Below are 247,998 nucleotides of genomic sequence, written 5' to 3'. Positions count from 1 at the left end.
GAGCACACCAGTTGCTGGAGTTGTGGGAGAGGAATGTTGTCCCTTTCGTGTCTGATACAGGATTCTTGCTGCTCAACTGTCCCTGGTCTTCTTTGTCATATTTTTTGTTTCATGATCCACCAAATGTTTTTAACTGGTGAAAGGTCTGGACTGCAGGCAGGCAAGTTCAGAACCCGGACTTCTCTACTACGGAGCCATGCTGTAACAGATGCAGTATGTGGTTTAGCATTGTCTTGCTGAAATATGCAAAGTCATCCCTGAAAAAGACATTGTCTGGACAGAAGCAAATGTTGCTCTAAAACTTGTATATACCTTTCAGTATTGATGGTACCTTTCCAGATGTGCAAGATGACCATTCTATAGGCAGCAATGCACCTTCATACCATCAGAAATGCACGCTTTTGAAGTGAGCACTAATAACAAGCCGGATGGTCCCTCTCATCTTTAGTCCGGAGGACGCAGAATCCATGGTTTCCAAAAATAATTTCTTATTTCATTTGTCTGATCACAGAAGTTTCCCCACTTTGCCTCAGTCCATTTTTAATTAGATTTAGCCCAAAGAAGTTGCCAGTGTTTCTGGATTATGTTCACAGATGGCTTCAGGCGTGTGTGAAGCCCACTGGGACTATACAAAAAAAAGGGCTATACAAATAAATGTTGACTTCGTCTTTGCATGATAAAGCTTTAAACCTGCATTTGTGGATGGCAAACTGTGTTTACAGACAATGACATCTGGAGGTGTTTCTGAGCCCATGCAATGATTTCCTTTACAGAATCATGCCTGTTTTTATGCAGTGCTGCCTGAGCGCCTGCAGATCACAGGCATGCAGAATGTATTGTCCCTTACACATAGAGATCTAGAGATTATCTGAATAATTGTATTATATTGTAACTGATGAGATATTCAAAGTCTTTGCAATTTTATGTTGAGGAACATTATTTTGAAATGGCTCCACAATATGTAGATGCAGGTTTTCACAGATTGGTGAACCTCTGCCCATCTTTACTTCTGAGAGACTCTGCCTGTCAAAGATATAATTTTTATACCAAATCATATTACTGACCTGTTTGCAAATAACCTAGTTAGTTGCAAAATGTTCCTTGAGTTGTTTATATTTTTTGTAACACTTACTTTTTCCAGCCTTTTATAGCCCAAATTCCAAATGACATTTCTTTCCCCTAAAATGGTACATTTTGTAAGTTTAAACATTTACTATGTTTTCAATGATCTATTGTGAATGACCCAAGTTTTGGGGAATTGGGATAAAGATCGTGTGTGTATCTGCAGGATGTATGTGTGTGTTTGTGTGTAGTTATGGACACAAGCATACCCCCATCGTCTCATTCCCCTACCAATGGGGTCTTACCTCTTTCACAGATGGCAAGTGTACAAACAGTAGCGGTCCCTATATGCAAAAACCTAACTTTGTACTGAGCATGCATTTTCAAATGAAAACAGCACGACTTTTCATCTTTTCCTACCTGAACTTGTTGGACTTGATTATCACTGTGGTGTCTAATACACAAGACAGATAATTGTTTATTGCAAACGGTGGCCTTTAAAAAATGGTCCTCATCAGCTAATTTCTTTACATTCCAGAAGGGTTGGCTGTGATACTTGGGCTATCGCTTTCTGCATAGCTGTCACCGTTGATGGATTAACCAGTCCGATATGGAAAATTGTGCATGAGGACTTCTGTTCCCTTCAGGCCAAAGCCTGATGGACTGTGAGTACTCCCACACACATACTCCCCACCTCCTCAACTGCACACCTATTTATTGCCTCGTACAAGACATCAATCTGTGGCCAGGCAAGTGTGGATGCCCTTAGAACACATGAATGGTGGTTTACTCTCTGGGACTACCTGGGTAGATTGAGGTTTGTCAAAGACAACAAATGACCCAAATAATGGACCGGCTGGGCTGTGTTTAAATGGAAAACATTCAATTAAAACTCAACAATTCTTTTTGGTTGGGGTTTTGAGTGTTTCCATGTTCATATACTGTATATGTAGAGAGACTGACAGACTGACAGAGATAAAGAGAAAGTGAACAGAGGCAAGGAATAGCTCAACCCCTTGTTAACCTCTATGTGGTCAATTTACAAACTCATTGAACTTTCACAGTGTGCTGCTCTTGCCCATGTCAGTATGTTCCCAGTGGCCTCTGGACTTAAAACCCACCTCACACTAAGAGCAACCTGATAAAATGAAGCTGGATCTTGTGTTGGGAAAAATGACGAACATTCAAATCCATGCTATGCTCTACTACCACTCAAATCCAAAATAGTAGCTAGAGGAGAGTATTAGTGCTGTGCCACAATGATACATAGATAGCTTATACAAGGATTCTTAGAACTTAGCATTTTGACCAGATGTGTTTTAGTAGCAGAAAATGCATTACTTTATACTTTGAAATACCTGAACATGGAAAGCTATTTATAAAAATGCAATCTATTTCAATTGAGTTCGTATTGTTTTGAATGTGAGTGTTTTTCAGTGTCTTTGTTGCTGATGTTTGTCTTGTTGGCATTTAGATTAATTGAGTTGGAACACATTTGTTTGATATTTAATTTATGTTTGTGGGTGAATAACATGAAAAATCTATCATGAAAATATGTACTGCATGAAAATAAACAGCTGAGGTAGGATGAGTGATGAGGATCCAAAGTGGAGGTAAATCCTCAATGGAATTAGTATGTTGCTTTATTTGCCAGTCCCTCTCTCAAAAGCTTCAAGGCTGCATGGGTTGAGTGTAATGCAGTAAACTAAAGGGTCGTTTATCCTCAGTGACTAAAGCCAAATCAAATTTAGGAAAATTTGCACTCTAAAGACTTGTTTCATAGATCATTGAGTTCTGGGCATAGTCATTTCTCTGGAAACTGTTGCAGTTGGTTAAAGGAATAAAGGAACTTATGCAGTGTAACTACCTAACTCAAACATTTTAAACAGTCATGATTAGCCAGTTTCACAGGAGTGAGTGTTTGAGGGTGAATTGTAAGTGAGCTATTTACAGCACAGCATGTGGTTGCTTTGCATGTTTGTAAAAGTAAAAATGGTGTACAATATTTTGTACTTTGTGTTGACCACAGCAACATTACTTTAATTTTGGGCAAAACAAGTACTTGGGTTCAGCTAAGCTCACATATGCCTAGTTAGATAGTTGGATCAAAGAAGTATGTTTACTTGTCAGCAATGTCTTTGAAAAATAAAAAATAAAATACACATCAAGTAAAGTAATGATTGATGAATGGGTTTAATGCCCAAATGAACGTCCAAAGATCTGACTCTCCTTATCAACTTTTGCTTATTATTATCCTAGTCCATATGCACCATTGAGGCTGAGCACTGGAGTTATTAATGTAGAGCATTGTTGTGAGCTCTCAAGGTACTTCTTTTAGAATCCTGCAGATTTACACACAGGATTAGACTTGAATAGGGAAGACTGTATTAATTTATTGAAGCCTTTGCCTAAAAGAAAGTTCAGTTCAATCAACTGAATGTGGTTGATTTCATAATTTCGGTGTATGATAACTACTACAGCAAGGGGTGGGATGAACTACAGTTGATAATGTAACCAAAGCCCAAATCTAAATTATCTTTTGAAACTACATTCCTTTACTAAGTAAAGGGGTTGCTGTGACAGCTTGCTTGACTTACAGGCCAATCATCTTGAAGTCAGCCCTACCACAAGTGCAACAGGTTAGGTGATAAAATAGATATGGTAGATTTCAGGTTATACACCAAGGCCGAAATAAATAATTAAGTTCAGCATCTGAGCTTGGACTAATGATGAACACTAATGATATATACAGAGCTAGGCATTGTGGGTATCTCCTGTTTTGTCTAGCATTTAGGATGTCGCTTATGTCATGTCAACCATGTCAAAATATATCATGCTAGACTTGGTAAAGTGTTATTGTATCTAAATATAATACATTATAATTAAATGTTCAATAATTAATGAAGGCCTTCTAAAAATGTACTATAGTATTGTGTGGTAATATAACTAACCCCAAAACCATGGTCCAGAGAGATAGAATGTCAACTGTCCAATGTCTAGTCATGAGATTTATGAGATATATATGATAATTATTATTATTTATTATTATTTTAAATAAACTATAGTTTCCTCATTCCCATTAAATCATTGAACACAAGGGCCATACCAGGATGTGTTTCTACTAGCAACATTTGAGATGTGTACAGTGATGAAAGGTCTCAGGAGAGCATCACAGTTGCAGGCAACACTAACACAAATCCATAAACACATTCTCACATCTGTACAGCGGTAGCTAAAGGAGCTTAGGCCTACCTCTAAAAACAACTTTTGTTTCAATTCCTCGTCTTTAACGAACTGTTTTAAGTTCACTTTTGACAAATATTGTTTTTGAGGAGTTTTGGTAATTCCCTGCTTCCTCAATTGTGCTTCTGACATTTAGCAGTTGCACAATATTAGCGTTGGAGTACACAACTTCACTTACTCTCCCCACCAATGGACTAGGTTCAATTCAGAAAGAAGCCTAGAGGTTATTAGTCTTGAAACTGAACTTGAAGAAGAAGCATGAAGCAAAATAATCCTGAAAGTCTAGCAACAGCGAGCCATATGTGAGAAAATATGATCATACACGTTTCCTACATTTTTCTTGAGGGCCATCTCACTTATAGTTTTAGCGTCTGTTTAATACATTGTATAGTGCTTTTTGGAGAACTTAAAATTGGGCAAGTTTCCAAGTTGCTGTATTAAACCACACACACACCTGTGCTCACCAAGTTGCTGCATTAAAACCACACACACACACACACACACACAAACACACACACACACACACACACACAGAGACACCCTGTGCTCACCAAGTTGCTGCATTAAAACCACACACACACACACACACCCTGTGCTCACCAGGTTGCTGCATTAAAACCACACACACACATACACACACCCTGTGCTCACCAAGTTGCTGCATCAAAACCACACACACACACACACACACTCACACACACACACACAGACACCCTGTGCTCACCAAGTTGCTGCATTAAAACCACACACACCCTGTGCTCACCAAGGTGCTATATTAAATCCGATGGAACTTGTGAAGACAACATAGCTGCAGTCCGATCAAGGGAAGTTCCTTCATGATGGAGCTCACAACATATTAAAGTGCACAGAAAACTAAAATGTCATGCAAACATCAATATTGGACGAGTGATAATCACGTCTTTTCACGGTGAAAGGCTCTACGTGTCTCAGTAATGCAAAGGCATGCATATGGACGTATCCAGATCAAATGCTTTCGTTATTTGAATTCATTTTCAGTCATTGATAGGCCTATATGATTTAGATCACTTGGGATGTTTGCTGACTTGGATTTTTTGGGGTAAACGTTTTGCACATTTTCATTCCAGGTTATGACCAGTGTTTTTTTTACGAGCATGAAAAGTTTATTGCCGTTTTACGTGATTAGAAAGTTGTGTTTACAGTATTATACAATAGCAGCAAGGAAACCTGTTGAACTCTGTGAAAATGTTTGTATAATTTTTGGATGAAAAGCATTCACTGGGTGTTTACATTGTAGTACGCAAACTTAGTAGTATGTCCTATAAAATTAGAAGATGGCTTCTTACTGTAATATGAACTTTGGCACATAATTACCCAACTTAAGTTTTATGAACTTAGTCACTTACTAAAAATGTGCTCTTAATTATCTTATTTGCATGAAACAATCAAAGAAAACCTTTTCTACCAAAGATATGTATTCAAGACCTGTACAGCCAGATACAGAGTATAGAGAACTGTCAGAACTTCACACATTAATTAGGAAAAAGGAGGGAAAATGTCTTAAGGAATAGATTTCTAGATATTTTCGATGAAGTACATTTTTTTATAAATCAATGTTGCGTTTTTGTCTTTGTGTATGTAAGTATCTGCTAATATGTACAAAAGTGTGACATATTCTTTTCAATTACTACTTTTAGGACTGAGCTAATTTATGCTGAACTCTCTTAAACTCAGCCCTGTAAAGTATCTTATTTTACTCAATACTTTTTGCACTTTGATCAAATCTCCTAGACGTAAAGCATTTTTGTCAAAAAGTAACCTGAAGAGAACTTATAACCATCAAAAGGTGAAAAGGGTTATTTGTGATGACTATGTTCTTAGACAGTTTCATATTGCATATATGCATGGTTTTATTTGTGGGTCTGGTACGAGTTGTAATTGGACACAAGACAACCAAGCCGTAGAAAATGTTCTGCTTGGTAGAATATTTACAGTGCATGCTAGCAGGAGGACCAATGAGAAAGTGAATCATATTCATAGTTAGCAGGTTCACTTAAGAGGATTTGCCTCTTAAATTGAAATAATCTATCACAGCCTATGGATGAAAACTGAAATTAGTTTAGGCTCCAGTGTGATTAATAATTGTTCAATCTGTGACCGGTCAGCCAACTTCTGACGTGTAAAAATACCATTAAACCCAAGAAAATACACATTTGCAGAAATAATTTAATGCTGCCCCCTAGTGGGAAGACAAATCCAGTCTTTCCCAAAACAAGGCCTTACATCTGTTACTAGTAGATGAATAAACTCATGTTTTTCTTTTTTTATCCAAGCCCCTACTCCAGCAAGTTGTGTACAGTGTCTCACCTTAGGGTCCCATCACATTAAGAATCACTTTACTCTTCATAAAAGCCTTATGAGTCTCCAATGGCTTTGTCGTTCTGGCATTCGACATGTTGCTTTTGCTCTCCAGCAGACTTGCCAGCACATGGCTGTCGTAGAATAAGCTAAACATGACTAGTCAAAGTGGTTAATCACAATTCCTGTTAGCCGTGCCTTTATCCATCTATTAATCCTATGGTTTTCTAATAGACAGTGTCATTTTTTCCAGGTCCTTAGTGTTAAAGAGCCGGTCTGTCTGTTTATGCAGCCACACAAATGGTCACGCTTTGTTTTTGAAACATTTAAACTGTTCATTTAGGGGCCTAGTGGTTTTGAGTGAATGTTGCCATTATGCAACATACAGGTGAGCAATAGATGGTCTCTTGGCTTATTTCATCTTTACAGAAGGTAATTTATTGAAGTCATTAATTCTGGAGAGAAAGGGGAAAGACTGTGAATGTATGGCTGGTCAGGTTCTCCACCTGTTTCACATTATTGGTGCTTCCATGTGTGTGTTGAGTCACGGTTGCAGCTTGTAGTTAGGGTTGGGTTTGCTTTGGTCGGCCAGCAGGCTTGTGTGGGGTGTCGATAGGTGCAACTCTCCTTTAACCCAGAGGTGAAAGAACAGAAGGGGGAAATTCAGTCTATGTTAGTGTTTCTCGCTCTCTTGTTCACACACACACACTCAAACACTTTCACCTTAGGCCTTAATATTTCTCGAAGGTAGCAGTACTTTTACTGGTCTGCCACTATGAAAACCATTGCTCCCCCTGCCATGTGGAACACATTTAGGGCTCAGGCCTGGAAATCCTGTGTGAATCCAGAACCATTCCTCTGCCTCTGACCCATTCCCTGTTCGAAGCCCTGCCTAATTAGCCTTACTTTACCTTGCAGACAGGCAGTGTGTTTTCACAGACAACTGTCTACTAAAACACACACACGCTGCGTTCAAATGACTCCGTGGACAGAAGACAAGGGCAATAAGAGCTGAAGAAATTGTTCCTCTCACGGAATTACCAGAAAGAAATAAGAAAATATTAAATACCGATCCCTAAAATGAAAGAATGTTTTCACTATCCTTTATCACACACACACACACACACACACACACCAGATGACTGATTGCAGGAGAAAACAATAGCTAATTGTCGTTGGTATATTATTCAACAAGTGCACCATTCTCTGCAGAGAGCTGAGGTAGCACTTCTGATGAAATCCAGACCTTCTATCAATACTCGAGAGCACTGAATACTTGCTCTGGAAAATGTAGCTCTGCATCTTTTATATTGCAGACTCTTTTATCCTGGGGCCAGACCCCTGGGGACAAATAGTTCTTAGTCAGTTAGGTGGCCCCTAGACCTCTCTCTAGTCCCGATGTCAGACATATGGCTTCCGGCTTTGTGTGCGTTGTTCAACAGATGTCATCACTGGGCAAGGCAACCCCAAATTGTGCACACACACACAGATATGCACACATGCATTGGCACACATGTATGTGCGCACAATCACACATTGCTGCACGTACACACGCCTCATGTTAGAAACCCAGTAACATAAACAAACCCACACACTCTATTACATAAAACTGTTAATTTGTCTGAGGTAATCAATCAAAAAATTGTTTGAACTTGACAGGCTTACTGCATGCTTTTGACAGGAAAGCACTCTCAAATTACTTTTTACCCATACCCATTACATTACACAAATTTTTGTAAGTGCCTTCATTAACAAATGAGTGTTTAACGTTTGTGTAGACTAAAGAAAGTGTGCAGATCTGACAGTTCTGCCATAATGACTTGAATCCTGTGACTCTCTGTACTATAGTTAGGTTTACATCCAGGGAAATTGCATTGCATGTTAAGTATGTCCAATAAATGGTCCAAGTAAATCTCAAATAACTTGTTACAACATTGTGGTGTCTAGATATATTGATTAAATACCTTGTTAAGGATCTTATCACTGTATTTTCTGATAAGTACTAAACAAAAAAGTTTTTTCTAGTTTCCAGTTTGAGTTTGCAGTTATCTTGATCTTTATTCAAAGTTTGTTCTCTTAAACGTTCAAATATCCACCTGCCTTGCCATCAGTCCATGCCTGTCACATCTCAGCACTTCCAATGACTTGACCCAGAGAAATAGAATAAAGAAAATGGAAATTAGGCAAGGATAAACAATGATTCACTCACCCATCTGCTATCTTTCAGAATACTTCCCAGACAGACCTGAAATCTAGGTGGAAGGCCTTTCTGTTATTGCCCAGATGGGACCTCCAACAGGTAAAGATAACAATAAATGGTTTATTCCACTGGTTCAACCCTACACTCCCCTCCCTCTGCTCTCTGCTGGACTACCTCTAACTCTAATTTCCTCCATCTCAGCCACTTTCAATAAACAGACAGCGCCTGTTGCCCTCCCTCAAACCTAGAAAACAATCATCATCATTAAGATTTATTACGGTTCAAATACACAGATAATTAAACTACACCAGATCTGTTTCCTATGTTTGTAAGTGAGGGGAATATATCTGTCAGGATCATTTTCTGGTTCCTATTAATAAATGTGGGTCCAAGTACAAGGTTAAACCGACATTCAGGTTTTTGTCTTCCAGTTTTGTTGCTCATGCTTTATTGAAAAAAAATTCTGTAAGAAATTATACTGATTACCCGCACTGAGTCTGTGTAGTATAAGCCCTTTTTGTTTAAGCACATTTTTGGTGGAAAATCGAAAACAAATGTCAGGTAGACAGTCTTGAAGTAATAATTTGTTTTTAATGAATGCTATTGTTACATGTTCAAGGAATAGTCTATGTATACAATTGAAATGGGATTATATGATTTGGATAACTCTGTAGACAGCTGTCATGCTCGTCTGCTTCACACCTACAACAAAAATCTTTATCCAATCAAAACTTGTTAAGACCCCAGATTGAGCTTGTGTCTGTCTAGGTGTAGGGACTCATAACAAACACCTAATTAAAAAAGGTAAAGCATATGATTATTGGCAACAACACTCCAGGGAACTACGACCGGCACCAAAGAGAAAAGAAATCCCAACCTCCTAAACAAACAAACCTAAATACATGTGGTGGCACTCGTTCCTAACCTGGTGTGTTAACAGAGGCCAGTCGCTACATGCCATGGACTATACCAAGTATATGCGACTAAATTAGTAGTAAAGAAAATATATATACACAAGGACAGAAGTACAGCAAACTACACAGAAATTAAGAGTACACAAGTACACACAGAACAGCCGACTCTAGTGGTAACAAAAAAGAGTGACAGGTAAGATGTTGACTGACAAACGGAAAACAGGTGAAGTTTCAATCGGAGATAGACAAATATCCGAATGGATGGGGACAGTTGCATTGATGATGAAGAATGGAGCTGATCAACCAATTACAAAGGGATACCTGAAGTATAAATGAGAGGGAGGGAGAAACAAGAGGGAGACAAAACCACAACACACAAAACAATATGGACACAGACTACAAATACAGATATACAAACAAGTGTCCATAACAGTTCGATGACATTATCCATCCTATCAGTATCTTAAACAACAGATTGCTTAAAAATGTTTCAAAGTATGGTACTCTTCGAAACATGGAAAAGCACACAGGGCTGTCTTGCATGGCTCACACTGGTACTTTGTAACATGCCTTCGCTGTTTTCGGCGTGTGCTTGTCTGGCAGACTTTGCACTGGCGTCTTGTCTTCCTGCCCTGGTTAGCTGTTTGAGGGATCTCGGATGGGAAGTGCCTAGCTTTAAGTCGCAGGGGAGTGTCAATACTAGGCCGGCCTCCAACAGAACGACAACGAACTACGTGGTGATCCATCAGCAGCTCTTTCATCAGTTGAATCCTGAAGTCCCTGTAAGGGATCACCTTCCCTATGGATCAACGAGTAGATAAGAGTGAGTGAAGCAGGTCAATGAGAAGTGTGGCTGTACAACACTGTGACTTTTACATTGTGTATTATTGTACAGTTTCACACCCGGCACCGAGATGTTCTGCACCTCCAAGGCTTGTTTATTTGTTGCCTTCACAATATTATTATTTTGCGTTATCTTGTTATATGTTAATATGTACACATACTAACATAATTGTATTTTTGCCAGTACTTTTCTTTGGTTAATATTGTGAATAGTATTGTTATAAATGTTCATTCAATGTTATCAATGTACATTCATTCTCTCACCTGACAGTTTGCGATGGACAATGTAGCTATTGAGGACAGCGGTGTCAATCAGATGGAAAAAGATCTTCTTATACCACTTGGTGGTTTTTCTGATACACTCCACAAAACTATTGAGCATGTCAGACTTGTCTACAGCTCCCATCTTTTTATTATACTCCACAACACAGGTTGGCTTAATCCTCTTCTCTCCTGTGATATAATCCCTCTTTTTTGTGGGTGACATTGTGGATTTGTGGATGGTGGAAAGAAGGTGTACTTCCCTCTTGTCATGCCACTTGACTGCCAGCTGTTTCCCATTTTCTTTGAACTCCACATCTCCTTTGCTCAGCTTGCTAGTGAAGGCTGGCATCCCCTTCCTGTTTGCCCGCACGGTCCCACATGCCCCAGTGCCAAGAGAAAGAAGGTGCTGGAAAAGTGTTGGATTGGTGTACCAATTGTCCACATATAGGCAATGGCCCTTTCCCAGGTGTGGAGTCAGTAAGGTCAAGACCACAGACCCAGCGATCCCAAGCCCTTCATGATACTTGACATCACTGGTCGAACCTGTATAGATAATCAGGTCCTGAACATAACCAGTGAGCACATCACACAGCAAAAAAAACTTCACCCCAATCCTGTGCTTTTTTCTTGGTATATATTGTTTGAAAGCCAACCTTCCCTTCCACAGCATCAGGGATTCATCAATGCACAGATCTCGGTATGGCACAAACACTCGATTAAAGGCAGAGGTGAGACCACTGTGTACATCCCTGATTTTATACAGGGGGTCGCTGACATTTTCTATTTCTTCATCTACAAAATGTAGGCAACGGAGGAGAACTAGGAAGCGGTCCTGGGAGAACAGAGACGTAAAGAAAGGGGTCATGACCATGGGGTCAGTGCTCCAGTAGTCTCTCAGGGCTGACTTCTTCACAATGCCCATTAACAGAATTACCACCAGGAAAGAGTACATTTCATCGACAGTGGTTGGCTGCCATTTTGCCAGCTTCCCCTTCACTCCTGGAGCCACCTTCTTTTTCAGCTGCAAGGCGTAATTATTTGTTGCCTTCACAATATGCTGAACCAGTTCCTCAGTTAGAAACATTTTGAAGCACTGTGCCTCAGTTTGAGATTCAGGGTGGATTTGCACCCCGCAATGTTGCTTCTGAAACACAACTTCTGGTCCAGGGGGGATGAAATTTCTGGCAGGTCTCCAGCTTCTGGAGCTCACCTGTTCAACTCCACCTGACCCTACAGGCTCTCTGCCTCCATCATCATCAGGAACATCACAGGCATCCTCAGGCTCAGTTTTTACAATGGCTGCAAGGTTGTCGGGCAGACCATCATCATCACTTTCACTGCAGCTTGATTCATTCTTAAAATTACCCTCATTATCAGAATCCAAAAATATTTGTTTAATCTCATCATCTGTCAATTGCTTTCTTTTTCGAGGGTTAACAGACATTTTAGCTTTAGTTCGCTAGATTTAATACACGTGACTATAGCTCTCTGATATCTTTCAATATCACCGTTAGTGTAGGGAAGACCTAAAAGTTAGAGTGAGTATTAGGCTATTAGGTATTAGCTAAATCCAATAGGTAGTACACTGCGACAACAGTGTAATATGCTAATAGAGCTAAACCAAAACGGACAGGGTACACGGTACTTGAAACCCCAAAACAAGGAATGCAATAAATAATATAGGCTATACTAGCCTACTTACTTTGCATATCAACAACAAAAGCTGTAGTCAAACTGCATGCGTTTTTCCAATAGAATATGCTCAGAATTCACAGGAGATATTATTAAGTAGACGGTTTGTTTAGATACGCGACACGTTTAATCGAGACGTTCTGGTTTTCTACGTCATTATCAGCTCAATACAATCCATTGTGGATTTAAACTGTACAGCGAATAGGACAGAATGTACACACGAAGGTCATCGTATCTTGGAGGAAGCAGAAAGGCATGCACGCAGAAAAAAAGACATGGATGCAGGAAGTAGTCAAGGTCGTATAAATATGGTCTTTTTGGACGGAAAATAACCTCAAACCGACTAATAAAAAATGTGAAAATATATAGGCCTGTGATGAATATGACCTTTTCACATTGCATAAATGCATGGTTTTATTTGTGGGGAATAATCGAGTGGTAATATGTTGTCCTTGGGTTCAATCCTTTGTCATGTAATAATAAAGTATAGCAAAATATGTTATATCTTGCATAAATCAGACTAATACTAGGTCACAATTTTGATAATCATGGTAGGTTATAGAAAGAAACAAAGATGTTAAAACGACCGGCGAGAGTTGCCGCTTGCAGAGTGGTTAAAGGGGTCATTGCATGCAAAACTGAGTTTACCTTGTCAAAGTTGAATAACGACAGCTGAGTGGGTAAAATGGACATTCAGTGAACCTCAAAGTCCATTGACACCTCTTTCCTATGCAAATCTCACAATTAAAAAATGTAGCTGTAAAATGGTTGGTTTCGGAAAAGCCTCAACATTTTTGGCTCTGGTCTATGGGGGGTGATTAGCGCCAGGTAATGTTAATAAAACTACATTTACATTTAGCAGACGCTCTTATCCAGAGCGACTTACAGTAAGTACAGGGACATTCCCCCAAGGCAAGTAGGGCGAAGTGCCTTGCCCAAAGACACAACATCAAGGCCGGGAATCGAACCGGCAACCTTCAGATTACTAGCCCAATTCCCTAACCGCTCAGCCACCTAACTGAAAACTAGCAATCGTCGCTACGCCTGACAATCACTGCCTCAGCTACGCCAAGCGTCTGCAATGTCTGCCTCCGCTACTCCAAGCGGCAACAGTAGCGGAGGGGGGGTGGGGGCGGGGGCGCCAAAAACCCCGGGCCCTGCACCAGAGGGGGCCCCTGATCTGTGTTTTTTTTTTCATAATTTCACTCTGGCAACAAAACGTTGACTGTATCCATGGTAGAACATTTTACTAAATATATATAGGCCTACATTTTCCGAAACATTTTTGTCACCCCCATGCTGCTCCAGGAAACCCCCATGGAAAGTTAGAGCGCTTGCGGAGTTCTATCGGGAGGATTTGTCTAAGGCCGATGATGTGGTCTGGTTGACAAATTTGTTACATTTCGTAGGCCACTATTTACCGTGAGCTGAGCATGGAAAAACATGAACTAAACACACACAGCGTCATACCATTTCTTATTGACAACGACATGGACCGTGCTTTCCCCAACCTTGCCATTCTTTATCGTATTTACCTGACATTTCCGATAAGCAGTGCTAAGGCAGAGAGGACTTTCAGCCATCTGAAATTAATAGTTTCTTGCGATCAAGCATGGGAGAGGAGCGGCTGTCCAATTTAGCGCTGCTGTGTATCAAGAGGGACATCGAGATTGACATTAAGAAAGTAATCGCCAGATTTGCTAACGATAAGAACAGACTGATGATGATTTAAATAGGCAATGTCTGCATAGCCTATTCTGCCTTGTAAAACTAGTTAAATAATGTGTTTTGACCTGTGTGTACGCTATGAGTTTGCTAGTTTTGAATATCCCAATACATGTCAGTTCGGAAAATAAAATGTTTATAGTCTAATGGAATTTTAGTTCAATTGTAGCATTCCGGCTGTAGGTGCTTTACTGCAGTGCGCGTCACGCGTGTGTGTTGCGCACTCGTTTTGTAAAAATGGGAGCTTGGTTCGCGCGCGTAGCTAGACCCAAATTGTTGCTGAAAGAATTGTAGTAATTGGTTGTTTATTATAAGTTGTCACTGTTAGGATGACTATAGGCTGATTAGCAGACAGTACTGTCTTTAACTTCAAGTTTGTTGAATTTGAATATAATGTATTTGGCGATGGACGGATCATTAAACCCATTTTATACATGGATTTGTGTAGGCCTACAGTATACTGTGTGTGAGAGATTCTGGGCTATGATGACTGAACACATTTATTATTGGCTAATATGTGCTGTTCACAATAGAGCTTGCCATTGGTTACTTTTTATGGTTATTTTTTATTGCACTGCAAAATATTAACAGGGGGTTAGTTAGTTTCCGCCCCCCCTGAGACACAACCTTTGCTCCGCCCCTGGTCTGCAATCTCTGCCACCGCTACACCAAGCATCTGCAAACACTGCCTCCGCTACGCCAAGCGTCTGCCATTATGTGGATAGCTAGGTAGATAAGCAGCTAAGCTCACCATTATGTCATGCCGGTATTATCATCTAGTAAGACTGGAAGTGACCATTCAAGAGATTACCCATAGCGTTGGATTTACTGCTTCAAATTGAAAAGTGAAGCGATCCTTCGATTAAAGTCAAGTTTCTTAACATCTGTTGTCAATTTTGTCAATTAAAAGTTGTAACTTACCAAGGAGTTTCACCCATTTGTTTTTACTTTGCAACTATAGTTTTAAAAGCCTTCAGCAACTGGATGGCTAGGCAGGCTAGCTGTCAATGGTTTTTAACTTTCCTCACAGCCCAGTCCACAATCGATGTTGGCCGGGTTTCCCAGATTCGTTAAGAAGCTCTTAACAATAAGAGCGTATCGTTAAGAGCTTCTTAACGAATCTGGGAAACCCGTCCGTTGTCAGTTTGCCTGTGTTATCGATATGTTGATTAAGAATATAATAGTTTGGAGAGAAAAAAGTACAAATGTGTATTTATATCCTTCTCAATTACACTAAATTGTTAGTTTACTTGCTGTGCCAACTAGCACTAAATCCCATATTTGTATGTCACTTTGTATAAAAGCATCTGCTAATCTCAATGAATACAAGCCTAAGAACTACTACAACTAAGAGTCTTGTGACTCATGAATTTTCCATTAAAATATGACAATTCTATGAATGTACATCTATACCTCCTGGGGACCCAGACCAGATCAAGACCCATCTAACACGGCACACAATACCCAAACCCAAATATTCTAATTCATGTAATTCTTCAATATTGAATCAAACCACTACAACCACTCCTGACTTGTTTCAGTTTTTTTTATTCAAATAATGATGCCTACACATTTAAGTAATTGTAGGCCTATAAATGCTATTATTGTATGTTCTAAAAGTAACAACAAATAAATCAACAATAACAATTGTATAGCTGCAAGCACTGATGCAAATGAAAAATGGCAAAATATTATAAAAATGTACAATGTAGAAGGTCAAGAGTTGGACAATGAGAGCAACACAACTTCATGTTTGGACAACAACAATAGCCTGAATGGGGATTTGAACTCATGAGCATAAGGTCACAAGTCAGTCTCTTTATCCTCTGCTACACATCAGTAGCCTGGCTGCCAGCCCAACTTCTCCCCGCCCAAAAACTTAAAGTAATCCAGAGCATGTTGATCTTGATTCGTAGTACAGGGCCCCTGGTGTGTTAGCCTGACGTTGTCATACTCATAATTCTAGTCAGAATATGAGTCTGAAAACTCTCCGTTGGGCTGTGACTACGGGGCGCGTTTCAACCGAACTCGTAAAACAAATGCCTCTTCGCTCAATTGGATAGACCTACAACCAATCATAGCAACGTAATATGTTGTTTGTTGAAAACAAATTCAACCCAAGCGCTCTTTCGTGACGTTGTTGATTACGTTACTGTTGATCATCTGTCCATCATTGTATAAAGCCAGCCCTGGCAATTTCATTGGTCCGTCCCGATTCTGTTTTTCTGTAGTTGTCCCCAATACGAGACCCTCCAGACCCAACTTCCCGAACAAATTTTTATTGGGGCGGGGAGAAGTTGGGCTGGCAGCCAGGCTAGACCGAGGTAGCGTCTATCTCCGATACTAGTTTAGCTGCGCGCTGCTCTGTGTAGGCTACTTATAAGGAATTACAAAGAAGAACGTTTTGAATTATAACAAGGATATTGAAAATGGACCACGGTCGTAAATGCTGTGTTCCAGGCTGTACAGGGAAGGGTAACACTCAGTCTTCCCAAGGAGCCAAACATTCGACAGGCATGGCTGCTGTTGTCTATGAGAAGATCCCGGCGAAGTTTGACACTCAATCATTCATTTGCTCTGAACATTTCACTCAAGACAGTTTTGACAACCTTGGACAATTTTAAGCAGGATTTGCTAGGAAGCTGAACTTGGAAAGAGGTGCTGTTCCACCCGTATGCTCATTGCAACCGCAAGCTGTAAGGACAGTATGATGTTGTGCTAACAGTTATTAGCAATGCTAACGTGTCCTGTATATAGCATAGGTAGAATGCGAATGCTAAATACTTTTTTTACACACATCAAATGACTCAAGCTAGACTAGCTGTAGTCGGCATTAGAAGGGAAGCTTCCGAAAAAATTGCCAGAAAACGAACAGCAGTCTGGCTTATTACTAATGCCTGTCTAGATTTGAAAGAACTGGAGAAAGGCAGGTCCTAGATACAGGATACGTTAGCATTGCTAATAACTGTTACTAGTAACACATAGACTGTAGGCATGTAGACTAAACTAGTTTAGCTTGCTAACGCAAGAGCATAGGTAGAATGTGTGATCATTTAGCCTAGTTTATTGGCAATGGGGCTAACGTTGTTTCATGTTCCTGACAGTGTTTCATTCAAATAAATAACCCGTGTTATGTAAATCTACAATTCACGATGCACGTTTGTCCAGATCTTTGTCAGGTTATTTTTCAGCAAGATATCTAGAGCAAGCTAACTGAAGCCGAGTTGAATCACGATATGGTTTGGTTGCTAAGCTGTAGCCTAACGTTCTACCCACCTAAGTCAATCCAGTTTGCTTCAACAACAGAAGTGGAAACAAGTAATGTTATAATTTCAAATGATATGTAGTCAATCTGTTGAAAACAGTGTTGTGCAGACACAATAGATTTATTTGCGCGTCTTTATTTCAAGTCTCCACCTTCGTTGTTTCAGTGAGTGCTGCTGTTGGCCGTGTTGCGTTTTTGCTCCCCAGCGTCACTCGTTGAAAACCAACCAATCAGCACGCAGCTTATCTAAATATTAATGAGCATACCATAAAAGGAGAAAAGCTAGTGTTTTTTCCCGGGAACATTTCAGAGGATCTATTAGGAGGCATAGAACAGCACCCGGGCCATTTTCAACCCAACCAATGTTACATAACCTAATCGGAGACCTTAAGGAACAGTGTGAAATACCCAAAAAACCCAGTCAATCGCCCCTTTAAGGCCAACAAGTAAAAGGTTGAATTGCCGGAATTAGTCCCTTTTGTAGGATATTGTATAGCTACAAAAGGCCTATAGAACAATGACATTGAGAGTGTGTGAACGTGTGGCTGTGATTGAATTGTTTGTAATGACTTACTAATGGTGGTGGTCACAACATAAGACTCAAGTCCTTAAAGTGCTCATTTCAAATATGACTCAATTGATAAAATTGCTATGGTGTTAAACTCAGCAGGAAGCGGAACTTCTTCCTCCCCCTGAGCCTAGGACCTCCACTTCAAGGCCAAGACAAAGACACAAAGTAGAAGCAATGAACCTTGAAACACAATAGTCAAATGGACACCTTCAACTTTGTCAAAGTGTGCCTTGGAAAGGGACAATGTTCTTTATTTGTTTCAGGTTGGAGCAGACAATGTGAGGGCCCTGTATAAAAGAACCCTGGAGCTCGATTATAAAAGGCTTTTAATTATAAAAAACAAGGCTGGAGACAGAAAAACTGGAATATGAGAAGAGATAGTACATGACTGAATGAATGACACTAAACTTAGTTACACTTACATATTTTTCTGTGTTCCTAGGGAAGGGAGAACACATGAGGATGTATTTGTTAAACTTTTACGTTTCGGTCTTTTTATACCTTTTTGTGGCTTACCTGTTGTGCCTTTTGAATCTTCTCTGGGGGTTTTCACCACTAATCTCTTTCAATGTCCTATTTATTATTTTTGAAAAATGCTGTAAAAGTGAATGAAACATCAAAATTCAATGAACGTAGTAAAATTATCATTTATGTATCACTTGTGAAGAGCTGTGTACAGATACCCATTGTTCTTTTTGGTTTGAAAGGTGTTCGTTGAAAGAAACCCACATTTCTGATATGTAAATTATTAGGAAATGGGTCAAATCAACTCAAGGACAAGAGGGTTAAGGGGAGACACCCCAGTGAATAGGGATAACATATCAACATGAAACCTCCGCAGTTGATAACTAATAGTAGGTCAAATATTGTTTTCCTTACTAGTTTCCTGTAAATGTATGTTTAAATTAGCAAATTATTAAGTTGTAAAATATGATATCATTTGCATACATTTCCAGAACGGAAATCAGAACATTGAGTGAAAAATCTTGTTTAATTTTGTCAACATATTAGAGTCCAAAGTTTTTACAAAGGGCACTTTGGATATCTCTTTTTCATCACTCCATTAATCAGAATATGGTGGCAACAGCCATTAAAGAAAAGGCCGTGTTCTTGCTCAAGTTCTCCGCATCACCCACACTATAAAAGCATCCATAGCGAAATAACGAAACGCTATGCATATGTGGGACTGTGAGTGCACAGCTTCAATGTGTCGCATTGGCAACATACGGCTCAAGAAGCTGGCAATATACGTAATGCCCTCTGCTAAGAATCTATATATTTTTAGAAAGATACTCATGAGGGAATGCGAAAGGGTTTTGTCGGTCTCTGGCTTTGAAAAGCCAAAACATTGGCTCTGAAAAGCCGGTTCGTCTCTGACCTCCAACTTAACCTGCTCCCGACCAGGTTAGCCGTTCAGCATGTGTTACCATGGCTATCTACCCCGGTAACAAGTGATCCACCGTCGTAGACAGAAAACCCTGGGCTGAACCTGAAGTTACCTCGTTAACGCCAAATCTTGATTCGTAGTACAGGCCCCAGCTGTTGAGTTTTTATGTATAGAAAGGGCAGAGTATTACATTTGGTCAGATTTGGGACAAAGGTTAAGAAACCGTAGACATTTCAATGACAAATTGCATGAAATTGCACATGGTACTACTTCAGAATGATGTAATCTCGAATCCAATAAGGTTTGAAAAAACATCAGTCAAAATGATATTTGATTTATTGACACAAAGATATTGAGGCAATATGGACATTCACATAAATACACCACTTTCAGCCATTTTGTATTGCATTTCTTATTCCATTTCACCCTATGTAAAGACACATCTGCCCACACACAACTTCCATCCATGCTGTTTCCCTCTCTCCCAGCACAGGTCATGCCAAGGGAGTCAGGTGGCTAAACGGTGAGGGAGTCGGGCTAGTAATCAGAAGGTCGCCAGTTCGATTCCCGGCTGTGCCACATGACGTTGTGTCCTTGGGCAAGGCACTTCACCCTACTTGCCTCGGGGGAATGTCCCTGTACTTACTGTAAGTCGCTCTGGATAAGAGCGTCTGCTAAATGACTAAATGTAAATGTAAATGTAAATGCCAAGGCAGAAATGCTGCGGCGGCGCATTGAGGTATAGGGGTAGTCCAGTAAACATGCCTCCCACAATTGACAAATTTTCCCCAAGATGGCTGAAAAACAGCAGATATTGCAACTGTTCTTGAGTTGATCTCTTACTAGAATGTCAATGCACAATTATCAATAGTCATGTGGGCAACTTGGCTGGGGCAGAGCTCATATTCAGCTCCTTGCAAGATTAGCCTATGGCAGTACAGTAGCCAACTCTCTGGTCTGATAAAATACTCAACATGCACAATCAGGGTGACCAACAAGCTTATATTAACTGATAAACAATAACATTACATACATCTAACTGAACAAACACAACAACTGAAACCCTTGTACGGCTGTTGTAACCGCACTATTTTCCACAAGTCTTTGCCTATTTGACATACCGCACTGCATGCTGGGTACCCAAGGGGCGCTGACACTGATTATCTAGCTGTGCTCCGACTGTGTGTTTTGAGTATTAGCTTTGGTCAGCTTTGGGACAAAGGTTAAGAAACAGATGACATTTCAAGGTAAAATTGCGCATGGTATATCAGAATGATGTCATCTTGTTTAACTAAACAGATAATCAAAATGATGACAGGCCAAATGACTGTGGCTGGATTTGAAGCTGTGACCTTGCTCGTTCCAGTGCACTGTCTTAGCCTACTGAGCTATTCTCAGTGTTGAGAACCATTGTGGTACGTTACTGTATAGAAAAGTAAGCTATTTGTCCTGTGGCAAGCATTATAAGATTTGGCTGAAGTTTAAACAGCTGTAATTCAGTGATATTTTGAGATATCAAGGCAGGGGCAGGCAGGCAGGGCAGGCCAGGCCAGCTGGATGAAGCTGTCTTGGGGGCAGGCTGAAGACAAGCTGTTCAGGTAGAAAGGTGTAGTCCAGCAAGGGGTCTGTGTTGCTCTCAGCATTCTCTGTTGCATCCTCTGTTACACTCAGCCCAGGGCTCTACAGTGCAAGCATTTCACTCGCATTTGCACCTAAAAATAGGTATGTGCGAATTTAAAAAATAATTTACGAGCACAGTGCGCGAGTGACAGGCTGTTGTCAATACACGGAAACAACAGCGCGATGAAGTGAAGCATTCAATTGATTTCACATGGAAAGCAAGTGACGGAGTCGCGACTGCACGATGTGAACATAGCATAATGACGCCAGAGCGACGATTCGCAACCAATGGGCCAGAGCCATATAAAAAGAGAGCTACGACACTATGATCTCGGCGACACATGATCACTTGGTTCAAGTAGCTCGCAAAAAACCCCACTGCTGGCAACCTGTTTGAATGGTTTTCAATGGGACAGACAGTAGCAGCATCTTGATTTACTGACATTTTCAGTATATTAACACATAATATCAATTAGTTACTGGTCATCATGTATATGTCAGATACTTTTTTGACATTTATGTATTATATTAACTCATAACACTAGGCAGCAATATTGTGAAACAGAGCTAGAAATGGCTATGCTACCTACCATACTGTAGCTCACACCAGCTCAATTTAAGACAAGAAAGGAGTTTGGTAAATAGAACAGAATATACAACGCAACCAATTGCATTCAATAAAACATTTTATTATGCAATATGTCCAGTGAGAGGGTCAATGTTTGTTTTTAGTGAGTGGACCTGAAATTCCTGCCGAGCGTCGACAGCTAGCTGGAGGATAGGGGACCCCTTAATCTGCAATTCATTGTTGCTAACTCTAATCAGATGTGCATTTAGAATCTATCAAGCTATATCTTACAATAAACTTTAAGTAAAGCTGGCTATATAAAATTTGGATGACCAGACGTCCTCTTTTACCCGTCCTCTTTTCGAGACCTAAAAAATGCGTCGGGCAGGGATTCCAAAATTGTCTGTGATTTTGCCTTGTCGGAAACTTGTGTTTTTCTGGGTCTTTCACAAACTATTAACCTAAGCCATTCATGTTCAGTGTTACGAAGCAAACTGCTGGTAAATTGATCAAATTACTGGATTATTTTAAAACTATTTTCAAAACAGCTAACTTGATTTGTAACACTGAACATGAATGGGGTTGAACGTGGCAAAATACAATGTTTGGGTCGCAAATGACACGCTTACTTCTGCCTTCTTCGATTACAACGGAAGTCTATGGAAGTGTCCCAACTCTCTTTTTATATGGCTCTGGGTCTACCTAGCTTTGACTACCAAGCCTTTTAATCCGGGGCGTGCTTCCATAGTCTATAATGTCCCCGTATTTTAAGAAAAAAACTATATACATGTTTCTTAAACTATTTGTTCTAGTTCTATCAGAGTGAAGGTTGTTAGACATAAAACTGTACTGGGCCACAAGCCCCTATTCATATCCCTTCTTCCAAGCGTGTTGCGCACAATGCACTATTAGGCTACACATTTATATTTAGTCATGTAGCAGACGCTCTTATCCAGAGCGACTTACAGTAAGTAAGTCCCCCCAAGGGAAGTAGGGTGAAGTGCCTTGCTCAACTACACAACATCCTTTGGCACAGCCGGGAACCGAACTGGCAACCTTCTGATTACTAGCCCGATTCCCTCACCGCTCAGCCACCTGACTCCCTCTATAGAAACAGCAGCCGCTTTTATCCAAAGTGACTTCCAAGAGAGAGCTTTACAAAAGAGATGATCATAACAACGAGGTAGTCCCAAACATTGCAAGCAGCCAAAACATGAAGCATACATTGTGAAAAAACGAAACAAGTGCCAAAGGGAAGACCCATAAGAGCATGCAGTTATACAAGTTACAAATTAAAACAACATGAACCACAAAAAGTGCAAGACTACCTGTAGAAGAACAATCAACAGTAAAATATTTCACAGCGAGTACAACAGTTAACTTTGTTATAACTAGCAAACTAACTAAGGGGGTTCTTTATTAATGAATGAATGCAATATGAGTAGGCAAAATGCCTGAAAATATCACGAGAAGGGAAAAACTTACAATGACGTTTAAGTCATAGAGATTAGGTCAATTTTTACACCGGTCTGCCAAATGTATTCGTTTTGATTCAACTATGAGGTTGCTGATCACCATTCCCTCTTGCAGGGGAATTGAGAAGACAATTATTTCATTCTACTCTTCACTCTTAGTATTTTGAGCTGTAAATGAGCAGAAAAAAGTATGCTTTTAAACCTATGTAATCTTTATAAATAATAAGTAGGCTATGCATTTTTATATAAAATATACAGAAATATCAGTTTTAAAATGTAATTTAAATTCGGACCCCTGCAACCAACGCAAGCAAGCACACCCTACAATTTCCCCAGAAATTGTACCCTCTCTAGTTGTGGTTGTTATTGAGTTATATTGAGTTTGCTCCTGTTGACTTTAGCAAACCACCTCTTTCTCCTCTCACTATCAGCTGGGAAGCTGTAGCCTACATCACAACTCCCTATTTGGAGCATGCAATACATCCCCATGCATCACACCCAACCATTATGAAATCCAAGATGCTAGGTGCAAGACCAAGACAGCGCAGTGTAGACAAAAGCGTTACCTTTATTGTGTCACCCTGTTACGACCCTCCCTGACTGAACAAACTAAGGCTTTCGATGTCTAGGGGCAAAGGAGGGACTAACAACCAGCAGCCAACATGAACTCAAACAAAGGTGTTGAGAACCGTGCGTTTTATTTTTCACAAGCAGAAAAGCCGTCACAGGAGAACAAGGAGACCATGAACGGTGCCAAAGGAATGAAAACAACAAAAGTGCTAAATACCATGCCTAACCCAAATAATGCCTCTCTAACAAAATGACATGGGGTGGCACCGTTCCTTGCCTAGTGAAGTAACAAGGGAGTAAGCTGCGTGATGGGAGTGTATACCCATGGGCTGCTTACCTGTCCCCTCTCTCCTGTAAACGACCAAACGAACAACACTAAAGGCAACAAACACGAGGACCTGCTACCGACAGAACATACACGTGAACACAAAACAGAATGCGGAAGGCTGCCTCCCGTTCCAAAGACGGATAGGCTTAAGGGCTGTGAGGAAGACGGACGGGATCGGGATTGGACGAGATCCGGAATGAACACAGCCAATCACGGACAGACACCTGCGGACAACGACAGGGAGAACAAAAAGGGGAGGGGAAAACACGATAGGGCAACGAACAGTACACAAAAGGCCCACAGGCCGTAACACTCCCCCCCATAGAACATAACCCACGGATTATGCCCCAACAGCAACTCCTAGCCAACATAACCGTACACACTAAACCATAACTGAACATAAACGTGAACATACATGTGCTGGAGGAAGACCAAGGGATTGTGGTCTGTGAACACCTCAATAGGCTGAAAGCTGGAACCCACATAGACCTCAAACTGTTGTAGGGCCAGTAGCAGGGCCAGGGTCTCTTGCTCTATGGTGGAGTACCTAGACTGGGCCTTGGAGAATTTCCGGGAAAAGTAACAGACAGGGTGATCAATCCCATCTGCGTCTTCCTGGATCAGTACGGCTCCCGCCCCCAGAGCACTCGCGTCCACCTCCAGCTTGAAGGGCCTGCTAAAGTCTGGGGCAGAGAGAACAGGAGAGCTACACAAAAGGGTTTTGACAGTGGCAAAAGCAGACTTGCACACATCAGACCAGGCAAACAACACCGAAGGGCTCAGTAAGTCGGTGAGCGGAGCGACAACGGTGGAGAAGTTGCGGCAAAACCCCCGATAGTAACCCGCCATACCCAGGAAACGACGGAGCTCTCTGCGCGTAGTGGGTGGTGGAAACGCTTCTATCGCGGACACTTTTGCGGACACCGGGCACACCTGACCGCGGCCGACCTCCTTCCCTAGATAGGTGACAGTAGCCATCCCGAAATCACATTTAGCTAGGTTCAGGGTTAGGTTGGCCTGATCCAAGCGCTCGAATACTGTTCGCATTGTCGAGACATGTTCCTCCCAGCTCTGGGAGTAAACCACTAGGTCATCCAAATAGGCGGTGCAGCACTGCACCTCTGACAACACAATGTTTATAAGGCGCTGGAAAGCGGCCGGGGCGTTACACATCCCGAAGGGCATAACGGTGTATTGTAGGAAATCGTCGGGGGTAACAAAGGCAGACATTTGGAAAGCACGGGGAGTGAGGGGTACCTGCCAGTATCCCTTCAGCAGGTCCAATTTGCTGACGTAGGTGGCAGCCCCTATAGTGTCAACACAGTCGTCGATTAGGGGCAACGGGACGAATCCGCTATGCATTTAGCTTCCGGTAATCGGTGCAGAACCTGAAAGTCCCATCTGGTTTGGGGATTAACAGGCATGGAGAACTTCATGGGCTGGAACTGTTCGTGGCAAGCCGTTCTCCAAAAGCTAACGCACCCCCTGCTTCATAACCTGACACTTGGTCTGGTTGACACGGTAGGCACGCTGCTTAAGAGGCAAAGCCCCGATAACATCGACATCGTGTTCTAACACAGTCGTGCGGGAGGGTACATCCGAAAACAGCCCAGGGAATCCCTGGATCAACCATGTCAAGTCGACCTTCTCTGCGTCGTCTAAATGCTTGAGGTACGTTGGTAGAGAGCGCAGCACTGCCAGTTGTCGAGCCGGGCTCCTGGCAGGGACGACTGGGGCCGCGGGCTCCCTGGCATGGAACAACTTCAACATGTTGACGTGACATACCCGTGATTGCCGCCTGCGATCGGGCGTTTTCACTACGTAATCGGTCACACTGAGCTTTTTCTTGATGACATACGGGCCGGAGAACTGGGCAGAGAGAGATGAACCTGGTCCTGGCAGCAACACCAATACCTCGTCACCGGGTTTTAGGTCACGCAAAACAGCTGCTTCGTCGAAGCGCTTTTTCATTTTCCCCTGAGCAACCTCCAAGTTTTGTCTAGCCAGGTCACACGCTCCGTGCAACCGTTCCCTAAACTGACTAACGTAGTCAAGCACAGGACGGGGACCCTGAATGTGGGACATAACGTGGTCCTTCAACAACTTCAGCGGACCACGTAGAATATGACCGAACACGAGCTCGGCCGGGCTGAATTTCAGCGACTCCTGTACGGTCTCTCTTGACGAGAAGAGCACAAAAAGCACGCCTTCGTCCCAGTCCTTGCTTGTATTGAGACAATACTTTCTTAGCATCGATTTGAGCGTCTGATGCCAACACACCCTGGTTCTGCGGGTGGTAAGCGCTGGAAACTTGGTGCTGGATGGCGAGCGTCTTCATTACTTGGGCAAACACCTTGGACAGGAAGTTCGAACCCTGATCTGTTTGCACCACCTTAGGGAAACCAAAGGTGGCAAAGAACTTGGTCAGGGCAGAAACAACCACCTTGGTCGTTATCCTGCGCAGAGGGATGGCCTCTGGGTAACGGGTGGCAGCACACATTATTGTTAGCAAGTATTGATTCCCAGACCTCGTTTTCGGTAGCGGACCAACGGAGTCAACTATGACGCGTTCAAACGGCTCGCCCATCACCGGGATAGGGCAGAGCGGAGCGGGAGGAACAACCTGGCTCGGTTGTCCGGTTACCTGCTAGGTTCTGCAAGTTCGGCAGTGCCCTGCCACATCTTTCTTCAGACCCGGCCAAAAGAAATGTTGTAGTACCCGAAGGTGCGTCTTAGTGACACCCAAATGCCCTGACCAGGGCAGATCATGAGCGAGGGTCAGTACATCCGACCGAAAAGCGAGTGGCACCACTATCTGAAACACAGAGCTCCATCCCTCATCCTTCCCTTTGTGGGAGGCCCACCTACGCAACAGGAGCCCATCCTTACTGGAAATACCCAGTGTCCTGCTCCCTAGCCTCCACCTGGTCTACCGCTGACGAAAAGCAGCCGGCCAAAGAGGGGCCTTCTCGTTGCGCACGCACAAAGAGCTCTCTGGACACAGGAAACACCTCCCTCGTTGCTTCGAGGGGGCCCGTGTGCCTCCGGTCAGTGCTACAGGAGGACAAACCAGCTACACTGTCCTCGCGGAAAACGGGGCCCAACACTGTGTCGTCCAAACCAACCACTTCATCCCCCCCGGCCTACGGGACTGTGAACGCGTCACCACGCATGCCAGAAACACCGAGGAAAGCGAGCTCTCCTCGGGCGCTTATGGTACATCAAGCATCGCAGCCACACTGAACTGGCCCATGGAGATGTGGCCTCTGCTGTTGCAGTGCCGGCTGACAGGGAAAGCACAGGAGGTGGTTTCGGCTTTGCCTCTCGAGGACAGTGTGAAATACGACTGTGTGAAGGCTGCTGTTCAACGGGCGTATGAGCTGGTGCCCGAGGCCTATCGCCAGAAGTTGAGGCACCACAAGAAGAGTCCACACAAAACGTTTGTGGAGTTCGCTAGAGAGAAGGAAACCTTATTCGACAGGTGGTGCATGGCCACTGGCTGTGACACTTTTGCTTCTCTCCGTGACTTAGTCCTGGTAGAAGAGTTCAAGAACAGCCTGCCTGATCGGCTAGTGGGCTACGTAACGGAGCAAAAGGTGGCGTCCTTAGCCCAGGCTGCGGTTTTGGCTGACAAGTTTGTTCTTACTCACAAGACAGCATTCACCTCTGCCCCTGCTACAGAGCCGGCCACCTGGGGCGCTTCGCCCTCGCACAGCCCCCGTTTCGCAACCACCCCACCTCGCACACAGGTGGAGAGCGGGAGTGCTACTATTGCCATCGAACAGGTCATGTTATAGCCGACTGTATGAAGCTACAGCGGAGACCGGTCCCTCCTCGTTCCGACCAACACCCTAAGCCTGTGGGCTTGCTTGGACATCTGTTTCCGGTCCCTTCCCTGGCTCCAACTAGTGGTTTTGAACCCTTCACCGGCTCTGTTTCTCTGTCCGACGATGGCCAGCAGCGTGTTCAAGTTCAGATTCTGAGGGACACGGGAGCAGCGCAGTCCATTATCCTCTCGGGTGTGCTGCCCTGGTCTGTTGAGTCCTCATTCCACTACAACGTCCTGCTTCAGGGTATAGAGATGGGTTACGTGCCGGTGCCTTTGTACTACGTGCACTTGAAGTCCGACCTAGTCACTGGACGGTTCAGAGTGGCTGTACAGCCAACTCTCCCTGTAGCCGGGATCTCCCTGATACTGGGGAACGACATTGCAGGGGGTCGAGTGCTGCCAGTGCTAGAAGTGCGCTCAAACACACTAAAGTATGAGTCAACCTCGGATGGCGGTACTAGGGCAATGTTCCGGGTGATGTCGAACTGGGCAGGCGGAGCACGAGGCTGCCCAGGATCAGAAGGAGGCGACCATACCTGAGCTAGAGCTATCTTTTCCTCCGACTCCAGTTGTCGCAGTTTAAACTCACCCTCAAGCTCAAGCCTCTTCACCTATAGCTTATACTCATACTTGGCCTTCCGAACATGCTCCTTGTCACTCCTCTCCATCTGGAGACGGGCAATGCGAACCCTAACGCGGGAGCCCTCTCCTGCCGGCGACAGGGGCGATGACAGGTGCAGGGAAGTGGGCGTTCGAGGCGGAGAAGACGGGGGTTTTACTCCCTCAACAGCCTCAACGCCAGCCTCTGCTTCGGGGGAAGGCAGCACCTCCATTTCCATCAGTGCATCCCAAACACTCTGTCTGAGCACCGGCTTGACTTTACCCTTCGCAACGGGCAGACCATAGTGGTCGATCAACGCACACAAATCAGCCGTGCGGCATTGGTCCAGCAGGTCGCTGGACGGTGCGTCCAAAAACCGCTGTACGTCGGCGCCATGACCAACCCCAGAACACAAAAAGACGTGAAAACACACAACCCTGGCTAGCTGCAGTAGACCGGTACTACGGCGGACAGCCCGATAGATCCCGGATGAGCCCCCAATGTGTTACGACCCTCCCTGACTGAACAAACTAAGGCTTTCGATGTCTAGGGGCAAAGGAGGGACTAACAACCAGCAGCCAACATGAACTCAAACAAAGGTGTAGAGAACCGTGCGTTTTATTTTTCACAAGCAGAAAAGGCGTCACAGGAGAACAAGGGGACCATGAACGGTGCCAAAGGAATGAAAACAATAAAAGTGCTAAATACCATGCCTAACCCAAATAATGCCTCTCTAACAAAATGACATGGGGTGGCACCGTTCCTTGCCTAGTGAAGTAACAAGGGAGTAAGATGCGTGATGGGAGTGTATACCCATGGGCTGCTTACCTGTCTCCTCTCTCCTGTGAACGACCAAACGAACAACACTAAAGGCAACAAACACGAGGACCTGCTACCGACAGAACAGACACGTGAACACAAAACAGAATGCGGAAGGCTGCCTCCCGTTCCAAAGACGGATGGGGTCTTAAGGGCTGCGAGGAAGACGGACGGGATCGGGATTGGACGAAATCCGGAATGAACACAGCCAATCACGGACAGACACCTGCGGACAACGACAGGGAGAACAAAAAGGGGAGGGGAAAACACGATAGGGCAACGAACAGTACACAAAAGGCCCACAGGCCGTAACACACCCTTTAAACTCTTTTCATAGCAGAGACTAAAATAACGTGTACATATTTAAATAGTCATGTTGACTATCATGTAGTTGTACTGTAACCTTTCACAACCAAGTCCTTGAGGTTTAATCATTGTGCACTACACATGCATAAAATCTTATTAAACTGTTTCCTATTTCTATCATTACATGGTCATAATCATCCTGTGTGCCGTCAGTTATTGATGATTCAATAAAAAGGAATAAGTAGGTCAAGATTAAATAAAGATGCAGAACAAACTACTTATTTGTAAGTTAGCCTTAATTTAATGACAACACATGAAGGGTATGAAGAGATTCTTAAGTTTGAGTACAGCTCTGGTTGCATCTATGTGGCGGTTGATTTGCCTGATGGACTTGCTGTTGATAATGACAAAAATGCAGAACACACCATTACAAATGCACTCCATAAACTATGACTAAATTGTGTCGGTCAAACTGCAGAGTATTACAGTATAACCATGCTAACCTGCTAGGGAAGTTTACCGGCTACCTGCCTATCTAATGTTACAACATTGGATTAAAATTATTAGAGCTACGTCTTACTCCTTTGCACGAGTTCCTTAGTTTAACCCGTCTGACAGATCGTTGCTAGCTAGAGCTGAATTCATCTGAATTTGTGGTTGCCGTGTACGCGATAAGTAGGCTACACTTGTACACAAATATCCACACAAATATCCACATATCATCTGACTAGATATCAATATTTTTATCAGCGACCTTTAGTAGCTCCAATACCCGTCTAGACTTGTTTACTGTGACTTTACGTCTCTAATCTATCTGGTCTTGCTATGACATAATGCTTGGCTGAACGTCCTGCCCTGATCCCGCCCTGATCTCGCCCCTATCCCGCCCCCTAATTAGCTTAAGGATAAGGAAATACAGAAATAAATGTACATAGAAATAAATAAATAGGTGTCAGGGAGTCAGTTGGCTGAGCGGGTAGACTAGAGCATCAGGCTAGTAATCTGAAGGTCGCCAGTTCGATTCCTTGCCAGTGCACATGACGTTGTGTCCTTGGGCAAGGCACTTCACCCTACTTGCCTTGTCCCTGTACTTACTGTAAGTTGTTCTGGATAAGTGCGTCTGCTAAATGTAAATGTAAATACAGAAATAAATACAGACAGAAATAAATCTGTCAATGAATATATTGCATACATAGAAATAATTTTACAATTAATACTTTAGTCTTTAATTTTCTACGTAATTTATTTCTGTCTGTATTTATTTCTGTATTTATTTATTTCTGTGTACATTTATTTCTGTATTTCTTCATCCTTAAGCTAATTAGGGGCCGGGATAGGGGCGGGATCAGGGCAGGACGTAGAAAACGTACATCCTACTCCAGAATACATTTATATCATTTTCTGTTTCTAAGCATAACTCTGAAAATATATGAAAGTAGGAGTAGAATTGAGTGAAATACAAAATTGTTTACACACTGCCCGTGGGCGAGCCTCTGATTCTGAGGCTAATGTCAAAACAATGTACAGTATCCACTTGCAGGTTTTGCACAAATCACAAAAAAAACATCTGGCTAAAAGCACAATTCCCACATCTCTTGAAGGCTTCCCTAATCATCTTTTTAGACCGAACTGTAAAATGGTGAATTTATGAACATGACCGCAACCAAAGCATTGCTAAGCCTATGCGGTCTCCCTTGCGTCTGAACTCACTACAAAGATTTTCACTACCCAAATCACAATTCTGAGCCTACAGGTCTGTGGGGAATCGCTTTTTCTCCTCAAAGCTGCTCTCCTCTACCTTTTTTATGAAGTATTCACAGAGATGCTAAATGATTCACTAATTATAAACACAAAGGGAAAAGCTAGCTACTTTTCGAGTTCGGTTTCCGTCACTTCAAACTCACGATCTAAAGGTCTCGAAGTGCTCAAACCTTCACCATAATTCAAGAGTAGTGTACTTTCATGAACCCAATCATTGATTCTAGCTTAAAATGTGTAAAAATAGGACTTACCGAACGTGGCTGCCTTCAACACGGCTATCAGGCGACTCCAATTGAAAACAATGGCCACCAAAAAATTGTTTATATTCGTAAATAGCGAGCTGCGATTGGAAGCTAAATGAAATAGGAGCTAAAAACCGAGGGTGGGGGCTTTGGCTGTGTTCGAAATCTTAGATAGCTGTGTTAATCCTTGATCTCTTACTAGACAAGTGTCTAACTAGACAGGTCCTTTAGAGGGAAGGTATCTCCAAAACCGTTGATTTCGAACAGTCTATTAAGACAGGATGTACGTCATCGCGCTGCGTGTACTTACTTGCTCGCACTGGCGCGCTCTGTCAGACGGGAGTCAATTGCATTGAGTTTATTGTCACACTAAGTCAAGTTAAACTGTACAGTATTTAAACTTGTGTTAAATATAGACTTAATAGCTCGTAACATTGTGTGTTTGTATTTCACTCACTTGATAGGATTATTGTAAACCTTGATCTCTCCGGGAATAAGTTCTTGGTGTAGTAGACGTAGAAAGAATCACGGACACACGAGTTTTACTCAAACTCCAGCCACCACGAATAACTCTCCTTTTCCTTGCTTTCTAGTGTATCCCCCCCAATTACCCGCAAAGCATTATGGGTACTACAGTTCTTACACTACTTCCCCCTTCAGAGAAAAAACTTCCTCGTTTTAGCTGATGCACATCAATTATTAACATTACTGACATAAGAGTAACAAATGGAGCCTGTGGGGGGGAAAAAACACATACACACACAAAAACATCCCACAAAATGCAATTATACTGTATTGTGCCATATATTGTCGCTATCCATGCTGGGCCCTACCGCAGTGTACCTATAACCTCCCAATCTACTGGTATTTCCACTTTGTCCAGAAAGTTCACTTTAAGACAGGTACAGTATAAAGCCCTGAAAGAAAACTAATCAGGTAATTAGGCAAACTCAACTGTATAACTGAACAGAATACATGTTGTAGGCCTATACTTTATGTGAACATACAAAACAGTTGTGAAATTCCTTAAGTGTCATCTCTAAAACGTTGGGGAGGGCGCACGATGCAACCTAATCTGGTTCTCCGTTCCTGAGGGGTGTGTGCTTCAATGGCAGGTGTGTTTGCCACAGGATCTGGGGCATTGTCCATTGTTGGAGACGCAGGCTCATTTCCCCAAGCTCACAGCTCCGATAGACATAAGGCCGTGAAGCTGAGAGGGCTGTGAGCTGGAAGCCAACACCATGATTGGGCTCAGCCTGGATGTGCTCAGGAGTAGTGGGGGCCAAGTTACAAGTCCATGGTGAACGGTAGGGCTTTAGGCGATTATAGTAAACCACCTTAGGTTTTGCCCTCGGGTCCAGTTGGTCTTGTAGGTTGTAATCCACTCCAATTTCCCCTGAGGATGAGTCAAGGTGTTGCAGTACTTTGAAAGGTCCAGTCCATCTGGGAGATAACCTTTGTCTGGCAAGTGCAGGAAGATTGACCCACACCAGGTCACCTGCTTCATAAGCATTGTGCCTCATGTGGCGGTCATAGTAATGCTTCTGCCATAGCTATGTTGTCTGCTACCATGTTAAATGCAGAATAAAGTCTGTGTCTCACAGCCGTGGCATATTCACCAGGGGTTCCAGGTGTAGCATTTGTAGCCATTGGCAAGTCCCCAAGGATGATGTCTTCTGGTGTAACGGGTGTGAACCTGTGAAACTCACTCCAGGTCATGCGTTCCAGCCCAGCGAGTGCGAATGACGCCTTGTAGTGACGGAGCGTGGCCACGTCCGTTGCATACCGTCACATTGGTGCCGTGACCTGGATTCACGAGGTTAGCACTAGCTAACCGCTCGAGTGAATTTCAGAGGGGTGAATGTAACGGGTGTGAACCTGTGAAATCTGACCACTACCTGCTGGTAGTGGTCAGAGGTCGTGCGTTCGAGCCCAGCGAGTGGCGAACGACGCCTTGTAGTGACGGAGCGTGGCCACATCCGTTGCATACTGTCACACTGGCAAACGAGCTTCTCTACCATGAGTCAGAAAGAAAGGCGTATGATTAGTTGATGAATGCACACTTGTATTATATGCAAACTCAACCTGGTGTAGATGATCATCCCATTCACCCCCTTTTGTGTAGAGGAACTTGCCTAACTGGTCTTTAATAGAGCGGTTGGGTCGCTCTACCATACCATCTGACATAGGATGATAGGCGGTTGTTTGTGTCTTGTGAATTCCAAGGTGTCTGCATAACTCTTTGACCAAATCCGAATCAAACTGGCGGCCTTGATCTGTGTGCAGACTGCGTGGTACCCCATGTCTACTGATGTAGTCCTCAAACAAACATTTTGCGACTGTTGTTGCTGTTTGGTTAGGTAGTGCATATAAATCCATATATTTTGTAAAGTAATCCATCACAACTAGTATGTAACGGTTATCTTTATGACTGAGTGGCAGTTCAGTGAAGTCAGCAGCAATTTTCTCAAAAGGCCTACTTGTCACTATGTTTTGCATTGGGGCCTGCTCGTGTGGAATCGGTGGCCTGCGTGCCTCACAAGCAGTACACTGGAGACACCACTGGGTGATGTCCGTGCTCATATGGGGCCGATAACACAGAGTCACTGCATTTTGTAGTGTTCTTTTGCTGCCAAAATGTCCCGATAGTGAATGTCCATGTAACATCTTAAAAACTTCATTCTGCAACCTATTTGGGACCACCACTTGACATACAGGGTCACCTGGTGGGGGCCGGACCCTACGACACAAGATGGAATCCACAATGACAAGTCTGGGAAACTCTCCAGTAGTGGCGCAGTTCAGACCGCTCGCCCTTCAGATGTGAAAAGGGTGGTCTAGTGTCATTCAAGACCCATTCACTGACAGTTTTTAGGATAGGATCTTCCTTTTGGGCATCCTGAAGGGTGTTTCTGTCTATGTCATAACAGAGTGGGTCACTGGGCACAGGGTCAGCCGCGACAGGCTGTACTGACAAAGTCAATGCAGTACGTTCTGGTGATGACACAGTCATAGAACTGATACTCTGTGTTTGAACTGACACAGAGTTCACAGATACGGTCTCCCTTATAGGCATACTGTCTTCGGTCCTACATGGGCGCCGTGATAGGGAGTCAGCATTGCAGTGTTTAAGACCTTGTTTGTGTTCAATTGTCCAGTTATATGGGTCGATTTCCAGTGCCCATCTCGCTCTGCGCCCAGTCGGATCACCATCCAAGGCCATCTTCCTCAATCCTAGGAGAGGTTTGTGGTCTGTAATGATTCGGAATGGATGACCCGTGAGGTACTGGCGGAAATGGCGTATGGACCACACAATGGCCCACAGTTCCTGATCAAACGTAGACCACCGTCTCTCATTTGATATGAGGGTATGGCTACCATAGGCAATGACATGTTCCCTGCTGCTATCATTTAACTGTGAGAAACCACATCCAATAGAGATGTTAGAGGCATCAGTAAAAAGCAAGAATTCTTTAGAGAAATCTGGATATGCCAGAATGGGAGTATGTGTGAGGGCATGGCGAAGAGTGTCAAATGCTGCTTGTTCCACATCAGTCCATGAAAAGGTTTTTCCTTTCTGAGTAAGGGCATGTAAAAGCTGTGAAATCTTGGCAAACTGATGTATAAAAGGTCTGTAATAAGAACAGAATCCCAAAATGCCCTAACCTCACTAGGATTCTCAGGTGTTGGCCAATCCCTCACTTGTCAATATTCTTTGGGTCTGGTTGCACACCTGAAGCAGATACAACATGTCCTCCCTTACTGAAAGAAAATGTATTTACCAATATATGATTTGAAATACATTTTAATATATTGTAATATATTATTTTCCATTACATTGACCAATATATTATATATGGAAATACATGGGATAATATATTGATGATAAATATATTACTAATATATTATAAACTATAATATATATTCATGTAATATATTGCAATATATTGCAGAATACAGCAATGATTGCCGTTTTCCATATATTGCAATATATGGAACATGAATATACAATATATGGGGTTATATATCCCAAAATATATGCAATTATGTATTCATAAATAACCACCATAATCTATGCCGCTTTATATGGGAAAATGTATGGGTAATATATGTAAAGATATAGTGTCACATGTATGTTTCATATATGGTAGAATTTATTTTAAATATATGTAAAATTATATGGAAAGATATATTGTACAATGCATGTGTACATATACGAGAGCATGTCCATACAATGTACAGACATATATGGTGATATTTACATTTAGTCATTTAGCAGACGATCTTATCTAGTGACTTACAGTAAGTTACAGTAAGTACAGGGACATACCCCGAGGCATGTAGGGTGAATTGCCTTGCCCAAGGACACAGCTTCATTTTTTGCGCATCCGGGAATCGAACCGGCAACCTTCTGATTAATAGCCTGATTCCCTAACCGCTCAGCCATCTAGAAGGTATTCGAATATGGTTGTCAACGGCAGTATTTCAAATGGAATCCCGATTCAAACAGTACCACCTGCTAACTGAAAATTTGCCCCCAAACACGTAAATACCGTAAGATTGACATTTATTTAGGGGGAAGTGGCTAATTCAAAAGAGGTTTGCTGGAAACGACCATTGTCATATATTTCAAATATTTTTCCATATAATTTTACCTATATTTAAAATATATTCCACAATATATTGAACACATATCTGTACATTTATTTCATGTATATCATTCCATATAATTAGGATTCCCCCGTCAGGAATAGGCTTTAAGGTGACTTCCCCCTGAAGTACCCTGCAAAGTTTCACCTTAATATGTGAAAATATGACTGAATTAGAGCTGTTTGAGCTAGGACCAAATGTGACTATGATTGCCATAGGAGAAACGTCTTATTTTATTGTTCAGTAACTGAACACTGCAAAGTCTCGATCTTGGAATGGCTCAATTGGATGAGAGGTTGTGCTGGTAACCGAAGGGTTCCAGGGTCAACTCCAGACATAGGCGTTTTTTTTTTTTTTTTTTTACAAAACAGTTTCTAGTTTTCTGGGTAATCCCTGTGTAACTATTATATCAATTTTACAATATTTTGCCATTTTGAAGGAGGAATTCGCCATTGCTGCTTACAGCTATATTTTTTTTACATATAATTCAAATATATTCTACCATATATTAAACATACATGTGACACCATATCTTTACATATATTACCAATACATTTTCCCATATAAATCGGAATACATTATGGTGGTATTTATAGATTTAAAATTGCATATATTTTGGGATATATAAACACATATCATATATTCATGTTGAATATGTTGCAATATATGGAAAACGGCAATCATTGCTGTATTCTGCAATATATTGCAATATATTACATGAATATATATGATAGTTTATAATACATTAGTAATATATTTATCATCAATATATTATCCCATGTATTTCCGTACAATATAATTATAAAATCCCATATATGGACATATAATGCCTAATATATCACATCATATTTTCCAATATACTGCAATATATTTTCCTTCCGTAAGGGCTAAGAATGTCACCTGAGATTGCACAAAGTCACACTTTGACGGTTTCAATTTAAGGTTTGCAGTTCTGAGACAAACACCTCCTTCAAATGCAGCAGATGAGCAGAGAAGGTCTTACTGTACACAATTATATCGTCAAGGTACACTAAGCATGTTTTCCAAAACAGTCCCTGTAGTACAAGCTGCATAAGATGTTGAAATGTTGGGGGTGAATTTAATAATCCCATTGGCATGACTTTGAAGTGATAGAGAGAGCGGCCAGTAGTAAACGCCGTTTTTTCTTGGTCTTGTTCGTCGAGTTGGACCTGCCAATAGCCTGATGACAAGTCCATGGTGCTGAACACAGCAGAGCCACCCAGTGCATCTAGTGTGTCATCGGTTCTGGGCGAAGGGTGCGCGTCTTTGACAGTGACTGAATTTAGTGCCCTGTAATCGATACAGAAACGCCAATTTCCATATTTTTTCCTCACCATAACCACTGCCGCAGCCCATGGACTATGACTCACTTCGATTATGTCTTGTACCAGCATGTCTTCCACTGGGGGTGTTTGTAGGGTTCATGACACGCACAACTGTAAAGCCATTGTCAGCTCTTGCAAGTGTGCGTGCTACTGCAACCCCGTCCAGGTCTGTGTGGTATGGCTCCAAAAGACCATTGTATCCCGTAGGTGTACAGAGATGAGCAGCAACAGGCATCAGCTTCACTGCACAATGCATTTCACAGTGAGGAGGTATGGTGGTGCATTCAGTAACATGGGAAGAGCAGCTGTCTGGTGTCATTTCTGTGGTACTCAGCAGAGGAAGATCTTGATTGTGAAGGTGGCACAAACCTCTGCCTAAATCTAGCACAGAAAAATGTTGTTGCACAAAGTCCCAGCCAAGTATAATATTCTGACTAACATTCCTAATAACTTGGACTTCATGCTGTAAATTTAGTGAGCCTAGTCGTAGTGCAATGTTCACAGTGCCAAGTGTGTCCAAATGTGCCCTGTTACCGATTTGGATAAGACAAAGTCCTTTTTGAGAGGCCTTCTATTCAATGATGGAAGTGACATTCTTATATTCTCACTAATAAATGAAATGCTTGAACCAGTGGCCAACATAATATGCATGTCAGAAGCTTCTACTATTCCCCTGACGTAGGCAGTGAAAGTGTTGCAGTTTTCATTGTCTGTAGCAGCAGAATCATTTTGCAGTGTATTCTGTTGGCCACAAGGTGGCACCATTGCACGGTGTGAGGAAGGGGCTTGGTGGAGGCTAGCTGATGGATGCCCCACTGCATCAGCTAGTTGAAGTTTCCCTGCCGATAGTCATCCTGATATCCATGGTCATGGTGGTCACGTTGATCACCACCCGTCATCTTGGAAAGAGACACGCTTGCGTACTGGACTTGGGCTGTAGCGGCGGTTTCTGATGTTTCCACTTGGTCTGCCGTAGTGAGGTCGTGGCATGTCTTCATTGGAGTAGTTTGGGTGACAATCAGGTGAGAATTTGTAGTGGTGGTAATCTCTAGACATCTCTCCCCTGTGTGGAGAGTGTGGTCTGTCTCGGTCATGTCCGTAGAAGTCCTGTCTGCGATTGTCCATACTCTGGCATGCAGAAGAATTCTGGTATGTCTCAGGAGACAGATGACGACCCATATGACTGGTAGGTGAAAAACTGCGAGCATATCTCTGTGCTCCTGGAGAGTATCCTTGGTCTCTGCCACGTGGGGTGGGGACGGGGACCTCTGATGACGTTTTGGTGAGTAGGCATGGTGGCGTGATGTCAGGGTTTGGGCATCAAGTGTCAGTTTTTTGTCAGTTAGATCTTTGCTTAAGTGTCTGACTGTGTAGGTGAAATCTTGAACAACTTTATGAAGAGGTGCAGTACTGTCTGAGATTGTGTTGACTGACAGGGTTGTGGCACCGCAGCTGTTTGTATGAGGGGTAGTTGGTGGCATAAGTTTAGCAGCCTGCCGGGCACGCTCTGCTTGAGTGGCAATATCAAAAGCCTCTTTGAATGTTTTTACTCCTCTCTCGTGACACTTAATTTGAAGTTCCTGATCCAGCCCTGCCAGAAAACGTGTGAGTTTCATATATTCTGCAGCATTTGGTTCAAAGTCTGGAAAAGCCTCTTTCACTAGTCTACATATATCAGCAGCATACACTTCCATGGCCTCATTGGGCTTCCTACTACGGGAGTTAGTAAAAAGCCTGGAAGGACGCAATTATGTCTGTTCTGCCAAAAGTATCTTGCAACTCTCTCTTTGTTGCTGCAAACGAACGTTGTGTTGCAGAGGGCAAATTATCCCAGACAATGAAAAGTTCAGGCGGTAATAGTGGGCAACTCTGTCGCCATTACTGCATCCAGATTGACACCAGTGTCTCTGTAGCGCGCCTCCTGAATTACCTCGTAACGTCTGGCCCACAACTGGAAAGACTCACTGCCATCATTCCGAAATGGCGGGGGCAGAGGGACATCTCGAGCCTTCTGAGGGACCCGTGCGGCGGCAGCGGCAGCTCCATTCTCCTCTACCTAAACTCACTTAGCACCAACTAGAAAACGTAAAGGTGCGCCCTAGCAGCTAATCCTATCGTAGCAACTAAAACAACTCACACTTCACAGCTAGCAGTAGTCAGTTTCGTAGAGCTGGAGAAAAACTTCAGACGAAACTCGAACGTGAAGAACACCGCTGTCACCAGTGTAAACCTTCTCTCTCATCTCTCCGGGAATAGGTTCTTGGTGTAGTAGACTTATAAAGAATCACGGACACACGAGTTCGAACTGAAAAGACTTTTACTCAAACTCCAGCCACCACGAATAACTCTCCTTTTCCTTGCTTTCTAGTATATCCCCCCCAATTACCTGCAAAGCATTATGGGTATTACAGTTCTTACATTATGATAAAACGCAGTAACTAGCTAGTGTCTGCACTGCACTGCGATGCTAGCTACGTTATCGAAAAGTCTGAGCAAATTTACAAATTAGGAGTGTCATCAATAAAATAAAAGTACATTTTCAGCAACTACACTGCCCACTTCTCATTACATTTGAATTCAGATGTTGATTTACAAGTACCGCTTAGCTGAAATGTGAATTGTAAAAACTTAGAGCAATGGCGGTCAAAGGATTCTGTTGAACTTGTTGCTCACGGTAACCCTGCGCACAGAGTTCCGGGTATTACCTGCTGCCATTGAGACAGCTAAGCAGCTCATATCCTCTCTTAAAATGAACGTTATGTGACGTATTTCAAGGTATCTTATTAGAGCGGAAGAGAAGGTTTGAGACATTTCGAACAGTCCTTGCTCTCTTAATAGGAAGGAAGGAGGCATTTTAAGACATTTCGAACGGAGCATTGGTCAGCACACAATTTTCAGAAAGCATGTGTGTGTGTATCGCCAAGGTCGCTCCTGTGTCAAGGTGCAGGATAAGTGTGTGCGTGCTGTGGAGCCCTTCAATTGAATTCAATCATATATTGACATATCAAGGTGAAATTGCATTTCGTTTGAAAAAACATCAGTCAAAATTATATTTGATTTATTAACACGATATTGTGGCAATGTGCACATTTACATAAATACACTTCCTTCAGCCATTTTGTATTGCATTCCTTATTCAATTTACCCTATAGAAAGACATGTATTCTACAAATCTGTAACAAATTTCAAGTCGATTGGATCTATGGTTAATAAGGAGAAAGTTTTTGAAGGTTGTACCACATTTGTACAGTACAGCAAAATCTGTCATGGCGGACTTATGGGTCCTTGAGGCTTTTTTGTCCAGCATGAGAAATAAGGAAAGTATACCAATTTTTCAGGCATTTTGGAGTAATGGGGCGCTGGGGAAATCATGTAGACTTTGGGCGTGGCTTATAGCGCCACCTATACATGGGCCACTAGCCGTCTGGGAGTAGTGAGTGACCTGTTATATCATTGGGCCAAATTGAAAAAAATCGGGTCCAGGACTTTTTGAGCTGTTGAGCCATTTAGCGGAGAAGAGGAAAAAAAATAACAATAGGAATAATAATAAAAACAATAGGTTTCCTCCTACCGGAGGAACCCAAATAAGAATACTAACAAAAACAATGGGTTTCCTCCTAATAATAGTCTGATTTTAACCTTTTATATTTAGCTGAGACATCTTTAACCTCTCCCTCAGCCTGTCTATACTCCCCACCTGCTTCAAGAGGACCACCATCATCCCTGTGCCCAAGAACACCAAGGTCACCTGCATGAATGACTATTGCCCGATAGCACTGACCTCTGTCATCATGAAGTGCTTTGAGCGGCTAGTCAAATCATTAATTTGGTCCTCACGGCCTCCCACACTGGAACCTATGCAGTTTGCATACCGGTAAACAGGTCTACAGATGATGCCATCACCCTAACTATGCACACCACTCTCTCCCACCTGGACAAAGGAACACGTATGTGAGGATGCTGTTCATTGACTACAGCTCAACATTCAATACCATCATCCCCTCCAGACTTGTCTCCAAGCTTGTGGACCTGGGACTAAGCACCTCCCTCTGCAAGTGGATCTTCAACTTCCTGACGGGGAGGCCACAGGTGGTGAGAATTGGCGACTGCACCTCATCAACACTGATCTCCAACACAGGCACCCCCCAGGGCTGGGTGCTCAGCCCTATCCTGCTCTCCTTGCAACTCACAGTTCCAACCTCCTTGTTAAGTTTGCTGACGACACAATCATTGTGGGCCTCATCTCTGACAGTGACGAGTCAGCCTACAGAGAGGAAGCTGAGAGGAGGTTGATACCCTGACATCATGGTGCCAGGACAATGACCTCTCAATGTCAGCAAGAATAAGGAGATTATTGTGGACTATCCCTTACGGAAAGAAAATATATTTACCAATATATGATTTGAAATACATTTCAATATATTGTAATATATTATTTTCCATTACATTGACCAATATATTGTATATGGAAATACATGGGACAATATATTGATGATAAATATATTACTAATATATTGCAATATATTGCAGAATACAGCAATGATTGCCGTTTTCCATATATTGCAATATATGGAACATGAATATATAATATATGTGGTTATATATCCCAAAATATATGCAATTATGTATTCATAAATAACCACCATAATCTATGCCGCTTTATATGGGAAAATGTATGGGTAATATATGTAAAGATATAGTGTCACATGTATGCATCATATATGGTAGAATATATTTTAAATATATGTAAAATTATATGGATATTTAAAATGTATTCCACAATATATTGAACACATATCTGTACATTTATTTCATGTATATCTTTCCATATAATTAGGATTCCCCCGTCAGGAATAGGTTTTAAGGTGACTTCCCCCTGAAGTACCCTGCAAAGTTTCACCTTAATATGTGAAAATATGACTGAATTAGAGCTGTTTGAGCTTGGACCAAATGTGTCTATGATTGCCATAGGAGAAACGTCTTATTTTATTATTCAGTAACTGAACACTACAAAGTATAGATCTTGGAATGGCTCCATTGGATGAGAGGTTAAGCCGGTAAACGAAGGGTTCCAGGTTCAACTCCAGGCGTTGGCGTTTTTTTTTTGTTGCAAAAACAGTTTCTAGTTTTCTGGGTAATCCCGGTGTAACTATCTATTATGTCAATTTTACAATATTTTGCCATTTTGAAGGAGGAATTCGCCATTGCTGCTTGCAGCCATATTTTTTTTACATGTAATTCAAATATATTCTACCATATATTTAACATACATGTGACACTATATATTTACATGTATTACCAATACATTTTCCCATATAAATCGGAATACATTATGGTGGTATTTATAGATATAAAATTGCATATATTTTGGGATATATAAACACATATATTATATATTCATGTTGAATATGTTGCAATATATGGAAAACGGCAATCATTGCTGTATTCTGCAATATATTGCAATATATTACAGGAATATATAATATAGTTTATAATATATTAGTAATATATTTATCATCAATATATTATCCCATGTATTTCCATACAATATAATTATTAAATCCCATATATGGACATATATTGCCTAATATATCACATCATATTTTCCAATATACTGCAATATATTTTCCTTCCGTTAGGGATAGGAGGCGGCAGGAGGAGAAGCATACTTCTTCAGGTCAGCTGTAAGCATGTCAGCTGCTTCAGGTTCCTCAGGGTGAACATCAGCAATGATCTCACCTGGTCTACTCACACGGACACGGTGGTTAAAGGTCCCATGACATGAAAACTTCACTTTAGGAGGTTATTTAACATCAGTTTGAGTTCCTCTAGCCTGCCTTTGGTCCCCTAGTGCAGGGCTCCAGACTCACTTTTTTTTACTAGGAGCACAGTAGCCCCTGACTGAAAAGGTTTGGAGCGCAAGCAGAAAATTTAGGGGCACACCTTATATTAACCTGCAATGCATTTATTAATGTAACTAGAGACGGTACAATTCAGTGGCAATTTTAGACCCTTTTTAGGAGTGCTCAAGCACTCCTAATATTTTTTAAATATTTTTTTTAATATATTGTTTATTATCATTTGATGCTGGTAGTTCATGAAGAAAGGTATGGAGCTAGAAAGCTGACAAAAGTATCTAAATTTGACTATGAAAAATCTGAAATATTTGTGTGTTGAATTTCATAAAACTGAAATATTTTGCTGTTGAATATATAATATCTGAATTATTTGTATGCCAAATTTAATAAAACTGAATTATTTTGATCCAAAAATACACATTTCTAAAATTCAGATTGCAGGAATTCAGATTCTTGAAATTCAGATTGCTGAAATTCAGATTGCGGAAATTCAGATTTTGTCTGAACTAGGCCAAAGGTGAAACAGTTTGCTTTCACAGGAAAAAGTAGACGATTTCAGATCGACCGAACTTTACCTCAGAACAAACTGAGTTGCTAGTTGGAGGAAGACCCAGATCACACATGCGTATCTGGGATAGCACACATACGTCCCGATGTGTAGAAGATACGTTGGCAAGATCTAGTATGGAGATCGTTGGCTTTTGATCGAAACTGACTTCCAGACAATGTGGGGACGATGAATCAAATCACACCCGTCCTTACTACAGATATATCCTGTTAACCATGGATAATACCTTATATCTATGCTGTTAAATAATATGTCCGATCTCTCAGACAGCAAATATTTAAATATCCATAAGCGATCTGAAATGTCACTTAGCAAATTAACATAGCCTATAGGCTGTACATTGACTTTGATAGGAATAAGGAGACAATGAAAAATATGCTTGACCATCCAAAATTGGCTATTAGCAATACAGTAGCTAGCTAGCGTGACTTGGTTCAACCTGGATTTTCTGTGTGGGTATTATAATTAAGAGACACAATTGAAGTTCATGATTTTATATCAGGCTGGATGTTGATGCCATCAAGCTCTTAAAAGAACTCCAACACAGAAAAGAGAACAACGGAACATAAATATATAGATTATAGCTTTGTCTCCGCCGCCCTCCGACTCTGTCTCGACAGAGTTTCATAAGCACTTGCTCCATACTCTTCCTCCAACAAGCAACGCTTTTTTTCTGAGTTAAAATTCGGTCAGAGAATGTCTAGATTAGGTCGTTCTGAAATCGTCTACTTTTCCCTGTGAAAGCAAGCTGTTTCACCTTTGGCCTAGTTCAGACAAAATCTGAATTTCCGCAATATGAATTTCAGCAATCTGAATTTCGAGGATCTGAATTCACGCAATCAGAATTTCAAGAATCTGAATTCACCCAATCTGAATTTTTGAAATTTGTATTTTCGGATCAAAATAATTCAGTTTTGTTAAATTCGGCATACAAATAATTCAGATATTATATATTCAACAGTAAAATATTTCAATATTATGAAATTCAACATACAAATATTTCAGATCTTTCACATTCAAATTCAGATACTTTTGCAGCTTTCTAGCTCCATAAAAGGGACATCCTTAGTTTTTGTATTTAATATTTTGCATAATAATACATAAATGTATTAATTGTTATCCAGTGAAATTAGGGATTTATATTAGCAAGGGGGTTTACGTTTAGCACTTTTGCAAGGCACTGTATTCGTGTCACATTCTCATTGGGGGCTGAGCACCCCTAAAGGTCTGATCCTAGAATCGCCCCTGGGACAATTTCTGGGGAAATTGTGTGGTGTGCCTGCGTCGGTTGCGGATGGGTCCGTATTTTTTTACTGTCATTTTTACAACTGATATACAGCGACGCACCACATAAGCTTGAGTTGAAATACATTATTTAATGTGACATTACGTACTGTACATGCAATTGACACCATCTTCTCGAAGAGAAGCTCGGGTTCGAGGGAACCCAACTGTCCTGACGGGACGTTCGCAGCTGACTACACGTGTAGGGACAATTGGCGCGTGGGACAATTGGCGTGTCGTGTGTCTAGCGGTGCTTTCCGTGGAGGACGTTGAAGACGTCTTTATATTCGGAACCGTGATTACAGGCTTTCTGCTGTTTGGAATAGGCGGTTGGCTTGTATATCGGACAAGTCAAGGACACGGCTGCGGCCATCAAAAGCCCCCTTAGGCTGCCCGACCTGATTGATACGGTGGGTAGAGCCGTTGGAGCTCTGACTGTGAACTTACAGCGTAATATGGATTACAACAGGGATAAGTTCGCGGCTCTGCAAAGGAAGATTGAGAAGCTTGAGACGTTCCTGAAGGGTGGACGTGAAAATTGAGTCGCTTCTAGTCGTCAAAACAACTACACCAATCTTATCTACTTTCGGCCCCGTAACCAGCACAGGCCTTGGCCAAGGCCGTTGCTGGAAACAACTCCCCTGGAGAGCGCTGAAGCGAGACTATCTTGCTCTTCCCTTCCCCCTCCCCCACCTACATCTGTGGCTTGGTCTCTACCCGGGTCATGACCAAGGATGTCTCCTTGCCAACACAATCTGCATAGGGAGACTCGGACTGATTGTGGCCTAGGTGGAGGGCGCCAACCCAGACCTACTCACACACTAACTTTCACCTACTACAGAGACCACCACCCCCCCACCCCCATCCAATGCCTTCGACTGCTTGTTCCCCTGGGTGGCTGGTGGGTCTGTGTCCAGCGCCTACCATGGCTGCAGGTCCAGATGCTGCTTGTCTACCCCCCCCCCACTCCCCGTTGCAAGTGTCTGTGTAAATGTTGGGCTTATGTGCTGAGGTTTTTGCCTGTTCCCACACTATACTCCTCTAGGAGAATTGTCTGGGGGTTGCCTTTTTCTCTCCTCCTCTCTCCTCATGTTATGCTGTAACTTTTCTAGTTGGCGCCGTAAATGCTGCCTGGGTAGGCTCTCCTGCCAAAGTAAACTCCTTGTCTGTGCATACTTTCATGGCGAATAAACACCAATTCTGATTCTGAAGTCTTTGCTAAATGACTTAAATGTGTGATGCACTTTTCGATCAGTCCTCCGACACCACAACACGATACTTGCCGAGTATAACAGCGCAACAGCTCAAACACAGGCAGGGATACAGTAGCAATGCTAGTGCTAAATAAGTATTTAGCTGCTAGGCTCCATGACGCCGGGTAGGAAGGGCTTGTGAAACTGCTCACCAAAAGAACGAAGGGGCACCCACTTGTCTGGCAGATTAAGACATAGCGAAAAACAGCCTCAACTTTCCTAGACTTTAAACTACGGTACTAATGCAGAAGGAAAGCTGATATCGCTGTCTTACTAGAACATCGTATCTATGCGTCGTTGCTAACGTGTGCTGACATTGTGCACACCCAATGAATTCAACATTTGTAGGTTGCACATGTGCGAGTGATTGTAAAAAATGCTCGCACTGTCTCAACGACCATTTGGTCGCAGTCTGGAGCCCTGCCCCAATGGCTAGAAATGTAAATAGGTGTAAACCAAGACCTGGGCATTCTTCTCCGCCTTTGAGAAAATGTTAGCTCAAACGCTCGGTTTTGAAAATCCTCTCTTTGTGACGTCACAAGGAAGAAGGTTACCTCCCCTTTCTCTGCTTTGCCCCGCAGAGAATTTGGCCCACCAATGAAAAAATGACCTACGACCGTGCGAGCGCGACATTAGTTTTTCCTCGAGACATAATGGCTTGCAAACGACCGATGCATGGCAGTTAGCCCCGCCTCTTTCTTCCTCATAGCATTTAAAGCTACAGACATCAAAACAGCTCGTTCTGAGGAAAGCTCATTGTGGGACTGCTCATACTGGCTGTCATTCTGCACCAAGGCTGAACCAAGGAAAGACCCTTCAGATACAGTATTACGGGACCACTAAGGCCTATATAAAAGCATCCAAAAAATTTCTATAGATGCAAAATAGAGAGCACACTGACTGGTTGCATTACAGTGTGGTATGGGATCTGCACAGACAGGAGCCGCAAGGTCCTACGTAGTGTGGTCAGGTCTGCTGAGTTCTTCCTCGGCAGGAAGCTCCCAGCCCTACAGGACACCTACCACACACGTTGCCTCAGGAAATCTGGCTGGATTCAAAGAGACTGTTACTACCCATCCTTCAGTCTTTTTACTTTTAACTATTTAACTGGTCGGCTCCATGACGCCGTGAAGTAGGGCTCCTAAGACTGCTCACCAAAAGAACGAAGGGAAACCTTCGATTAAGACATGTCCGTAGGTACCTAGCAAAAAGTAGCCTCACTTTTCTTAGACCTTTAGCTATGGTACTAATGCTGAAGTCTCGCTGATATAGCTGTCTGTCTTACTAGAATGGCGTATGTATGCTTCGTTGCTAACGTGTGCTGACAAAGTGACAGTGTGTATGTGAGAAAGACGCGTGAGTGACAGAGAGACGGAGGAAGACCAGGAAAAGGAAATGCAGCTGAACAAATACGCTGCGTGTTTTAGCCTAAATGCTATGTTACATCTTTGCTCCGCAGCTTCGCTCATTGTAAACCAACCAACAGCGTGCAGCTCATCTATATATTCATGAGCATACCATAAAAGGGAGAAAACGTCTAATTTTATACTAGGGCTATTTCACAGGGTGCATCAGGGCGCATAGAACAGCACCCGGGCCATTTTCAGCCAAACCAATGTTACATTCCCTATTCAGAGACCTTAAGGAACAGTGTGAAATACTAGGGCTGTCTCCAACTAAGACTAAGCACTTCTGAAAATCGACTAATTGAAATTTGAAACTGTTTTTTTTTCTATAAATGTCACAATGTTTTTCATCAAACCATTTTTAGTTATACCTCACTGTTTTAAGAGATTATATGAAAGAAATATACTTAAGAAGGGAGATTGACAACTAGACAAACACAAATGTACAAACATTTTTCCGATCTGACTGAATGTAGCTGCTGGACATTCCAGATTCAGCTGCTATAAAATAGGTGTAGCGCAGTGCTAAAAAGCATATTAGTTAAATAAGTGCTATGAAATTAGATTTAATTAGGTTCATAATAACACATTAGAACTTACAAATAACCCTTAAGCTAAAGGCAAGCTTATTGTAGTACTCATCTCCTTTCTATTCATTGTGGGGTGAATACAAGGGATTATGGGGGTTGTAGTTTGATGAGCAACAGTGTTTAATTGATGAATGTTTCAATTCGTTCAAAGAGTTTGTTTTAAAAGATTTTGCCAGTAAAGTAAAATGCATTGTCTTACATGCAATATTTTGATGTATGAATGTAAAATGTATTTTATGTTCTTATTGTTGTATGCACTGAGTAACATGAGGTTAAAGGTGAAAAACCGCGCGAACAGAGAGGAGAGATAAATTAAGAGAAGAAGCCTAGTTAAGAACTGTCTCCGTGTGTTTAAAGAAATGATTAGAAGTACAGCGTGTAGGGTTGGTAATGAATAATCGATGATCGATTAATTGTCATCAAGAATTCATAGTTTAAAACAATGATCTAATATGGCATTAAGACATGTTTTGTTATTATTCTTGTGTATTTGTGTCCAGTCTGATGACCAGTCAACTTCGCTCAAAATGGCGTATTTCCTTAATAAAGCTATTTTTGAGAAATATCAGTCCTGATGTGTGCGTGTTTGACCTTAATGCGTTTAGGGGTGATGGGTGGGGGAAAAACTATGGGGGGGGGGGGGGTGACGTCATGCTTTAGCAAATAATCAATTAATTGTTCAATAACGTTATTAATAGTCAAACATGAAAACTCCTGTAAAGTCCCATCCCTAATAGCGTGACAAACTATATATATTTGCGAGTCGGACCTAGTCTCTGTTTATCAATGTCTCTCTGTTTATTAACGTATTCAGACTGAATACATAAGTTTGAACAGTAAGATAATCAGCATTTGTGCAAAATTTCATAATCTCGCCATTTTGAGTACAAAACTTTTTTCCTCGTGTGAGAGACTGCCCTGTCGTTGCTGGTGCGGCAACTCGACAACATAGCACTTGGATTACGGTATCCTGAGTTTATTTTCTTGCTCCAAAACGGAGTGAATGGGTCGGTTTGTTTTTGGCCACACCGAACACAAGCAACGCTCCAGGGGGGTGTTCCATCAACGTCGCTAACGCAAGTCGTGCCAACACGAATAAGTCCCACTTGGGTAAACGTCAACTTAGACTTTAAGCTCTTGCACACTGAGTCCGAAATTCGTATCCGAAATGTTTGCACAAAAAAAAAAAAACGACCTCACGTTATGTCAATCGCCAGTGGCGGAACTAGAGTTTTATACATGGGGTGGCCAAGGGTGGCCAAGGCTACTTCAGGGGGACCATAGTCCAGAGTCTTGGGTCACAGTTTTAATTAATATATACAGTATAATCTGGGTCTATAAATGCTGGAACATACAAAATATTTCTAGGAAAAAAAGCTCAAGCACCAGCGACTTATAATAGCATTTCTGTGTTACAGAAATAACACAGTACATAGTTTATTTACAAAACAAAGTGCATTTACAAACCCCAAAAAACACTGCAATTTGACTTGACAAGTAGCAGAAATCAAGCAGAAATTGACTTGAAAAATATAAATAACTTGGTGCCCAACCGCATTACAAATTTACAGTATAATATTTATGTTAATATATATTATGTTAACTAATAGCAAAGAAAAGTTTTGGAATTGGCCTAAACAAAACCAAATTAAATCTGTGGACCGCCTGGGCCAAAAATGCCAGGGCCGATTTTTTGTCCCAGTCCAGCCTTGGTTGTGGAAAGTATGTCCAAAAATAAAGCCAAGTCACTCATTTAGTGGCAGAATCCATTGTTATGTCTACAAATTATTTAAGATATAGGCTAGTACAAGTTTAGCTAACTTGCAAATCCTGAGGATAGCCTACTGTAGCAGACCTTTCTATGTGACAACGGACAAGGGTGTTTTGTCCCTCTGGAGTTTCCGTAGGCTTAATGCTGAACGCATTTGTGAAATCAGTGAGGGCTGTTCGAATAGCGATGTCAAGAAAAGCAGTGTTGCCAGTTGCAAGTTATGAAAAGAGACAGCGTTAGTGTCTTTTTGTCCACAGGATCATATACAATTAGATCTAAACCAAACTTACAAAGAGCTCGGTTACGCTACCAAAGTTGAATCAGTAATGTTGTTAGTGATGCTAGCGTTATTTTGCTAGAGCTAGCTAGCCTATAACATTTCACTGGGTCTTGCAGCTGTTTGATTAACTGAAATTATTATGAAAAGTTATGTTCTACTAGCCATTTGCCTACTTTAGCAATTCACTGTATTTCCAAGCCCTGATAGTGTAACTGAGATAGCCTAAATAATTCCTCTTTCGTGTATTAAGCCCCCGTTCAAGTGTTGAGCATTAAATTAGCTGCACGGTCTGTAGAAATCTTGAGACAAAGCCACTTTTTTGTTCTGAAAACGGATTATAAAAAAATGTAAAATCGGAGTACAAGCCTTCTGACTGTCTCAGTTTGTCTGTTATTGGAGTCGAAGTTCCAAAATTAACTTACACAGCTACTGTAGGCTAATCAATATTCGTAAAAAAATTCAGGAAACCTAAACCCAATGCAAACCTTAAAACTTACTTCAAATATTAGGCCTTTTTCAATCGCGAAAAGAGCGTGTGGAGCTGTGGAAATATTCTTTATTCTGCTGTCTGTTCTTCTTATTCTTCTGTATCTCACAACAAATGTCTCTCTTTGATTTGAATAATGCACCGCAACGCAGCAAAATAAATGCTTCTTTCAGCAAGAGGTCAAATGAAATGTCAATCAGCATCAAATTTCCAGCAGCGAATTACATTTTGGGGTGGCACCCGGGGTGGCCAATCAGATGTCAGGGGTGTCCAGTGCCACCCCGGACACCCCTCTGGCTCCACTACTGTCAGTCGCGCTTGCACACTGCCTTCGAAACACTGCCTTTCGTCCAAAAAGTTCTGATCGGGTTCGATTTTCTACGTTTTTCGCATCCGTAGCCAGCATTTTGATAGGTTTTTTGGCAATTCAGAGACACCGTACAAGCGAACGACAAAATCCATAATGGCGTCTGACAAGTTGATACACTTGGGCTCTGTTCGAAATGTTTTAAAATGCCTCCTTCCTTCCTATTAAGAGAGCAAGGACTGTTCGAAATGTTTTAAACCTTCTTTTCCGCTCTAATAAGATACCTTGAAATACGTCACCTAACGGTCATTTTTCAAGAGAGCATATGAGCTGCCTTGTTGTCTTAATGGCGGCAGGTATTACCCATAACTCTGTGCGTGGGGTTACATTACATTTACATTTATTCATTTAGCAGACGCTTTTATCCAAAGCAACTTCCAAGAGAGAGCTTTACAAAGTGCATAGGTCACTGATAATAACAACAAGATAGCCCCAAAGCATTGCAGGTAGCCAAAAACTGAAGTACACATTGTGAACAACCAAAAATAAGTGCTAAAGGGAAGAAACCATAAGAGCATGTAGTTAAGCAAATCACAATTACACAACATGAATCTCTAAGTGCAAGTGTACCTGTAGGAAAGCAATAAAAATAGGATTAAATATAATACAACAGTTTAAATCAGCTACCACTAACCAACAAGAGCAACAGTCTAAGCAAGAGTCATTGTGATCCTTGAGGAAACTAGCGTTGGGTTCAACAAACCATTCCTAAGTACCGTTGTACTCCCGGAACAAGTGCGTCTTGAGCCTTCTCTTGAAGGTGGAGAGACAGTCTGTGTCTCTGATGGAGGTGGGGAGGTGATTCCACCACTGGGGGGCCAGGCAGGAGAAGAGCTGGTGTTGGGACCGGGCGGTCTTGAGCGGTGGGACCACCAGGCGGTTATCTGAAGAAGACCGTAGGTGGCGGGTGGGGGTGTAAGGCTGCAGGAGAGACTTGATGTAGTCGGGTGCAGTCCCGTTCACTGCTCGGAAGGTCAGTACCAGGGTCTTGAATCTGATGCGGGCCATTATGGGTAGCCAGTGGAGGGAGATGAGGAGCGGGGTAACGTGGGAGCGTCTGGGTAGATTGTAGACCAGGCGGGCCGCTGCGTTCTGAATCCTCTGAAGAGGGCGGGTTGCGCATGCTGGGAGACCGGCGAGCAGCGAGTTGCAGTAGTCCAACTTGGAGAGGACCATTGCTTGGACAAGCAGCTGGGTGGAGTACTCAGACAGGACCACTCCACTCTATTGAGAAGTGGGCAGTGTAGTTGCTGAAAATTTACTTATTTTATTGATGACACTCCTAATTTGTAAATTTGCGATAAATTTCGATAACGTAGCTAGCATCGCAGTGCAGACACTAGCTAGTTGCTGCGTTTTATCATAATACCTTCCCTCGAAAGGACCTGTCTAGTTAGACACCTGTCTAGTAAGAGATCAAGGATTAAGACAGCTATCTAAGATTTCGAACACAGCCTTGGTCTCGCAGCACAGAGGTTTATATAGTATTGTGTTCAAGTTAGCTAAACAATAGCTTGTTGCTAATGTTATTCATTCATTCGTTGTCAAAAGTGATAACGTTGTCCCAACCAGGGTGTATTCATTCAGTTGCTAGTATACTTGGACTTTTAATAGAATCAGACCCCCACCCCTCGCCCCTCGGCTTGAAACAACGGCCACGGTGGATGTAGGTGGTATTGCATTTACGGTTAGGTTCCCGTGTTTTCCGGTCGTTTTTATTCTATTAACTCCAGTCAACATTTACAAAACTATCTCCCCCAATAATTTTTGTTCAATTTTCGAACCTGGCTCATATTACTAGCTTTTTCATAGAAGAATTTTTCCTGATTTTTGCTAAGTTTGAAACCAATCCAAAATGGGTAAACTAGTACCCCATTTATTTGCCTACGTCAATAAAAGTTGCCTGCAAATGTGCTCGCGGATACTTACAGGGCACGAGCACAAAAGTTCACATTGGCCGATAGCCGATTTACATTGAGCTGAATGAGCCATCGACTTATATTGAATGAGCACAGGGAGAAATGGCTTGAGTTGCCTGCCTTGTTGTAGCAAGTTTAGCAAATCGTTGTCACACATACATGAAATGTTGTTAATATAGTTTATTCCCGTTATTTTAAAACAAATTAGATTTTTCGTAAAAACATTCATGACATGATGGCAAATATATTATGTTAAGCGCGAGCATAGATTGTTGACATGTCTATCTGGAGCAAAGACGAAGATTAATATATTTAAATAATATTAGTCTTGCCTTCAGAAGCTTTTGTTAAACACACCCATTATTCTTTTTTTGATCGTGTCATCAAGCCAGACTGCTTTTGTGGGACAATGAAGGTCCTCAGTGACTGTTTCACCCCCACTTACATCTGATGGAAACATCTTGTAGCCTATATGGTTCTATGAATATGCCCCTTTCAAAGGCAAATGTTCAATAAAGTAACATAAAAAAAAATATACTCAAACCATTGCCATTGTAAGGCATACCTAATTGTAAGGCATACTTAAGTTGTTCTGATCGTGGGGGGAAACATATTTGTCAAAACAACAAATGTTGTCTTACTAATGCTTTGTATACCCCATTCAGCTGTACCATCTTGGGCAAAGACCAATCAAGGTAACATTTGTTATGTACATCAATGTTACAGCTAATCTAGAAGAACCACAGTGTATGCCAATCATGCAAACTCTTGTAAACTTGTTTTACTTGTCTTTAATTACAGACACATTACAGGTTATGCTCCGGAAGATGGAGACATTGGAAAAGAACCAGCGAGAGGCTCTCCTGTTCAGGCGACCACAGGGCAGACACACTGAAGAGGTGCCAGGGATGGACCTACAGGTGGCCCAAACACAGGCTGAACTCCAAGACCTTGAGGAGCGCCTTAAGGTGCTGGAGTTGCGAAAGAGAATGGTAAGTGTTTGGAGATCCCATAAACTATGGCTTACACGCATTTAACATTCACATTGGTGCTGACAATAAGTTCATGACTTCTATTTCCAGACGCTGTGATGAAGTGGAAGACGGGACTGGGAGAGAAAGCTGTGGAGCTCCGCATAGAGGAAACACTCAAACACACCCCGGCAGCCCATTCAAAACAAGCCAGGTGAATGAATCATGATTTTTTTTGATGATGTATATTATTTTAGATGTGATTTTTTTAATGACTTGTATAGCCCCTTTTCACACGTGCGATTATGTTAATCGAATACTAACTTATTTTGTGCTTCCTTGTCAGGGCCAACAGACAGGACTCGTAGCGGGGACTGGAAGAAGATTTTAATTCATTTTTTGCACTTTGTTTGTTTGGCACTTTTGTTTTTTAGTGTTTTTTCTTTGCAGTGTTTGTTTTGCAGTGGCACTTTTTATCACGTATGTATATATTTTGGCCATTTTAGTTTTTATTTTAAATGTTACATGCATACTTTGTGCATTGTCATTTAGCGGACGCTCTTATCCAGAGCAACTTACAGTAAGTACAGGGACATTCCCTGGAGGAAAGTAAGGTGAAGTGCCTTGCCCAAGGACACATCATTTAGCAACCTTCTGATTTAATAGCCTGATTCCCTAACCGCTCAGCCATCTGACTCCCCTTTAGTATAGGCAGACCACATATTTAAGATTCCTATATGTTGAATGTATATACCTTCCTGCCAAAGTAAATTCCTTGTCTGTGCAAACTTTCATGGCGATTAAAACACTTTCTGATTCTGAAATGCTGCCTCGTTTATGATTTAGCTTGAGTCAGGCTACACATCACACAAACATATTCCTCCTAACGTTGGCTATCTATTATACCAAAACAAGTAGCCTTCTGGGCAAATGAGGTCTGCATATGAAATATAGGTTACTTCATAATTAAGTAAATTATTAACGTCGCAGTAACGGACTAGCAACGTCACAAAATTACGTTGCTAGAAGGTCGCGGTTACGGACTGGCAACGTCACAAAACAACATTGCTAGGAGGTCGCGGTTACGGTCTGGCAACGTCACAAAACAACGTTGCTAGGAGGTCGCGGTTACCAACTGGCCACGTCGGAAAATAACGTTGCCACAACGTCGCGGTTACGGACTGGCAATGTCGGAAAATAACGTTGCTAGGAGGTAGCAGTTACGGACTGGCAACGTCGGAAAATAACGTTGCCACAACGTCGTGGTTACGGACTGGCAACGTCGGAAAATAACGTTGCCACAACGTCGCGGTTACGGACTGGCAACGTCACAAGATTACGTTGCGGCAACCTATTGGCGCCCCACAGATGCACGGTCCCGCAACGTCGCCAAAGACGTTGCGGCAACGTATGTTTGGTCATCGCATGACGTTGCGACAACGTAAGGGCAACGTAAATGTGTTAGCTGGGTACATTTCATAATTGTGTTTCATGTCACAATGTTAAATAAGTAAATAGTTAAGCTATCACCATGGCGTCTTTGGTTGTGGCATTACAAATCATTTACTTGCAATCTCATGTCATAATAAATCCCAAAACAAACATTTATTTGTGAGGAATGGTTATTTTAACGATTGAAAACAGATGTATCAGAATCAGAAAGGGATTTATTTGCCATGAAAGTTTGCATAGACAAGGAATTTGCTTTGGCAGGAAGGTGCATACAATAAACATATAGGAATCTTAAATTTAGATATATGGTCTAACTATGCTAAGGATACATAAACTAGCAATACTAAGTGGAATACAATTAAAATAAAATATACAATAAAATAAAATATAAGTTGCTAATTTACAGTATAAAATACAATATAAAATACAAATATAGATGCATCACAGACCGCTGTCTTATGTGTTGCATGTCGCCCGGGCAACAGAGGCTAATGTCATGATGCTAATGCTTCAGTGAAACAGTAGACTACTGTTTCCGAAAGAAGATGTACTTCCTTAATAATATTAGCTTATATTGTACATTACACATCAAAATTGTGTGTCATATCACGAAGTAAAATGTGCAAATAGTTATCACCCAGGCCTCTTTGCTTGTAGCTGCAGCTGCCTTGCAGTAAAGCAGTTAGCCTAGCTATCTCCCAGAAGTTAACGAGCTGCTAAACTAACGCGAGTTTTTGTGACGTTAGTGGAGTCAGTGACTGTAGCTAGCAAGTTAGCCACCGTTAGCTTCACTTTTTGCCACAAAAACGTAATTTCTACTTGAACCGTGCAACGGAACGTAAATCCCAATACAAGCAACTCAATGGATACCAAGACGAAACGTTTGACACCTAGGTTATGCAGTCCAAATATTGACTGAGTTTTAGGGGTGGGAAAATAACAATAAATAAGAAATATATATGATAGAGAACAATGGTTTGTGCTCGCCGAAGGCAAGCACACCCCAATAAGAATACGTAGAAACACTTAAGGTGGCTTCGCCGCTTGGCCACCAAATACATTGCAAATGTGCCGGGGAATTGCTTGAATTGCCGGGTCTTTAGAGGACGCATCACAGATCATGGCGCTCCCTCAAATTGTGCAAACACTGTTAGAATTAGCTGAGCAGGTAGAATCTAATAATATATCTGAGTCTGATGCCCGTAACTAAGGCTGTCCCCGATTAAGATTTTCTTTGGTCGACCTAGGCTCGTCTAAAACGTCTGAAAATCGAAAAAAATAACTTTAAAAAAAACGTACAAATGTTTTCGCGATCTGACTCAATGGCTGCTGGACATTGCAGATTCAGCCGCTAATAGCCTACTAATAATAAGACTCGTATCACCAGTCCTGTAACCAAATGCCGATGGTATTTAGTATCTCTTACAATGTAGGGTGAGTTCAGGTAATGTGGAACATCAGGTAAAGTGGGACAGTTATGCATTTTGATGATTTAATATGTGCAAAACCGACATTCAATCACCAGAGCTGATCTTGACTGTAAATACAACAATTCTGGTCACTATGCAGCGTGATCTGGCATGACAAGAGGTCTATACAGAAAAAACGCATCGAAAGTTCAGTGGCATATGACGTTATATTTCTCAATAATAAGGCTGGCAAAGGAATTTAAATTAAGTTACAATGAGTACTATTGCAGCATATTGAAGGGGTTTAACCACTGATTGAAAAACACACACAAAAATGTGTAAAATAATGCTTTGTTAGAAGAAAAAAAACCTTTTATGTGACTGTCCCACATTACCTGATTATGCATTTTTCAGGTAAAGTGGGACCTCTAGTAATGCTGTGTTTATGCTATAAAAGTAATTTAATTCGACAGTTCTCAATGTTTAATACCAATGCATCATACTACACTTAAGTTCCCAACTAAATAACAACTTACACTGTCATCGAACCAGCGCTTCATGACCTCTAACGCTAGTCCAACGAAATGCTAACACAGCGGGACTAGCTACAGTAGCTAGCACATAGACTGCAGATCATCAAGGTTAACATCAGTTACACTTTATGCCTTTTGTATAAGTCAAACCCCACAACTAAATGAATCTTGCCACACCCTTGCACCTAACATTGTTGTATATAAACTAATTATTATTATATTAGCAGACTAGGCCGACAGACGATGACTGTCCCACTTTAACGGACAAGCTGCCCACATTACTTGAAAATGCTGCCTGAGTGAGAGAGGGGGTCATGTTATGTTTGAAAGTGTGTAGCTTCAAAAATATTGTGTATTTCCATTTCATTACAACATGAAAATGTTCCTAAGCCCTAAAACGATTTACAGAAACACCACTGGGGCGAGTTAACAGTTATTTTGTACGTCTAATGGAACTGTCAGGCCAAATAGTGTCCTAGGGCCAAATAGTGTCCTACCTGACGTCACAATGCCGTTCCGAAGCAAGGACGCGTCCGTTGCTATGCCGACCTTAAATTCCTGAGATATTTACGCGTGCTAGCAGGAAACTGTCATGGTTGCTATACTGGTTACTAGGTAGGAAGTTTTGTATTTAGGCTTATGTAAACCAGTTTATTCTACTCTACTATTTAAAGTTTTCACTCGTTTGATAGCTAGTGCTAGCTGGCTAATTGTTTTCGTCAAAAGAATTCACTTATTTAGCATCAATTTTAACAGACCGGGAAGGCAACACGTATAGTAGTCTACCTGCGCGCGTTGCTGTCTCAGGAATGTCGAACGAGTGAAAACTTTAAATAGTAGAGTAGAATAAACTGGTTTAAATAAGCCTAAATACAAAACTTCCTACCTAGTAACCAGTATAGCAACCATGACAGTTTCCTGCTAGCACGCGTAAATATCTCAGGAATTTAAGGACGGACGCGTCCTTGCTTCGGAACGGCATTGTGACGTCAGGTAGGACACTATTTGGCCCTAGGACACTATTTGGCCTGACAGAGCCTCTAGCAAAAAGTGTCCCACATTACCTGAAATCACCCTACTACAAATTAAAAATATTGTTTGTTTAACATGCAAATCATCAGAGCGCGCTTATCACTGCCTGAAAACTTGCAGCATGCGAAGTTACGTAAAAGCTGAGTGAGGAACGTTGCAACAGAGAAAGATTTTGTTGTCTTGCCGGAGAAGATAATGTCATTCGATTTGGATGTGATTCTTATAATAGGCATATTCATTTTTCAACCCAGCACGTGTTAACATGAGCGAAGTAGGGGCTAGGCCAACTTACGTTTTTCAGGTGGTAGCTAGGCTACATCATATTCGACGTTGAACTATGAAAAATAAACCGTTTTTAGCAGAGTTTGCATTCAACGTTTTTCGAGTCACCCGGTACTTTGTAAATGTACTTTAATGAAATGCTACCACAGATTTCTTTGCAATTTTGACAAATAACACCGACAAAGTAGGCTATGGCAGAGTTGGTAGTTCTGCAGCCAATTGTGCTCATGCCGTGTGCAAAATACCAAACCAAAACAAAGCGCAGATTAACGAAAGGGAAAACAGTAACACCATTTCCTTTATATTAGCCTATATATTTTTGGAGTTGGTTTTGAGTTGGTTTATTTGTCTTAAATAATATAATCTACAATTTCTGTTGAACATTTCGTTAATTTAGCAATGATGACACAAGCAGGAATCAGATCTCACACTGCCATATGGCAGCTCGACTAAAAGAATCTTATTCGATCAAGAGCATATCGACCAGAAAAATCGAGTAGTCGATTACATTTAGTCATTTAGCAGACGCTCTTATCCAGAGCGACTTACAGTAAGTACAGGGACATTCCCCCCGAGGCAAGTAGGGTGAAGTGCCTTGCCCAAGGACACAACGTCATTTGGCACAGCCGGGAATCGAACCAGCGACCTTCTGATTACTAGCCTGATTCCCTAACTGCTCAGCCATCTGACTCCATTAAGTGGGGTTGATTAAGTGGGGACAGCCCTACCCGTGACCGAGTATAACAAGTCATAGAGAGCTTGGCTGCTTTCTCTGCCGTCACAGATTTACACATTAATGAGGTTGCCATAGTTTGAGGCTGTGGAGCCTCAAACGACCAACCATCAACATCCCGTTCGAGTCCATTGAAAGCTATTTATAAAATGGTTTAAAAATAAAGGAAATAGCGGAGCTGTTCGGAGTAGGCCACCGCCCCCTACCGAACAAGATGGGTAGCTCGGTCAGCAGGGAGCTGAAGAAGAGCGGCTACTTCACTCACGTCACTCTGCTGCGCCGCTCAGATTGCTTTTTCGTTTTCGAATAGGCTCTGTGCACAATCGTACTGACAAACTTCCGCTGTAGCCAAAATTCGGTAAATCAGTTTCCGGTTTACTGGAGACATCACCCGAGTTTCCAAAATGCTTAGCTTTATTAGATGTGTCCAAGACCTGCCTAAAATAAGCGTCAGTGACGTCCATCGCATCGTAAATGCTTTTTCCCCTGCTCCAACAAGCAAGCAGGACAAGGGATTCAAACTGTACATATCCAGTTATCTGCACAACTATGAGGGTAAGTAGTTTAATGTGGTGAGCTTGTTTTTCTTTATTTTAAACGCTAACTGTCTTTTTTATGTATTATCATTTGTATTTCTGCCCCTCTCAGTTTCTAATAAAGATCAGGACACAGGGGAAGTCGTGGTCAGGGCATTGTGCTACAGGTCCATGAGGAAAGCTGAGAAACCTCACAGTCTGAGTGTATGGTGAAGTTAGGATTGATGAGTTGAAGTTCAGCCAACACTTATAAGCTTGTTACTTTAATAACCCGGCGTTCCTAATGTTCCTGGGGATTTAGCTTAAGTCAGTTACGTTTATTATAACTCCCAAATATAATGATCTTCATTAGGCAGGTAAGTTTACCTAGCTGATCCCCTCCGGGTTAAATGCATTCTTATTCAAGTTTTCCCCAACTCAGTCATTCATTTAAGATGCAATCTTGTGTTTAAGGTATTAGGCTATCATGTTTCAAAGAAAAACGATTATGGATCTTGATTTAATGTAGGGGTTCAGGTGGCTGAGCGGGCTGAGCGGGTAGAGCATCGGGCTAGTAATCTGAAGGTTGCCAGTTTGATTCCCGGCCAGTGCACATGACGTTGTGTCCTTGGGCAAGGCACTCCACCCTACCTGCCTCGGGGAGAATGTCCCTGTACTTACTGTAAGTCGCTCTAGATAAGAGCGTCTGCTAAATGACTAAATGTAAATGTAATGTAAATGTAATGCAGTTGGCAATGGCATATTATACAACATACTGTAATGCCACATATAGAAATAAATGACATTTGATTTGTGATTATAGAATATTAGATATAGAAAATATGTAAAAACAAGATTGTGTCCTAAAAGAATGGTTAAACAGTGACCAAGCTAAGATAAATAAGTATTTACTATGACATTTTACTTATGCAGGTGGTACTGAAAGATTCCAGTCCTGTGGAGCTGGTTCATCACAGCTGCACAGTTGTTGGAGCAGTATTATGCAACCCCTGTGTCGCACAGTCTTAAAATGAAAAAGCATTTCTGGACATGCATTTTCATTTTAATTTTGGTCACGATTTGCTTCCATAGGGTTTGATGCTGTAGTGGTGTAAGCCTTAAAAATGGGAATACTGACTGAGCCAACCTCTGACAAGACTCTGACCAGTGAATCATGCATTGTGTAAAATTACGTTTTGTGAAATGGTTGATAGTGTGCTGTACAAATGTATGTGCTGTGTGAACTTTCTGAGAGAATGCTGCAAGCTGTTCTCAATTGAATTATGTGTCCTATATTCTGTCTTGTCCCAGGATCTTGCCATTCAAAGAGATTGCTTGACGTCACTTGTAGGTTGCACATTATGTAATTGGGCACCATATCACCATCTTTATAGATTGGATCATATCGTATTACATTCCTGAAACTAACCAGTAACGTTTGACTGAAACCGAGGGCCAAATATCAAGATAAATATACAGTACATACTGTATATAGACAGAATATGTATATATCTAGATATACAGTGTATATATATATATACTTCAGAAAGTATTTAGGCCCCTTTTAGCAAATTGTGTCATGATGTAGATTTAATTGTTAACAGTTCCCAATAAATTTACACTCCCTTACTCATGCCATAGTGAACGTGTTTTTTTGGCATTTTTGCAAAATCATGAGAAATCTGTCTTGTCAGGTGCATCCTGTTTCTGTTTAACTAATCCTATTCTTGTGTCTGAAACGTGATTGGACCCTACCAGTGACAAAATGAATGGATTGGATGGGGGAACACACCTGTGTGTATAAGGTGACGCAATTCAAATTGCATGGCAGGACAAAAACCAAGCCATGAATCCAATAAACTGTCTGTAGACCTCCACATGAAAATTGTGGCAAGCCATAGGTCAGGGAAAGGGTATAAAACCATTTATAAAGCTTTGAGTGTTCCCAGGCCTCAATAATTGTGAAATGGAAGATGTTTAAAACCACCAGGACTCTTTCTTGATGTGGCTGCCTGGCCAAATCGATTAACTGGGCAAGAAGGGCCTTGGTCATGGAAGTGACCAATAACCCAAAGTTCACTCGAAGAGAGCTTTGGAAGTCCTCTGCTGAGATGGGGGAACCTGCTGGAAAATACGACCATATCACCGGCACTCCATCAATCAGAAGCGTGGTGGTGGCAGCATCTTGCTATGGTGGTGCTTCTCAGCGGCAGGAATAGGGAGACTGAAGACCGCTTCAGGCGCCGCTTCGATGGCTAAACGTGAGCTGCTTTCGTTGCTGGGGCATCTGAATTTTGCAATGCGCATCATACCCCAAGGACGCGCGTTCGTGTCCCGTCTCTTGGACGTGGCTAAAAGCGTTTTTCATCTCCGAGACTGCGTAGTGTTGGACGACGGGTGCCGATCGGATTTGCGTTTTTGGAGCATGCTGTGCGAGCGTTGGAACGGTATCAGTTTTTTCTATCACGATTCCGTGGAGTTGTCCGCCGCTCTCGATTTGTATACCGACGCGGCTCCCTCAGTTGGGTTTGGGGGGTTTCATGGCAACGAGTGGTTCTCCGGAGCATGGCCCGCAGAGATAGTCTCTCTAGCTCCAGAGACTTACTCCAAGGCTTTACACGAATTATATCCAATTGTGACTGCTTGTCTATTGTGGGGGCATTTATGGTGTAGGAAGAAAATAACCGTGTTTTGTGACAACGAAGCTACCGTTTACATCATCAATAAAGGGAGGTCTTCGGTGCCTTTCATTAAACGCTTAGTCAGACGGCTAACGTGGAAATGTCATATTGCGAGCCACATTTATTCCAGGCCTAGAGAACAGAAGCGCTGACGCTCTGTCTCGTTTCAACTTTCAGGAGTTCCGAATGCTGTGCCCTCACGCGCTACCAGAAGGGTTGGCGCGTCCGCCATTCCCCCTGACTGTACTAGACTAGGCCCGGGTGCGCTGCACATCTACGTTGTATCGGCTGGTAAATACATGAGGAAGGGCATCGCCCCATCCGCATTCAAATCCTACGACGGGGAATGGCTTCAATTCTCTGGTTTCTGCGCCGCATTTGGTGTGAGTCCTATGCCTGTGAACATGTCTGTGTTGGGTGCCTTCGTAGTTCATTGCTCCGAATCACGGAAGCTGCATCCCTCCTCCATTAAAGTACTGGTGTCAGGCATTCAATTTCATGTACGTTGTTCGGAGCCCTCAGCATGCAGCCTGCTCGGGAACCCAAGTATCCGCCTGCTGATGAACGGGCTGAGGAAGCAACGTCCGGAGACCAAAGATAAACATTTACAATTCACCTTACCCCTCTTGCACACGCTGGTTTCCAATCTGAGACAAGGGTGCTTCGGGCCCTACGTCGACACTCTCCTTGAGTCAGTATTTTTCATGGCCTTCTATGGTTTTCTGCGGTGTGGGGAATTCACCACCAGGTGTGCCACTTTCTATCAATGTCGTGACCTAACCATGTCTGATGTTTCTGTGGCAAGCGACATGTTTACAATTGTCCTAAAACATTCTAAGACTGATGTTGCATGCATAGGTACCCCAATCATGATTGCTCGAACTAATTGTGCTTTTTTGTCCACTCTCCTCCATGTCCCGGTACCTGCTATGTCGCCCACGGACAACGCCATCCAGGCCCTTGTTCGTCATCCTGGTTCGCGCAACGACTCTGCGTACTGTGTGCTCGCTGTGGGCTGTCCCCGGAGCTGTACACAGCACACTGCTTCCGGATCGGGGCAGCCACCTGGGCATCATCCAAAGTGCCACTCTGAAAATGATGGGGTGTTGGTCTTCATCGGCATACGAGCGCTATGTACGCCCCAATGTCTTGGACATCATCGGTGCCCAGAGGTCTATGAGTTTTGTACGAACGGAGCCTTGCGGCCATATGGTCAAGTTTAACTGCTGCATCAATAAATGAATGGCTTTACAGATGGTGGCTGGGTCGGCTTGTTAACCCATAGCAGTAGAATATCTCTTCAGATCTCGGTTCAGGCGTGGTGATCCGCAGACGTGCTCTGATCTGGTAGCTATCAATAAGAATCCATAGTGTCTGAACCGAGATATCTCTAGAGATGCCCTGGACTCCAGGGAACGGTGGGTGCTCTGCCGACACAGTTGTTTATTCATTCTCACATAGGGACATTGATGGTACAACATGCGCCTCACGTACATCTTTGGGGTTGCCGACGGGCGCTAGAGGAATGGGTCTCTAGAGACAGCTGTAACTCTGCCCTGTATGGATGAGAGGTTACCGGATCACAATCATGGTAGAATGTCTCCGTAGATCTTGGCTCAGCACTGGTGATCCGCAGACATGCTCTGATTCGGTAGCAATCGATCAGAATCCAGCGTCCGAGTCAAGATATCTGCGGAGACACCCTGGACACCGGCCAGGGAACTGCTCTGCTGACACTTGTCATTCTCACTAGATAAAAATATCTTTGTGTTCCAGCGTACGTGCTGCCTTTTTGTACATCCTGATGGATTCGCTGACGGGCGCAAGACGGGCAGCTCTCTAGAGGTAGTTATCTGCCCGATGTCGGATGAGAAGAGTACCGGGGAGATGGTCGGTGTATTTTGCTTGTCGCAGGTGTGTGGGATGTGTGCGTGGGACGGCTCGGTAAACCGCACATCAGATGGTATGTAACACAACGGATATACACACAGTCGTAGTCATCGCTAATGCTAGCATGACCCCCGCATCCAGAAAACGCTTGTTTTCGCCACTAGTACGTACGTAGTGGGATGTCAGGGGGTCCTCCTGTGGCTCAGGAGCAGCGGCGCTTTGCTCTACACATGGCCTGGCCGAGTGGTGGCGTGTGTTTGGGGGATTATATCTCTGTTGCTGCCTGCCTCATATGTCATATATATGTGTTGCATCAAAATCTACATGTCCATGTCATGTAACAATAAATGCTCAAATCTAATACGTGATTGTCTTGACTGAACAGTTTTTCCTCCCGTCAGGAGGAAGCCCAATTTTTATAATTTTATTTTAGGACTAAAATGAGTTTGAGAATTCTGGTTTGGAATTTTTAGTTCATATATGACAGGATATTTTCCAATTTGATTGAATGCCTTTTTTATACATTATAAAATACACCAGGTGAGGCTATAGACTTGCAGACTACACAATTCCTATGATCATCCCAAGAAACAGGCAGTCAGCAAAATTCATGTTTCAGGTGTCCTTTTTATAAATTATAAAGTGCATTGACATTGGATTTGTCACTGATGTTTACTGATGTCAAAAACTACCTGCACATTGCAAATATGCTACCACATTATAATCACCAGCTACATCACAGACATGGGCATTATTTCTACCACTTTAGCCTCCTTGGTCATTTTCTTGAGGCATGGATATAGAGATCCACAAACGGGCATACGACAGGAATAATGTTTGTGTGAATTTAGTCTCCTCTTCCAGTTGTCAAGTCTTATTTATGCAATGGAAAATACAATACTATTTTACAGCATTGCATAGCACAAAGTAGAAAATACAAACGTTTATGTAACCATAGCAAACATCTTTTAGGCAGAACTGTAAGATAAGGGCTGTATGGTGAATTAGGCCTACAATCATGACAACGGGCTCAACCATTGTGCATGTTATTACTTCTGTTATGAAGTAAATGTCTAAATGTTTGTGGTGGTAAGACAATTTAACAGAAAACCAATATAATACATTTCAATCAACATAACATAGCAATTGATAACATAGGAAACAGCAGACAAATTAAGGCTACATTTTAATTTGCATGAATGTACTAGTGTTGGCCATTTGTTTAATATAATGAGAAATTGCTTTTATGATAGGCATAAGTGACAAGAATAGATAAGAAGTAGGCCTACTCCAGAGATGTAACACTTGCATGTGTATGGTAGGTACTGGGCCTTTGTTAAGGCAAACAGTTCAGACAAGAGGTAGGCTTGTATAACTATAAAAAAGCGTTTTATTTAATGACATGATTCGCTAAATACCGCACAACAACGTGCACCAGTGCCTTCGCTTCAAACAAACATACAACAAAATTTGGGTGAGACTAAAGCAGCGGCTTGCACCAGCATTCTGCAAACAGACATACATAGACATCATTAACATTACTAAACAATCTGAAAACAGTCACATTTCATCAGGCTACCCTAGATGCAAAGTCCAACAGCACTCACCATCAATATCAATCAGCAAACATTTGCCTCCACTCGCGTGCTGCCGACCGTCTGTAATTGCCTGTGCCTCCCACTAATTGTCCCAATCCCGACTTGCTCAGGTAGTGCACCTTTTATCTGCGTCCTACCTGACACCTGGCCACATATGTATCTGGCTACATTCCCCCCCTTAATTTAAAATCAGTGTCCTACTGATGAGCCTAGAAAACAACTGATAACCCATTAGCCAGCCCAGCAAATATTTCCTTCAACGCTACCGTGCAAGCTTGTCTAATGGGGCCAGCGCCTACTAAAGCAGCCCCAACCTCCCCTGGATTGATTGCTGATCTCGGCATGTTGAAAGGGTTGGAACGGTCCCCCTGGTAGACCTCCTCACCGGTACTGGTGAGGGCAACTCCTCCTCCCCTTCACTTCCATCCGCATCCTCCAGCTCCTCAGCACTACTGGGCCCCCCAGATGTCTTTCCTTGAGAGTGTGTGTTCTGGCCTGACCCTCTGACTCACACCATCCCCATCTCCTCCTCCTCACTACAGCTCTCCGCTGATCCCTGGCCGAGCGGCTTGGGTGGGCGGACATTATCATGTTCATCCCGTTCCTCCGGCTGAACTCCAGGGCCACACAATCTCAATTTCGTCCTATTCAAATTCCTTGGCTGTTTTGAATTGTCAATTGGGACTACTTAGTAAACATCTTTCCCATGAGCCAACTATGCCAGCCCCCTATGCGGGACAGGGCACACGTCGTGAATCTCATGCCTTCCCGTGAACTGGCGGTTACGCATATACACTAGCCGCCCCGGCTCTAAGACACTGTTTCTTGCAGGAGGCCCCACATACTTGCGCCGAGCTTCCGCTGCTTGTTCCAACTTCCTCACTTACGAACAGCCTGTTCGTAAGCAACCTGCAAACGTTGTTGGTGCTCCAGCACCCAGTCATTCACTTCTTCTTGGACCCCACTATCCTCCTCCCTCCCCAACATGACATCTAATGGCAGATAGGGAGCTTTTCCAAATAAAAGAAAATGGGGTGAGTATCCTGTACTTCGATGCTCTGTGTGTTGTAGGCATACACAACTTCAGGAAGATACTCCACCCATTGCCTCTTTTTCTCAGGGGGCAGGACACGAAGGAGGTCATGCAGAGTCCTGTTAAAACGCTCGCACTGGCCATTGCCTTGGGGATGGTATGGGGTGGTTCTACTTTTCTTCATTCCATACAGTCTACACAACGACCGTACCACTTCCGCTTCAAAGCATTTTCCTTGGTCAGAGTGAATCCTGGCAGGGACCATAGGGCTGAATCCAGTGCTTCACTAAACACTTGGCCACCGTGATGGCACGCTGGTCCTGTGTCGGTACCGCCACGGTGAATTTGGAAAAGACATCGGTAAGAATCAAGACATTTTCCCGCCCATCCGATGAGGGCTCCAGGACGGTGAAGTCCATTGCAACCACATCCAAGGGCTTGTAAGCCAACATATTTCCCATGGCTGTCGCCACTTTGGGCTGTTGCGCTTTGGACACAATGCATCTCTCACAAGACTTGCAGTAGTTCTCCACATCCGCGTACATTTTAGGCCAGTAGCAATGACTGCGCACCAGCTTAAAGGTCCGTTCAATGCCCTGGTGCCCATGCTCATCATGCATTTTAACTAATACCTCTCCCTGTAATGAGGCTGGTAAGACTATCTGCTTCATCTGCCCCTCTTGTTGATCCTCCCTCACCCGATATAAAACTCCCTCCCGCACCACCAGCCTGTCCCACTGTCTCACCAACTCCACAGTTCTAGGGGGTTCTTCCCCCCTTTCTGCTAGTGTAGGCCTCTAGTCCCTAGCCCAATATTTTAAGAAAGAAGAGATCACCGGGTCAATTCTCTGTAGTGTCGACAGGGCTTCCTTACTATAAAGAGGAAAACTGGGGGTGGATGCTTGCTCGGCGTCAAGGGGCACTGCAGTTTCTTCACATAAGGCAGATAGATGAGGAACTGAAAGGGCACCACGCGTGTCCTTAAAAGTCTGGACCACATGATCCTCTGGAGACTAGGCTTCTGTGTATTGTCTGGATAAGGCATCAGCCCCAGCGTTCTGACTCCCAGGGCGGTAAACAATTTGAAAATCAAACTGAGCAAGTTCAGACACCCAGCGCTGCTCTACAGCCCCTAGCTTTGCTGTTTTAAGATGACTCAGGGGATTGTTGTCCGTAAAAACAGTGAACCCGTTTCCAGTTAAGTACTCCCTAAATGTACCAGTGACAGCCCACTTCAGCCCCAGTAGTTCCAGCTTCATTGCACTGTAGTTGTCCATGTTCCGTTCTGACCGACGAAGGCCCCTACTGGCATAGGCCACCGGCCTCCTCTGGCCATTAGACAACTGGGACAACACTGCTCCTAATCCTTGATGACTGGCATCAATCTCCACAAAAAAAGGCTGAGAAACATTGGCGTACCCCAATACCGGTGCAGTGGTCAGTCTCAACTTCAGGGCTTCAAAAGCCTCTTGACAGGCAGAATCCCAGCTCTGGCTGAACAAGTGTGCTGGGAAGTATTTCTTTTGGTTCTTTGATGGACCCAATGCCGAGAGTGCATGCAGGGGGCCAGCCATGCTTGCAAAATTCCTCACGAATCTCCGATAAAAACTTGCAAAGCCCAAAAAGGATTTCAGTTCTGATAGATTCTGAGGCCTACGCCATTCTGCCACAGCACGGATTTTCTCGGGATCAGTGGACACCCCTTCGGATGAGATGACATGGCCCAAGTAAGACACTTGAGATCTAAAAAATGAACACTTCCCCAATTTGACTTTAAGATTAAAGTGTTCAAAGCGTGACATAACCAGGTCAAGACGTCCCAGATGCTGCTCAAACGTGGAAGAAAAACCCACAACATCGTCCAAATAGAGCAACAGGGACTGGAACCTCTGATCACCAAAAATCCTCTCCATCAGTCTTTGGAATGTCCCTGGTGCATTACAAAAACCAAAGCCCATTCATGTAAATTCATAGAGCCCAAACGGTGTACAAAAGGCAGATTTTGGCCGATCTCTTTCCATCACTTCAACTTAGGTATCTCCGCTCACCAAGTCCAGCGTTGAAAACAACTTGGCTCCACTTTGGGAATCTAAGGACTCCTCAATGCGTGGGAGCAGGAATGAATCCTTTCTTGTCTTGGCATTCAGCTGCCTATAATCCACGCACATCCTCATTGAACTGTCTTTCTTCTTCACAATCACCAAGGGGGAGGAATAGGGGCTGCTACTTTCCCTGACTATACCCTGTTCCAAAAGCTGTTTAATATTACTTTTTACTTCCTCATATTGACTGGGCGGTATCCTCCTATAACGCTGGCTAACTGGGGCATTATCAGTTACAGGGATTTCATGTTGAATGACTCTAGTGCAGGGGTACTCAATTAGAAACTCAAAAGGTCCACTCACCAAATTTCCATTCAGTCGAGGGTCCGGAACGGACCATGGTTTATTTTTCTTGCCCTTACCTCTCCCATTGACTCCCTTTCAAAATTGACTTAGGTTTAGGCACAGTGCCCGTGCCCCTGGGCATCTTTCTCCCATAGACCAGAGTATGGGGGGTACTTTTGTTCAGTGTCTATGCTTTGTGTCATAGTGACGTTTCATGTTAGCTCTACCACTTTTGACAAGGGCAACCATCTCATTGCAGATTAAACACATCGGTTTTGTGCTCCCCACAGGCAACACAAATGCGTTCTTGTCAGTCCATTCCGTCTGAAATTTGCGATTTTTCAGAATTAACTTTTCGCTGGGTTTTGTCACGCCATTATTTTTGCTAAAGAAGAACAGGTAGGCTAGCTACCATTAGCAAATCGATTAGCCTGCGTTGTTGCAAATGACAAACACAACCTGCGTGACCCACAGAGGTTGCGGCCAACGTTGAGTGAGTGAGTTGTCATGGTGATTGCTATTACAGCTCCTGATTGGATCTTTGGATTGGACACAGAAGATAGAAACCACATCTAGTAGGAAAACCATAGACATAATAAATAGTGTACAGGCTATGAAAAATGTGCCGGTTAAAATGGAAACGTTCCGTCAAACCCAATCAACTCCATTGGCTAATAATATATCGGCTAAAGGTCCGGGTCCGGATAGGAAGCCGCCTGGGTCCGGACTCGGACCGCGGTCCGCCATTTACTGACCCCTGCTCTAGTGCATCCCAGGTCAGCATCTGATGTAGCAAACACATGTGAGTATTTACACAGTAACTGCTTACAGTATCTTGCAATATGACCAACCATTTGGCACTTGAAACAAATAGGTCTACCTGAGGAGTCAAAGGCCGGCTGTTGTCTGGGTCTGTCACTCCTGCCCCCTCCCCCCTGCATACTGGATAAGGTCTGGGACAAGTCATCTATCTGAACTTGTTGCCGCTTAATGATGTCAAGGATCTCGGCTAACATTGGGTCAGATTTCAGAGTCACCGCCATAACTGCATTAGACTGAACTACTGGCTCTGCCTCTACTTCGCAAGAATTCACTACCCTTCGGACCCGTTCCCCAGCCCCGTTACCAACCTCTCCCCACTAGGTGGCCTCCTTCCTAATATAAAAAAAAAAAATATTGGGTTGATGACGTATTGTCTTGCTGAGCTCTCTACGTAGAGCAACGTCAGAGACATTCTCGGCAAACTGGTCACGGAGGGTGGAATTGTTGCACCAGGTTTGTTCCACTGGGCAATATTTAATCTCTTCCATGATGGCCAAGAGCGCATGTGAATATTCCCGAATGGATTCCCCTTGTCTCTGTCTTCTATCAAAGAATTGCCTCTGCAACCTGGTAAGTGACTGGGGTCGCTCATATATCTCTTTGAGTATGTCAAGGATACGTTGGGGGTCCTTTCTATCCACCTGAGGGCGGTACCTAATTTCCTGTCTAGCCTCACCCCCCAAGTGTTCATAAATACAAACAGCCTTATCAGTGCCTTCATAAGGGCGGAAATTCAGAACAGCATTGATGTCATCCAACCACTCATAAAATACTGCACTAGACCCACCCGTAAATATTTTACATTTTCTTTCTTTTGGCACAAAAATCACACAGTCTTTGGACATAGAAACAGAGGCACCACTCCCACTGCTGGAGGGGCGATCCATTGTAGCTATTTGGGGGGATGGGGCAGCCTGGGACTGCAATTGTTCCAACAAAGCCTCATTTGTGTCTTTTGTCTGCCTGCACCCTTTCCTTGAGCGCCTGAAGCTCAGCTTGAACCTCCGGATCAGACATGATTTCCAAAAGTCAGATAGTTTATTGATATCCTTCTTTTTCCCTATGGTAAGCTTGCTTGCTCGCTCTTTCCTGCCCCCAGTCCTTTGGGTCTTCGTACTCACCACTGCTTTAGTCTCAAAAAATAAAAAAATATAAAAAATAAAAGTATCTCAGAATCACAGCTTAGGCACTGGCCAATCAAACCTGTCTCCCGCCTGAACAGTTTCTCTTCAAAAATCACCCTACTCGCAGCGCCAAACTGTAACACTTGCATGTGTATGGTAGGTACTGGGCCTTTGTTAAGGCAAGAGGTAGGCTTGTATAACTATAAAAAAGCGTTTTATTTAATGACATGATTCGCTAAATACCACACAACAACGTGCACCAGTGCCTTCGCTCAAACAAACATACAACAAAATTTGGGTGAGACTAATTCAGCGGCTTGCACCAGCATTCTGCAAACAGACATACATAGACATCATTAACATAATGAAACAATCCGAAAACAGTTACATTTCATCAGGCTACCCTAGACGTAAAGTCCAACAGCACTCACCCTCAATATCAATCAGCAAACATTTGCCTCCACTTGTGTGCTGCCGACCGTCTGTAATTGCCTGTGCCTCCCACTAATTGGCCCAATCCCGACTTGCTCAAGTAGAGCACCTTTTATCTGAGTCCTACCTGACACCTGGCCACATATGTATCTGGCTACAGAGATGACGGAGCATTTTAATTGTGATCTGAGAAATATAGGTACCAAATCCATTGAGAAGAACTGTCATCACCAGCTGCACCATGGCCACTGCGCAATCTATATAATTCCAGGAATCTGTGTGGGTGTGTGTTTATGTGTCTGCCAGCAATTTTATCACAGGGACTGTGCACTGTCAATAGTTCAAGTAATCTGTATTTATGTGTTTCACTGACATCTTCAGCACCAACTGCATCACGGGCACTGTGCACGCGTATGTTTAATGTCATTCCTACTTCTATGACGAAAATGATTAGGCTACTTGAATATGGCTATAGCTCCTCCCCTATTTCCCAGTGCCTCTTCAGCCGTCTGAGCCTCTGTAGTCAGGGCTAAAGGACACTGCAGAATTATGCCAAAACCTATACGATACAAGACTGAATTTAACAATATCCTTTTATGTATTTACATTGAATAGGTTTATATGGAATATTTTAAATTCCATGTCCTGATGCGCTTCGTTTTTGTGTTGTTATGTCAAACATGAGGAGACAAACTTCATGGCAGGAGGATATAGCCCGAAACTTTTCCAGACTGTTTCTGAGAAGTAAATCTCAGGATCACGAGAAAACAGACGAGGAAGATATCAGGTTAGAAACTATCATTACAAATCATAACATCAACAAGGTTTTCTAAACGTTTTACGTATTTTCTCACGGGAGGCTACAGCTTTTTGCGACGATGTATTAAACAGCTTACGATGTGAAATTAGAGGACGATAGATCTTGGCATAAGACGCGAGTAGCCTTAGCAGTTAATGTACAGTGTGCTACTTCCTACATCTGAATGATATTGAAGACGTATATGTATTCAGTATTTACTATGTTTATTAACTTCATTCCCGAAATAATAATTCAAGCTAAAGTAAACAGCATCCTGAGTATTAACGTGCCAATCAAGCAGCGGCTACTGCATCAACTGGCACACATTCTGACCATCTGTCACCCTAAAGAAACAATTGTGTTGTTGTAACCCCCTCCACAGTCACAATGGCCCCATGCAAAACACAGCTTCCACTGGCTGTGATACCGGCTAGATAAAAGAGTATTTTAAGTCAATTTGTATTGCAAGGCCCAGAGAATGTCTCAAATAGAAATATCACACAACTGTGGCTCTGAAATTTATTTGACAAGCACAGGTACGGCTACAGTACCATTCACGTACAGTAGGAGGGCCAGCACTGTCTCTGATTGCTACACCTGCCTCAGGTACCACCTTTTGAAAACTGCAGCCCCCAGAGACTTGTGCAAACACGATACATCCCAAACAGGTTTAGTCAGGTATTGTGGTTCTGCAAGGAGTTATGTCCAGCTGTCAAAGCTGTAGACAATGCACACTATCACAGTTTACTGTGGAAATCCTATGCAAAAAAACTAGCTGCATAATATGGGATTGTGCAGGATCCAAAAATGACAAGAATGGCAATTACTCAGTTATTTTAGACTAGTACTGCCAAGAGGATTGCATTTTATGTTTTAGCCTATGATCTATTGTTTTGGTTTTTATCCAGTCCCAATGGCCAGGAGAACGGAGTCTGCAACCTAAGCAGTGGGCCAAGTGATGGGGACCCATCCCTGCTACAGGAGCACCTATCCAAGGTACAAAACATACCGTACAGTAGCACCCCACTTCACTGCACAATAACACATAGAGGCCAAACCACTAAACCAGGCAGATGTGGTCAGTATAGCTGTCCTAGATGTAGCTTCTGTGCTGTATGAGGAGAGAATGTAAACACAGACGGAAGCTGTAACATCAGCGTTACTGGAGCGGGGTGTCGAGGACAACAGGGAAATGCACGTGGTATCTGCTGAAATTTGTATGAGGGTTGCATAAGATGTGGCCCTAGGGCTCTCTTGAAGCTCTCATACCCTGAGGCAGTGTGTGTTTTTGTGTGTGTGCCCCTTTTTTGCCTGTGTCTGAGTGAGTTGGTGTGTGTGTGTGTGTGTGTGAGTATACAGTATGAGAAAAAGTGAGTGTGCACGTGTGGTTCCAGAAGCTTTACATGGAATTTAACCAGTGGGGACCAAGTGGGGTTTTGCTTGCAGAACTCATACTTTTTACTTTTTTGACTAATTATGGACACAGGCACTTCAATAGTATTTACAAAAAGTATTCCAAATAATATGATCAGTTTGGATACCATCAGTTATGTGTGGTTGTCAATAACAGCTTTCACCACCAATCCCCCCCCCCCCGCACCTTTTCTTTTATTAAAATCAATGCCCTCCCTTGAGCAGATTTACGTAGTAAGTCTTTGATATGAAACTGGGTAAGGTAACAGGTAGCTACTTTGTCTGTTGAATACAGTCTTATCTTTCAGCTCCTAAATTTGCTTGTAGGAGAACTAGCAGTCGGTGCTCTGGTGGGTTTGGTGCTCTCAACGCCATCAATCAGATTGGTAGCTCTGTCACAGAATGAGCTCTTGCTCTACTCTATATACTCAGCAACTCAGCAGAGAGAGATGTGGTTATACTGTAAGAGATCAAATGTCGTCCCTGCTAAATCAGGCCAGCTCCCCCTTTGATGGGGGATATTAACCACAAGCAAGGTATTGACCTGGGAGAAAGTTGCAAATGAGTGTGCTGCCCTTTCTTATTTTATTATGAGCTTCCAATAGTGTTGTGTGTATAGTCCACAAGATAGTCCATTTGCACCAAGCTCACGTCAACATCTCATGTGAGTAGTTGAGATGCCTGTGTATACATGTGTGTGTGTGCACGTGTGGGAGTGTGGGTGTACTGCACTCTCATGACCAGGAGGAGCTATATTAGGAGCACTTAAAGACTCTCCAGAGTTTGGGAATGCTGCAATCATTACTGATGGTAGAACAACATCCAGAATTGCCTTGAGTACTATCTCATTCCCATTCCCCTGAAATCCTCCAACTCTTTTTCACACGGCCTTCCATAATGTCACTTAGCCGCAACGTGTGGTTGTTGAAGTGGACCACTTTGTCATACGCTGATTTTGACATATTTTCTCGTGTCACACTGTGCTTATTTACAGTGGAAACAGCAGGCATTTACTGTGAAGACTGAAAACATTGATAGTTTCTGGAACCTTTAAGAAATTGTGACACATGATAACAATAAATTATGAAACTCTCTCTCAGAGTGGCAAATTATAAGCTAAAGTTGGGCATACTCTGCTTTGCATGATTCTGTGTGCATTTCTTAGCGTGGTGTGATTTTGTAAAAACATTTGGCTTGTGACCCTTTTCTGCTGGTAAAATGACTGTTCTTGGAAAAATAAAGTAGGTCAACAGCAACATTGAAAGAGGCTATTCTCCCCCTCAGTTTGTTGGCTTTGTCAGAAGGCCAAACAAGCAGAGAATGGGTTAATCAAAAGACACAGTTCTTTCCCCTTCCTCTGACTTGCGGCTGGTACTCTAAGCGGTGAGAGCGAGGGAGAGAGTTAGAAGTAGCAAGGGAGAGAGAGACTACAGTCGGCAGAGAGTGAGACGGAGATGAAGGAAGAGAGGATGTGAACGAGGGCGTCTGTCTTATGGCGGGAATGTTTTCATCAGGATGACTAGGTCTCCTTTTGTATCTTCTTTTCTGAGGTGTGTTCTTGTTTTCCCGTTTTCAATACACACAGGCTAGTGTTTTCTTTAAATATCAAGTACTACAGTCGTGGCCAAAAGATTTGGCAGTGACATAATAATTTTTGCCGAAAAAAGCTTTTAAAACCTGTTCAATGTGCATTATTGTTTTCCAGTATTCAATAGAAACATGTGAAAAACTTTCCTCAAATACTAAATCAGCAAACTTTGCAAAACACAACATTTGTCACTGCCAAAACTTGAGGCCTTGACTTGACCCCAGTTCCATCTGTAGCCAGCCCCTTCATATTTTCAAAGAAAGCTTTCAGGTGAAAAGTTGTGGGTGGGGAACTCTTCATAAATATTCATTTTGGGGCCTCCTAAAACGCTAAAAGTGAAACTTGTATTTGTTTACTAAACATAACTTAACACAGGGGCGTCGTTAGACCCTTTTTACAGGGGCACGTGTCCAGTATAAATCTGCTATGCCCCAGTAAAATGGAAAGTTTTAATTTTAACAATTTACTTTATTAGTCAATGCATTCATTAATGTAGATAATCCCGAAAGAAAATTAACGGAATATCTCAATCAACGCTTGTAAAGTCAAAGCAGTTTAACCGAAAACACAAAGCTTGCATTAACTATATGTCCCTGCCAAAGCTGATATCAAACTTGCGTCCCTGAACTGTTATATATAGTGGGTTAAGCAAGGGGAGTTTCTATAGTGGTAGGCAGGTGGCTGAGCGGTTAGGGAATCGGGCTAGTAATCAGAAGGTTGCCAGTTCGATTCCTGGCTGTGTCAAATGACGTTGTGTCCTTCACCCTACTTGCTTCGGGGGAACTTACTTACTGTAAGTCGCTCTGGGTAAGAGCGTCTGCTAAATGACTAAATGTAAATGTATAGTGGCCTGTGCCCCAGTACAGTTTTATGTCTAACAACGCCACTGACTTAACAGTTAATGCTACACAACTAGCAACTTTCACTCTGAGTAGAACTATAACAAATAGTTTAAGAAGCATGTATATAGTTAGTTAATATTTTCTTAAAATACTGGGACATTATAGACTATGTAGGCACGCCCCGGATTAAAAGGCTTGGTAGTCAAAGCTAGGTAGACCCAGAGCCAAATAAAAAGAGAGTTGGGACACTTCCATAGACTTCCATTGTAATCGAAGAAGGCAGAAGTAAGCGTGTCATTTGCGACCCAAACATTGTATTTTGCTACGATCAACCCCATTCATGTTCAGTGTTACAAATCAAGCTGTTTTGAAAATAGTTTTTAAAGTAATGTAGTAATTTGATCAATTTACCACCAACTTGCTTCGTAACACTGAACATGAATGGCGTAGGTTAATAGTTTGTGAAAGACCCAGAAAAACACAAGTTTCCGACGAGGCAAAATCACAGACAATTTTGGAATCCCTGCCGGACGCATTTTTTAGGTCTCAAAAAGAGGACGGGTAAAAGAGGACGTCTGGTCATCCAAATGTTATATAGCCAGCTTTACTTGAAGTTTATTGTAAGATATAGCTTGATAGATTCTACATGCACATCTGATTAGAGTTAGCAACAGTGAATTGCAGATTAAGGGGTCCCTTATCGTCCAGCTAGCTGTCGACGCTCGGCAGGAATTTCAGGTGCACTCACTAAAAACAAACTTGATCCTCTCACTGGACATATTGCATAATAAAATGTTTTATTGAATGCAATTGGTTGCGTTGTATATTCTGTTCTATTTACCAAACTCCTTTCTTGTCTTAAATTGAGCTGGTGTGAGCTACAGTATGGTAGCTTGCATAGCCATTTCTAGCTCTGCTTCACAATATTGCTGCCTAGTGTTATGAGTTGATGTAATACATTCAAACAGATTGCCAGCAGTGTTTTTTTTGCGAGCTACTTGAACCAAGTGATCATGTGTAGCCGAGATCATAGTGTCGTAGCTCTCTTTTTATATGGCTCTGGCCCATTGGTTGCGAATCGTCGCTCGCGCGTCATTATGGTATGTTCACATCGTGCAGTCGCGACTCCGTCACTTGCTTTCCATGTGAAATCAATGGAATGCTTCACTTCATCGTGCTGTTGTTCCGTTTATTGACAACAGCCTGTCACTGTTGTCAATAAATTATTTTTTAAATTCGCACATACCTATTTTTTAGGCGCATGCGAGTGAAATGCTTGCACACCCTGACAACCCCTCTTTGTGAGATGTGAAAATCTCAAAAGGGCAATTGTACGTCAAAATGGGTTTAGCCAAGTTTGAGTATTACCTACAGTGATTAAACAAGAAAAAAATGACTTTCTAATTGAGGTACTCGTTAACTAGATCTTTCCTTCTAAATCCATAAACAGTTACTAGTGAGGAAAGAAATGGTTGCGTATCGGAACACACACATTATGTTTCAGATTGGGAAAAATGTAGAGAAATGCTCTCGGCAGCAAATTCTGAAAAAAGGGTCTTTAACATTAGCTTCTGGGTAGACATGCTGCTTTTTGTTCCTAGAGTTAGAGAGATAGGGTTCTAGAAAGTCCTGTCTGTCCTTAATGTCCTTGTCATAATTGTGATGAACCCCACATTGCGTCTGACAGTGTGACGCATATTAACAGTTCACTGTGAAGTATGTTTTATTGTTGACTGTTGTGAGTCACAGCTGGGTCATGGTATGGTGTAATAGAGTATGGTATGTAATGGTATAATAGAGTTTTGGGTTTCCACTTTTATTTTGAAAAAATGCGTTAATTTTTTATTAGTTTAGTAACATTTACATTTTACATTTAGCAGACGCTCTTATCCAGAGCGACTTACAGTAAGTACAGGGACATTCCCTCCGAGGCAAGTAGGGTGAAGTGCCTTGCCCAAGGACACAACGTCATTTGGCACGGCGGGGAATCGATCCGGCAACCTTCTGATTACTATCCCGACTCCCTCACCGCTCAGCCATCTGACTCCCTATTGCTATTATTAATATCAGTTTATTTTGAAGTTACGGGTGCTGGGTATCAATACTTGTACATACAAGTACAAGTATGTCAGAGATTTGGTGCATACATCTAATACTGTGTGGCAAAGTGCCATTATGACATACTACATCTGGTAGCATTTAGCAGCATGCTCTGCTGGCTATTTTGATTATAATTCAGTGCGCAGCGGAGGACGAGGGTACAAAAGTGGACCAATATGAACCTGTCTGTTCAGTTCAAGACTCAAACTGATGAGATTTCTTCAAGCTTCCCCTGGACTAACTGTTATTGGGATGTTATTTGGGCTCTGTGGTTGAGATGTTGTTGTTGCTCTGTAGTTGAAGTGTTATTGTTGCTCTGTAGTTGATATGTTATTGTTGCTCTGTAGTTGAGGTGTTATTGTTGCTCTGTAGTTGAGATGTTATTGTTGCTCTGTAGTTGATGTTATTAGGCCTCTGTGGTTGAGATGTTATTGGGCGTCTGTGGTTGAGATGTTATTGTTCCATGTGCCGGAATAAACACAGGCAGTTCTGTATTTCTGATCCTGGATTTTCAGTTGTACTTTCTCTACCCATGGATCGTAATTCTCTGAAAGCAAAACATAGCCAGTTGTAATAAAATTAGGGCTGTCAAGCGATTAAAATATTTAATCTCGATTAATCGCAGTATTTCTCATGACTAATCGCGATTAATCGCAAACTATTTAATCTGTTAAAATGTTAACCCAATAAATGATTACAAAAAGCAAAACATTAAAAGGGTGTTCTTAAAAACTTCAAATAGGCCTAACTGGATGATAATGTCCATATAAGAAGTTCAGATGGAACACAACTTAAATTGTGAGTGAGTTTTATTCACTCACTATACTGCTGTAGCTATCTACAAAATTTGACATCTGGAAAAAATAATAATTTAAGACATGTTGTCTCATAGCCTACTACGATATCCTGCTCCATAATATTCAAATCTCACTCGAACATAATTCAGATACTCAAGCAACCACAGATTGACCTTAATATTGAACAAGACAGTTTCTATTTTGTTGAACTCAGTCAGCTGCTCGCTTCTTTTGCGAGTGTTGTCTGCCATTTGTTACAGGAGCAAACGCTGCTGCTGCTACAGTGCTAACGCTGCTGCTGCTAGCTGTGTGCTTTGCTTGCATGCGATAGAAAAGGCTGGAAGTACTCCGGTGATAACTAAACTCAGCCTGACAATCATTACCCACAGCCTTGGTTTAGTCAACCGAGCCGTCTCGCAACTTCTTAAAATGGAATTTCCCATCTAAAAGCCCCTCTCTCCATCATTTAGCTACTGTCGGCAGTCTAAGTCATTTGACGACAGGCAATTCCCAGGGTCAAAAAGAAACTTGTGTTAACGGCACTATTTTTTTTCCCGCGTTAAAGGGAGATTGCGCTAATGCGTTATTTACGTGTTAACTTTGACTGCCCTAAATAAAATCATCATGCATTTAGATTGTTATTAGTCAAATTTTATTTAATCATAGAACATAAAGGAATTAAAATTCTATACAGAGTATTCATATCTCATACCCCTTAAAGCCCCTTTTTGAAGTTTGAATGTTTCTCCATATCACTGAGGATGTAAAAGACGATGTTACATGATAGATTTCTCTTGACTTTGCTAATCAGTGTTCCTCATCAGTGTCTACAACTTTACTGTTAAAGCGGGTGTAGGAAAGGTTTGCAGGCTAACTATTTTAGCTATAACGATTGCAACAATGCCAAACGATTCAGACCCTAACATCCCACCCCTTCCCTTCAAAGCCACTCCCAAAAAACACATGACTAAAGAACTGCTGGGAGAATAGTCTAGTTAGTCCACGAGAGAGAGAGCTTTTGAGAGACCAGCTTCATTTTTTCCTCCATGTCGCATTCAAATGTAAGAACACACTCAACACTATCATAATGAACATAAAGATGGATAACCTTAGTACTCACTACTTTCATGCTAGCATGTTAGTATTAGGAAATTCTATAATAGAGTTTTAACCTATTGCTGCGCTGTACAAAAAAAAAAAAAAAAAAATGCACTTTTTCTGTAAATTATACGTGTTTTTTTCTGTATTTATGAATGATAGGAAATGCAGATAGAAAGACAATGGCAAACTGTAAATTTATAATTTTACATAAAAAATATAGCCAAATGTTGTTACTTAAAAATACACTAAAATGTCAGTTTTTTTTTACAGATATTAATAACATTTTCATGAAAATGTTCTTTCTGTTAAAACACACAACTTCACTTCAATAAAACTAGCTATTTTAACAGTTATTTTGCTGATATTTACTTTCATCCCACAGACAAATAACTTAATAACATAATTTTTGGTTTAGACATAGGAACCTTGAATTGTGAACTTAGCTCGGCTAGTTGAAGTCATGCAATCCCAGCATGCACCAGTCAATATCAAAGTCTACAAAAGCCTGCAAAAGCCTTTTTGGGGCTATCTCGTTGTTTATGATCATTGACCAATGCACTTTTAGTTAAGCTCTCTCTTGGAAGTCGCTTTTGATAAAAGCATCTGCTAAATGAATAAATGTAAAGACACCAGAGTAGGAGGAAGGAAATTTGATTAGATAGTTGTGTAGCGGCAGTTTAAAGGTTTAAGCTTAATTAGATAAGCATTGTTTGGAGTTTTGTTGTTGTGTTCGTTCTATTTTGATATGTGTAATGTGATGGTCTGTAGTTTGGATACATTAAGTGTTCACCCTGTGTGTGAATGTTGTCCAGTTAGATGCATGGACGGATTAAGAAACCACGGGCCCCTGGGCCTGGACGTGTCAAGGGCCCCCCTCCCCCCCCCTGCAAAAAAAAGGCAGTTTTTTTGTGTTTTTTTACGCCGTTCATTTTTTTCTCGCGAGATTAACGCGAGATTAATTTGTTCAAAAAACTGTTCAAAATATTTTTTTTAAGCTCATATAAGGAATCTCACTTGTCCTAGTTAAGGCCTACCAGTAAAACATATTTAAAGGATCATACAGTGAAATGTTATGATGTGTTATGATTGAGGGGCTCCATTCAGACAGATCAGAGGTGGATAACATCATAATGGGGTCTTCATGAAGAACAACTTTACAGAAATGCCACATAAACAGCGCATTTGTGTGTAGGTTGGGGGTGGGGGTGGGGGTGCTTAGACAGAGCTCTAATGCTATCGTTTTGCACTTGCTTTTTGGATTTCTCCCTACAGAGTTGAAGGGCCCATATTGCATGGAGTACTCAACCCCTCTAAAGTCCTATAGATAAACTGAGGGGATAAACACTCACTTGAAAGGTATCATAATGGTTTCTTTCTTGTGACATCTTCAAAGTGAATGTTTAGGCTATTCTTTAGTTTTTCAGTAGAACTTTTGGGGCCCTGTTATTGACATGAATGACTTAAGCCTAGCATATACCGGCTATGGCACATCGTGCCATATCATCATAATAATACAAAGTTAATAAAAGCTACTTCACGCAGAGGCTCTGGCTTAGGGGCCCCCTGAGCTCATGGGCCCCTGGTGCCGCTAGGCTCGTTCGATAATCCATCCCTGAGTAGGACTTTTGGGGCCCTGTTACTGACATGAATGACTTAAGCCTAGCATATACCGGCTACGGCGCATCGTATCATATCAATACAAAGTTAATAACAGAGACTTCACGCAAAGGATCTGGCTTAGGGGCCCCCTGAGCTCATGGGCCCCCGGTGCCGGTAGGCTCGTTCGGTAATCCATCCCTCAGTAGGACTATTGGGGCCCTGTTACTGACATGAATGAATTAAGTCTAGCATATACCGGCTGCGGCGCATCGTGTCATATCATCATATTCATATCAATACAATGTTAATAACAGCGACGTCACGAGCGGAGGCTCTGGCTTAGGGGCCCCCTGAGCTCATGGGCCCCTGGGCCTGGGCCCGGTTGGCCCGTTCGTTAATCCATCCCTGGTTAGATGGGGATCTAACCTGTCTTTAGAAATAAACATGCGGCGAGATATAATGCTCTCCAATTCGTACAGCTAGCTGGCGCTACAGTTGAAATCTGATGCGCCGGGGAATGTCTGTAGCATCTGGATACAGATTACAGCATCTGGATGGTGTGTGTTGTGCACACGAGTAGTTTAGAATTAACATGTTAAATCATAATAACTTATTTAGGCTTTATTGATAATTTTTATTTATAATTTTTTTTCTTTTTTTACAGAGAAGTTGAATTAATAAAAATCATATTTACCGGCAAAGAACAGCCTGTAATGTGATATTACAGATATATCTTGTACATTTGGTAGTGGAAAATTACTATTATTTTACAGTTAATTAATGTTAATGTTTTTTTTTTTTTTTACCGTAATTTAATGGGTGTAATCTGCCGTCCTAGCTGCCAAATTGTTCCAGTTTTTTTACACTGTTTTTTTTACAGTGTGGTGAGCTATCAACAGTTGGCTGCGGTAACGTTAGCTAGCTACAGTAAGTTATCAGTCAAGTGCTGGGGCAGAGTGCGCGCAAGTAGGTAGGTAGACAGATAGGTAGCCCGTCATATCATTAGTCTCGGAACAGTCTTAATGATTTTTCATGTATATTACAGTCCTGTGACGCCATCATTGATTTGATATTACCGTCAAACCTTTAGATGTATTGGTTGCCATAAAGATGTGAAGTTTATTTCAGCAAATATGAAAAAAACAACATTGCCTACACCATCTTTAAGTCTGCTTACTCACTAACATGGCTGTCATTTTGTAAACCGTGTCTGGCTGTAGCCAGAAAAACGTAAACATTTGAACTTAATTAGTAGTAAGAGATGCTTCAATTATAGCAAATTGGCTTGGCTGACAACGCAGATATAATCTTGTTCAATAAACAACAAAATTTTGCACCTTTTCACAACACATTTTATGTACGTCTGATTTTTGAGATATGTATTTCTTTACATTGCAACGATTCTGATTTGATTATGCCTAAAAGACAGACAAGAATATGTTCCTAAACTAATCCTAGATAAAAACTAACAAATGTCCATCTAAATGATCCATCCTTTATATAGGAATAAATAGAATCACTTGTACAACAGCAGGTCCATTGAGAACTACCATTCAGACTAACACCCTGGGAAGCAGGTGCTGGGGATCGATAAATCATTTCTTATCGGAGACACTAAAGTGATCTCATTGGATGAAGTCTTCCCAGGGGATTGGTTGTGTGACCAGTCACTAAATGATCCCTGCAGCCTCCATTGCTCTGGCTTTGTGTCTGGTGTGTCTGGACTTTGAGAAACAGCTGTCTGATTGGTGATGTTAATTCCACCCCTCGGGGCCCCTCCACCCAAGTGTCATGGTGTCATGGTGTCATGGTTGACATCTCACTGCTTCCTGTCTTCATCTCTGCTATCAGACAGACAGGAAGTGCTCCTGCTTCTTCGGTGCCAAACAATCATACTACAGTTCCACAGCATGAGTCTGTGCTACCGCCCAAAGTCGCTATGAGTCCAAGAGTTTGGGTGTTCCCATCGTCTTTTACAGGATATTTGAGGTGTTTCTGAAAATCAATTAATAAAGTGTTTCTCGTGTTGTGTCAAGGCTACAGCTTCATTTTATGACACAGTTCAAACCAGTTTACAAAAAACTGCATAAACTAAACAGTGATTTAATAATCTGTAAATCCTATAGAAAATTAGTTTTCTGTGATCAAATATTTAACACACTTGAAAAAATCTATGTTCAAGTGTTGGCAGTCAGGCCAGCATCTGTGACGCCCAGCCGGTCCAGAAATGCGTGCCTCGCTGGTCCCTCCCTCTCCCCTGTGCACCATTCATGCGTTGAAGAAGGCTCACTGACAGGACGGATGTAGAGAGCATGCTGCAAAGTGTCAGCTCTCTGAACTAAGACCCCCACCAAACACACGCACACACACAAGCTACTTTAACACCCTGTGGCGCAGCGAGGGTTAACTGTATTGTAGGTTGGGTTACAGGGGGGAGGGGAGCCACGCGGAGGGTTTTATAGACACATTTGCATCAGAGAGAGCTGTTGCTGGCTGATTCTGCCGGTAAGGACAGGCTGGCGTGAAGAGAGAGAGAGAACAAGAGGGAGAACGAGAGAGAACAAGAGAGAGAGAGATAAAGAGACTGTTCTGCTGAGTCCTTCCTACTCTCTCTGCCAGGGTACAGCTGCTACAACCACAGCAACCTCGTTGCTGACAAAGTTAATCTGTCGTTTTTTTCTCTCTCTTTTTGTCCCCCTCTGTCCTCCGGGGTGCTTCTATATCGCCACTTCTAGGCGTTCCGGAGCACCGAGGAAGAGCTTTACGTAGAGAGGCTGGATTGGAGGGAAGGAGCAGAGGAGGGAGTAGCAGAGGAAGGAGGACAGAGTGTGTCTCACGATGCCGGGGCTTCCTCCCATTACCAGCTCCCCATCCAGCTCCCTACCGACTCACCCCAGGAGCCTGTCTCCCCACCCACTCCTTTGCCAGTAGAGACCTCCTTCCTCCAAAGGCTAAGCAGCCTGTTCCAGTTCAGGGCTGAATCAAGAGAAACCACTCAGCCCGAGGAACAAGCGAAGGTAGAGGATAAGGAGGAGGAGACGGCAGACCTCACAGGAATGACATGTGGCGCAGACGGGGACCAGGGACACTCTGACATCGCCCAGAGCGGGACGCCAACGGGGACGAAAAGAGAGACAGAGGAGAGCGTGGAGAGACTGTCTCTGTCTGGGACTGACCCAGAGAATTCATTGTCATATCGACTGGTGGACGCGGATGCACAAACTGTGGAGACCCGGTGAGTTCTGGACTTCCTGCTTTGGCTTTTGAAGTATTTGTGTGATGGAGAAAGAACTGCGGTAGTGAAAACTCAACAACTTTGGCTGTTGTTACAATAAAACTGGAGTTACAAAGTATGATTGATCAAGAGACCATCTGTCAATCCAAACCCCAAAGATGTTCTCGTTTGTAAATGCACAACAGTGATCTTAACACAAGTATACACAAACACGATAGTTTCCATCACAGAACAGGCAGGCAGACTATGTTTGCACTATGTAAGGGCCTATGCTTTAAGCATGTAAGGAATACACAATACCTCACCTTACGACTATGGCAACACCATAGAGGTAAGGCTGATGGAATCCTAGACTCTGTATGAACTCTTCTGTTAGACTATGAGAACTTTATTCTCTAACAGAAGAAATATATACCCTAATGAACGGAATGGAGAACCCTACAGTTTATTTTTAAGAGTTGTTTAGTAGCAAGTTTGTTCATGTCTGTCTTGCTAGCTTGTACATTTACCATGAGCCTTAAAGGGGTTTCATGCAGTAGTCACAGATTCAGAAATGCAGTGTTACATCATACAGTCCTTTTATAGATTTTACAAACTGATGACATGATTGTTGTCGGGGCTGTAGTAGAATGTGCATGACATTTGTCAACAAGTTAGATCTACAGCCATTTTGTGGTTCATTTTGTTGTGGAGTATGAAAACAAAAAAACACGCATGCTCTGGAACCTCAACTTCTTCCACAATGTAGTTTGCCTAACATATGTTATGACTTTAACCCTCAGTAAAGAGAGCAGTTTTAGGTAACAGGAGGAGTGGGCTTTTCCGAACACTGACAGGACAAAAGGAACTCCAAGAAAAGACCAGGGGGGTATTCCAGAAAGCAGTTTATGCATTATAACCAGGAAAGTTAACCCACTGATTCAGAATGTTGCAGCAACCTACTGGCAATGTTGCTCCAACGCTGGGTATCAGCTTGGGAGTTAACTTACCTGGGTATGTCACATAACCTGCTTTTTGGAATAACCCCCTGGAATAGAGTGAGTGTTGTGTTACCAGCTTAGAGGTGGATAAACTTCAAAGGCATCTTTAGCAGTCCTGCTAGCAATTAGCACCGTTGTGCCAGTTCTGGAATGTGTGTGTGTCAGAGCAGCCACTGGGCATGGGTGTTGGCACCAGCATAAGGGCAACTCGTGAGATCGTCAGCCAAGCGGGCGATGCCCTATCATAACACTCTACATGTAACAATGTGGGGGCACATCAACCCTGTGATGCCAGCCAGTGTTTGGGATAACAGTGCTTTTTGGCACCACTGTTGTACGATAGAGCTTTCTAGAATGTGTGCACAAGATAGTTTCACAAACACTATATTTCTTATGAAAATGTAGCTTATGTTTCTAGATATATGTGCAGAAGAGGTTATAGACTGTGTCACACAGGAAAATATCAGATTTCCAGTTTCTTTTTATGCTGTAATCGTGCTTTTTCCCACCACCTTAATCAGTGAGAAAAGAGAGCAATGTGTTATCAGAGGACTTAATAAGAATAATAAACTTAAAGTTTCAAACTCCAAATTCCCGTAACAAAGATAAAACGAAAAGGAAGAATGTGCGCCCTCTTTTAAAAACAAATGGGACTCTGTGACTTCTTAAGCATATCCTAGAACTATGCCTACGGGCAGCATAATTCTAACATCTAATTGGGAGTTCCCATGGTTGCTTGTATTGCTGTTTCATGGAAAGGAGAGTTGAGCTAAACTTGAGAAGAGGGATCATATCAGGATAATGCTAATAGATTAGCAGGCAGCTTTACATAAGCTCTATAGCCAGTTAAACAAGGAAGTAGAAACCCAAATACCACACACACACGGTGTCCCACTGGATTCAACTTAACTGTTCCTTTTGTGATTATCAAAGTGATATGCTGCACAGAAGCTGACAAGAAAGCAATACAGATAATACATATCTATATATGTGGGGTTTATACTAAATTAAATACAATCAGACATGTGGTACACATACCCAACACAATGTGCCATACTGTTCAGAAATACCCCACCAACCAAAACAGGCTATACATCCTGCTAAGAGGTGATTCATTATAGTACTGTTGCTTTCAGGTTGCACCATCACAGAGGGTTAAGCTTCCAGCTATTTTGCTTCTTGTTTCTCAACATCTTAGTGTTGATTCCAAATGTATGTGGGTTAATAATAATTGCCATGAACCACTGCAACTACAACATTAATAATATTTTAGTTGAGTGTTAACCAGTAGGAATGTCTTGTTTAGGCCTCGGGCCAAACTGAAATTGACACTGCCTAAGGAAACATTTCCAACCAGCTACTGAATCAAAAAAGACTGTTTAATTGGAGGAAATAAGTACTGTTTAATTACCTGTTCGCTTCGTTAATATCTGTAATGACTAAAATACTTGAACTAAGTTGAGAGCTGACCTCTGGTTGGCTGAAATGGGCATGAGTAAGATGTTCTGACTGATTGTGTTACATCATCCAGGAAGGGATTCCAAATCCTCCCGCTCACTTCCACCAGCGGCTAACAAGGTTTTCACTCCCAAATCCCAGAGCCATCCATAACCCCCCCCCCCCGCTGTCTTTGGATTGTCTGGGCTCTGGGGTTTTCACATGTACATACACGCACACTCTTTCTCTCTTTTTCTAGCTTCCTCTCTTTCTCCTGTGTGTCTCTCTCCTGTATCTCTCTCCCTCTCTATCTGTTCCTATCTATCCCTGTGCTCCTGTCTCTGTCCCCAAAGCTGCAACATAAGATGCACTGTGTGTAGGGGGGGTGTGAGGATGACAGTGGGTTAGAACTTGGACAAAGTTGGGCCTGCAGAAGGAGTGATCCCTCAGTCTGATTGTTCAGGTGGGATTTGAGAGGTAATGGAGTATTACCAGAGCCTGTTTAAGGAGAGCCTGCCCACTCCCTATTAAGCCCCTTTGTACCGAATTTTGTAGCAGTTCCACCAGAGTTCCACTGGGACTGATCGCGGTCGAGTGCAAAATGAATGGGAGTCTATGGAGCTAAACGGCTAAATTTGTCTCTTTCGCCTGATTGTTGTTGATAAATCTCAGATTTGATTGTAGTTTTTGCATGTTCAACATAGATTACAAGTCAAAAGTTGAATGAACGAGTACTTATGTCCTTTCGATTTCTTACATGGTAAGTCGTTGTGGCCCATAACACGCTAGCATTCTGCTAATGAATGCTGATTGGTTAGTGAAGGACTGACTACGACCAGAGATCCCGTTTGATGGCATCCGAAGCAGAACCAGAATGTCAGAGCATTAGCAACATTAGCAACAACATTAGCAAGCCAAAACTCTTTCTAGCATGTGTATTGACAGGGAGAGCCTAACTTGTCAGCTGTGTTGACGATGCCTCGAGAGTGAAGTGTAAGTAACCAGAGCTTGCCATCAAGCAGTAGCTCTGGTCGTACGATGTGTGTGACGTCAATGCCATTTTCAAAGGCTTTTTAGAACAGAAAGGCGACCTTAAAAAAAAACTAACACCCAGTGGTGTGTATTTTTTTTGCCTCCCCTTTCGATTTCAGAATTCAAATTACTAGACAAAAAATTATATCCTGAGAAAAGTGGATTTTGAGGGGTATAGCTCCATAGACCTCCATTCATTCTGCACTCGACCGTTAGCGCCCTCATATCGAACTTGAGTGGAACTGCAACTAGTTCAGAACCCGGAAGTTTCCCGAGAGTGGGAGTTCTCTCTTTATTAGACATTCTCTGGTATTACACTTGCCTGTTTGCAAACGTTTGATCTTTTTCAACTCTGATAGACATGCAACAATCCCATTCAGATCCATGACAACATTCCAGCATTTTCTAAACCGGTCTCGGTGGACTCAGGCCATAAGCCATGTTCTCTTTGCTCTCTGCATATCGGCTCACATTACACAAGTGTGTGTGTGTGTCTCTCTCTTTCTCTGTCTCTATCTCACACACACTCATACATACACACATTTTCTCTCCATCTGCCTTATAAGCCTGTTATCACACACTCACTACGTTTCCATGATGGTATCAATTCGAATCTAGCTTTATTCGGATAATGCAAATCTTTGGGGCAACTGCTTTTATCCTAATATATATGGCAGGGAATAAACCGAATCATTGGCCCAAAGCATGTCAAATCCCAGTACGATACGTGGCGCTGTTTTAATTACAACTATTGGTGATACAGCCCTTTCCGCTTGACCTCTTCACCACTACCAACAACAACAGCATCAACAAACAACAGCTACGTCCCTCTACATTTCGTGCATGATGACAATAGGAGTACTGCGAATGCAAACGGGGCTATTGGCACTATTGGCCCGTGTTGTTTGTTTGTTTGTTTCTGCCGGGCCGGCTCCCGGCAGCGACAACTTCGTTGTCTTTTTCGATTTGCAGGTCACAACCTGGGAGGGAGGGCGGCGGGATCTCAAGCATGCGCAAAGCTGCAGAGTCCAGTTCATAGTCCAATTCACCGTTTACAAGCATGCAATGTCCGAATTATCAACCGACTCGGATAGAGTTACCTTGGGGTGTCGATCGGATCGTAGTCGGACCGCAATTATTCGAACAAAGGTGTTTACAAGAAAGGGATAATTCTATTTCAGTCCAAATAAGACAGTAATTCGAATCCATGTAACCACGGTGACTATTAGGGAGTATCACCCTGCTAGTTTCATGCTGTACTGCACCATTGCGCTCCTACCCATCAGGTCACCTTGGTCTTTGTGGAAAATGACATTTTTTTGCCTATTGACCTCAAATCACATATTCAAAGCAAATTGAGGCATTAGGTTCTTATTGAAATGCATTACACTGTTATTTATCTGTATGCATAGATAGCAGGCCAGATGTAAAGTTTGTGATGGTGTATCCTCAGCAAATGACCTGCAGTTAGAGACATAGAGGCCCCTGTCATGCATTGCTCACAGTCAGTCTTCTCTCTCTCCGCTGATATGGAACAAGAAAGAAAAGCAATTGTCTGACAGAGAGAGGAATGGCCATAAAGATGAGGTGACCTCTGCTAAAGGATAGAGAGGGATAGATAAGGGAAGAAGAAAGGGAGGGAAAGTGGGAGAGAGAGAGAGAGAGGGAGGGAGGGAAGGAAGGAAGAAAGGAGAGAGAGAAGACAGAGAGATGGAGGGGAGAGAGAAAGGGAGGGAGAAAGAAAGAGGGAGGGGGTGGGAACTAACAAGAAGAAGGGAGGCACTGTGTGCTCCATAGAGAATGAAGGGAAATCACAGAGGAATGGAGAGCAATGATGAGAAGACAAACAATTCAAATGTAAAATAATAAACAGGAGTCACAAGATTTGTGATTCTGGCTTAACTCCATTGTGTATTATCAACATAACTTTTTAAATCCTTAAGATCTTGAATTGACACAAACAGCCAAAATATTTTTAAATAAACACATATTTGGTACTTCCATGCAATTGATTCAAATAACTCCAAACTAAACCTAGTGCATACATTTTTTTTTTATGTGTGCGATTCTTACAGCAATGACCTTACCAATTGCCTTGGTCTTTTGGGCTGTTAGGGACTACTAAAGATAGCCTTTACATTACAACATAATATGTTCAAGTTTTGTTATACATATTTACTGTCACAAGTTCACTGCTCTCTTTCTCTCTTTTTCTGACAGCTCTGGTGACAGACTGTTTGATACTGAGTGCCCTATCTTGCACCCAGCGCAATTGACTTTGTCAACGACGGAAGTATCATTCCTAGTAGGGCTGTCCCAGACTTAGATTTTCTTTGGTCGACCAAGACTCGACTAAAACGTCTGAAAATCAACTAATCGAACTTTGAAACGCTTAAAAAAAAAGAAAAACGTACAAACATTTTCGCGATCTGACTCAATGGCTGCTGGACATTGCAGATTCAGCCGCTAATAGCCTACTAATAATAAGACTTGTATCACCAGTCCTGTTGTAACCGAATGCCGATGGTATTTAGTATCTCTTACAATGTACTACAAATTAAAAATATTGTTTGTGCAAATCGTGACCAAAATTCAAATGAAAATGCATTTCCAGAAATGCATTTTCATTTTAAGAATGTGGCTGCATTATTTGACTCATAAATGAAATTAGTAATCAATCATCCTATTTGCATTTTAATTTTCTTCCTTAAGACTGCTCATTCTTTCACTTAATTAAAATGAAAACGAAAAAGACATTTGAAATTTAATTTTCAAAATATGCCCCAGCAAATAGATACCAAAATTCATTTTGAATTGTAAAATTTGAAAATGAAAATGCATTTCCAGAAATGCATTTTCATTTTAAGAACGTGGCTGCAAAATCGTGACCACAATTCAAATGAAAATGCATTTCCAGAAATACATTTTCATTTTCAAGGACGTGGCTGCAAAATCGTGACCACAATTCAAATTCAAATGCATTACCAGAAATGCATTTTCATTTTCAGAACGTGGCTGCAAAATCGTGACCACAATTCAAATTCAAATGTATTTCCAGAAATGCATTTTCATTTTAAGAATGTGGCTGCATTATTTGACTCATAAATAAAATTAGTAATCAATCATCCTATTTGCATTTTCTTCCTCAAGACTGCACATGTTATGCCATAATCAAAAAAAAAACTGAGCGGACATTGCATTTTAATTTTCATGTTCTGCCCGCAAAGAACTGCCCATAATTCGAAAACGAAAATGCATTCTGAGCGGCGCAGTAGAGTGACGTCAGTAGCCGCTCTTCTTCAGCTCCCTGCTGACCGAGCTACCCATCTTGTTCGGTAGGGGGCGGTGTGCACATACGCATTGCATTACATGGCAAATGTGCCGGGAAATTTATTGAATTGCCGGGTCTTTAGAGGACGCATCACAGATCATGGCGCTCCCTCAAATTGTGCAGACACTGATAGAATTAGCTGAGCTGGTAGAAACTAATAATATATCTGATAGAACAAGTCACAGAGAGCTTGGCTGCATACTCTGCCGTCACAGACGTACACATTAATGAGGTTGCCATAGTAAACCTCTCTTCAGTCCTGGAACGGCTGGATGCTGTGGAGCCTCAAATGGGACGGGGACGACCAACCATCCACATCCCGTTCGAGTCCATCGAAAACTATTTATTAAATGGTCTACTTTTCCCTGTGAAAGCAAGCTTTTTCACCTTTGGCCTGGTTCAGACAAAATCTGAATTTCCGCAATCTGAATTTGAATTTCCGCAATCTGAATTTCAAGAATCTGAATTCCTGCAATCTGAATTTCAAGAATCTGAATTCCTGCAATCTGAATTTTAGAATTTTTTATTTTGGGATCAAAATAATTCAGTTTTATTAAATTTGGCATACAAATAATTCAGATATTATATATTCAACAGCAATATATTTCAGTTTTATGAAATTCGACACACAAATATTTCAGATCTTTCATATTCAAATTCAGATACTTTTGTCAGCTTTCTAGCTCCATAAATCCATTGCTTTGCATCCTCCGACGGATGGTCTGGTGGCCGACAACAGCTCCGCTATGTCCTTTATTTTTAAACCATTTAATAAATAGTTTTCGATGGACTCGAACGGGATGTGGATGGTTGGTCGTCCCCGTCCCATTTGAGGCTCCACAGCATCCAGCCGTTCCAGGACTGAAGAGAGATTTACTATGGCAACCTCATTAATGTGTACGTCTGTGACGGCAGAGTATGCAGCCAAGCTCTCTGTGACTTGTTCTACTCGGTCACGGGCATCAGACTCAGATAGGCTATATTATTAGTTTCTACCATCTCAGCTAATTCTATCAGTGTCTGCACAATTTGAGGGAGCGCCATGATCTGTGATGCGTCCTCTAAAGACCCGGCAATTCAATAAATTTCCCGGCACATTTGCCATGTAATGCAATGCGTATGTGCACACCGCCCCCTACCGAACAAGATGGGTAGCTCGGTCAGCAGGGAGCTGAAGAAGAGCGGCTACTGACGTCACTCTACTGCGCCGCTCAGAATGCATTTTCGTTTTCGAATTATGGGCAGTTCTTTGCGGGCAGAACATGAAAATTAAAATGCAATGTCCGCTCAGTTTTTTTTTTGATTATGGCATAACATGTGCAGTCTTGAGGAAGAAAATGCAAATGCAAATAGGATGATTGATTACTAATTTTATTTATGAGTCAAATAATGCAGCCACATTCTTAAAATGAAAATGCATTTCTGGAAATACATTTGAATTTGAATTGTGGTCACGATTTTGCAGCCACGTTCTGAAAATGAAAATGCATTTCTGGTAATGCATTTGAATTTGAATTGTGGTCACGATTTTGCAGCCACGTCCTTGAAAATGAAAATGTATTTCTGGAAATGCATTTTCATTTGAATTGTGGTCACGATTTTGCAGCCACGTTCTTAAAATGAAAATGCATTTCTGGAAATGCATTTTCATTTTCAAATTTTACAATTCAAAATGAATTTTGGTATCTATTTGCTGGGGCATATTTTGAAAATTAAATTTCAAATGTCTTTTTCGTTTTCATTTTAATTAAGTGAAAGAATGAGCAGTCTTAAGGAAGAAAATTAAAATGCAAATAGGATGATTGATTACTAATTTCATTTATGAGTCAAATAATGCAGCCACATTCTTAAAATGAAAATGCATTTCTGGAAATGCATTTTCATTTGAATTTTGGTCACGATTTGCTTCCATACTTATCACTGCCTGAAAACTTGCAGCATGCAAACTTACGTAGAAGCTGAGTGGGGAACGGTGCAACAGAGAAATAGTTTGTTGTCTTGGCCGGAGAAGATAATATCATATGATTTGGATGTTATTCTTATGATAGGCATATTCATTTTTCAAACCAGCACGTTAGCATGAGCGAAGTAGGGCTAGGCCAACTTATGTTTTTCAGGTGGTAGGCTACATCATATTCGACGTCAAACTATGAAAAATAAACCATTGTTGGCAGAGTTTGCATTCATCGTTTTTCGAGTCACTAGGTACTTTGTAAATGTAAATGTACTTTAATGAAATACTGCCATACCACAGATTTCTTTGCCATTTTTACTAATAACACCGACAAAGTAGGCTATGGCAGAATTTGTAATTCTGCAGCAAATTGTGCTTGTGCCGTGTGTAAAATACCAAACCAAAACAAAGCGCAGATTAACGAAAGGGAAAACAGTAATGTCATGTGATGTTATGCGTGATCTTGTTACGTTCACTATAAAAACCCTATGCGCATGTAAGCACCCTCGCCATGTTGATAACGAGTAAGAGATGCTTCGCTATGTACTGAATAAAGTGCCATTCATTGTTGAACACAGAGGCTAATGAGTCCTGTTATTCGTCTCGGCGACGAACGCCACATGGTGTCAGAAGAAAAGTGTATAAGGACGTGATTTCGTTGGTACTGGAGTGTGCATCGCCATGGCTTTCGCCAAGTTTTCCCCGGCCGAGCAGTTCGACTTTCGCAAGCCTGAAGCGTGGCCTGACTGGAAGCAAAGGTTTGCCAGATACCGGGTTGCGTCGCTGCTCGCGGAGAATGACGAAGTTGTACAGGTAAATGCCCTGATATATTCGATGGGAGCAGAGGCTGAGCACATATTCAAGTCGTTCACGTTCGCAGCAGTAGGTGATAGCTACAAATACAACGTAGTCATGGCCAAGTTCGATGAAATTTTATCCAGAAGCGCAACGTTATCTATGAACGTGCTAATTTCCATTCACGAGTCCAACTTTCTGGAGAAAGTGTGGAAGCATTCGTCAGGCAGCTTTATGAGCTAGCCGAAAACTGTGATTTTGGAGCACAGAAAGATGAACAGATGCGTGATCGTGTAGTGATCGGAATCCGTGATAAACAAGTGTCACAAAAACTGCAAATGAGAAGTGACCTCACATTGCGCACAGCAATTGAAATGAACAAGATGTGGCCGAAATCATAACGATGGCGGAGAATGTCCTGCAAAAGGGAAAAAGTGTCTAAAGTGTAACAAAGTAGGACACTACGCTGCGGTGTGCCACTCAAAAGCAGCTGTACATGAAATAACTGAGGCTAATGTGTAAGAATGTATGTTCTTAGGGTCAGTGCAACAGGAGCAAAGCATGATGAATTCAGTGTTAGCCGAGGATGAGCCACCATGGCGCACCATTCTGACTGTAGCACACACGCCAGTCTCGTTCAAGATTGACTCCGGCGCAGATGCATCAGTGATGTCTGAAACCACATAGAAAAACATAAAAGGAAAAGCCCAAACTCGTAGAGGTGAAAAACACCCTGCAAAGCCCATGTGGCATTGTGGTCACGAGGGGGCAGTTTTTAGCCAAAATTAAAGCCCATGTCAATGGACAGCTACGAAACTGCTGTTTCCGTGTAGTGGTTGTGAAAACCAGTGGAGAAAAGTTAGCCGAACTGTGGCTACTAAACTAGGCTTAATTAAGCGCTTGGATGAAGTCAGCTCATTCAGTGGTGTGGGCACACTCAAAGGGGATCCAGTAAAAATCACCTTAAAAGACGATGCACAGCCGTACAGTGTAGCTGTACCAAGACAGGTTCCTATTCCCCTACTCTCCAAAGTAGAGGAGGAACTGAAAAGAATGGAGTCAATGGGCATAATCAAGAAAATAACCGAACCAGCTGAATGGTGCGCTCCTATGGTGCCGGTGATTAAAAAGAATGGAAAAATACGAATCTGTGCGGACTTAAAAATACTTAATAAAAATGCGAAAGTAAATGTGATAGCCAAGAGTACAGTGTTCTCCAGTCTGGATGCCGAGAGTGGATTTTGGCAAATCCCTCTTAAAGAAGTGCACGTCTGACCACCTTTATAACACCGCTAGGCAGATACTGCTTCAAAAGGTTACCCTTTGGCATCACGTCAGCGCCCGAAATCTTTCAACGAAAGATGTCTGAGCTACTGCAAGGGCACGACGGGACAGTTGTCTATATGGATGACATTTTGGTGTTTGGTGAAACACAGGAAATTCACGACCAGAGACTCAAGCGGGTCATGGAGACCATACAGGCCTCAGGTCTAAGGTTAAATAAGGAGAAATGTCGGTTCAGCAAGCCAGAATTTGACTTCTTAGGGCAAGTGGTGACCAAAGACGGCATTGCTTCAAGCCCAGAAAGGGTCAAAGCCATTGTGGAAATGGATCCGCCCCTAAACATCAGTGAGTTGAGACGGCTGTTGGGGATGGTGAACTACATCGGACGATATTTGTCAAACCTCTCCACCGTGCTCCAACCGCTCAACGAGCTGCTCAAGTCTGAGCGTGACTGGTGCTGGGGACCGCAACAAAAACAAGCATTCACAGAAGTGAAGCAGTTAATCTCGTCAGCTCTGGTCCTAGAGTTCTTTGACCCAGCAAAGCCAACGATCGTCAGTGCTGATGCCAGCGGCTATGGGCTCGGTGGAGTCCTCATGCAGAGCCATGATGGAAGACTGAAGCCAGTGGCCTTCTGTTCACGCACCCTGACTGACGCTGAAAAGAGGTACGCTCAGATCGAAAAGGAGTGCGGGCATCAGAACGTTTCTATCAGTACCTTTGCGGCCTCGAGAAATACAAGTTGCTTATGGACCACAAGCCTTTAGTAACCCTGATCAATTCAAAAGACCTTGACACCACACCTTTACGTTGTCAGCGCCTGCTCATCAGGTTAATGAAGTTTAATCCAGTTTCTGAATATGTTTCTGGAAAACAACTAGTAGTAGCAGATGCCCTGTCTAGGCAACCTGTGGCAGACACTCCACCAGGTGACCTAGAAGCAGAGGTGTGAGCATACGTCAACTCAGTTGAGGATGACCTTAGGGTGAGAAAGCCTGTCATCAACCAGATAAAAGACAAGACCAGTACAGACGGCCAACTTCAGTGTGTCCTCAGGTACATCCACAAGGGGTGGCCGGAACATCTAAAGAGCGTAGCGTTACAGGCAAGTGCCTACTTCAAAGAGCATGGCTCACTTAGTGAAGCCAATGGACTACTGCGCCGTGGTAAACAAATTGTGATCCCTGAAAGCATGAGAGGCGGAGTTCTCCAGAAGATAAACCAGGGCCACAAGGCCTTACCAAGTGCAGAGAACGTTACAGAGGTGCTGTGTGGTGGCCAGGCATAGCCAGTGACGTGAAACAGCTTGTGTTGTCATGTAAACACTGCTGTATCCACAGACCATGCCAGAACAGAGAACCGCTGCTCACTACACCACTGCCAGACCTACCTTGGCAGAAGCTGGCTGCTGACTTGTGTGAGCATAAGGGTCGTCAGTACTTAATTGACTACTTTTCAAGATGGCTCGAGATCTTGGAACTGCCAAAGACAAACTCAGAAACAGTCATACAAAAGCTGAAAAGCATCTTCGTACGTTACGGAACCCCAGAAGAGTTAATGACCGATAACGGGCCACAATTCACAGCTGAACAGTTCAGATGTTTTGCAGCAGAGTATGATTTCCAACATGTGACTTCAAGCCCTCATTTTCCACAATCCAACGGCATGGCCGAACGTGCTGTAAAGACGGCTAAATGGATCTTGAAACAGGATGACCCCCACCTGGCACTTTTGAGTTACCGTTCAACTCCAACAGAACCAACAAGAGAGAGCCCTGCCAGGCTGTTGATGGGTCGAGAGATCCGCACGACACTTCCATTCCTGAAAGACAATCTACGGCCAGTGTGGCCTGACCTGGAAACCATCAAAAGAAATGATGCAAAAGCAAAGAAGTGCTGTGAAAGGTACTTCAACCGCAGGTACTCCACCAAACCTCTTCCGTCACTAAGCATCGGTGATGAAGTGAGGCTGAAGATTGATGGAGAAAAGGCCTGGACAACCACCGCGACTGTGAAGCGCCAGGAGGCTACGCCACGCTCCTTCACTATGGAGACAGAGCAAGGCAACACTCCAAGGAGGAACCGGCGCCACATCCAACTGGTGAGTTGAGAGCCGGCCTTACCTCCGAAGACGGATTCTCCTCAGCAAGAAGACCTACAGGGGCCAGCGGAACCGGGCTTTGGCGACACCCAGAGCATTCCCACCGAACCCCCCAGTACCCCTAAGCCCTCGGGTCAAGTTGTCACCAGCTTTGGGAGGACTGTAAAGCCAAACCTAAAGTATGTGAGCTAGTGAGATGAAGGACATACAGGGCAGAATAACCCCTGTCCCATCTCAAGGGATCGTGGTAGTCTACCCACACCCTTAGTTAGAGATGTTCAGAAAAATAATAATAACAATGAAGTTCTTGTTTAGTGTTAGCTTTTGCTTAAATAGTACCAAGTAATAGGGGACTAAAACGGAGAGGGTTTATGTTTATGTACTGCATACTTGAAAGAAGGGGGAGATGTCATGCGTGATCTTGTTACGTTCACTATAAAAACCCTATGCGCATGTACGCACCATCGCCATGTTGATAACGAGTAAGAGATGCTTCGCTATGTACTGAGTAAAGTGCCATTCATTGTTGAACACAGAGGCTAATGAGTCCTGTTATTCGTCTCGGCGACGAACGCCACAAGTAACACCTTATATTTTCAATTATGTATTTTTAGAGTTGCTTTATTTGTCTTAAATAATATAATCTACAATTTCTGTAGAACAGTTTATTAATTCAGCAATGATGACACAAGCGGGAATCATATCTCACTCTGCCATACGGCAGCTCAACTAAAAGAATCTTAGTTGACCAAGAGCATATCGACCAGAAAATCGACTAGTCGACTGAGTGGGGAGAGCCCTAATTCCTAGTTTGCACTTGACGCAAAGCAGACTTTTCCCTCCACAGACGCACGTCGGTAAATTAGGGAGTGACCTTGCACTCCCAGGGGCGGTTCAGCGAGTGTTCCGTTTGCGCCGGCGCAAACGTTCCCTCGTGCTATTTTGCAGCTTCCGAAAAACAATTCCGCCACAGACCAGGAAAAACGTAGTCTAAAGTCAATGGCGCATTATTCAGATGATATTTTAAGGGTGCATGCTTGGCCCGTGCACATGCTTGGCTCGTGCACACTGCTGGCAAGGCCAGGGTCTTCTTCCTGTGAAGCAACTTACATTGTTTTGATTTATTTATATTTGTATGGCTGTGTTAAATTTATTTCATGTAAATTTTCATCTTTTTCAGAAATCTCTATGTATGTGAACTTGATTTCCCAACCAGATTCAGAATTCGGTTTATTCGCCATGTAGCCTTTGTTACACAAACACGGAATTTACTGTGGCAGGAAGGTGCAAACAATAAACATGTACGGGTCTTAAATTAAGTTAAAAAGTACAATGTTTAAATTAATTCTAAGAACTAAACAATTTAAAAATGAAACTATTAAAAAAATCTAATATATATAAAAATAAGAATAAGAATTTGAATGAGCAGCATGAGTGGGCAACTTAGTGCAATGAGAAAACTGCTCTGCCTTTCCTATACAATGTCACTTCTCTATCTTTTACGGCCCTGATGAGAACGTCTGTCTCCTCGGCTGCGAACCACTCCTGGGGTGCGCTTGGCAAATCCGCTGTTATAATAGCAATCCGCCATGGAACAAGCTTACAAAACAAGAAACAAGCAACAAACTTAAAGGGAATGTGAGATGACGTTCTGATTGGTTTATTGCACATTACACCCAAACCACACCCAATAGCAATGTAGCTACCAACCCATTTTAGATTTGCGCCAGGCGCAGTCATTTATCCCGCTGGTATTCACTTTATTCCAGAAGTCACGATGGGCGCGGCCATACGCGTATTCTCATTTCCGGTTTAGATACTTTGCGCTTAATAAAGGTACTAAAAGAGAATCTCTTAAACAGGCTCTGGTACTAATTTAAGGCTAATAGAGATGCCCAGGGTCAACTGTGCAGTTTGTGGCTGCCATAACTGCTGGAGAACACGGAATCACACCCTGTATTATCATTGTTTTGACCATAGAAAGAAGAGGTCAGAGTATGTGGGCCGACATTTACTTTGCACTGACCTCCAACCAAAGTTGAGGATCTGCGTCCTTGGCTGAAGGCGCTGAATTAAAAAAAAAACCTGTGTGTAATAAGAGATAAACTAGCTATATTGTACTATGTTTTAGTGTTCTCAATTTATGATATTAGTAGATACAAGATTATAACCAAATGTATGGGCATGGTTGTGAGCAAAACAACTGCTGCAGTGCATCTAAATGTAATGTAAAGCTTTTGAAACAATGCAGAAATCTAATTATTTAATAGATGCGTCTTTCTAATGGCCATTAGATAGGAGGGAAGATTCCTAGTGCACACCCTATAAATCATGTAAGTTGTAAATCACATGTTGCATAAAGCTTGTACCAAAGACCCTCGATGAAAAAGTTGTTATTTTATATTACTGCACAATTTGTGTAATTTGTCACTCATACATTTGCAGTTTATGGCCAATAGCAGAGACCTGATGTAAAAACTAGAGCCTCAAGTAGATTAACAAGAAGCTAATGTTCTACTGCTAACAATGTTGGCTGGTCGGTTTTGCGGGGGAATCTCTTATACATATACTAACTGTAAAATGTATCACACGAGTAGAGGACCTAAGCTTTCAAACAAGGTATAGCAAATGCATATGCACTGCAGTGAAATCGTTAGAACATCTTATGTTTGTGGCTAATGTAACGCCTTATCACAGCACAGCAGAGCGCAGGGCAGCAATCTGACCGGCAAACTAATTAAATAAACACTTAAAAGTCGTTTTAAAGCCATCCAGTGAAAGTGTGTATTGTTGTAGCACACGAACATAGCACATCTGGCACAAATCCACGTAATTATTGAATATTTTAGCAGCGGGACTTCTCGGCAGTTCTCCAATGAATTGAATGATATCCCTGGTAAACCGGAAGTGCCAAATGGAAGTGCAAAAATATGAAAAAAGCTGGCGGGACGGAATAGACCAATTATTTGTTTGTAAACAATCGGGATGCGCGCGCAACATGGCTGCAGAAAACCGGGAAAGGATAGCATTTTAAATGGCAAAAGGACCACACGGATAATACAAATAGTTAGATTTAAAAAGACCAAAAGCGTCGAGGAGGACATGCCTATAGGAGAGAAAGCGATTACCCAATGATCTGTCGCATCAGAATTTTGATTTGGGTCACAAAAGTCTTGAAATTTGAGTGAGAATGTCGCCCGGTACAGACCGCATAGTCGAGCGGCAACCATGTCTTCACGTCATGTCACAAAGTTCATAATTTTACACTTTTACAGTCAATTCTACATTTTAAAAGTCGAGCAGGGCAGCTTTCAAGAGACATGGGAATTCTGCTTTTAGTCAGCTGGTCCGATTATTTTTCTGATTTGTTTAAACTGGCAATCTGAGTGAGACTACATCCCAGTTACACTGTTTTGACGTTAGCCTCAGTCAGACACGCACACTGGCAGTGTGCACAATGTTGTATTTCACTCCATTCTACACCAGAAACGTCAGGGAGGACTGCCTAATGTAGATACGAGTCTGGTGAAGATAGCCAGGATCTCGGATTTCTTTAACCTGTCTGTTTCATTCGTCATTTGCCTGAGCAAGCGACCTCCGTTAGCCAGGCTAGTTTTTCCCGATCACTTGGACAGGCTATTTAAGGGTATCGGGGTCAAGTGACTTTTGTGCATAGACAAGTGAACGTAAATGTATTTGTCCAAAGGCCAAGAGCCTCAAAAAGTTACTATCAAGCCCTGCAATCCAGTGGCCAGAGATATATGATGACCTGAACGACACTCCAAGAGTAATAGAACAGGGAGAAGTTCGTCTTTTGCAACCCACATGCGCAGTTGAGCCTGCTTGACAGTTGTGTGACGTAGGGTGATAATTGGTCTATAAGGTGAACAATAGCAACAGCGCCGGGGTCCTGCCCACTAAGTTTTTTGTGCTTTGCATTTTGATACTTGCGTTTCAGATCATTAAAATAGGGCCCCGATAGTGAAAGACAGACTACGGGCCCTATCTTGCACCCAGCGCAAAAGACTTTGTAGACTGACGCATGTATCTTTCCTATTTTGCACTCGACGCACAGCGGACCTTTCCCTCCACAGACGCACGTCGGTAAATTAAGGAATGAACTTGCGCTCCTGGGGGCGGTTAGGGAAAAGAGGATGCGTGTTCCGACGCACACATTCCCTGGGGCTATTTTGCAGTTTCAGAAAACAATTCCACAGTCCAGGAAAAACATAGTAAAAAGTCAGTGACGCGTTATTCAGATGCTATTTTAAGGGTGCATGCTTGGCATGTGCGCACTGCTGGCGAGGCCAGGGTCTTCTTCCTGCAAAGCAGCGTTACATTGTTTTGATTTATTGTATGGCTGTGTTACATTTCTTTCATGTCAATGATTAAAAAGATTTTCAAGAGAAATCTATGTATGTGAACTTGATTTGTGACAATTGTGGCAATTTCCTCCCACGCCTGTGTAACTGAAGCTAATTTGGGTGGGTTTATTCTCCCATCCCCATACAATGTCACTATCTTTTCTCTGAACCCTCACTGAATTCTAGTAACTTTTTAGCGTGAGCTTGCCTGGTAACAAAGATGAACCTGACAAATAGGGCCTGCAGGTTGGATTGAAAACATTCACTCTCAGTGACGGCATTGCCACTTTGTAAAGTTAAAGCACCACTGTGTTTGTAACACAGACAGGCCAAGTCAAGGCTAGTGCTCAGAAGAGAGGAATGAGAAAGAACTGAGGATGGGGCATAGAGAGAGAGGGAGAGAAACATGACAGAGACAGCAACTGCTTTGTCATTGAAGGTGAAACTGCTTTTCATGCACCTGAGAGAAGTAGGCCAGGCAACAGTGCTATTCATAGCTCAGCAATTAACTACAACAGAGTAGAGTAGCCACTTAGGGAGGTAGACAGTATTGGGGGAAACCAATTTAAGATGGAGGGGGGCTTACCAAATCAAATGAAAGGGAAAATAGCCATGTCGAGGGAGAAAGGGGGAGGGGGAGGAGGATGAGAGAAGTATGCCGAAGACAAGCGACTGATTGCAATAAGACGAGGTCTGATTGAATAAGATGCTTCATCAGGCTCCGCTACTTGGCGGAGTACAGTTACCAAACACTCTCGGGGCACAATCAGCACACACATACACACACAGTTGGAAAGGGATAGAGCGAAGACTAGATGAAGAGAAACAGGTTTTAGTTTCAAAGTGAGGTTATGTGCTGTGGTGGGGACTGACTGCTGGGTTATATGTTTGAGAAGGATATGTGTTTCACAGTCATTGTGGCAGGTAACTTGTGTCGGAGCTATAAGGTAAAGGAATATACTTAATCTTATCCAATACTTATCCAAGGACTAAAAAACGAGTTCCAATGTCCAGGGATGGAGCATATCCTTGAAAGCTTTGTCAGCTGCGAGTGGTCAGACAAAACACTGACTCGGTTCAGAGCACAAATCTTTTAAAGGAATGGACAGTGGGCTCCTGTGGGTCCACCCAATCTATAATTTTAGTTGAGTGTATGTGTGTGTTTGTGTAGGTGTGCGTGTGTGCATGTGTGTGTGAGAGAGAGAGCCTGTGGGTATGTGTGTGAGATATTTTGAGTGTGATTCTGTGTGTATTTGTGTTAGCGTGTGACTGTAGGCAAGTGTGTGACAGTGTGTATTTATGTGAGTGTATGTGTAAGTGTTATTTGTGTGTCAGTCCAGGAAGTCAGTAATGGTCCTGTGAAGGCAGGGTGTGTCTGGCTGTGCAGGGGAAGGCTGGGCTCCTGCTCAGCTCTCCTGGCAGACGGTCAGCTCTGGGCCGCTGCTAAGTCAGGATGGGGAGACATGGAAACACATAAGGGAAGCCAGGCAGCAGAATGAGCTTCCGTGCACACTCACACAAACACTCATGCACACCCTTAAACGCGTGCATGTAAATTCACTCTCACAACTCACTTAGACAGGTATCAAAGGAGAATCTTTTTTCTCTGTCTCTCTCTCTCTGTCCTCCCCCTTATTGCTTTCCAGCTCTCTCTCCTGCCAGCACAGAGAGAGGATGTGTTCCGTACAGTTCCTCCCTCTGCGTCAGAAATGTTGGCTGGATTGGAGAGTTACTTGGTTGGAATGGTTTCAGCCATTTGGCACGGGGAGATGGGTTGATATGGTGACGACCCCTTTATGTGTGTGTGTGTGTTTGTGGGAAGCTAAGCTAGTCTCTATCCTGATTTGAGTTTTCATATCTCGATACTGTCAGTACTGGTAAAGGTCTATTCGTATTCTCACACACCAAAGTGCAAAGTAGACCGACAGATTTACATTCTCAGAAGAATATCTTCTTGACTTCTTGTTGTTGATTGGTCCACACCTTCACTGTCAACAGAGTGAGTTGACAGTTGACCTAATTATTCATGTCTCAAATGGGATTGGGGAAATAACATACATAATATACAAAGGCAGTCTCATTTATGGTCAAAAGTAAGATATTTGAGAAATTGAGCAGAACAGAGACATTAGTGAGTCTTACTTCTAAGCCCCAAGTCTCCATTTCCACTTAGTGACTCATACATTTGAGCATGAGTCTTATACAGTATGTAACAGACTTACCTCCCACCCACATTGTATAGTCAGCAGTAGAACCTGTATTGCAGCCAATATACAGTATATACAGCGAGAACCCTGTATAGAGGCACAGTAGGCCCTCATCAGTATCCCATGTTATCAGGACTATAGACGATATCAGCAAGTACCTTCAAAAACCTGATATACCTCAACCATACCATCAAAAGGAATGTGTCTTAGATGTTACCATCTCTTATGTGTACAAACCACACTAATGCTGTCTGTGTCCTGTACGGAGCTGTTTGTCAAAAAACACTAATGCTGCAGGGCATTGTTGGAAACTGGCAGGTGTCAAGACATGGAGGCCAAAACAGTGTGCTCCTTGTGTTCCCTTCCAGTCTATTTATAGTTGTTGGTTGAAGTTGGTTGCTGTCCCTTTAGGGACAGATGAAAGTTTTGAATTGAAATACTTAGCACAGGCTTTTGGAGAGAAAAAAAATCACTGCAGGAACATTTTTGAACAGAGGTTGAATCCAAATGACAAATAGGGCTACAAGGACGTCTAGAATGGATTTTAATAATAGAAGCATTGAAAGAGGGATGTTATTAACGCTGTGATGGAGTTATCTTGTTTTGGTCATGTGCTATTTTCAACTGAATGGCGTCAATAAAAGGATTCCAGTTGGCACTCAGTGATGAGGTGGTTTCCTTGTGGACTCATACTAACCATTACGCATTATTTTACTGCCAACCCAAAGTAGCAGCTTGAAAACATGGTTTGAGCCTAACCAAAATTATTTTATAATCTAATATCGTGCCCTGACAACTCCTACTGTGTCTGTATAAAATAATAAAAACATGACAGGCATCTGACGGTGTTTGTTTAGCTTTTTCTACTCTGAACATGCTTCCAGCTCTAGTATTGATCTAGCAATAAACCGTATTGAATATATAGTTGCATATAATGTATATTTCATGAGCCGATGGCATTGTAACCAATTACTAATTTACCATGGGAATTGCTTAGTTCCTCTGTAAGCTGTTTCTCGTTCTCTCTGTCTCTCTTTCCCTCTTTCTGATCTCTCTCTCTCTCGCACACACACATACACACTACCATCTTGCTGTTTCTGACTCATGTGTTAAGTCAGAAATCAGAGTATAGCACCACCAGGGCAGGCTAGGCTGGGACTAGAGGGAGATATGCTGTGGTCTTTGTACAAGTCCAGAGTAACTGTCACTGAGCAGGCATAGATGATTGGACGTGCCTTTAACCCTAACCCTTTTCCATCCAGGGAAGCTAATTGAAAACACTTGGGGCCTTGTGTACGTACATTTGCAAATGTAGCGTTATTAGCGCCATGGCCAACTCGCAGATTGCGCACGCTCTGATACTTCTGTTTACGTCGTATTTACGAAACCTGCAAGTCATCGGGTAATCAGCGCCATTCTCCACCCACTATACCGTACATTGCAAGCATTTAAGCGCGCAATTGAATGGGCCTCCTTCTCTCTTTCTATCATGGATCAGCCACCAAAGTCAAAACAGCGATGACTGTTTTAAATTATCCTGATGCCAATATTTATAATGTAGCGAGGAGTTTAACAATTGCTGGAATGGAATGTGAATGCTGAGTCGGAGATTCAATGTAATCTTTGATTTCTTCCAGTAACTGTAATGTTGCATGGCTGCTTAATCTGACACGAAATTATTTTGTGTTCACTCAACTCAAAAAGTGTGATCCTTGTGGCAAAAATCCTTTGGCCTATGTCTTTGTTTTGCTCAGGTTACGGCTGCCATTTCATCAGGAGGCATATGCGCACCCTGGTTTACACCTGCTTTTAAAAGGCTAAGAATTTTCCATGCAAAATAGAGGTGCGCTTTCAGAGGCGGTTTTTGTAAATGCGGAATACATAATTAGGCACACTTTACGCATCCCCTCCCATCTCTTTATGGGAAACTCTCCCTTTCCCCTAGACCCTCCCGTAAATTCATTTGCATGACACAGAAAAGGGCAATTAGCCATTTTCAGTTCCAGCGACAGGAAGTCTGCGCTGTTGCCTCAGTGCGGCATGTTTGTACATACCTCGCCATGCTTTTACACGCAAATTGCGAAACAAATACGCCTGAAGTTGGCGCAAAATCATTTGTACATGAGGCCCTTTGTGCCTTTGTGTCAGAGAGCATATGGCCTTGTGTTTTGCACTTTAGCTTCCTGAACGCCTTCACCTTTTTTGAAGATGGAGAAGCTTTTTAACCCTCCCCTTACGGAAGGAAAATATATTGCAGTATATTGGAAAACATAATGTAATATATTAGGCAATATATGTCCATATATGGGATTTAATATTTATATTGTACGGAAATACATGGGATAATATATTGATGATAAATATATGACTAATATATTATAAACTATAATATATATTCATGTAATATATTGCAATATATTGCAGAATACAGCAATGATTACTGTTTTCCATATATTGCAACATATTCAACATGAATATATAATATACATGTTTATATATCCCAAAATATATGACATTTTATATCTATAAATACCACCATAACGTATTCCGATTTAAATGGGAAAATGTATCGGTAATATATGTAAGATATAGTGTCATATGTATGTTTAATATATGGTAGAATATATTTGAATTTTATGTAAAAAATATAGCTTCAAGCAGCAATGGCGAATTCCTCCCTCAAAATGGCAAAATATTGTAAAATTGACACAATAGATAGTTACCCCGGGATTACCCAGAAAACTAGAAACTTTTGTCAAAAAATAAAATAATGCCTTTGTCTGGAATTGAACCTGAAACCCTTCGTTTACCAGCACAACCTCTCATACAATTGAGCCATTCCAAGATCCAGACTTTGCAGTGTTCAGTTACTGAATAATAAAATAAGACGTTTCTCCTAAATCATAGTCACATTTGGTCCAAGCTCAAACAGCCCTAATTCACTCATATTTTCACATATTAAGGTGAAACTTTGCAGGGTACTTCAGGGGGAAGTCACCTTAAAGCCTAGTCCTGACGGGGGAATCCTAATTATATGGAAAGATATACATGAAATAAACGTACAGATATGTGTTCAATATATTGTGGAATATATTTGAAATATAGGTAAAATTATATGGAAAAATATTTGAAATATATACTGACAATGATCGCTTCCAGCAAACTTCTTTTGAATTAGCCATTTCCCCCTAAATAAATGTCAATCTTACGGTATTTACGTTTTTGGGGGCACATTTTCAGTTAGCAGGTGGTACTGTTTGAAATACTGCCATTGATAATCTTATTAGAATACTTTCTAGATGGCTGAGCGGTTAGGGAATCAGGCTATTAATCAGAAGGTTGCCGGTTCAATTTCCGGAAGTGCTAAAAATGAAGGTGTGTTTGGGCAAGGCAATTCACCCTACTTGCATCGGGCTATGTCCCTGTACTTACTGCAACTTACTGTAAGTCACTCTGGATAAGATCGTCTGCTAAATGACTAAATGTAAATATCACCATATATGTCTGTAAATTGTATGGGCATGTTCTCATATATGTACACATGCATTGTTCAATATATCTTTCCATATAATTTTACATATATTTAAAATATATTCTATCATATATGAAGCATACATGTGATACTATATCTTTACATATATTACCCATACATTTTCCCATATAAATCGGCATAGATTATGGTGGTTATTTATGAATACATAATTGCATATATTTTGGGATATATAACCACATATATTATATATTCATGTTCCATATATTGCAATATATGGAAAACGGCAATCATTGCTGTATTCTGCAATATATTGCAATATATTACATGAATATATATTATAGTTTATAATATATTAGTAATATATTTATCATCAATATATTATCCCATGTATTTCCATATGTAATATATTGGTCATTGTAATGGAAAATAATATATTAACATTTATTAAAATGTATTTCAAATCATATATTGGTAAATATATTTTCTTTCCGTAAGGGTCACCAATACCATGTTCTTGTAGGTGTGGGTGGGTGTTGGTTGGGGGAGGTCTTTAACATCCAGTTGATCTGTGTGTTCTGCCTCCGGACAAGCCCTATCTTTGAACAGCAGCTGTGAGTTAATATTTCATGAGGACGTTCTTGATCTGATGAAGGAAGGGCTGCTTATGCATACATGACCTCTACCTTCCCAACACATCCTTTGTTTAAACCAGCATTGAACATACTGTAAGTATAATTTAGGTATTATGCTCTAATTCTCTCTCTATTTCTCTCCCTCTTAATTTCTCTATATATCTCTATTTCTCTCCCTCTCTTTCTCTCTGCCCTTCTCTTCAGCAGAACCTCGAAGGACTCTCATGCAGGGGAACATGGGAAGGTGCGGGGGGAGGGCAGGGTGTCTGACAGCGAGGTTCTGAGGGACGGTGAGGTGGCCTCCAACGACCTCCGCCTCCAGACCCTTTCCCAGCCGCCCGTGGTCACGTATGGGACGTACCGGGGACAGAGGGAGCAGCGCAGGATGAGGCGAAGACACCAGGTAGCCTCGCCCATCTTGGAGGGAGACGAGAGCCAGCAGGGGAGGGGCAGTGGGGAGGGTAGCCCCGCGTCCATGCCCTTTTCTGGGCACCAACAAGGAGGGGAGACCCCATCTACTTTAGAACTCTCACCATCTTATCCAAATGACAGTCAAACTTTGTTGACCAATCTCAGCACGGCTCCAGCATCAGAAACAAACAACAGGGAAGCTTGGACTTTAGAAACAAACTCTGCAGCTTTGGGGCCTACCGGGCCATGCCATAGTTTCAGCGACATTCCAGTTTTAACTCAAATTTCAGGGTGTAGTGTCGCAAGTCAAAGTGCCTTCTCATCCTCCAAAGAGGGAGACTCGACTGCGAGGGAAGGTCACTCCACATACTCCCTCTCCGGGGTGAAATCTTTCCGAGACAGCCCTCCTGAGCTCTGGGTGGCTCCAACGGCTGGGAAAATAAGTGTGTCTGTCAGTGAAAGCCCCAGTGTGGAACAGAACCCAGAGATGGAAGTAGGGGAGGACACAGGCAGGGACATAGACAAGGCTCTGCCTGAGCACACAGGCACCTCACCTGCACTGTCTGCCCAGACTGGGTCACCTTCGACGGTTGCTGAGTTGCTCAGCGAGCCAGGAGGCGCCGGGGGGACTGCAAACACACACCTGTCTGCTGCTGTTGTCAGCGACAGCCAGCTGGCTCCTCATCGCATTTCAACGTCAGGTTCTCTGGCTGAGGACAGTGGGATACCCATTCCAACAGCCATGGTTCCCGACTCTGGGGCTGTACTGGATGCATCCTCCAATGCTGAAGTGAAGCCCTCAGCTTGGAGGGAAGTGGAGGGTGGGGTTGGAACACCTGACAGGGGGCTCTCAGGAGACCAGGACTCATATGAGGAGGCCCTTCGCTTGGAGTCTAAAATAATGGTTGATAACATTCTGAGGAACGCTCTCATAGCTATGGAGGGGATACAGTCATCCGAATTCAAGGCAGAGACTCTTCAAAGCACTTGCGAGGAGAGTAAGTGTGCTTTACCAGAAGAGAGTGTGGAATATTTCGGACACTCGTTTGAGCCAGATAAGCTACCTGGGGCTAGTCTGTCAGAAGATGGACGTGATACCTGCTCCTCAGCTGCCCCAACAGAACAGGCCCTCTCGTCCTCCCAGGTTAAGGTTGAGGGCATTAGGTCCACCCCATCCTCAGGATATGAGTCCATAGCAGGGTCAGACACTGACATTAGGAGTAGTCCTGGCCCCACTTGGGACAGGATATCCACAATTGGCTCTACTTTGAAAGTCTTGGATGAGATGCACGGAGAACGCTGTTCTGAGGGCACCACAGTCATTGGTCATCTGGCAGAGGTTAAAGGGCAACAGTTAATGGATGTGAGCAAGCTGTCTGTTGTGGATGGGGCTTCTCATCCAGACGATAACAGGGAGGAAGGCAAACTTGGTCCAATGAGCAGTCAATGTCCCCATAGAGATGGAGGTATAAGCCCAATAGCGAGAGCAAGCAATGAATACAAGCAATGCAAGTCAATCTCAGGAACAACAAATGAAAACAAAGGTCAAGTGGTCTGCTCTGCGAGGGATAGTGACAATAATAAAGTAGAACACATTGGAAATCCAAAAGTAGGGGATTTGCTAATCGGTGTAGCCAAAGATGATAGAGAAAGCAATACATGTTACAATCAAATAAATACAGAATATGATGTTACTCTCCCCAATAACCTTGAATATCCCTATAAGCTTGCCGGTTCTCTAAATAACAATGCTTCACTCATAGAACCTTCTGGAAGGCAAACGGCATCTCTTGACTTACCAGTGACAGTTTCAAATTGTCAAATACAAAACATTGACGGGCCAAACCATGTGACTGTCAAATCAAAACAAGTGTCGGAAGCCAGGCATACGATAGGCAAAGATGTCACAGATATCGATGACAAAGCCCAAAACAGTGGAGCCGGAATAAAAGTATTGAGCCTCCAGAAAGTTCCTTTTACAGAAGACAACAGGCTAAACGACAACGAGGATCAAAGCTTCGTCCTGGTGGAGACGTACTTAGCAGCAGTGATCGAAGATTGCTCTGACTCAGGGGGTGAGGAGGACGGGGCTTGCAGACCTGGGAGTTCTGTCACCATGAACCCTACTTCCTCACAGAGATCCCCAGAAGACCTGGTCTCCTTTGAGGTCCTGGCGTCTATGTCAGCCCCAGGCTTCAGTAATGGGGACAGGCCTCAGTGGAGCACAGTGAGAGCGACTCGTTACGATATCTCTGCCGAGCTTGAGCTCTGTGACTCGGAGACACAGGGACACAGTGCCTCAGTAGCGGCAGGAGGAGGACCAGGAGGAATGGCAGGGTCACATTCAGACCTGAGCAGCAGGCTGTCAGGGCTCCATACTTGGACTGGTCGAAGAGGGGGCCACCTCCCTGACCTGACAGCCTGTGCCGTCCGAGCCCAGGCCTTGGGCCCCCTCCCCCTCCTGGACCTCCACGAGGTAGAGGCTGGGGGTTTCGCCATCATCGACGAGGAGGAGGAGACGGACGCTGTGTTTGTCAACAACACGGGGCCCATGCTGAGCCCCACCAGCAGGCGCGCCAAGGCCTACCCTTTCTCCCTCTCGCCCATCGTCGAGGAAGACAGTGTCCGCGAGGAGGCCGGGGAGGGGCGGCTGTCGCGTGAAGACAGGGACCTACTGGTGCCACCTGCCACCGAGGAGGAGCTGAGGAGTTTGAGCGGAGGAGGTGGAGTGGAGCAGCAGGCGTCGGCGTCTTCGTTGTCCATCCTGTCTCTGCTGCAGTCTGTCAGCGAGCGTCTGCAGTCCAGCGCTCTGCCAGACAAAAACCCAGATGGCTCCTCCTCGCCCCCCTCGCAGCTCCCCCTATGGGAGTGTTTCTTTAATAGGGATCAAGGAGAAGAGGATGGGGTGATGGAAGATGGCAAACACCAAGCAGTCGATGAAGACCAAAGATTTCCACTGTACCCTCCATGCAACAGACAAGAAGTTCTTGATAAGCGCATGTTTGGATCCTTCAGCAGTGTAGATGGACTCGCAACTGGATGCGAGGAAAAGGCTGATTTGTTCAGTCATCAGCTTTCCGTTCAGAGACCTGCCGACACGCCGTTCTATAAGTACCTGAAATCAGCAGCCTCGATACCACTGGAGTACAACGAAGCTGACCATGAAGCCACTCAAGTAAAAAAAAACAGCGAGAGGTGCACATCATCAAAAACTGATGAGGTAAGAATGATCCTTTTACAATCTAACTACTCAAAATAAATGTATCAACTTCTTATAAATCACTATTGGTACGAATGCTATTTGACCCCATTTCACTACTGTTTCTTTGTAGGAAGAAAATCTGAGGTTTTTAAATACCACTCCAAGGCCGACCCTGGTGAGGGGACATCTGTAGCACGACTCTCCCACTGTCTCACTCAGACTTATTTCTGTTCTCATGCTAATAACTATCTGAACGTCCTGGGCAGTCGCTCCCCTAATTGCTGTGCTGAGTAGACCGAAGATGCCATGCCAGTGCCTGTTAGCCGGCCAGAAAATTCTTTCATTAGCTAATGATACCTTAGGCAGCAGAACCGAAATAGGGCATCAGCTTGTCTCCCTTTTCACAGTTCAATCTATACATTGGCCTGTCATAAATGTAAACAAACAAGTGATTATGCAATGGCCCATTAATTGCTTTTAAAGGGCTTTCTCATCTGATTTGGTGGATACATACATTAGACTGTTGTCTCTGTCAAAGACTAACGAAGAATCCAGTGTTTCCCACACATAGACTAATTTGTGGCGGTGTGCTACAAAATCAACACCGGCCGCCACATATTGCGTTTCTTAATTTAAAAAAAATGACACTATTTGGGTAAAAACACGCAATGTACCTGCATATGCAGAAATTATTTGTTTGTTGTTGTTGATTTTGTGAATTATTTCGAACCCCCCCCAATAAACATATAGGAACCTAAAATGTAAATATGCTAATAATATAAAATGTAAATATGGAGTTGTCCTATCCAGCCCAACCAAACAGATAAAGAGAGTTGATTTTCCACCAAGAATTTGTGTGTGGGCTGCATAGATTATTAGGCTTAGGCACACTACACATGCAGAGGACAAAAGACTGCATAAAACACAACGTGCTGAGCGAACTGGCCAAACAAAGCATGGACGGGGCTTTGTAACGTTGTTTAGCAAGCACTAATACAATTGCTTTTGTAGCATCCAATCACAGTTGTCTGTTAACTGCTCCAAAAGTATGTTGTTGTTGTGGTTAAAACAAAGAATCAAAGCCAGAAAACAATTCACGAGGAAAGTAGCCTGATTCCATGTTGATGTAGGGATTAACAGAAGAAAAAGCTCACCCTCTTAATCATAGAAAAAGGAATGCTCCTTAATGATTGCTTGGGGCTCTTCTGGGGCAGGTAGCAGGATTAAGAACAACCCTCCCTCTCTTCTCCTCCTCTCCTTGTTTACTACCCAGTCCCTCTCTTCTATTCCTCTCTTTGTTTACTACCCAGTCCCTCTCTTCTTCTCCTCTCTTTGTTTACTACCCAGTCCCTCTCTTCTCCTCTCTTTGTTTACTACCCAGTCCCTCTCCTCTCCTCCTCTCTTTGTTTACTACCCAGTCCCTCTCTTCTCCTCCTCTCTTTGTTTACCACCCAGTCCCTCTCTTCTCCTCCTCTCTTTGTTTACTACACAGTCCCTCTCTTCTCCTCCTCTCTTTATTTACTACCCAGTCCCTCTCTTCTCCTCCTCTCCTTCTTGTTTACTACCCAGTCCCTCTCTTCTCTCAGAAGTGAGACTTGGGATCTGAGGGCTTATGACATAGTAGAGGACTAGCACGCATCTTGTTACATGCTAGAAGACCTTTGCCCCTGGCTCTGGATTTTACCCTGTCTGTGAGTTCAACTAAGTAGCCCAGCTAGACAGCCTAATTGTGAAACATTTCAATTTCAGTTTTTACTGGTACACTTTGTTACACACAGAACATAAAGTGCAGCCTTCGGTACTTAAGATTATTAACAGGCACAATTTTGTTCTCTTTAAAATGCTATTATGAATCCTTTGTCAGATTTTAGATCATTGTGATGTCTTGCTAATGAATGTTCAGATTACTGTTTATTTACTTTCTCTCTCTTCCCCTATTTCCCTACATCTCCCCCTCTGCTAACTAACCGGCTTGCAGATGTACATCTATGAAGGCACATCTTTCTCTGGCGAGAAGAAGGAGATTCATGCCGACCTGGAGAATGCTGGGATACAGTTCCCAAACGGTGCCTCGGTGCGAGTACTGGGAGGATGGTAAGACATTTTACATTTACATTTTTGCATTTAGCAGACGCTTTCATCCAAAGCGACTTCCAAGAAAGAGCTTTACAAAAGAGCATAGGTCACTGATCATAACAACGAGGTAGTCCCAAATATTGCAAGCAGCCAAAACATGAAGCATACATTGTGAAAAAACTAAACAAGTGCCAAAGGGAAGACCCATAAGAGCATGCAGTTCTACGAGTTACAAATTAAAACATGAACCACAAAAGAGAAGATAAGACTCTATGTGTTCTGATGAAAATGTACTCTTCAATCGCATATCAAGGTAATTCTGTTCTTTTGGACTTCCGAAATATGTTATAGACTTTACTCTGACTCACTTTCCTGACAATTGTCCACTTTCACTTGCTTCTTATTGGTGTTGCGAAACAAAGAAAAGGTTTGTAACAACAAGGAGAAGATAGTTAAATGGCACATGCTTCAAGATCCTCAAGATTATCTTGTTTTTGGATTGGAACTGGGAACACCTCGGCCCACTTTACGCCATGCTACTAAAGACACAGGAAACAATTAAATTTGGCAGCTAGAAAGCATGTAAAACGTATTTGTAAGTCTCCTTTGAAGAAACCATCAGAATCTTCCGGCAGATTGCTCCTTGTTCTTCTTCTCTCTTATTTCTTGGGCTCTTCTCAAACTCACATACACAACCTCACTTTCCTGTCCTCTCAAAGAGACGAGCAACACGAGGATTTTAAAATATGTAATGTTTTGATGACTTCACATTCATTCATTGTGTGTGCCTGTGTAAATGTGTGTGTGTATGTGTGCTTGCATGCTGGCACAAGTGTGTGTATGTGTGTGAGTGCGCACGCCTGTGTAAATGTGTTTGTGTGTCAATCTGGGTTGGCTGGCACTGACGGTGATTGGATAACTCATCAGTCTGGCATTGGGGCTTCTTTCATTGAGAAAGGTCTGACCTCTGATTAATCTGCCTCTGTCTGACCCTGCTCTGGTGGAGTGCTAAATGTTTGATCACACTAAACTCGGCTGCACAAATAACTCATGTCGCTGGAATTACAGTCCTCTGGTGTGTCCTCTTTTTTGTACACTTTTGCTGCTTCCAACTTTTGTTCTTTGAATCTTTATTCAACTTCCTCATATAATTGTTCTATTTCTTCCTTCCCTTTCAGATGCTTAAAAGTTTCAGCTATTAAAACCGTTCAGCTATAAAAAAAAATCAGGGGTTTCCAGTTATGACTTTTCAGCTTTCTACCTCTTATGCTTGAATTAATATAACTCAATATTCATAATATTTTTAACATGGTTTTCCAATTGAGTTATTTTTTCATCCTCTTAAACTTTCAAATCCTTTTTCTTCCAACTACAGCCACCATTTAAACTTAAAAATGTTGACAAAACTCAAAATAATATTTTTATTATTAAACTTTTTGATGTCTATTCAACTTTTTTAAATACAGTACCAGTCAAAAGTTTGGACACATGGGATGGGAAAATGTGTCAAAACCTTTGACTGGTACTGTACATGATGTGAACAACATGATACTTTGCCAACCTGTGTTTTGCTTGTGTGTATCTGTGTGTGTATCTGTATGTGTGCGTGCGTGTATGTGTATCTCTGTGTGTGTGTGTGTGTGTGTGTGTACAGTACTAGTCAAAAGTTTGGACACATGGGAAAATGTGTCCAAACTTTTGACTGGTACTGTATTTTTAAATTAATTACAGCTTTCAGCATTCCAACGCATTTTCTGCAGGAAATGCACTTTTTAGTTACTACTGCAGTGCCGATGGAAAGGTGATGAAAACCTTATTAAATTCTGGAATATTAAAGATCCCATATGAGTACAGATTCAAAGGTTCTAGTCATGTTAAGATATAAAGTAATATGTTATGCTATTTGCATATGGGTATTTAAGACATGCATGTTTTCATGTGGGTATTTAAGACTAGGTTGAACAACCGGGCATGATACCGTATTTTTCGGAAAGTAAGCCGTATTTTCTATAAATTGCATCCCACCAGAATGGCAGGTTTGTTTTTGTAAATCTGAGTATAAACCACACTGGAATATATGCCGCACTTGATAGTGGAACAATGATACCAAGCAATGCACGAGTATAGGCGATCTTACAGCATGCTGTTGCAACACACTTCGAAAATAAAAGAAAGTGTGTAATGTATGTTTTCTATTGCCCGGGAATTAACTAATATTTACCTTTAGACACATGAGTTGCATGTTTTCGCAGAGGAAAAGAAGCCTTCAGTCAACTCCTATCTTTCAACACATGATTGGCATCTGTCTGTTCGGCACACAGACTGATATTTATCAATCGTGTTCTGGAACTGTGCAGACTGTTTTCAAGCTGATGGACTCCACCCAAACCGTAGAGGGTCCCGACTACGAACAGCAAACATCAGTCACGTGCTTCTGACCACAAATCAAGTTTCTCTCCCTATCCCTGTTGTGTCTAAGCTGACTGACGCATCCCAAACAACCTCCCACGGAACAGAACAGAACATTCCAAGAGCCTCCTGCAAGGACATGGGCCCTGCACAGATCTTCACCCCCCCCCCCCGATGAATTCCCTTGTGATGGAACAGCTCAGTGATATAGACTTTCCCGAAGAAAAGAAAAGCTAGGACAGCCACCATGCTATTTCATTAGACATACCGGTCATCATCACAAACAGCATAACTATCCATATTCTTCCTAAAATGTATCAACCCCTGTTGTATCTGTTAATACCCCACAGATTAAACTGGCCCTTCGAAATGTTAGATCACTAAATAACAAAACCTTTGTAGTTAATGATCTGGTCAAAGAAAACAACTTAGACTGCATCTGTCTAACAGAAACCTAGCTCAACAATGACACGGCAACAGCAACTTTGATAGAAGCATGTCCGCCCGATTACAGCTTTCACCAAGTTTCTAGGAAAAAAAAAAAAGGTGGAGGAGTCGCAGCTATTTTCTCATCTAAACTGTTGTTCAAAATCACTGAGTTAGTTGAATTTGTCAAGATGGCGCCGGTTAGGGCGGCTGTGGTTGCTAGGTGCACTCTGTTTTGTCTCGTTTTGTCTGTTAATTCAGTGTTCTGCAAAGATTTCCGGGGTTCTCTAACAAGAGAAGTACTTATGAACATAAGGACCACAACTCCTGTGGACTTATTTCCCACTTTTCTGCTTCCAGCGGCAGATTTAGTGGGAATTCTAGCCAGTGCCGCGCTAGGCTTTGCTCATGCAGTGAAACGCCGTAGAAGAGCGGGAGCTCTAGTTCGGCTGCGCAGACGTGGAATCCGAACAGTGCTTCCAAGTTTTTCCTCTCCAACGTACGTTCACCGTGCAACAAAATGGACGAACTTCAGCTACTGATGGTGAAAAACAGAGACTTTCTTTCATCTTCGGTTTTGTGCTTCACGGAGACATGGCTGTGCGATTTGATCCCGGACACCGCCTTACATCTGGCAGGCTTTCAACTCGTGAGAGCTGATCGGGACACTGCACTCTCAGGCAAAACCAAAGGCGGTGGTATTTGTTTCTACCACAACAGTGGCTGGTGTGTAGATGTGACAGTGATTCTGCAACATTGTTCTCCGGATCTGGAATCATTTATCATAATCTGTAAACCTTTTTACTCGCCACGAGAATTCGCGTTGCTCATTTTGGTCGGAGTTTACATGGCGCCGGGTCCACAGGTTAAAGAGGCCCAACGCATGCTCGCCGACCAGATTCTGAGTGTGGAGTGAGAACCCGGATTCCCTTGTTATTGTACTCGGCGACTTTAACAAAGGTAATCTCAGCCATGAACTCCCTAAATACAGACAATTCATCAAATGCCCAACCAGAGAAGAGAACACTCTGTATCACTGCTACAGTACAGTTAGTAGAGCCTACCACGCCGTCCCTCGTGCAGCACTGGGCCGCTCTGACCACGCCATGGTCCATGTGATTCCTGCATACAGGCAGAAATTAAAGCTCTGTAAACCTGTTGTGAGGACATCAAAACAGTGGACCAGTGAGGGTATGGAGGATCTGCGGGCGTGCTTGGACTGTACTGACTGGGATATGTTCACAACTGCTACCAATAATCTGGATGAACTCACTGAGGCTGTGACATCATACATTAGCTTCTGTGAGGACTGCTGTATACCAACACACACCAGGGTGAGCTACAACAACGACAAGCCCTGGTTCTCAGCAGAGCTGAGAAGGTTGAGGTCAGAGAAGGAGGAAGCTTTTAGGAGTGGGGATAGAGACAGATTCAAGGAGTCGAAGAACAGGTTTAACAAGGCGGTGAGAGTGGATAAACGACTGTACTCTGATAAACTGAAGCGTCAGTTCTCTGCTAACGACTCTGCTTCTGTCTGGAGAGGGCTAAGGCAGATCACCAACTACAAGCCCAGAGCCCCCCACTCCACCAACAACTCCCGCCTGGCCAATGACTTGAATAAGTTCTACTGCAGATTTGAAAGACAATTGGACAGTCCTGAACCATCCCTTCCCATCCATGTGGCCTCCCCCCTCCCCCCCCTACTGTGACAACTCTCTCCATTCAGGAGGGTGAAGTTAACAGACCTTTCAAGAGGCAGAACCCCCGCAAAGCAGCTGGGCCGGACTCTGTCTCTCCTGCCACCCTCAAGCACTGCGCTGACCAGCTGTCTCCTGTGTTTACAAACATCTTTAACACCTCCCTGGAGACATGCGATGTGCCAGCCTGTCTCAAGTCCTCCACCATCATCCCTGTGCCCAAAAAGCCAAGGCCAACAGAACTTAATGACTACAGACCCGTCGCCCTGACCTCTGTGGTAATGAAGTCTTTTGAGCGCCTTGTGCTGGCACACCTCAAATCCTTCATGGACCCACTGCAGTTTGCCTACAGAGCCAACAGGTAGGTGGATGATGCCGTTAACATGGCCCTCCACTTCACCCTACAGCATCTGGACTCCCCAGCATCCTACGCCAGGATCCTGTTTGTGGACTTCAGCTCTGCCTTCAACACCATCATCCCCGCCCTGCTCCAGGACAAGCTGAACGTGCCCGACTCCACCTGCAGGTGGATCACAGACTTCCTGTCTGACAGGAAGCAGTGCGTTAAGCTGGGAACACAAGTCTCTGACTCCCAGTCTTCAGCACCGGATCTCCTCAGGGCTGTGTCCTTTCTCCTCTGCTCTTCTCCCTGTACACCAACAGCTGCACCTCGAGTCATCCGTCTGTCAAACTCTTGAAGTTCGCGGACGACACCACCTTTATTGGGCTTATGTGCTGGGCGAGGAAGATTGTGGCCGACCCCTCCCACCCTGGACACTCCCTGTTCCAGCTACTCCCCTCCGGCAGAAGGCTGCGGTCCATCAAGACCAAAACCTCACGCCACAAGAACAGTTTCTTCCCATCCGCTGTTGGCCTCTTTAACAAGGCCAAGGACTCACACTGACTTAAATCACAATCTGCACAATGACATCCTGCACATTGCATTTTGCACTATTGTATCGTTTGCACTATCTGTATTTTTAGGTTAGATTGTAAATTAGGGCTACTTATATTTTATATATACATTTTTATTCCCCTTAGTATTAGCTAGACCCCCCTTAGTATTAGCTAGACTTTGCTCCTTTTGTATAGTTAGTCCACATATTTAAGTTTTCAATATTCCTATATGTTTAATGTATGCACCTCCCTGCCAAAGTAAATTCCTTGTTTGTGCAAACATTCACGGCGAATAAAATCCTTTTGATTCTGATTTACATCAATTGAATATCTTGCTATAGAGCTCAAAACCGAATCAATACTTTTTGTTGTTATATATCGGCCACCCAAGCACTCGCCAATATTCATACAAGAATTCTCTGAACTATTATCACTATGTGTCACTAGATATGACAAAGTAGTTAAAACGGAGACTTAAATATCCAAGTAAATAAAAAAGCAGACCCAAGAACTATTGAGCTCTTAAATCTCCTCGACAGTCTCGATCTAACTCAACACATAATAGAACCATGTTTTAATTAATTCATGCTTTGCAATTCTTGTATGAAATGTGCTATATAAATAGTCTTATTATTATGAGTTCTAAATATTTCAGACGGTCCCCAAGCGTAAGTTATTTTTACGAATCGGTAGTTAGCTAGCTTTAGTTAGCTTCCGGGCTAAGTTAGCTAGCATAATACTTGTAGCAATGCTACTACCATGCTAGTATTACTTGTTAGCCTTTTCATTAGTATATTTTGAAGCCTGTTTTGTTATAAAAACTTTCTATAACCGCTTCAAAATATAAGCCTCACCACCACAAGAAAAATGTAAAATCAGGGTATAAACCGCTGCTTTATTTCCGAAAAATATGGTAGTTGTTATGGTAGTTGTCAAATTCACCATAGAGGGCTTAGGTGTTGTGACAATGCCGTAAACTTGTTCTCATATTTAATGGATAAAAAGAAACCCTCTTGCTAACCTGTTCCCCCCTGCATGTTTTTCTGTGGAACGATTTACACTATTGCAGGCTAACTCCAGTTAAGGTTTATAAAGAGGCCTTATGCAATATCTCATGCTTTATGGATGTGCCTCTCTTTTTTGTACAATGGCGGATATCACTGACACACGAGTACACACACACAGATGAAGAAACACGGCAGAACAGAATTATTTACCGCAGTGTGACATTCCCAAGCCCAAAAGTAGGAAAGGAAAACAAGACCGTCCCCGACCACCTGGTTATAAATCTCTCCACTGTCCACAGAAGCCAGCATAGAAAGGAAATTAACCTCTTTGCCACAATATTGTGACCGTCTCCTCTTTGCCCATAAACTTATTATGCTAACAACTGAAACCACCCCTCTTTTGTTCACTTCTAAAACTAAGGGGAAGCTGCCTGGACACAGTTGTTTCTCAAGTTTTTCCTTAAACTGTCAAACTGCTCTTGCTTATATTTGAGTCTGCTTGTGCAGGAGCCAAAAATCTATTTGAATGCCTATTGTGAATGTCCTCCTGTGAGGCCTCCAGACTTATCTCCAGACCTATCCTGTTAGAAGGTATTGATCTTTGTCTCTCATTGCACAATAGAACCGGGGGGAAAGAGGCATCCATGTTGTTACAATAATTCTGTCTGTCCGAGTCCATTTAGACGGACTTCTCTTGATTAATACAAAGAAATCAATGATAAAATACTTTTTTTATTTCTGTGTACCACTTGCCCGCTTGTATGCACAAACCAGATGCTTATGTAAATATTTGCTGTGCACACATTATCCCGGTGTAATTGTAGAATCCCTCAGTGTTTGTTTACTCTATGCAAGCTCTCTGAAAGTTAAAAGGTAGCTCTGTAGCCACGTTATGGCATGACAGAAGGCTTCTGCTGGTGCTCCCCCCGCCTCCTGTTGTGTTCCGCGGACGTGTAGTTTAGGGGCATGAGTATTAAGCCTCTCTGAATATTTCAGCCAAAGGAAAATGTAAAGTGAGAGAGCAGGATTGATTTCCATTTGCGCCAGTACAGTGCCAAAGTGTCATCTCCTGGAACACTTATGAATCATCATTGCAACTGTTGTGTGGGTGTGTGTACGTGTACCTATCTCTGTGGAAAATAGACTTGAAGTGTGTGTGTTGTGTTTGTGTGTGTGTGAGAGAGAGGGAGAGAGAGAGACAGGGGTCTTTGAATCCCAAGCCTCATCACCAAGGAGAGGAAGGTGAGGCCAGGTTTCCATGGCAGCGGCCCAGCACTGTTTGCGTGTGCTTTCAGCAGTTGGTGGCTGGCATTCACAAACTATGTTGCGCTGTGTGGGAGAGACAGACAAAGAACAAGTGAGAGAGAGAGATGGCAATGAGGACTGAGACAGTGTGTGTGTCCCGTAGCTGGCTGCTGTACCTGGAGCCTGGCTTTACGGGGCCTGGGGTTGTTCTGGAGGAGGGTGAGACTGTGCTCACCCACCAGCCAGGACAGCACACCACCCAGGACAAGCCCACTGCCATCACCATTGGCTCCATCAGAAGACTTGTCAAGGTGAGGATCATTAAGCACCAGCAGACATTGGAACTGTTGGTCAGAATCACCCCCACATTGTTTTGGAGATTGTTAAAAAAAATTGTAGCCAGTTGTTTCATATCCAAAGTAGTTGTGATACCTGTTTGAACTCTAGACAAGGTTTAGGAGTCCAGACTGTTTTCTCACTCGTTCACACACACAAGGCATCAGTGTTGGGTGTAACGCATTACAGTAGTCAGACTACTTTTGTTAGGTAACAAGTAACTTATCGCGTTACTTTCATTTACATTTACATTTATTCATTTAGCAGACGCTTTTATCCAAAGCGACTTCCAAGAGAGAGCTTACAAAAGAGCATAGGTCACTGATCATAACAACGAGATAGTCCCAAACATTGCAAGTAGCCAAAACATGAAGCATACATTGTGAAAAGCTAAACAAGTGCCAAAGGGAAGACCCATAAGAGCATGCAGTTATACAAGTTACAAATTAAACAACATACTTATTTAATTGAATGAATCCAATACTAGTTCCTTGTTCAAACAAGTAACAAGTTACATAATTTAGTCTTTTAGTCGCGAGCCCTCAGCATGTAGCTAAAAGTTTAGGAAAGTTGAGGATATTTTTCGCTAGGTACCTACAAAAACGTATTAATCTGCTAGACAGGTGGGTTCCCATTCGTTCTTTTGGTGAGCAGTCTCACAAGCCCAATTTACCCGGCGTCATGGAGCCGCCCAGTTAAATAGTTATTTAAGACTTGCATGTACAGGCCTACGTAATGTCACATTAAATAATGTATTGAACTCAAGCTTGTGTGATGTGTTGCTGTATCGTTCAGTGGTTTAGGTTTAAGATTATATTACAGTAAGTAAAATAGTCTGGTTCAGTACATGAGTGAACACCATTTTGCTACCATATACCTAGCTATAGCTTAGCTTCGTTTTGCTCCAAGATTCAAACCTAGCCTTGGTAAATTGTGGAGCTAGCTAACTACTAGACTTCAGCCTGGCATTTTACAGCATTCTATTTTGATTAAAGAGTTTCTTGATTCAAGAATTTATGTTGGATTATTACCTTGATCCGTCTTGCTGTATAATGAGGATTGATCATGTTATATGCGAGTGACACTAAATAGTCAGTACAATATGTGGTATTGCTGAGGTTAACCCATTAAATGTGCCTTCTGGGCATAAGTGACCAAGGCGAATTGTCTTAGAAGTAAAAAATGTTTCCTAATGTAACGCAAAAGTAACTTAACGCCTTACTCTCTACAGCAAGTAACTAAGTAACGTACCTAGTTATTTTACAAGGAATGTAACTAGTAACTGTAATTAATTACTTTAAAAGTAACGTTACCCAACACTGCTAGGCATTGTATTAGAATACAACTGATAAACCAAGTCAGTGAAATGTCTCCATATGTCATTGTTTCTCTATGTCAAACTCTTCAGGACGACAACACCCCAGAAATACATCTCTCTCGGCCCGGAACGTCAGCACAAGATACTGAATGCCTCTTCTCTCAGACTAACATTCTGGTGACACACATACCTGTCCACCCGTCAAACCTGAGAGTCCAGTCTGGATGGTAAAACAACCAACTCGTAGCCTGTTAAATTGCACTGGAACTTGATACCATGGTGCGTGGGAAGCTGTTATACGGTAGCCACTGGTTACACACACTGAAATAGGAAGTCCAGAGCAAAAACAATGGAAGGGAGTGACTCAGTGAGTGGATGCATTCTTGCCAAGTGCCACATTGTTTCAGCGACCTGTTAAATTGTTTCAACACTGAGTCAGTGGGTTCCGAACGGGCTCACAGGCACCTGCTAGGGAAAGGCTGTTTCCTGCTCAAATGGACAAATCTTTATGGGTGGAAGTAGTGAACTTAAAAAACTCCATACTTTGTCTGACTTTAAATCTCAACTAAAAGTACTGGACTCCTACTCTAATCTACATGTAAAATAAAAACAATATTTTTAAATGGCCACAAGTTGGAGTTGTTGGAATACCTTTGATGGTCTTCAAGTTACCTTAAGCAAGTGAAAATATCTTCTGAAGTATTTCTTCATAACCAGTTTACAATTTTTCTAAAACTAGTTCAATGTAAACTAAAACCTTTGTCAGTTTAGTACAGACATCAACAGACATTAACAGAAAATATGAGTGCAAAAATCAGTTGACAAAATTCCAATATGAGTTGTCTACAGTTGAATCATCTAAATCTATGGCCTTCTCTGCTTGTATGAATCCAGTGACATTTAAGAATGTTTAGTGCACAAGACGCTAAAATTAGCCATGTCTGCTTAGTGTTGCATTTGTAATCCAGTGATTATTGCTTGATTTTGTTTACCCTCTTAGCTGGCTCGCCTACGACAGTCCCGGTTGTCATGGGAACTATGTGGTTATGGAGGCCGGTGGTTTATCGACACCTGGCCCGGGTCAATCCAAGGTCACCAGTGTGAGGTCACTGCGACCTTTGAGAAGGGTAAGGGTTACAGAGGGGTCAAAGATAATTCTGAGTAGACAGTTCCTTGTTTCCATAAGCAAGATTTGGGAGACTCCATTTTGTTTTGCATTTATGGAATTAGCTGACACAGAAACATACATGACAAAGAAACATATCCAAGGTCTTTATTTATAAAATAATAGAATAGATGACGTGGAACAATTTGGTATGCCATTGGAGTGTTTGGAAAGGAAAACCAGTGGTTTAAAAGATGGTTTAAGGTTGTTGTTTTTGTTTATCTATTAGGGGGGACTCAAAGTGAGAAGACCTTTCGATCCTAAGGTAAGAGCATGTGACTGGATTACCTTACAACAAGAAACCCTCAATCTGACACTTGACTACAGTAATATCCCAAAAAGATCACAGTGTTTATTATTGATAATGAAATTATTTCTCCATCATCAAACAGCACATCCGTCTAGCACAGTTAACCAAAATACAGCAGTGTCAGAAGTGACCTGTTACTTACTGCTGTTACTGTTTCATACTGTAGATACTGGTGTTTGAACAGACCCTCTTCCAGGGGCGGGGCAGAGAGCTGCTGGGCCACACCCCTCTCCTGGGGACTGCTACTGGACTGAATGGGGTGGCGTCACTCCGTGTGATTGGTGGAGTGTGAGTGTCTGTGTCACTGCGTTCTCTCCTCTCTGCCTGGTTACTTACACACAGCTGTTGGAGATAGATGAGGGCTTTCACTTCTAGACTCGGATGAATGAACATATGAACCAGACCTCCTTTTAGTAGAGAGGAATGAGTGTGTATGTGGTGTGTGTGTGTGTATTTGTGAGATCGGGACATTTTTGGATGTGCTTCAGGGACCAGGGTATAACTGTTTACATACTTGGTCTTTAGGTGTGTCTTCAGCACAGTTTCACAATTTACATTTATTCATTTAGCAGACGCTTTTATCCAAAGCGACTTCCAAGAGAGAGCTTTACAAAGAGCATAGGTCACTGATAATAACAACAAGATAGCCCCAAAACATTGCAGGTAGCCAAAAACAGATGTACACATTGTGAACAACCAAAAATAAGTGCTAAAGGGAAGAAACCATAAGAGCATGTAGTTAAGCAAATGACAATACACAACGTGAATCTCTAAGTGCAAGTGTACCTGTAGGAAAGCAATAAAAATAGGATTTTAATATAATACAACAGTTTAAATCAGCTACCACTAACTAACAAGAGCAACAGTCTAAGCAAGAGTCATTGTGATCCTTGAGGAAACTAGCGTTGGGTTCAACAAACCATTCCTAAGTACTGTTGTACTCCCGGAACAAGTGCGTCTTGAGCCTTCTCTTGAAGGTGGAGAGACAGTCTGTGTCTCTGTTGGAGGTGGGGAGGTGATTCCACCACTGGGGGGCCAGGCAGGAGAAGAGCTTGTGTTGGGACCGGGCGGTCTTGAGCGGTGGGACCACCAGGCGGTTGTCTGAAGAGGACCGTAGGTGGCGGGTGGGGGTGTAAGGCTGCAGGAGAGACTTGATGTAGTCGGGTGCAGTCCCGTTCACTGCTCGGAAGGTCAGTACTAGGGTCTTGAATCTGATGCGGGCCGTTATGGGTAGCCAGTGGAGGGAGATGAGGAGCGGGGTAACGTGGGAGCGTCTGGGTAGATTGTAGACCAGGCGGGCCGCTGCGTTCTGAATCCTCTGAAGAGGGCGGGTTGTGCATGCTGGGAGACCGGCGAGCAGCGAGTTGCAGTAGTCCAACTTGGAAAGGTCCATTGCTTGGACAACCAGCTGGGTGGAGTGCTCAGACAGGTATCTCCTGATCTTCCGGATGTTGTAGAGGGTGAATCTACACGACTGGGAGACCGCAGCAATGTGGGCCGTGAGGGAGAGCTCGTCATACAATTCCTTGATGATGACATTAATCAGGAATCCTTCTCCTACACTTATCCAAAAGTATCCCGCCTCCCTTTGCAAACATGAGTGAAGTCTGTGTGTGTGTGTGTGTGTTAGTGTATACAGTATGCATGTGTGCTCAAGGTACAGGGATGGTTTATTATGAATCCTCTTGAAACCATCCCAATTGTAAAAAAAACTTTCAAAAAACTAAAACAAAAAAATGTATGGATACAAACCCTCCACAATCATAATCAATCAAACTATAAAAATAAATTAACCTATTGTCTGTGCCTTGTCTTGGCTGCCGTTCAAATGTCGATTTGTACCAGAAAACACCCATATGGTCATCACAGTATCACTGACTCACAGACTTCTATATAAGCTTTGTTAGGAGAAGCGCGTGTGGGAGTATTTGCACCTCACTTAAACCCCTGACCTTTGGTGTTTGACAGATGGGTGGGCTACACTGGAGAGGGATACACAGGGCGGCAGTATTTACTGGAGGAGGGGGAGTATGCTGACTGTCAGGAGCTGTGTGGGGCCGATCCTCCTCTGCTGCTCTCCTTCCGCTTCTTACAGGCTGTAAGTCATCTTGTTTTCTTCATTTGTAATGTCAACCTCAAATGTGACACGCTCTGGTGAAAAGAGTGTCTGGTGTTTTTTGGTTTCTTTTTCTTGCATATTACAAAAGTTAAAGTGTTGTAAGAAGTCACTCAACACCATGTTTATGATCACTATCCATCCATCATCATCTGCCGCTTTTCCGGGCGTCGGGTCGCGGGGGCAGTAACCTTAGCAGGAAGGCCCAGACTTCCCTCTCCCCGGCCACTTCCACCAGCTTTTCCTGGGGGACCCCGAGGCGTTCCCAGGCCAGCCGAGAAACATAGTCCCTCCAGCGTGTCCTGGGTCTTCCCCGAGGCCTCTTCCCAGTGGGACGTGCCCAGAACACCTCAAAAGGGAGGCGTCCAGGAGGCATCCTTATCAGATGCCTGAGCCACCTCAACTGGCCCCACTCGACGCGGAGGAGCAGCGGTTCTAGTCTGAGCACCTCCCGGATGACCAAGCTTCTCAACCTATCTCTAAGGGAGAGCCTGGACACCCTGCGGAGAAAACTAATCTCGTCAGTTTGTATTCGCGATCTCGTTCTTTCGGTCACTACCCACAGTTCGTGACCATAGGTGAGGGTAGGAACGTAGATCGACTGGTAAATATAGAGCTTCGCCTTTCGACTCAGCTCCTTCTCCACCACGATGGACCGATGCAGAGCCCGAATCACTGTGGACGCCGCACCGATCGGCCTGTCGATCTCGCGCTCCATTCTTCCCTCACTTGTGAACAAGACCCCGAGATACTTGAAGTCCTCCGCTTGGGTCAAAATCTCCTCCCCAACCTGGAGATTGCACTCCACCCTTTTCCAGTCGATAACCATGGCCTCAGATTTGGAGGTGCTGATTCCCATCCCAGCCGCTTCGCATTCGGTTACAAACCGCTCCAGTGAGAGCTGAAGGTCATGACCCGATGAAGCAATCAGGACCACATCATCCGCAAAAAGCAGTGACCCGATCCTGAGGTCACCAAACCGGACCCCCTCAATGCCCTGGCTGCGCCTAGAAATTCTGTCCATATAAGTTATGAACAGAATCAGTGACAAAAGTTCGACTTACTGCCGGCTATGCAGACCAAACTCTGGCACCGGTCGTACAGGGACCGGACAGCCCCGATCAGGGAATCCGGTAACCCGTACTCCCTGAGCACCCCCCACATTAGCCCCCGAGGGACACGGTCAAATGCCTTTTCCAAATCCACAAAACATGTGTAGACTGGTTGGGCGAACTCTTATGCACCCTCCAGGACCCTGCCGACACCACATTGCTCCTCCTGAATCTGAGGTTCGACAATCCGATGGACCCTCCTCCCCAGAACCCCTGAATAGACTTTCCCAGGGAGGCTGAGGGGTGTGATCCCCTAAAGTTGGAGCACAACCCCCGGTCCCCCTTTTTAAAGAGGGGAACCACCACCCCGGTCTGCCAGTCCAGAGGCACTGTCCCTGATGTCCACGCAATGTTGCAGAGTTGTGTCAACCAAGACAGCCCTACAACATCCAGAGCTTTAAGGAACTCCGGGCGGACCTCATCCACCCCAGGGGCCCTGCCACCGCGGAGCTTTTCAACCACCTCGGTGACCTCAGCCCCAGAGATAGAAGGGCCCCCCCCGATGTACTCAGACTCTGCCTCCACGTCGGAAAGCGTGTTGGTGGAATTAAGGAGGTCTTCAAAGTATTCCTTCCACCGATCCAGGACGTCCCCCGTCGAGGTCAGCAGCGCACCATCCCCACTATATACAGCGTTGACAATGCACTGCTTCCCCCTCCTGAGTCGTCGGATGGTGGTCCAGAACCTTTTAGAAAACGTTCGGATTTCATTCTCCATGGCCTTGCCGAACTCCTCCCACGCCGTGGTTTTTGCTTCTGCGACCGCCAAAGCCGCATTCCGCTTGGCCTGCCGGTACACATCAGCTGGAGTCCTACCGGCCAATAAAGTCCAATAGGCCTCCTTCTTCAGCTTGACAGCATCCCTTACCTTCGGCGTCCACCACCGGGTCCGAGGGTTACCGCCGCAACATGCACCAACCGCGGTGCGTCCGCAGCTCTGGTCAGCCGCCTCAACAATGGAGGCCCGGAACATGGCCCATTCCGACTCAATGTCCCCCCCCCCCGAGAAATAATCGAAGCTCTCCCGAAGGTGGGAGTTGAAGCTCCTTCTGACAGGGGATTCTGCCAGCCATTACCAGCAGACCCTCACATTACATTTGGGCCTGCCAGGCCTGACCGGCGTCTTCCCCCACCCTCATAGCCAACTCACCACCAGGTGGTGATCAGTTGACAGCTCCACCCCTCTCCTCACCTGATTGTCCAAGACATTCGGCCTCAGATCCGACAACACGACTACAAAGTCTATCATCGAACTGAGTCCTCGGGTGTCCTGGTGCCAAGTGCACATATCGACACCCTTATGCTTGAACATGGTGTTCGTTATGGACAAGCCGTGTCTAGCAGAGAAGCACCGCTCGGGTTCAGATCGGGGGGGCCGTTCCTCCCTATCACGCCCCTCCAGGTCTCACTGTCATTGCCCACATGAGCATTGAAGTCCCCCCCAGGAGGACGAGGGCATCTCCAGGACCCCCCCCCAGAGACTCCAAAAAGGATGGGTACTCTGCGCTGCCATTTGGTGCGTCAGCACAAACAACAGTGAGGACCCGTCCCCCCACCCGAAGGCGAAGGGAGGCTAACCTCTCGTCCACCGGGGTGAACCCCAACGTATAGGCGCCGAACCAAGGGGAAACAAGTTTTCCCACCCCAGCTCGACGCCTCTCACCGAGAGCAACTCCAGAGTGGAAGAGAGTCCAGCCCCTCTCAAGGAGACTGGTTCCGGAGCCGATGCTCTGCGTCGAGGTCTGGTCCTTCGCCTGGAACCTGTTTGCCTTGGTTGACCCTACCAGGGGCATAAAGCCCCCGACAACATAGCTTCCAGGATCACTAGGACACGCAATGACATTTCACATTTGCTTAACAGACACACTAGCTTGTTAAAACTTTGATCATGGCTGCCTAACAAAGTCAAACGTAATCGCAAACATCATGTCGCACCGACACACTGCTTTTTTCTCCTGGTGTACCATAAATTTCTGTTCAAAGAAGAAAAAGGCAAAAACATAACTGTTCAATGCAAGCTATGTTTGCCTAGGGCAGGGGTGTCAAACTCATTTTCACCGAGGGCCACATCAGCATTATGCTTGCCGTCAAAGGGCCAGTTGTAACTACGATGTAACATCAGTAACGATGTAAAACATGGTGTTTCTGTTGTAGCTTTTGTGAACATAGGGCCTATTATGCTGCAATTGAAGTCCGCCTTTTAATTCTTGGACAATCTGCTGTTTTTCTTGGAGGATAAATTTGCATATTTTTCTCTGTGTTAGGTGACAAAATGCAAGCGCGCATAGCGCGATAGCAAAACTTTTTTTGCCCTTCATTTGAACGCAGAATAGCTTTTTGAGCTATATGTAAAATAAACATTGCCGTTTTCCAATTGGTAAAACCTTGTCTAATGAAGGTGATGTCTTCATCATTTCTGGCTCCAAATTGTCAACAAGGGAAGCAGAAACATGCTAGCTTGGCTGAGTACTCTAACCAAGTTCGAGAGCGATACCAACTTGGGTTGAATGCCCGAGGACCTTGGCTGAAAATGCACATGGGGTACGTTAGCAGAACTGGCTGCATTGGAGTGCTGTCATTCAAACCATGCTCGCCTTCACCCGGTTAAACTTTGCGTTTAACACTGATGTGCATACACTGCTTTCTAGTGGCGGGATGTCGTCACTTTGCCGTAACACAATCGAAATGCATGGTGAGAGATGTCGTTTATGGTCAATGCACGCTGTAAAGCAGCGTAGACTTATTTCAATACCCCATCAAGCTTCCGCGGGCCACATAAAATGACGTGGCGGGCCACATTTGGCCCGCGGGCCTTGAGTTTGACACCTGTGGCCTAGGGTGAAGCTGCTGTCAGCGTCAAAAGTTTCAACTTGAAACTTGAAGAAGCCTTTGGAGGTAAGGCTATTGGCTAATGATAATTGGCAGCAGGTATACATACGTGTGCTAGTTACATAAAAGTTGCAGTCCTCCACAATTTGTTAAATGGGGTTAGCTAGATGGCTAGTCAGCTGCTCGCCTCTTATTAAACCGATTAGTTGGCTAACTAATTAACTTGAAACATTGTCAAGTATGAAAAATATGAATTATGGTGAAAGGTATGCTGTACTTTGGCATATATCTATATCCTTTTTTTCTTTTGGTACACTACCACTGGCCATCATCAGTCCACCTATAGCAGGGGTCGGCAAGCAACTTGGGCCGCGGGCCAGTATTTTTCCTCGCCACTAGATGGTGGGCCGGAGTCTGGGTTACTGCCTATAGACCAATTTTTTGTTTGTAAACATGCGAAACCCCGATGCGCGCGCAACGTGGTTGCAGAAAACCGGGAAATGATAGCATTTTAAATGGCAAAAGGACCACACGGATAATACAAATAGTTAGATTTAAAAAGACCAAAAAGGTTGAGGAGGACAGCCTTTAAGAGAGAAAGTGATTACCCATTGATCTGTCGCATCAGAATTTGGATTTGGGTCACGAAAGTCTTGAAATTTGAGTGAGAATGACGCCCGGTACAGACCTCATAGTCGAGTGGCAACCATGTCTTCACGTAATGTCACAAAGTTCATAATTTTACAGTTTTACATTCAATTTTACATCTAAAAAGTCGAGCAGGGCAGCTTTCAAGATATTTGCGAATTCTGCTTTTAGCCAGCTGGTCCAATTATTTTTCTGATTTGTTTAAACTGGCAATCTGAGTGAAACTGCGTCCCCTTTACACTATTTTGACGTTAGCCTCAGTCAGACTCGCTCACTGGCAGTGTGCACAATGTTGTATTTCACTCTATTATACACCAGAAACGTCAGGGAGGACTGCCTAATGTAGATTCGAGCCTGATGAAGATAGCCAGCATCTGGGATTTCTTTAACCGAGCCTGTTTCATTCGTCATTTGCCTGAGAAAGCGACCTGAGAATCCTGAGAATCCTGAGAAATCCTGAGAATAGGATTACTAGGACCTAGTCAAGGTTTTGATGTGAGGTAAATTCGGAACTTCACATAACGCGCGAGCGAAATTCTTTGTTTTCTCAAAACCCCTGAATATTTCAGGTAAACGTTTGGGTTGTATTTTCCGGAAAATATAAGAATATGAGTCCAACGTAATGTTTATATTAGGCTAGGCTACATAAAGCTTAAAAAACTATTTTGCACTGAAATTGATTTTTCCCACCCTTCCAGGAACCTAGATTTATTAAGTAGGTATAGTCAGATGGCTGAACGGTTAGGGAATCGGGCTAGTAATCTGAAGGTTGCCAGATCGATTCCCGGCCGTGCCAATTGACGTTGTGTCCTTGGGCAAGGCACTTCACCCTACTTGCCTCGGGGGAATGTCCCTGAACTTACTGTAAATCGCTCTGGATTAGAGCGTCTGCTAAATGACTAAATGTAAATGTTAATGAAGTGACAGATCTTTCTTTTTTTACCTGGCTTTTTCAGTTCCTCCTGGGGGTCTTTTTCCCATTTTATTATTTTCGCATCAGCTTAATCTAGCTAACTCCCTCCACAACAATAAATTATGGTTTAGGGTTGTCTCCATAGCAATAACTTGGTACACGTACTTGTGTTTAAGAAAGAGAGCATGCGCGACAACTGAAAACAGCACCTTTTAATGCACGGTCTGATCATGCACTTAATTCCATTAAAACCTAATAAAGCCTATTAGCTTACTTATCAGTCACACAGTAACTTAACAATCTTGAGACATCCTTTTATTTGGTGTGTGAAATAACTAAGAGAAAGCAATCTTCTGGCCCAATTTATAAGCGGGCAGAGCGGCCCACCGTGACTTCTCCCTGTTCTCCCGATGGCCACTCCGGGCCTGAAAACTATTAATTAACAAGCAATATTTTGGGGGGTGCCATCGGGGTGCTTTGGTCTTTCTTGAGGGTGCTGAAGCACCTGCTAGCGCCGCCCATGATTACTAGCCATAACTGTGGCTTTCTCCTCAGGCGATCTGTCAGCCTTGAGGTGTAGCAATCATATGTCTATGGTAACGAGGACATACCGAAAAAATGCTTCAGAAAAGTAAATGACACCAGTTTCCGGTTTCAAAATAAAAGTCGATAGGGAAAAAAAACTATAAAAAACTAATATTATCTGAAATATTTTGACGGGCGAAATAAAATCGCTGGCGGGCCACAATTGGCCCGCGGGCCGCCTGTTGCCGACCCCTGACCTAAAGTGTAATTCCCATATTGACATAAATTGGGGCGACCTTTCTATTCATTTTGTAGTGCTACTGTATGTCCTGCTGCAACAGTTTCTGGGATGCAAGATAACATTTGTTTTTTGATTCGGTCTTATTCCAGGTTATGTAAACAAACTTCGACTGGTTATAAACTATGGTTTTGAAAGTAATCCTAAAGTAATGGAAAGTAATCAGATTACATTACTGAGTCTGGGTAATCCAAAAGTTACGTTATTGATTACAATTGTGGATGAGTAACTAGTAACTGTAACGGATCACATAAAGTAACCTACCCAACCCTGGTGGGGGAAGACTCTGGACAGACCTGGTAAGCCCAAGCGAGTAGTGTGAGTGAACTGGGAACGTTTGTAGGAGACCCCTGTCTGCAAGATCTTCAACTCACACCTCCGGCCTCAAGGTCTTGGGTGCCTTAAGGGGCGGTAACCCTCAAAACACCATGGTCAGGGAAGCTGTCCGACTGAAGAAGGAGGCCTTCCGGGTTTTGTTGTCCCGGAGAACACTTTGGGTTCCGTTCTGGTCGTGGAACGACGGATCAGATCTTCTGAAGAATCCTTGAGGGGGCCTGGGAGTATGCCCATCCGGTCTCCATGTGTTTTGTGGATCTGGAGAAGGCGTATGACCGGGTCCTCCGGGAGATACTGTGTGAGGTGATGTGGGAGTACAGGGTGAGGGGGTCCCTTCACAGGGCCCCATGCTGGAGCTGCTGCCCCTGCGACCCGAAACCGGATAAGCGGTTGACGATGGATGGATGTACATTGGGACTCCAGGTTTCCCAACTCCATTCAGTAGGCTATCTTTCTAGTGCAGTTCCCAAATAATTTGATCAGCCTATAATATATGTAATGTATGGTTTGTAGGCTGTGTTTGTCTGTACAAAGTGTGGTATCCCATCCCCCCTCCTTATCACCAAGTAGTGAATCGGCAGATTTGGTCTGGAGTCAAGTACCCTTAAATATAATGTTTCACAAGTAGTTATGTCAACTTTCAAGCATGCCTTCTGTGTGTTCGGCATACATTTTTGTCATACGTTAGTTTTAGCCTACATCCACGGACTAAATGGAATAAATAGGCTAATCTCGGGCATGGCTTTGTGCACAGGATCTTTGTTAATCTTTTTTTTCTTATCACTGCGGTGAAATGACTGGCGCTCGGCGCTTCGAATGGTTAACACAAAAACAATCACACCCTGTTTGAAGGCGTGAAAAGGTCTAGAATCTTTCAAGGGGGATTTCTCTGCTAAAGCATTCCAGGTTTACCAACATTCAGATACGTATATCTTCTTCAACTATTTTCAGATTTCAATTCTATGACACATCATTCGAAAGCTTATAATCTGCACTTTCACAATCTGTAAAAAACTGAGAAATGATCCTGGCTGACAACGTTGCCCCTTTTCACCACAGCGTGTCACAAATGTTGATGTCATTGTTTGATACAAAATGTTTGGGGCAGAGTTGGTCACTGTGAAATACAATGGAGCTTGGTTGTTTGCGCAAAAACTGACTGTATCACTGGACTCGCTAGTATGTTGGTGTGGGTGCACATGCTTCCTGCTTAACACGCCCAGACTTCAGTCTCTTACCAGTGTTGCACAGAAATCCGTGACCTATCGTAAACTGTGACATGGGGCCTCATGTATAAACGTTGCATACACATTCCCTTTGTCCTTACGCACGAAAAGCTTTGTATGCTCACAAAAAGGGAGCGTACATTGTGATAAGCAACCAAGTGCTAGTGGGAAGAAACATAAGAGCAAGTAGTTAAACAAGTTACAAATTAAACAACATGAACCTCAAAAGTGCAAGAGTGTAGCTGTAGGAAAGCAAGCAGCAATAATATAATTTACAGCGAGTAAAAGGAGTTAACTCAGCTACAACTAACCAACAAGTTACAACTAACCAACAAGTGCAACAAGTCCCTCAGTAAGTGTCATTGTGTTCCTGGAGAAAATAAACTAACATCGGATCCAACACATCTTATATTTAGCCACCACTTAGGCTATTAACTTATGTTAAACTTGAAGGTGTCGAACGAACAACAAAATCAGTCATGAAATGCATGTTACCCTCTGTATATGGTTAATATTGCACGCAGAACGGATAATTTACCACAGACCGAGGTGGCACCACAGCTCCAAAAGTGGTGTGGCAAAATTGCTACATTTTCTTTTTAACAATCTACACAGACTCGATTTTTAAAACTGTTTATGCTCTATAGCGATAGCAGCAATGAGTTGTTGAGAGGGGTGACTGATGCTCTGCCTCTGGGGCCGGGTTGGCTGTAGCGAGGAGATCACTGTGACTGACAGGTGCATTCACTTGTTGCAGTCAGCGTTTGAAGTAGTGCGTTACAGTCAACAGAGTAAACAGGCTGTAAATTGGATAAACTGCAAGAAGAAATCGTTTTTTTTTCGTTTTTAATAGTAGAGACATTACATAAGCTCAATACTCCGCTGAGTCAAAAGTGGTGGGGCGGGGCCCTACCACTTTGAAAAGTAGTGGGGCAAATGCATGCTCACACACGTGTGCCGGCGGCTCTGCTGGATCACAATTAAATATATATTCGCTGTGCAACTACAAGATTGGCATGATAAAATACAATCCTCGCCGACCCCCCACCTGTAGCTGCCATTCTGTTACGATGCGCCACAAACTCACGTTGATTGTGATTTTTAAAGGAAAGGTGCGCAGGATGTAAATATTTCTGTGCGTAGGTACTATTCAAGTTTTGGCCGTACGCCATCTTCTGGTATTCAAGCTGCGCAATATTTTATACATGAGGCCCCTGGTCTTGTTGTTCAGCAAGGGTTCGAACCCTAACCCTTATCTTAACCGTTACCCTAACCCTTACACTAGCCCTTACCTAGCCCTTACCCTTATTCCTACCCTTACCCTGGCCTTAACTCTAACCCTAACATTTGCAGGTCACAGTTTTTGATAGATCATCAATTTCGGTAAAAAAATGGCATTTGTCTGAAATCAGGCATTCACATTCGTCAACAGTCTGACCTACTTTAGCCGTCTTTTTCTTCATCCTATCCCACACATTTCCATAAATCCTCTTCATTGTAGAGCTGAAGTCTTATTTTGCCATCCTCTGAGTCTGCTCCTATCAAGAAGTAGAAGCTGGCTGATTACTAATACTTTTTCTGTGCTTGCTAAATCCCTGCTAGGCTAAGCTAGGCTATGCTTCTAACAGGATTAGACAGGTAGAGCTAATTGCTTGCTGTCGTGTCTTTCCTGTGTTCATTAGCATTCCTTCTCTCCACCCCTCATGCCCTCTGGCTATTAGAGGTACTTTGCTGTTTTGATCAACTCAGAGCTGACTTTAAATCAGCAGTAGCCACATTCTTCAAAGCTACCATTGTGGAGGGTGCTTGCTCTGATTGGGATCCAAAATACTCCATCCATAAGCTAAACGCAAACGCTATGCTTATGCAGCTTTAATCAGGCCTTGTACAGTTTGAGGCTACTCATATATGAGAGGCAAAGCTCAATCACAGAAAATGACTACTGTCTGTTTGAAATATTGTCAGACGACATTCATGAATGATAGGGTGTAGCCTACAGTAAAGTAACTAGATCTATAAAGTGCTTTGTGTAATTGTTGTTGTGTTTTGAACAGGACTTTATAGAGCCCTCACTGTCACTCCTGGAGGAAACTGTACCTCCACCAAGAGCCGATAAGACGAAGATCTTGGATCTGAACATCCCTGATCTCGAGAAGGCTGGAGCCACTGACAAAACCACATCCATATATGTGAACAATGGAGTGTGAGTACATGGCCTTAAAACATAATTGGAAAAAACAATATACTAAATACAGTGGACTAGTGTTCCTCAACTGGTCTAACCTCAGAACCCAAATGACATGACATGTAAGTACTCAGAACATAGGTTACACCTATGATAAGCCAACATATAATATACTAAACCTCCTAAATATACAAAATAATAAACAACACACACAGACTGGACTACAGTTTCTTTCCAAGGGCCATCATTCAGAAGCCTGATGGCCCTTGGAATGAAACTGTAGTCCAGTCTGTGTGTGTGAGACCGAATGCTTCGGTATCGCCTGCCAGAAGGCAACGGGGTAAAAAGACTGAAGGGTGGGTGGTAACAGTCTCTTAGAATACTGCCAGCTTTCCTGAGGCATTGTATGTGGTAGGTGTCCTGTAGGGCAGGGAGCTTCCTGCCGATGATGAACACAGCAGACCATTCCACGCTACGTAGGGCCTTGCGGTCCCTGTCTGTGCAGCTCCCATACCAGACTGATGCAACCAGTCAGTATGTTCCCTATAGTGCATCTGTAAAAGTTAGTGATGATGACTGAGTCCATGCCAAACTTCTACAGTAAAGGCGTTTCCGGGACGCTTTGACCACCTTGTCCGTGTGAGCAGACCAGGTCTGATCATTGCTGATGTTCATCCCGGGGAATCTGAAGCAGCTGACCTTTTCCACTTTGAATCTGTTGATGTGTAGGGGTGCATGCTCCTCCTCCTGCCACCTCCTATCATCCACAATCATCTCCTTAGTCTTGCTGACGTGAGAGAAGTTATTGTCCTGACACCATGATGTCAGGGTATCAACCTCCTCTCTGTAGGCTGACTTGTCACTGTCAGAGATGAGGCCCACAATGTTTGTGTCATCAGCAACAAGGAGGTTGGAACTGTGTGTTGCCGCACAGTCGTGCATGAATGAGGAGAACAGCAGAGGGCTGAGCACACAGCCCTGGGTGGTGCCTGTGTTGGTGATCAGTGTGGATGAGGTGCGGTCACCGATTCTCACCACCTGTGGCCTCCCCATCAGGAAGTTGAAGATCCACTTGCATAGGGAGGTGCTTAGTCCCAGGTCCACAAGCTTGGAGGCGAGTCTGGAGGGGATGATGGTGTTGAATGCTGAGCTGTAGTCAATGAACAGCATCTTCACATACGTATTCCCTTTGTCCAGGTGGGAGAGAATCAGAATCAGAATGGGTTTTATTCGCCATGAAAGTTTGCACAGACAAGGAATTTGCTTTGGTAGGAAGGTAACTGAGTGGAATTAGAATTAAGTAAAATGTACAATAAAATATTAAATAGAATATACGTTTTACAATATAAAAATACAAAAAATACAAATATTACAAAAAATACAAGTGGTACAAGATGCAATTTGTGATGCAGTGCAAAAAGCTATGTGTTTAAGGACATTTAGTCATAAAAGTCAGTGTGGACCCTTGGCCTTATTGAAGAGGCCAACAGTGGAAGGGAAGGTATTGGTCCTGATGGACCGCAGCCTTCTGCCGGAGAGGAGTGACTGAAATAGGGAGTGCCCAGGGTGGGAGGAGTTGGCCACAATCTTCCTCGCTCGCCTCAGTGTCCTCAAAGTGTGCAGGTCCTCAAGTGTAGGCAGATTGCAGCCAATCACCTTCTCAGAAGTGCGGATGACACGCTGCAGCCTGCTTTTGTCCTTGGCAATGGCAGCAGAGTACCAGATGGTGATGGAGGAGGCGAGGATGGACTCAATGATGGCTGAGTAGAAGTGCACCATCATTGTCTTTGGCAGGTTGAATTTCTTCAGCTGCCGAAGGAAGTACATCCTCTGTTGTGCTTTCTTGAGCGATGTGCATTGTCAGGGCGATGGCATCGTCTGTCGACCTGTTGGACTGGTATGCAAACTACATAGGGTCCAGGGTGGGAGGCAGCGAGGAGACAGCTATCAACTGGGTGTCTCACTGTGAATGCCTGAGCATCCTTCAAATTAAAAGTGCAACATTGGAAGTTTGGTAACTTATGAAAATATACGTTTGATTTTTTGATGGAGCCAAAGCAGACGTCCCTGACCCTCTCCACACCAGCGGACAAAAACAGCAGTAGACCATTGCAAAGGTCTTTCTCTATACTCTGAAATGGCTTCCTGTAGTGAAGTCACCTTGTTTTGACCTTGTTAGAGAACTGTGGTGGATGGTTTACATTCGCCACAGCTGCTGTGGGGGAGTTGAGACTGTGAATGTGCTGGGTTCACCTGTGTTTCAGATGGGTAGCCTACAGTGAACGGGGCTACAGGGGAGAACAATGTGTTCTGGAGAAAGGCAGACATCCTAGCACTCTGGACTTCAGCAGTGGTAACCGGCAACCTGCCAAGTCTGTCCAACCCGTCCGATTGGTGAGTTCCACAGCTATGTTAAAAACAAAAAAAGGCTTGAAAGGGGACATGGTGTATCATGGTGAGATTTTTGCTGTCCCGGTGAGTTTTCTAGAGAGTTCCGTGATGTGAAGTCCAAGTGGGCATCGCTTGACACATCTGTCCTTTTTCCAGGATTTTGGTGGTACTGGAGAACTGACACCATTGGTAAGTCATCTACAGGACATCTATATACAACTATAAATATAGATATTTATAACCCTATCCATATTTAGAATTTCAATATCAACAAAGGACAAAAGTCCACGCCCCAAAATCAGAAAGCACTTTCAAGGATAGCCAGGCTACATAATATCCCTCTCCCTGTTTGCATCTGTCCCTGCAGCTAGCCGTGTACAGCCAGCCTCAGTTTGAGGGAGAAGCTAAAGAGTACGAGGGTGAAGTGATGAACTGTGGAGCCAACACCCCCAGGTCCCTCAGGGTCATTAGGGGAAGGTGAGTTCCACCCTGGCCTCTACATCCATACTGATAAAGCAACAGTAGTCTCTTATCGATGGTTTGATGAAATGTTGTTGTTGTCCTATCATCAGTACAATGTAAGGTTGTTGTTGAGATGGTGTTGTTGCTGTCCTGACTGATAGAAAATGAAGAATTGTGTACTTCTGGTCCTTGCTTATCTGCTGTACTTACTGTAGTGTCTATGCGACTACTTATTAATAAAATAATCAGGCTTACTCGGAGGTCAAGTTCACACGTGAAACATCACTTTGTTTACTTGAGGTTTCTGCATTCAATGTATACATGCGCATGGCGAATAACCAATAGGAGAACAATGCATAGGAGAGTGCTTACACAGAAATAGATCCTTATTAACACACAATTAAATGTGTAGTGTAAAAAAATACAACAAAACATTCTGCTTTACAGATCCTGTTTGAAACTGTACAGTGGTTGCATTAGTAAATGTTTTCTTTTCTTTACTTCTTTTGTTTTTAAGAACTGTCCATAACTTTGTTATAGCCACCTGTAAATAACACAATTCATTACAACTCCAGTCTTTTAGGTGGTGCCCTGGTTCTTTCTGGGTAACGCCTTGGACCCTGTGGTGTCTTCTCTGGGGACACACTTTCCTTTGCAGGCGTCATAGTCTTTGGTGTGTCATGAACAGGAATGAGCTGTATGTTTGATGGTGAGTGTGGTGTTGGGTCTTGTTGGTTGGATGCAAGCAGCTCAGATGTACTGTTTGGCTGCACGTTCAGTAACTGATCGACATGACGCCTCCATGTTTGCTCTCCAACATCCACGTCGTACATCAGTGGTCCATTTCTTGTCAAAATCCGTCCCGATGTCCACTTGTTTTCTCGATAGTCACGTGCCAGAACTTGCTGTCCAACGTCAAAGCTCCTTGCTGCCGTCACGTCTCACTGAAAATTCAGGAAACATGGCATTTCCATGTGCTGGCCAACCTTGTACTGTGATGTCATACACTTTTGATAGTGTAGGATTTTTTGTATTTCTCTCTGAATCTCAATTTGTCACTGGTAGCTGTTCAACCAACGTTGTATGGAACACTTCTGCTGGATCTCCAGCTGTAGGCTTCACCCCGAGGTTCCTGGCAAAGGATGAAGGCGTCACCGTCGCCGATCCCTGGGTGATTGAGAGATTGTGGGAGATGGAGGGTTAGGGATGATGAGGTGTTCTGTTTTGGCGAGGTTCAGCTGGAGATGCTTGTTCATCCAGAGATGTCTGTGAGGCAGGCCTCGATCCTAGCTGAAATCCCCGGATCAGTCGGGGGGAACGACAGGTACAGCTGCGTGTCGTCAGCATAGCAGTGGTAGGAAAAGCCATGGGAGGTGATGATTGGTCCAAGCGAGGTGGTGTACAGGGAGAAGAGGAGGGGTCCAAAGAGCCCTGTGGGACACCAGTGGAGAGCTGGCGGGCCGACACTTTGCCTCTCCAGGAGACTTGGTAGGATCTTCCCGACAGGTAGGATGAGATCCACTGAAGTGCAGTGCCAGTGATGCCCATCTCAAAGAGTCTGGCGTGTAGGATTTGATGGTTAACCGTATCAAATGCTGCAGAAAGGTCCAGCAGAATGATGACAGATGACCTCGAAGCCGCTCTGGCAGACAGGAGGGCAGTGGTGACGTGACAGGAGGGCAGTTTCTGTGGAGTGGCCAGTCTTGAAGCCCGATTGATTGGGGTCAAGCAGGTTGTTCTGAGAAAGAAAGTTTGACAGTTGGTTAGATATAGCACGTTCAATTGTCTTAGAAAGGGAAGGGTAGCAGTGATACTGGTCTGCAGTTCTGGAGGATGGCTGGGTTAAGGGAGGGTTTTTTTCAGTAGAGGACTAACTCTGGCCTGTTTGAAGGCAGAAGGGAAAGTGCAGGAAGTAAGAGAAGAGTTAAGGACATGGAGAAGAAAAGTTATGATAGAGGGAGAGAGGGTTTGAAAGAGAGGGGACTGGATCAAGGGGACAGGAGGTGGGGCGATGAGAGAGAATGAGGTCACAGATCTCTGCCTCTGACAGGGGAGAGAAAGAGTTTAGACATTTAGTTGGGTCAGTCATAGAGGGTGAGTGGGTAGGAAAGGTGGGTTCAGGGAACCGACTGAATGTCAGCAACTTTTTTCTCAAAGAAGAACGAGTAGTTGTCTGCTGTCAGGGTGGAGGGGGGGTGGGGTGAGGGAGGGAGGTAAAGAAGGGTGGAGAAGGTGGAGAAAAGTTTGTGAGGGTTTGAGGCAGAGTTAATTTTGTTCAGAAAGTAGTTGGTTTTAGCATACGTTATGTGGGCAGAGAAGGATTTAAGGAGGGAGTGATACTTATCAAGGCCTAGACAGTCTTTGGACTTGCGCCATCTCCTCTTAGCTGCCTGAAAGATGGACCTTTCTTCACGAATAGCATTCGTGAGCCACGGGCAGGGGGGAGAAGATTGCGCAGGCCGGTTGACAGGGGACAGAGAGTGTTGAGTGATGCAGTTAATGTGGATAACAGGGTGTTAGTGGCAGTGTCAGTGGGGTGGGACATGAACTCGTCAATGGGAGGGATGGAGGATGTTACAATGGAGGAGAAATGGGAGGGGGATAGGGAGCGGAGGCTGCGGCGGAAAGTTACGAGGGGAGAGGGGAGGTAGTAGGGGTTGGAGGGAGAGAGACAGAGAATTGGATGAAAGAGTGATCAGAAATGTGTAGTCGGGTTACAGAGTTTAAGTCAGTGATACAGTTACGTGTCAGGATAAGGTCAAGCTGCTTTCTTGCCTTGTGGGTCGCCGGTGTGTTCAGCAGCTTCAGGTCGAAGGAAGTCAGAAGAGACTTGAAGTCGACGGCCTGCGTTCCTTTGAGGTGGATGTTGAAGTTCCCAAGGAGTATCAGCGGTGTTCCATCATACGGGAGGACGCCGAGGAGCATGTCCAGCTCCTCCACAAAGTCAACTAGCAGCCCCGGTGGGCGATAGAGGACAACAAAAAATGCCATGATAGGATCAGTTAGCATCACATAATGGTGTTTAAATGATTTGGCAGTAACAGAGTGGTGTGGATGTGTATTTAATGTGTGGGGAAAGAAGCAAACCTGTCCCACCACCTCGCCTGCTTGAGTGAGGTGAGTGAGAGAACGAGTGTTTGACGGAGAGAGCAGCTGGAGTTGCAGTATTCTCTGGGCGGATCCATGTCTCTGTCAATACAAGGGCGTGCAGAGAAGCATGGGATGCAAACGCCGGGATGAGGTCTGCCTTGTTCACAGCAGACTGGCAGTTCCAGAGCCCTATAAAAAGAGAGAGGGCAGGTGGAAAAGATCTGGTTAGTAGGGGTGCAACAATTCAACAAGCCCACGGTTCGGTTCGGTTTTAGATTTAGGTTTTGGTTAGTTTTGTTTAACAAATTAGGGGGAAGAAAAAAACGTTACCATTTCAGTGTTCTCTCTGTATTTTCGGTGTTGTTCTGTATATCCGGCGAAGTGGGAGGACCCAAAGCGCAGAAGGTTGGTGGATCCGGCGACTCAAAATGGGGGTTGGAGGAAACCGAAAAACCAAACACAAAAAAATACACTGCCTACATAGCTTCTCTGACAAAAAAAACCTGCTTGTACATCAGGGCAATGTATATATTTTTTTCAGAACATGCACTGCATGGGTGTGAAACATTAAAAATAAACACTGCAACAATCGTTTTTACAAGCAGCAATTATCCATGGATTAAATTAACCAAAAAAACGCACTGTATGAGACAAACAGTCAATCATGTGACCATGACCATGTAAACAGCACAGGCTACTTCGTGGGACTTATTTGAAAAAGTTAAGCACATTTTGATGTCTTTTTGTCATTTTTCCCCTGAGGGAAACAAGGCTAACAGCTAGCCTACTCAACCAGCACAAGCGCAAGTGTCACTTGAAGTGCCTCCCCCTCTGTCTTAACCCCAAAATTCCCCTTAAAATGCATTGAAAATGCAAACACAAGATTTTTGTGAAACTTCAATGGGGGATAAAGACTAACAAGACATATAACAACATTGAACACTGTACAAACAGTATAATTGTTTTTTCATTTAGGCAAATAATTTTCCATAGTGACAAAGGTGCCGTATCCAATAAAAAAGGTTCCAGAATAGCCTTGGTCAGCATACTTTACAAGTGCCTGGCTTCGTATGATTTGCCTCTCTCCAGCAGTTTTGCCAACTCCTCAGTAAGGAAAGTAGTGGTGCTTCGCGAGACTATAGTGAGACTGAATGCCTGAGTGCTTTGAGACGGCAGAGGAGCTCACGGCAGCACCTGCTGCTCGTTGAGGACAGTACTGCGATCCATGCTTTCATGTCAGTCTCTAAAACACCAGCAAGTCTCCATCAACATTAAATTCGCCAGGAGGGTTTGGAAAGATCGCCAGATATAGCGAGAAAGTCGCTAAGTTGGCAACACTGCTCTGTGGGTGTTTGGTTGTGTTTTCAAAAAAAAAAATTCTCGTAGATCTGAAAAACCGCGGTAACATGTAAAAACGAACCGTGGGTAGTGTGTTGAACGGTTCGTTTTTTTCAGTTCAGTTTTGCACCCCTACTGGAAATGTAGCTAAGATTAGAAGTTGAACGTATACTGTATACTTTGTGACATATCTACATCTATGTCTGTGAGTGGTGTAATGTGCGGGAATGCTGAAGAAACACATGCTAGCTATGAATATTAGAATACAAATAGGTTGATACTTATTAGAAAAAGTGATCCGCCTCATCGGCCATCCTCGGTGGACTCCCGCAGGTAGACTCCCTGTCTTTGTTCGACCGAGTCTTCGTGCGCCGAGGCTGCCAGACGAGGCTGCCACTGCAGTGCTAGCCCCCTTAAATATGCTAATGCACGGTTGAAAATGGCCCTAAATATAATGTCAACAGAGCTGGGTCTGCTGCAGCGAGTACGCTGAAACTCAATCGCTAGCTAATTACCATAAACCAATCTAACTTTGTACCCTAGAGTCCTGCCCGTGATGAGACTAAGTCTAGATAACACAAATAATGAAACAATGTCAGATTCAACCCACTAGTAAGATGACGGTCACGATGTTCCCTCAGCAGAAACACAAATGCACTCGATATTAGAGATGCTCCGATCAGGTTTTTTGGTGCCGATCACTGAAATCAGTATCTGCCGATCCGATAATACCGATCACCGATCACGGTGTCGATTGAAACATTCTATATATTGTGTAGCATTATTTATGAAATTAATTATTCTTAAAGGTCACATGACATGAAAACTTCACTTTAGGAAAACTTCACTTTAGGAGGTTATTCAACATTAATATGAGTTCCCCTAGCCTGCCTTTGGTCCCCCAGTGGCTAGAATTTTCGATAGGTGTAAACCAAGCCCTGGGTGTTATTCTCCGCCTTTGAGAAAATGAAGCATCAAACGCTCTGTTTGAAAATCTACTCCTTGTGACGTCACAAGGACCCAGGCTACCGACCTTCTCTCTGCTTTACCCGCCCAGATAATCTGGCCCACCCATGAAAAACTAAGCTACGATTGTGCGAAGGCAAGTGCGATATCGTTTTTTCCTGGAGAGACATCATGGCTAGCAAACAAACGAAGCATAACAGTTGCTCAGTGTTTGGATGTACAAATCAAAACAAAAGTTTTTTTTTTGTTCCTTCATCCAAGCCTCTGCACAACCAGTATCTTCATTTTATATTCACTGGAAATGCGCGACACAACTTCCCAAAGTTTTGTATGTCTGCGCCAAACATTTCAGCCACTACTGTTTTCCTTAACTTGAGCCAACACAAAGCTGGCCTAGCTGATCATTACTAACTCTCCTTTGTCAAGCTACAAACCTTGGACAAGTAAGTTAACTAACGCTATATCATTCTATTGCTTTAATGTATATGGTTACCTAGCTTGCTACCCTTAGAATGTGGCTGTAACAATAGCTCTGCAGCTAACAGCTGAGTTACTGTTGCTAATGTAAAGATAGATGGCATCAAGTGTGTGTGGGAATACAAACGCTGTAACTCCAGTGTTGTACACTTCTTTGTTATTTGGATAACCGTTATGCTGTTAGTGTTATGGCGCGAGCGATATCCTTTCCCCTCATTGAAATGATTATGAGTGTGCACCTCTGCAAACAAGATTGATCAGATGAGAATGGGCAAATTCGAAGCATCTTACAGCAACGGGGCTACGAGCCAGCTGAGTTACTGTCGCTAATGTAAAGGTAGATGGCATCAACTGTGTGTGTGAATACAAACGCTGTAACGTGAGTGTTGTACACTTCTTTGTTATTTAGATAACCGTTCTGCTGTTGGTGTTATGGCGCGCGATATCCGCCTTTCTTCTCATTGAAATGACTATGAGTGTGCACCTCTGCAAACCAGGGTGATCAGATGAGAATTAGTGATGTGTCGTTCGTGAACGATTCATTCTGACTCGGGAGTAACGAGTCCTCTCAGAGTGATTCATTCAATTTCTCGTGGCCGCGGATCGGGACTATTGCATAGGCTCGTCCAAGTAAACAGAAACGATTCGTTCATTTCCCAGATCGGTCTTTCTACAAGTCTTTGGATCATTTTTCACGTGACCTGCATAGGCTCTGTATCAAAAGGAAACGAACAATTTGTTCATTTCCCGACTCGGTCTTTGTACAAGTCTTTGGATCATTTTTCACTTGACCTGCATAGGCTCTGTTGCTAGAGGAAACGAACGATTCGTTCATTTGCCGACTCAGTCTTTCTACGAGTCTTTGGATCCTTTTTTCACGTGACCCGCATTGTATTTTTTAGTAGAGGAATCAGTTTACTCATTCCCTTTCGTGTGGCCGCTGTTTTAGTAGGACGTGAATGATATTCACTCAAGTCATCATACTGACTGGTTTTGTTATTTTCACTTTATCTTTACACTTAAAGTTTAATGCAGTGTAATTGTTTGCCATGATAATTCAATGCTAGTGTGATAATAAATGACCAAATCATACAAACTGTCATGATACAATATTTTAATGCAGGAATTTCTTTTGAAATAGTATCTACTGGTGCACATGTCATGCACTAACCTACATGACAATGTGATATGTGTTTGCAGTGGACGTATAGCCCCCCCCCCCCGTTGAAATGAACGAATGACTCGAAAAAATATTAGTTCATTTTACTGAACGAGATTCAAAGAACTGAATCAGTAAAATGATCCGAATTTCCCATCACTAATGAGAATGGCTAAATTCAAGGCATCTTACAGCAAAGGGGGCTACGAGCTATTGTGATACATCCGTTGTAAACATTAGCGCATGTTGCCGCCCGTCTGCTCCTCATTAGCTTTTAAAGCTACAGACACAGAAACAGCGCGTTTTGAGGAAAGCTCATTGAGGGACTGCTCGTAGTGGTTGTAATTATGCACCAAGGCTGAATTTCGGGAAAGATACTTCAGATACAGTAATAGGGAACCACTAAGGCCTATATAAAAGCATCCAAAAACAACATTTCATGTGACCTTTAACAACATTGGTATTGTATTTTAAGTATTTAAATTACGAGACAAGAGAGTATCATGAATTGACAACCTATCGTTCTATTGCAGGGAACGTGCAACATTCCAGTGTTGAAGCTCTCTCGCTTAAATGTGTAAATAATAATAAATATTAAAATAATAAAAACAATATTAATCTTTAAATAAAAATCACAACAATAGAATCACATGTGCAACATTCCACTCTCTAGAGGCTCTCAAGAGAACTTGGAGATTATACAGTAGCTTTCGTGTTGAAAAATAATTATACAAACTCATCTAAAACATAAACAGGCTATAGCCAAATATCCAATATGTTTCAAGTCAGTCAGATTCAAGTCGATTTGTCTGCATTTAGGAGGAGATAAGACAGAATAAAGATTAAAGGTGCACAGGAAGTCAGCAATTAAACAAAAAAAAACACGTTTATCTATCTGTATAGTGTCTCACTCACTCTCACATACTTCACTCACTCTCTCACTTCACTCTCTTCACGCACGCACTCACTCACTCGTAGAGGGTCATACTAGCCCTTTCATGCATGAATTATGACAACCTTAATTCAGATTTTTTTCCCATGTGTTTTTAGTCCTCTTTAGGCATACAAAAATAAAGTTGAACATAATTTATTTTATACACAAATGTTTTATACACAATATTTTTTGTCCACTGAGGTGGACAGCAAGCGTCTGGGTTGTAAAAAAAATAAGTTGAAGAAATATGGATTAACCAAACCAATAAGATAAATCATGCTGTTAAAACTATTGTGTCACATTTTACCTTCTTTCTCAATGAAATGCAATGAAATATGAAGAATCTTCTGACTCCTCAGCCTTCCCTCTCCCTTTTTACCATTGTCAGATAACGACCCATTCATTTGGATCAGGTATGTTGGAGCAGGGAAATATCTCAAACATTCGGGGCAGGGGGTGCTTGAGGACCGGGGTTGAGAACCACTGTTGTAGGCCGGTGGTTTTCGAGCCTGGTCCTTGGGGACATCCCTGCCCTGCATGTTTCCCCTGCTCCAACACACCTGATTCAAATGAATGGACATTATCAGGCTTCTGCTGAGCTAGATAACAACTCAATCATTTGAATCAGGTGTGAGAATTATCTAAAACAGGGGTCTCTAACCCTGCTCCTGGGGAGCTACCTGCCTGTAGGTTTTAGCTCCAACAATCTAGCACACCTGAATCTAATAATTAGCTGGTTGATCAGGTAACTAGTGTAGAATAAAGTCAAATGAGTGTTGTTGGAGCAAAAACCAACAGGCAGGTAAAATAAACATATATCAAATTATAACACCCCAAAAAGTTGTTGCATATCAAGTATTTTCAAGAACATAAAAGTTGCAGTACTAGAAAAAATCGTGGGACGGATGATCAATCATAATTTCCTCCCAAAATAAAAGCAATACTTTGAAGATTTTACAATAGCATTGCTCCTTAGTAACATACTTTGTTACAACATTTTATCTACCTACGATTGTCTACTTCTATTGAAGGATTGGCAAGATATTTATGCACTAGCTAGCGTTTTTGAGAATCCGTCGGCCATCTTTTTGCCAGTGAAAGTTTTGTTTCACTTAGAACAACTGGCCAATGGGTAGCAGTGTATGGGATGACGCAAAAGTGTCCACTAGAGTGGCTGATGTGCAACTAAACCACCAAAATCTAATTTGAATTACTGGCTTATTGACTGAAATAGAATGATCCCTTTCTTGTAAACACTTTTGTTCAAATGACTGTGGTCCGACTACGATCCGATCGACACCCCGAGATAACTCGATCCGAGTCGGTTGATAATTCGGACATTGCATGCTTGTAAACGGTGAATTGGCTGTATCACCATGAGTTGTAATGAAAACAGCGCCACCTATTGTACTGGGATATGACATGCTTTCGGCCAGTGATTCAGTTTAGTCACTGCCATATTAATTCGGATAATAGCAGTTGCCCCAAAAATGTACATTATCCGAATAAAGCTAGATTCGAATTGAGACCATCATGGAAACGCAGTGACTGTGTTCTTGGTATATCCTGAAGGACCTTCTCCATCGCTCTTTGCCAGATGGCTGAAGCAGATTTTACACCAAATACAAGCTTATTATTCTGGTACAGTCCCTTATGCGTGTTGATGGTTGGCAACTTGAAGGTAGGCCTGAGACAGGACAATTTTCGAAAAATGTCTCCCCTCCAGCTAGTGATGAGAAGTTGTCTTCGATTTGTGGTAAAGGATACTGTACAGTACGCAGCACAAAATTAATGGTCACCTTGAAATTGCCACATATGCGAACACCTCCACTTTTCCCCTTTTTAATCACTGGAACAATGGGTGTAGCCCAGTCGCTCCAGTCAACCATTGGAAAGAATGTTAGATTCTTCCAGGCCCAGAAGTTCTGCATCAATTTTCGGACGCAGTGCATATGGCACTGGACGTGCCTTGTGAAAACTGTCGCATTGTCATCCAATTCAGTCTTTAATGTGTTTCAGCTTGCCATGCCTTTGTCAAACACTTTTGCATGCTCTTCTAACAGCTGAGACAGTCTTTGTTTAGAGCTACATTTGTGGTTCTTGAGGCTTGGAGATATGTTGATGGCTTTAATTGCATGCCAATCAAGCTGGATTTTTCTTAGCCGCTCTCGCCCATAAAGAGCTGGTCCTCCATTTTTCAACACATAGAGCTCCAACTTGTGTGTTTTGTCACCATGAGTCACATCCACTTTAAGTTTTCGTTTCGGAGACACTTTTTCACCAGTGTATGTCACTGGGGTCTTTTTTAGCTGTAGGTTGGAAAACAGTATTTTGTAGTCAATTTCAGAGATTACAGACAAAGCTGAACCTGTGTCCAGCTCCATTTTCCGGACACTTCTATTGGTACCATATAATTTTCCTATTTGCTTCTGTGATGTTGTGCAATTCTAAGCATGACAGGTCATCTTCATCACTATCTGTGTTATCAGATTTTTCATATTCTTTGTGCATGTGTTTTGCTTTTTGCCTGAAACTTTAGTTTTTGTCAGTTTTTTTCTTTTTGTCTGTGCTTTTTGTCTGATTTTCACACTCTTTCTATGTGACCTTGTTTGTGGCATTTTCTGCAGGTCTTGTCTTTGAACCAAAAGTCAATTGCGTCATGAGAGGATTTTGCACATCTGTAACAATTCTGCCCTTTTGTGTTATTTATGGACATTTTATGCATTTCATTTTCAACGCTTTTCTTTTGTAATTCTAATGCATCCTTAGCTGCTGTTTCCATTGCAATTGCAATAGCCAGTGCTTTTTTAAGTCCAAGTCCTTTTCTGACAGTAGCCTCTTTTTGTGCTTGAGCAATGCTTGCCACATACTAGTCTGTCTCTTAATGCATCAGAAAGTCCATCTTTGAAATCACAATTTGGTGAAAGTTTGCACAGTTCGGCCATGTAGCCAGAAATGCTTTCATCCTCTGCTTGATTTCTTTTATGGAATCTAAATCTTTCAGCTATCACTACAGGTTTAGGTTTTTAGATGGTTTTGCAAAATCTTCTGAATATCATCGAATGTCTTGCTGGACGCAGGGCTCTCAAGTGTCACGCATTGAGCGTGACAGTCACTCATTTCGGTGTTCATTTCGGTAGACTTCACAAAGACATTTTAACGAACCCCAGGGTTACGCTCGGGACAACGCATCTGCGACCGCGTTTGCAGATCCCTTAAGGTGCTGAATATCTAGGTTGTACTCCTGTGCCACCAGAGCCCACCGCATAAGCCGGCGGTTCTGGTTGTACATCCTATTTAAGAACATGAGTGGGTTGTGGTCAGTAAAGACCTGTACTGTGCTAAGGAAGAATACGAGTGGCACTGTGTAGATCTAAATAGTCAAGGGATATGGTTTTAATACAATTTATTTAGACTATACAATTACATATATGTTTAAACAAAGCTTTGCTGATCAGTTTCAACGAAGGAGGTGCCATCCACACAGATCGTTCGCAAGAGTGATGGCGAACCATCACACATGCACTGTCTTATATAAACTTAAGATCAAATGGCATTCCATGAGGTCAATCAATCAATGAAGCAAACTCTGTGATTGGCTAAATCAACTTAGTGACAGCTTGAAACAATACCAAGAGTCCAGTGTGTCCCAAAGTTCTTTGATGTCACAGCTCTCTCCAGAGCAGTAGATAATAAAGCCACAGGAGTTGACCAGTCAAATGGTCAACTGTCCTTTGTGTGACCATCTTCAAACAATACTTTTAATTAACACAAACAATGAAACAGGACACAGTCCTTCAAGCCAAAGTTCAGAGCAACTGTCTCATTGACCCCTTACAGTAACCAGAGGACAGAAGGCCATATAAAATGCTTCACCCATCCCCCAGGGCAAGCTGGCTCATCAGCACCTCACATTCCTTTGAACTCAACTTAATTATCTTCCCTTCCTGTCTCTTACCAATGAACATAGAAGATTATAGATTTCATACACATACATCTATGCATATGACCAACATTTCCACTACAACTGGCTGAGAGCTGCAACCCACGTAAACCTCAAAATGTTGTTGAGCCCAAAACAAAGCTAGGGTTTCCTGCTCTATTGTGGAATACCTCGACTGACAGGGGTTGAACTTCCGGGAGAAGAAGCTGATAGGCCTATTTACCCCCTCGACGTCCTCCTGCAATAGGGCAGCCCCCACGCCCACAGCACTGGCATCCACCTCCAGCTTGAAGGGTTTACCAAAGTCGGGGGCAGCTAAAACAGGTGCACTACAGAGTAGTGCTTTGGCTGCCTCAAAGGAAGCGTTACACTCGGGGTCCATACAAAAGGTACTTTCAGGCTTAGCAGAGACGTGAGTGGCGCCACAACGGTGGAAAAGTTCTTAGCAAACATGCGATAGTACCCAACCATCCCCAGGAATCTACGCAACTCTCTGCGGGTGGTGGGAGCAGGGAACACAAGCATCGCCTCCACTTTACTAGCTAAGGGATGTACCTGACCCCATCCCACCTGTTTACCAAGGCACGTTACAGTTGCCTTGCCGAACTCACATTTAGCGAGGTTGAGGGTTAGAGATGCCTTCTCCAACCGCTGTAACACCGTTCTCAAGGTGGATAGGTGGTGATGCCAAGTAGGCGAATGGATGACTACGTCATCTAAGTACGCAGTACAGTTCTCCACTCCTGCAAATACAATATTAACGAGCCTTTGGAAAGTAGCTGGCACATTGCGCATTCCAAACGGCATGACAGTATACTGTGCAAAACTGTCAGGCGTCACAAAGGCAGATATCTCCGACGCATGAGATGTAAGAGGGACCTGCCAGTACCCCTTCAACAGATCTAGCTTACTCACAAAGGCCGCATACCCAATGGTGTCCAAACAGTCATCGATCCTTGGCATAGAAAAAGAGTCGGGCACAGTTACAGAATTCACACGCCGGTAGTCTGTACAAAACCTAGAGGTACCGTCTGGTTTAGGGACGAGGATACACGGCGAACTCCAGGCGCTGCTGCTGGTTTTGGCTTTGCCGGTCTCCAGGAGGTAAACTACCTCCTTTCTCATCACCTCCCTCTTCGCAGCGTTAGCCCGGTAGGGGTGTTGGCGTATCGGGGCAGCACCTGCAACATTCACATCATGCTCCATGACGGTTGTCACGCTTGGGACATCGTTAAACACATTGGGGAAGCATTCGATAAGGGCCACAAGTGTCAGAAATATTAATCTATCAAGCATTGCAGTCAGTCGGTGAACAAGTTTAAAGGGGCAATTGACTGTTTTTTGGGGGTTTTTCACACTGTTCCTTAAGGTCTCCGAATAGGGTATGTAACATTGGTTGGGTTGAAAATGGCCCGGGTGCTGTTCTATGCCCTCTGACAGATCCTCTGAAATGTTCCCGGGAAAAAACACTAGCTTTTCTCCTTTTATGGTATGCTCATTAATATTTAGATAAGCTGCGCGCTGATTGGTTGGTTATCAATGAGTGAAGCTGGGAGCAAAAACGCAACACGGCCAACAGCAGCACTCGCTGAAACACCGAAGTTGGAGACTTGAAATAAAAACGCGCAAATAAATCTATTGTGTCTACACAACACTGTTTTCAACAGATTGACTATATATCATTTGAAATGATAACATTACTTGTTTCCACTTCTGTTGTTGAAGCAAACTGGATTGACTTAGGTGGGTAGAACGTTAGGCTACAGCTTAGCAACCAAACCATATCGTGATTCTACTCGGCTTCAGTTAGCTAGCTAGGCTAGCTCTAGATATCTTGCTGTAAAATAACATGACAAAGATCTGGACAAACATGCATCGTGAATTGTAGATTTTCATTACACAGGTTATTTATTTGAATGAAACACAGTCAGGAACGTGAATCAAGTTAGCCCCATTGCCAATAAACTAGGCTAAATTATCACACATTCTACCTATGCTCTTGCGTTAACTAGCAAGCTAAACTTGTTTACATGCCTACAGTCTAGGTGTTACTAGTAACAGGTACTAGCAATGCTAACGTATCCTGTATCTAGAACCTGCCTTTCTCCAGTTCTTTCAAACAGATTATCTAGACAGGCGTTAGCAATAAGCCAGACTGCTGTTCATTTTCTGGCTATTTTTCGGAAGCTTCCCTTCTAATGCCGACTACAGCTAGTCTAGCTAGAGTCATTTGATGTGTGTAGAAACGTATTTAGCATTCTACCTGGTATGCTATATACAGGAAACGTTAGCATTGCTAATAACTGTTAGCACAACATCAAACTGTCCTTATAGCTTGCGGTTGCAATGAGCACACGGTCGGAACAGCACCTCTTTCCAGGTTCAGCTTCCTAGCAAATCCTGCTTGAAATTGTCCAAGGTTGTCAAAACTGTCTTGGGTGAAATGTTCAGAGCAAATGAATGATTGAGTGTCGAACTTCGCCGGAATCTTCTCATAGACAACAGCAGCCATGCCTGTTGAATGTTTGGCTCCTTGGGAAGACTGTGAGTGTTAGCCTTCCCTGTACAGCCTGGAACACAGCATTAACGACCGTGGTCCATTTTCAATATCCTTGTTATAATTCAAAACGTTCTTCTTTGTAATTCCTTATAAGTAGCCTACACAGAGCAGCGCGCAGCTTAACTAGTATCGGAGATAGACGCTACCTCGGGCTGGTCTGGATGTAAATTCTGGGGTGTGACAAAGATACAGACCAGAGCCAATAAGAGGGCGATCACCGGTCCTACGTAGGACCGGTAGCTTTGTTGAAAAGCTAGCGTTTTACAGCCACATTTTTTCTTTTTGAGATTTGAATAGGAAAGAGGTGTCAATGGACTTTGATATTCACGGTATGTTGAGTGTACGCACCGAACTGTCGTTATTCAACTATGACAAGGTAAAATCGGTTTTGCAGTCAATTGCCCCTTTAAGAAAGCTTTATTACTTGCGGCCGGCCCACAAGGAGACAAAAACATCACACGCCTTTGTGCTACAAAGTTTGTCCGCTAGCATATTCTGCTAGCTAGCTATTTAAGCAGCCCCACTATTTACAGTCATTGGTTAAGACAAAGGCATGCAAATGTTTCATGGCTCTTCTTCATTGGCTCCTTGCATAGACCTGGTGCGCGTGTGTGCGTGCGTGTTTGAGTGTGTGCCTGTGTGTGCCTTTTGAACCCTGTAAGCTTGACCACCTGATTCACCCAACACAGATAAGGCCAGACATCTTTTATGGCCTTTCTAGTAAGAGAGAGTGGTCAGCCCAGGTCACCTTGTTTACATATGCCTCATGTTACCCAAAGTCCAGATTTGGGGGTAGGCTTCTCTCTACACACAAGGGATGCTGAACACAGAATCATTCTTATACAGGATAAGTGTGTTACATCTTCAATTTCTCCAACATATCCCTCCTGTTTATCCTGAATAAAATGTATTATTCCAAAGCCACACCTACTCACAGTCAATAAAATCAAAAATACATAAAATAAAAAAAAGTCATAAAAAAAAATAAAAAAAAGTGTAATATTCAATAAGACTATACAGCACTATAGTCTAGTAGTGTGAATGCTTGGACATGACGGAAGCCCATGGTATTGGGTAAAACCCGTCATCACACAGCAGAATGGTCATTTGACGTCTGATGAGTTGGACCTCATCTCAGATCTCCTTCACACAAAATCAAACAAAAACAAATATTGCAACAATACAGAAATTATCAGGATATAAGAACATGCCTACTTGTTTTCTACATGGTCATCTCTAAAACCATCAAACATTCAGTAAACTGTCAGTCAGGTTTTTCTAAGACAGGCCCTGATTGTGCTCTTCCTCTTCCTCTCCAGGTGATAAGCATTTCTCTCCAAGTCAGGGAGTCATAAGCCTCAGTTAACCAAACAAAAACCTGTTTAACCCTTAAGTCACCCCAGATTTTGTCTCCAAATGCACTCCCCCACGACTTATCTCCATATTATAGATGGCAAAAGAAGCTCCCCCTCCCCCGAAGGTGATCTCCTACAGAGCAGTCAGGACTTTAGATCCACAGACATTTCTCTCCAGCCTACTGCTAACTCTTTTACAACCTCTTCATGATAAGAGATCTCTTTGGCTCATCTCCTGAAATCTCCTTACATGTTCTCAATTTCTGTTTTCAAATTAATATCAACTTTCTGTGGTGCAACCAAGTTTCTCAAAAACTAAACATCAAGCTTTAATGCAACTCCCAAATAATACTTCATCAAGTCACATAAATGAAGTTTTGTAGTATCACGGTCACAGTATTGTTATCTCCTCTTCCGACAGTCAATAACTGTTCTCAAAACATTCAAACTTCTGCCCTGGAACATAACAAATCAACTGGAACATCTTTACATAACTGGTAGAACGTATCATGATAGGAGTGTTTGTACCTACATTTTATTCCACAGAAAAGTTTCTCACTTATCTCAAGATTAAAACTTCACTTCTGAATCTGTTTAACATTTGCATTGTTATCAATTAAACAGTTAAATCATATCTGTAGTCATAGCACCATGTAGTTCCTACATATTTCAACATACAAAACGGAACGTCCAATTTGTTCAATTTGCTGAAACTCATGCCATGATTGTGTGCATGCTGATTGTGTAATCTTCTCATAGAAAATGTAGTCTAGTTGATCAAAACGGCAACCTCAACGCACTGTACTCTAGGCACAGCGCAGTTTTCCTTATTTTGACATCATCAAACAAAGTGCACGCTTGACTCACGTATACCATGGCATTTCCTCTGACACTAGCCAGGAATGACCCTGTTCACCAAGGGTCATTTTCCAGGACTTAACATGTCAAATTGGTCACCACAATCCAGTCTAATTAGGTCAGGGACCTCTCACTGGATTGAGACAGCATCTCTCTCCTGTCTGCGAATTTCAGAAGAATTAGACTACACAGTAATTAAAATTACATTCTCACAGAGGTCAGTTGAAAGCAACTGACTCGTCGTTGGTCCATACTTAAGTCTTTACAACATTTCGTAAGCTCAATAAAGTTCATGCATATCTTGTTCTCTCTCAAAATTCTCTAAAAAAAGATTTTTCTTCAAGTTTTTCTTGAATAGATGGCAAATCCATATGCTGTGAACACTCTTTCGTTATCACTCCCTCCTGTTGAGACATGATTCATCTCATAGCTCAATATTATAGCATAACAAAATAGATTCTTCAGTAGCATAAGTTACTCCTGTGAATTTACACAACCCATAATTTTGGTGACACTGCTTGCATATCTCTCAAGACAGTCACATCCACATTATACCTTTCCTAATGTTAAGACACCTGTATGGCTGCCTCTTTTTGCTGCCACATCTGCTTTAGCATTCCAAGAAAAATAAAATCAATGTTATCAGTATGAACTTCTAGTTGAGCAAACAAATTCTTCATAATCGACATCTTTCCTTTTAGATAGTCAATGATGTTAAAACATTGCATCTTTTAACCATAGGGAACAGCAAAGTAAACAGTATCCATTCCAACCACTAATTTTCAGTCATTAAATCCAGTTCTTAATACTAGTTTGTTTTGCTCGTCTCAGCGGTGTTGTCTTTATCTGTCCTGTTGTTTCCACTTGGAGCATCATACAGGAGCAATCACCTTTTCAAACCATGGTATAGGGAAGACTATTATGAATATTAGCAACAGTAAGCTACATATGGTACCACGGAGGTCACAATACTACGGATGAGGAAATAGGTCACCCATCCTTTCTACCTTTCCCTGCTTACTGTCTCCTATCTTTTTAGCCTATTTAGTCTACACCCTATGTCTCTGTTGGCCGTTGATTTCTTCACTGAGTTTGAGACGCGCCGTTCTTTAAGAGAATGACTACCCTTTGTAGTCAGACTTGTGCCTCAAGACTGTGGTGAGTAACTAATCTGTCCCTGTATCAATGTCCCTTACTTTCTTACAATCTGACAAATGCATCCAAGACGTCCTCTCTGCTATTTTGACTGCAGTGAGTAGTACCTGATACGGTCCCTCCCACCTGAGCTGGACCAGTTCTTTCTTTTAATAACTTTAATCAATAGCCAATCTCCTGGTTTGACTCATCCACTCTTTGGTTTTACTGCTTCACCTGGAACAGAATTTAGCAGAAGATCTTTTTTGTAGTTAGCATTTTGTATAAAATCGGTTAACTTTTTGAACCATCTCTTCAGGAATTTGTTTATTTGTTCCCTTTTAAACAAAATCAACTGTTAGTGTAATTTCTTTCACTCCAAAAACCTTTTCTTTCTTTCAAAACAGTTAAGTTTAAGACCTAAATTATTTTAGATTCTCTGTTTAACCAAATCAAAACTCTTTTTGTCAAAGATATGATAAAAACCATTGTCATTATCCAAACCAGAATTCAATTTTATGTTTCTCAAATGAAAATATAGACTAAATAATGTTCCCAATGTAGCTATTAACAAAACAAGTTTTCAACTATATTTTCCATAAAGGTAGAACTTCATAACTTGCTTTGGCTGCAGTCCAAAACAAGCTAATTAGCACAAACCATCATGACCACAATTTATCAGACTTAATGAGTCTTCCCAAATTATTTCAGAACAAAGGTTATAATAACCCTCCTTATCCACTAATACCATTTATTAATACAACCTTATCACAGCCTAACTGTTTATCCGAAACATTGTGTCAGGCTCTTGATAAAACATGTAATCAAACTTAAAATCAAATTACAATCAATCTCCAAATAAAAGTATATTTGAGTTATTTTCTCTTTCTCATTTGTAACCAAATTGCATCCAATACCTTTATCAAAACTCTTAAAAACCCTACATTTTACTATTTGGATTTTAAATGTTTTCCCATATACCTAAAGTATATGCATAGTTCCCTTTTCAGAACATCAAAGTGTTTAAACCAATCATCTCTTCACAACCACAAAACGTTCTCTTGTTTCATTCCATAACCTTCCATGATCCTCTTAAACCAATATTTTATTTAACTTTCTAATCATTTCCTCATAATATTTCAAATAAATTTCTTAAAACCAAAATAAAACATTTGTGAAAACACAGCTTCAAAATAACCCAACTGGAAAAGTGCCATCAATTGATTCCATCTCAATGGATATTTGATGTGCAAGTTGTTATTAAAATCAGATGTAGCTAATAAAGTTACAATTGCAAATTAAATCCAATCCTTAAACAAAACACCAAATAAAAACAACCTTCCTGTCTAAACATAACCTTCCCATAAGTTCCCATAACACATAGCCTAAGGTTGTCATTGACTGAATCTCGCCATTTGATTTCAAAATTAGCGTCTTACTAATTCTCTGACCCACATTTAAATCTGCTTTAAATTATCGTTATCATAATTTTGTGTCATTAAATCCATGTTCGGACAGTTAAAACTGCTCCCAGACCTAAGTAACTCATGCAAGTATTACGCTCCGTAATTACGTCAACCAAACAATGCCCTTAAGACAAAAGAAAATATAACTTCTCCCTTTTTCTTTTCAAACCTTTAAATCCACAATTTAACATGAGTACCATAAGCCCGTAAAACAAAAACCTTATTCTTTAACTTCTCAAATGTCTTATCAAAGCATACAGAGAATACTCCTTTGAATATTCCTATATTTACCAGCCATTACGCCCACAACATGCGTAATGCACGGACAATTCTTCAAATCTCAATTTTGTGGACCAGAAACCCAAAATGAAAATATTTAATTGGAATATTTTGTAATTTGTATTATACATTTAATGTAACACTCTTGTTACTTTCTCAATTACTCTTAGTTTTTACTTGAAGAACTCAAATCTATCACATTGTTTCTATCAGCGCCTGCTTCAAACTCGAATCACACAAACAGCGCGTTCTGGAACAAGCAAAAAAAAAATGTTTCTCTTTGAACAACACAGATGGTTGGCTTTAACCTTCTATTCACTAAATTTTGCTCTAGTATAACCCTTCTGATTGTAGGTATTATAACTAATTTATAAACCAGGGGTTCAATTTCTGCATTTTTATTGAATACCATCACACATCACAGATATGCCGCTTATAAATACAAGTTCTGGTCGGAAAGACTTCCAAAAAACTCCCTGTTTGGCTAGGAATTACAACAAATCTGACACCACCAAACTTCGAATTCTTCCAACTAACACATCTTTCAGCAGTAATACTCACATGATTATGCAGAATTACCCTCTGGGTTCACCTTTGTAAAAGTTCAACGTAACGGGACTCTTTCAGCCCCCACCTTTCCTCGGAATTTCTAAAACTCATGTAAAATGTACTCAAACAACCAAAAACCTTGTTAGCAAATGTATCAAAATACTCATCACTCAACATATTTCAAAAGTAAACCAAATTAATATGTCAAATTTGCTCCAAATTCATACATTTCTCTAAATGTGCGTATTTTCAATCTCTCAATTAGTCTACGCATGCGTCATGTGGTTACTCATCTGGATCTCAAATGTCAAGCTGCAATTCCTTTACTAGCCTGTACCCGCCGCCATCGCTGTTGAGTCTGTCTGTAAGTTTGTTAGCTACAGATGTCGTTGCCATAGTTGCAAATTCAACTTCCTGGACTCTCCTCGGTCTCAGGACAGCAAAATGCCCTTTCACCGTTAGCGATTAGCTATTAGCTAACAAAGTCACAGCTTGGATCTTTTCCTCTCAGATTCCAAAGCTATCCTAGCAATTTTTAAAACACGTCAACAGACAGCGGACTGGCTAATTCGGTCGAATCACGTCAGCCTTCTGATTTCTTTCTAGGGACAATTCTACCCTAGCCTACAACATGTAAAACAATTACACAAATGGTATACACACAATAAAACCGCTATTTTAACAACTAACTATACAATTAGTCCTCATCGACTAATACAATTAGTCCTCATCGACTAATTTAGTAGGCCTACTATCTTTTACGTGCGCACAGAGTAATTTATCACCTGTAGCCTACTCACAGGCTGTGGACCGGCCCATTTACTTCAACAGCTTTCTACAGAACTTAGCAAAATAGGATAATAACGCTGCTTCCCAGTACCCTGGCGCCATATCTTAGTAAACATGACTCCTGTGATTAGCCTGCACCATCTCACAACTTGGACCTGAATTAAGTAAATGCAAGAGATATAATTGCACGTAATTTATCTTTAACTCAAAAATCTAGTCCAAATTCTACATTGTACACTGAAAAGTCCTATCTTATGTTCACGCATCCGAATCCTGGTCGACCAGGCCTTGTATGGCAAGGTCAGGATTTACGGGTCAGGATCCATTGTGAGTTTAGTTCACAACTTCACAGCGGTGTATTTCATCCAACTCAATTTTACTGCAATGGCATTCCCACAGAAATCAGCAATAATCTTACCATTTGCTTAGGTAATTAACTACCACCAAACTCAGATATATTTCAAATATCTCAGTTCTGGTCGGTCAGGCCGTAACTGATTCTGTTTCCCGGATCTCCCGGCGCCATTTCTTAGCAAAACCTACAGTCTATTTACTTCACCGATCTTTCTGCTCCCGATACGCTGCACTGGGTTTCCACCAGGTCTTAGCTGATAGGGACCAGAGTGAACCTTTAACGACTACACTATGGAGTTAAAAAAAAATCCATTTGGAACACAAAATTCGACTATATATATATATACAATTTCATTCTTACCTTGTCCATCGAAAGCTGTGCCTCTTAGCTAGTCCAGAATTCCGTCACCTTTCCACCATCCCCCCCCCAAAAAAATGTGCCTCTTTTTAAACAGCCGTATTTGCTGCAAGGTTCTCCACCGTTGTGCACGTCTGCACAATTTCAATTCTTGGTTCTGGATGATGTAAAGGATTTTGGAATCCGGCTCGAAGGACCATTGTGTCAGAAATATTAATCTATCAAGCATTGCACAGTCAGTCGGTGAACAAGTTTAAGAAAGCTTTATTGCTTGCGGCCGGCCCACAAGGAGACAAAAACATCCCCCGCCATTGTGCTACAAAGTTTGTCCGCTAGCATATTGTGCTAGCTAGCTATTTAAGCAGCCCCACTCTTTACAGTCATTGGTTAAGACAAAGGCATGCAAATGTTTCATGGCTCTTCTTCATTGGCTCCTTGCATAGACCTGGTGCGCGTGTGTGCGTGCGTGTTTGAATGTGTGCGTGTGTGTGCCTTTTGAACCCTGTAAGCTTGACCACATGATTCACCCAACACAGATAAGGCCAGACATCTTTTATGGCCTTTCTAGTAAGAGAGAGTGGTCAGCCCAGGTCACCTTGTTTACATATGCCTCATGTTACCCAAAGTCCAGATTTGGGGGTAGGCTTCTCTCTACACACAAGGGATGCTGAACACAGAATCATTCTTATACAGGATAAATGTGTTACATCTTCAATTTCTCCAAAAACAAGGTCCTTAGTTTGACCGTCATTTAAGTGCTCAGCGAGAGAACCCAACTGTGTAAGCATAACGGAATTACTCATCCTCTCACACTGCGGGAGTGAGTTGCAGAGCTGTAACCCGTCCTCATCGTTTTTCTCCAGGTCGGAAGAGCACAGTACCACCGTGGCCACACTGGACTTGGTAGACTGGCTCAGAGCACCTGGACATGGGGAAGGTTTACGGACATGATATGGCTTCAGCACGTTGACATGGCACAGTTGAGTTGTTCGCCTCCGCTCTGGAGTCCTAACCACGTAGTTGGTTTCACTGAATTTTCTGTCAACGGTCAGTGGTCCAGTGTAACGAGCCGACAGAGACGAGCCCTGAACTGGCAACAGTGCTATAACCCGGTCACCTGCTTTGAAACTGCGGCTCACTGCCGATTTGTCTTAGTGCTGCTTCATGCGTCTCTGAGCGGACGAAAGAGACCCCTGTGCTATGGCACACGCGTCATGAAGGCGGTTACGCATGTGGTGAACGTACTCAAACACGTTCTTCGGAACCCCCGGTAGGTGTGTCTGCTGAAAGGATATTCTCCTTCATTATTTGTAACGGACCCCGCGGGGTGTGACCGAAAACTAGGTCAGCAGGGCTGAAACCCAGTGACTCCTGTACCGTCTCCCTTACAGCGAACAACACGAACGGCACCCCCTCGTCCCAGTCAGCCTAGGAGTCCCTGCAGTACTTGCCAGTACTTGGCTTTCCGGGTGGTATGGACTGGACACCTGATGTTGGATAGACAGGTTCCGTAAGACGTGTCTACAGAGCTTGGACATAAAGTTACTACCCTGGTCTGACTGGAGGACTTTTGGAATGCCAAACGTGGTAAAGAACTTTATGAGTGCCTTTGTCACTGCCTTAGCGGTGATGGTGCGCAACGGTATTGCTTCTGGGTAACGAGAGGCGCAACACATAATCGTTAGGAGGAACTGGTTCCCTGATCTGGTTTTAAGTAACGGGCCTACGCAGTCAACGATAACCCGTTCAAACGGTTCCCCCATCACTGGAACCGGACACAGAGGAGCGCGGGGAATGACTTGGTTTGCTTTACCCACTACCTGACACACATGACACGTCTTACAAAACTGCACAACATCCGACTTTAGCCCTGGCCAAAAGAAGTGCTGGAGAATGCGGTTGTACGTTTTAGTTATGCCAAGGTGGCCAGACCAAGCCTGGTCATGGGCCACAGACAGCATCTGCTGCCGAAACTGGGCACCACAACCTGGGAAATGACTCCCCAATCACCATCCGCCTCATGCGTTGTCTATTTTCGTATGAGCACCCCGTTCTCTGAGTAGTAGGCATTTCTCTTTGCCTTAGCCTCCTACGGGGAAATCACTGCTTTGAAGCACTTAGCCAGACTGTCATCCGCTTTCTGGGCCTCGCATACCTTGTCATAGATAGCAGACAACAGTACGCTCAATCCGGCTTTGTCAGCAGCTCTAGCCTTGTCACGAGATGTGACATCACATGGCACCTCGGTACGCTCGAACACAGAGCCTGCCAAATCCACGACCTCACCCAGCCTACGAGCTTGTGTTCTGGTGACCACACAAGCGGGGAATACATGGGGAAAAGCGTTGGACAGCTTGTCACCCTCAGCTCCTGTGGGTGGTCCATCTATGACCTCTAGCACGGGGATCACTTTTACCCCGGCGATGCCGTTTCCGAGCAGTAGAGCAACACCACTAACAGGCAACTCGGGGACCACCCCCACACGGAAACAGCCAGAGACAAGGTCGGTTTTTAAGTTAACCCAATGTAACGGCGCGGATGTTATACCTTTTCCTAGCCCCTGTAGGAGGACTTGGGACCCCACAGACGTGCGTTCGGACCACGGCAGCACGCTGGCAAGGATGAGAGATTGCGCAGCCCCTGTACACATTAACAGCCCTGGTGTCGGCCAAACCGGCGGCTAAAGACACCCAGCCGGTGAATAACTTGGATCGGGCACAGAGGTGGGTTCACGTGACCGTTCTACTGACTGAACCAACCCGACCTCTTTGGACTGACTTTGGGGTGACTTTGGCTTACTCTTCAAGGAAGGACAGTCAACAATCAAATGGCCCAATAATAACACTCCCTCTGTTCAGTACGCTTCAGGCACCAACTCATACGCCTTTACAGTGTCGTAGCTCAGACTGTCCTCCAGAGAGAGCGAAGCCACTACTTCTTGGGCTTTACCCGACAAACGACTTTGGAGCAAGAGGGGCCAAACCTCCTTGGGCCACTTGAGAGCCGTTGCCACTCGCTTGAACGCTGAAAAATAGCTATCCACCTCAGCCTCACGGAACGGTGGAACAAGAGCAATGTTCTTGCTCACTTCGAAGTGACCCTGCACACCACAAGGCGGAGGTACCGCATCCAAACCAGCGTCCAGCTCCATCCTTCTAATGCGTACAGCCTGATCTGCCTTTATCCTTTGAATCTCCAGTTCGAACTCGTGTTGCCTGGCTTGTAACTCAACTTTTCTAGCGTGTTCTCTGTCCAGTTGCTCTGCCTGTAAGCAGGCCAAGTGCAGCGCGAGACGCGCTCTATCAACCGGGGTACTTACAGGGCTGGTAGGAGAGGCCGGATCGAACCTGGGGAGGGTACGAAGAGCTCCTTCCTCAGCTAGGCTGTCCCTCAACGGCACTTCCGAGAGGGGAGGTGGTGTCACCTTCTCCTCCTCGTCCACCTCCTCTTCCCCTTCCACCTCCTCTTCCTCGTCTACCTCTACAGTGAGAACTCCCTGTTCTATTAGAGCGGTCTGCACAGCCTCGAACAATTCTGTCTTACGGGCCTGCTTCCTAACCGCCACTTGGTAGCGGTCCGCAAGCATACACAAGTCCGCCTTGCGCAACCCCACCAGCAACTCTAGAGAAGGGGCCTCAATGAAAGCAGCAACCGCCGACTCAGCCATCCTGAGCTTAACACCGCAACCGAACTACCAAACAAAACGCAACCACTAAACACACACGGATGCACCAGCATCAAAACAGCCCTAACGAGAGAGATCACAGCTAGTCCCTACTCACTCCACATCGAACACCACACCTAAGACACCAGCCACCGATTTGCCGCTAGAGCAGTGGAAGCAGTTGCGTAGGAGATTGTACGTCTTGGCTCCAATTAGAATGAGGAGAACAGAAACTTTCTTCTCTTCCTTCACATCATTGGCAGCACAATATAATTCCACTCTTTCCATGTATGCTTCGCAGTCTTCATTAACACTATCGAACTTGTCTACCTTTCCAACGTAAGGCTTATGCGTCGTTTATTGTGAGCTATTCACGTGTACTCACGCATCCTCCATTATCCTTGCTACTCCTCTAGTGCTGTTGTTCGTTTTCACTCTCCTTCCCTCCAGTCGACTTCTCATTCCATTTACTTTTAAGCTCAATTTGCTTGTTAGGTTTGTAGATTTCTTGTCGCCAATTTGTCGTGTCTATGCAACTACTTATTAATAAAATAATCAGGCTTACTCAGAGGTTAAGTTCACATGTGAAACATCACTTGGTTTACTTGAGGTTTCTGCACTCAATGTATACATACATGTGCATGGCAAATAACCAATAGGAGAACAATGCATAGGGGAGTGCTTACACATAAAGAAGTAGATCCTTTTTAAACACTACACTTCTCCCTTTTTGGATTAACACTACGCTTACTATGCACTATTTGTTTGTCACACCATCATCTTTTAAATGAATAATATGTACAATTTGAACAAACCAATTGTCAACCTACTGTCCACTAATGCTAACCTTAACCAGAGTGGCAGTCGCTAGTTTGTTGATAGTTGAAGTGTCTTTAAACGAGACTACATTACCACTCAAATTAACTACTCAAGTGTTGCCACTGTGGCTGTGTAAAATATTCCTTGGCTCACTGGTTCTCTCCTGACTGGATAGAAATACAACCCCAATTCCCAAAAAGTTGGGACATTGTGTGAACTAAAATAAAAAACTGAATACAAACTGAATACAATCTCATAAACCCATTATAGTATTCACAATAGAACATACAAAACATATACAATTTTTAAACAGATGATATGTACCATTTTAAGGAAAAAATAAGGTAATTTTGAATTTGATGGCATTAACACATCTCAAAAAAGTTGGGACAAGGCCATGTTTACCACAGTGTAGCATCCCCTTTTCTTTTAACAACAGTCTGTATCTGTCTGGGAACTGAGCACACCAGTTGCTGGAGTTGTGGGAGAGGAATGTTGTCCCTTTTGTGTCTGATACAGGATTATTGCTGCTTAAACGGTCCTGGGTCTTTGCCATATTTTTTGTTTTGTGATTCACCAAATGTTTTTAACTGGTGATATTTCTGAACTGCAGGCAGGCCAGTTCAGCACCCGGACTCTTCTATAACGAAGCCATGCAGTTGTAACAGATGCAGGATGTGGCTTAACATTGTCTTCCTAAAATATGCAAGACCTTCCCTGAAAAAGATGTCTGATTGCAAGCAAATGTAGCTCTAAAACCTGTATATACCTTTCAGCATTGATGTTGCCTTTTCCAGATGTGCAAGCTGACCATTCTATAGGCACTAATGCACCCCCATACCATCAGAAATGCAGGCTTTTGAACTGAGCACTGATAACAAGCCGGATGGTCCCTCTCCTCTTTAGTCCGGGGGACGCAGCGTCCAAGGTTTCCGAAAATGTCTGACCAAAGAACAGTTTTCCCACTTTGCCTCACTCCATTTTAAATTAGTTTTAGCCCAGAGAAGATGGCAGTGTTTCTGGATCATGTTCACGTGTGGGTTCTTCTTTGCATGATAGAGATTTAACCTGCATTTTTGGATGGCACAGCAAACTGTGTTTACAGACAATGAGTTCTGGAGGTGTTTCTGAGCCCATGCAATGATTTCCATTACAGATTCATGCCTGTTTTTATGCAGTACTGCCTGAGTGCCTGCGGATCACAGGCATGCAGAATTTATTTTTCCCCTTGTCCCTTACACATACAGATTTCTCCATATTCTCAGAATAATATATTATGTACTGTAGATGATGATAAATTCAAAGTCTGCAATTTTACGTTCAGGAACATTATTCTGAAATGGTTCCACAATATGTAGATGTAAGTTTTTGCAGATTGGTGAACCTCTGCTCATCTTTACTTCTGAGAGATTCTGCCTCTCTAAGATACTATTTTTAAACCCAATCATGTTACTGACCTGTTTGAAATTAATTAAGTGTTACTATTGATATTAATAGTAACACTTACTTTTTCCAGCCTTTTATTGCCCCCCGTCCCAACTTTTGAGACGTGTTGCTGCCATCAAATTCAAAATTACCTTATTTTTTCCTTTAAATTGTACATTTCATCAGTTTAAACATTTGACATGTTTTATTGTGAATAACATAATGGGTTTATGAGATTTCTAAATCATTGTATTACATTTTGTATTTTGTTTTACACACCGTCCCAACTTTTTTTGAATTGGGGTGGTACATTAGCAGTGTCAAACACACAGGTACATGGCACACAAATGCAAATACAAAGTTAATTCGAGATTGAAAAACAAACAAAACTGCAGGCACACTGCACAATAGAGTTGTGTAGGCTACTGTACCGCGTGTCCCTGGTTGACCCACCAAGCGGATGTGTGTGTTTTTGTGTTCCTCCCTGCTCCTCCCACCACTGTCCAGCTGGCTGCTCTTTGAAGACGAGGGTTTCTGTGGTAACCAGTATGTCCTGGGAGAGGGTATTTATCCTGACCTAATTTCCTGTGGCTGTCTGACCACTTCTGTCAAATCGCTGAGGCCCATTCCCTATGTGAGTGTACTGCATCATTACACTAAGCTGTGTTTAGCTGGTGCAGTATAGCAGAACATGACCACGCACACAGCATTACTCATATTAAATCCAGGTAAATGTCACACACTTTGTTTTAGTTGATTTAAAAGCGCAAATAATTATTGTGCAAAACAATTGTGTGCAATAATGTACCGTGATTTAAAGTGTCCTGTTTTCTCAGCACATGCTCTGCCCTCAACTAAAATGTGATGTCACTGTAGAATTTCTCTGAGCCGTCGCTCAGCCTGTTCAGCCTGGACTCCTATGAGGGTGTAAAAACGGCTGTCGTGACCCCCTTGGACAGCATGAAAGACATCTTCACTCAGTCTCTCCGAGTCGACAGCGGAACGTGAGACCTTTTTTAAAACATGGTTTTGTGTCGACATGTTTCTACAACTCTTAGCTGACTGGAAAACATGTCTTTGAACTCACATTGAACTTAACCTCAAGCCTGTTTCACACAAGATTTGGCTCCTAGCTTGGGTATATAGAGTGCATCCGGAAAGTATTCTCTTTGAAACTGACTACTTTTTTAAACTGGGAGCTACTTCATGGATACTGAGTCATACAAAGAGCTACCAGTTTGATACACTCTTCTAAAATAACAAATTTGCTCAGATTACCTTTAGTTATATATTATTATTATTGATTAATGATACTCATCATTTCTCACAATAACTATCAACATTGACTTAACAAGGTGGGAAAACAGATAATATCAATTTTCAACACTCTATTTCTATTAATCTCAGCAATTGTTTAAATTTTCAGATGATCACCTCTACATCCTCCAAAGCAGCACAAATGGGCACCGTGTTGGTGACCCCTGTGTTACAGCCTTTTAATCTTTCAAAAATGGATACAAAAATAAAATAATCCTTACATTTCTACACACAATATCCCATAATGACAAAGTGGAAAAAGCTTTAATAGATTTGCAAAATTAAGAATGAAAATAACATGTACATATATATTCACTGCCTTTGCTCAATACTTTGTTGAAGCACCTTTGGCAGCAATTACATCTCCAGAGATGGGCTCTGGCTGGGCCACTCCATTCAACATTCACAGAGTTGTCCCGAAGCCACTCCTTTGTTATCTCAGCTGTGTGCTTGGGGTCGTTGTCCTGTTGGAAGATGAATCTTCTCTCCAGTCTGAGGTCCAGAGTGCTCTGGAGCAGATTTTGTGCGTACCTGCAGCCCAGGTTGTATGTCCAGCTGAGAAGTCATTGAGAGGGCTCGGTGCTGACAGCTGAGGACGTCCAGGGAGACTTGTCTCCAGCCAGAGTGTCCCTGATTTATATAATCGGGCTATTAATCAAACGGTTGCCAGTTCGATTCCTGGCCAAGCCAAATTATGTTGTGTCCTTGGGCAAGGTACTTCACCCTACTTGCCTTGGGGGAATGTCCCTGTACTTACTGTAAGTCGCTCTGGATAAGAGCGTCTGCTAAATGACTAAATGTAAATGTAAGAGCCAAATATGTACTGTTATTGTGGGGTATGGTTAAGGATGTACACTGGGTGGCGCTGTTTGGCTCGGCTTTATGAGCTGGGGGGAGACAGGTAGTGCCAGGTGTTGACCCCGGAAGGGCAAATGGTTTCGACCGCTTATGGCGGAGTTTGGAACAGTTTACTCGTGTTTTATGGATGTTTTGTTTGTACCAAATCCCTGGAATTGAGTACGATATCTTTAGCCGGCTTTTGGACTCATTGAACCCAAGACGAGCAACAAGTAAAACCATAGCCGCCTAGCGCGTTGTACCAGAGCCTGGGGCAACATGGCAATAGCGCAGCATTGGGTTGGCTGTTAAAGTAAATATTTCTTTCATCAGACAAGAGCATTTTGTTTCTCATAGTCTGAGTCTTTCAGGTGCCTTTTGGCAAACTCCAGGTTGGCCTTCATGTGCCTTCTACTGAAGAGTGGCTTCCGTCTGGCCACTCAACCATACAGGCCTGATTGGTGGAGTGCTGCAGAGATGGTTGTCCTTCTGGAAGGTTCTCCTCTCTTTACAGAGCAATGCTGGAGCTATCAGAGTGACCATCTTGGTCACCTCTCTGACAAATGTCTCTCCCAATCTCTCAGTTTGGCAGGGCAGACAACTGTAGGAAGTTAGGTGGTTCCAAACTTCTTTCATTTACGGATGATGGAGGCCACTGTGCTCACTGGGACCTTCAATGCTGCAGAAATGTATCTGTGCCTCGGTACAATCCTGTCTCGGAGGTCCACAGACAATTCCTTGGACTTCATGGCTTGGTTTGTGCTCTGACATGCACTGTGGGACCTTATATAGTGCCTTCCAAATTATGTCCAATCAACTGAATTTACCACATGTGGACTCCAATCAAGTTGTAGAAACAACTCAAGGGTGACCAGTGGAAACAGGATGCACCTGAGCTCAAATTTGAGTGTCATGGCAAAGGCTTTGAATACCTATGTACATGTGATTTTTTCTTTTTTAATAGATTTGAAAACATATCATTATCATTATGGGGTTTTGTGTGTAGAATTCAGAGAAAAAAAAATCATATCCATTTTGGAATACCGCTGTAACATAACAACATGTGGAAAAAGTACTTTCCCGATGCACTGTATGTATAAGTTTGGGGTATTTACAAACTTCCGAGAGGAGCTTTTCCCTTTTTTGTCATTTTTTGTTTTGTGTGACTAAAGCCATGGCCCAGAACTAACTGCTGGTCTGTGTTGTCCCTCAAGGTGGGTGGCATACGAGTATGCTCACTACCAAGGAAGACAGATGCTGCTACAGCCGGGGCAGGTGCCCAGGTGGGGGGACCACAGTAGCTGGGACTCCATCTGCTCCGTACGGCCCCTCAGACAGGTGACACCACGGTTATTCTTTCCTCTAAACCATGGGCCTGCTTAAGCAGATGCTGACAACATTGACCTATTCTGGATCACACAAAATCAATGACATACAATTTGAAACCTGAACACATTTCAGCTTGTTGTTCCACTGAAGTCAACAGATGATGTTATTGTGGAAGCTGTACAGTTGTGTGTGTGTGTGTTGTGTTGCAGAGTGTGTAGTGGTAAGCCACTTCCCACAATGACATTAAGCAGTTTATTGTCTGTCAGAGAAGCTGTGGAGCGCTGGCCAGACTGTGCAGGGTGGAGGGGATCGTTATAGTGCTGTTAACTCTCAGTGCCTCAGCGACATGCCAGGGACTTTGAGCTGAAACCTGCTGGGTTCTGATAAACCCCCTTTCTGAGAAAGTTATTTATACCGCTGCCATGTGTGTTTGTGTCAGAGAGAGAGACAGAGTAAATATGAGTCGGATGGACAGACAAGGCAAGGGTTAATGAGGATGCACGTATGTTTATATGTTTGTGTGTGTGTGCGCATATTCATGCGTGTAGGTGTGTGTATGTCAACGCACTTGATAAGACAGATGGGATCCGGACCAAGGTCATGGTGATATACATCGGATTCCCACTCAGCATGATTGGACTGAGGCTATCACTTCACCTTGACATATTGTTTACACTAGACTACAGCTGAATCCTTGCATTAGCCTCTATGAACATATAAGCTATCTGTGCTCACAGAGCCCTTGTTGCTGCAGAGTAGATGGACATCAACGGAGGTCAGGAATGGTTAGCCAGTTCTGTCCTGTCGTGCTGTTATCGATGAGTCAGTGGTATCATGCTGAATTGATCCCTGCTGTCCAGAGAGAACCTCCCAGTTACAGCTCACCCACAGTATCTCCACTTCTGTGCAGTTCTAAAATAATCAGATTCACCTGTCGTGAATGATAAGTTATAGGAAATGCTTCTGTTAATGTACGAGCCACGGATCCTAGCGGGTGCCTCTCACTGAGAATACTAGTGTCATCTTAAGCTAATAGCTGTTTGTCAACAGACTCAAAATCGTTGATATGTGCATAAAACAAGTTCTGAAGGTGATCACAGAATAATAATGCATGACGGTGTATTCATGTTTCTGTTAATTTGTGTGTGGGTGTGTAACGTGTGTAACTTGTGTGTGTCGTGTGTGCGTGTAATGTATGCGTGTCTGTGTAACGTGCGTGTGTGGTGTGTGTAATGTGTGTGTGTAACGTGTGTTTTTAACGTGTGTGTGTGTGCGCGTACCTGCAGCCCAGGGTGTATGTCCAGCTGAGAAGTCGTTGTGAGGGCTCGGTGCTGACAGCTGAGGACGTCCAGGGAGACTCGTCTCCAGCCAGAGTGTCCCTGTCCCCGGCCTACTGTTTGGACACGCAGCGCTGGCTCCTCACCTGCGGCCTGCTCCGCTGCAAGGTGTGTGTACATGTGTAATCTCAGCTAGCTGGAAAAGACGCCTTCATTAGAAGATGAAGAAAAACATTTTGTATTATTTTATTTTCTATTATTTCTATTTCTTTATATTCAGTATAATTTCCTTTAACTAAAGTTGAAGAAAGGGGTGGCACACAATCATGTGACCATGTCTAGGTATGATATGCAGCTGTGCTCGTGATGGAAAGTCACTGTGCAGGGGGTGCACACTTTCCTCTGTGTGCACACCCACAAGCTTGCACGTTTGTTCTGTGTAAAATCAGCCTCGAACAATCCACATGCATGCAGAATATTCCACTAAGCCCTGCTCTGCAGACAGATTAGTCAGCTGGGGGGTGAGCTCGGAGGTTGTTGTGGACCTGGGCTGCTGCTTCTAAACTGGAGCTGTTCTAAATATGGAGCCGGAGGCTGGCCAGCTATCTTTAGCTCACAATTGAAATTCTATGTTACGGGAGGATTGGGATTTGAGGATGACACGTGAGGCTCATGTAAGGTATTACAGGACATGGTTGTGTGTGCTGTTTGTCACTCAATAGGTCATTTTGCATGTGGTTTGGTGGGGGTGCATGTGTTTGTGTGTCTGCCAGCATGTACTCCACATCTGCATTATCATCACAACGTAAGACAGACCTGGATTGCGGTTGGTCTCATCATGCAAGCTCGAGTTGTGTTTGATTGGAACTTGTCGTCCGCTCCGCAGGCTGGTAAAGGGTGCCTGTCAGTGATCGGTGCCAAGGCGGTCGCGGGGGCCAGAGTAGCTGTGTGGCCTGAACACGGACGCACACACCAGAGATGGAGCCTGAACCACAATGGGACCATCTCCTCCCATCTCCACCACAACCTCGTATTGGACTGCAGAGGTAACCACATTAACCATGCGCCATGCATGCAGTCTGCTTCACTCTTTGTCACAGTAGCTTCTTCTGCTGTTATAAGTCAGGATCCAGCTGTTTTTTTTGGTGGTTGGACTGTGCTATGTCTAGCTAGTTGCTCTAGTTTCTTCAATAACTACCTCCTAGTATTCTTTTGATGCAATTCTGTCCACTGAATGGTACTTGTTGTTGTGTTTGTTGTTTCAGGTGGGACAGGTTTTGACAAGGACCACTTGGTTGTCAATGAATTTTCCTCTGACCAGGCTACACAGTACTGGAACATTGAGGTGGTATAGGAATGAATGTTACCAGAGGTGTAAAAACGAATATTCCCAGGAAGTAGAAATACCTACACAAAAGCCCTGCGAAGTCCCAGAATAGTGGATTTGGGGATTTAGAGTTTGGGTGGATCATGTCTGCCCAGGTAGCTTGCCTCAAAACGAGAGGCGTTTCATTTGCAGTGTCTCTTGTGTTTTCTCTCAGGCGTTAGATACCATCGCAGCAGTGTTGACACATTGAACAATGTGACAGTGACCAGGATACTCTGAAATGTACTCTTTGCCAACTCCTGTAAAAAATCACGCATTGGACTAGACGTGATGTACAACCGAGAAAAGGCTAAACCTAAACTACACAAATACTGTTGAGCAGTCACAAAGTGATATGAAAGGTGATAGCTACCACAACATTTACACATTTGAAAAAGTATGGAAGCGAGCCAGTTATATGTCTCCTTATTATTCAGCCTTTCTCTCTTTGAGGTTATATATGTTTGGATTTCTACTTTTAATGTTTTCTCTCAAGCATTTTTGCACTACCATGCGTTTTCACTTGAAATGTCCCTATGCCCTCGAAATACAGAATGAAGGGTTTTAAAAAGCATATTTTCTTCACTGATGTCAAGGGTTCCCACCACTGAGAGCAATCTTAATCCTTAAAACATTACATGGGAACATAAACACTAAACTATGATTTTGTCCCCCTCAAGATTAATTACCACTGGTCCTCAAATGTATGTAGAGTTTTTGACAAGAATGACATGGTATTTTCACTGGAGGAAAAAAGGCAAACATTAATATATACTGTGTATTATAATAAGGACTAGATTCAAAATATTCACACAAAAAAAAACATGTCTATAAAGCTGATTTAACAGTGTACAATTCTGTGGAGAAGGAATATTATTAAAGATGATTGTTTTTTATTTGTGATTGATATTAAAGGTCGGTGTCATATGTTGACCGGATATTTGCTTTCATTGGGAGATAAAACTCTGTTGCAACGACAAGGCAATCAAAAGCTTTTTTGAACTTTGGAGGCTGGATTTGACATTCACCTCCATTTGTTTGAATAGTCAAACATAAATACAATAAAATGAAATGCGTGGGTGGTATCATTATTGCTAGTTGAATTAACTGTTCATATTCATATTTGCAACAGTTGCAGGCAAATGGTTTGTGGCTCTAGCATAGAGGTATCAAAACCCTTCCCATGTTGTTTTCTGCAGTGTTGGTGTGACCAACAGTGTCAAAGCTGACAAAAGCATTTACGTCAACGTTTGCATAACTAGTGACACCTAATGAAAGTCAGAGCAACCGTTATTAAGCCTGTGAGGGAACAGATGGTTTACTGTACAAGTGTGAGTCAGTGGTCAGAAGGTTTGCCTTTGGGTCTGACTAACAGTAACTGTCATGCTCCTCTCAATATAACTACAGTCTGTGGACAATGCCTCATTGTCCAGTCCAACAGATATTGCTGAATAATAGTTAATACCACAAGCCCTGCTCTGGTAAAGAGGACAGATACTGTGGAACAGTCTGAGTGGAGACTTTAACTTATCTGTTCTAGTCAAATCTTATCTGAGGAATGTGTTGCCTTAAGTTGGTTGCTTATAATTACACTTGAAATATGGTGATTACTCAAGCAATCTCAGTTCCAGTGGTCGAATAATTGAATATAAATGCATATATAGATATACTCTATTCATCAGGGGCGTCGTTAGACCCTTTTTACTGGGGTACGTGCCCCAGTATAAATCTGCTGTGCCCCAGTAAAATCTGAGTTTTAACAATTTACTTTGTCAGTCAGTGCATTAATTTAGATTGATAATCCCAGAAAAAAATCACGCAGTATCCTAATCAACGCTGTGAAATCAAAGCAGTTTAACCAAAACACAAATGCATGCAACATTTCATGTCAGCGCACTCTTGAGCTTGGCAAATAGCCACTGCAGCACGCTAACAGAAGTCCAGGTGTCGGACTCGGAACACATTTCCACTGGAATTTTGGCTCGGGAATTTGTTTTTTTTTATTTTAAGTTGTTTTGCAAAAGCATATAACAGGGAACTTAAATGTTGTTGAGAACAAGACTATGCACACCTAGCTCACCTGGATCTTGAATGCAGCTGGTTGGTAACCTTGTCTGCCAGAAACATAAATGTAAACATAAAATGTTCTGTTGTTTTTGAACGTCTTTGTCATCAGTGTTGTGTCTGAACGTTTCAGCCCTATGCCTGGCAAGTGTGAGAGCGCCTAATTGCGTAGAGGCCAAGAGCGGTACCGCAGACAGATTTCAATCATAGCTCGCAACATATTGAAATACATTTTTGTTCTGGCGAAAGAATGGTGGCAATCCGGGAAAACTTGAGGCTCTTTGAGCCTGACACAGAGCCATCCTCAACAAGCTTGGACAGTGACAACGAAGATGACGACGAGTCAGATGTTGAGGAAGTGGACAGTGAGGGTTGATGAGGTCCAGGAAGAAAGCATTTAGACCTGAAAGGATTCAGGGAAAAACATGCACAAAAAAAAATGGGTTGGGCGGTGGTGATCATAGGAAATACACATTTTTTATTCAACGTTCATGTTTTTGTTGTTCGATGAAAGAACAAAGATCTACTCACAAAATGTCAAAGATTACATTTTTAACAGTTGTATTATAATGTTTGCATGCATGTCTGCTCATGACAAGGTAAAAATTGTTAAATTACCCCAACATTTCCAGTTTATTCCCGTTAATTCCCGTATATTGATGATAACATCCCCTCTATGATACCAAAATTATATAAAACAGGATATTAAGTATACCGTTATTTATTCATAGATGTCATTGTCTAATTGAGACAAGTGCTGGGTTTGCTTAGTCGGTCGGTCGGCACACAACCAGCAAGCTTTCTGTCCAGAGGGCCAGGGCCAGGTTAACCTTGTCTCCATCTGAGGGCAGCTTCAGCTGGGCCACTGGGATGCATTCTGCCCCCTGCAGCTGACTGAGAGCCTGGAGGTGGGTAAGAGGGAAGCGCAGGCCCCGGGGCTGAGGAAAGAGAGGGAGAAATTAAACATACACAAACAGCACAAAGTGTGTTCCTAAAAACATCACAGTTCAGAAGATAAACATTCCACTTCATTCTATTAGTTTGGGATATAACCAATCAAAGCCATATTCAGGTCAGAGCCCAGAGTCTGGGATGAAGGCATGCTTGTGAGGGTGACGTCTTACCTGAGAGTCTAACACATCATCCTCTTCATCGTCATCCTCGTCACCACCACTCCCTCCCATCATGTGTGTCTCCCTGTTGTTTCTCAGAGAGTGTAACACAAATACCACCAACTCTGTGGCCTCATCCTGCACACACACACAGTAGGAAGTGATCAAGTTTTTGCAAACTTCCATGAAAATCATCACCCCAAGAAGAGTAAAGCGTCACTCACTGTTCTATCTTGACTGGCTTCCACTGTCACCAGAATGTGGTCCTTGAACCTCAGACACACAGTATCTTCCAGCGCAGGCATCTTTCCAGCTGTTAAACAACACAATCACACAGAGCAAGAAGCTTATCAAAATGGTGGTTAATCTAAAACAAACATACCTGTGCACGTGCGCACACACACACACCTGGTGAGAGGTCTCCCTGCTGCAGTGTGTAAGGGGGAAGTCTGCTGGTGACAAAGTCTCTTTTCATCTCAGTGGAGCGCAGATCCTGTTTGTCCTGCTCTATCTCATCTGCCAAGCCTCTCAGGAAGGTGGCCAAGCGCCCGCTAGTGTCAGAAGCCCCAATGGCTCCCTGCGAGCAGGAGTGCCAGAGACAGACATGAGGAAAACACAGAGAAACAGACACACACACACACACTTGAGTCACTCACAGTCGAAGTGTAACGACTGTGTTCGTCAACGCTTGACAGTAAGTCTATTTCCTAGAATGGATCCGTCCAACATGCTTTCAGAGATAAGCATGTTTACAAGCTTATGCTGTCTGGACTAGTTAGTGTTCTCTCTGCACTGTGATTTGCTAGACAGAGTGTAATCTGTGTCACTACATGTGACAGCGCAAAACTGCAGAAGAAAGTTTACTTGGATTTGCAAGAAAATTCTGACAAAGGTTTTGGTATTTGAGTTGGGGTGATACTGCGACCTTAAGAACTATAAGTCAAGTGGCAAACAGAATTGTAATACATTACATTAATTCATTTTGCAGAAGCTTTTATCAAAGCAACTTCCAAGAGAAAGCTTTACAAAAGTGCATAGGTCACTGATCTTAACAAGATAGCCCCAAACATTGTGGATAGCCAAAACATAAAGCATACATTGTGAAAAACAAAAGTGCCAAAGGCAAGAACCATAAGAGCATGTAGTTAAACAAGTTACAATTAAACAACATGAACCTCAAAAGTGCAAGAGTGTACTTGTAGAAAAGCAAGCATTAATAATATATTTCACAGTGAGTACAATAATTTTTAATCAGTTACAACTAACCAACAAATCTCTCAATAAGTCATTGTGATCCTGGAGGAAACTAACATCAGGTCCAGCCAGTCATTCCTAAGTACCGTTGTACTCCCGGAACAAGTGCGTCTTGAGCCTTTTCTTGAAGGTCGGGAGACAGTCAGTGTCTCTGATGGAGGTGGGGAGTTGATTCCACCATTGGGGGGCCAGACAGTAGAAGAGCTTGTGTTGAGACAGGGCGCTCTTGAGTGGTGTGACCACCAGAAGGTTGTCAGAACAAGATCGTAGGTGGCGGGTGGGGGTGTAAGGCTGGAAGAGAGACTTGATGTAGTCGGGTGCAGTCCCATCCGCACCTCCAAGTATTTTCTATATTACACAGCTTGAACACGTATAATTTGCTCTAAGACCATTAGTAGTCGAAAATCACTGACTGACTTTTATACTCCTTCTTGCGATCTGTATTCACACTCATGGTGCCTATTTTTCGAAAATGTTCTTAATTGTCTTCTGAAATGTGTTCTTACGGACTTCGGAAGTTCAACGTAAGATATATATGATGCAATTTCTTTGTTATCCAAAATAATGTTAAGTGTGTGGGTATTTTTCAAGGTAGGCCACTGACTGGTCGATACGTACAATGTTCAAGTCTTTCAAGTTCAAGTCTTTTATTTGTCAGGTACACAGAACAACACAAGGTTAGACTGGGCACTGAAATGTATTGCATTGAGTGGGCAACGTGCCGTGTACTGAGTGGGCCGCGCGCCTTGTATTGAGTGGGCCGGTCTAACTCCCGGGTCACTTTTTACCCCCAGTCCGCCACTGCCCCGAGGTTCCTGGCAGAGGATGAAGGGGTCAACGTCGCGGACCCCAGGTGATACATAGTTATAACAGTCAATATGCCTTAAGAAGTACTAAGTTAAAAAAAAATACTTTCAGATTTTTTTTAAGAACACAGAAGAAAAAATGTTTCAAAGGTGTGGTTACTGTGAATGCTGGGAGTATGAGTTCAAGAATAAAAGCCAAGTCTACGCTATCCCTGCCACTGTGGAGTCAGGGCTCACCAGTAACAGTCTGCGGGACATGCCTTCTCGCAGGCTCACATCTCTCTTCATGGAGTCAAATAGGAAGCTGGGAAACACATCCAGCAGGAAGTCTCCCCATGACCTGGGGGAGGATATGAGATCTTAGGTCAAAAACAGGGTCCGATTTTGATGGATGGCAAGGTGTCATTTCAGAGCATTACAGAGGCTTACAAATGGGGCTACTTGAAAAATGCCAACTTTATTGTTTCTCCCTGACTTGAGATTTGACACGACTGTGCTGTGGGATAACTGGAGAGGGGCACATCCAGGGGAGGCTAGGAGGAATTCAGCAGCAGCAGCTGGCCTTACGTACGAGTTCTGATAGGTGCTGAGGGTTAGATGGGTGGAATGTTCCACTCCAACGGGGGTGTCAGCCTGATGAATGGTTCCTCTGGGAAAGTACAGAAGATCACCAGCCTGTATACAGAAAGACCAAACCATCTGTTCAGTTGCCTGCATGACAGACGGTTAGTCCCAGTCATATTATGGACGGACCTGTAGCTCAACATGACTTTCACATGGCTTGTATTTCATTCACAGCAATCAAAAGATGCAGGGTATAAACAAGACTGAATTCGCAATAGCTGCAACAACGTATGTGCATGCCATTTTTATGAACAAACCATCCAGCAGACCGACAAAGTGAGCTACTGAGATGCTAGCTGCTCCTAAAAACTATTAAACTGTTAACATTAAACTCAGACAGCGATCTGGGTTCCATCTGTACCTCAGGGTTGTGCAGTACCTTGAGGATGATGTCGTGGGTGGGCATGCCGATGCAATCCTCTGGCTCCAGGCTGTACTCTCTCGCCAGGGGCACAGTGGGACTGTAGAGACGCCAGTGCTTCTCCCCCTCCAGCTGCAGAATGAACACCTTAAGGGGAAAAAAATGTTTATCGTTAACAGATAAAGAAAAGACATATGCACGAATGGAAAAAAAATCCCAAGACTCGTGTCCTTAAACATCTGAAACCAGTGTGTTAAACAGTACTTTGGCCCAGTGTCAGTGAATTCTGTATGCATATGTGCAATGAAGATTAAATAACATTTGGTCAGTGTAGTGTTGAATCTCTTCAATTTGAATTGAATTGTTGCTGGTTGTTATTTGATCAGTGGAATGTTGTTGTACCTCAACATCGTCGTAGTGGGGAGGTAGTCCCTGGGACTCCTGGGGGGTGATGTAAACGTTGGAGCCCACCAGTGCACCAAAGAAACACTCTAGCTTCTCCTGAATGTGCCATAGTTCATCCTGAACACAGACACCACCACTTGAAATCCACATCTTCCACGGACTGGGGAATAACTCTTCGGAACTTTCTAATCTCGGCATGCCGGTGTGTGCAACATTTGTACTTTACTGCTCCAAGTGGTTTGCTGAGACCCTTACACCCACACATTTGACTTGAGTGTCGCAGGCAAAAATGAATAACTGGCTAATGCAATAAGACACCAAACTATCTATAGATTAACTCTGTATTGAGAAAGTAAATAACTACAGATAGGATACCACTACAGTTTTTAGAACTTGCATCTTCATGGTATTCAAAATCCATCACCTTACTTTGAACCTTTGCGGCTGGTGGAACTGGATGGTTGCTCTCTTCTGGTCGAAATCTTTCCTCAGCTGACTGTAGTTGACACGACCCGTCTTGTTCAGCACTTTTTTCTGTCCCTGGACACAACGACAAACGTTTAGGTCCCGGGCATACTCCAGCCCCAGGGAAGAAAGCTCCTTCAGGTCTGAGAGCTGGAACAGAGACTGGTTGTAGGACGCCAGGGCTGGGTCAGCTCTCTGCAAATGGAGAGGCTTCTTCTCCCAGTAATCCCGAAAGAACTCATCCTGACTCAGAGGTGAGATCAAGCTCTGGAACAGACTGGACGGGGTGTCAAAGCGCAGGGGGGACGATACACCGTTGGAGACAGTCTTTCTCTGTTTGCTGGGGACGTCCTTGTTGGAGGCTGCTGGTCTCCCTTTCTTTGGCATTTTCAGGCTGAGAAAGGAGAAGTGATCCAGCTACTTCGGTTGTCTTTGCATTCAGAATTAAAGTGTAGACTGAGAAATTAACGGTTATCTGGTAGCATAACAATTAAACAACCCATGTTTAGACTATAACACTGTTTACTATAATATAGTAGAGGAACCAAGATACAATGTGTTGTTACAGCCGGGGTACTGTAAAATGTGTAAGTTAAATTCCTTTTTTGACAAGCTAACTTGTTCTTCAATGTATAGTTGGGTGTGCTCACGCCTTCGGCGAGCACAACCATTGTTATCTTTGTTGTGGCGGGCTGATTGTGTGGCAGTGTATTAAGGATAGATGGAGTCACCTTTAACCTATGTTAGGAGAAGGCCTGTTTGAGCAGGATGGAATGTAACTACAGACATTAGGGTCTGCCATGGAAAGCAGGAGGGGGGGGCGAGGGTGTGTGGCTAGGCTGTCTCATATAGAAGGATCTCTTCTGTGTGTGCTTATCTAAATATTCTGCATATATTACCAGGTGTTGGTAGCCTGACGTTGTCATACTCATAATTCTAGTCAGAATATGAGTCTGAAAACTCTCCGTTGGGCTGTGACGATGGGGCGTTTCAACCGAACTCGTAAAACAAATGCCTCTTCGCTCAATTGGATAGACATACAACCAATCAGAGCAACGTAATATGTTGTTTGTTGAACACAAATTCAACCCAAGGGCTCTTTCGTGACGTTGTTGATTACGTTACTGTTGATCATCTGTCCATCATCGTATAAAGCCCGCCCTGGCAATTTCATTGGTCCGCCCAGATCCTGGTTTTATGTAGTTGTTCCCAATACGAGACCCTCCAGACCCAACTTCCCGAACAAATTTTTTTGTGGGCGGGGAGAAGTTGGGCTGGCAGCCAGGCTAAGGTGTTGGGGAGAGTTGGGTGCTTTTCATTCTGTACCAGTGTGTTGATTTACGGGATTTACGTTCCGTTGCACGGTATAGTAGAAATTAAGTTTTTGTGGCGAAAAGTGAAGCTAACGGTGGCTAACTTGCTAGCCACGGTCACTGACGCCACTGACGCCACTGACGCCACTGACGTCACTAACGCCACTAACGTCACTAACGTCACTAACGTCACGAAAACTCGCGTGACTATCTCTAGCAGAACATTAGTTAAGCAGCTCGTTAACTTCTGGGAGATGGCTAGGCTAATTTTTTTACAGCAAGGCAGCTGCAGAAACGCCACAAGCAAAGAGGCCTGGGTAATAACTATTTGCTCATTTTACTTTGTGATATGAAACACAATTGTGATGTGTAATGTACAATATAAGGTAATATTATTGAGGAAGTACATCTACTTTCGGAAACAGTAGTCTACAATTTCACTGAAGCATTAACATCATGACATTAGATTAGCGATGGGCGAACGATGCCTTGTGAAGCTTTGGTGGTTTCTTCCGGATTGTGCCGGCCCAAAGAGCCGAACTATCGGCGCATTGAAAATGAACAGCGTCATCTAGCAGCCGTTTAAACTGGCTGAATGAGGCGTAGTGTTGTCTCCGACAGTAGCGTTAGACTACCCTTCGTTATTCTATATTTAATTAAGGCTACATGTGTTCATTTTGATCTGATATTAGTGCTCACACATTAAAATGTTGTGATACATCCGTAGGCCTTTAGAATTATGTAATTTTCTCACAGTAAAAGTTTAGGAATATCGTAAGAGGGTCCCTGCACTGGGGCGCGAACTCGGGATCCAAGATTCGCATTTACAATATGTTGTCGTCCAACGCTTTAACCAACTACACCACCGAAAACATCGTTTCTTGTTAATGCGGGTGGACGGAGTTTATACGATATGGTCTTTATATCAATTAAACTAGATAACACCGATCTTTTCTTAACATTTGTGATATGTAGGTCTATTGTGAACTGGGGGAACTTTATTTTTACAAATTATTATTACTGTTGACAATGTTGACGAATCATCAACATTTGTCTTCTGGGCACTGTATAGACCTACCTAGTCCTATCATGTTACGTTTCATTTCAATAAAATAACACAACACAAATGCACGGATTTATAATTATTACTATACGGATTTGGCTAAATAATAATGACTGATGGAAGAAACTCTAGCGATGCCTGGTGCTGCTTCTCTGACAATGTGAGATTTGTCTTTAACAAGAAGCGGTGGCTTCGTTCCTTCCATGGCTCTGGTTCAGAAGAGCGGCAAAACTTCGAACCAGTTTGTGACGTTTGAAGCATTGAACGTCATCTGTCACGTGGTTTCGTAATTTGATACAAGCTCCAAAACACTTTTTCGAATCTGTGCGTATTGGTTTTGCGACACAAGCATCTATGCGTCAGTGCCATACGTCCCATCCCTACATTAGATTACAAGTAAACCATTTGTTGGTGAAATTATCATTACCTGTGGTTTCAAACCATTGTAGCTCACTGCAACGCTGTACTGTAGCCTAGTCTAGTAGCTAAAAAAACCCATCTCCACAGCTGTTAACAGTTTGTAGGATGTCAAACGGCGGCACATGTTCGGCAGAACCCTTACTTCAATCAAAAGTCTTTCAACCTATCTGACTAGAGACAACTAACCTGAACTCCATTGCCAGAGCCTAAACGTTGTCAATCTGTTCATGAAAATAATTCATTTCAGCCTAGACCGTACAACAGCAGTAACGTTAAATCGAATTCAACCAACGCAATCGCTACCAAAACAGTCTAGTAGTAGTAGTAGCCAACAATTTACTTTTCAGTTAGCAGATGGTACTATTTGAATCGCGATTCCATCTGAGATAGCTACTGCTGGTAACATCGTTGTTAATATAAGCTTCAAAAGGGGTTCCTTATTAATGAATGAATGCAATATCAGTAGGCTAAATGCCTGAAAATATCACGAGAAGGGAAAAACTTTCAATTGAAAATACCCGCAAGCTGAAATTAATTTAAAAAAAAATTATGATTCACACGAAAGAGGGAGTCTGGAAGCTGAACTGCATCATCTAACAAAGCTATAGTGCTTAAATACAATGCGGGAGAATTCGTTTGAACGTTGTGAAGCAATCGAAGAAATGGTTGAATTTCAAGAGGCAGTGTGGAAGCTGAACTGTATCAACAAAGCTAAGAGCTTAAATAGCCTACAATGCGGGAGAAGCTGAAAGCTGAACTGTTAAACAGAAAAAGAAGTAGGCTAGCACGAAAAGTTTAACTTATTTATTTTTAATAAAAGTCGATAGCCTGTTCTCCTATTCTAAAATGGCCGTAAGTAAGACTACATGACAGTAAACAAAAGCTGCAAGACACCCAATGCAACCGCCACGAGACACTTGCGTACCCCTATCAACAGAACAGTAACTCATGTACCAGTGGAGGCGCTGTCACCACTAGCTACTGTCATGTACCACTGGCATGTACCACTAGCTACTAGTGATGGGAAGTTCGGATCATTTTACTGATTCGGTTCTTTGAATCTCGTTCAGTAAAATGAACAAATCTATGTTCAAGTCATTCGTTCATTTCGGGGGGGGGGGGGGGGGGAGGGCTATACGTCCACTGCAAACACGTATCATATTCTCATGTAGGTTAGTGCATGACATGTGCATCAGCAGATACTATTTCAAAAGAAATTCCTGCATTAAAATAATATATCATGACAGTTTGTATGATTGTCATTTATTATCACACTAGCATTTAATTATCACGGCAAACAATTACACTGCATTAAACTTTAAGTGTAAATGTAAAGTGAAAATAACAAAACCAGTCAGTATGATGACTTGAGCAAATATCATTCACGTCTTACTAAAACAGCGGCCACGCAAAAGGAAATGAAGAAACTCTTTCCTCTACTAAAAAATACAATGCGGGTCACGTGAAAAAAGGATCCAAAGACTCGTAGAAAGACCGAGTCGAGAAATGAACGAATCGTTCATTTCCTCTAACTATAGAGCCTATGCAGGTCACGTGAAAAATGATCCAAAGACTCGTAGAAAGACCGAGTCGGGAAATGAACGAATCGTTCGTTTCCTCTAGCTACCAGTACTGAACCTATGCAGGTCACGTGAAAAATGATCCAAAGACTCGTACCTGAAGACCGAGTTGGGAAATGAATGAATAATTTCTGTTTACTTGGACGAGCAACAGTCCCGATGCGCGGCCACGAGAAAATGAACGAATCACTCTTTGAGAGGACAGTCCGGTTTTCCAGCCTTTTGTCCGGACCGCTGTTGCGTGTCCGTCTTTTCGCCTTTTTGTCCTCCTTTTTTACCCTTCCTGCCCACCGTCGCAATTTACCACTCGAGTAAGTTTTCTGATGCCAAAAAGAAAGACCTCCTTCTAACCTACGTGGAGTTCAGAACCCCCCCCCCCCCCCCTATTAACAACTTTTTGGGGTTGTTCTCCTTTTTGACCCTTTGTCCTCCTTTTTGTACCCAAGTGTCCTCCTTTTCAGGGTCATGCTTCTGGTCACCCTACTCGTTACTCCTGAGTCCTTGTAAGGATTCGTTCAAAATGAATGAATCGTTCACAAACGACACATCACTACTAGCTACTGTCATGTACCACTGGCATGTACCCCTAGCTAATGTCACGTACCACTCGCTTCACTGTCACGTACCACTCGCTACAGTTCAGTACAGTTTGGTTCTAACCGCTCCTGCAAATTTCTCTGACGTTCATATAGTTTAACTTACATAAACAAGTTATACCTTAAAATGTAGGAAGAATTGTCCTCTTTCAGCCAATGTAACTACTAAATAGCTCATATTTACAGATTTTCAGCTATGAGCCTTGAATCGAGAGCAGCCTTTCAAATTCTCTCACTAACTTAAATGGAGAGGTGGGTAAAATTCGTCAGCGAAAGCAAAACGTAGACGTTTTTGAAGCTGCCGGTGTTGTATCACCCGATGGATGACTCTGGATTGGCACCCCCTCGCGGGAGCGCGCGAATCAAAGAGTGAAGGATTTCGTCTTGATATTGCAACCGAACGAAGGGGAAACAGAAGTCTCACATTATACCTTCTTTGTTATAGAATTCAAGAGAAGAATGTCGGTTATCTGTGTAAATATCAGATGCTATTTTTAACACAAAATCCTTAAAATTTGTAATTAAAACCGTATAGTAACGAACGCGAACCAGCATTCTTGCTCCACGACATCGTATTCTGAGGAAATATACCCAGTGTTTCCCACACAGACAAATTTGTGGCGGTGCGCCACAAAATCAACACCGGCCGCCACATATTGCGTTTCGTAATTGTATTTATTTATCGCTATTTAGGTTAAAACACGCAGCGTATTCGTTCAGCTGCATTTCCTTTCCCCTTCTCTCCCTCCGTCTCTCTGTCACTCATGCGTCTTTCTCACATATGCACACAGTCACAACGTCAGCACACGTTAGCAACAATGCATACATACGCAGTTCTAGTAAGACCGACAGCTATATCAGCTGCCACAACTAGATTTCTAATCTTTGGGAAACATTGATACCCCAGTATGATTACCAAAGGAAATGTATTTTCTGTAGCAGGTTCAAAGTATTTCACATGGCTCTTCATACTAATGTATAGGTTCAAAGGCATACGATTTTAATGCAGCTAGCCTGCGCATAGGGTGGGTTACTCAGACAGGTCGAAAACAACAACCTTCTGATCCAGAATAGGCGATCAGCTGTCCTGAGAAGGGACCAAAGGTTCACATGCCTATAGCCTACAAAAGACAAGTACTAAAAACGATATATTAACATCAAAATAAATGTTCTCACCATGAAATCATGTTTTAAGATATGATATATTACTCTTATTGTTTAAGTCAATTCAATAAATGAACAAATAAAACATAATTATCCCCCACCTACTATGGACTATTCTGTTTTCAGACCTGACCAACCTAAACACATGTATTGGTATTAAATTGATGCTATTAAATGTACATTATGCTGGAGTAGAAGGGAAGAAACGTATGCAGGGGGAGAGCATTTCATGGCAGGCCTTGTTTTCCAATTGATGCAAGTGCAATGCACCCCCTGCTAACACCGACTAGGAAAGTGTTACATGCCTCATACTAGTGCCCTCAGTGTATAGTAAGAATAATTTGATGCTGGGATATACAGAACAGACAATAGAGGGGGGTGCATCTCACGACAGGCTTTATGCACCCCCTGCTAACACTGACTAGGAAAGTGTTACATGCCTGAAACTTACTGTGGTTACTTATGCTAGTGCCCTCAGTGTACAGTAAGAATCATTTGATGCTGGGATATACATATCAGACAATAGAGGGGGGTGCATCTCACGACAGGCTTGTTGTATTCCTTATTGTCATGAAATGCACCCCCCGCTAACTCTGACTAGGAAAGTGTCACATGCTTGAAACTTACTGTGGTTACTCATACTAGTGCCCTCAGTGTACAGTAAGAATACTTTGATACTGGGATATACATATCAGACAATAGAGGGGGTTACATTTCATGACAGGCTTAATGCATCCCCTGCTAACCCTGACTAGGAAAGTGTTACATGCCTGAAACTTACTGTGGTTACATGTACAAGCCCCATCTTGTGCAATGCACACACTCACCAAACTCACTCATGTAGGTAATCCCCAAATATAAAGGAAGCCTTTGTTCCAAAAAAGTATTATTTTAATGTAAATAAACCAGCCTAACAATGATTAATGCCAAAACAAATTAAATTACATAAAAACAAACATTTTTACACAAAAGTCATAGGAAGTAACTTGAAAATATATAAATTATAATTAAACTTTGTTTAACACATTAACTAATACAGGGTTTTTCCTACATAGAGAAAATGTTGGCGCGCGCCAAAGCCGTTTTCCCGAGCGCCAATGACAAATCCTGAGCGCCAAAAGGCAAAAAAAGTCAGCGATGAAAAAAAAAAAACTGTTAATCACGCGTGCAATGCATGTCAGCGAATATGTTATCAATAGTATGTTTCAAGTAGGCTACAGCCGAACCCTCGTTCTGTTTTGCTCAATAATAATCAAGTTGATAAGCGTGTCTTCTTGTCTGATCAATACGCAACTGTGAGGTGCTCAAATGGACAGAGCGGCCACTAAACTGTCGTTCCGCTGCGAGGGCCAGCCCGACGTGCACGACTAGTACACCTGTAGCCTACAAATGCAAATTACATTTCCACTCAAAATGCTGACAAAAGTTTGATTTACGATTTCAAACGCAGCCTCCATTGGTATGGTATTCTTAACCTGGAATGATAACATATAGTGCAGTGTTTCCTCTATGGCAACATTTCTGCCGCCACGGTATTAGAAATCAGGCTGTACAAAAGTTTAGTCCGTATATCAGCAGTGATTTTTGGAGTGCATGTCGGAGAACAGCACGGACACACGCTTCACACCGCAGTTGAGATTGCGTGTCTGCGTCCGTGAGAACTGTAAGTCGTATAACTTATGTTGTCTGTTGTCAGTTCTTGAGCCCGTTATTGTATAAGACTATAGTAAATCAAGTTAACTGGTGATTGTCGTTGTTTGTATTCTTCCCCTGCTAGCTAAACTGCACGTCTGTTGATTTGATAGCGATTGCTGCCCTTTCTCAGGTTCGTATTTTAGGTGCATTATTATGCTTAAGTAGTTTTAATGAATAAAAAGTGGGTTTATTGTTAATATTTCCTACAGAATGCTTAGCCTATAAAGATCAAATGAAACAGGCAGTGTACATGCTTCAGAGTGGCCTACCTTAATCAATAGGCTAGGCTACTGACCATTTACAATAAGTTGTTACGTCATTTATTAATTGGCAGCATTTATGCAATTTAGAACATACTTTATAACTTTATTGCTTTAGGGGAAATAGGACGAAAATATGTGTGTGTGTGTGTGTGTGTGGGGGGGGGGGGGGTGCAAAACACTTGGGAATAAATACATTGATTAGAAAAAAGAAAAAAAAGAATATTATATATACATATATGTATAAATATACATACCTATATATCAATATTTTTTTGGGGGGGGGGAGCATTTGACAAATGACGGCCCACATTGCCGCAGTCTCCCGGTCTTGTAGATTTACCCTCTACAACATCCGGAAGATCAGGAGATACCTGTCTGAGCACTCCACCCAGCTGCTAGTCCAAGCACTGGTCCTCTCCAAGTTGGACTACTGCAACTCACTGCTCGCTGGTCTCCCAGCATGTGCAACCCATAGGAAAAAAAAACTCATAGGATTCAGAACACAATCTACCCAGACGCTTCCATGTTACCCCGCTCCTCATCTCTCTCCACTGGCTACCCATCAACGCCCGTATCAGATTCAAGACCCTGGTACTGACCTTCCGAGCAGTGAACGGGACTGCACCCGACTACATCAAGTCTCTCCTGCAACCTTACACCCCCACCCGTCACCTACGGTCTTCCTCAGACAACCGCCTGGTGGTCCCACCGCTCAAGACTGCCAGGTCCCAACACAAGTTCTTCTCCTGCCTGGCCCCCCAATGGTGGAACCAGCTCCCCACCTCAATCAGGGACACTGACTGTCTCCCCACCTTCAAGAAAAGGCACAAGACGCACTTGTTCCGGGAGTACAACGGCACTTAGGAATGCTTGGCTGGACCTGTTGTTAGTTTCCTCCAGGATCACAATGACTCTTATTGAGTGACTTGTTGCTCTTGTAGGTTAGTTACAACGAAGTTAAGTCTTGTACTCGCTGTGAAATATTTTACTATTGATTGTTCTTCTACAGGTACAGTCCTGCACTTTTTTGTGGTTCATGTTGTTTTAATTTGTAACTTGTATAACTGCATGCTCTTATGGGTCTTCCCTTTGGGCACTTGTTTAGTTTTTTCACAATGTATGCTTCATGTTTTGGCTGCTTGCAATGTTTGGGACTACCTCGTTGTTATGATCAGTGACCTATGCTCTTTTGTAAAGCTCTCTCTTGGAAGTCGCTTTGGATAAAAGCGTCTGCTAAATGCATAAATGTAAATGAGAACAAATGACTTTTTTGGGATTATCTGCACGCAAGGCACGAGTAGTCCTCCAATAGTTTAGGCCTCTGCATGCACACATAGTGTTACCATCTCCCACAGATGTCACAGCAGATCTTAGAAAAAATTAGAGTCCTTTAATTTGGGAACCATCACTTCAGGCATGTAACACTTTCCTAGTCAGTGTTAGCAGGGGGTGCATTAAGCCTGTCGTGAGATGCACCCCCCTCTATTGTCTGTTCTGTATATCCCAGCATCAAATGATTCTTACTGTACACTGAGGGCACTAGTATGAGGCATGTAACACTTTCCTAGTCGGTGTTAGCAGGGGGTGTATTGCACTTGCATCAAATGGAAAACAAGGCCTGCCATGAAATGCTCTCCCCCCCGCATACTTTTCTTCCCTTCTACTCCAGCATTATGTACATTTAATAGCATCAATTGAATACCAATACATGTGTATAGGTTGGTCAGGTCTGAAAACAGAATAGTCCATAGTAGGTGGGGGATAATTATATAGAGTAATATATCATATCTTAAAACATGATTTCATGGTGAGAACATTTATTTTGATGTTGATATATCGTTTTTAGTACTTGTCTTTTGTAGGCTATAGACATGTGAACCTTTGGTCCCTTCTCAGGACAGCTGATCGCCTATTCTGGATCAGTAGGTTGTTGTTTTCGACCTGTCTGAGTAACCCACCGTATGCGCAGGCTAGCTGCATTAAAATCGTATGCCTTTGAACCTATACATTACTATGAAGAGCCATGTGAAATACTTTGAACCTGCTACAGAAAATAAATTTCCTTTGGTAATCATACTGGGGTATATTTCCTCAGAATGCGATGTCGTGGAGCAAGAATGCTGGTTCGCGTTCGTTACTATACGGTTTGAATGGCAAATTTTAAGGATTTTGTGTTGAAAATAGCATCTGATATTTACACAGATAACCGACATTCTTCTCTTGAATTCTATAACAAAGAAGGTATAATGTGAGACTTCTATTTCCCCTTCGTTTGGTTGCAATATCAAGACGAAATCCTTCACTCTTTGATTGTCGCGCTCCCGCGAGGGGGTGCCAATCCAGAGTCATGCATCGGGTGATACATCACCGGTAGAGTTGTATTTCTGACCGCACAGACATATAAAGGACATCTCTGGTTTCGGCAGAGTCTTGGGTCTCGGAAAATATAATTTTTTTTTGGGACGTATAGTTTTGCGTCAATCATGAAATAGCTGTGTCGTCACTTGAACCCATGCAGTTGCTCTTGAGAAAATGCGCTCGGCTACACAACCGGCAGTTCTCGAATCGATCTCACGGTACTTTAATGGCGATGTCACAGTGACGTATCCTCGGCGCCGTCTCAAGTCGGACAAAAAGTCCAACCAGAATTCACTGGCTGTTTATCAATCCGAAGAACGCTGAGAACGCAAGTACATTCTTTTGATTCTTTTGATTCTTTTGGTTAGGGTTTTCCTGGACTCGCAGCATTATGATAACACTGACTCACTACAAAAACTAGATAACAAAGCTAAAAAATGGTCCGTCTACCTGTAATTTTACGTTTTCGGTAGCCCTTGCTAACTTACAGTACCTGTTAACTAGTGTTTGCACTGCACTGAGATGCTATAGCTAGGTTATCGACAAGTCGGAGCAAATTTACAAATTAGCCGTTTCATCAATAAAATAAGAACATTTTCAGCGACTGAACTGCCTATTTCTCGTCACATTTTAATTCAGATGCTGATTTACACGTACCGTTTAGCTGAAATATGAAAAGTAAAAAATTACATTTGTGAGGTTTGTCCGCCTCGCTTGACATCTTGCAATGACTTCTGGGAAATCAGAAGCGTTCTCTCTGGTCAAGTCACCATCCGATGCATCCTCTGTAAAAGGGGCGGATCAGGAACATTTCCGGGTATTTTTGGCGTTCTTGGTGACTTGTGTTCTTTGGATTGGAACCGTACTTGGGCAATAAAAGATGACGTCAAACGAGTTAGCAAGAACACAAGAACGGAAAAAAACGTGGATTGATAAACAGCCACTGTTTCAAGTCAGCCGCCTGCAGCCGGCTGCAGCGCCGCATGAAGTCGGGTCATGTCGAACGCACCTAATGTTATCGAGGAATGCGGAAGTAAAGCGTGTCTCACGCGACCTAATCAGAATGTTTGTAAACAAAGGTTGCCAAGACACTTCCGGGTGGATAACTGTCATCCTGTCAACAGCAGTTAGTATGGTAGCATAGCATAGCCGAAATCTTGTTTGTTTGGGGTTGTAATGTTAAATGTACACAGGCATGTAAAGGATAAGGCATTTTCCGTTTTGCCACGGTTGAATCGAAATCGACCCAACGGAACCTGTGGATAATGTTTGCACAGATCCAGCTATAGTAGCCTAATCTACGTTTACCGGGCGGTCTCCCTGCATCTAACGCCGGTACCAATGGACAGGCTGGCAACCAACCACTCATGACCGGATTTAACAAAGACATTTCCTCACAGATAATTTATAAAACGTTTTTGTTGGGTTGCTGTTGAGTAGCATACCGTTGGGTAGCATATCGTGCAAGCTTGCTAGCGTGAGAGTACTAGTCCAGTTGATGTAAATAAACAAACCACACACAGTGGCGTGATCTGGCTGGAGTTTTTCATTTACAGGCCATTCAATTTCAGGCCTAGGGCCTAAACCTCAGGTCAAACTACAAACATCATAACACACTCAAGGCTCTAATAGGTATTCAGCCCTTTGGCTCAATATCATTTGTTTACAAAATGTGGGGAGGAAGAATATCAGACAAGGAGATCGGTGCACAGTCTGACTTGTACACTAACATCAATTCAGGAGATCAGGTTATGGCAGACAGGGGTTTTTTGATTGTTGAAGAACTGGCTAAATGTGGTGCCACACTAGTCATGCCTTCATTCCTCAAGGGGAGAAAGCAGCTATTATTTTGCTAGGCCAAACACTATTAAAAAATATATGTTTTTATATGTTGTTGTAGTCTATCAAATATAATTTGTTTTAACACTTTAGACAATATAGAGCGATAGGCCTGTAGTTTTCTATGCTAGATACCTTACAGGTTTTGTCCTTAATAACTGGCACTAATAGTACCGATAACATGGAGTCAGGCAATATGCCATGTGCTAATAATCCAAAGAAACATATCGCAACACTGAGATTCTATGGCTTGCATACTTCAAGAGTTCAGCTGTTAGTTGATCAAGACCACACGCTTTGTTCACTGCCAATTTCTCAATAGCATGACACACTTCATCAGGTCTAATGGCCATGCCATCATTTTTTGTGACATCACCAACCTGATATTCAGCACTCTCAACAGTTAAAAATCTCTCAAATATGTTTCCCCCACCGTTCAGCAATATATTCATCCCCAGAGATCCCATCAATCGTGGACGGCAAAGGCATCTTGCTGTTATTGATAACCTTAACTTCCTTCCAGAATTCATACAAATCATTCTGCTGAAACTTCCATAGATCATATTCTGTGAGCTTTGTCCAGTCCAGTCTTCTATTTGGCTAATAATTAGGGGAGAGCGGGGGCAAAAGTAACAAAGCGATTTTCTCAGAGCCCTGACTTCATTTGCTTTCCAAGTTATGACAGCACCTTCAGCATGCAACCATTGATGGAACTGCCAAATTTCACGTGATTTTGTCATCGTTTGCCGCTGTTGGGTGCGGAAAGCACTTTTCGTGTGCGCAAAGTAAATTACTGAGGCGGTCCTTTTTTGCTAATTAGAAGTTGTGTTTCCCATTTCATGTGTCACAGATCAATCTACAGGTTATTTAGTGCTCTAACACATTCTGAAGGTTGCCTTGTCAGAGTTTTTCAGTATAAAAGTAAATCTGGTTTAAATGTCAGGAGTTCCTGTCGGGACGAAAGTAACACTTGTTACTTTTGTCCCGCCGCTAATGCAATAGTATGTGGTGAATTTCTGTTTGTGGAAAGCATTTATTAAAACATGTTTATGTCATATTATATCAACAGAATATGCCAAGAGTGAGGGTCAGAAAGACAGACAGAGGTCTGATTCAGTAAAAAATGATAATAAATATTTGATACAACTGAAATGTAAAATTCATAGTTTTTTTTGCAAAACTAATGGACTAAATATGTTTGCAGTTACATATTAACAAGGTCATAGTCAGGTATATGTAAAATATGTATATTTCAGGGTTCATACACATTTTGACCAACGGATTTCCATGACTTTTCCATGCCTTTTCAATGACTTTAAACAAAATTTCCATGACCAAACTTTTTGTGAAATCTTGGTGTATACGTTAAAAAGTTGTATTACACGGCTGTTCGTAATACTGTAGAATGCTTCATTCACTTAAATGGGGCTTCCCAACGTTCTGCGGTGAACAATTTTTTTACATTTGAACTTTGCTATGCATATTTGACCGCTGTCAAGGGAAATGGCCGTAAGCCTCGGATTCACATCTTTCGTAGCACTCCGCAAGCAGTCCGGTAACTTTTCAACACCAGCGTACTCCGTTGCTTAGCGACATCAGCTGATTTGAAGCCTAAAGAATGTTCAACGTCTACGAAGTTCAACGTCAAACTATTTTTCTGCTGATCAACACGACGAACGGTAACAAATAAATTTTAAAAAGACACACTGTGTTAAGTTATTTTTTTGGCAAGTAGCCGTGTAATAAGTGGCATAATGTGCGCCGGTCATAGTCGGGAAAATAAGCCCCTTCAGCCCACATTACCTCCGCAGTTAGGACTTAATTTTTTGTCACAGCATCGGTTATCGAACCCTGCTGCTAGGCGTAGCAGTGGACCTCACTGTGGTGAGAAAGCCGGTGATGGGTGCTGCTGTAGCTTTGCTAGCAGCACCCATCACCGGGCTGCTGTAGCTTTGCTAGCAGCAGCGCTCTGATGTTTGCTACCTTTGGAATGGCTAGTTAATGCCGCCTCTCCCATGTTTGAAATGTCGAATGATTTTCCACCACACAACCGACATTTTGCTCGTCCCGGGTCTTTGTCTGTTTAATGTATCTTTCCATTTGTAGCCAAGCATCGTTAAAGCTACACTTTCCTGGCATTTTGAATTATCCCTCGCGCTTCTCTGAGTTACTGTTGCTATGGCCATCTAACTTTTCAGTTAGTATGAGAGCGTATGCCTGCTTATATTTTGAACGTATTTCTTTTAAACGCATGTGAATTATTTAAAACTAGGCGTAAATGAACAACATGAAAATATGATTATAACAACTTTCCATGACTTATCCACTTTTGGGATTTCATTTTTTCAAGCACTTTTCCAGGCCTGGAAATAACCATTTTAAAATTCCATGACTTTTCCAGGTTTTCCATGACCGTACGAACCCTGATATTTAAAAACCAGAGTAACACAAAAAAATCGAGCTTGTATCGTTGTGTTACTTTTGACCCACCCCTGGGTTACTTTCGTCCCAACTGATGGGGTCGAAAGTAACAATATGCAACTTGTGTTCAAAATGAAATTATACTGAAGTTATTCGACATTTGTACAAAATACCATCTGGTATTGATAGACCACACTTATAAGTTATAGACCCAAGCAAAAATATATCTATGTCTAAAACATTCTCTTTTAAAATTAAGTTTTTCGCCCCCGCTCTCCCCTATCATAGCTAGTCAGCTCAGGTAGACTGTCAAGATTTATTATCATAGAGACAGGTATGTGATCTGCTGTGGCTGGACCATACAGGGTATTTATATCTTCCGACAAAACCACATATTCTGCATCATATGGAACTGCGGTCCTGCGGGTACATAATTACGTATTGGTTCGAAAGCATACGCCATAGGATGAACAGGGATAGGTATGATGGGTCGATTTTCTTCAATTTTTAATGCAGTTTGGCGGGTTGAAATTGAGCCCAACCATTCTCGTGACGTCACATGTATACGTTATTTAACATGGCGGCGCCCATGTCTTTTTAAGTACATAATTTACACACTAGATTTTCGATTAGTACAGGGCTCCAGACTGCGACCAAATGGTAGCATTTTGCGACCAGTTTTTGAGACGGTGCAAGCATTTTTTACAAGCACTCGCGCATGTCCGACCTACAAATTTGGAATGTATTGAGTGTGCAATGTCAGCACACGTTAGCAACGACGCATAGATACGATGTTCTAGTAAGACAGCGATATCAGCAAGCCCTCAGCATTAGTACTGTAGCTAAAATTCTAGTCTAGGCTATTTTTCGCTAAGTTCCTACGAACATGTCTTAATCTGCCAGACAAGTAGGGCTGTCCCCGACTAAGATTTTCTTTGGTCGACCAAAACTCGACTAAGACGTCTGAAAATTGACTAATCGAACTTCGAAACGCTTAAAAAAAAAAACACGTACATTGCAGATTCAGCCGCTAATAGCCTACTAATAATAGGACTCATATCACCAGTCCTGTTGTAACCGAATGCCGATGGTATTTAGTATATCTTACAATGTACTAAAAATTTAAAATATTGTTTGTTTAACATGCAAATCATCAGAGCGCGCTTATCAATGCCTGAAAACTTGCAGCATGCGAACTTACGTAGAAGCTGAGTGGGGAACGTTGCAACAGAGAAAGATTTTGTCTTGGCCGGAGAAGATAATGTCATTCGATTTGGATGTGATTCTTATAATAGGCATATTGCTTTTTCAACCCAGCGCGTTAGCATGAGTGAAGTAGGGCTAGGCCAACTTGCTACCCATCAACGCCCGTATCAGATTCAAGACCCTGGTACTGACCTTCCGAGCAGTGAACGGGACTGCACCCGTCTACATCAAGTCTCTCCTGCAGCCTTACACCCCCACCCGTCACCTACGGTCTTCTTCAGACAACCGCCTGGTGGTCCCACCGCTCAAGACTGCCCGGTCCCAACACAAGCTCTTCTCCTGCCTGGCCCCCCAATGGTGGAACCAGCTCCCCACCTCCATCAGGGACACTGACTGTCTCCCCACCTTCAAGAAAAGGCTCAAGACGCACTTGTTCCGGGAGTACAACGGCACTTAAGAATGCTTGGCTGGACTTGTTAGTTAGTTTCCTCCAGGGTCACAATGACTCTTATTGAGTGACTTGTTGCTCTTTTAGGTTAGATATAACGAAGTTAAGTCTTGTACTCGCTGTGAAATATTTTACTGTTGATTGTTCTTCTACAGGTACAGTCCTGCACTTTTGTGGTTCATGTTGTTTAATTTGTAACTTGTATAACTGCATGCTCTTATGGGTCTTCCCTTTGGCACTTGTTTAGCTTTTCACAATGTATGCTTCATGTTTTGGCTACTTGCAATGTTTGGGACTATCTCGTTGTTATGATCAGTGACCTATGCTCTTTTGTAAGCTCTCTCTTGGAAGTCGCTTTGGATAAAAGCGTCTGCTAAATGAATAAATGTAAATGTAAACTTACGTTTTTCAGGTGGTAGGCTACATCATTTTCGACGTCGAACTATGAAAAATAAACCGTTGTTGGCAGAGTTTGCATTCAACGTTTTTAGAGTCACCCGGTACTTTGTAAATGTACACTAATAAAATGCCGCCATACCACAGATGTCTTTGCCATTTTGACTAATAACACCAACGAAGTAAGCAATGGCAGAGTTTGTAGTTCTGCAGCCAATTGTGCTCGTGCGGTGTGCAAAATACCAAACCAAAACAAAGCGCAGATTAACGAAAGGGAAAACAGTAAAGCCTTTTCTTTTAAATTATATATTTTAAGAGTTGGTTTATTTGTCTTAAATAATATAATATATAATTTATGTTGAACATTTCGTTAATTCAGCAATGACGACACAAGCGGGAATCAGATCTCACACTGTTATACGGCAACTCGACTAAAACAATCTTAGTCGACCAAGAGCATATCGACCAGAAAATCGACTGGTCGACAAAGTGGGGACAGCCCTACAGACAAGTGGGTTCCCCTTCGTTCTTTTGGTGAGCAGTTTCACAAGCCCTTCTTATCCGGCGTCATGGAGCCTAGCAGCTACTTATTTACCACTAGCGTTCCTACTGTATCCCTGCCTGTGTTTGAGCTTGCTGTTATACTCAGCAAGTATGTGTTGTGGTGTCCGAGGACTGATCGAAAAGTGCATCATACATACAAGTCATTTAGCTAAGACTTGAATGTACAGTACATAATGTCACATTAAATAATGTATTTAAACTCAAGCTTGTGTGGTGCGTCGCTGTATATCAGTTGTAAAAATGACAGTAAAAAAACGGACCCGTCTGTATGGAGCTAAATCAGGGCCAAATGTTTTGTTAATTCGAAGAAAAAAAATCTTTAGTCAAAACTAAAGCTTGACATTGAAAATTTCAGTTTTGGTTGAAAACTTGAAAAATAAAACCATGTATTCAAAAAAAAAAAATAAGTGTGCCAATTTTGTTTTCAGGCTGAATTTTGTTTAGATTAAATTCTGGAATAAGTTATTAATTTTCATTTTTCACTTTCATATTTCAATGCTTTCAGATTTTATTTTACCGCTTCAATTTTTATTTTCTGAGTTTCATTAGTTTTCAGCATTTTTTTTTTTTTTTTTCAGGTTCAGACTTTGGCCCCAGTTTTGCGTAAGGGGCATGGCTTCAACTCAGAGGCGGGAATTATGAGTGACAGCCTAACAAATAGGCAGAAGACTCGGCAGTCGGCATGACGTCCGCTCCGCCAACCCAGTCTCATACTCCTGCGTATCTATGACACGGGTTTACACATCTATTTTGCGTGCCATATATACGCCAAATCGCTGTTTTGCGTGCAGTTCATTCTCAAATTCCTCCCATCCATTTCTATCATGTTATCATTTCAACAGAAAATGCGTCTCTATCACACGCAGAACTTCATTAACTCTTTATCCATTATACGTCATACATCATTCAGACTCGGATTTTACGGAGATTCACGATATCAAAGCTTCCAAAAGTATTTTTTACACGTTTTTGTGGGGTAATTTTCACCTCAACCACCTTTAAATAACAACCAATAATTATTAATTGCCACCAACAAAACAGATAGGCACACACACACACAGGAAATATAAGATGTAGTCTATACAGGCCAGGTTCTTGCCAGCTATGGAAGGGTGGGCTGTGGAGATTTTTTATTTCTGATTTAACTCTTTATAACTCGAGACAACTATCATCTCAATATTTATCACACACGTCTAATTAGTGATCTCCGATATGGCGTATATATGGCACGCACAATAGATGTGTAAACCTGTGTCATAGATACGCAGACGTATGAGAATGGGTTGGCGGAGCGGACGCCATGCCGACTGCCGAGTCTTCTGCCTCTTTGTTCGGCTGTCACTCATAATTCCCGCCTCTGAGTTGAAGCCACGCCCCCTACGCAAAATCGGGGCCTAAAGTCAAAAAAAATAAAAATAAATGAAACTGGAAAAAAAGAAAAAATAAACTCATAAAAAAACATTTGAAGCCGTAACATTTTTTGGGAATCTGACAACATGAAATGTGAAACTGAAAATATGAAAGTGAAAAATGAAAATTAATAACGCATTCAAAATTATTCCAGAATTTAATCAAAATGTTATTCAACCTGAAAATGTTTTGGCATACTTATTTTTTCTTTGAATAAATGGTTTTATTTTTCACGTTGTCGACCAAAACTTACATTGTCAATGTAAGTTCTAGTTTTTCGACTAAAGATTTTTTTTTCGAATTAACAAAACATTTGGCCCTGATTTAGCTCCATACATCTGCAACCGACGCAAGCACAACCCACAATTTCCCCAGAAATTTGCCTTGCAAAAGTGCTAAACGTAAACCCCCTTGCTAATATTAATCCCTAATTTCACTGGATAACAATTAATACATTTATGTATTATTATGCAAAATATTGAATACATTAAAAAACTAAGGATGTCCCTTTCTTCATGAACTACCAGCATCAAATGTTAATAAACAATATATTTAAAAATATATATTTTGGGGGGTGCTGAGATTAAATTTAGGGGTGCTTGAGCACTCCTAAAAAGGGTCAAAAATTGCCACTGAATTGTACCCTCTCTAGTTACATTAATAAATGCATTGGAGGTAAATATAAGGTGTGCCCCCTTAATTTTCTGCTTGCGCTCCTAAAAGTTTCAGTCAGGGTCTACTGTGTCTGTGCTCCTAGTAAAAAAGGTTAGTCTGGAGTCCTGCATTAAAAGAATATGGCATACAGTTGTATGTTATATAATTTTTTATGTCATTAAATGTTTATACTATTATAATATCACTGTGTTTAATCGCAGTTCAGTTCCACTTTAAGTTTGGCTACCAGTAGCAACAGCAGCTAGGCCAGCTTGCTCGTAGCAACATTTTCTGAGGTCATCTTCTCCACCGTGCACGGCTCTAGTCTAAAGACTGATTCAGTCTCGTCACTTTAGCTAGCTACCTACGTAGCTCTAACTTTCGTCTGTGCTAAATGCATACTACAGTAGTGTAGCTAGTCTAGACTAGTAGGCTAGTAAACGTAATTCCTTCTAGGAACGGTAGGTCCTAGCCATAGAAACCAGAATAATTATATGGATATGACACTAAATTAAAATGAGCTTCTTAAATTAATTTGCTGAATTAATATATTTCATTGATAACTTAGCACTATTTGTGTAGCTATGTAGCCTACTGTAACGTTGTAATGTGTAGAGCTAGCGTTAGTGCTACCTCCTGGGAAACGGTCTAACGTTAGGCTATTATAACGTTAGGCTATTATAACGTTATATGAACTCATCACTTTATTCCTGTCACACTTAACCTAATGTAGAGAGTAATACAACTTATAAAATGGGGAGGAGTTGAAAACGGCTCTGTGAAGTCGAACATTCCAGCTTCTCGTGGTTTGCTGCGTTGATGTCAGTCATGGCCGATCAAGCGCTGTTTGCTTACTTTACTTTATTTATAATTTAACTTAGTCTTTCCGTTAGTGAAAAAGGCTGACTAAAACCCTTTCTTCAACACATTTTTTATTCAATTAAACTTTTTTGAGCGTTGGCAAAACTGAAGGTGTCCGAATATTCCAAAACACGCGTCAAAGTTGTCGTGTGTGAGTCTGGCCAATCATGAAATAGGGGTTATGCGGAGCGCTCAGCGTTCGAACCGGAAAACAGATGTAATCGTTTCCGCTTCTCACTTCTGTATACATCTGCAGCGCTAGGTGATCCAAATAACTTATATTGACAGGGAAGTTCAATGATTTTATAAGTTGTATTACACTTTACATTAGGGTAAGTGTGACAGGAATAAAGTGATGAGTTCATATAACGTTATAATAGCCTAACGTTAGACCGTTTCCCAGGAGGTAGCACTAACACTAGCTCTACACATTAACTACAACGTTACAGTAGGCTACATAGCTACACAATTAGTGCTAAGTTATCAATGAAATATATGAATTCAGCAAATTAATTTAAGAAGCTCATTTTAATTTAGTGTCATATCCATATCATTATTCTGGTTTCTATAGCTAGGACCTATCGTTCCTAGAAGGAATTACGTTTACTAGCCTACTACTAGGCCAAAAAAAACGTTAAAGTTAGCAGGTATATAAGATTAGGCCTACGCTACGACAAAATTGACCTGTAAATAAATACTGTCACACTGGTAGTTGTTGCAGTTGATTGCCAAACACTGCATTCTTTGAGTCCACTTGGACTTCTACAGGGACAGTCTTCTTTTGACTGTTTTAATCGTCTGCGAGCAAAAGAGGCTACTCCCCAGGGTACTTGGGGCTCTGGAAGTCCGCTTGGCAATCCTGTGTACATGGGAAATTGTAATTAAGGGTAGCTCCTTTAAACACCGGCTATAGTAGGTGGCCTTTACTACGCTGTGTTTACCTCAAAAGCGGCCGGCGAGAAGTAGTTACATCTGTTTTGTAGAACCCGGAAGAATGTTGCGCATAACCCCTATTGCTGTGTCGTCACTTGAACCCGTGCAGTTGCTCTTGAGAAAATGCGCTCGGCTACACAGCCGGCAGTTCTCGAATCGATCTCACGGTACTTTGATGGCGACGTCACAGTGACGTGTCCTCGGCGCCGTCTCAAGTCGGACATAAAGTCTAACCAGAATACACTTAATCAAGTCAGCCGCCTGCAGCCGGCTGCGGCGCCGCATGAAGTCGGATCTTGTCGAACGCACCTATTGTTACTGACAATGATCGCTTCCAGTAAACTTCTTTTGAATTAGCCATTTCCCCCTAAATAAATGTCAAACTTATTGGCGTTTTTGGGGGGCATATTTTCAGTTAGCAGATGGTAGGCTACTGTTTCAATCGCGATTCCATCTAGCTAATAATACTGCCGGTGACAACGTTACTTAGAATAGCTTGTTTCAAGGGGGTTTAGCTTGTTTCAAAGGTGGTTCTTAATAAATGAATGCTATATGAGTGGTCTAAATGCTTGAAAATATCACTACTGTAAAAGGGGAAAAGTTATGGTGACGTTTAAGTCACCTAAATTGGGTTAGGTTAATTCTACATTTACATTTAGTAATCTTAGCAAACGCCCGTATCCTGAGCGACTTACATGCACACTTCACTTTTTGTATTTTGCAGCAACAAATGTAAGCTATCCTTTTAAATCTATGCGATCTTCATAAATAATAAGTAGGCATATAAAATATACAGAAATATCAGTTGTAAAAATAGCAGTTAAGAAACGGACCCATCTGCAAGCAAGCACACCCTACAATTTGTGGTTGTACCCTCTCTAGTTATAATTTACATTCTCTAAATAGAGTATAAGGAAAATGTACCTTCTCAGTTCCAGTGTATGAACCACGCGTATAGAACGGCAACATGTGTTGTGTCCCACAACGTAACAGGTCCGACTAGAAACAACCCATTTAGTTCACACTCCGTGGATCACGACATTTACATTTATTAGTGTGTTTGCTGCAAGCAAAAACTCTATTGTTATTCTGCATACTTATTATTGTGAGAATGCTGTTAAGCATTTTCACTATTGTTTTCCTGTTTCTCTTTATTGTTTTTGAATGTTTGAATGTTGAATGTTTTTTCAACTTCTCAGTTCTTCCGCCGTTTTTTGGCCTTTAAAGGAGACATGAAATGCTGTTTTTGGATGCTTTTATATAGGCCTTAGTGGTCCCTTAATACTGTATCTGAAGTATCTTTCCCGAAATTCAGCCTTGGTGCATAGTTACAGCTACTACGAGCAGTCCCTCAATGAGCTTTCCTCAAAACGCGCTGTTTCTGTGTCCGCCCGTCCGTCATCTGCCGCTTGTCCGGGGATCGGGTCGCGGGGGCAACGACCTAAGCAGGGAGGCCCAGACTTCCCTCCCCCCGGCCACTTCCACCAGCTCTTCCTGGGGGACCCCGAGGCGTTCCCAGGCCAGCCGAGAGACATAGTCCCTCCAGCGTGTCCTGGGTCTTCCCCGGGGCCTCTTCCCAGTGGGACGTGCTGTTTCTGTGTCTGTAGCTTTAAATGCTAATGAGGAGGAGAGGGGCGGCAACATGCGCTAATGTTTACAACGGATGTATCGCAATGGCTCGTAGCCCCCGTTGCTGTAAGATGCCTCGAATTTAGCCATTCTCATCTGATCACCCTGGTTTGCAGAGGTGCACACTCAGTCATTTCAATGTGGAGAAAGGCGGATATCGCGAGCCATAACACCAACAGCAGTACGGTTATCCAAATAACAAAGAAGTGTACAACACTGGCGTTACAGCGTTTGTATTCACACACACACTTGATGTCATTTATCTTTACATTAGCAACAGTAACTCAGCTGTTAGCTGCAGAGCTAATGTTACAGCCACATTCTAAGGGTAGCAAGCTAGGTAACCATATACGGTAAAGCAACAAAATGATATAGCGTTAGTTAACTTACTTGTCCAAGGTTTGTAGCTTGACCAAGGAGATTTAGTAATCATCCAGAATTTAAAGGGGCAATTGACTGGGTTTTTTGGGTATTTCACACTGTTCCTTAAGGTCTCCGAATAGGGTATGTAACATTGGTTGGGTTGAAAATGGCCCGGGTGCTGTTCTATGCCCTCTGACAGATCCTCTGAAATGTTCCCGGGAAAAAAACACTAGCTTTTCTCCTTTTATGGTATGCTCATTAATATTAAGATAAGCTGCGCGCTGATTGGTTGGTTATCAACGAGTGAAGCTGGGAGCAAAAACGCAACACGGCCAACAGCAGCACTCGCTGAAACACCGAAGTTGGAGACTTGAAATAAAAACGCGCAAATAAATCTATTGTGTCTACACAACACTGTTTTCAACAGATTGACTATATATCATTTGAAATGATAACATTACTTGTTTCCACTTCTGTTGTTGAAGCAAACTGGATTGACTTAGGTGGGTAGAACGTTAGGCTACAGTTTAGCAACCAAATCATATCATGATTCTACTCGGCTTCAGTTAGTTAGCTAGCTAGGCTAGCTCTAGATATCTTGCTGTAAAATAACATGACAAAGATCTGGACAAACATGCATCGTGAATTGTAGATTTTCATTACACAGGTTATTTATTTGAATGAAACACAGTCAGGAACATGAATCAACGTTAGCACCATTGCCAATAAACTAGGCTAAATTATCATACATTCTACCTATGCTCTTGCATTAACTAGCAAGCTAAACTTGTTTACATGCCTACAGTCTAGGGCTGTGTCTACTACCGCGCACTTGTGCACTTCGAGCACTGACTTTCAGTGCTTAGGGCGCTTCACTCACAAAACCAGAATAATTCAGTGCACTGAAAGTACCAGGATGGCGCACTGCAAACGGTCGAAAAAAACAGTGTACAACGATGGACACTACACGCCCTAAACGGGCGCCATCTTGGCTACGTAGCGGAAAAGGAGGAGCCCTTTCGGCAGCTTTTTCCACTTAAGTGGAGAAGCACGTTCATTTTGGCAGGTTTTGCGGGTGTGGCGAGCAGATTTGCGTCCGTAACTTCCACCAAGTGTTTAACTAGCAGTGTTCCATTTGAGACAGCACTTATCGACAGAGTGCACTGAATATGTAAGTGCACTGTTTTGCAGGGCACTGTATTGCAGTGTACTTCATAAAGTGCGCGGTAGTAGACACAGCCTAGGTGTTACTAGTAACAGTTACTAGCAATGCTAACGTATCCTGTTTCTATAACCTGCCTTTCTCCAGTTCTTTCAAATAGATTATCTAGACAGGCGTTAGCAATAAGCCAGACTGCTGTTCGTTTTCTGGCTATTTTTTCGGAAGCTTCCCTTCTAATGCCGACTACAGCTAGTCTAGCTAGAGTCATTTGATGTGTGTAGAAACGTATTTAGCATTCTACCTGGTATGCTATATACAGGAAACGTTAGCATTGCTAATAACTGTTAGCACAACATCATACTGCCCTTATAGCTTACGGTTGCAATGAGCATACGGTCGGAACAGCACCTCTTTCCAGGTTCAGCTTCCTAACAAATCCTGCTTGAAATTGTCCAAGGTTGTCAAAACTGTCTTGGGTGAAATGTTCAGAGCAAATGAATGATTGAGTGTCGAACTTCGCCGGGATCTTCTCATAGACAACAGCAGCCATGCCTGTTGAATGTTTGGCTCCTTGGGAAGACTGTGAGTGTGTGCCTTCCCTGTACAGCCTGGAACACAGCAATTACGACCATGGTCCATTTTCAATATCCTTGTTATAATTCAAAACGTTCTTCTTTGTAATTCCTTATAAGTAGCCTACACAGAGCAGCGCGCAGCTAAACTAGTATCGGAGATAGACGCTACCTCGGGCTGGTCTGGATGTAAATTCTGGGGCGTGACAAAGATACAGACCAGAGCCAATAAGAGGGCGATCACCGGTCCTACGTAGGACCGGTAGCTTTGTTGAAAAGCTAGCGTTTTACAGCCACATTTTTTCTTTTTGAGATTTGAATAGGAAAGAGGTGTCAATGGACTTTGATATTCACGGTATGTTGAGTTTACCCACCGAACTGTCGTTATTCAACTATGACAAGGTAAAATCGGTTTTGCAGTCAATTGTCCCTTTAATTTCAGCAAGGCCAGCTTTGTGTTGGCTCAAGTTGAGGAAACAGTAGTGGCTGAAATGTTTGGCACAGACATACAAAACTTTGGAAGTTGTGTCGGTGCATTTCCAGCGAAAATACAATTAAGATACTGGTTGTGCAGAGACTCGGATGAAGGAACTAAAAAAAGATTTGTGCTTGCATGTGTACTGTTACGCCCCCTCCAATAGCTCGGGAGAGGAGGAGCACGCAACTGCCCTAGGCCGCACAGTGGTGAGGGATGCGAGAGGGTAGCGCCAATAAGACTGTTTGCCACAACCAAGAATGCCGTGTACATGGTTTTATTACATTTTTCTTTTTTTAAGACAAATGTACAAACAACACCATAAACAACAATAAACATAAAACATTGCTACCAGACCGGTCCATATAGTAAATTAGTAAAGGTGTTATTAATAGTTAAGCGAGATATGTTTTTGATACTTGTTTTAACAGTGACAGCAGTACAAGTACAATATGTAACAAAGCCATTTCCATTGTATCCATAACAAATTTGTGATCATTGTAAAACATTACTTCTATCTATTCAAATTCAAAATATAGTCCAGTCCCAACAGTTCCAGTGGTTTCCTCCATTTTTGCAGAAAAAGCTGAGTCTGTCCATTAATGTAGTGTCTGAGTCTTTCCAGGGTCACAACGTCCAAGATGAGAGATTTCCATGTGGAAACAGAGGGAGGGTCCTCACCGACCCATTTCACCATTATGGCTTTCCTCGCTAGCATTAAAAGCGACTGAATCACATCTTCATTATTTTTAAGAGAAACAGGGATATTTCCAAGCAGACAAAGAAGTGGGTCTAATGATACCTGCTGACCTATTGCTGTACTGATACCTGTGCATACTGCCTTCCAAAATATTTTAGTTTTTTCGCATTCCCACAAGCAATGCAACCTTGTACCTACATGAGATTTACATTTTGGACAATTTGGAGAGGCTCCTGTTGTAAACTTGCTATAGATATAGGGCGAAATGTAGACCTTATGTAAGATATTATATTGTGACTCTCTATATCTGTTACAAATTGAAATTTTGGAAGGCAGTCGCAAGATCTTGTCCCACGCATCATCTTCTATTACACAGTTAAGCAAATTACACCATGATGTTCTTAAGCATGCAAGTTTGCCTAGGTTCAAGCTCAACATCTCAGAATAGAACTTGGATATAAAATGTTTTTGCTGTTTATAGTTCAGAAAAAATCTATCTAACGGATGGGAGTCGTGTGGGGTTTCCAGCGAATTGTTTATCTTATACACAAAGTGTCTGACCTGTAAGTATTTGTAGAAGTCTCTATTTGGAATATGATATTGAGATTTCAGTGCTTCAAATGTCCTAAATTTCCCATTCTCAAAAAGGTCAAATACCCTGACAACACCCGCTTCTTGCCAACGTGTGAAGTCTGATCCACTTCCCAATGGGGAAAGCTCAGGGTTATCTGTCAATGTTGTTATAAAGCGAAGAGGATGAGTGTTATGGAATATTTTAGAAAGCTTTTTCCAAGCCAGCAATACATTAGTTATCAAATGATTGTTTTTAGCAATATTTGGCAGTTCTTTAGAGCTTTTACCCAGCAGGTTCACAGGACAGAATGGTTTACAAACAACTGACTCTATATTAAGCCATGGGGAGTCTGCACATTCATTCACCCAAGAAGAAATAATCCTGGCTTGTAAGGATCGTGTACATGGTTTTAATGAGTACACATGTACATTTATATAGACAAACAACAATGGGGGAGGGACAACAACAACAAAGGGGTAGGAGTAGGGCAGTGCCAGCGGTCAGTCAAATCAAGAAATAATACAAAAGGTCCCTAAACTTCCCTACCCCTCTACTCCTTCCTAACACCAACTAAACTACAACTAACCTCACTGCTACAAGACACAGGGTGACAGCCGCTAGCTTCTAACCTAGTGTGTATAACAGAGGGTTACCTACGGGTGTATGTAAACCCCAGGGTATCTTACCTAGCCCTACTCCACAGACGTCCAGGACAAGGGCCAGAATACAGGTAACACAAAGCTCCTACGGATCTCAACAACCAATAACCAAATACAATATAGATACAACGCTCAATGCTCAATATTCAGTAATACTCAAATGCTCAATGGTCAAATGCTCAATGTTATCAACAAAGTTCCTACCAACCTCTCCCCACCTAACACAAACACATACATTCGATTCAGGAAAATCAAAGGGTTGTGGTCGGTATATATCACAACTGGCAACACACTGGAACCAACATAAACCTCAAAGTATTCAAGCGCCAAAAACAACGCCAGAGTTTCCTGCTCGATGGTGGAGTAGCGGGTCTGAACACCAGTAAACTTCCTTGAAAAGCCCCTCGTCGTCCTCCTGCAACAGGACAGCCCCTGCCCCGACAGCACTGGCATCAACCTCCATTTTAAAATGCTTGCCAAACTCGGGACCGGCAAGAACAGGGGAACTACACAACAGTACCTTTACAGTGTCAAAAGCAGCTTGGCACTCAGCGGTCCACTGAAACTGGCGCGCAGGGCTTAGTAGGCTGGTCAGCGGGGCCACCACAGACGAGAAGTTCCTGCAGAAGGAACGGTAGTACCCAGCCATACCCAGGAACCGGCGTAGGTTTCTCCTTGTTGCAGGGGCAGGAAAAGCACTTATTGCAGAGACCTTTTCGGCAACTAGGCGTACCTGTCCACGCCCCACCTGCTTCCCGAGGTAGGTAACAGTTGCCTTCCCAAACTCGCATTTCGCCAGATTAAGAGTCAGTGAGGCAGCTGCTAAACGGCTGAATACAGTGTATAGGGTTTTTAGGTAGCTTTCCCAGGTGGATGAATGGACCATCAAGTCGTCTAGGTAGGCGCAACAATCAGGAACGTCAGCCAACACCAGGTTGACTAGGCGTTGGAAGGTGGCTGGAGCGTTACGCATGCCGAAGGCCATCACTGTGTATTGCATGAAGCTGTCAGGTGTCACGAAAGCAGAAATCTCCGCAGCACGCGAAGACAATGGGACCTGCCAGTAGTCCTTTAACAAATCCAGCTTGGTAACGAAGGTAGCAGAACAGATGGTGTCAACGCAATCGTCGACGCGCGGCAACGGAAAGGAGTCAATGACTGACAGTATTTACCTTTCTATAGTCTGTACAAAATCTATGGGTGCCGTCAGGTTTCGGTACCAGCAAACACGGTGAGCTCCAAGGACTAGAACTGTGAGTGGGCCAGCCCATTACCCAGCAGGTAAGCAACCTCCTGTTTCATCTTCTCCCTTTTTGCTGCGTTCACCCTATAAGGATGCTGCTTTATCGGGACGGCATCGCCCACATCAACATCATGGACTAGCACGGTAGTGCGGCTTGGGATATCACCACATAGACGGGAAAGCGTCTACTAGCTTCACAATATCGGCTTGTTGCTCCCCACACAGATGAACTAATAGCGCCGGTAAGTTTGGCAGTAGCTCGGAGTTCGCCAACCGCGCACTGAGCTGAGCTGAAGCCATACGAGGACTCAACCCGTCCTTGTCATCCACAGGTGCGTTATTAGCACTTTGGGACAGCACCACTGCAGCCACCGAGGAGACCGCAGGTACAGCAGTCGCATTTGGGGGGTCATCTCTGGAGTGGTACAATTTCAGCATGTTTATGTGACAGACACGGCTCTGACGTTTACGATCAGGCGTCTTGATCACGTAATCTGTCTCGCTCAACTTTCTCTCTACCTTGTAGGGACCAACGAAACGGGCAGAGAGGGACGAGCCTTGCACAGGCAGCAGGACCAAGACACGGTCACCAGGCTGCAAGGACCGATACACAGCCTTGTGGTCAAACCGCGCCTTCATCCACCCCTGTGTGGTTAGCAACATCTCTGCAGCGAGAGCGCGCGCTGGATGCAGCCTCTCGCGGACCGCACTCACGTACTCCAAGACGTATTTTGGAGGACTTGACGTGTCAAGTACTTGTTCCTTTAGAACCTTTAGGGGCCCTCGAACTGTATGTCCGAAGACTAACTCAGCAGGGCTGAAACCGGTTGACTCCTGTACTACCTCCCTAGCCGCAAACAGAACAAAAGGAACACCCTCGTCCCAATCGTTCTTTGTGTCCATACAGTACTTCCTCAACATCGCTTTCAGAGTCTGGAGCCAGCGTTCTAGAGCACCCTAGCTCTCCGGGTGGTATGCGCTGGACACCCTGTGTGTGATAGAGAGGGTTTTAAGCAGTGGGGAACCTTCAGGGCCTTCTACGCCTTCAGAGAAGGCCTTAACAAATTGTAAATAATAATATATTTAATACTAATAATAAAGTATCGTCGTCGTCGTCGTCATCTGCCGCTTGTCCGGGGATCGGGTCGCGGGGGCAGCGACCTAAGCAGGGAGGCCCAGACTTCCCTCCCCCCGGCCACTTCCGCCAGCTCTTCCTGGGGGACCCCAAGGCGTTCCCAGGCCAGCTGAGAGACATAGTCCCTCCAGCGTGTCCTGGGTCTTCCCCGGGGCCTCTTCCCAGTGGGACGTGCCCGGAACACCTCACCAGGGAGGCGTCCAGGAGGCATCCTAATCAGATGCCCGAGCCACCTCAGCTGGCTCCTCTCGACGCGGAGGAGCAGCGGTTCTACTCTGAGCCCCTCCCGGATGACCGAGCTTCTCACCCTATCTCTAAGGGAGAGCCCGGACACCCTACGGAGAAAGCTCATTTCGGCCGCTTGTATTCGCGATCTCGTTCTTTCGGTCACTACCCATAGTTCGTGACCATAGGTGAGGGTAGGAACGTAGATCGACTGGTAAATAGAGAGCTTCGCCTTTCGACTCAGCTCCTTCTTCACCACGACGGACCGATGCAGAGCCCGCATCACTGCGGACGCCGCACCGATCCGCCTGTCGACCTCGCGCTCCATTCTTCCCTCACTCGTGAACAAGACCCCGAGATACTTGAACTCCTCCGCTTGGTTCAGGATCTCCTCCCCGACCCGGAGATGGCACTCCACCCTTTTCCGGTCGATTACCATGGCCTCAGATTTGGAGGTGCTGATTCGCATCCCAGCCGCTTCACATTCGGTTGCGAACCGCTCCAGTGAGAGCTGAAGGTCACGGCCCGATGAAGCCAACAGGACCACATCATCCGCAAAAAGCAGCGACCCGATCCTGAGGTCACCAAACCGGACCCCCTCAACACCCTGGCTGCGCCTAGAAATTCTGTCCATATAGGTAATGAACAGAATCGGTGACATAGGGCAGCCCTGGCGGAGTCCAACCCTCACCGGAAACAAGTTCGACTTACTACCGGCAATGCGGACCAAACTCTGGCACCGGTCGTACAGGGACCGGACAGCCCCGATCAGGAAATCCGGTACCCCGTACTCTCGGAGCACCCCCCACATGAGCCCCCGAGGGACACGGTCGAACGCCTTTTCCAAATCCACAAAACATGTGTAGACTGGTTGGGCGAACTCCCATGTACCCTCCAGGACTCCGCGGAGGGTATAAAGCTGGTCCACTGTTCCACGGCCAGGACGAAAACCACATTGCTCCTCCTGAATCCGAGGTTCGACAATCCGACGGACCCTCCTCTCCAGGACCCCTGAATAGACTTTCCCAGGGAGGCTGAGGAGTGTGATCCCCCTAAAGTTGGAGCACACCCTCCGGTCCCCCTTTTTAAAGAGGGGAACCACCACCCCGGTCTGCCAGTCCAGAGGCACTGTCCCCGATGTCCACGCGATGTTGCAGAGTCGTGTCAACCAAGACAGCCCTACAACATCCAGAGCCTTAAGGAACTCCGGGCGGACCTCATCCACCCCAGGGGCCCTGCCACCGCGGAGCTTTTCAACCACCTCGGCGACCTCAGCCCCAGAGATAGAAGGGCCCCCCCCGATGTCCCCAGACTCTGCCTCCACGTCGGAAAGCGTGTTGGTGGAATTAAGGAGGTCTTCGAAGTATTCCTTCCACCGATCCAGGACGTCCCCCGTCGAGGTCAGCAGCGCACCATCCCCACCGTATACAGTGTTGACAGAGCACTGCTTCCCCCTCCTGAGCCGCCGGATGGTGGTCCAGAACCTTTTTGAAGCCGTTCGGAAGTCATTCTCCATGGCCTCGCCGAACTCCTCCCATGCCCGGGTTTTTGCCTCCGCGACCGCCAAAGCCGCGTTCCGCTTGGCCTGCCGGTACACATCAGCTGCCTCTGGAGTCCTACCAGCCAATAAAGTCCGATAGGCCTCCTTCTTCAGCTTGACGGCATCCCTCACCTCCGGAGTCCACCACCGGGTCCGAGGGTTACCGCCGCGACATGCACCGACCGCCCTGCGGCCGCAGCTCCGGTCAGCCGCTTCAACAATGGAGGCCCGGAACATGGCCCATTCGGACTCAATGTCCCCGGCCCCCCCCGAGACATGATCGAAGCTCTCCCGGAGGTGGGAGTTGAAGCTCCTTCTGACAGAGGGTTCCGCCAGACGTTCCCAGCAGACCCTCACATTACGTTTGGGCCTGCCAGGCCTGACCGGCGTCCTCCCCCACCATCGAAGCCAACTCACCACCAGGTGGTGATCAGTTGACAGCTCCGCCCCTCTCCTCACCCGAGTGTCCAAGACATGCGGCCCCAAGTCCGATGACACGACTACAAAGTCGATCATCGAACTGAGACCTCGGGTGTCCTGGTGCCAGGTGCACATATGGACACCCTTATGCTTGAACATGGTGTTCGTTATGGACAAACCGTGTCTAGCACAGAAGTCCAACAACAAAACACCACTCGGGTTCAGATCGGGGGGGCCGTTCCTCCCAATCACGCCCCTCCAGGTCTCACTGTCATTGCCCACATGAGCATTGAAGTCCCCCAGGAGGACGAGGGAATCCCCAGGAGGAGCGCTTTCCAGCACCCCCCCCAGAGACTCCAAAAAGGGTGGGTACTCTGAGCTGCCGTTTGGTGCATAAGCACAAACGACAGTGAGGACCCGTCCCCCCACCCGAAGGCGGAGGGAGGCTACCCTCTCGTCCACCGGGGTGAACCCCAATGTACAGGCGCCGAACCGAGGGGAAACCAGTATTCCCACCCCAGCTCGACGCCTCTCACCAAGGGCAACTCCAGAGTGGAAGAGAGTCCAGCCCCTCTCAAGGAGACTGGTTCCGGAGCCCACGCTGTGCGTCGAGGCGAGGCCGACTATATCTAGCCGGAAACTCTCTACCTCGCGCACCAGCTCAGGCTCCTTTCCCGCCAGCGAGGTGACGTTCCACGTCCCTAAAGCTAACTTTTGCAGCCGAGGATCGGACCGCCAAGGCCCCCGCCTTCGGCCGCCGCCCGTCTCACACTGCACCCGACCCCCATGACCCCTCCTGCGGATGGTGAGCCCACTGGAAGAGGGTCCCACGTTGTCTCTTCGGGCTGTGCCCGACCGGGCCCCATGGGAAAAGGCCCGGCCACCAGGCGCTCGCCATCGAGCCCCACCCCCGGGCCTGGCTCCAGGGGGGGGCCCCGGTGACCCGCTTCCGGGCAGGGGCAACTGAGAACCATTGTTGTATTTCTTCATGGTTGGTTTTTTGAGCCACTCTTTGTCTGGTCTTTCACCTGTAATAAAGTATTCAATAAATAATTAAAAAATATATATATCTCATTTAATTTAATACAATACATTGAATACATTTCTCTCATCCATGTTCTATAGTTAAGCTTACTGTCAAGTTCATGTCCTGAAAACATGTTATCCAATCAGAATCATCTGTCTCTATTAAGGCCCAGTTAGCTGGCTCATTCATTGGTTAGGACTTCACAAATCCTGGGGAAGGCCAAGCTATGTGTTTTGGTGTGAAGAGTGACGGGCAAATCGACCAATCACGCTTTGATTTCAAGTGGGCGGGAACAAAACATCCTAGGCCTTCATGAAGTCCTAATCTCTTGCAGAGTGGTGAGAGCGGTTAAGAGACAGAGGCAACGTCCACACTAGCCCGGGTAAATTTAGAAACGCATACATGCGTCTGCGTTTGCACCTCCCGTCCACACTAATACGGCGTATTCGGACACTGAAAACTGAGCTTTTCGAATACGCTCCCCTAGCCCGAGACATTTGAAAACACCGGGTTCGCGTAGTAGTGTGGACGGGGTCCACGGAGGTTTTCAGATACGATGACGTTCAGTTGCCATGACACTGGGGTTAGCTTGCGCTCTATAGCTATAGCTAATGTCAAGATGAACATGGAAGGTGAAAGAAATATGCTGCTCCATCTCTATAATTTATTTACCAGTTTAGTTAGTGTACTACTTCAGATACAAGTATTATCACTTAATAGATACGCGTTGCTCCTACGCAGAAGACGAGCGTTGTACTCGGTGTGCCTGAACAGATGTTATTGACGTTATGGTCTATTTGTTTAAATCTGTGTCATCGTTAGCTAATTAAAGGATTGCACTTGTTTAACCCATTCAATTAATCGTATTGATGATTTTTTTCTCGGCGGTGATGGCCGAGGTGAAGGCCCAGCTGTTGTACTCACGGTTCACCACTGGTTTTAAGCACCTGGGCAAACAAGTTAGCAGTGAAGTTGGTACCCTGGTCTGTCTGGACCTCTTTCGGCAGACCAAATGTGGAAAAGAACTTCAACAGGGCTGCGACCACTACCTTGGTGGTGATGTTACGCAGCGGTATAGCCTCAGGATACCTAGTAGCTGCACACATAACCGTTAGGAGGTACTGGTTTCTAGACCTTGTCTTAGGTAATGGACCGACACGGTCGACTATCACCTTCTCAAAAGGCTCACCCATCACAGGAATTGGGTGGAGTGGAGCCGGCGGAATAACCTGGTTGGGTTTTCCCATGAGCTGACACGTGTGACAGGTTCTGCAGTGACGGGCCACGTCACTTTTCAAACCCGGCCAAAAGAAGTGCTGCAAGACACGGTTGTGTGTCTTGGTAACACCCAAGTGTGCTGACCAGGGAGTGTCATGGGCCAAGGACAGGACCTGTGGCCTAAACAGAGTCGGCACAACAACCTGAACGACCGTGCTCCACTCTGTGTCGGGTCCCTGGTGTGAAGACCATTTTCGTAGCAGAACTCCTTTCTCTAAGAAGTTAGCCAAGGGCTGCACATCAGCCCGCTCACGAGTCACAACCGCAGAAAAACAGGCCCTGAGTGTGGGGTCTGACTTTTGCGCGTTAACCAAGTCGTCCCACGTAGCTGACAACACGGACTCTCCAGCCGTGGAAGACCGGCCCAGGCTATGTGGTGCTTCCTTAGGTACCTCGTCAGCACGAAAGACTGGGGCAAATCTTGTCGTCCAGCCCAACCACACCACCCAACTGCCGTGACTGTGCTCGCGTCACCACACATGCTGGGAACACGGCGCTTGAACCAGATGAGGTAGCAGGTACCTCAGGGACATCGAGGACCTCCAACACTGGCTTCACCAGGCCTCCCGCAATGTCGTTCCCCATAACTAAGGTGATCCCTTTTACCGGGAGACTAGGCACAACAGCGACTCTAAAACGTCCACTAACTAGATCCGACTGGATATACAAAGTGCAAAGGCACTGGAACGTAGCCTATTTCTATTCCCTGCAAATGAACATTTCCACAACAATACGTCCCATCAGACCATGGCAACACATTGGACAGAATGACGGACTGGGAAGCTCCTGTGTCGCGCAGGATCTGAACGGGGACTTGAGACTCGGCATCACCAGTCAACGAAACTGACCCGGCAAATTTAAATGGCCCGTAACCAGCATCGGGTGACTGACGTGGTATGCACGATTGGCCCTTGTTGTCAGACGTGGGCCGAATCCCAATACTCCCCCCTACCCCTTCCCCTTAGTTTTGCGCGTTCCCGTGAGAGCTAGTGGTGTCCCAATACTCTTTTGGAGCTAGGGGAAGGGCTAAGACTAAGGGGTATACACCCCTTAAAACCAAGTAAGATCGGGAGCTTACTTGAAACCTAGGGCTATGTGAAAACTGTGCGACCGGCAACAATGGCGACCAAAACATCCAGAGAGTCCGATAAATGTTATATTATCGGCTTAATGAATTGATAAAAAAATTATGACAGTCTTGTTTTGTGTTATATCCAGTCAAGAACATATATATTTGCAACCATTTTCCTAATTGAAACGTTTCTAAAAATCACTAGTTTGGTACGCTAATGTTACAGTTCTTAATTGCACACAGTCCCGCATTTCTTTGACTAGCATGTCTACAGTTCTAAGTAAACTCCATTAGCAGCGAATTTCGTTTAATATCAGTGCATAACACTACTTGCTTTGGAGATGTCGATACGTGCTAGATGACGTACCTGTAACCAAGTGGCGTCCCATTTCCAAGGGCTATGTAGCCCTTACCCCTTACTTTCGAGGGCCAGGGGCTAGGGGTAAATTAAGGGGAAGGGGTAAGGGGGAGTATTGGGATTCGGCGGTGGTCTGGAGCAACGCCAAGGGTTTGGTAGACGGCGCGTTAGGTGCGTTCTGTCTCTGCAGCTTCCTGCAGTCTGCCAAGAGATGTCCCTTCCGGTGACAGTAATAGCACTCGCGGTCCTCACTGCGACGACCTGAGGGGGGAGTGACCAAGAAGCGCTCTTGGTCGGTGTGGTGGTGGTACTAGAGGCAGCGACACCCCAAGATTCGGGACGGGGCGCGCTAAACGTTGTCCTGTGCGTTAGGGCAAACTCGTCAGCTAGCACAGCGGCTTGGGACAATGTCGCTACTTTCTGCTCGTTTATATACACCACCAGCCTTTCTGGCAGGCTGTTCTTAAACTCCTCAACCAACACTAGCTCCCGGAGAGAAGCAAAGTCACTGCACTTACTGACTGCACACCACCGGTCAAACAGCATTTGTTTCTCCCGAGCAAACTCCACATGCGTCTTTCCCAGGCTTTTCTTGTGGCCTCGAAACTTTTGCCTATACGCTTCGGGGACCAGCTCATAAGCACGGAGTACTGCGGTTTTTACGGGCTCGTACTGCAAGCTGTCCTGCAACGGCACAGCCGACACGATCTTCTGTACCTTTCCGCACAGCTTACATTGCAGCTGCAACGGCCACACCTCTCTGGGCCACTTCAAGGCGGTAGCGATGCGCTCAAAAACGCCAAAATAAGAGTCCACCTCCGTCTCTCTGAACGGAGGAACAAGAGCTATGTTTTTGCTCACGTCAAACTGGAGCGTCTGACTTGGTGGAGGGCCGCTATTAACACCAGCTTCTAACTCGAGCTGTCTGATCCGAACTTTTGCCTCAGCGTCTATCCTGCGTTTCTCCAGCTCGAATTCAAACAGCCTGGCCTGCTCTCGCTCTTTCCTCTCGCCCTCCAGTCGGGCCAACCTCACCCTGAGTTTAGCCGCAATAGAACCGGGAGTAGCACTAACACTGTCTGTCGACAATCCCGGAGAAGGAGGTGGCGTTTGTCTCTCGACATCCTCCACATCTTCCTTTCCCTCGACCAACACCCCTTTCTCCACCAAGCCTTCCCTGACCGAGGCCAGAAGCTCAGCCTTACGGGCCTGCTTCGGGGGCTCCAGACCGTAGTGGTCCACTATGGCGTGAAGGTCCTCAACACGCAGCGTCTCTAGCAGAACCACGGAAGGCTCCTCAATAAAAGAGGACACTGCCAAGGCAGCCATTACACACACAGCAAAGCCAACAAAGCTAACACAAACGTGAAAACCCCAAGGGCTCACAACCGCAGCACTCGCCAGCGTGCGGACCAAAGGCTTTACTCTTGGATCCTGGATGAGCCCCCAACTGTTACGCCCCCTCCAATGGCTCGGGAGAGGAGGAGCACGCAACTGCCCTAGGCCACACAGTGGTGAGGGATGCGAGAGGGTAGCGCCAATAAGAGTGTTTGCCACAACCAAGAATGCCTTGTACACGGTTTTAATGGGTATACATATACATTTATATAGACAAACAACAATGGGGGAGGGACAACAACAACAAAGGGGTAGGAGTAGGGCAGTGCCAGCGGTCAGTCAAATCAAAGAAATAATACAAAAGGTCCCTAAACTTCCCTACCCCTCTACTCCTTCCTAACACCAACTAAACTACAACTAACCTCACTGCTACAAGACACAGGATGACAGCCGCTAGCTTCTAACCTAGTGTGTATAACAGAGGGTTACCTACGGGTGTATGTAAACCCCAGGGTATCTTACCTAGCCCTACTCCACAGACATCCAGAACAAGGGCCAGAATACAGGTAACACAAAACTCCTACGGTTCTCAACAACCAATAACCAAATACGATATAGATACAACGTTCAATGCTCAATATTCAGTAATACTCAAATGCTCAATGTTACCAACAAAGTTCCTACCAACCTCTCCCCACCTAACACAAACACATACTGACAGTAAAGCTAAATACAGTGTGATGAGCTCCTCCGATTGGATAACGATGAGCCTTGTTGGACACGCCCACGTCATCAGGCCGGGAACGCACCACACCTGAGAGCTGAAAGACAGGAGAAGAGAAACAAACAACCCATCTCCCCAGAGAGAGAGAGAGACCGTAACATGTACATCCAAGCACTGAGCAACTGTTATGCTTTGTTTTCCATGATGTCTCTCCAGGAAAAACTAATATCGCACTTGCCCTTGCACGGTGGTAGCTCAGTTTCTCATGGGCGGGCCAGATGATCTGGGCGGCCAAAGCAGAGAGAGGGGAGGTAACCTTCCTCCTATCTACGTCACTAGGAGGAGATTTTCAAACAGAGCAATTGAGCCTTATTTTTGTCAAAGGCGGAGAAGAGCACGCAGGGCTTGGTTTACACTTATCGAAAATTCTAGCCACTGGGGGACCAAAGGCAGGCTAGGCGGAACTCATATTAAGTAAGGGATAATGTATAGACAACTTTACGCGCCAAAACTAGGGGGCTGCCATTACTCTACAAATATGCAATTCATTTCCGCCGGAAGTGGTTTTCACAGCGTCTGCCGGTGTAAACAGAGCAATTTGTCTATGCTAGCTTGGGATCATGGTTCTACTACTTTGACATACTTGTTGTTTGACATTTACTACTGGATGAGTTGCCAACGTTGTGGCATGCACTTGTGGATAACGTCGTCGCCATACTTTTAAGTACATTTAGAGTAGATTTATAGTTATAAAGCTTTTGCCAGTCCATCATTTTGGAGCTTTTAACATGGAGCAAAGGAAATGTCAGAAGATGACTTTTAGTCCGTGATTCATTAGAACATTTGTTGTCTAGCTCTTCAATCTCTCAGCAAAATGTAGGCTAATTATTTGGCTAAAGGATGCCACACATATCAGACAGAAGTTGTTCAATAAATTCGTAGCCCGACATTAAAACCATTTATGGTCGGTTGACTGATCGCGTTGTTGTACCCAATCAAAGGAATAAACACACAGGAACATCATGAACATTCAAATGGTCTTGCCAGTTGTCCTTGCAAAACATGTAGCATAATGTTCTTTATTTATTGCCAGGACACGGTACAAGTAGGCTAGCCTAGGCATACGTAAAATTAAAAGCTAACGCTAATTTGTTTGGAATTTCTAGGCTATACTTGATGTTACATGTTAATGTTCAGCCTATTCAATTTAACAACTTCAGAAGGACAAGACAGGCAGTACACTGTTATCCTTATTTATGTGGCAATTGTCACTGCCTGAAGAGAAGTGCCAACTTATCTATTCTTCCTATGAACCCGGTTATGACTGCTTTAAACAAGCACCGGTTGGCTACACACCTCATGCCGGGCTTATATAGATGTGTGTATTGGCACTTTGAAAGGTTTGAATTATTATATCCACATATCAATGTATAATTATTAAATCCACTGCAACAATAGGACAAAGGAACACCAACAAAATGTGAATATCCTACAAACAATACTGTAGTATAGCCTAACAGTAACAGGCTAGAGGCGATTCTAGAGGCGATTCTAGGTTTTAAAACTGGTCGTAGCACTCTATCCAACCACTCGTTCAGGTGCTTTCTCGAGTGTTTGCAACCAACTCCCGCACACGTCGTTCCCGAACCACTTTTCTTCATGTTGTAAATGTTATATCCTCTTTGTCACTGCGATATCAGTGCTTTGTCGGCACAACGGATCTAGCTAGCAAAACAAACCCAGCCCGCCAGAGCGGAAGTGGATGGCATATAGGGGAGCAGTTCAGGAAGTAGAGCGGAAACGGCTCATGAACTTGTCTATAGAACGCCAGTCATTACTTGGTAAATCCTTTCAAATCATTAAAAAGCTTCCTCCTCTTTCAAACGTAACTACTTCAACATACTTTCAGCTAGAGACACCATTCAACCTTTAAAATGTTCACAAGACATTCAGCTATTCCCAAAGAATTCAGCTTTTTCAAATATATTCAGCCAATTTTGAATTGTGACAGTTTGAAATACATGAAAAATGTTGCTCCTTCTTGATTTTTATGATTGAGCAGCCAGCAGAGTGGCACACTGCTGGCTGCTCTTTTTCTGATATTCAACTAAATTGTCAAACTAATTCCTCTGACGTTCATATAGTTTAACTTACAGAAACAAGTTTGACATTAAAATGTAGGAAAACTTTCAGCCAATTTAACTACTAAAGAGCTCACATTTACACATTTTCAGCTTTGAGCCTTGAAGCGAGAGCAGCCTTTCAAATTCTCTCTCTAACTTCAATGGAGAGGTGGGTAAAATTCGTCAGAGAATTTCGAAAGTAGACGTGTTTTTAAACTGCCGGTAGAGTCGTATTTCTGACCGCACAGACATATAAAGGACATCTCTGGTTTCGGCAGAGTCTTGGGACTCTGAAAATATCCTCATTTTTTGGATTGGACGTATAGTTTTGCGTCTAGGTTAACTTGTTTGAGGTGTGGATTCCAGCTAAATTTGTGATTCTCTCTGCCCAGGTCGTTAGCGATCACAGCTGCGCCATCACCGTGGCAACCAAAAAGACACGCACCATGAAAGCAGAATTGGATGACGTTTTGGAAACTGCCAAAAGAGTTGTATTTCGGACCGCACAAACACATAAAGGATATCAATGGTTTCGGCAGAGTCTTGGGTCTCGGAAAATATCCTTATTTTTTGGATTGGACGTACAGTTTTGCGTCTAGGTTAACTTGTTTGAGGTGTGGATTCTAGCTACATTTCTATGGAGGATTATAGGGGCCAAAACTTAATAAATAAATACTTGGATAAATAAATAATTATATAACACAAAGCTTAAATAAATGACACAAAATATATAAATGTTACATGTATTTGTGTGTATATATATATATGTTTACGTTTTCATGTGTTTACATTTATTCATTTATACTTACATTTATTCATTTATACTTACATTTATTCATTTATACTTACATTTATTTAATTATACTTACATTTATTTATTTATACTTACATTTATGTATTTATACTTACATTTATCCACGGTGAAATTTCCTGCAGCAAAATAAATCTGTCGTCCCCCCGTCACAAAGTCAGGGGGCGGGTCAAAGCGAAGTGAATCGACTGCTTTTGACTATTCCAAGGTGGCAGCACCTTGTGCGGATTCAATGAATGAAATATTGAATGCTACAGTGGTCGAAATGTTGGCGGAAGCTGAAGAGATGGAGGCACCTGCCAGTTCACTTTTTTTTTACATCATATTGAGAGCTTCGCTGAAATTATAGGAATGATATTGGCCCTAACTGACACAGACATCAATGAAAATGTGTTCACGATCCTCAGCGAGATGATACAGCCCTGTATTTACTCCTTGGTATCGGATCTATACCACATCGTGCAGTGTCGCACACCCCAGCAGCTGTAGAGTGAGGCGATAGAGGATCCCTCTAGCTTGAAGAGAGCTTGATCGACTGGTTGAGCCTGCCTGGTGTGTAATACTGTTCATTCACCAATCAGAGGCTTTGACCTGCCCCCTGACTTGGTGACGGGGGGACGACAGATTTATTTTGCTGCAGGAAGTTTCACCGTGGATAAATGTAAGTATAAATACATAAATGTAAGTATAAATAAATAAATGTAAGTATAAATAAATAAATGTAAGTATAAATGAATAAATGTAAGTATAAATGAATAAATGTAAACACATGAAAACGTAAACATATATATATATACACACAAATACATGTAACATTTATATATTTTGTGTCATTTATTTAAGCTTTGTGTTATATAATTATTTATTTATCCAAGTATTTATTTATTTAGTTTTGGCCCCTATAATCCTCCATACATTTCATCTCCATAACTAATAACGGTTCGACTTTTTTTCTACAATCGACCAAATTGGCCAAACAAGGTATGTACATTGAGCTTAAAGTGTACCAACCCTTACAAAAAAGAAGTATATTAAAGTATACTATAAGTATACTAAAATATGGATAGTACACTTTTAGTTCCCTTTAAGTATGCTTTGAAAATTGTTTACTTTTGTAAGAAGTATACTTAGAAAATAGTTCACTTTTGATGTACTTTTAAGTATGCTTTGAAAATTGTTCACTTTTGTAAGAAGTATACTTAGAAAATAGTTCACTTTTGATGTACTTTTAAGTATGCTTAAAAAAAAAAATCACTTTTGATATACTTTTAAGAAGTACGCTTGGAAACAGAAAAAGGTATACATTTCTTCTGGAGTAGGATGTACGTTTTCTATTATTATACAGCAAAAACAGTCCAAATATTTTTTGAGTACATTACAGGTTACATTTTTTTGATCCATCTTATTCTAATTATTAATGTCTTTGAAAATCTATTATGCATTGCACATTGAATCTTTTTTGGTATTGAAGCTGTAACCTTAATTACTGCCAAAACATTCTGAAGCCCTATAATCTTATACTAATAATTATCAATTAGAGTATTCATGAAAAAAAACGAAAAAGCTATTTGAGAAACAAGCAGACAGAAGGGATGCATTATGCATTTGAAGGTTATACTGTCAAACTGACTGAAGAACGAAATAACTACGTGAATTAATGAAGATAGTGTGGCTCATTGGCTAGTCAATTCCCATGATGCAAGGCGGTAAATAGTGTTAAAATTTGCTGATAAGTATGCCGTTTGCTCGAAATACAAATGTAACTTCATGAATTTCGTTTTTTAAATGTGTCTGCTTAGAATGTAGTGTTTTGTTGCGTGGTAATTGTCATTGTTATGCTGGTTTACCATTGTAACCATGAGTTAAATGACAGTTACATTTCATAAGAACAGCTGGATTCTCGCAATCGATAAGTAGAGAACAGCTTCTTTTAGCTAAGAATCCGCAGTGAAATGATGCGAGGGCCCCGTTTTCACCACGTGATTTAAGATCTAAGGCATCTGAGGCGTTTGAGGGGCCCCTAACCATTTTAATACATTAGTAAGTAATAGTCAAATTAAATTTAGAAGTTTAGTTCTTGAAGTACTCACATTAAATGAAAGTGCACTTGTAAGTATTGCAAAGTATACTTTAAAGATCTTTAAGAAGTATACTTCATAAACTGAAAGTGCACTACACAGGTTACTTTAGAGTATTCCAAGGTATACTTTTAAGTACTTTAGGAAGTATACTTGATGAACTGAAAGTGCACTACACAGGTTACTTTACAGTATTCCAAGGTATACTTTTAAGTACTTTAGGAAGTATACTTGATGAACTGAAAGTGCACTACACAGGTTACTTTACAGTATTCCAAAGTATACTTTGAAGTACTTGAGGAAGTATACTTGATGAACTGAAAGTGCACTACACAGGCTACTTTGAAGTATTCAAAAGTAAACCTTGAAATACACTATAAGTGTTCTTTAAAGTGTACTAAATGACCTAAAACATGTACTTTAAAGTGTACTATATGACCTAAAAAGTGGACCAATTCAGTTTACTTAGTACAAAAAAAGTATATAAATAAGTACACTGCTAGTATACTTTAAGTAACATGATAATAGTATACTTTTTATACTAAGTATACTTACAAAATAAACTTGAAGTATACTTCTTTTTTGTAAGGGTAATCTGGCTAGATCGTTTTTATTTTTGCAAGTTTTAGAGAAATCTGCAAAAATCGAGGCGCGACGGTCATAACTGACCGTCACGAACAGCCAAACCAGGGCTGGGGTAAGTGTTTGCTGCAGCTGGAGTTAATCCTACGAACAAACGCTTCGTAACTGGAAAGTTTTTTACTTTTAATTGACAATATTGAACACAGATGTTAAGGAACTTGTCTCTATTCTAAATATCTTCTCCGTTTTCAATTCGAAGTAGTAGATCTAGCTTATGTAAGAAATCTTCCATTGCATCCTCTCTAGCTTCACGCCTTCGGTTTTATTCAAGCCTACAGTGTTAATACATACCACTTTGACACACTTGCAAGAAATGATCCGCTGGTTAGATGTAGCATGATCTTATTATTTACGTTTAAAAAACTCACCAGGGACGACAACATCGGAAACCCTGCACTATGGATTATTATTTTGATGTTATCTTAAATTAAGTGTCTGAACAGGACTGGGTGTGCAGGCACGCATGATAAGTTTCTCCTCCGTCTTGAACCTGAAACCTAGATTATATTTAGAAATGTTGCCAGTCTGTTGCCAATGACCAACGGTTGCTACGTTTTTCCAGCAAGTTCAAGTCATTCCAGTGTTGTCCTTTTACCTTCAAATTCGTTCAACCCAGACTTCAGCAACTGTTTTTCTGCTCAATTTTCACATTTTCCTGCAGCTCATCTTTCTGAAATTTTCCCCTTTTTGTTTTGCATTTTTTTCTTCTGTTTTCTGCCTTTACCTTGCTCCAGGTCCTTTCAAAAATACCTTTCACAGCAGTACCTTCCAACTGCCAGTACTTTTGCATTTTTCTTATCTTTTCTGTACTTTTCTGCCTTCATCTTGCTGCAGGTCCTTTCTAACAAACATTTCAGGCCTTTTGAAACCTGAGCAAATGACTTTCTACTACATTATCAAATTCTTCTGAATTATTTCTCTTTTTGCATTTTTCTTTTTTCTGTAGTTTTATGCCTTCGTCCAGCTCCAGCCTCTTTCAAAAACACATTTCGGGCGCTTTGAAGCTTCAGCTTATAACTTTCTACAAAATTTTTACTATTTTCAGCATTTTTAGCATGGTTAGCTATCCCAATTCAGGTTTTCAGCATTCTCACTGCTGTTTCGCAAGAACAGCCTTTTATAGTTTTAATTTTTTTTCCGGCCACGCTTTTTTGCTCGCCTACTCCTTTCACACCGTTTAAGCTATAAACACCGTTCAAACTTCACTTGATAAAGTCTGAACTGATTTAGTGTGCTATTACTTTTCTCACAGATAACTTTAAAAGTTTTTAAGTTATTAAAGTTGAAAGTGCTAAAAAAAAATGAATGGGTTTCAATGGTTCATAATTTTCAAGTCAAATTCAATTGTGACGTCATGCACTGACAGAACTGTTTCTCATGTGTACATTTTTTACACAGTTTAACACTTTCTTGCCTGAATATGCATACTTTTTCAAATAATATACCTGAACTGTTTACACCAGTTTGAAGACAAGATATAGGGCTTTCTAATGATGTAAATATTTATATGATTATGATAGGCAAATCATCCTTTATCAAGACGATTTCACGGAGCCATTCTGACAAAAATATTCTCAGTCGTCAATACTTTTTTAGAAAACGTCATTTTTAACCACTTTCAATACAAGATAAAGGACAGGTTAGATGAAATGTATGTATGAAATGTGGGTAATTTTGTCATGAATTCAGAACAGAAGGCAGATTTAACATCGACTATTTTGTTTAAAAGTTATGACCACTGAAGTGATGAGTGGGATAACGCAATTCCAAGCTAGCGCGATGGCTCTCCACAACTAAAAACGTTTCAGTTTTTTTCCACAATCAACCAATTTGGCCAAACAAGATATGTACATTGAGCTTAAAGTGTACATAATCTAGCTAGATAATTTTTCATTAAGCAAGTTTCACAGAAATCTGAAAGAATTGAGGCTCAACACTCTTATAGCTGACCGTCACGGGTTCACAAAAGGCTTACTGCAGCTGGCCATACTAGAACAAATGCTTTGTAACTGAAAAGTTTTTACTTTTAATTGACTATATTGAACATAGATGTTAAGAAACTTGTCTTTACTCAAAATATATTCTCCGTTTTCAATTTGAAGCAGTAAATCTAATACAGTAGGAATTCTCCCACGACATCCGCTCACTCCATTTTTAACAAACATGTTTTTTCAGTCCACCATACATTAGACAAGCTAATTTTCGAGCACTTTCAATACAAGATACAGGCCATGTTAGAGTTAATTTATACAGAATTGTGTGGGCAATGTAGAACAGCAGACAGATTTGATATATTTTCTTTTGTTTTAAAGTTATGGACATTCTTGTGACAAGTGTTTACAAGGCTAGCTACGACTGTCATCATAGCTGCCATAGAACTGCGAAACTAGCTACGTCTATCGTTCGTTACCTACAAACAAATGCTTCCTAACAGTATTTACTTTTTATCGGCGATAATGACAACAGAGGTAAGGAACTTGTCTTTAATCAAAAGATCGTCTCCGTTTTCAATTTGAAGCAGTATCTACCTTACTGTAGGAAATCTCCCATTGCATCCTCTCTCTAGCTTCTTTGGCTAAAGTCAGATGGACGACGATGACGATGCATGCGTTATTCACACCTACGGTGTTAATACAGTCTGTACAAATACCACTTTGACACACTTGCAAGAAATGATCTGCTGGTTAGATGTAGCATGATCTTATTTACCACCCACAATAGTTCAGCTTTTTAAGTGTCTAAACAGGACTGGGAGTTCTAGGTTTGCTGACAATGACCAACCGTTGCTACGTTACAAGAAACAAAGAAACCAATCCGATTGGCCAACGCTCTTTGTCACTATATTTAAAAGCCAGAAACACTGTTCAACTGTTTTTACATCATTCAATTGTGAATACTTTTCAGAATCAGAATGGGTTTTATTCGCCAAGAAACTTCAAACAGACGTGGAAGTAGAAGTAGAAGTGTCTTTGCCAGGTTGAATTTATTCAGCTGCCGTAGGAAGTACATCCTCTGTTGTGCTTTCTTGGTGAGGGAGCTGATGTTTAGTTCCCAATCGCGGAAGGACTCAGTGTTGACTGGGGTTGCACAGGGTAATGGGGGTGACTGTCTTAAGAGCATTGAGCTCTAACATAACGCTTTAACAATTATGAAATTAAATAAGATACCCTTTTCCTTTCACAATTTTTTCTCCTTTGTGAACCTAAGAAGATATTGCAATGCATAACAATGACAGATATACCTTTAACACTGTCTCACCATTCTGGTTTCAAAGCAACACTTTTTTCACCTTCATCCTGCTGACATACTTTTGTCTGCTATGATGTTATTATTAAACTTTATTACAGGCTCTAGGCCCAATAGCAAGACATACACCATAAAAAATAAAAAAAACAGAACAAATACATAAACACATACGAACATACTCTTATTCATGACAGTTATTGATGTTGATAACTGGTATGCAATATACTCTTCATCACTATATTTTCTCATTTGTCTAACTTCAAACTTTTTTCTGCAATTTAACAGAGCTAAAAAGGGTATTTGATGCAGCCCCACACACCAAAACAGCAACAGCCCCCCTCGGTTGGAACATGAAATCTGTTCCAGGGGAAAGAACTCTAAAATAGGTTATACTTCTATGAATAAGGATGAAAACAACCAGTCCCCCGTTGTCTCCAACTAGTAATAAAAACTATAATAAAAAAGGAGGTCAATGAAAGATGCATGAAAGTAGGTCAATAGGCTACGTGCGCACTACATTAAGCTACCATTTGCGACAAATAAATGGAGACAAAATAAACCATTTGCAGGCTTGTATTAAGTGGGATTCGATCCCACTAGAGCAAAATCACTTGCACTCGAAAGTCCGTTGATTTACACCGCGTGCCATACCAGCTCTGGAAAAGCAATATGATTACGTACTTCTTAACTACGTTGGCCTTTAGGTAACATTTTGATTTGGCTTCTTCTGAATCAACTGGTTCCCATAGACACTACCCGAATGTAGGCTACTAATCACGTATTTGGGGTTGTTCCGAGGCAATAGCCGTATTTTCCACGACATCAAAGCTCCTTCTGACACCACATAATAAAAATTCATACTAAGAACCTCGCTGCTAACCCAGACAATACGATCAAAATACGCGTAACACAACATGGAAACATTCGTTTCCAATGCGATTTGTGTAGCCTATGGCTGAGTGTTTCTTCGCTATATCTTTTGAAATCATTTCATAATTGAATATTCTGAACAAATGTAGTGAGCGCTACATTACAGCCAAGCACACCATAATAGATGGAAGCTAAGAAAATAAAAGAATAGATTTGGATTTGATCCCACGAGCAAAAACACCTGCAGTATTACAAACCATTGCATTATACCGCGAGCCACTGAAGCACATGCATGACATGTTCACGATTTTTTTAAACTGCGTTGTACATGTTGTTTTGGTTCTTCTGAATCAACTAGTTACCGTAGACACCACCCAAATGTAGGCTACTCATCACGTATTTGGAGTTGTCTCAAGGCAATAGCCATATTAACCACCTATCTTTTGGGGTTAGGCTACTGGAGTTCACCCAAAACAGCTGGTTACCTGTTAGGGTTCCCTTACAAAAAAACGTCAAGTTTATTTTGTAAGTATACTTAGTATAAAAAGTATACTATTATCATGTTACAACTCTCTCGAGTCGGCGATCACGCCGGCGTGATCAGAGCGCTGGTTGGCTTTAGGACCACGCAGCATGTAAACCAAGTGACTCAGAGGGCTGCCGTCGATTTCATGCGGAAGTGCAGACCTGAGGCTACATTTGAGTGTTTGATTTTTGTAAATACGCCAAGTAAAACTTAAGATATGATCATTTCAATAGACCAATTATTTGTTTGTAAACAATCGGGATGCACGCGCACTGTGGCTGCAGAAAACCGGGAAAGGATAGCATTTTAAATGGCAAAAGGACGGATAATACAAATAGTTAGATTTAAAAAGACCAAAAGCGTCGAGGAGGACATGCCTTTAGGAGAGAAAGCGATTACCCAATGATCTGTCGCATCAGAATTTTGATTTGGGTCACGAAAGTCTTGAAATTTGAGTGAGAATGTCGCCCGGTACAGACCGCATAGTCGAGCGGCAACCATGTCTTCACGTCATGTCACAAAGTTCATAATTTTACACTTTTACAGTCAATTCTACATTTAAAAAGTCGAGCAGGGCAGCTTTCCAGAGATATGGGAATTCTGCTTTTAGTCAGCTGGTCCGATTATTTTTCTGATTTGTTTAAACTGGCAATCTGAGTGAGACTACATCCCAGTTACACTGTTTTGACGTTAGCCTCAGTCAGACTCGCTCACTGGCAGTATGCACAATGGTGTATTTCACTCCATTCTACACCAGAAACGTCAGGGAGGACTGCCTAATGTAGATACGAGTCTGGTGAAGATAGCCAGAATCTCGGATTTCTTTAACCTGTCTGTTTCATTCGTCATTTGCCTGAGCAAGCGACCTCCGTTAGCCAGGCTAGTTTTGCCCGATCACTTGGACAGGCTATTTAAGGGTATCGGGGTCAAGTGACTTTTGTGCATAGACAAGTGAACGTAAATGTATTTGTCCAAAGGCCAAGAGCCTCAAAAAGTTAATATCAAGCCCTGCAATCCAGTGGCCAGAGATATATGATGACCTGAACGACACTCCAAGAGTAATAGAACGGGGAGAAGTTCGTCTTTGGCAACCCACATGCGCAGTTGAGCTGGCTTGACAGTTGTGTGACGTAGGGTGATAATTGGTCTATTTCATGAAAAAAGTGTGTCAAAAAGATGCGCTCTTTTATGCGCGCGTTGCATTTATTTTAATATTTTTCTCCTTTCTTGTCCAAAAATGAAATGGAGAAAAACTGTGGATTCTGCTGACTCGTAGCTATAGGATGCAGGAGAAAGCGAGAGGACAAAGAGACGTCTAAGAAAAAACTAATTAGGTTTATTATGACTAGTTTTCGAAGTATTTTGAGTAGTTTTGGGGAGATTTTGAGTAGTTAAGTTATACATTTGGACTTATTTGGGGGGAAATTAGGCGGACACGCTGTCCAACATGCCGTCAACTTGTTATTTCAACCTAAAAGCAAAAAGAAATAAAAAATGGACGACCAAGATTTTTTTGTTTACAACGAGAGGTGAGAAAAACATTTATTGCTTTCGTTTATCTTATTATATTATTCTATTCTACTTCACTGTAGTACAAATGCCTCAGAACATCTTGATTTTTGAATCTTATACATCTTTTAATTTTTTTTATTGACATACAGAGAATAAACAGCCATTGCCACAGAGGTCAAAGAGAAAGTTATAAATGAGCCAAGTCTGACATCTAGTGGAGAAAAAAAGATACTTCACTCATTTCATATTTTGTACAGTTATTATTGACAAATATACATTAATAACAGTGCATATGGATAGACCTGCTCTCTTTGTAAATAGCTTGATTATATCTAAACTTTACCTTTTTATGTTCACATATACAACTTGTGCTTCAATTTCAAACTTTTGAAATGCTTCGTTGAGCATGTGTGTGTGTATTATAGTCAAAAAACCATCATTTTCCCACACGGAGCTTGTGTTTTTGTGTCTGTTTGGGTCCAGTATGTTGAAAAGTATGCCAAAGTGAAAAACTCAATTTGACTGGTCATGTAGGTGAGATTATGCTGAAAAAAAAGATACCAAACATTGGTATGATAAACATTTCTTTATGTAGTATATCAAGGCCAAATCAAAGGTACTCAAAAACGGCCAAAACTAGCTCCAGACTCGAGAGAGTATACTAGCAGTGTACTTATTTTGGATTGGACGTATAGTTTTGCGTCTAGGTTAACTTGTTTGAGGTGTGGATTCCAGCTAAATTTGTGATTCTCTCTGCCCAGGTCGTTAGCGATCACAGCTGCGCCATCACCGTGGCAACCAAAAAGACACGCACCATGAAAGCAGAATTGGATGACGTTTTGCAAACTGCCAAAAGAGTTGTATTTCGGACCGCACAAACACATAAAGGATATCAATGGTTTCGGCAGAGTCTTGGGTCTCGGAAAATATCCTTATTTTTTGGATTGGACGTACAGTTTTGCGTCTAGGTTAACTTGTTTGAGGTGTGGATTCTAGCTACATTTCTATGGAGGATTATAGGGGCCAAAACTTAATAAATAAATACTTGGATAAATAAATAATTATATAACACAAAGCTTAAATAAATGACACAAAATATATAAATGTTACATGTATTTGTGTGTATATATATATATGTTTACGTTTTCATGTGTTTACATTTATTCATTTATACTTACATTTATTCATTTATACTTACATTTATTCATTTATACTTACATTTATTTAATTATACTTACATTTATTTATTTATACTTACATTTATGTATTTATACTTACATTTATCCACGGTGAAATTTCCTGCAGCAAAATAAATCTGTCGTCCCCCCGTCACAAAGTCAGGGGGCGGGTCAAAGCGAAGTGAATCGACTGCTTTTGACTATTCCAAGGTGGCAGCACCTTGTGCGGATTCAATGAATGAAATATTGAATGCTACAGTGGTCGAAATGTTGGCGGAAGCTGAAGAGATGGAGGCACCTGCCAGTTCACTTTTTTTTTACATCATATTGAGAGCTTCGCTGAAATTATAGGAATGATATTGGCCCTAACTGACACAGACATCAATGAAAATGTGTTCACGATCCTCAGCGAGATGATACAGCCCTGTATTTACTCCTTGGTATCGGATCTATACCACATCGTGCAGTGTCGCACACCCCAGCAGCTGTAGAGTGAGGCGATAGAGGATCCCTCTAGCTTGAAGAGAGCTTGATCGACTGGTTGAGCCTGCCTGGTGTGTAATACTGTTCATTCACCAATCAGAGGCTTTGACCTGCCCCCTGACTTGGTGACGGGGGGACGACAGATTTATTTTGCTGCAGGAAGTTTCACCGTGGATAAATGTAAGTATAAATACATAAATGTAAGTATAAATAAATAAATGTAAGTATAAATAAATAAATGTAAGTATAAATGAATAAATGTAAGTATAAATGAATAAATGTAAACACATGAAAACGTAAACATATATATATATACACACAAATACATGTAACATTTATATATTTTGTGTCATTTATTTAAGCTTTGTGTTATATAATTATTTATTTATCCAAGTATTTATTTATTTAGTTTTGGCCCCTATAATCCTCCATACATTTCATCTCCATAACTAATAACGGTTCGACTTTTTTTCTACAATCGACCAAATTGGCCAAACAAGGTATGTACATTGAGCTTAAAGTGTACCAACCCTTACAAAAAAGAAGTATATTAAAGTATACTATAAGTATACTAAAATATGGATAGTACACTTTTAGTTCCCTTTAAGTATGCTTTGAAAATTGTTTACTTTTGTAAGAAGTATACTTAGAAAATAGTTCACTTTTGATGTACTTTTAAGTATGCTTTGAAAATTGTTCACTTTTGTAAGAAGTATACTTAGAAAATAGTTCACTTTTGATGTACTTTTAAGTATGCTTAAAAAAAAAAATCACTTTTGATATACTTTTAAGAAGTACGCTTGGAAACAGAAAAAGGTATACATTTCTTCTGGAGTAGGATGTACGTTTTCTATTATTATACAGCAAAAACAGTCCAAATATTTTTTGAGTACATTACAGGTTACATTTTTTTGATCCATCTTATTCTAATTATTAATGTCTTTGAAAATCTATTATGCATTGCACATTGAATCTTTTTTGGTATTGAAGCTGTAACCTTAATTACTGCCAAAACATTCTGAAGCCCTATAATCTTATACTAATAATTATCAATTAGAGTATTCATGAAAAAAAACGAAAAAGCTATTTGAGAAACAAGCAGACAGAAGGGATGCATTATGCATTTGAAGGTTATACTGTCAAACTGACTGAAGAACGAAATAACTACGTGAATTAATGAAGATAGTGTGGCTCATTGGCTAGTCAATTCCCATGATGCAAGGCGGTAAATAGTGTTAAAATTTGCTGATAAGTATGCCGTTTGCTCGAAATACAAATGTAACTTCATGAATTTCGTTTTTTAAATGTGTCTGCTTAGAATGTAGTGTTTTGTTGCGTGGTAATTGTCATTGTTATGCTGGTTTACCATTGTAACCATGAGTTAAATGACAGTTACATTTCATAAGAACAGCTGGATTCTCGCAATCGATAAGTAGAGAACAGCTTCTTTTAGCTAAGAATCCGCAGTGAAATGATGCGAGGGCCCCGTTTTCACCACGTGATTTAAGATCTGAGGCATCTGAGGCGTTTGAGGGGCCCCTAACCATTTTAATACATTAGTAAGTAATAGTCAAATTAAATTTAGAAGTTTAGTTCTTGAAGTACTCACATTAAATGAAAGTGCACTTGTAAGTATTGCAAAGTATACTTTAAAGATCTTTAAGAAGTATACTTCATAAACTGAAAGTGCACTACACAGGTTACTTTAGAGTATTCCAAGGTATACTTTTAAGTACTTTAGGAAGTATACTTGATGAACTGAAAGTGCACTACACAGGTTACTTTACAGTATTCCAAGGTATACTTTTAAGTACTTTAGGAAGTATACTTGATGAACTGAAAGTGCACTACACAGGTTACTTTACAGTATTCCAAAGTATACTTTGAAGTACTTGAGGAAGTATACTTGATGAACTGAAAGTGCACTACACAGGCTACTTTGAAGTATTCAAAAGTAAACCTTGAAATACACTATAAGTGTTCTTTAAAGTGTACTAAATGACCTAAAACATGTACTTTAAAGTGTACTATATGACCTAAAAAGTGGACCAATTCAGTTTACTTAGTACAAAAAAAGTATATAAATAAGTACACTGCTAGTATACTTTAAGTAACATGATAATAGTATACTTTTTATACTAAGTATACTTACAAAATAAACTTGAAGTATACTTCTTTTTTGTAAGGGTAATCTGGCTAGATCGTTTTTATTTTTGCAAGTTTTAGAGAAATCTGCAAAAATCGAGGCGCGACGGTCATAACTGACCGTCACGAACAGCCAAACCAGGGCTGGGGTAAGTGTTTGCTGCAGCTGGAGTTAATCCTACGAACAAACGCTTCGTAACTGGAAAGTTTTTTACTTTTAATTGACAATATTGAACACAGATGTTAAGGAACTTGTCTCTATTCTAAATATCTTCTCCGTTTTCAATTCGAAGTAGTAGATCTAGCTTATGTAAGAAATCTTCCATTGCATCCTCTCTAGCTTCACGCCTTCGGTTTTATTCAAGCCTACAGTGTTAATACATACCACTTTGACACACTTGCAAGAAATGATCCGCTGGTTAGATGTAGCATGATCTTATTATTTACGTTTAAAAAACTCACCAGGGACGACAACATCGGAAACCCTGCACTATGGATTATTATTTTGATGTTATCTTAAATTAAGTGTCTGAACAGGACTGGGTGTGCAGGCACGCATGATAAGTTTCTCCTCCGTCTTGAACCTGAAACCTAGATTATATTTAGAAATGTTGCCAGTCTGTTGCCAATGACCAACGGTTGCTACGTTTTTCCAGCAAGTTCAAGTCATTCCAGTGTTGTCCTTTTACCTTCAAATTCGTTCAACCCAGACTTCAGCAACTGTTTTTCTGCTCAATTTTCACATTTTCCTGCAGCTCATCTTTCTGAAATTTTCCCCTTTTTGTTTTGCATTTTTTTCTTCTGTTTTCTGCCTTTACCTTGCTCCAGGTCCTTTCAAAAATACCTTTCACAGCAGTACCTTCCAACTGCCAGTACTTTTGCATTTTTCTTATCTTTTCTGTACTTTTCTGCCTTCATCTTGCTGCAGGTCCTTTCTAACAAACATTTCAGGCCTTTTGAAACCTGAGCAAATGACTTTCTACTACATTATCAAATTCTTCTGAATTATTTCTCTTTTTGCATTTTTCTTTTTTCTGTAGTTTTATGCCTTCGTCCAGCTCCAGCCTCTTTCAAAAACACATTTCGGGCGCTTTGAAGCTTCAGCTTATAACTTTCTACAAAATTTTTACTATTTTCAGCATTTTTAGCATGGTTAGCTATCCCAATTCAGGTTTTCAGCATTCTCACTGCTGTTTCGCAAGAACAGCCTTTTATAGTTTTAATTTTTTTTCCGGCCACGCTTTTTTGCTCGCCTACTCCTTTCACACCGTTTAAGCTATAAACACCGTTCAAACTTCACTTGATAAAGTCTGAACTGATTTAGTGTGCTATTACTTTTCTCACAGATAACTTTAAAAGTTTTTAAGTTATTAAAGTTGAAAGTGCTAAAAAAAAATGAATGGGTTTCAATGGTTCATAATTTTCAAGTCAAATTCAATTGTGACGTCATGCACTGACAGAACTGTTTCTCATGTGTACATTTTTTACACAGTTTAACACTTTCTTGCCTGAATATGCATACTTTTTCAAATAATATACCTGAACTGTTTACACCAGTTTGAAGACAAGATATAGGGCTTTCTAATGATGTAAATATTTATATGATTATGATAGGCAAATCATCCTTTATCAAGACGATTTCACGGAGCCATTCTGACAAAAATATTCTCAGTCGTCAATACTTTTTTAGAAAACGTCATTTTTAACCACTTTCAATACAAGATAAAGGACAGGTTAGATGAAATGTATGTATGAAATGTGGGTAATTTTGTCATGAATTCAGAACAGAAGGCAGATTTAACATCGACTATTTTGTTTAAAAGTTATGACCACTGAAGTGATGAGTGGGATAACGCAATTCCAAGCTAGCGCGATGGCTCTCCACAACTAAAAACGTTTCAGTTTTTTTCCACAATCAACCAATTTGGCCAAACAAGATATGTACATTGAGCTTAAAGTGTACATAATCTAGCTAGATAATTTTTCATTAAGCAAGTTTCACAGAAATCTGAAAGAATTGAGGCTCAACACTCTTATAGCTGACCGTCACGGGTTCACAAAAGGCTTACTGCAGCTGGCCATACTAGAACAAATGCTTTGTAACTGAAAAGTTTTTACTTTTAATTGACTATATTGAACATAGATGTTAAGAAACTTGTCTTTACTCAAAATATATTCTCCGTTTTCAATTTGAAGCAGTAAATCTAATACAGTAGGAATTCTCCCACGACATCCGCTCACTCCATTTTTAACAAACATGTTTTTTCAGTCCACCATACATTAGACAAGCTAATTTTCGAGCACTTTCAATACAAGATACAGGCCATGTTAGAGTTAATTTATACAGAATTGTGTGGGCAATGTAGAACAGCAGACAGATTTGATATATTTTCTTTTGTTTTAAAGTTATGGACATTCTTGTGACAAGTGTTTACAAGGCTAGCTACGACTGTCATCATAGCTGCCATAGAACTGCGAAACTAGCTACGTCTATCGTTCGTTACCTACAAACAAATGCTTCCTAACAGTATTTACTTTTTATCGGCGATAATGACAACAGAGGTAAGGAACTTGTCTTTAATCAAAAGATCGTCTCCGTTTTCAATTTGAAGCAGTATCTACCTTACTGTAGGAAATCTCCCATTGCATCCTCTCTCTAGCTTCTTTGGCTAAAGTCAGATGGACGACGATGACGATGCATGCGTTATTCACACCTACGGTGTTAATACAGTCTGTACAAATACCACTTTGACACACTTGCAAGAAATGATCTGCTGGTTAGATGTAGCATGATCTTATTTACCACCCACAATAGTTCAGCTTTTTAAGTGTCTAAACAGGACTGGGAGTTCTAGGTTTGCTGACAATGACCAACCGTTGCTACGTTACAAGAAACAAAGAAACCAATCCGATTGGCCAACGCTCTTTGTCACTATATTTAAAAGCCAGAAACACTGTTCAACTGTTTTTACATCATTCAATTGTGAATACTTTTCAGAATCAGAATGGGTTTTATTCGCCAAGAAACTTCAAACAGACGTGGAAGTAGAAGTAGAAGTGTCTTTGCCAGGTTGAATTTATTCAGCTGCCGTAGGAAGTACATCCTCTGTTGTGCTTTCTTGGTGAGGGAGCTGATGTTTAGTTCCCAATCGCGGAAGGACTCAGTGTTGACTGGGGTTGCACAGGGTAATGGGGGTGACTGTCTTAAGAGCATTGAGCTCTAACATAACGCTTTAACAATTATGAAATTAAATAAGATACCCTTTTCCTTTCACAATTTTTTCTCCTTTGTGAACCTAAGAAGATATTGCAATGCATAACAATGACAGATATACCTTTAACACTGTCTCACCATTCTGGTTTCAAAGCAACACTTTTTTCACCTTCATCCTGCTGACATACTTTTGTCTGCTATGATGTTATTATTAAACTTTATTACAGGCTCTAGGCCCAATAGCAAGACATACACCATAAAAAATAAAAAAAACAGAACAAATACATAAACACATACGAACATACTCTTATTCATGACAGTTATTGATGTTGATAACTGGTATGCAATATACTCTTCATCACTATATTTTCTCATTTGTCTAACTTCAAACTTTTTTCTGCAATTTAACAGAGCTAAAAAGGGTATTTGATGCAGCCCCACACACCAAAACAGCAACAGCCCCCCTCGGTTGGAACATGAAATCTGTTCCAGGGGAAAGAACTCTAAAATAGGTTATACTTCTATGAATAAGGATGAAAACAACCAGTCCCCCGTTGTCTCCAACTAGTAATAAAAACTATAATAAAAAAGGAGGTCAATGAAAGATGCATGAAAGTAGGTCAATAGGCTACGTGCGCACTACATTAAGCTACCATTTGCGACAAATAAATGGAGACAAAATAAACCATTTGCAGGCTTGTATTAAGTGGGATTCGATCCCACTAGAGCAAAATCACTTGCACTCGAAAGTCCGTTGATTTACACCGCGTGCCATACCAGCTCTGGAAAAGCAATATGATTACGTACTTCTTAACTACGTTGGCCTTTAGGTAACATTTTGATTTGGCTTCTTCTGAATCAACTGGTTCCCATAGACACTACCCGAATGTAGGCTACTAATCACGTATTTGGGGTTGTTCCGAGGCAATAGCCGTATTTTCCACGACATCAAAGCTCCTTCTGACACCACATAATAAAAATTCATACTAAGAACCTCGCTGCTAACCCAGACAATACGATCAAAATACGCGTAACACAACATGGAAACATTCGTTTCCAATGCGATTTGTGTAGCCTATGGCTGAGTGTTTCTTCGCTATATCTTTTGAAATCATTTCATAATTGAATATTCTGAACAAATGTAGTGAGCGCTACATTACAGCCAAGCACACCATAATAGATGGAAGCTAAGAAAATAAAAGAATAGATTTGGATTTGATCCCACGAGCAAAAACACCTGCAGTATTACAAACCATTGCATTATACCGCGAGCCACTGAAGCACATGCATGACATGTTCACGATTTTTTTAAACTGCGTTGTACATGTTGTTTTGGTTCTTCTGAATCAACTAGTTACCGTAGACACCACCCAAATGTAGGCTACTCATCACGTATTTGGAGTTGTCTCAAGGCAATAGCCATATTAACCACCTATCTTTTGGGGTTAGGCTACTGGAGTTCACCCAAAACAGCTGGTTACCTGTTAGGGTTCCCTTACAAAAAAACGTCAAGTTTATTTTGTAAGTATACTTAGTATAAAAAGTATACTATTATCATGTTACAACTCTCTCGAGTCGGCGATCACGCCGGCGTGATCAGAGCGCTGGTTGGCTTTAGGACCACGCAGCATGTAAACCAAGTGACTCAGAGGGCTGCCGTCGATTTCATGCGGAAGTGCAGACCTGAGGCTACATTTGAGTGTTTGATTTTTGTAAATACGCCAAGTAAAACTTAAGATATGATCATTTCAATAGACCAATTATTTGTTTGTAAACAATCGGGATGCACGCGCACTGTGGCTGCAGAAAACCGGGAAAGGATAGCATTTTAAATGGCAAAAGGACGGATAATACAAATAGTTAGATTTAAAAAGACCAAAAGCGTCGAGGAGGACATGCCTTTAGGAGAGAAAGCGATTACCCAATGATCTGTCGCATCAGAATTTTGATTTGGGTCACGAAAGTCTTGAAATTTGAGTGAGAATGTCGCCCGGTACAGACCGCATAGTCGAGCGGCAACCATGTCTTCACGTCATGTCACAAAGTTCATAATTTTACACTTTTACAGTCAATTCTACATTTAAAAAGTCGAGCAGGGCAGCTTTCCAGAGATATGGGAATTCTGCTTTTAGTCAGCTGGTCCGATTATTTTTCTGATTTGTTTAAACTGGCAATCTGAGTGAGACTACATCCCAGTTACACTGTTTTGACGTTAGCCTCAGTCAGACTCGCTCACTGGCAGTATGCACAATGGTGTATTTCACTCCATTCTACACCAGAAACGTCAGGGAGGACTGCCTAATGTAGATACGAGTCTGGTGAAGATAGCCAGAATCTCGGATTTCTTTAACCTGTCTGTTTCATTCGTCATTTGCCTGAGCAAGCGACCTCCGTTAGCCAGGCTAGTTTTGCCCGATCACTTGGACAGGCTATTTAAGGGTATCGGGGTCAAGTGACTTTTGTGCATAGACAAGTGAACGTAAATGTATTTGTCCAAAGGCCAAGAGCCTCAAAAAGTTAATATCAAGCCCTGCAATCCAGTGGCCAGAGATATATGATGACCTGAACGACACTCCAAGAGTAATAGAACGGGGAGAAGTTCGTCTTTGGCAACCCACATGCGCAGTTGAGCTGGCTTGACAGTTGTGTGACGTAGGGTGATAATTGGTCTATTTCATGAAAAAAGTGTGTCAAAAAGATGCGCTCTTTTATGCGCGCGTTGCATTTATTTTAATATTTTTCTCCTTTCTTGTCCAAAAATGAAATGGAGAAAAACTGTGGATTCTGCTGACTCGTAGCTATAGGATGCAGGAGAAAGCGAGAGGACAAAGAGACGTCTAAGAAAAAACTAATTAGGTTTATTATGACTAGTTTTCGAAGTATTTTGAGTAGTTTTGGGGAGATTTTGAGTAGTTAAGTTATACATTTGGACTTATTTGGGGGGAAATTAGGCGGACACGCTGTCCAACATGCCGTCAACTTGTTATTTCAACCTAAAAGCAAAAAGAAATAAAAAATGGACGACCAAGATTTTTTTGTTTACAACGAGAGGTGAGAAAAACATTTATTGCTTTCGTTTATCTTATTATATTATTCTATTCTACTTCACTGTAGTACAAATGCCTCAGAACATCTTGATTTTTGAATCTTATACATCTTTTAATTTTTTTTATTGACATACAGAGAATAAACAGCCATTGCCACAGAGGTCAAAGAGAAAGTTATAAATGAGCCAAGTCTGACATCTAGTGGAGAAAAAAAGATACTTCACTCATTTCATATTTTGTACAGTTATTATTGACAAATATACATTAATAACAGTGCATATGGATAGACCTGCTCTCTTTGTAAATAGCTTGATTATATCTAAACTTTACCTTTTTATGTTCACATATACAACTTGTGCTTCAATTTCAAACTTTTGAAATGCTTCGTTGAGCATGTGTGTGTGTATTATAGTCAAAAAACCATCATTTTCCCACACGGAGCTTGTGTTTTTGTGTCTGTTTGGGTCCAGTATGTTGAAAAGTATGCCAAAGTGAAAAACTCAATTTGACTGGTCATGTAGGTGAGATTATGCTGAAAAAAAAGATACCAAACATTGGTATGATAAACATTTCTTTATGTAGTATATCAAGGCCAAATCAAAGGTACTCAAAAACGGCCAAAACTAGCTCCAGACTCGAGAGAGTATACTAGCAGTGTACTTATTTATATACTTTTTTTGTACTAAGTAAACTGAATTGGCCCACTTTTTGGGTCATTTAGTACACTTTAAAGTACACTTATAGTGTATTTCAAGTTTTACTTTTGAATACTGCAAAGTAGCCTGTGTAGTGCACTTTCAGTTCATCAAGTATACTTCCTCAAGTACTTCAAAGTATACTTTGGAATACTCTAAAGTAGCATGTGTAGTGCACTTTCAGTTCACGACGTATACTTCCTAAAGAGCCTCAAAGTATACTTTGCAATACTTTCAAGTGCACTTTCAATTAATGTAAGTACCTCAAGAAGTAAACGTAATAAATTAAATGTTACTATGACTTACTATTGAGTTAAAATGTTAGGGGCCTTTCAGACACCTCAGATCTAGCGTCACATGGCGAGAACGGGGGCCCTCACAATGTCACACTGCAGATTCTGAAAGAAGCTACTTACTGCACAGACATCAACATTTACGAATCCAGCTCTTCTTATGAAACGTAACAGTCAATTAACTCATGGTTACAATGGTAAACCAGCACAACAACGACAATTACCACGCAACAAAACACTACATTCTAAGCAGACATTTAAAAACAAAATTCAAGAAGTTACATTTGTATTTTGAACAAACGTCAAACTCATCAGCACATTTTTACACTATTTACCGCCTTGCATCATGGGAATTGACTAGCCAATGAGCCACACTATCTTCATTATTTCACGTCGTTATTTCGTTCTTCAGTCAGTTTGACGGTATAACCTTCAAATTCAAGTAGCTTTTTCGTTTTTTTTCCATTAATACTCCAATTGATAATATATATAAGAGTATAAGAGTATAGGGCTTCAGAATGTTTTGGCAGTAATTAAGGTTACAGCTTCAGTAACAAAAAAATATTCAATGTGCAATGCATAATAGATTTTCATAGACATGAATAATTAGAATGAGATGGATCAAAAAAAAATAACTTGTAATGTACTTTAAAATTATTTTGTCTGCTTTTGCTGTATAATAATAGAAAAAGTACATCTTACTCCAGAAGAAATGTATACCATTTTCTGTTTCTAAGTATACTTCTTAAAAGTATATCTAAAGTGAACTATTTTCAAAGTATCTTAAAAGTACATCAAAAGTGAACTTTTTTCTAAGTATACTTCTTACAAAAGTGAACAATTTTCAAAGCATACTTAAAAGTATATCAAAAGTGAACTATTTGAGTATTCTCCTTAAAAGTATATCAAAAGTGAACTATTTTCAAAACATAATTAAAAGTATATTAAAAGTGAACAATTTTCTTAGCATACTTCTTAAAAGTATATCAAAAGTGAACTAAAAGTGTACTATCCATATTTTAGTATACTTATAGTATACTTTAATATACTTATTTTTTTGTAAGGGTTACCTTACTATGATTATCAGAAGTATGATCATGTCTGTGCCCACGTTTCTATATCATGCAGCGACGATTTATGTATTGGGCAATTCCAGCGTTATGGATGTGACATTTGTACTCAAAATGACAAGAAAGATTTCTCTGTAAAACAAAACTTCTTACAATATTTAAATTAGTCATGCATATTCTGAAAGTACTCAATGGGTAGAATAGAGGGGGAAAACAATTTTTTGCAAAAAATATTTTTCAGACACAAAACTTTTACAAAAACACCTGCGTTATGGATGTGACGAGAAATGACAAGTCATTTTCTGGAGACTATACTTTTTTCTGTAACTCTGTGAACCATTAAGTCTAATGTAGAAAGTTTGATATTGACATGATCAAGGAGTCTTAGGTGAACATAAAAATAGCAATTTTTTAAACATGTAGTCTTTTATGCAGAATCTTATGAGGAAAAAACCTGCATTATGGATGTGACATTATTCTGTTATGGATGTGACGTGTCTGAAATACACACAGAATCTGTTGGGAAATCAAGAATCAAACTTTCACAGCGCTTTTCTCAACATCTAAAATAACTTGTGAATTAGTTTTAACATTAAGCAGACCATCTGAAATGTCACTGGAGATTTTCAAGATGGCCACCAAAATAGCATTGATAATGACATTTTGGGCCCTATTTTAACAATCTGAAACGTAAGTATCAAAAAGTTCAACGCAAGTGACTGTGGGCGGGACTCAGACGCTGTTGCTATTATACCGGCGGGATAAATGACTCTGCGCCTGGCGCAAATCTAAAATGGGTTGGTCTGAAGTAGCTACATTACTCATAGGCGTGGTTTGGGCGTAACATGCAATAAACCAATCAGAGCAACATCTCACATTCACTTTAAGAGCAGGCGCGCTTGTTATCTTGCGGATTGCTATTATAACGGAATTTGCCACAATTGTTACAAATCAAGTTCACATACAGAGACTCATGAAACTCTTTTCAATCATTGACATGGAAGAAATGTAACATAGCTTGCAGGAAAAGGAGCCTGGCCTCGCCAGTAGTGCGCACGGGCCAAGCATGCACCCTTAAAATAGCATCTGAATGACGGGCCATTGACTTTAGACTAACTTTTTCCTGGTCTGTGGCGGAACTTTTTTTGCAAACTGCAAAATAACACAAAGGAACGTTTGCGCAGGAACACGCCCCCTCTTTTCGCTGAACTGCCCTGGGAGCGCAAGTTCATTCCCTAATTTACCGACGTGCGTCTGTGAAGGGAAAAGTCCGCTTTCCGTTGAGTGCAAAATAGGAATGATACTTGCGTCAGTGTACAAAGTCAATTGCGCTGGGTACAAGAAAAGGACCCCTTATCTTTTTTTTTTGTCAAAGTTGTTGTCAAATTACTATTATAAAAGTTCAGAATGGTCACCAATCATCTTTAGCTGTGAATACTCTCACACAGTCTTACAAATGATTTTGAGTAATGAACACAAAGTATTTTTTTTTTATATTTGTCTTTTTTGGAAAACCAGCATTTCGGATATGACGTTTGACATCATGGATGTGACCTGTCTGGACCAGTCTTCTGCAAATTACATAAAACGCCTACATGAATAGTGATTTTCAACATTAAACTATTAATTAAGCACTGAAATTAAAAACATTGAGTTACAAATAAACTGTGTGAAATACCCCCAAAACACAGTCAATGACCCCTTTAAGACATCTTTGATCGAAGCTGTCAACTCTACCTCAGCTTGATCCGACAGGTAGCGCGAGCAAATTACAGAGCGCCGCCTAAAATGCCTAAACCAATCGAGTCCCTCGAGCACCCTCTTTAGTAGGAAGTAAATATTACAAACATGGAGAGGGGATCGAGGTTATGGCAAAGACGGTTACGGCAAGACAATTAGGCTACTCGAAATTTCAGTATCACTGGAGAAGATGTCGATCGTTGAAGAAATGTTTAGGCTATATCATGTTACCAATGATTCCGTTTCACTGAAACACGTCGATGAAAGGGGTATATAACAGCCGAAAACACGATTGTCAGCTTTGCCATTTCATTTGAGAACATTTCCAACCGAGTTGAAGTTAGTTTCATATTCGACATTCGACATTTGTCTCACATTCGGAAGACGCTACTTTGCAGCGTCGAGTTAGGGACCGGGTGAAAATTACCCATACAATTTTGAAAAATGATGACTTTTATAATATTCTTATGACTATAAAACCTCAAGCCAGACAGCAGAGTATTCCAACAATGTCTAGTATACTTCCACAGCCTTTACTTTTTCAGTAATGTTTTTAAAAGAATGATAGAAAATCACTAATCTCTGAAAATAGCATGAAATCCTTGCTAATCTCAATAAATTTTTCAAATTTGTTTCAAAAAATCTCAAATACACACTACATTATTCTAATAATGTCTGTCCTACTTCCACACTCTTTACTTTTTCAATAACACTTAAAAAAATTATAGAAAATTGCTAATCTCTGAAAATAGCATGAAATCCTTGCTAATCTCAATATATTTTTCAAACTTGTCTCAAATATCATCTCAAAGATATTTAAATATAAGAGAAATATAAGAAATATAAGAGATATCAAAGGGTGTGGCCTACTTCCACACCTTTTACTTTTTCAAGAAAGTTTTTTTTAAAGAATGATAGAAAATTGCTAATCTCAGAAAATAGCATGAAATCCACGCCAATCTCAATACATTTTCCAGACTTGTGTCAAAAAATCTCAAATATACACCAGATTATTCTAACAATGTCTGTCCTACTTCCACACTCTGTACTTTTTCAATAAAACGTTTAAAAAAAATGATATACAATCGCTAATCTCTGAAAGTAGCATGAAATCCACGCTAATCTCAATATCTTTTTCAAGCTTGTTTCAAAAAATCTCAAATACACACCAAATTATTCTAATAATGTCTGGCCTACTTGCACACCCTTACTTTTTCAATAAAGTTTTGAATTAAATTCCAATTATTCGCTAATCTCTGAAAATAGCATGAAATCCTCTGAAATTTTATAGAAGACGAGTAATCCTGTCATACAAGAAGACAGGATCACATCCACCCCAACGGTTCAGTTGACAGTCTCAGCTGTCAAGACTTAGGTAAAACACTTTATATGTAAGGAATATTTTGAATCCAGTCGATACTGACCTGACTGACTGATACTGAGAGAGAGAGAGAGAAAGAGAGAGAGAGAGAGAGAGAGAGAGAGAGAGAGAGAGAGAGAGAGAGAGACAGACAGAGAGAGAGAGAGAGAGAGAGGTATGTGTAAGATTACTCTGATGTAACCCCTTGACACACACCATCACTTGAAGTGTCTGCCTGTCAGAAAAATTTAAGATGTAACTTTTTTTACTCTGTATAAAATGATACTGTGTTCAGCATTCCTTGTGTGCAAAGAGAGGCCTACTCCCAAACCTGGGCTAGATGGAGACGCAAACTCTGGTGACCATTTGCTTGACACCTATATGGTTGACACCAGAACGAGAGATTCAACTAGGGTTGATGACGCAAACACTCACACACACGCGCGCCAGGTCTATGCAAGGGAGCCAATGAAAGAAGAGTGTGGAAGAAATTGGGATTTCCTATGTGCTTACATTATTCACTTCAATAGAACTAGTCATTGGATACTAGTTAGTACGTTCTCATGTAAGGTTGCTATTAATAAGAGTAGATTGTGTCTATGTGTCAGAATTAATAGATGTTCGGGATCAGGAGAAAGTACTGGCTAAATGTTCCTTGTCATGACTACAAGGAGAGTTCCAACTATGAATTCTCTAGTCTGAGAGTTGTCATGTGTTGGGAGCAGTGAATCTCTTTCTCTGAGACTGTTGTAACTGACTGTCACAATCTATATTTACATTCTTGTGCCCTATAAAAGATGGTCCTCCGGCTTTCAGAGCTGAGAGAGACATGACTGAGACCTAAGCCTGGTGTTGTGTTGTCATTTATTGTCAGAGATCTGGTTTTCTTTGTTTGGCAAAACTCATTGCCACAACTTGTGCCACTGTGTTTAAATGCACACTTAAGATAAAAAAAACAAAAAAAAACAGGCAATGAGAATAAGCCAAGGCCGTAATCATAATATATATGGGGGGGACACATCCCCCAAATATTCAAGTCTGGTCAAAATGTCCCCCCAATATATTGCTATAAAAACATAAATACATACAAAAATGTGGTACGCTACGACAGGTAACCACGCACGCTGTCCGAAATTATCATAATACATTTAATTCGTCCCCCCCGTTGTTGACTCCATGGCTACGGCCTTGGAATAAGTTACAGTGACCATGGTCCTGCCACCTTATATTATACTATCAATGTATTTGACGCACGCACTTCTCATCTATAATTAATGGGCAATTTAATGTTGTAAATCACTTATGGCAATGAAAACTTGAAAAGAGAAAGAGAAATGACAAACGAGAATGCGAACTCTCAACCTTTTGTATGTTGCTCTACGATTAAATCGCTTTCATCACAAAACGTCTAAGAATACAACATCTTAATAAAGACATAAAAATATAGAGAGGCGGATGTTTATGTCTTGGTTCTGAATTGAGTGCACGACACAAGAAGGGTATATGGTGTGTATTTGAGATTTTTTGAAACAAGTTTGAAAAAGATATTGAGATTAGCAAGGATTTCATGCTATTTTCAGAGATTAGCGATTTTCTATCATTCTTTTAAAAACATTATTGAAAAAGTAAAGGGTGT

General features: G+C 42.5%; 3 protein-coding genes and 1 long non-coding RNA gene across 15 annotated transcripts; 1 reads left to right on the top strand and 3 right to left on the bottom strand.

Moving 5' to 3' along the window:
- Positions 1–9,413: 9,413 nt before the first annotated feature.
- Positions 9,414–12,825, bottom strand: LOC124465360 (piggyBac transposable element-derived protein 4-like). Of its 2 annotated transcripts, XM_047017098.1 has the most exons (3): positions 10,864–12,825; positions 10,189–10,555; positions 9,414–9,882 (listed from the first exon to the last, which is right to left on the bottom strand). In XM_047017098.1, exons 1-2 carry the CDS (start codon positions 12,305–12,307, stop codon positions 10,236–10,238), a joined length of 1,764 nt encoding a protein of 587 aa, XP_046873054.1. In that variant the 5' UTR covers positions 12,308–12,825; the 3' UTR covers positions 9,414–9,882; positions 10,189–10,235. The 2 variants fall into 2 exon arrangements, with proteins under 2 accessions (XP_046873054.1, XP_046873053.1); XM_047017097.1 differs by having other exon boundaries at positions 9,414–10,555.
- Positions 12,826–72,800: 59,975 nt separating this feature from the next.
- Positions 72,801–175,493, top strand: LOC124465355. 7 transcript variants are annotated; one of them, XM_047017085.1, is made up of 22 exons: positions 72,801–73,082; positions 74,003–74,090; positions 85,270–85,769; positions 109,586–113,009; positions 113,122–113,166; positions 114,970–115,085; positions 122,912–123,059; positions 124,493–124,629; positions 125,403–125,529; positions 125,797–125,832; positions 126,044–126,165; positions 127,846–127,975; positions 137,934–138,082; positions 140,329–140,458; positions 140,612–140,644; positions 140,823–140,932; positions 168,942–169,068; positions 169,311–169,438; positions 171,803–171,926; positions 173,204–173,362; positions 174,081–174,240; positions 174,460–175,493. In XM_047017085.1, the coding sequence occupies exons 1-22, from the start codon at positions 72,967–72,969 to the stop codon at positions 174,546–174,548; spliced, it is 6,198 nt and encodes a 2,065-aa protein (XP_046873041.1). In that variant the 5' UTR covers positions 72,801–72,966; the 3' UTR covers positions 174,549–175,493. The 7 variants fall into 7 exon arrangements, 6 of the variants coding, with proteins under 6 accessions (XP_046873041.1, XP_046873042.1, XP_046873043.1 ...); XM_047017086.1 differs by having other exon boundaries at positions 109,583–113,009; positions 126,074–126,165; XM_047017087.1 differs by having other exon boundaries at positions 109,583–113,009; positions 140,329–140,414; positions 140,619–140,644.
- Positions 121,031–125,352, bottom strand: LOC124465358. 2 transcript variants are annotated; one of them, XR_006955786.1, is made up of 3 exons: positions 124,593–125,352; positions 122,925–123,092; positions 121,031–122,832 (listed from the first exon to the last, which is right to left on the bottom strand). It is a non-coding gene; the product is annotated as an uncharacterized LOC124465358 (long non-coding RNA). The 2 variants fall into 2 exon arrangements; XR_006955787.1 differs by lacking the exon at positions 124,593–125,352 and adding an exon at positions 124,398–124,563.
- A 569-nt stretch (positions 175,494–176,062) lies between the features above and the next one.
- On the bottom strand, positions 176,063–203,835 carry riox2 (ribosomal oxygenase 2). Of its 4 annotated transcripts, none has more exons than XM_047017091.1 (11): positions 203,760–203,835; positions 181,616–182,045; positions 181,184–181,303; positions 180,800–180,928; positions 180,368–180,471; positions 180,034–180,136; positions 178,145–178,313; positions 177,961–178,049; positions 177,749–177,874; positions 177,340–177,562; positions 176,063–177,027 (listed from the first exon to the last, which is right to left on the bottom strand). In XM_047017091.1, exons 2-10 carry the CDS (start codon positions 182,036–182,038, stop codon positions 177,392–177,394), a joined length of 1,434 nt encoding a protein of 477 aa, XP_046873047.1. In that variant the 5' UTR covers positions 182,039–182,045; positions 203,760–203,835; the 3' UTR covers positions 176,063–177,027; positions 177,340–177,391. The 4 variants fall into 4 exon arrangements, with proteins under 4 accessions (XP_046873047.1, XP_046873049.1, XP_046873048.1 ...); XM_047017093.1 differs by lacking the exon at positions 203,760–203,835 and adding an exon at positions 190,345–190,364; XM_047017092.1 differs by lacking the exon at positions 203,760–203,835 and adding an exon at positions 190,000–190,019.
- Between the last annotated feature and the right edge of the window lie 44,163 nt (positions 203,836–247,998).

Source organism: Hypomesus transpacificus, unplaced genomic scaffold (genome assembly GCF_021917145.1).
Source record: "Hypomesus transpacificus isolate Combined female unplaced genomic scaffold, fHypTra1 scaffold_48, whole genome shotgun sequence".
In the NCBI taxonomy this organism is placed as follows: Eukaryota; Metazoa; Chordata; class Actinopteri; order Osmeriformes; family Osmeridae; genus Hypomesus; species Hypomesus transpacificus.
Note: the sequence above shows the minus strand (reverse complement) of the source record. Positions and strands in the feature narration are given on the sequence as shown.

Coding starts and splice junctions, on each gene's coding strand:
- LOC124465360 (XM_047017097.1), bottom strand. CDS start 12,307: ATGTCTGTTAACCCTCGAAAAAGAAAGCAATTGACAGATGATGAGATT. Junction 10,556..10,863: donor TGTCCATCGCAAACTGTCAG/GTGAGAGAATGA, acceptor GTTGATCCATAG/GGAAGGTGATCCCTTACAGG.
- riox2 (XM_047017091.1), bottom strand. CDS start 182,038: ATGCCAAAGAAAGGGAGACCAGCAGCCTCCAACAAGGACGTCCCCAGC. Junction 180,137..180,367: donor CTCAGCACCTATCAGAACTC/GTACGTAAGGCC, acceptor ATCCTCCCCCAG/GTCATGGGGAGACTTCCTGC. Junction 177,563..177,748: donor ATGATGTGTTAGACTCTCAG/GTAAGACGTCAC, acceptor CTCTTTCCTCAG/CCCCGGGGCCTGCGCTTCCC.
- LOC124465355 (XM_047017084.1), top strand. CDS start 72,967: ATGTCAAACATGAGGAGACAAACTTCATGGCAGGAGGATATAGCCCGA. Junction 125,530..125,796: donor CACTGCGACCTTTGAGAAGG/GTAAGGGTTACA, acceptor TTTATCTATTAG/GGGGGACTCAAAGTGAGAAG. Junction 140,645..140,822: donor CTGGAGAACTGACACCATTG/GTAAGTCATCTA, acceptor CTGTCCCTGCAG/CTAGCCGTGTACAGCCAGCC.